The sequence below is a fragment of the Felis catus genome, chromosome B1, assembly GCF_018350175.1.
Source record: "Felis catus isolate Fca126 chromosome B1, F.catus_Fca126_mat1.0, whole genome shotgun sequence".
Lineage (NCBI taxonomy): Eukaryota > Metazoa > Chordata > Mammalia > Carnivora > Felidae > Felis > Felis catus.
This window is the reverse complement of record NC_058371.1, coordinates 58,738,441-59,026,798: the sequence shown is the minus strand read 5'-3', so window position 1 is coordinate 59,026,798 and position 288,358 is coordinate 58,738,441. Positions and strand designations below refer to the sequence as shown.

The window sequence follows — 288,358 nt, the reverse complement described above, 5'->3', positions numbered from 1 at the left end:
CCTTCTTCCCTAGGTCCTTTGGAGGGAGCATGGCCCCATCAACACCTATTTTGGACTTCTAGCCTCCAGAACTGTGAGAGAATAAATTTGTTTTTCTACAGCTCATGATTCTTTGTTATGGCAGGTCTAGGGAACTAATACATTCTCCCAAACCTCCTTCAACCCCATCCGAGGCAACCACTAATCACTTTCTATTTCTATAGATTAATCTACTCTGGACATTTTATATAAATACAATAATACAATATATAATCTTTTGTTGCAGCTGTCTTTCATTGTAATGTGTGTGTGTGTTTTAAGATTTTATTTTATTTTTTAAACATTTATCTATTTTGAGAGAGTGCAAGTAGGAGAAGGACAGAGAGAGAGAGTGAGAGAGAGAATCCCAAACAGGTTCCAAACTCAGCATGGAGTCCGACGTGGGGCTCCATCCCACAACCATGTGATGATGACCTGAGCCGAAATCAAGAGTTGGATGCTTACCTGACTGAGCCACCCAGGCACCCCAAGATTTTTAAGTAATCTCTACACCCAATGTGGGGCTCAAATTCACAACCTCGAGATCAAGAGTCTCATGCTGCACTTTCTGACCAGCCAGGCAGCCCTCATGTTAATGTTTTCAAGGCTTGTCCATATTATACAAAGTATCAGTGCTTCATTTTTATTGGTAAATAATATTCCATTATATGGGTATACCACATGTGGTTTATCCACCCATCAGGTGATGGACATTTGGGTTGTATCCACTTTGGGGTCTTTTGAATAAGGCCACTATGGAGATTCAAGTACAAGCTTTTGTGTGGACATGTTTTAGTTTTTCTTGGGTATAAACCTAGGAGTGGAATTGTTGAATCATATGGTAACTATATGTTTACACTTTTGAGGAAATGCCAAGCTGTTTTCCAAAGTAGCTGTACCATTTTACATTCCCATCAGCCGTGTATGAGCATACCAATTTATCTACATCCCTTCTAACACTTGACATTATCTGTTCTTTTAGTTATAATCATCCTAGTAGATGTGAAGTGGTAACACACCGTGATTATGATTTGCATTTCCCTGATGGCCAGTGAAGTTGAGCATCTTTTCTTTTGCTAATTAGTTGTCTTCTTCTAAGAAATGTCTAATCAGATCTCTTGCTCATTTTTTAATTGGATTGTTTGTCTTTTTGTTGTTGTGTTATAGGTGTTCTTTATATATTCTGGATGATTGGGTTGTCTTTTGATTATTGAGGCTTAAGTGTTATTTTTATATTTTATAGTTTTTAAATATTCCACAGTGCATCTAACAATAGTGAGCATGTGATGGGGATTGTGTTTGTATGCTTGTACATTTCTGGTGTTCGAAAAGGATCTTTTGGTTGAATGGGCTGGAATAACATTTTCCAGAGCTGTCCATTCAAAACCGAGGGTAAGCAAAAGAAACTAATATTTGCTGATGGCACATGATAGGCCAAGCATTGTTACTGGGAGAACCTCACAACAACCTAAGGAAAATCTGTGTTCTTATCCCCTAATAAACTGGCGAGCACAAAGGAATTACTTACCAGACATCTCACAGTTGATAAGCAGTAGAGCTGCTTTTGTCTCTAAAGCCTGTGCTTTTAAACCTCCTGCCCCTCTGTTCCTTCATGATGTGGTAAAACAAAGAGATATCCAAACCAGAGGACTCACTCCTCAGGCCCCTGATGCATGTAAAATGTCACCTTTTGACTTCATGTCTCACCCAAGGAACTATAAACAGTTTATACGGTTTTTCAGCTCATAAATTAATGAAATCCACGCAAATACTTCTCTTGCAGTGAAGTATAGGAATAAAGGAATTGTGCCAATTCTTCTGTTAAAAACTACAGCACAGAAATGAGAATATGCCTAAGTTCACTGAATAGGAAGAAAAAGAACATGTGATTCTAGACTTCAAGCAGAAAGTATGTGAGTCCTACAGAGGTTACCTGTATATGCATGCTTCAACATCCAGCGGCACTTTCCAGGCAGTCCAAAGTGCAAATGGTTTCCACAGCTCATGATTCTGGCTCCAGGCCAGTGACATGCTCACTTGAACTGCAGCCAAACACCCTCGGACTCGCTGCCTGAACATGTGACTGGCCTGCTTACGCTCTACAGACTGTACTCTCCTGGAGACCCGCTGCCATCTAATTCTCTTGGATCCCATTTCAGTTTTTATAGACAAGTGTCTTTACCCTTCAAACCCTAAAAATAGAGGAGAGATGAAGACATAGTTTGGAGGGTCTTAAAAGCTCTAAATAACGTCCCTAAAACATTTAAAATCCTGAGATTCATCTCTGGGAAATAGTGCATCTGATTATCTTAATTTACAGCCTATCCTGGAAATTTCTCTTCTGGGAAAAAAAAAGCCATCTGCAAGCGATTCCTGTTTGTAAATAATTTTTTTTTCATGTCAGAAGAGGACATCAGAAAGTAGAAAAAGAAATTAAAAGTGAAAGAATTTCTTGACATGACCCAAGTAGATCATGGGCAAGGCAACCTATAAGAATACAATTAATATGGCCATATCAATAGTTGAACTTGACTTATTTTCGCAGGGCTGCCCGAGCAGAGATAGAAAAAGGAATTATAGATGTAGTTAAATCACGCCTGGGAAAGAAAATCCAAAGGAACATTTCTGCTTATGCAGGAAAGATCAGGTCTGTGCTGATCGATTCCCTGGGGGTTTCCTTACAGCGCATGTGCCTGTGTGGTTCTGTCCTGTTTATGGACCCGCTTCCTGGTTGAAAGTCCCCACAAGGCAGGCTGCATGAACACCTGCAGGACGCTGTTGCTTGCCAGAATTCTAGGAACAACAGTCAATGGAATTTTGCCTTTCTGGTCTTAGAAAAGGGCAAATCCCCCAAAGGCCAGTAGACTAATATCACATTGTCCCAGAAGTCCAGCCCTGGACCTTCCCCACTGCTACAAGTCAACTGGCACCTCCAGGTCCTTGGTTTCCCTCGGTGACTGACTGGTGCAGGGTGAGGCATCCCTGGGCCTTAGTTCAGCCCAGCCCTGGACAGCTGCTGCTATTGACACTTTCTTACCCAAGGGAGGAAGTAGCTTCAGAAGATTCTGAGACCCAGCTCATAGTCTGGATGTTTGAAAGGGTGAAACTTAATTTTAATAGAAGTTTAAAGAAGGAATTTATATTTATTTATATAACGCATGCTTCTTTTTTATTCTTTATTTCCCGGGCGACAAGTTAATTGAAAGTGTATGTCATCCTAGGTCAGAACGTGATGAAGTTTGATGGATAAATTTTCTTCTGGCTCCTTCCCCCCAGCTTCACTGAGTTTTATCCACCACATTTGAAAACCTAGTATGAACCACAAAATGGGTTGAGAGGATTAATTAGATGAAAGGATGAGGTTTTCCTTTGGATAACAGTCCATGGGTGCCAAAGATCCAGGGGACTTCTTGTGTTGATTGAATAGTTGGCCTTTACTTGGGTTAATCCAGTGAATTTATGAAAGAATTACATAGAATGGGCACAGAAAATTTTACATTATGTGAAAATACGTAAAACACTATTTTAGATATAAATCCATATTCCTCCTTCACCAAAAAGCTGTCAGATTGATGAAAATAATGTATTTGTGCTTATTTTCCAAAACATAAAAAATTGCCAGACTAATTACTATAGTACCTCTGGAATAATGGTACAGATTTATTGAGTGCCTACTATGTGCCAGTCACTTCATGAATATGATTCCCAATCACTACAAGGTGGATATTCTTACTCCCAATTTACAGATGAGTAAACTAAAGTTCAGAGAGAAATCATTTGTTCAAGGACTGAGCCCCATGGGATCAAATCCCAAGTCCACCAGGATTTAGCAGATCCAGTAGGTCTGAAGTTGCTAAAGCGAAGCACAGTAAAAGACATAGTTATTCAAGATAAATGTAAAATGCAGGAGATGCCAGGACAACACGCAAACCAGGACATACGAATACTTAAACTATAAGGCATCATCTTGAAAATACACACACTGCTACCTTACTCTTTGCAAATTCTTAATGTACAAGGAGCTGAGAAAGTGAGTATAGAGTGAATATAGCAGCGAGTTATGGGAGTACTTAACAGAAGAATGAAGCATGAGGAGATAGAAACAGAGGGTTAATTTCAGGAAAGTTGTTCAAGGCTCAACATGCCAGGAAAGGTGTTTGAACCTTACCTGTAGGCAGTGCCACATAACTGTTGACATCTGTATGGTGTCTGACCAGTGCTTTCACACACATTATCACGCTTGACAGGGAAAGCGTGATGGGTGGTATTTCTAGAGACACTGGGTGACTTTCCTGAGACTACTAAGCTGGTAAGCAGCAGAGGTCCATGTTTCTGCAAAGCTTGGCTTTTCCCACTTTTTTCATATTAATTGCCACCTTCCAAACCAGACAGTCCTTCAGAATTGCAAGCTGCCATCAGAAGTCACCAATAAAAAGCAAAATACTTTATATGGGAGAATGGCACATGGCCAATCCATTATTCTGTCAGCATGTATGATAATAGTTTTCCTAGAAGAGAGGTCAGTCCTAAGGATGAGATGTTAGGTATAAGAACATAGTTATTCATAATCTTCTCTTGATTATGAAAGGAATAAATACTTTCTAGACAACTTGGAAGTAAAGAATATAAAGAAGAACACAAAAATTATTCACAAGTTGGGGCACCTGGGTAGCTCACTCGGTTAAGCGTCCGACTCTTGGTTTTACCTCAGGTCATGATCTCATGGTTCATTAGTTTGAACACCACGTCAGGCTCTGTCCTGACAGCACGGAGCCTGCTTGGGATTCTCTCTCTCTCTCTCTCTCTCTCTCTCTCTCTCTCTCCTTCTCTCTCTGCCCACCCCCACCCACTCACTCTCTGTCTCTCCCAAAATAAATAAATAAAAACTTTAAAAAAACTATCCATAAGTTTCCATCCAATAGACCATTTGAATATTTGGGTGCATTTGTTTCCTGTCTTTGGTGCACCCTAGCAAGATACTGGAATGTCATTCCTCCCTCACACATTGCATCCAACCAGTCTCCTAGTCCCACGACCCTGTCTTCTGAATATATCCCAAACCTATTCAGTTCCTGTCAGCCTATATCTTGGCATGGTCTACCATCGTCTCTTGCCTAGATTACTGCAATTTCCTCCAAACCAGTCTCCTTAGCTTCAGTCTGGCACCTCCTCTCCCCGTTCATTTGCCACACTGCAGCCAGAGTTGTTTTTCTAAAATGATAACTGCTTAAAATCTTTGGATGGCATCCACTGCCCTTAGGATAATGCTCATACTACTTACCATGGCTTCCAAGGCACTTCATCTGACTGCCCCCACCTTACCTCTGTCTCCCCACATCCAGCTGTGCAGACCTTCTTTACCACCCTCTGCTAGCTACACCTCTGAACAGCACTCTGTCCGGGATGCTCTTCCCAGGCTCTTTTCCTAAGTACTTTCCAGCTTTCATTTCAATTCCAGCTCATACGTCAGTTCTTTTGGGAGGATTTATTTGACACCCTTCCTCTCTTCACACAGGATTAGAGGCTGTTACAATTCTCCCCCTATCGTAACATTTATTTCATTGTATTATTATCCTTTTTGTTTAACTACCTGTCTCCTTCACTGGTTGTGAGCTGTGAAAGCAGGGTCCCTTACCTCTTTCATTCACCACTCCACATACCACATGTGACACCATTCTGGGCAGGGTGTAGGCATTTGATACCCACTGGACACACATGGGCATACTGATACACGACATAAAACATGTTTAATAAATTTTAATAATGTTTCTATAGATTCTCTTGAATGTTCGATGTAGAAACTAATGTTATCTGTGTATAATGATGGTTTGGCTTCTTCCTCTCTAGGCCTTATCCCTTCTATTGTTTTGCTTGTCTTATTGTGCAGCTAAGATCTCTAACTCGATGCTGAATAGATGTTGATATTTGGCATTTTTGTACCTTGGTTTTCAAAGGAAAGGTTTAGGGGCATGTGGGTGGCTCAGTTGGTTGAGCGTCTGACTCTTGATTTTGGCTCAGGTCATAATCCCAGGGTTGTGGGATCGAGCCCCGTGTCAGACTCCGTGCTGAGCATGGAGCCTGCTTGGGATTCTCTGTCTCTCTCTCTCTCTCTCTCTCTCTCTCTCTCTCTCTCTCTCGATCTGCCCCTCTCCTCCATTGTGCTCGCTCACTGAAATAAAATTTTAAAAAATAATCTTAAGAAGTTAGTGTTTTCTTGTAATTGTCTGAGATCAAAAGAAGCTGCTTTCCAAGGTTGGCTTCCATTTTTTTCTGTCGTAAATCTTCTTTAAAGTATGAATTTGCTTTGCATCTTAAGGGCCATGTTCTTCCTACTTTTTTGTTGGTGCTGTTTCAGTTTGTTCATCCTCAAATAAGGAAATTTGGAAATATCATATATATCTGACTGCTGGAAAATATTGAGATGTCTCTTGGATATCTATTAGCTTGAATAACACTGTTGTGCCTGAAAGGTTATGTATCATTCCAGTATGCATTTTTCACCAAGCCCTTCATGAGAGAGGCTTTTTCCCAATGCTCAGCACTATCTGGTGTAGTCTATATGCAATTTTACTGCTGAAATTTCACATATGGCCAAGACATAGCCAACACAGGGCATCAGTTAATCGGCTCGTGACAGCATAGTACAGGGATAACAAATAGGTCTCATCTCAATTCCAACTCACATACCAACAGTGACTTCCTGGACAACTTTGTTGAAAACTATTGTGAGGTGCTTTCTGGCTCAGCAGGAAAGAGTGCTTTGATTTGTTAGTTATACCTGTTGGAAGTATGGGAGTGGGGAGTGGGGAGTGGCAGAATGAATGCCACTATTTGCTGAGCCATCCTAATGACTGTCCACAGGTGTGGCATAAGATATAGAAAACAATTGTTAGTGAGGCTTAAAGGGACCTGGCCTTCTTTTTTGTTAATTTTTTCAATGTTTATTTATTTTTAAGAGAGAGAGAGAGAGAGAGAGAGAGAGAGAGCGAGCGAGTGAGGGAGGGGCAGAGAGAGAAGGAGACACAGAATCTGAAGCAGGCTCCAGGCTCTGAGCTGTCAGTACAGAGCCCGACGTGGGGCTAGAACCCTTGGACCATGAGATCATGACCTGAGCCATGCTTAACTGATTGAACCACCCAGATGCCCCCGGGACCCTGGCCACCTTGAAGCTGATAAGGAACACAGTTCCGCATGACCTGGCATTATCTGACATTGGGTCTGTCTTCTACAGTGCTTTCCTGAGACACTAGTGATCAGAAAGTGGCCCAAACTTCAGAGATTGGCAGACTAAACCCAGGCCAGCTGAGTGAATGATTAAGGGGTGAACTTCCCAAGCCCTCACATGCCTAGATGTAGAAGCACTTAGCTGCTTCACAGCCATATCAGAACTGTGTCTGCATAATCCTTTAGATTATAGAATCCTTTGGAAGTGGGCATCTATTGTTAGATCCAGCTAAGATCTCCACCCCCACCTTTTCACCTTCCCCCTACCCAAAGGAACCGGCCATCCTGGCCACAGAATTAGGCCTTTCACCCAGTCTCCCCAGTTCAGAACGTGCCCCCAAATGGGTATGTGACCTAAGCTTGAACTGAGAGTCCTTGTCCTGGAGATTATATAGGAGCATTTCAAAGAAACCACTCTTTCCTCCTCTAGAACTGCTGAGCAGGGATGATACTTTCCTTGAAGCAAAAGGCAGAGTGTACCCAACATAGAGGTTTCTTTCTCAACTCAATCCATCAAAGATGTGGTTTCCCAGGTTTGGGCACACAGCTTTCAGTCGACAATGCTGCCCGCCTGGGTCTCCTGGGGCTCTCTGCGAGCAACTGAATTGCAAAGCAAGGAAGGATGAATGGGGTGCTGTTCGTTGGCAATAGGGACAATGTGGAAACTTCTAGACAGGTACGTTTGACGGTGTGTTGGGGACTGGGGGCGGACCAGAGCCTTGGCACGGAGGATGGTGGCCGGAGGCAGCTGGGAGGCAGCCAAAGATCCCAGTGAAGGGTGCTAAACTGAGGAAAGGAGTGGGTGGTAGCAGGGACGAGCTTCAACAGCCTGATGACTTTGCCTCCAGCCTGCCCTGACCAGCTTAGGCTTGTTAACTAAAACATTCTCCCTGTTCCCTTCTCGGCCCATGTTTGAATGATGACAGGATTGTTGATAGGATGCATTTACAACATTTAGCCACAAATGGCACCAATTAGTCATTTCATAAAGTTCAACATGCAGCGATACAGTTGCTTATCTCCGCTCTCTGGGGCTGGGGGGGCGGGGGGGGGGAGCCAGGAGTGGAATACGCTGCCTCTTGCCTGAAGAAAAGTTGTCAACAAATCAGCTCTTCATCTAATTTGAGGTGACAAGGACGGATGATACATTCTAACTAAAGCACTCTTGACTCTGTATGACTTTGTAAAGATAATAAAACTGGCTCCTGTTCATCTGTTCGTCAACATCTCCACTCCTTGACTCAGCAGATTTTTGAAAGCAAAAATTTCCCTCTTCTTCACTCCTCTTTACTAACTGATGAAAATATAAAATGTTATACTAAATCAATCTCTTTAAAGATCATCTGCTTCTTTGACAAATAACATTCACATAGTTTTAGAGAACTGTTGGGGGAGCGGAGAGAATTAAATTAGGCATTTATTGAGGGTGGGGACAGAACTAACGTGGTACTCACAGCCTAGTTACAGAAGATCTAAGAATAATATCTATCAATAACTGTGAAGATGCTGAGAATTAACCTATATCCAAACTAACAAATTAACCTGCCAGTTTCCTGGTTGCTGACAGAACATATGAAATGCCAGGACTGGGGACAGCTGACAATTTATTCCTCACAGTAACAGCAGTAACCAAAGTATCAGCATCTTGCACCAGCCCCCAGACTCCAACTCCCACAGGTGACGTGAAGCAGCCAGGTGACACCTGAACACACAGTGGATTGCATCACGGGGGAGAAAGCCTGAGTTTAGGAACCCACGTTTTTCTATAAGGGCCAAATCACACCTGCCCTGTGCACTGAAGGGAGACACTAACTCTTTCTTCCAAGGCTATTCCTTAAAAAGAGAATCCAGAACAAAGAGCAGTCAGTGCCTTCCTTGCAAGATATACAGAAAAAAGAGATACTTACAGAAAAGTTTCTTCCAACAATATCCAACCCTCATTTCAACACAGCTGTATGAGTTTCCTGAGAGTACCCTAACAAATTGCCACAAAATGGGTGACTTAAAACAACATAAATGTATTCTCGTGCAGAGGCCAAAATCAAGCTGTTCGCACAGCCAGATTTCCTCCAAAGGCTCAAATCCTTCCTAGCCTCTTCCAGCTTCTGGTGGCCCCAGGTATACCTTAGCTGTAGATGTGTCACTCCAACATTGGCTTCCATCTTTATACAGCCTCCTCCTTTTAATGTCCTGTGTCTCTCCTCTGTGTGTCTCTTTTAAGGACACTTGACATTGTATTTCGAGCCTGTCTGGACAATCCAGGATGATTTCATCTCAAGATCCTTAACCTAGTTAATCTGCAAAGACCCTTTTTCTAAAAAAGGTCACATCTACAGGTTCTAGGGGTTAAGACATAAAGATACTTTTTGGGGGGCTACAATTCAACCCAATTATCTGAATTTCTGGTACGTTTTTCCATGAATATGCCACTCCGTCAGCTATACTCATCAATCTGACAGAGAATAAGACCAAATCCATTCAAGTTGGCTCATACAACATTTAGTTAAAGTTACTATTAACAGGACTCCAAGCACCAGGATGAGGCCAATTTAAAGTATCAATCTCAAGCACATTCCCCCCAAATCCCAGGCCCAAGTTGAACAAATCCTATAAACCATCAGGGTCTACCTCGGAAATGCAGGTGGCTTGCTCTTTCTGTTTTCCTTTCCACCTGGCTGAAGGCACTACTCCAAGTACAGCAGTATGTATTACCAATTGCAAAAGAGGAAGTCTTGGACAATTCTGTGATCCATAACAATCGTGGCCAGTGAGTTGACATGAACTAAATATCTTCAGGACTTTAGTTTTCTGTAAACACTTGAAGACCTTTCATGACTACTTCTGATGTGCAAGTCAGTATATTTCCAGGAGGGAGACAAGTTAATGCCTGGGTTCCACATAAGAATTAGTCTTTGGAATTCACATGATGGCCTAGAAAGAATTTATAATTATTGGTGCCACTCAAATGGGATCTACATCAGCTGGGGACCATGGTCGACCATGCCTCAAACACGATCTCCTGGCCGGAGAGGCTTTTCTGGGCAGTAGACTAATTTAATCTAATCCTTTTTTTTTTTTTTTTTTTTTGAGGGACTGCCTTATAGCAGCCAGTTCAACCTGTCCTTTTGTCCACACCACCAGTTGAGTGGCAATGTTTGCTCCATGGAATAATTGAGTAACGCCTATGAGTGTGTGAAGACATCCAGAAGTGTTGACCAGTATGTTGCAAGAACTGGGGCTACCCCCTTACTGTTTCTGTTCAACTTTTTGGTAGGGTTAAAAAGGAGTGAGGTCAAATCCTGGTCTGAGTTGTCTGCAAGGGGATAGCAGACCCAGCAGCCAATTAAAAGAAAGACAGTTAATGTGCTAGGGCACTTTTCTTTTGTGGGGAAGCTTCTGGGTGATTCTGAAAGATAAAGATCGCTAGTGTCCTTCCCTCCTTCATATTTTTACTTTTCAGGGTCTACAGTATTCATTTCCCAGTTTCTACCAACGCAAAATCAGTGTATCCATTCTGGTAGTTATAACTTTTTTCTAATCATCTCCTACATGCACCCAGACTTTTTGCTTAGAAAGGTTGGGTACAAGAGGAACACATGCATTTTTATAAAACTTACAGAGACCCACTATATCCTCCGCTTTGGCCCATGTGAGCTACTGTAGGAAGATTCAATGAGCAGTGTACTTAACTGAGTAGTCATTATCCTGATGGTCTAGGTCATGTCCATCCAACAAGAGAACCCAGGTATCTGAACAAGAATTAAGTTGGAATTCCCAAGGCCTCATTTTGGATAGGCTATCACCCAGAGAATGTACAAATCAGGCCAGCCTAGGGTTTCTGTTAGGGGAGAGAAAGATGTACCATACCCAAGAATTGTCAGAGCAGAATCCTGAATTTCCAAAAAAGATCTCTCCACCATTTTTATCATGAAAGCAGCCAAGAGCAGAGGATCACTTTCTGGAGACAGACAATTCAGTTACCAAACTACTTAGACAAGTGTAGGAACTTGGATGAGTTAAGACAGGTTGAGTCAGAAATCTTTTTGAGTTACGTGTTGAGGAGGCCATTCCAGTGGTCAGTAATATCGATGCCTGTGGGTTGTAGGGAGCATGGAAGGTCCATTTAATATCTTGACTATTATTACTCTACTGAACAGTTTTTGTGATAGAAAGTGCATTATCATCAGACTTTAATCATCCAGAAAGCCAAATGTTGCCACAGATAAATTCCAAGGGCCACAGTGGTGTGGGCAGAATCAGCTGTTCAGACTATAAGAGCAATACTATTACCTAAAAAAGTGTCAGTAATGCTGAGGCATCACCAATAGCCCTTAGAAGGATCAACAGTTCAACTTCTTCTATCTGCCAGGAGTTTACAGAGGTGATGCAGAGTGGCCTTCCTCAACATAAGATATATGGATCAACTTAGGGCAGAAATCCCAGGCCTGGCATGTAATGGTGGCCCCTGCATCAGGCACAGAATCCTCTGCTTTGTACCAAATGGTGGATGGGCTTCCATGTCCAATATGGTGATGGATCCAGCAGCAATGGTGGCAGTCTGAGGAGTGCAGGCTAACTCGGCGGCTTGATTCCAGCTAGTCTCATCAGAGAATGGGCCCCTAGTGTTAGTACCTATGTGACTGACCCACACAGTTTAATCAAGAGCCATAATTTGTTTCCACAGTTCACAGCCACAAAGACAGGTGTCTTTAATCTGACAGGCTGTAGTTTTTAAAGTGGCATCAGCCCAAGAGTCAGTAAAAATATAACTAGTTTCATCAAAATGAGTACTGGCCTAAGTTAGGAAAATGCTCTTGATTTCTGCCCACCTAGTAGAACAACCACATCTGCCTCTGTTTCTGTAAAGCTGATGTGCTAAAATCGAACACACGCAGCAACCCAGTGGACACTATCAGGTATTGGCTTGGCTAAACCCTCAGCGAGCCAGGCCCAGGCACTTAAAGGAAACCCTGTGAGTGAAAGACTCCACTGAGCCAGCAGCTGGCTTCAGGTGGTAGGATGAGGATAAAGTTTCCCCCAAAGAAATAGCTGCCACTCTTTCATGTAAAGCCAACATGTCATGTGAGCTGGGCCAGCTTGCCTTTGTATGTACCACTGCCACTTGACCAGTGAGGCGCATTGGACCCTTCCCACCTTGTTAGACATTGGGTCAAAGTTGATCCAACCCAAAATAGGAATACAGGATGGAGAGTCACAAGGCCTCCATGGGCCAGCCGTTCAGTTTCCAACAAGAACCCAGTAGCAAGCTAAGAGCTATTTTTCAAAATGGGTGTACCTGATCATCACCTCATGCAGATGACAAGTCTAAAACCCTAATGACTGACAGGATAAAGCCTTCTTCCCTTTGCCAGAAGCTGTGATCAGCATAATAACCAGTCACAGGGACTTAGAGCTCAAAGACTTATACCCCAAAGTAGAGAGTGTGTCAGTTTGCTGGGTAGCTTCTAATGCAGTCTGTTCGTTGGGGCCCCCGAAGTATACTGATACAAAGGAACAAGTTGAGGGACACCTGGGTGGCTCAGTTAGTTAAGTGTTGGACTATTGATTGCAGGTCAGGTTACGATCTCACAGGTTGTGGGATTGAGCCCCACATCCCTCGCTGCACTGACAGCATGGGGCCTGCTTGGGAGTCTGTCTCTCCCTCTCTGTCTCTCTTTCTCTGCCCCTCTCCCACTTGCTCTCTCTCTCTCTCAATATAAATAAATAAACATTAAATAAGCAAATAAATGGAACACTTTGAATTCCCAGTGAAGCACATACTTTCTCCAGTACTTACAGAGTCCATGAAGGATCTGGGCATCTTTCGATGGTGGTGGTGGGAGAGCTGAAGACAGCCGTTTTTCCCTAACTGCCAGGGTGGCTGAGCATTGCAAATCTTCCCACATAGTCTTAAGGCACTTGGTGAGCTGGCTCCTGAATTTTGTCAAGGTTTATCAGCTTCACCTGCTGCCAGAGATATACTAATACCACAGGTAAAGCCATTGCGACTGACGCGTCTTACTTGCCAACCGATAGGACATCATCCATGTAATGAAAACTCTGGACACCCTGGTGGAAACAATTGCACTAAACCCTGACACACCCACTAGTGGAAAGTGGCAGGGAAATTTAGGTACTGCTGAAGGAATACTGCAAATGTATACTGGAGGCCCTGCAATGGGAATGGGAACTATTCTTGATTCGGAGGTGCCAGGGGTATGGCAAAGAAGGCACTAGCAACGTCCAAGACTGTGTGCCAAGTGCCACTGGTCTGTGCAATGGATTCAGTTACAGTCACAATGTTTGGAACAGCTGGGGCTATGGGATCAACAACTGAATTCAGTTGGCAGTAATCTATTGTAAGCTCCTGATAGTTTTTCTCAGTGGCAGCACTATTACATTGAGATACTGCATCTTTTATAATCACCGTTGCCTTTAAATTCTTTAATCATGGCTGTTGTCTCCTGGAATTTTACACTCTTTCTGCTGAACCACCCAGGAGGGCCAGGGAGGTGGAGTGAGAAGCAATGTATATGCTCCACTAGTACTTCTGTAAATGTGGCTCTTTTCTATCAGTCGATTCCCCTCTGGACTTGATGAACATGTACAATATGAGTATGTAAAACATCAATAACAGGGATACATCTGGCAGTGGATCCACAGCAGCGCTACGCTGAATTGGCCCCAAGGACCCTAGCACAAGACCACTTTAGCTTCCCTTCCCCACTGCCCAAATTCCATCGGTTGAATTGGAGCCCTCTCCTCGCACAGGACCAGATAGGATATTAACTTGGACACCCATATCCAAGAGCCATAGCAACTTAAGTTCCTCCCTTTCCCCAAATCCCCAAATGGACTGGAGTGCATGGCCTCTTCTTTAATTTTATTAAAATATAGTTGACATACAATATTATATTAGTTTCAGGTGTACAACATAGTGATTCAACAATCTATACATTACTCAGTGCTCATCACGATAAGCTACCATCTGTCACATACAATGTTATTACAATATCATTGACTAAGTTCCCTATGCTGCAGTTATCACCCATGTGACTTCTTTCATAACTAGACGTCTGTACCTCTTTTTTTTTTTAGTTTATTTATTTTGAGAGAGACAGAGAGCGAGTTGGAGGGGGGCAGAGAGAGAATATCAAGCATGTTCTGCACTGCCAGTGCAGAGCCCAATGTGGGCCCGAACCCATGAAGCCGTGAGATCGTGATCTGAGGTGAAATCAAGTCGGACGCCTAAGCAACTGAGCCCCCCAGGCACCCCTAGAAGTTTCTACCTCTTGATCCCCTTCACTTATTTTGCCCATCTTCCCCACTTCCCACTTACAACCACCAGTTCATTCTCTGAATTTATGAGTCTGCTTTTGTATTTTCGTTCATTCGTTTGTTTTGGTTTTTAGATTTCACATAGAAGTGAAATATTTGTCTTTCTCTGTCTGACTTAATTCACTAAGCGTAATACCCTGCAGGCCCGTCCATGTTGTTATGAATGGCAAGATCTCATTCTTTTTTATGGCTGAGTAATATTCCATTATATGTAAATACAAGTGCCACCTCTAGTTGTTTCTCTTCTTAAGGTGATTGAAGTGAAGGTACAGGAGGAGGGAGAAATCAGGGGACATGCAGGTAGAGAGTGGCTATGATAGACTTAATGTTTGTGTCCCACCCACCCTGAAATTCTTAGCCCTAATTTCCAGTGTGAAGATATTTGGAAATAGGGCCTTTGTCAGGTGTTTAGATTTAGATGAAGTCATGAAGGAGGAGCCCCCATGACAGCATTAGTGTCCTGAGAAGAAGAGGAAGAGAAACCAGAGCTCTGTTTCTTTCTCTGCCATGTAAGGACACAGTGAAAAAGCAATCATCTGCAAGTCAAGAGAGCTCTTACCAGGAACCAAATGAGCCTTCACCTTGATCTTGGACTTCCCAGCCTCTGGAATTGTGAGAAATAAAACTTCTGATGTTTAAGCCACCCAGTCTATGGCATTTTGTAATGCCAGCCCGAGCAGACTAATACAGTGGCTCCGTACATTAAACAAGGCTTTTCATTTACTTGTATTTTCAAACAATGTGGCAGTGTCTCATTGCTCAATTCAATGAACCTCATTGCTTTTGGCTTTCACAGTGCTCTATATTAGGTAGTGATACCCTCATGGCTGGTATCATTTATGACAGCCTTGGGAACCCTGGACTCTGTAGCCACAGCCACAACCACATTGCTTTCTGGATCATGGGGTTTGTATCCTCTTATTTTATTTTAATTTTATTTTGAGAAAGAGAGAGAGAGAGAGCAGCTGCTCAAGCTGGGGAGAGGAGCAGAGGGAGAGAGAGAAAATCCCAAGCAGACTCCACACTCAGCACAGAGCCTGAGGTAGGGCTTGATCCCATGACCCTGGGATCATGACCTGAGTTGAAACCAAGAGCTGGAGGCTCAAATAATTGAGCCACCCAGGCACTCCTCGTATCCTCTTTTGACTTGAGCATAGCTCAAGGTCACACAACTGTGACCTTCCTTAAGGAGCTCACCTTAATCTGGGACAACCATTACCCCATTACTAAGACCACATCTCATGTTCTCGTTTTGTACTATGCCTCATTGCCTGATTAGCAAGGGTATCCCCCATCTGGAGGAGACTTAGCAACAAACAGGGCACTATTTGGGCAGCTGTCTTTGAACCTCTTATCTATAAGCCCCTTCCCAATTTTCCCTCATTATCAGGAAATAAAGTGGAAGATCACTCATTATTTTGTTGACCATAAAATTTAATCAGCATGCTTCCTGTCAATTCCTATGGGCTTTCTTCAAATCCCATTAACTAGTTACAAGGCCCTTATCATTCTTATTCCAGAAAGTCACATCTCTCAGTATCCCATCCTCATCACCAAAACTGTCAAGAACTCTTAAGGGTCTGAAATTTTAGCCTATTTGCAATCTAACAAGTTAACCTGGTACAGTTTCGTGGGTGCTGGCAGAAGACATGAAACTCTTGGATCAGAGGCAAAGGACAATGTATTACTTAGAGTAACCAAACATCCTGAGTATTAGCATTTTTGCACTAGTTCCCTGAGCCCCAATTCCTACAGAGTGACACCAAGAGGCCCCCATGATACCCACTTACACAGTGGGCTGTGTACTGAGAGGAACTCTAAGCTTAAGGAACCTACATATTTTTTAAGGGGCAATAAGCATGCTTGTCCTTTGCACTGAAGGGAGACATTCTAACTGCCAAGGGTGTTCACTAAGCAAACTTCCTTGAAGAAATCATCCAGAACAAAAACAATCAGTGCCTCGCTCATAAGGCATGCAGAAACACAAGAGACCCATGGAGAGCTGGCTCTCAATAATACATGTTCTCTTTTGACAGAATATTTTTCCAGTTGTTCACAGTTATTTGAAAATGTATTTCTGTGGCCTAAAGTATGAAAAGACAATGAAACAAAAAATTTTATCATGAAAATCATGAGGAGATAATATTAAATATTCACTTCCAGAATGACTCTGAGAAGGCTAATAATGATGAAGCTCTTTTGCCTTTAATGCATCTAAGATATAGCAGAGTAATACCTTTTAGGGACTTTTTAAAATTAAACTTTTAATTTTGAGATAGTTGTAGACTTACATGCAGCTGTAGCACATAATACAGACAGATCTTACATATCCTTATTCAATTTTCCTAATGATAACATCTTGCAAAACTATTGTTCAATATCACAACCGGGATATTGACATGGATACAGTCAAGACAGAACATTTCCATCATCACAAGATCCCCCATGTTGCTTATTTTATAGCCAGAAGTATCTTTTTACCCTTCTCAGTTTTCTTGAAATATACTTTCTTAGCTAATTAATTCCTTCATTTTATCTGCGAAAAAATAGGATTTTAACTAACCCATCTCCTTGGTTTTAAGGTAAATTAGTGCTTTATCTAATTAGACTGTTTGCCACAGACCAAAGGGAGAAGATGGTTTTCACTTAGCAAGAAAATATATGTTTTTAAAATGTTTTCTAACATTTATTTATTTTTGAGAGACAGAGAGAGACAGAGAATGAGGGGGGAGGGGCAGGGAGAGAGAGAGAGAGGGAGACACAGAATCAGAAGCAGGCTCCAGGTTCCAAGCTGTCAGCACAGAGCCTGACGAGGGGCTTGAACACATGGACCGTGAGATCATGACCTGAGCTGAAGTCAGAAGTGTAACCAACTGAGTCACCCAGCCGCCCCAACAGGAAAATATTTCATAGTTTATTTTTGCAAATATAAATAAAATAGCTTATCATGGAACATTTAGAAAGTGCAGTAACAAAGAAGTGGGAAAAAATCATTTACTGCCCAGAGACAAAAAAGTGCTTACCAACTCACTGTATTTACTTTCAACCTTTTTTTGTTGTTGAGAGAGGGACAGACAGACACACACACAGTTGAGAGAGAGAGAGAAAGAAAGAGAGAGAGAGAGAGAGGACTATTGTTTATCTACATATTCATATATCTATGTATAAATACATTTTGTTATATTTGGAAATGAGTTATATCAGTGAAAGAGACAATTCTTATGCCCTTTTACTCTCACCTTTTCTACAGAAAGACAAGGAAGTGGGGCGGCTCTTATGGGTAGTTTGTCAAATCTCCAAGACTATGACCCACTACAGTTACCCTACACAGCAGGCCCAGGGACTATCAGCCAGGGGCTTCTGAAGGGGCTGAAAGAGGAAGAAGAAGCTTACTAGTTTTTGTGTTTGGCCAGAAATTGGAAGGGGACTGGAAAGCTGAGAAAGTGGTTGCCTGCCCAAAGTGGGCAATAATCATTAGGCTTATTTCAACAATCATTAGGCTTATGATTTTAGAAGATGTGAGGACAAATAGTGTGAAATATGTGACTGTCTCCTCCAAGATCAGGACAAGAGTCACCGTGAATTACACAGTCAAGGGTGGCCCTTTTTTGTGCACTCACTGCCCCCATCAACCAAGGGTATTGTTCCTTTGTACCCCTCCCCACTTCGATGAGGGCCCTGGCCAGGATGGAGTGGTGAAAGGGGAATTCTGCCAACAGGATTCCAAATGCCAATGGGCTGATAGGTCAATGCTGACTCAGACAAGCCTTCCCAGTGAAACTATAATTACCTCCCACTCTCAGAACAGGATTTACAAATGCAGTTATTTATGTATGATATTTTTACCCATGATCTCATGCATTTTACTCATGTAATCCAATATTTCCCATTAGATTTATGTGTCTTATGAGATTTTACTATAAGAAAAATCCTCTATGGATGTCATTACAAATAAATTATTGGCATTTAAAAAAAAAACCTTGTTAGCCACACATCATGAGGGTAAAAGTGTTTATCCCTTCATACAATAGTACATTTCTTTTTTTTAATTTTAAGAACTTTTTTTTTTCCACTTAATTCATGAGTGAGGCTGGGAATCAATTAAGTTTTAAGTACTGAGACAAGGGACATCATTTCTAATAATAAAATAAAGTGAATGTACTTTAGAGGTAATTATAATAGGATTTTATTCAAGAGCTCTCATAGAGCCTAATATAACTCTGTGGGCTTATGAACATCTATTTGAACACCAATTTCATCACCTATAAAATGGGGGTAATTCATGCCCACCTCATAGAGATCTTGATCCAATAATGGAGGCTTGTTGTGTGTGTCCTTCCAGGAGCCCCAAGGGCAAGAGACTTCCCAGTGTCCTGACAGTCTCAAGGAGCACTCCTGGTGAAAATCTCAGGCTCTCTCACTAGCTGTGCTTCTTAGGAACACAGGGCTAAACTGAAGTTGTAAACTAACCATCATAACCAGCTGCTGATGAGCAAGTCTTCAACTCTCCGTGTCTCACTTTATCTACAAAATGAACTCAGAGCTGGGGAGTAGTCAGACTACATCAGAGGTTCTTGGCTCCCCCTGGTATATTAGGATCACCTGGGGATATTTTTCAACTCCTAAAGCCCAGGTCACACCTGGGACCAATCACATCAGAATCTGTGGGGTTGAAGAAGCATCAGAGATTTCTGAAGCTCCTCAGGTGATTCCACTATGTAGCCAAGATTGAGAATCACTAGCTCGTTGTCTAAGTCACCATTCAACTCAAAAGTTCAATAATTCTATTTTTTTAATGGTTATTTATGAGAGAGGGAGGGCATGAGCAGGGGAGGGGCAGAGAGAGAGGGAAAGAGAGAATCCCAAGCAGGTTCTGCGCTCTCAGCACAGAGCCTGATGCAGCGCTTAAACCCATGAACCGGGAGACCATGACCCAAGCTGAAACCAAGAGTCATCAAGAGTTGGACGCTTAACCAACTGAGCCACCCAGGCATCCCAGAAATTTGATGATTCTAAATGAAATATTTGATAATATTCTGAAAAACAAGATACTATCATTGTTATTGTTGTGGGCCCGTAAAATTTTAATCCAAAGACCACAGTATTCTCTAGTGGGTGGGGATGCCAAAAATGGGGGCTAGAGCATCTATGAGAGGAAAAAATTCATTGTAGAGGGATTGTGCCTCACATAGTCCTCAAACCCGCTTCAACCATTATCATCTCTGACAAAGATTTCAACTGGAATCTGTCATAAATTCTGTAAGTAATGATGTCGAAGGTAGAGTGTGACCTTGGGAAATGAATCTTATCTTATTTGCCCTCATTCTCTTCTGTTACAGGAGTGTGTTCAGATTATGTATCGCTGTGGTTTACTCCAGCTTTCACCTTTAAGGATTCCAGGGCACTGTTTATTCACAGTAAGGAACTGAATATCTGTGACCGTAATAGTGCTCTAGAAGAAGACATAAAAATGTGTCTGGCAATTCTGGTGTTTTAAAAGGAAGTCAGCCCTATGCTAGTCAATTCTGGAGAGAATTGTTAAGAAGAAACTTTACTTTGCATACTTAGAAAGGAACGTTGACTATTTTATTCCAAGTAGGCAGACACCCTGGAGATCGATGTCATATATGTGGCTTTTATACTTTAAGCAGTTACTTATGGGATTTAGCCACAGCTTTTATGCTTCATTTTGAACCCCTGTGATGCTGGAAGTCCTGCTTTTTGAAATCTTGTATGCAAAATAAGCAACTATATAATTAAATCATCTACAAGAATAATGAACTCATAAATCCCAGTAAACATAACATTTTAACAACAGCAAACTACAGCTCTGAATTATGTTTCTGTTGGTAAGTTATAACCATATTTGAGTTATTACTCAAATATTAAACAGGAAATGAACAGTTTTGAAGTCTGTTTTTATGTGTGTAAATTTTAACAGAATACAAATATTCTATACTGATTAAAATTTATCCAACTTCCTTGATAGTTTTTCTGTACAAAATGTACAGCAAATAGTACTACCTCTTTTTTTTTTTTTACTAAATAAATATATGTTTATATTTTGTAGTTAAGTGGAAAGTTTCTTTCTCCCTTTTCTACATTGTTTTATATAGTGTGTGCTATTATTAGTGAAACTTAAATAGTTTAGACTATTGGGACAAGGTTGTGCCCAAACTAGAGGAGAATGAAGCTTTTTGTAGTGACTGATAAGGCTTTGGATACATTTTTTTTCTGTGTCTCCTATTCTTTTCCCAGGATTTAAAACAGCATATAAAAAATATGTAATATACCAAGATCACATTAATTAAATGTAAGTAAAAATATGTTTCAAGGGAAAAAATTGATAGAGATATAAAATAGGAATGAAGTTAATGCAAGAATATACCCCATGAATTTCTATATACTTGCTAAATCTAAGCAACAAATTGGATTCTAAGCTTTCTTCTAGCCCACAGAGAGAAATTTGATCAATTGCACAATTCATAGTCAAGAAAAACACAAACTAGTTGCTTGTGAGAAATGTATCTATTTCTAATATTAATACTGAACCAGAAATTTCTCCAAGGGTCTTTAACTAGTAGGGTATATTGTAATGAGCATAAATCTCAACAACAAGTGGCTGTAGGGTATTTTTATTTGATATTTTATTTTTAAGCGTATTTTTAGTACAGTAAGTAGCTATATTTGGAGTGCCTGAGTTAGTGTTCTATTCTGCAACCATGTCACATGCACAATGGGACTATTCAAGACGCAATTTGAAAGGAGAAAAGAGGAAACTTAAATATATTGGGTTCTCACTGTGGGCCAGACACATTTTATAAGTCATTTCTTTTAAACTCAACAAGGTAGAGCACCTGGGTGGCTCAGTTGTTTAAGGGTCTGACTTCAGTTCACATCATGAGCTCGTGGTTCATGGGTTTGAGCCCCGTGTCAGGCTCCGTGCTGACAGCTCAGAGCCTGGAAACTGCTTCAGATTCTGTGTCTCTCTCTTTCTCTCTTCCCCTACCTGCCTCCCTCTCAAAAATAAATAAACATTACCAAAAAATTATAAACTCAACAAGGGATTTTACATGTTATTTCATTTAACCTCAGTAACACTTCAAGGCAGTCCTATTTTACAGATGTGGAAACTGAGAGGTAACTTGAACTGTGTTACCATGCTAGAAATCACTTCTTTTGGGAGCAAATTTCATCAAGTCTGAGTCACTTCCTCAGAGTATATTACTATTTTGTGTAAAAGTCTGTAACCTAAAAAGGCCTTTATTTGTATGAACTGCCTCAAGAATATTGATAAAACTTCAACAAATTTCTGAAGCTTCTTGTTGGACGCTCTTAGGCAAACCAGAGGGAACTTAATATAGTCCCTTTTCCAAATATGGAGCTCAACCTTAGTGAGTTATTCCTTGTGACATTTTGATTAGGTGAGTACATATTTCAAATAAATGTGAGAATTCTGTTACAAAGTTCTGTGCCCATAGTTCAAGGCTTTATTCTGTGTTTTATTCCTCACTTTAAAGACTGTATTGTATTTTGTAATAGCCTTTGGCTAAAATCATGAATTAGTTGACCCTTTTTAAATGTTAAATCTCCAAAATTAGAAGTTCTGCATTGTAAATTCCTTCCCAGAAAAAGGAATGGACAAGGAAATAAGATCTAAAATACTTATGCTGTGGGGCACCTTGGTGACTCAGTCGGTTTGGCATTCGACTCTTAGTTTCAGCTCAGATCATGATCTCACGGTCCATGAGTTCAAGCCCCATGTCTGGCTCAGTGCTGACAGTGTAGGGCCTGCTTGGGATTCTTTCTCACCCTCTCTCTCCGCCCCTCCCTGCTTGCTCTCTCTCTCTCTTTCTCAAAATAAATAAATAAAATAATAAAATAAAATACTTATGCTATAATTCAGGGACCCTTTCTGAACAAATCTCCCCTCTTCTATGATGCTTCCCTTCTAGTCTGCAGTAGGGCATAAAATCCACACAGAATTTCCTCTTTGAACAATTTTATTTTTTTATTTTTATTTTTACTTTTTTCAAGTAGGCTCCACGTCCAATGTGGGGCTTGAATTCAGGACCCTGAGATCAAGAGTCAGGTGATCCACCAACTGAGCCAGCCAGGCGCCCCTTCTTTGAGCAATTTTAATCTGAAAAGATTAAAAGGTTGACCATTCAGAGATGTACATAGATATAAGTGACAGATTACAAGCTGACTAAATATTTCCTTGGGAAACAAAGGCATAGTCTCCAGAAATAGAAAACAGGACATGCAAGACCTGTGGATGGAGGGAGCAAGGGCTTGAGCAGGCAAGCAGCAGGGTGAATGTGCTGTCTATTCAGAGAAAAATGTTGAAGAGATGTGAGTCCAGGAGCCTAGAAGACAGATTCCAAGTCTGTGAAAAGAGGCAGTAAGTGATGTATGGAAGAATAGCAGATGTACGGTTGGCCCTTAAACAACATGGGTTTGAACTGTGCAAGTCCACTTACATGTGGATTTTAAAAAAATTTTTTTCAATGTTTATTTTTTTGAGAGAGAGAGAGAGAGAGAGAGAGAGAGAGAGACAGAGCATGAGCAGGGGAGGGGCACACACACACACACACACACACACACACATAGAATCTGAAGCAGGCTCCAAGCTCTGAGCTGTCAGCACAGGGCCAGACGAGGGGCTCGAACCCATAGACTGTGATATCATGACCCGAGCCTAAGTTGGACACTCAACTGACTGAGCCACCCAGGTGCCCCTTACATGTGGATTGTTAAAAATAAATAGAGGGGTGCCTGGGTGGCTCAGTCGGTTGAGTGGCTGACTTCGGCTCAGGTCATGATCTCGTGGTCCGTGAGTTTGAGCTCCGCGTCGGGCTCTGTGCTGACAGCTCGGAGCCTGGAGCCTGTTTCAGATTCTGTGTCTCCCTCTCTCTGACCCTCCCCTGTTCATGCTCTGTCTCTCCCTGTCTCAAAAATAAATAAAACATTAAAAAAAATTTTTTTTAAATAAAGACAGTAGAATACTGTAAGTATGTTTACTCTTGCTTATGATTTTATTAATAACATTCTCTTTTCTCTAGCTTACTTTATTGTGAGAATACAGTATATAATACATATAACATACAAATTATGTGTTAATCAACTGTTTCTGTTATTGGTAAGCTCCTAGTCAACAGCAGACCAGTAGTAGTTAAGTTTTGGGGTAATCAAAAGTTATACATAGATTTTTTAACTAGAGTTGATGTCCCTAACTCCTACATTGTTCAGGGGTCAACGGTATTGTTGAAGGATGGGAGTTGACGAGGAAGAAGCTAAACTCTGAGAAACAGACATTTTTTTCCAGGTCTGATCTGGAGAAAAATCCAAGAGTATTCATCCTATCCAACCAAATTTTTCTGCTCTCCTGAATATCTATAGGTCACCTTTAATCAGATACATTCCATTATAATTGTCCTAAGTTTCAGTGTTCTAAGAAGCATTTTTATGCTGTCAAGAAAAAAAAAATCAACTCGTTTTTTAAAAATCATTGTGATTCCATCAAACTACACTGCTCCGAGTTTGGAAGCAATAATGGCGTCCAGCTTAGTCAGCTAATTAGCTGATGACCTCTTCCAGAGTGACGTCAAGGAAGGGCATGACCAGCTACAAATACCGCATTTGGCAGTGCAAGGAGCCGTGACTGCCAAAAGGTGCAATTTGTTGAAGCGTGAAACCAAACCAGGGCAAGATAAAAGAAGCTTAGTCCTTATAGAAATAGTATTGTTTTTCGTTAATGAGCTCTTTTTAATCAAGTGCTCTTAATCAAGAATGCTTTTCTCAATTGAAGTTTTAAGTTTCCATTTTCAGGTAAGAACCTTTCTGCACCAAATGTAAAAGTTATCTGATAGGGCTCAATAACTTTTATTGGCATGCTAGTGGTAGTTTATAATTTTAATTGCTTTTATCTAATTAATACAAGATACAAACCTTATACTGAGGATAAAATTTATTTTCTTGAGTTTCCACAGGCTATAAAGGATTTCTTTATTCATCCACTCAGCAAACATTTACTGAATACCTACGGTAAGCCAGGCATGGAGCCAGACATTAGAAATGCAAAGATGAGTAAGACGTAGTCATTGCTCTAAGAACCTCACAAAGTCTTTAGGGAAGGAATATTAAATCAATAGTTTTTGTGCAATATAGGAAGTGCAAAATTTTCTGGTAATCATAGCGTTGAGGCATTGACAGAGGTAAGGAGAATTAGCATTGTCTTAGGAAAGTAAGAGGCATGGAAAAAGTCAGAGAAGACTGAAGTGGCCACCACTGAGTGGAAAGTCAACTCCTGAATGTATCATATAAGTGAAAACAGGCAAGCCAGCCTGTGCAACACTGCAGTCATCTTTATGCCGATCTAACAAATTTTAATTTATGTATCATTTATGCCACTATTTACTTGACATTATTCTTGCAAATGACTCACTTTGAAAAATTAAATTCAGAGGTGCCTCAGTTGGTTAAGCATCCAGCTTGGGCTTACATCATGATCTCGTTATTATTGAGTTCAAGCCCTGCATTGGGCCCAATGCTGCCAGTTCAAAGCCTAGAGCCTGCTTTGGATTCTGTGTCTCCCTCTTTCTCTGCCCTTCCCCTGATTGTGCTCTGTCTCTGTCTCTGTCTCTCTCTCTCAAAAATAAAACAAAACATTTAAAAAAATTAAATTCAGTTTTTGGGGTGCCTGGCTGGCTCAGTCGGTGGAGCATGCAGCTCTTTTTTTTAACAGAATTTTTTTAAAAATATAATTTATTGCCAAGTTAGCTAACATACAGTGTATACAGTATGCTCCTGGCTTCTGGAGCAGATTCCCATGATTCATTGCTTACATACAACACCCAGTGCTCATCCCAACAAGTGCCTTCCTCGATGCCAATCACCCATTTTACGCTCCTCCCCACCCCCCATCAACCCTCAGTTTGTTCTCTGTATTTAAGAGTCTCTTATGGTTTGACTCCCTCTCTGAAACTATTTTTTCCCCTTCCTTCCCCCATGGTCTTCTGTTAAGTTTCTCAAACTACACATATGAGTAAAAGATATGATATCTGTCTTTCTCTGACTAACTTATTTCACTTAGCATAATACCTTCCAGCACTATCAACAATAGCCAAATTATGGAAAGAGCCCAAATGTCCATCAACTGATGAATGGATAAAGATGTGGTTTATACATACAATGGAATACTATTTGGCAATGCGAAAGAATGAAATTTTGCCATTTGCAACAACGGGGATGGAACTGGAGGGTATCACAGAATTTTTAAAAAATTAATTAATTTAATTTTTAAATTAAGTTAAAGCACAGAGCTGGACATGGGGCTCAAATCCATGAACTGTGAGATCCAGATCCACTTTTCCCACACGTGCAGAGCCCCACTACCAGGGAATTGCCATCCCAGGGGTGTCATTTAACCAATGCCTGAGAGGTATGGGAGTATGAATGCTCCGTTTCCTTCCCTTGGATCTCTGTGCAGTTTGTCAGAGTTCCCTGGGAGATCAGGTTGAAGCCACCCTTTGCAAAACTGCCTTAAACTATACCCTTGCCTGTCCTAACCCACCTTCCTTAGTACTAGCCTCCCCTAGGGCCACTTCCTTAATAAATCTGTACACAAATCCTTGTCTCAGGATAATGCTTCTGACAAACTTGATTTAAGACAATATGAACTCCCCTTCCCACAAAAGGAAAAGTGTTCATCCTTGTACGTAGAAAACATCTTGTCTACCTATCTCAGTGACATACACACCTCTTGAAACACAAATCTGACACTGTTAACGTGTTAAATTCAGTTAAACAGAAAACTCATGTAGTTGCATGGCAGCTACTTTATATCCTTCTCCAAGAACAGGCTATTTAATGACCCTGATTCTCTTATTAGAAAAGTCCTGCTTTTTAGCTTTCTAAACTCTATTCATTTGCATATCTTTCAACTACCTGTTTCTGCCTTCTGATAGCCCTCTGTCCAGAGGTCCCGTCTGCTTCAGGCCACATCTTTTTGATTCTCCACACCACACACTGAATCCCATCTGCACATATTGACTGTTCTTTAAATTGGAAAACGAATTCCCTTCTTAAAAATTCCCTTTCTCAAACTTTAATAATTATTATGAATTATAATTTATTCCTTGTCATTTTTAATGATATAGGTATCCCAAATCAGTAAAATACATATTTGTATCTGTTTGCTCATTCTCTGTTGCCCTAAGCTCTAAAGGGTGGACTTTGCTAACCTTAATAGTTCTATGTCCCAATACCTAAAACAGGGCCCAGCACTTTTAAAAAGCATTCAAATATTTGGTGAGTAAATCGTGTTGAATTTTTCAACGACGTAATTCCAAATTAAATTCTCTGTTCTGAGTCCTTCTGTGTTCAGTGAATACACCAATATATGTCTATCATGTTTGTGTAGGCTCCTGTGACTCTTCCTTTAAATAAAAAATGTGAGGAGGTAGACCACTCCTAATCTATCTTGGTCATCTCTGAGGATATAAAATTTTTGGCAAATCAGCATTATACTCAAAATAGTTACTATCAATAATAGATCAGACTGTAGAATCAAACTTGTCTGTACTACTGGCACAGGTGATTTTTCTTTAGTGCATCAATATGAGTAGTCAGAGAAATAGAAAGTGCAGAGGATGACCTTACAAAAAAACTGAGTCTAGCTTTGCCTTGGTCTTGTGCACAGCACAGACGCACCGAGCATCACTTTCCTCTTTTATAAAATGAGGATAGTAATAAACTCCTTCAGTCTCATGGAATTGTTATAAACATTAAACCTGAAAATTTATGTAAAAACCAGTAGTGTAAGTTGTTAGGTACTATGCAATTATAAATAATTATGGTTTTCCCTCCAAAATTTCAAATACAACCTACACACAAACTCTCTACTCATAGTTCATACACATCCTTAAACTTCCAAACGTATTTGAAACTGAAACTAAAATTAAAAACTATTTGCAACAGGGACACCTGGGTGGCTCAGTTGGTTAAGCGTCCAATTCTTCACTTTGGCTCAAGTGATGCTCTCACAGCTTGTGGGTTCGATCCCTGCATCCAGCTCTGTGCTGACAGCCCAGAACCTGGATCCTGCTTTGGATTCTCTGTCTCCCTTTCTCTCTGCCCCTCCTTGCTCACACTCTGTCTCTCTCTGTCCCTCAAAAATAAGAAACGTTAAAAAAATTTTTTTTAAACTATTTGCCACCAAGATTTGGCAGGGATATGGATCAATTGGAATACATACAGTGATCTAGGAAATATGAATTGGTACAACCATTTTGGAAAACTGTTTATGCCTGTCTACTAAAACTGAACATATGCATATCTTATGACTCAAAATTTCCATTCCTAGGTATCTAGTCAACAGAAATTCATATATATTTTACCAAAAGATACGTAGATAGATGGGTACTATAGTTCTATTCTAGTCCATCACTTTAACCACTTGGCCACGACTATTTTATAGTTCTATTCTAAATATCCAAACAGAAGAACAAATACAAAAAAAATGTGGACTATTTTAATAGCAGAATACACCAATGGGAATGAATAAAGTCAACATGTGCAGCAACACGGATGAGTTTTACAAACATAATGTTGGGCAAAGGTAAGGCCCAGAAGAGTAGTATATACTATAAGTCTCCATTTATATACAGTTCAAAAACATATTTGTGATGTTGGAAGAAAAGATAGAGGTTACCTGTGAGGGATAATAATAGAATGGAAATTCTGGGGTACTAGAAATGTTCTTTCTTTATCCACATGCAGGCTACAAGAGTAGATTCTATTTTTGAAACGTGACTGGGAACATTTCTATATGTATGTTTATATTTCAATAACAAGTTTACTTAAAGGAGAACAAATTCCATTTTTTAATGTTTAATTATTTATTTTGAGAGAGATGGAGAGAGAGCACACACACATGTGAGCAGGGGCAGGGCAGAGAGAGAGAGAGAGAGAGAGGGAGAGAGAGAATCCCAAGCAGGCTCTGTGATGTCAGTGCAGAGCCCGACACAGTACTAGAACTCACAAACTGTGAGATCATGACCTGAGCTGAAATCAAGGGTTGGACACTTAACTAACTGAGCCACCCAGGTGCCCCTTAATGGAAGTTTTAAAGAGTAGATTAGACTCAATGGTATACTAAAATACTGGCACATATAGTTTGTCGTATCTGCCTATTTTATGGTGTAAACACTCTTACCATGTTTGATTTCAGATTATCAATGTTTTAACAACCAGCTCATAAAGGTCCTAAGTATTTAACAATCAGATCTCACAAGTTGCAATAAGCCATTCTAACACACCAAGGAGATCACACTGATGAGAGAATTGACTCTAGGAATGCTTTCTACTTTACAGTTAACTAATGTTCTTTAACTCTAAGCATGCTTTTGCCTTTTAAGTCCCCAAAAGAAAATTATTATATTATCATAAAAGATTTGATTTGTAAGAATGATATGTGCTGAGATCAAAATATACAAAGCAAAATTAACAAAACTACAAGAAGAAATGCACAAAACCATCATCATAATAGGATATTTTAACACATCTTTCTCAGTAATTGATAGAAAATCAGTAAAAATCAATAGATAATAACAGATAAGTAAAACTGAATTAACAGTTCACCCACTGGGTATACGGAATGGATCTCACCTCTGCAGAATGCACAATCTTTTAGGCAAAAGTACATCTCAACAAATTTCAACTAATTGGCATCATATAGGAAAAAACTCAGTAAACTATGCTCTGTCAGCCAAATCCAGCCCACCACTTTCTTTTGTAAATAAAGTTTTATTGGAACAAGTCATGCTTATTTGTTTATGTCTGGCTGTTTGTGCACTACAGTGTCAGAGTTGAATTTTGCCAACTCCTGACAGACCACATATTCTCTGACCATAATACAACAAAATAAAATATGCAAAAAAGTTTAGAAATTTAAAAACACAATTCTAAATAACTCATGGGTCAAAAAATAACTCATAAGTGGGGCCCCTAGGTGGCTTAGTCGGTTGGGCGTCCGACTTCAGCTCAGGTCATGATCTCATGGTTTGTGAGTTCGAGCCCCACATCGGGCTCTGTGCTGACAGCTGAGAGCCTGGAGCCTACTTCAGATTCTGTGTCTCCCTTTCTCTGCCCCTCCCATGCTCATGTTCTGTCTCTCTCTGTCTCTTAATAATAAATAAAACGTTAAAAAATTAAAAAAATAAAAAAAAATAACTCATAAGTGAAAATAATAGAAGTTGAACAATAGCAACAATAATATAAAAAGCAACTGAAGAAGTACTTGGAAATAAAAATAAAACAGGTTCATGTTATATTTTGTGAAAAAGGGATCAAGTTATTAAGAGGATATAACGATCTTTAAATGTTTATGTACCTAACAATAGAACTTCAAGATACATGAAATTAAACCTGGTAAAACAACAGGGATAAACAGATGAATAGACAAATACTCAAATATGGTGTACTACCTTTTTATTGCTGCATAGCAAACTACTACAAATTTAGCAACTTGAAACGAAATCCATTTGTTATCTCATAGATCTTCATGTCAGAAGTCTGGCATAGCATGACTGATTTTTCAGGTTAGGGTCTCCCAAGGCTGAAATCAAAGTGTTGGTACAACTGAGCTCCTAGCTGGGGCCTCTGGGAAAGAACCCACTTCCAAGTTCATTCAGGTTGTGGGCATAATTCAATTCTTTGCACTTGAAAGTACTTTGTACTTGTACTTGAGGGAATGAGGTCCCTATTTGCTTGTTGGCTGTCAGTTGGGCACCACTTTCAACTTCTGAAGCCCACCAATATTTCTCTTCACATGGCTCTTTTCATCTTCAAGCACATCAAATCCTTCTCACTTGGGCGCCTCAGTGGTTCACTCCTTTAAGGGTCCAACTTCAGCTCAGGTCATGATCTCACAGTTCATGAGTTTAAGCCCCACATCGGGCTCTGTGCTGTCATCTCAGAGCCTGGAGCCTGCTTCGGATTCTGTGTCTCTCTCTCACCATTCCCTGCTTGTTCTCTGTTTCTCTCTCTCAAAAATAAATAAACATTAAGGGTCCCTGGGTGGCTGAGTTGGTTGGGTGACCAACTTCTGCTCAGGTCATGATCTCACGGTTTGTGGGTTTGGGCCCCACTTCGGGCTCTGTGCTGACAGCTCAGAGCCTGGAGCCTGCTTCTGATTCTGTGTCTCCCTCTCTTTCTGCCCCTCCGCCGCTCATGTTCTGTCTCTCAAAAGTAAATAAGCATAAAAAAAAAAATTAAAATAAATAAACATTTAAAAAATCCTTCTCATGGTTTGAATCTCTGTGACTTCCTTTTCTGTGACCAAAGAAAACTGCTTTTAAAAGGCTCATACGATTAGATTAACCCTGCCTGGATAATCTCTCTTTTGCCATATAAGATAAAATAACCATGAGAGTACTATTTCTTTATAGTCACAAGTTCTACCCTTGCTCAAAGAGGAGGGGATTATATAAGGGTGAGATTTGTTCAGGGTCATTTTTAGAAGTCTGCCTACCATAGTCTGGCTCCCAATAATCCACCTCCATCCCACGTGTAAAATACACTAACTCCTATCACAAGGTCCCCAAAATCCCATCCCATTATAGCAACAGCTCAAAAATCCAGTATCTTATCACCTAAATCATCTAAGTCAGATGTGGACGAAGCTCTGGGTATGTTCTGTTATGTATGACTCTTGGGACATAATTCCTCTCTCTGTGTGTGCACCCATGAAACTGAAGAGACAGGTTATCTGCTCCCAACACTCCCAACATGCAATGGTGTAAAGCACAGGATATAGTTATAGACTTTCCAGTTTGAAAGGGGGAGATTTCAAGGTTAAAAGGAGTTACAGGTCAAATGTAATTTTGAAATTCAGGTGGGTAAATTCCCCCCTGGTATTCCCTGCTTAGGCTACAAAGACTAGGAATAATCTTCCATGTTGCTCAGCCCTGCCATCTGAGCTCTCAGCTCCCACCTCTGCACTCTTGGTCCCACTTTGAGTCTTTTTTTTATTCGCCAGATGAGTAGTTTTACAAGCCTGCTTTCCACCTGTAGAATTTTCAGGATCTACAGCCTTCTTTCATTTTGTACACATCTGCCTTTCAGTACAAGCTGAAAGTGTTTCTGCTGATACAAAATTCTTTTTTTATTATTATTATTTTTTAGTCTTTATTTATTGTTGAGAGATAGAGAGAGAGCAAGCAGAGGAGCAACAGAGAGAGAAGGAAACACAGGATCTGAGGCAGGCTCCAGGCCCTGAGCTGTTAGCACAGAGCCCAATGTAGGGCTCGAACTCACCATCCATGAGTTCATGACCTGAGCCGAAGTCAGATGCTCTACCAAGTGAGCCACCCAGGCGCCCCTGCTGATACAAAATTCTTAAGAACCCTGTGGATCTTGAGTAGATTCACAACACTGACAGAACTACATTCACAGATTTTTTTTGAGATAATGCCTTCTCTGAAATTGGTTTCCATTAAGATGACTGAGAGACAATGCTCTTAAGCTTCCAAGAGGTACTCTGGCTTCACGGAGAAGACCTAGGAAGCACATCCTTAATCTCTTGTGAGTTAGTGCTCTGTACCTTTGATCATAATTTTTGTTGTTGTTGTTGTTGTTGTTATGCCACGCTTTCAGTAGCCATCTCTGAATTTTAGCATCCTTTGCCATCTAGATAGGATGAAAACTTCCTAAGCCAAGTCCTATACCCTTTTTCACTCAATGATTTTTACCTAATTTGGTCTCTTTTTTCTGACATTTTACTACAAGCAGAAAGAAGAAGCCAGGAAACACCTTCAACACTTTGCTTGGAAATCTTCTCAGCTAAATACCCAAGTTCATTTCTCATGAGTTCTGTTTTTCACATCACTGTAAGACACAATTTTGCCAAATTTCGCTACTATGTTACATGGGCCTTTCTTCATCCAATTTCCAATAATATATACCTGGCCTTTTTGTCTGAACTGACACCAGCAACATGCTTAACGTCCATATTTCTATTGTTTGTTCATGGTGATTTAGGCTCTTTCTCTAAAGCAATTTAGGATTTCTCTGTAAAGCTCCTCATCTCCTTCTGAATTCTCAATAGTAGCATCTTTAACATCAACATTTCCATAAACAGTCTTTTCAAAGCATTGTAGCCTTTGCCACCATGCCCCTCAAAATTCTTTCAGCCTCTGTTCACTGCCTGATTTCAAATCACTCCCACATTTTTAGATATTTATCACAGTAGCACCCAACTTCCAGGTACTAAAATCTATACTAGGATTTCGGATTTTTTGTTATTTGTTTGTTTGTTTGTTTGTTTGTTTTACGATGTAAACATTACCACAAAATTAGTGGACCAAAACAACACTCATTTCATATCTCACAGTCATGCAGGTGAGAGATCTGAAATGGACTGGTCAGGGTGGGGGGCACCTAGGTGGCTCAGTAATTTCAGGTCTTGATTTCAGGGTTGTGAGTTCAAGCCCTGCATTAGGTTCCACACTGGACATGAAGCCTACTTAAAAAAAAATGGACTAGTAGGTCTGCATATAGGGGCCCTTTTATTGCCTATTTCAGCTTCTGGAAGTCGCCACATTCCTTAGCTTTTGGCTCTGAATTGAATTAGATAATCATCTGGCAAAAAACACCCTACTATAATAGACTTGCATATAGAAATGCAAATAAATGTATAATATCTACAATAAAATAAAACAAAATCTTTAAAAAGTAAAATTAAGATAATCATCTGGCTTTTCTTTTCTTTATTGCTTTAAATTTTTTTTATGTTTATTTATTTTTGAGAGAGAGAGAGGGAGAGACAGCATGAGCAGGGGAGGGGCAGAGAGAGAGGGAGACACAGAATTAGAAGCAGGCTCCAGGCTCTGAGCTGTCAGCACAGGGCCTGATGGCAGGGCTCAAACTCATGAACTGGGAGATCATAACCTGAGTAGACGTCAGATGCTTAACTGACTGAGCCACCCAGGTGCCCCCCCCCTTTTTTTGATTAAGATGGTTTATCATCATTTTTATATATTGCTGGATTTGATTTACAAAATAATATAAAAATAAAGTTTGTATTTCTATGGTGTCAGTTGTTACTTCTCTTTGATTTCTGATCCTGCTTATTTGAATTCTCTCTTTTTTCTTCATGAGGTCAGCTACATATTTATCAATTTTACCTTTTCAAAGAAATAGCCTTTGGTTTCATTAATCTTTCCTATTGTTTGTCCATCTCTATTTCATTTATTCCCACTCTGATCTTTCTTATTTCCTACTTTCTGCTAACTTTGGGCTGTTTTTCTTTTCTAGTTCCTTTAAGTGTAAGATTAGATTGTTCATTTGAGATTTTTTTTGTTTCTTGACACAGGTCTGTATTGCTATAAACTTCCCTCATAGAACTGCTTTTGCTGCATCTCAAAGATTTTGGAGCATTGTGTTTTCATTTTTATTTGTCTCTGTGTATTTTTTATTTTTCTCTTTGATTTCTTCATTGACCCATTGGTTGTTTCGGAGCATGTGGTTTTTGTGTTTTTTCCAGTTTTCTTCTTGTAGATGGTTTCTAGTTTCATATTGTTGCATTCATAAAAGATGCTTGAGATGATTTCAATCTTTTTAAATTTTCTGAGACTTATTTTGTGGCCTATTGTGATCTGTCCTGGAAAATGTTATATGTGTACTTGAAAATATGTGTATTCTACTGTTTTTGGATGGAATGTCTGAATATATTTAAGTACATCTGGTCTAATGTATTATCCAAAGTCACTGTTTCCTTAGTGATTTTCTGTTGCTGCCCTATCCATTGATATAAGTGAACTGTTAAAATCCTGTACTATCATTCTATTACTGTCAATTTTTCTCTTTATGTCTATTAATATTTATGTATGTAGGTGGCCCTATGTTGGTTGCATAGATATTTACAATTGTTATATTCTCTTGTTGGATTGATCCCTTTATTATTATGTAATACCACTCTTTGTCTCTTGTTACAGTCTTTGTTTTATTCTTTTAAAGTTTTTATTTATTGGGGCGCCTGGGTGGCTCAGTCAGTTAAGCGTCCAACTTCGGTTCAGGTCATGATCTCACAGTTCGTGGGTTCAAGCCCCGCACTGGGCTCTGTGCTGACAGCTCAGAGCCTGGAGCCTGTTTCAGATTCCTGTGTCTCCCTCTCTCTCTGCCCTTCCCCTGCTTATGCTCTGTCTCTGTCTCAAAAATAAATAAACATTAAAAAAATTATTTTTAAGTTTTTATTTATTTATTTTAAGAGACAGAAAGAGAGAGAGAGCAAGCGGGAGAGGGGCAGAGAGAGTGAGAGAGAGAATCCCAAACAGGATCCACAATGTCAGCACAAAGCCCAACATGGGGCTCAATCCCATGAACTATGAGATCATGACCTGAGCCCAAATCAGGAGTTGGACATTTAACTGACTGAGCCACACAGGCTCTCCACAGTCTTTGTTTCAAAGTCTATTTTGCTTGATATAAGTATTGCTACCCTGGATTTTTTTCCACTTCCATTTGCTTGGAATATCTTTTTCCAATCTTTCACTCTCAATTTGTAGTTGTCTTTATAGTCTTTATAGCCTTTTGTAGGCAGCATATGGATGGGGCTTATGTTTCTTGATCCATTCAACCACTTTCTTTTGATTGGGGCATTTAGACCACTTACATTTGGTAATTATTGATAGTTATGTGTTTATTGCCATTTTGTTAATTGTTTTCTGGGGTTTGTTGTTGTTGTGTTTTTGTTTTTGTTTGTTTTTGTAGTTCTCTTCTGTTCCTTTCTTCTTCTCTTGCTCTCTTCCCTTGTGATTGGTGACACTCTTCAGTGCTTGGATTACTTTCTCTTTATTTTTTGTGTATCTATTATAGGTTTTGGGTTTGCATTTGCCATGAGGTTCATATATAAAATCCTAAATACAGTTTATATTAAGTTGATGGTTGCTTAAGTTTGAACACATTATAAAAGCACTACATTTTTACTCCTCCTTCATGTTTCATGTATATGTCATGTTTTACATTTTTTATTTTGTAAGTCCCTTAATTAGTCCCTTAATTTTTTTAGATATAATTGATTATACTACTTCTGTCTTTTAACTTTCATAATAATTTTATATGTTATTGATATACTATCTGTATTATATGTTTGCTTTTACTTGTGAAATTTTTTCCTTTCATATTTTTCTTTCTTGTAATATGACCTTTTCTTCTCTAAGAAGTCTTTTTAATATTTCTTGTTTAGTGGTGATAAACTTTTTAATCTTTTGTCTGGAAAACTCTTTATCTCTCCTTCAATGCTGAAATATATCCTTGCTGGGTAGATATTTTTGATTGTATGGGTTTTTTTCCTTTTTGATACTCTGATTATATCCTGCCACTCTCTTCTGGCCTGCACAGTTGCTGCTGAAAAATTAGCTGACAGCCTTAATAAGCTTCCCTGGCACCTTATTGGTTGCTTTTCTCTTGATGCCTTTAGGATTTTCTCTTTCTCTTAATCTTTGACATTTTAATTGTTATGTCTCTTGGTGTAGACATTCTTTGGATCAACTTGTTTGGAACTATCTGTGCTTCCTGGACCTAGAGGTCTGTTTGCTTCCCCAGGATAGGGAAATTTTCAGGTATTTCTTCAAATAAGTTGTCTGTAACTTTATTTCTCTCTTCTCCTCCTGGGACTCCTATAATACAAATGTTAGTAATCTTGATGTTATCCTAGATCTCTTAACCTATCCTCATATTTTTTTAATTCTTTTTCTTTTTTTATATTCACTTTGAGTGCTTTCTATTACCCTGTCTTCCAGATCATTTTTCTATTCTTCTGCATCCTTTATCCTGCTATTGATTCCCTCTAGTTGTATTTTTCATTTATGTTATTGTGTTCTTCAACTATGATTGGTTCTTTTTAAAATTTTCTCTCTTTCTTAAAGTTCTCACCGAGTTCATCTACTCTTCTTGCGAGTATGGTCAGTATCTTTATGCTTTACTTGAACTCTTTGTTGTATAGATTGCTTGTGTTTCTTTCATTTAGTTCTTTTATTATTCTTTCATTTAGAGACTATTACTCTGTCTCATTTTATTTCATTTTCTGTGTTTGTTTTTTTGAGTTAGATAGAGCTGCTATCTGTCCCAGTCTTGGAGACTAGGAAAGTTCCATGTGTTCCATTGCATGTGCCTAACAGCTTTGGTTGGCTTGCTGGAGCTGTGGCAGGCATGAGAGTCCCAGAAAGACAGGAGATGGCAGGGAAAAAAGTGGTAGAAAAAAGAAACAATGGCCAAAAATTTCAGACTGGGTAGACTGACAATAGTAAGTATTGATCATGTGGTGCAATAGGAAGTCATACCACTGGTAAATGTATGAATTCATATGAACACTTTGGAATGCAATGTAAACATTACCTTGTAAGTGTGAGTCATTCTGGGAACTCAGTAACTCTATTCCTATGGAACAGGAATTCTTGATACATGTATGTATCAGGAGACATGTATAAGAGCACCATTGCTTGTAATAGAAGGAAAAACTGGAAATATTCCAAATATCCATTGATAGAAAACTGAAAAATAAAATTGATATATTACATTTGGATACTTTTTAGCAGGTAAAATGGATCAACTTCAACCACTTTCATCAACATGGATGAATCTCATGAATACAATGTTAAAATTTAAAAGTAAATTATAGGGTAATATTACAATATGACATTATTTATATAACATTCAAAATAAGCAAAATTATACAATATATATTTTAGGTATTAGCATATAAGCAGCAAATCTGAAAGATGATAACACTCAGGAGGATGGTTATCTCTGGAGGAGAGATAGGCAATGTGAGGAGGGAAGGACAAAGTGGGTTTAATTATAATGACATAATTTGTTTCTGAAGCTGAGTATATAGGTGTTTATTTCATCTTTATGCTTTACAAATTATGTAAGCTATATTTAGTCCATATTTTTGAGTTATTTCATAAATTTTTAAAAGTTGAAGAAGGAAGGAAGAAAAAGAAATTGAAGGAGGAAGGAGGAGAAAGAAGGCAATCACAAGAAAAGAGAGAAGAAAATTGGGACCAATCAAAACATGAAATTAGGTCAAGAGTTGATCAGAGGAAATATATGTACCCTAGAAATCCCAGAAAGTGCATATTGGATTTCCCACAGTGCTTGGAATGAGGATTCAACCCATTTTTATTTAAGTATGATAAGACAGGATTTATTGAGTACCTGTATATCTAAGTCCTATGCTCAATGTTAGCCTTTAAAAGAGTTTTTTTTTTAGGGGAGCCTGGGTGGCTCAGTTGGTTAAGCATCCGACTTCAGCTCAGGTCATGATGTCATGGCTTATGAGTTCAAGCCCCGCATCAGGCTCTGTGCTGACAGCTCGGAGCCTGGAGGCTGGAGACTGCTTCTGATTCTGTCTATCTCTCTGCTCCTCCCCTGTTCATGATCTGTCTCTCCCTCTCTCTCAGAAATAAACATTTAAAAAAAATTTTTAATGTTTATTTCTGAGAGAGACAGACAGAGTGTGGGTGGGAAGGGGGACAGAAAGAGAGACCGACAGGGAGACACAGAATCTGAAACAGCCTCCAGGCTCTGAGCTGTCAGCACAGAGCCCGAGGGGTGCTGGAACTCGGGAATGGCAAGATCATGACCTAGGCCAAAGACGGATGCTTAACTGACTGAGGCACCCAGGTGCCCCTGTTTGCCTTTTTAAATATCAGTTCTACTTCAAAAATTATGTTACTGATTCCTATTAACTTATACATCCCTATTAATCTGTTTCTGATTTCACTTTAAAGACATGGTAATGATGAGAAGAGCAGAAACTTATCCTCTTGAAATACTGTGCCAGTGTGCAAATAAATAGATGATGATACCATTCTGTGTAAAACCATTTTCGATAGTACAGATTGGTAAAACACCAAATAGGAGAATTAACACCCATGAGAAGGTCCATATGTAACCTTAGAAGACAGGTTGTCTATCTCAGTTCTCTCCTGCCTGACATAAGTAAGAATGATAGGTAGTTTTATATTTACAGTTCACATCTCTTAAATGTGGAGTTCTACAAGTCTAATTTATTTGATATTGGTGTGGAGCCACAGATACCAGATATGTCCATATTAGCAAGAAAATTCAATTATTTATCTGAAAGTAATATTGGTAATGGTTGTGAAATTTGAATATTTAAAGCCATCTGGAAAATGGAAGATGATCTCCCTTCTAAATGAAATAAACTATTCCATGAGGGTCCTGCATTCCTTTCAAATGAGAAAAAAAAATTCTAGTGCTAATTGTGAGGCTTTGATAAATGAAAGACTGTGTTGCTTGCTCTACCTCTGTACATATTCAAGTTTAGAATTTCTACAAGAAACCAAGTGCAAAAGCAAATTTACCTTGAAAGCTAAGATATTCCATAATCTTGCCTAGAGTCATGATTCAGCACACAAAATCAACATTTTTTTGCTAATTCCCTAAAATGATTTCTTTTGAATAATTTACAAAATTACTATAATTATCAGAAAAAGCAACCCGATTATGCTAGATTTCCTTTCTAATTACTGGGGACCCTGATTTAAGTATAATTAAATAATTATAACTGAGTGTTTTTGACCCATTAAATATACATTTCAAAATCTTGATAGAATATCAGACACAATTTTAAGAAACTGTGTTTTGCACTAAATTTATTTTTACCAGGGAAATATAATCTATAATTTTTTCTTCTGGAGATGGAATCGTACGTTTTTAAAACTCAGCACTTAAAAGGTGCAGTAAATGCTTCAATGTGTATGTCTTAACGTGTAACACTAATTTCTAACAGAATGTTTTTTGAAAGACAGCATTCCTCATCGCTCCTGGCTGACGGTAATGTTTCTCTAACTCCTCAAAATCTTGGTTTTATACTTAGGAAACAGAAGTTCAAATGGGAGCAAAGCAAAGGTCTTTAGTGAATTTAAACAATTTTTTTATTTTTTAATGTTTGAGAGAGAGTGCGTGCGCACGCACACACACACGCGCACACACATGTAAGTGGGGAAGGGGCAGAGAGAGGGAGAGAGAAAATCCCAAGCAGGCTTCACCCTGTCAGCCAGAGTCTGACACAGGGCTGTCTCATGAACTGTGAGATCATGACCCGAGGTGAAATCAAGAGCTGGATGCTTAACTGACTGAGCCACCCAGGCGCCCCTACACAATTTTTTTTTAAGAGAGAGAAATTTGTTTGCTAACATTTTCACTGAGCTATAGCTTATGAAACATTCCACAGTTATTTTCTCTTTTGATAAAATCATCCTGGGACTCATTTGGCAGTTGAGAACTCTGAATCCTAACCACTGGACCACCAGGGAGCATCTCAATTGGCACTTGAATAACAGAGTTAGGTCAACTGAGTTAATCAAGTGGCTGAAACAAGCCTGGGATTCAGGTCTTCTCACTACATGCCCAGCAAGAAAACATAATTAGCATATACAACCATTCATTTTCCATTTTGGTACATTATATTCCCAAGCATAAATATGTATACCCAAATCTGGTAGCCTGAACATGATTAATACTGTTGATTAAAGCAAGTTTTTGGTCCTAATTCTGTAATTTGCTTCTCTAGAGTCAGTTTATGTGATCATACACTTACATGTGACTGTCCCTGTAATCCTTTGAAAAAACCCAAGACCTAGGCTCACATTCAAGGGCATGGTCTAACCACCAATATGACAATTTCACCTGGCTTTTTCAAATTTAATAAGCCAAAAATTGAACTTATGAGCTTGTTTGTTTGGGTTTTTTTTTTTTTGAAAACCTGCTTTTACTAAAAATGTCTTTGTGAATCTGCTTTGTCTCTTCTCTACTCACCCCTCTCCCCCAACCCTGTAATCCAACTGTCCCTGGCCATTGCCTCTGCAGATTATGTATGGCCATGTTGTATTCCATATAATATAGCATTTCCTCATCATAGTTGCTTAGACAGGGATGGATACTATATCTAGGGCCACAGGATAGTATTCAACATCTTATACTTCTAGGCTCAAGGCCAATCTGATTCTTCCTGAGACAGAGTGAGTAGCAGTTGTTTGTGGGAAATAAAACTGAAGATCATGTAAAATTAGTCTAAGACAGCCTTTTTAGGGCCTATGAATTACATTTGATGCCAGGGTCTCAGAAGCACCCAGATCCATCTAGGAAAGTTCTCAATGACATTGGAAGTGAGGTGCTACATATCAGGAGATGCCAAGAGACCACAAGATCACTAGATAAGACTTCTGAGGCCAGATATCTCTGAAATTGGCATGTTTACTTTTCTTGTTTTTCTGACACAAGAATGTGACTTTATTGTTTTTCAAGGGAAATGGGTTGTTACAACAATAGGCCTATGGGCAGAGAGTATGTAACATTTTAATGAAATGGAATTATAAAAATACTGCAAAATGAGGTATTTTTAAACTAGTATAAAATAGGGTCAAAAGTCCTTTTCAGAGTAGAGTTTAGGATATTGCATTGCTTGCAGGAAGTCAATCAAGTTTCCCTACTATTTTGCAAACCAAACTTCTCTACAGGACTCTGGCAGGCCCATGGAAAATATATCTGGCAGGGACTATAGTCCTGGAAATGATAAGAAGTGTATAAAACTGCACTAATGTTGATAGGTACTGGCTTTTGTTAACACTCATGTAAACATCAGAATATTTATTTCAAGTTATCTTAAATTCTTTAGATATCTACTTATGTATACTAATTATCTAGGAGGATCATCTCAACAATCTTTATTGGTTAACAGTTTTTACCTTGTTTGGTTAATGGGATATACTTGGGTCCAAAACATTTTCTAAAGGTCTTATTATGACTCTCCCACTGTGAATGAATAATATTATAATATAAAATTGAGTAGAATTCTCTTTATAAAACGCTTTCTTCCAAAAAGTGCAGAAAACATATCTGTAAAACCGTATCTAATGGTTTTGAAGGAAATATCTGTCATCACCTCCTAGGCCACTTGCTTAGAACAGTTGAGGCAAGCAGGAACTATCACTCCATCACCGGCTCTGTGTCTCCTCATTGCAACACCTCTCCCCTTTTATGATAATTTATTTTCTTATTTTTCTCTATGATTTTACCCTTTATGATTGCATCCTTAAGCTTGTTTAAAACTTTATTTTTTCAAGTTTTATTTATTTATTTTGAAAGAAAAAGAGAGAGAGAGCATGAGCCAAGGAGTGGCAAAGAGAGGGAGAGAGAGAGAAAGAATCCCAAGCAGGCTCTGCACTGTCAGTGCAGAGCCCAATGTGGGGCTCGAACTCATGAACTGTGTGTGAGATCATGACCTGAGCCGAAATCAGTAGTCGGCCAACTGAGCCACCCAGGCACCCCTAAAACTTTAAAGAAATTAAATCCTATTGGGTACATTCTTTGTTACTTTGCTTAATTCACTCACAACTCTTGACATAAGATTCATTCACATTTTTTACTGTTGTGTAATATTGCTTCATATGAACACAGTATAATTGAGCCATCCATTTTAATGTTGATGGATATTTGGGCTGCTTCCAACTTGGGGCTCCTAAGAACAATGATGAAATGAACATCCTTGGGCATGAATCCCAGTAAAAGTGTGCACACATTTCTGTGGTTATATAACCTAGGACTGGAATACTGGTCGTAAGATATGCGTATCTTCAACATTCTTCAAGATAATGTCAAATTGTTTTTCAAAATGATTGTACCAATTTACATTCCTATCACAACATATAAGAATTTATTTTTCCCCCAAAATTGCCAAGAATTGTATTTATCTAATTTTTGCTAATCTTATGGCTGATAGCTTTGCGATGTGGTTAATTTGCATTTCTTTGTTTACCATGAGATTGACCATCTTCATATCTCTATTGGCTATAAAGGAGTTTTTTATGTATTCTAAATACCAGTCAAAAATCATTATGGCTTGTTTTTTCACTTCCATTATGGTATCTTTTGAAAAATGAAAATTCTCAATTTTGATATACTTGAATTTATCAATCTTTTCTTTATGATTAATGGTTTTGGACTTAAGAAATTCTGTACCCTGAGGTCCAGAAGATATTCACTTCTAAAAGCTTTAGTTTTAATCTAAATTAAATTAAGTCTAAATTAAATTAAATCTAAATTAAATTTAAATTCTATACCTAAAACTAAAGAAAAATTGTTTAATTAAAAAAATAAAATCTTTATTTTTATTTGTTACATTAATTTTTACCTGGAATTGATCTTTGCATGGGGTGAGTCTAGTGTTTCCTTCCTTCCTTCCTTCCCTCTCACTTTTCCTCTTCTTTTCTTTCTTTTGTCTTTATAGACACTCCATTGTCCCAGCACCATTTAAGAGACTGTACTTCTCCACAGTCCAGAAGTGCTACTTCTGAGCCATATCAAGTATCTGTATATAGATTGAATCTGTTTCTGGGCTCTCTGCACTGTTCTATTGGTTGACTCATTTTCCTCTGCACTAATATCTCATATCTTTATCACTATAGTTTTATAATAATTCTTAATATCTGATACAGCAAACCCATCTACCCTTTTATTTCCAAAAGTGTCTTTGCTATAATAGAAAAGTGCCTTTTCTATTTTCATATAAATTTAAGAATGAGCTTAAGATTTAGATTGTGATTGCACTGAATCAATGTATCAATTTTGTAGAAACTGACATTTTTATAATGTTGAATCTTCTAATTCATGAATATGGTACTCCATTAACTTATGGTTTCTTTAATGGGTCAATAATATTTTACAATTTTCCTTTGTAGGTTTGAGCATATTTTGTTCCTTGATATTTTTGATGCTATTATAAATGGGACCATTCATTTTCTATGTTCCTTGTTGATATACAAAAATACACTTGTTTATGCACTTGTGATGAGCACCAGGTATTGTATGGAAGTGTTGAATCACTATAAGGTACACCTGAAACTAATATTACACTATATTTTGTTTGTTCGTTTGTTTTTAAGTAAGCTTCACACCCAGCATGAAGCCCAACACAGAGCTTGAACTCAAGACCCTGAGATCAAGATCTGAGCTCAGATCAAGAATCGGATCATCCACCAACTGAGCCACCCAGGTGCTCCTACACTGTATTTTAAATAAGGAATTTGAATAAAAACTTTGTATGTAATTTGTTCTTGTATCCAGGAAACTGACTAAAATAATTTATTTATTCTAAAAATATATTTGAGATGTTCTGGGTTTTCTGTGCATAAGATGATTTTATCTGTGAATAATAATGATTTTATTCCTTTTCAAAACATAATTTTCTTACATTATTTCATCAAGACCTCCAGTACGATGTTGACTAGAAATGAGAATAGTCTTCAGTGACAGTTTATATATTTGTTTAGGTCTTTTGAAATTTCTTTCAGCAACACTTTTTACTTTTCAGTGTATATTGTTGTTTCATATATCTTGTCAGACGTATCCTAAGTACTTCAAATAATTTACGCAATTTAAGTGGAAATTTAAAAAAATTCATTTCTGATTGTTGTTATAATGTAGGAATAGAGCTGATTTTTATATATTACCTTTTATCCTACAACCTTTTTAAATTCATTTATTAATTCTAGGAACTATTCTGTAGATTCTGTCATGTTTTTTACATAGATAATCACGTTATCTTTTTTAAAAATTTTTTAACGTTTATTTATTTTTGAGAGAGAGAGAGAGACAGAGTGCAAGCAGGGGAGGGGCAGAGAGAGAGAGGGAGACAAAGAATCTGAAGCAGGCTCCAGGCTCTGAGCTGTCAGCATGGAGCCTGACATGGGGCTTGAACCCATGAACCACAAGATCATGACCTGAGCTGAAGTCAGACACAACCGGCTGAGCCACCCAGGCACCCTGATAATCATGTTATCTTAAATAAAGACAGACTTAGTTCTTCCTTCCAAACGGGATGAGTTCTATTTTCTTTCCTTTCTTAATTGTACTAAGTAGAACCTCCAGTACAATGTCAAAAGGGAAGAAATATTGAAATTTTCGTCAAATATGGTATTAGCTGTCGGGTTTTTCATAGATGTCTTTTATCAAGTTGAGAAAATTCCCTTGTATTCTTATTTGCTTAGAGTTTTTATTAGGAATTGGTGATGTATTTTCTCAAATGCTTTTTCTGTGATTATTCAATCATTTAATATTTCTTTTTAGATTTTTGCCTTTATATGTGAGGAGCTTTCTTACAGGCAGCATATAGTTGTTATTACTTTTTTATCCAATCTGACAATCTCTGCTTTTAAATGGGTATTTAGCTAATTTACCTTTAATGTTTTTTTAGTTTATTTCTTTATTTTGAGAGACAGAGAGATAGAGAACAAGCAGGGGAGGTGCAGAGAGAGAGAGAGAGAGAAAATCCCAAGCAGGCTCCCTGTGACAGGGCAGAGCCCAATACAGCACTTGAACTCACAAATTGTGCGATCATGACCTGAACTGAAATCAAGAGTGAGATGCTTAACTGACTGAGTCACCCATGTGCCCCTTAGGTAATTTACATTTACTTTATTATTAGTATAGTTAGATTTAATATCATATTGTTATTAATTTCTATGTTTCTTTGTTCTTTGGTCCCTTTATTCCTTTAAAAAATTTTTCTAACTTCTTGTGGATTGAGTGCTTTTATGATTCCATTTACTGGCTGAGCAGCTAGAAATTACTTTTGTTATTTTAGTGGCTTCTCTAGAGTTTATATGTATATATTTAAATGTTTATTTACTTATTTTGAGAGAGAGAAAGAGAAAGAACAGGGGAGGAGCAGAGAGAGGGGGAGAGAATCCCAAGCAGGCTCCATGCTGTCAGCAAAGAGGCAGATGCATGGCTCCACCTCAGTACCCATGAAATCATGGCCTGAGCTGAAATCAAGAATCAGACACTTAACCAACTGAGCCACCCCGGTGTCCCTAGAGTTTATATTACATACCATTAATTTATCATTGTCTACTTCAAGTGATATTCTCCCACTTGACATACAAGATGCTTACAGATCCTTATAATAGTTTACTTCCATTTTTCCTCTTCCAAACCTTTGTGTTATTGTGGGTTTGTTTGTTTTTTTTTTTTTGCAGTTTCAAGTTTTTATTTAAATTTCAGTTAGTTAACATGCAGTGTAATATTAGTTTCAGACTAGACTTGAGTGATTCATCACTTACAAACAGCTAGTGCTCATCATAAGTGTCCTCCCTAATACCCATTACCCATTTAACTCATTCCCTCACCTTCCTCCTTGCCATCAACCCTCAGTTTCTTCTCTATAGTTGAGTGTGTTTCATGGTTTGCCTCTTTCTTTTTTTTCCCTATGTTCATCTGTTAAATTTCTTAAATTACACATATGAGTAAAATCATAAGGTATTTGTCTTTCTCTGACTTATTTCACTTAGCATAATACTCTCTAGCTCCATCCATGTTGTTGCAAATGGCAAGATTTCATTCTTTTTCATCACTAAGCAATATCACATTGTATAAATATACCTTCTCTTTGTTACCCATTCATCAGTTGATGGACATTTGGGCTCTTTCCATAATTTGGCTATTGTTGATAATGCTGCTTTGATAGCATCAGGGTGCATGTATACTTTTGAATCAGTATTTTTGTACCCTTTGGGTAAATACCTAGTAGTACAATTGCTGGATCACGGGGTTGTTTTATTTTTAACTTTCTAGGGAACCTCCATAATGCTTTCCAGAGTGGCTGCACCAATTTGCATTCCCATCACCAGTATACAGTGTTCCCTTTCTCCACATCCTTGTCAACATCCATTGTTTCCTGTACTGTTAATTTTAGCCATTCTGAAAATTGTGAGGTGATATCTCATTATAATTATGATTTGAATTTCCCTGATGATGGGTGATGTTCAGCATCTTTTCATGTGTCAGTTAGCCATCTGAATGTCTTCTTTGGAAAAACATCTATTCATGTCTTCTGCCCATTTCTTAATTGGATTATTTGGTTTTTTTGGTGTTGAGTTGTATAGTCTTTTTTTTTTAATTTTTAAAAAATGTTTATTTATTTTTGAGAGAGAGATAGAGTGAGCAGAGGAGGGGCATAGAGAGAAGGACACACAGAATCTGAAGGAGGCTTTAGGCTCTGAGCTGTCAGCACAGAGCCCTATGTGGGACTCCAACTCACAAATCATGAGATCATGACCTGAGCTGAAGTCATATGCTTAACTGACTGAGCCACCCAGGTGCCCCTTTCTTTTCTTTTTGATAAGTCTGACTAGGAGTTTACCAATTTTATTAATTTTTTCAAAGAAACATCTCCTAGTTTCATTGATCTGTTCTACTGCAAGGTTTTTTTCTATATCATTTATTTCTGCCCTAATTGTTACTATTTCCCTTCTTCTGCTGGCTTTAGCTTCATTGGTTGTTCTTTTTCTAGCTCCTTTAGGTGTAAGGTCAGGTTGTATATTTGAGATTTTTCTTGCTTCTTGAGTAGGCCTGTATTGCTTTATACTTCCTACTTATGATTTCTTTTGCTGCATCCCAAGGGTTTTGGACTGTTGTATTTTCATTTTCATTTGTCTCCATGTATTTTTTATTGCTTCTTTAATTTCTTGGTTGACCCAATCATTCTTTAGAAGGATATTCTTCAACCTCTATGTATTTGTGGTTTTGCCAAATTTTTTCTTGTGGTTGACGTCAAGTTTCATAGTGTTGTGGTCTGAAAATATGCATGGTATGATCTCAATCTTTTTGTACTGGTTGAGGGCTGATTTGTGACCCAGTATGTGATCTATTCTGGAGAATGTCACATGTGCAATTGAGAAGAATGCATATTCTACTGCTTTAGGATGAAACGTTCTGAATGTATCTGTTAAGTCCATCTGGTCCAGTGTGTCATTCAAAGCCATTGTTTCCTTGTTGATTTTCTGCTTAGATGATGTGTCCATTGTTGTAAGTGGGGTGTTAAGTCCTGTACTATTATTGTATTATTATCAATGGGTTCATGTTTGTGATTCATTGTTTTATGTATTTGGATGCTTTCAAGTTGGGGGCATAAATATTTATAATCGTTCGATTTTCTGGTTGGATAAACCCCTTTATTATGATATAGTGTCCTTCTTCATCTTTTGTTACAATCTTTGGTTTTAAATCTAGTTTGTCCTGGGTTCCTGGGTGGTTCAGTCAGTTAAGCATCTGACTCTTGATTTCAGCTGTGATCCCAGGGTTGTGATCCCAGGGTCATGGAATTGAACTCTCTCTCCCCCTGCTCTTCTCTCCCACTGGCACATGCTCTCTTGCTCTCACTCTCTCTCCTCTCTCTAAAAGCAAACAAACAAAAATCAACCAGGCAGATTTTAAAAAATAAAATAAAATCTAGTTTGTCTAAGTATTGCTACTCTGGCTTTCTTTTGATGTCCATTTGCATGAACCCCTCATGTTCAATGCAGGTGTCTTTAGGTCTAAAATGAGTCTCTTGTAGGGAACAAATAGATGGGTCTTGATTTTTTAATCCATTCTGACACCTTATGTGTTTGATTGGAGCATTTAGTCCTTTTACATTCAGAGTACTTATTGATAGATATGAATTTAGTGCTATTTTGTTACTTGTCATTGTTTCTCAAGATTTTCTCCATTCCTTTCTAGTATTTGTTGCTTTTGGTCTTTATCTCCCACTCAAAGAATACCCTTTAATATTTCTTGCAAGGCTGGTTTAGTGGTCACAAAATCCTTTAGTTTTTTTTTTTTTTTCTGGAAAACTCTATGTCTATTCTAAATGATAGCCTTGCTGGATAGAGTATTCTTAGCTGCAGATTTTTGCCATTCAGCAAGTTGAATATATCTGACCCAGCAAATTTCTGTGGAGTGATTTGCTACTAACCTTATTGGTTTTCCCTTCTAAGTTAGGGACTTCTTTTGTCTTGCTTTTTAGGATTTTTTTCTTTATCTCCATATTTTGCAAATTTAACTACAATATGTCTTAGTGTTGGCCTGCTTTGGTTGGTTTTGATGGGAGTTCCCTGTGCTTCCTGGATTTGGATGACTGCTTCCTCCCAAATTAAGGAAGTTTTCAGCTATAATATTCTTGAGTAAATCTTCTGCCCTCTTTGCCCTCTCTTCTTCTTCTGGGACCCCTATGATAGGAATCTCATTATGCCTAATGGAATAACTGAGTTTCCTAAGTCTACTTGCATGATCTAAGATTTTTCTTTCCCTCTTTTGTTCAACTTCATTATTTTCCATAATTTTGTCTTCTGTATCACTTATTCATTCCTCTGCTTGTTCCATCCTTGTGGTCACTACATCCAGTTAGTTTCAAATCTTGATTATTGCATTTTTCATTTCAGCCTGATTTTTAGCTCTTTTATCTCTATGGTAAGGGACTCCCTCATGTCTTCTATGCTTTTCTCAAGCCCAGCTAGTATCCTTATGAGTTTTACTTTAAATTCTGGATCAGGCATATTACTTATATCTGTTTTGATGAGATGCCTGGTTGTGATGTTTTCTTATTCTTTCTTTTGGGATGAATACCTCTGTCGTGGCATTTTGTCTAGGTCTCTGTCTAACTTCTGTGTGTTAGGAAATCCAGTTATGTTTCCTGCTCCTGAGAGTAATAGCTTTATGCAGAAGAGGTCATATACTGTCCAGGGCTTAGTGCTTCAGGAAGTATCTCTGGCATGTGCTGAGTGCACTCTGCTGCTGTGTTATGGCTGCTCTATCCTTCAGATTAGGCCTCTTCAGAGTTTCTCCTTGCCTGTAGTGGAGAGTGTTTGGACTTTGGCCAGAGTGTGGGGAGTTTCAACTAGGTGTGCTCTGGTATGCTTGTTAAGAGACTTGATACTATTTCCACTAGAGCTGAAGTGTTGCAGAATTCTGTGGCCAGGAGTGGCGTGTGCAGGATTTTATGCTGGTCTTCTTGGGGAGGGGCCCACTGCTCTGGTTCTCAGGCCTACTTGCCTGAGAAAAGCAGTACCAGCAAAGCACAGGGTGGTGGGACTTGGTATAAGCAGTTTAGGTAGCCAGTGTTGGCACTGTGCTCTTTGGAGTTAGATTATGCTGAAGGGTAGGGGAGGAAAATGGTACCAGCCAGCTCCTTTGTGCCTAGAGAGGGGAGTTTGTATCAGTGCTGTCAGGGAAGCCCTCCCAGAAGAGCAAATCATTTCCCCTTGTGTCCTAGGTGATTTTCAGATTGCTATTTTCACAGTCTGTGTCTGGGTTGCTTGCTTGGAGCTGTGCAGTGCACGTTAGGTTCTATCCCAGCTAGGTCAGCTGAGTTTTAAAACTCCAAACTTTAGTGACATGGTGTGGCAGGGACCTGCACTGGTCTTCTGGGAAGGGTCTTGCTGCACTGGGATTGAGTCAGGTTTGACCTAGAAAGGCAGTTACACCAGAGTGCAGAAGTATGAGATTTGGGGCAAAGCACACTAAATGGCCAGTGTCTGGGTTAGCCATCCTCAGCAGGTGAGTATGTGCCTATGCTGGAGGGGTAGAGGAGGGAAATTGTGTCTACTGGCTCCTTTGTGCCCAGAGAGACAATGCCACCTTTCTCAGATGTGCTCCAAGAAAAGGGAGCCATCTCTCCCAGTGTTTCCCAGGCGATCCACAGATCGCACTGTCTGCCTCTGGGTTACCTACTTGTCTTCTCTACAGGATCACTGCAGTGCCTTCTGGACTCCACACCTGCCATGCCACAAACCTTTAAAACCCTAGTCTTTGAGCCCCGAGGGTTGCAAAACTAACAAAAATCAGCCCCTCTCATTTTCTCAGTCAGTGGCTTTGGGGGAAGTGTTTTCCTTGTGTGATCCCGTATGCATTCTTCTCTCTCTTGCCTCTCTCTGTGACCAGAGCTCCCTCCCCTCCACAGCACTCATGATCCATTTCTTCCCCAAAATGTCTCTGCACCCCCTACCTTCCATGGTGTGATCTCTTCTCTCCCTCTAGTTGTGCAGTTTGTTCTGTCAGTGTTCACATTTTCTTGGGTATTCAGAATGATTTGATATTTATCTAGCTGTGTTCAAGGGATGAGGCAAAACCTAGGGTCCTCCTACTACACCACATCTTAACTACTCCCTGCTGTGTTATTTTTTTAATGTATTTTCCTTTTACATGTGTTACAAACACAACAGAACATTGCTATTATTTTTGTGTAAATAATGTCTTTTATATGTATGTATGTGTGTGTGTATATATATATGTATATATATATATACATATATATATATATACACATCACTATATATATATGTAGCGATGAATTTACCATATGTGGTGCTTTTTATTAATTTGTGCAGACCAGTATTTCAATTTAGTATCCTTTTCCTTCTTCCTAATGGAACTCCTTTAACGCTTCTTTTAATATGTCTTCTAGTCATGAATTCTTTTAGCTTTTGTGTGTCTTAAATATTTTCATTTCACTTTTGCTTAGAGTATATTTTCATTACATAGAGAATCTTGGTTGATAGTTTTTTCAATACTTCAAAAATGTTGCTTTACTATCTTCTTGCTAATTTATTTCCAATAAGAACTCCCCAGTTACCTTATCTTTGTTCCTTTAGGCTCTTTACAGCTTTTGGCTATTACAAATAAAGCTTCTATCAACATTTCCGTACAGGTTTTTGTAACAATCTAAGTTTTGGGGGCACATGGATGGCTTAGTTGGTGAAGTGGGCCACACTGGGCTCTACCCTGCTGGCATGGACCCTGCTTGGGACTCTCTCTCTCTCCCTCTCTCTCTGCCTTTTCCCCACTCATGTGCCCTATCTTTCTCAAAAAATAAACTTTTGAAAATGTAAGTTTTAACGGCTTTCTTGATAAATACATGAGATATTTGGGTAATATGTTAGGTTTTATAAGAATCTGGCAAACTGTTTTCCAAAGTGTCTAACATTCTACATTCCCATCAACAATGTATGAGCAATCTAGTTTCTCTGAACCCTCATTAGTATTTGGTGTTCTTTTTTTAAATTTTAGCTATTCTGAAAGGTGTGTAGGGATATCTCATTACGGTTTTAATTTGCATTTCCCTGATGGCTAAAGATTTTAAACACATTTTAATGTGCATATTTGCTATCTGTACATTCTCTCTGGTGAAATATCTGTTCAGGTTTTTCACCAATTTCTAATTAGATTGACTTAATTTTTTTTAATGTTTATTTATTTTTGAGAAAGAGAGACACAGCATGAGTGGGGAAGGGGCAGAGAGAGAGGGAGACAGAATTTGAAGCATGCACCAGGCTCTGAGCTGTCAGCACAGAGCCTGATGTAGGTTTTGAACTCATGAACCCTGAGACCATGACCCAAGCCCAAGTCAGCCGCTTAACCGACTGAGCCACCCAGGCGCTTCACATTGACTTTTTTTTAATGTTTGTTTTGAGAGAGAGAGAGAGAGAGAGAGAGAGAGAGAGAGAACACCACACAGGAGTGGAGAAGGGGCAGAGAGGGAGACAGAGGATACAAAGCAGGTTGCATGCTGACGGCAGACAGCCCAATGCAGGGCTCAAACCCATGAGCCATGAGATGATGATCTGAGCTGAAGTTGGATGCTTAACCCACTGAGCTACCCAGGTGTCCCCAGATTGACTTTTATATTGAGTTTGAGAGTTCTTTATATATTATAGGTATTAATCCATTGTTGGATATATGGTTCGTAAATATTTTCCCCAGTCCCTGTCTTTTCATCCACTTCACATGGTATTTACAAAACAAGATCAGTTTCAAGTCATTACATTTTTCTTTTATGGATCATTCTTTTGGAGTCAAGGCTAAGAACTATTTGCTTACACCTAAATTCCAAAGATTTTCTTTTGTTTTGTTCTAAAAGTTCTATAGTTTCGTGTTTTACATTTAAGTCCACAGTCCGTTTGAGTTAATTTTTTTTTATAAGTTGCTAAGTTTAGGTTAAGTTTCATTATTTTCCCCTATAGATTTCCATTTTCTCCAGCATTTGTTGAAAGACTATCCTTCCCCTATTGAATTGCTGTTGCATCTTTGTCAAAAATCAGTTGGACATTTACATGTGGCTCCAATCCTGGCTTCTCTATTCTGTTTCATTGATCTATGTGTCTATCCCTTCATCAATACTACATTGTCTTAATTACTGTAGCTATATAGTAAACCTTCACTTGGGTAGACTTAATCCTCCCACTTTATTCTTGTCAAGATTGTATTAGCTATTCTAGGGCTGTGCTTTTCTATATAAACTTTATAATGAGCTCATCTGTCTCCAAAAATCCTTAGAGAGATTTTGATAAAAATCTTATTAAGCCTATGGATCCACTAAAGGAAAAATGACATAATTACCATTATATCTTTAAATCCACAAGATCAGTATGATTCTCCATCTATCCAAGTTTTCTTTGATTTCTATCATATACATTTTATAATTTTCATTATAGAAATGTCAATCCTGTATGTGATTTGGGAAATATTTAATTCACATTGGAGTGATTATAAATGGAATTGTGCTTCTTCTACCTTTAGTTTCTGCAGGTTCATTGATCTATAGAAATGAGATTAATTTTTGTGTATTGATAGTGTATACTGCTTGTGTGCCAAACTCACTTATTAGTTACGGGAGTTTTGTTTCTGCATTTCTTCCTTTCCAATATACATGCCTTTATTTTTTATTGTCTTATTTTGTGGCTAGAATTTTCAGTTCTATGTTAAATAAGATTACTGAGAGCCTTATTCCAGATCTTAGAAAAAAACCTGTAGTGGCTCACCATTAAGCATGATGTTAGTTGTAGGATTTTTGTAGATGTAGATTTTTGTAGGTGTAGGATATTTTTTAGATTTTATCAAGATGAGGTAGTTCTTTCTAACTTGCTAAGAGGTTTTGTCATGAATGGGTAGTTTTCTTAGCCTGTTGACATTGATTTTTGAATTGTTGAACCAGCTTTGCATACCTGGAATAAATCCCATCTGGTCACGGTGTATAACTTTTTATACAGTGTTGGATTTGATATGCTAAAATCTTGTTAAGGATTTTTGCATCTAAGCTCATGAGACACATTGGTCTGTTGTTTTGTTTTCCTTTCTCCCTCCCTCCCTTCTTTTCAGTCTTTTCCTTTCTTCCTTTCCTCTCCACCTCTTTCCCACCCCACTGTTTGTCCGACTTTGGTGTCAGGGTAATATAGTCATAAAATAAGTTGGAAACCTACATCTGTAAAAATTTCATGCTTTTTCACTAATTCCAATTGAATTTTCCTTCAAACCCTTGAGCATGTGTAATAACTGCTTTAGAGCCCTTGTTTCCCAATTGCATTTATCTAAAAAAATTGTTTACTATGGCCTTTTAAGCATAAGTTGCATTTTTGTGTTTTTTAGGCATGTCAAATATATTTTCAAAAATCAACTTTTTTTTTTATTTTTAAGTAGGCTCCATGCCCAATGCAGAGTCCAATGCAGAGCTTGAACTCATGACCCTGAAACCAAGACCTGAACTGAGATCAAGAGATGGACACTTAACTGACTGAGCCACCCAGGCACCCAACTTGACAGAGGTTTATTTACATATAAGGGAATAAGCCCATATAAGAATATAGTATAATAAATTTTGACAAATGTAAACATTTGTGTAACCAAATTCATAACAAAAACATAGAACACACCCAATACCCCCAAAAAGTTCTTTTTATCTCTTCTCATTTATTCCTTACCCTACTTAGTCCCATGCAACCATCGGTCTGCTTCCTATCACTGAAGATCAGTCTATTCTAATTTCAAATCAATGGAATCATACAGTATGTGCTGTTTTTATTCTCTTACGCAGCCCATTTTTGTGATTCAAATATATTGTATCCATAGCTTATTCACTTTCATTGCCAAGTAGTATTCCATTTTGTAGACATGTCACAGTTTATACATTTATTGACTGTTGATTGGTATCTGGGTTTTTTACAGTTATTATTATGAATAAATTTGGTATGAACATTCACATACTTGGTTTCTCCAAAGTGATTATATTTTATATACCCACAGCAGTGTATGAATTCTGCTGCATGACATTCTCAACAATCTTTAATTTTAATCATTTTAGAGCATAGAGTGTCATCACATTGTGATTTTCATTTGTATTTCCCTAATGAGTAACGGTAACATCTCTTCATGAGCTTGTCATCTATTTGTCTTCTTTGATTGTGTCAAACTGGATTGTCTGTCTTATTGTTGAGTTATATGTGTCCTTTATATATTATAGATAGGATATTTTCAATAGATGTGTTTGGCAAACATCTCTGTGGCTAGCTTTTTCGTTTTAATTTTTTTTTAATTTTTTTTCAACGTTTTTTATTTATTTTTGGGACAGAGAGAGACAGAGCATGAATGGGGGAGGGGCAGAGAGGGAGGGAGACACAGAATCAGAAGCAGGCTCCAGGCTCCGAGCCATCAGCCCAGACCCTGATGCGGGGCTCGAACTCACGGACCGTGAGATCGTGACCTGGCTGAAGTCGGACGCTTAACCGACTGCGCCACCCAGGCGCCCCACGTTTTAATTTTTTTAATATGAAATTTATTGTCAAATTGGTTTCCATACAACACCCAGTGCTCATCCCAACAGATGCCCTGCTCAATACCCATCACCCACCTTCCCCTCCCTCCCACCCCCCATCAACCCTCAGTTTGTTCTCAGATTTTAAGAGTCTCCTATGGTTTGGCTCCCTCCCTCTCTAACCTTTTTTTTTTTTTTCTTCCCCTCCCCCATGGTCTTCTGTTAAGTTTCTCAGGATCCACATAAGAGTGAAAACATACGGTATCTGTCTTCCTCTATAGGACTTATTTCACTTAGCGTAACACTCTCCAGTTCCATCCACGTTGCTACAAAAGGCCATATTTCATTCTTTCTCATTGCCACGTAGTATTCCATTGTGTATATAAACCACAATTTCTGCCTTTTCATTTTCTTAACAATGTCCTTTGAAAAGTAAAAGTTCATAATTTTAATGAAGTCAAATTTATTTTTTATTTTACAGTTAATATTTTAAAAGTCTGTTTAATGAACTTTTGCTAAACCTAAAGTAACTAAGGTTTCTCCTGTTTTCCTCTCCTCAATAATATTGCATTTTTTGATCCATGAACATGTTATATTTACCCACTTAGGTCATCTTTAATTTTTCTCAGCAATGTTTTGTAGTTTCAGTGCACAGATCTTGCACTTTTAGTCCAATTTATCCTAAGTACTTCATAATTTTTAATGCTATTAAAAATGGTATCTTAAAATTTTCTATTTCTGATTGTTCGTTAGTAAAAATAATTGATTTTTAATATTGACCCTTGTAACTTGTAATCTTGCTTAACCTTTTAGTTCCTGTAGCATTTGTGTGGCTTTCTTAGGATTTTACAATCACATCATTTGTGAACAAAGGCAGTTTTTACTTCTTTCTTTTCAATCTGTAGACATGTTTTGACTGCATTACTGCAATGGCTAGAACCTCCAGCACAAAATAGAATAGAAGTGATGACAGCAGAAATACTTGCTCTTTTTCCATTTAGGGAGAAAATTTTGTTTTCACAAGTTTGTTTAAGATAACCTTGATCAGATTGAGGCATTTCCCTTTTATTTCTAGTTTGTTGAGAACTTTTATGACAAATGGATGTTGAATTTTCTCAAATATTTTTTCTGCATCTACTGAGGTGAACATATAATTATTCCTTTTTAGTGTGATAATAAAATGAGTTAACACTGAGTTTTCAATGTTAAACCAGTCTTGCATTTCTGGCATATACTCCTCTGGTTATGATGCATTGTCCTTTTTAGATATTGTTTGGTTTGACTTGATAAAAATTTTAAGAATTTTTTCACCCATGTTCTCGAGGTTTAGGAGTATGTAGTTTTCATGTAATTCCTTTCCTATTTTGTTTTGAGATAAGGTAATGCTGTGCTCTTAGAATAAGTGGGACGTTATTCTACTCTGTTGCTACATTTTGCAACAGCTTGTGTAGAACAAGTACTATTTCTTCCAGAAATGTTAGGTAGAATTCACCAATGAAGCCACCTAGGCCCGAAGTTCTGTTTGTGGGAAAATTTCAAGCTAAAATTAAATTTTATCATTAGATATAGTGCTATTCAGATTTTCATCTCTGCTTTGGCCTCTCTAAATTCTCTCTCCTCAATTTAAGGAGAATACTGGGTTTTGTATGGGTTTCCTGGCTCACATGTTATTTCTATGCAGTAAGTTTGGGCAATCACAGGGCTTACCTCATTGTTTCTCTTCTTTCATGGACCTTTGTTGTCTGTTGCCCGCTCTCTGAAAAGTACTGGTCATTGTGTGTTACCCAGTGTTTGCGTTGTTAAAAGTTGGAAGGCAAATCTCCGCTACTTCTTCATGGCCAGTTGTGGGAGTCAGAATTCATTTTTATTCATTCATGAAACATGTTTTTTGCTACATATATAATTCTGAATGATTATTATTTTCTCTGGCCAATGAAGATACTATCCCACTGTTCCATTACCTCTGTTGAAAAGACACTTGTTAAACTTTAACATTCCTTTGAAAGTAGTATGTTTTTAACTTCCAATTCTTTTAAGATTTTCTTTTTCTTTGATTTCTACAGTTTTACTCTGAAGACACTAAAATAATTTCTTTTACTTTACCTTGCTTGAAATTCACTGGGCTTCTTCAATCTGTGGATTGGTATCTTCCAATAGGTCAGAAAAATTCTCACCCTTTATCTCTCCAATTAACTTTAGCCCATTCTTCCTTTTTCTCTAGGACTCCAATCAAAGATATTTCAGACATTCTCATTGAATCTTACCTTCTTCTGTATTTTCCACAATTTTTTTCTCTGTGCTATATCATGGAAAATTTATTTTTTATATCTTCCAAATTTTTATTTAAATTCTAGTTAGTTAACATATAGTACAATATTGGTTTCAGGAGTTGAATTTAGTGATTCATCACTTACATATAACACTCAGTGCTCATCATGACAAGTGCCCATTTTATCCCCATCAGCCATTCCCCCTCCCCACTACCTCTCCTCCCATAACCCTCAATTTGTTCTCTATAGTTAAGAGTTTCTTATGGTTTGCTTCTCTTTTTCCCCCTTCCCATATGTTCATCTGTTTTCTTTCCTAAATTCCACACAGGAGTGAAATCGCTTATCAAAGATAATTTCTTCCACTTCTTTCTCTTTTCTGCTATGCATAGTTAACTGCCAAACATGTCCACTGAGTTTTAAAACTTTGCTTACTGTATTTTTCATGTAACTCTATTTAGTTCTTCAAATCTGTACCACTTTTTAGTTTTTCTTTCCCTGCAGGTATTTTCAAGTTTGTTGATCATTTTTTAAACCCGATAAGTAAGTAGAGTGGTTTTTTTTGAGTAATCTCTACACTCAATGTGGGACTAGAACTCACAACCTGAGATCAAGAGCCACATGCTCCACCAACTGAGCCAGCCAGGCACCCCCCAAACCCCAGTGTTTTCCTTTTTTTTTAAAACTAGGCTCCACACTCAATGTGGGGCTTGAATGCATGACCCTGAGATAAAAAATCATATGCTCTACTGATTGAGCCAGCAAGGTGAACCTCTTAAACCCAGTAAGTATAAAAACACATCTCTGATAATTTTTTTAAGTTTATATATTTTGAGGGGGCAGAGGGCAGAGCGAGAGGAAGAGAAAGAATCCCAAGCAGGCTCCATGCTGGACACAGGGCCTGATCTCACAACCATGAGATAGGACCTGAGCTAAAATCAAGAGCTGGACACCTGACTGAGCCACACAGACACCCCTGATAAATCCAAATCTAAAGTCTGTGCAAATTTTGTCCCTATCCCCCAACTTGTATTACCTTGTGTACTTTTTATCTTTGACTCTGTGTCCATGATTGCACTTCAAAATTTACTTTTGGTGCTTTTCAAGACCCAAAATAAATGTCTTCCTTCAGAGAAGTATTGGGATGGCTTCTGCATGGTTCATGGGGGGAACTTCCAGTTGGGAACCACCTCAAATTATATTTGAGTGTAAAGTTACCTGGCTCACTCAGATTCTGGTGCTTTAGGGGTACAAAATCAGTTTAAGTCCTGTTTGAGGTCACAACTTCCTAAAAATTTTTTTGTCCTTTTCTTTTTCTATAGTCCCTGAATTTGGGGCTGGGTTTAGTTCTACTTCTCTGTTATTGTGAAGATGTAAACTTTTGGAGTCCACCTTAATGTAGGATTTCCTATAAGATTCTCCAACCTGAATGGGCACTTGTCTTTGCCTTTTACCTCCTTTGCTCCATGAGCCACTGTATCAAAGTGGGAGGTGTCAGACACTTTCAGGTCAAAACTGCCTGTTTCTCTCCATGTTCTCTCAGCTCTGGGTTAAGGTTTTCCACAAAAGTTTGGCCTTGCAATTCATCTTCTGTATTTTCAGATGTATATTAAAGACATGCACATGTAATCTTTCAAGATCCATCGGCAATGCAGTGATAAAAGGTAGAGTATTTTTTAACTTATGAGGAAAAAAACCCCTTTATTTAGCAGTAAAAAATTTTCAGCAGGGAGGTTAATTATAATGGTGTTTGATATTCCTAAGAACAGGAAATCTCTGCCAAATTCTTAATGCATTAATGCTAAATATACTTTTTCTAATTGAATCTGTTCTTTTTCACTCTCTGGAGGAAATAAATTTTTAAAAGCCCAATGTACTGCTAATAGCACAGTTTTAGGCCTGGAACTAATTTGACCCTGGCCTTTTATGCAAGTGACTTCATTCATGTTACAACTCAATGTCTTTGCCTGTTAAATGGAGATAATACTAAATTATCTTCATTGCTCTTTCTAGTTCTAAAATTTTTATGAATCTATAGATGCTTCCACATTTCACCTCAACACCTATAATAGACCTTATGAAACAATAATAGTCCTCTTCCCACTGGCACAATCCTTCCATAATAACAACCCAGAGCCACTTGCTACCAATTGACTGGAGATGGCACAAATCCTATTTGTCATCTCTGTTCTTATCTTCTGAAATATGGTTAGACAACATTTCTACTGTGTTATATCCTTAGTAGCTTTTCTAATAGTTCTAATAGGTGAAGAATTAGAAAACAACTCCCTAAAAGATCATTCTCATTTTTCGGGATTGTAGAAAATTCAAGTGTAGAATTCAAATTCTTCTTTGGAAAAAAAAAAATAATGGAAATCATCAGGTAAACCAACACACAGAAGTATTCTCAGCTCATTATAAAAGCATTCTATTAAGTGCAAATAAGCATAAGACAACTGATAGTGTACTTCAGGTAGAGAATATAAATTTTAATAGTAATATCATAAAATAAACAAACATATAAAAATCAAATATTTAGTTTTGGATGTTAGAAATAATATACATAATAAACTCAGCACAGTCCTGATAGTGCTGCAAGATAAGATTTTACTGTTCAAATTACAGATTATGCCAATCGGGCTGCTCTGTACTCTGGGTTTCAAAAATTATGCTTTTATTACTAAAAGCATCTGGACTTAAGACATCTCTAATGAAACCTGGCATATTGCAGTCGAAACTGTGTGACCATCATTTTAATGACCATAATGGAAATAAAATAGGCAAACATTTCCCCCCTTTGGAATATTAGTTACCCAAACTGTCACAGTGTCAAAATAAAAATGATTCCTTTCTCCTTTTTCTGTACTGCCTTGGAAGCATATACACGAGAGGAAGTTAAAGCAAAAAGGGCAACTTTATGATATATGCTATGTCGCTGTTAAAATTCACAGACTGATTTTTAGATATAATATTCCTGATTCTGGTCCTTAAAAAGAAACAAGTAATTAACCAACTTTTTTCAATATCAGGAAATAAAATTTTGCTATTTTTCCATAATCAAATTTTTCAATGATTTCTAAGACCATTTCTATAGCCTGTTCCACTGAGCTAGTTCAGGAGACACACTGGTTGAAAAAGGACTGAGAATATAAACTTTAAGGCTAAAAATTCCATCTTTAAAATGTAAAAATTTAAATAGAGCCCTTGACAAGGTTATTATAATAACACCAAACTGCTGGCTATGAAAACATGTAGACAGAAAAAAAAGGTCATGCTTAAATATTTAAATGAAAAACCAGAGGCAAGTCTTTCATAACTTAAGTAATTCTTTCAACCTAAACACACTTGCTGAAATTGAAAGTTACCTTACTGCACTGGTAAATCTTTTTCAAAACCATTAAGTCCAGTTCTGGATCAATGTCTCTTATGCTTTGGTTGGATAATTTAATAAATATTCTGTAACAGGTAACTATAGAACTTAATGAACAAAATAAAATAGATAAAATACTAGAATCTTAATTGAAAAATGGCATGTTTCTCCATCTTTTTCATGCAGTCAGCGTGCCCACCTTAAATCTGATATTTGTATAAAACTGCTATATTTCCCACTGCAGCTTGTTTTTCTGATGAGCCAAATGTAAATGCTTTCATACAGTTGAGGATTAAAGAATTTTCCAATAATTATTCATCATTATCTGTAGAAAAGGAAAAAAAAACTAGTTCACTTCATTGCAAATCAAACAGTATAAATCTTCTTAGCAAAAAACTCATTCTTTTTCATGTTAAAAGAGCTTTAATGTTTAAATGTAGCTTTTGTTTAATATCACTTAATATTATTTAATATCACATACTCAGTGTAAAATATGCAAACAATACAATGAAGAATAAAGTGGGAAATAAAAATCAACTATAAGACAGATAACCAATGTTAGTAATTCTATGTAAATCTTGTTATATTTCCTCCTTAAAGCACATAATGGATGGATGAATGGATAAGTGCTAAAGCAAGGTTATAAAATGTTAATGGCAGAATTTAGGTATTAGATATGTGGGTGATAAATGTAAACTTTCAACTTTTATATATGATGAAAATTTAAAATATGTTGAGAAGGAATAAATCATGGATATACTCCATGTCAGTTTCAGTGGGTGCATATTATTTTATTTTATGGATAAGGCATAATTAAATTAGCCATTTCTACTTATAAACACTTTGGTTGCTTCCAATTTTTCTTTATTCTAAAAAAAACACTGTTGAATGAATTAAACAGACTGCTTGGTTTAATCCTACACAATAATCACTATGTTCCACACTCTAGCAAAAGTGATCTTTTGTTAAAATCCAAGCATCAATTCAAATCACTGCACTGCTTAAAGCCCTTCACCAACTCCCCACTACCTCAGCATAGAACCCATGTTCCTTACATGGATTGCAAAACCCTTCATGATATGACCTTTTAAATATTTCTAGCCTTATCTACTTTCATCACCCATCTTCTCCAATTGTCCATAGAATATATACTTTAGTAACACTGACTTGGTAATAGTTCCCCTAATAAATTTTGCGTGGCTCTATGTTTAAGTACACATACTGATTTGGGGGTAAATTCCCATTCATATTTCAAAATCCAAATCTGATGTCCTCTCCTCTAGGAGAACATTTATTCCAATGTTGCTGGATCATTACTTTAGGCAACACATACGTTATTGCTTCCAATGGTATACTTATCACTCTGTACTATAGTTTACTTTTTACCCTTTCAAAAGGTTTCAAGGAACACACATGTACATAATACCTAGAATTAATAAAATTTAATTTGGGGCCATATTGGTTTGGATTATTTATTAAGAAAAACAAATTACAGATAGAGAGTACCCTTTTCCAATCTTCTTGACCTTTCTTCTTGGCCAAGGTCATTATCAGTATCCTCAAAGTGATGTGTATCTTTTCCTCCCATGGTTTTTTACTTTTATTGCATATATGCACAGCTAAATAAAATTGCTTTTAAACATTATATAAATGGTACCCTTTCCTACATATTTCATTCATCACATTTGTGGGGTTTACCCATACTGATAAAAACTTATTTCATTTGTTTTAACTGATATATCAACACAGCACAATATTCTAGTTAAAATGAATGTGGAAGGAAGGTACGTGTTTCCTTTTTAAGAATCTATAAGCTTTGACTGCCAAGATTGATATTCTACATGAGGAGCTGGTGGCCTCTGCCCTTCTATGGCTGGCCAGTTATACTCCCTTCCTTCTTACAGGAATTTTTTAAGAATAATATAAAATAGTTAACACATTTTACTAGTTCTATTTGACTTCTGACTCTGGATAGTACTTAGCTATGGCCTAAACAGCATTGATTTTATCAACAGTGGCAGATGTAGATGTTTACCAAACCTATACTCTAATAGTTTCAGGCAGCTGAAGACAGGCCATCTTTTGAGGACTCAGATCATTTCCAATGAAATAAAACAGAAATGTTTCAGACAATCTTCTTTTTAACTTATTTCTTAATGACACTGATACCACTTTTGGGCGAACTAGATATAATTTGCCTATCCTCTCCCTTCATTAATCTCCCTCTCTCCTAAAACAGAAAATAAAAGTGTGTAAGCACCATTTGCAGATGACACAATTTAATTACTATTTTCAAACTTTTTTTTAATGTTTATTTATTTTTGAGACAGAAAGACAGAGCTTGAGTGGGGGAGGGGCAGAGAGAGAGAGGGAGACACAGAATCTGAAGCAGGCTCCAGGCTCTGAGCTGTCAGCACAGAGCCTGACACGGGGCTCGAACACACGAACTGTGAGATCATGACCGGAGCCAAAGTCGGATGCTTAACCGACTGAGCCACCCAGGCGCCCCTAATTATTGTTTTCTAATGTGGCCTAAAAGAATAACTACATCGAGGGTCTAAGTATTTCCAATAAGAATGACTCTGAAATAGTTATTCTAAATCCATTTATTGTCTTTTAACTATCTAATGATTAACAAAACAAAATAGCAAGTTAATTTATTCATATAGTTCCATATAATTTTATAACCAGCTTAAGGAGTTTATATATTAATAAGTTGTAATGTTTTAGGGGCTTCAGTAAGATATTTTTAGAAAGGTTTCCAGGGTAGGCATCTGACTTTATCTGCTTTACACTTTTTCTAAGCTAAAGGAATTACTGACAGGCTTTATGATACAGAACTTCAGGGTCCTCATTCCCTTTTCAACTGTATAATACAGAAATTCTGAAATTGTTTCTTTTTCTTAGATTGAAGACTAACTGATACACAATACTGTATTAATAGCAAGTGTACGACATACTGATTTGGTATTTATATATGCTGCAAAATGGTCACCACAATAAGTCTAGTTACCATCTGTCACCATATAAAGATATGCTATAGTATTATTAACTATATTCCCTATGCTGTACATTATATCCCTTGTCATCTTTAATAACCGGAAGACTGTCCCTCTTAATCTGTTCACTTATTCCATCCATCCCCGCATCTTCCCACTCCTCCGGCAACCATATGTTTGTTCTCTGTATCTATGAGTCTGTTTTTGCTAGGATTTGTTTCTTTTGTTTCTCAGGTCCACAGGTAAATAAAGTCATATGGTATTTGTCTTTCTCTGATTTATTTCATACAGCACAATATGCACCCATGTTGTTGCAAATGGCAATAATTCACTCTTTCTATGGCTGAGCAGTATTCTACTGTGTACACCTGCCACATCTTCTTTATCCATTTATCTATGGACATTTACATTGCTTCCATATTTGGGCTCCTGTAAATATCACTGCAAAAACATATGAATGCATGTCTTATTAAATTAGCATTTTCCTTTTCTTTGGATAAATACCTGGAAATGGAATTGCTGGATTGTATGGTAGTTCAATTTTTAATATTTTGAGGAATGTCCTGATTTCCATAATGGCTGAACCAATTTATTCACACAACAGTGCATGAAAGTTCCCTTTTCACTACTTCCTTGTAAACACTTGCTATTTCCTATCTTTTTGATAACAGCCATTCTGACAGGCATAAGGTGGTATCTTATTGTGGTTTTGATTTGTATTTCGCTGATGATTAGTGATGTGAAGCATCTTTATGGGTGCCTGTTGGCTATCTTTACGTCTTCTTTGGAAAAGTGGCCAGTTTCTCAGTCTTGTTTTAATCTATTTTTTTCCATACTGATTTTATGAAGAAAATATATAATTAAAAAAATATATAATTCTTTATATGTTTGATATTAATCCCTTATTGCATACATCCTTTGTGACTATCTTCTCCCATTCGGTAAGCTGCCTTTTCATTTTGTTGATTCATTTTGTTTTCTTCACTGTGCAAAAAGCTTTTTAGTTTATGTGAAGCCACTTGTACATTTTTGCTTTTGTTGTCCTTGCCAGAGGAGACAGATCCAAAAACTACCTATGTTTTATTATTGCAGTTTTATGGTTTGAGGTCTTATTTTGTCTTTAATCCATTTCTTAAAATTAAAAAAAAAATTAATGCCCATGTGGGAGGGGCAGAGAGAGAGAGGGACACACAGCATCCGAAGCAGTCTCTGCACTGACAGCAGAGAGCCTGATGTGGGGCTTGAACTCATGAACCGCAAGATCATTAATGACATAGCCAAAGTTGGGGCTTAACCAAATGAGCCACCCAGGTGCCCCAGTCTTTAACCCATTTTAAGTATATTTTTATATATGGTATAAGAAAGTGGTCCATTCTCATTCTTTTACATGTACCTGTCCAGCCTTCCCAATTTCACTTATTTTTAAAAATTTTTTTAAAATGTTTATTTATTTTTGAGAGAGAGAGAGAGAGAGAGAGAGGATACAAGCAGGGGAGGAGCAGAGAAAGAGAGGGAGACACAGAATCCGAAGCAGTCTCCAGGCTCTGAGCTGTAGTACAGAGCCTGTCATGGTGCTTGAAGCAATGAATCGTGAGATCATGACCTGAGCTGAAGTCAGATGCTCAACTGACTGAACCACCCAGGTGCCCTACCCAATTTCACTTACTGAAGAGATGGTCTTTGCCCTGTTAATTTCTTGCTTCTTTTGTTGTATGTTAATTGAAGATACAAGCATATAAGCATGGGTTCATTTCTGGGCTCTCTATTCTGTTCCACTGATATTTGTGTCTGTTTTTGTGCGAGTTTTGGTTACTACTGCTCTGTAGAATAGTTTAACATCAGGCAGTTTGATATTTTCAGGTTTGTTCTTCCCCCCGCCGCCCCATTTGCAAGCAATATCTTTTATATCCCTTAACTTTCAGCCTGTGTGCATTTTAAGATCTGAAGTGAGTTTCTGGACTTTTTCCTCTTTTTATTTTGTTTATTTATTTATTGAGAGAGCATGAACAGAGAAAGGGGAGAGAGAGAAGAATTCCAAGCAGGCTCTGCACTGCCCCAATATGAGGCTCAAACTCATGAACTTGTGAGATCATGACCTCAGCTGAAATCAAGAGCTGGATGCTTAATTGAATGAGCCACCCAGGCATCCCACTTTTTCTTCTTTTTATATACATACCTATATATACATAGCCTATATATACATTATATATACATAGCCTACCTATGTCTTTTGATTGGAGCATTTAGGCTACTTACACTTAAAGCAATTATACGTAAGTATATATTTATTGTCATTCTGTTGTTTTCTGGCTGTTTCTGTAGTTCTTCTCTGTTCCTTTTTCTCTTGCTGTCTTCTTTATGATTTGATAATTTTCTTTAGAGTTAGGTTTGGATGCTTTTCTCTTTATTCTTTTGTGCATGCATCATCGGTTTTTGGTTTGTGGTTACTGTGAGGTTCATATATAACAACTCATTTTTACTTCCCCCACGTCATGTTGAAGTTTTTGATGTCATATTTTATTTTACATCTTTTTCTTTACTATCTCATAAGTAATTATTGTAAATTTAGTTGAGTGTTTTTGTCTTTAACCCTCATATTAGCTTTATAAGTCACTGATTCACTACCTTTTCTATATGTTTGCCTCAACTAGTAAGATTTTTTTCTTTTACATAATTTTTTATTCCTAGTTATGGCCTTTTTTTTCCTGTTTAAATAAAGCCCTTTAATATTTCTCTTTGTAAAGCTGATTTAGTAGTGATGAATCCTTGTAGTTTTTGTCTGGAAAACTGTATCACCCCTTCAATTCTGAATGCTAACCTTGGCAGGGAGGCTATTCCTGTTTGTTTGTTTGTTTGTTTGTTTGTTTGTTTTTTCCAACTCTCTTCTGGCCTTCAGAATTTCTGCTGAAAAATCAGCTGACAGTCTATAAGGGTTCCCTTACATGTAACTTTTTCTCTTGATGCTTTTAAGATTTTATCTTTAATTTTTGACATTTTAATTATTATGTGTCTTGCCCTGGATCTCTCTGGGTTCATCTTGTTTGGGACTCTCTGTGCTTCCTAGATCTGGATGTGTCTCCTTCTCTAGGCTACGGGAAGTTTTAAGCTATTATTTCTTCAAATAAATTTTTGACCCTTTCTCTCTCTCTTCTCCTATTGAGTCACCTATAATGGCCAATGTTAGTACGCTTGATGTTATTGTAGAGGTTCCTTAAAGGATCCTAGTTTTCTTATTTCGTTCTGTTGTTCAGTTTGGGTGATTTCTAATATCTGTTTACAGTTCATTGATCTATTCTTGTGCATCATCTAATCTATTTATTCCCTCTAGTGTGTTTACATTTCTGTTAAAGTATTCTTCCTCTCTGATTGGTATTTTATTTTCTATCTCTGTTGAAATTCTCATTGTGTTCATCCATTCTCCTGAGTTTGGTCAGCATTTTCATGACCATTATGCTGTACTCTTTATCAGGTAGATTGCTTTTCTTCATTTTCTTTAGTTCTTTTTCTAGGGTTTTGCCTTGTTCTTTTGTTGGCACATATCCCTCCAACTTCTCATTTTGCCTAACTCTCTGTATCTGTTTCTATGTATTAGGTGGATCAGATACATCTCTTGGTCTTGAAGTAGGGCCTTATGTAGATGTCCTGTGGGGCCCAGAAGCATGATCTCACCCCCACCCCCGGCCACCAGAGCCAGGTGCTTCAGGGAGCACCTTTGAGGACTGCATATGTCCTCCTGTTGTGGGATCTTCACTGCTGTGGATACACTGGTGGGTGGGGCTTGTCTCTGGTCCAGATGGCAGTGAAGCCCAGCCAAGAAACAGGGTTTTACAGAACTCTGAGTGGTGCATGGCCCCTGGCATTAGCTGTCCACAGGAAGGATTCCATAATGGCTCCTGCCAGTGCTGGCATTAGCATGGCAGAATAAGTTAGTAAAAATGGCTGCTGTGCATGTGTCTGTTCCTGGAGAGAATCCAGCAATTGCTCTGAGATTAGTTAAGTATTCTCCTTCAATTGTGGTCTATGTGCTTTTTTATCTGGTGTTTTGTGTTGGTTTCCAGGTCTAATGAGTCTGCACTCAACACCTGTAAGACTGGGTTTTCTTTTCTGTATAGCTTTACATTGATTTCCAAAGGCAGATGTTTTGGGGGCTTGTCTCTCTTATGCAGAATCTAAGGGCTGAGGTGCCTGATGTTGAGAATCATTCCTCATGAAAAAGTTCTTTACCTGTGAGATCCCTCCTGACCATGGAGTCCTGCAACTAGAGTGTGGGTTTTTTTCTGTAGTGAGACCCTATCTCTCCCTCTTCTATACATCTCAGTGCAGTCCCTTGTTGTGGAGGCTCCATTCTTCCACTTTCTAAGTCCCCTTCATCAGAGGGAATTATTTCAGAGTTGTGGATTTGTTGTGCCTGTGGGAGGAGGTGAGTTCAGGATCCTCATATGCTGCCATGTTGAACTCTCTCCCTGATATCACTTCTTGAAAACAGTATAAGCCTATCCTGATTTCTGGTGTTTTGCAGGAGAGACAGCCTTCTGTGTAGGCATATATCCTTTTGAAGCCACTCAATTATCCAACAACAACAAAAAAAGTGTCAATTTTACCTTGTGGCTTAGTCCACAGTTATAGTTCTCCACTTAAGGAGCAATACAAATAGGGGAGACTGAGTGGCTTAGTCGGTTGGGTTTCCGACACTTAATTTCAGCTCAGGTCATGATCTCATGGGATTGGGATTCTCTTTCTCCCTTTCCCTCTGCCCCTCTTGTGCACACACTGTCTCTCAAGATAAATACTAAAAAAAAAAAAAAAAAAAAAAAAAACCAAAGAAAAGTTTTCCAAATATTTATCAAGCAAAGTTGAACCCCAAGTACTTTGTTGATTACCTAAAAAAAGCAGTACTGAAATAATACCTATGGAGAACTGACCAAAGGATGAACAGTCTGAATATAAGTAGTTTGGTACTATTCACAGATTTGCATAAATGGAGTCATTCTCTGGCTTATACCATGTCCTACTAAGAGAAAGAGGCCCATGAAATCCAAACATTGTAAAAATTACTGAAGATAACTTTTAGTTTATTATAGTACTATTTTATAAAATAGGGTCCAAGATCTCAATAAAATCAGAAATCTTCAAGTTCCAGATGTTTAATTTTTATATGTTAATTTTGATAGCAAAAATATTATTTCAATATTTAGAGGAAAATCATATTTTACAGTAATGACTATCAACTGACACATATTTGAAAGACTAACACTTGAGTTTTTCACTGAGGTCTATGGACTTGGATTCTTGAAGAAATTTTCCCCTTTAAAGGAATTCACAAGTTATTAAACGTTGAGGAACACTATTGTTGTGCCTTTTTTTCAAGAATCATGGGAAAATTGTTACTTCAATACCAAAAATAGCTGTACTCTGAGTGACATGTTTTGTCTCAAGAATACTGTGACTCATGTAATTAACTAGGTTTCCTGCTTTGCTAGAAAGATAAGCACCAAATTTATGACATAGTCTCCACTAAATGTGGAGAACCTCTGAACATTAAGTTTGTACTCTCACCTCATTCTTGGCTTAATATTCATTGCTTATGCTAATTTGCCTGATAGGCTTTCCCAAGCATTTTTTAAAATTAATTTTATCTTGTATATATTTTTAAGTGGAGTGTTAAATTTTTTGAGACAAGATAGAATACAAATAAAACTTAGGAAAATCTATATTGTTAAAAATTAAGCGTGAACATTTTAAACATTCTTTAAATCCTCATATCATTTTAGCATATAAAAATACCTTTAAAATAACAGGATTAACAGTAACAGATATTCTAGAATGGAATTCTTATTCAGAATACTCAGAATCAGTTAACAAATTCACTTAAAATATTAGGCTCGTTACTTCCTGATGAGATACCTAAAAACCAAAGACCACAAATTATTTATCTTGATCACCCACTTCATTCACTAAACTTGGTTTCAGAAACTTTAAACTTTTTACAAAAAACAAAAATGCCCAGAATAAAGATTCATACAAAAAAGTCAAAAGAACCCAGTAGATAAGCTGTCAGTGAAATTCCAGAACTATCAAGATATTTTGTGTCATAGAGTATCTTCATTAGATAAGCCTATACCTCCACCTCTACTTTGACGAAACTATTATTTATTTGGCTATCTAAATTTGGACTCCCCCCCCCCCACACACACACACACACTCAAGGAGGAGAAAAGAATCAACAGTAGATTAGCAGATGCAGAACCCAGTGGCAATCTGGAAGACAGGGTAATGGAAAGCACCCAGGCTAAATAGCAAAAAGAGGACATTTTAAAAATGTCCTCATTTTTAAAAATGAGGACAGGTTAAGGGATCTCTTGGACAACATCAAGTGAATAAACATTCATATTGTAGGAGTCCAAGAAGAAGAAGACAAAGGGGTAGAGAATTTATTTGAGGACGTAACAGCTGAAAAATTCCCTAACCTGGGGAAGGAAGTAGAGATCCAGGTCCAAGAAGCACAGGGAACTCCAAGGAGGCCTACACCAGGACACATAATAATTAAAATGTCAAAGGTTAAGGATGAAGAGAGAATATTAAAGGCAACAAGAGAGAAACAGTAAGTTACCTATATGGGAAAACCAATAAGGCTACTAGCTAATTTATCAGCAGAAAATTTGCAAGCCAGAAGGGAGTAGCATAATATATTCAAAGTGCTGAATGGAAAAAAAACCTATGAAAAAGAATACTCTACTTGGCAATATTATCGTTCATATTTGAAGGAAAGAGTTTCCCAGACAAACAAAAAATAAAGGAATTTATTACTACTAAACCAGCCTTACAAGAAATGTTAAAGGGAATTCATTAAGCTGAAAAGAAATAGCTATAATTAGACATAAGAAAATCATGAGGGAGAAAAAAATAAGTTTTTTAAGAATGTATTTGGGGGCTTTTGGGTTGGTTAAGCATCCAACTCTTGCTTTTGGCTCAGGTCATGACCTCACAGATTATGAGATCAAGCCACATATTGACAGCACAGAGCCTGCTTGGGATTCTCTCTCTCACCTCTCTCTCTTCCTCTACCCTCACATGCACATTCTCTTTAAACAAACAAATAAACAAACAAACAAACATTAAAAAAAAAACTGGCTCTGCTCCAATCACTTTTTAAAAAATAGACTAGTATCTGGATGCTGAGTTTGTCTTGTCCCTGAACCGCAGCTAGATCAGCATCAAACCATTTCAGACACCTAGGAAATTGATCTGAGGACTAACACAACAATCTGCATCATTAGAGCCAGAGAACTTAGCAGGTATGCAGAGAGATGAACTGAGGGAGAGAAAAGCCACAGGGGTAGGGAGCTGTTTTGAGAGAGAGAGGACAGAGAGAGAAAGAGAAAGGGGGAGAGTACAGCACATTGGGATTGTGCAGAAAAGCACTCCCCCAGAAAGTATCTGGAGAGAAAGAGTGAAAACACTTGCAGGGGACTAGACAAGAAATCTGTTTCCCAAAGCCATTGATGGGGAGAAAGGAGAGTTTTCAGTACCACCAGGATTCTATAAACGGTGGAGCAGAGTCTGAAGTTCCGGAGTTCAGTGTCTGGTGGTGTTCCAGTGAAGAAGCAGAGTGAATCCCTAGGAGCAGGCAGCAGGGTCTGACTGAGGAATCCATGTGCCACATGGGGAGAAGCAGTTTCTCTGCTTGGAATGCATTTGGTAGAGGTCATATTGCTTCCTGCAGGCAAAAGTCCTGGCAGAATCCAGAGAGCTGCCATGTTTAGGGATACTGGAACAAAGATGCCAGAATGCAGCAAAATCTGGTACTGGCTATGTGTTGTGATTTACCATAAACTCTGAGCCTCTGCTGCTGCACGATCACATAAATGTTTTCTGGGACAAGCTGGCACCTGGCCATTACTCGGGGTCAGCAAACCCTCCCCCAGAGAAACAGTGTGTCCAAGCCAAGGGGGTCTCTAAAGTGTTGGGTTTTTTTTTTTAAAGCATCCTAATTTTAGCTAATTATTTTTAGGCTGGAGTATCCTAATGTAGTTCTGCTCTCTTATTTATTTATTTAATGTTTATTTATTTTTGAGACAGAGAGACACAGAGCATGAACGGGGGAGGGTCAGAGAGAGGGAGACACAGAATCTGAAACAGGCTCCGGGCTCTGAGCTGTCAGCACAGAGCCCAACGCGGGGCTCGAACTCACGGACCGTGAGATCATGACCTGAGCCGAAGTCGGACGCTTCACCGACTGAGCCACCCAGGTGCCCCTAAAGTGTTGGGTTTTAAAACACAGTCCCTCCTGAGATGAAACTCTGGAGGCACCACCTGGAAGGCAGCTTGGAGACATACAGGGTAAAGGCAAGAAGTAGACAGAAGCCAGAGACAAAGAAGGGGTGCTTGACTGCATGTCTGTGAGAGAATATAATTACTGGGCCAGAAACTAGAGAGCCAGGTGAAGCCATGTTCACCTTCAGAGCAGGCCAACACGGATCAACCCCAGTGAACTAAACAGTGCCACCAAGTAGAGAACAGAGCTGTTACACCAAGCCCCACCCACCTGCACCCCTAGAAGACCAGCACAAATCCCTTCCACCCGCTTAGTCTATTGACTACAGTGTGCTACACAGTTTCAGTTATAGGGGAAACTGAATGTAACTTCATTCAAGTTTCATTCTGTTTGCTGGTTTATTTGTTCATTTTCTTTGCTTCTGCTTTTGTTTGTGTTGTTTTCTTCTTCTCTATGATACAAAAGAACAAATTTTTTTATTCTATTGTATTTTATTCAATTTCATTATTTAAAAAAATTTTTTTTAATTTTAACATTTATTTACTTTTGAGACAGAGAGAGACTGTGAGTGGGGAATCGGAAGAAAGAGAGGGAGGCACAGAATTGGAAGCAGGCTCCAGGCTCTGAGCTGTCAGCACAGAGGCTGACGTGGGGCTCAAACTCACAAACCATGAGATCATGACCTGAGCCGAAGTTGGACGCTTAACCAACTGAGCCACCCAGGTGCCCCTATTTAAACTTTTTTTAACTTTTTTTTCCTTTCTTTTTTTTCTCTTTTATATCAAGCTTCTCCCAACAAGAAGACTGAAAAACACCTAGGATCTAGCTTCCTTTAACTGATATTTTTTTTTGTTTTTATGTTTTATATTTAATTATTTTATTAATTTTTTTTCTTCCCCCAAAATTACAAGATGGAGGAATTCACCCCAAAAGAAAGAATAGGAAGAAATGATGGCCAGGGATTTAATCAACACATTTATAAGCAGGATATCTGAACTAGAATTTAAACCACTATTACTCGGGGCCCCTGGGTGGCTTAGTCACAGTTAAGCATCCAACTCTTGGTTTCAGCTCAGGTCATGATCTCATGGTTCGTGGGTTTGAGCTCCACACCAGGCTCCATGCTGTCAGTTAGGGGCCTGTTTGGGATTTTCTCTCTCTCCTTCTCTCTCAGGTCCTCCCCCCGCTTGTACTCTCTCTCTCAAAATAAGTAAATAAACTTTAAAACCATGATTACTAGAATACTAGCTGGGGTTGAAAAAAGCATAGAAGACACCAGAGAATCCCTTTGTACAGAAATAAAAGAAGTAAAATCAAGTCAGGATGAAATTAAAAATGCTATAACTGAGATGCAATCGCGAATGCATGCCGTGACAGCAAGGACAGATGAAACAGAGCAGTGAATCAGTCAAATAGAAGATAAAATTATGGAAAATAATGTAGCACAAAAAAAGAGGGAAAGAAAGACACAAGAGCACGATACAAGACTTAGAGAACTCAGCGACTTATTAAAGAGGAATAACGTTTATATCATAGGAGTACCAGAAGATAGAGAGAAAAAGGCACAGAAAGTTTATGTGAGCAAATTTTAGCTGAAAACTTGCCTAACCTAAGGAAGGACACAGACATCAAAATCCAAGAAGCACAGAGAACTACCATTAGATTCAACAAAACCAACTATCATCAAGGCATATTATAGTCAAATTCACAAAATACACAGACAAGGAAACAGTTATGAAAGCAGCAAAGGGAAAAAAAAAAAGTCCTTAACCTATAAGGCAAAACAGATCAGGTTTGCAGCAGATCTGTTCACAGAAACTTGGCAGGTCACAAAGAAGTGGCAGGACATATTCAACGTGCTGAATTGGAAAAATATGCAGCCAAGAATGTTTTATCCAGCAAGGCCATCATTCAGAATAAAAAGAGAGATAAAGAGTTTCCCAGACAAACAAAAACTAAGGGAATTCATGACCACTAAACCACCTTGCAAGAAATTTTAAGGGGGACTCTTCAAGTGAAGAAAACAAAACAAAACAAAACAAAACAGAAAAGACCCACAGCAACAAAGACTAGAAAGGACCAGAGAGGGGCGCCTGGGTGGCGCAGTCGGTTAAGCGTCCGACTTCAGCCAGGTCACGATCTCGCGGTCTGTGAGTTCGAGCCCCACGTCAGGCTCTGGGCTGATGGCTCAGAGCCTGGAGCCTGCTTCCGATTCTGTGTCTCCCTCTCTCTCTGCCCCTCCCCTGTTCATGCTCTCTCTCTCTCTCTCTGTCCCAAAAATAAATAAAAAAAGTTGAAAAAAAAAATTAAAAAAAAAAAATTAGAAAGGACCAGAGAACATCACCAGAAACATCAACTCTACAGAAAACACAATGGCACTAAATTCCTATCTTTCAATAATCATTCTAAATGTAAGTGGACTAAATGCTCCAATCAAAAGACATAGGTATGGATTAAAAAACAAGACCCACCTATATGCTGCCTACAAGAGACTCATTAAGACAAAAACACACCTGATGAATGAAAATAAGGGGATGGAGAACCATCGATCATGCTAATGAATGTCAAAAGAAAGCCAGAGGCACCTGGGTGGCTTAGTCTTTGAGCGTCTGTCTTTGGCTCAGTTCATGACCTTGCGGTTCCCGAGTTAGAGCTCCACATCGGGCTTGCTGCTGTGAGCCCATCAGCACAGAACCCACTTTGGATTCTCTCTCTCTCTGCTCCACCCCCACTTGTGCTCTCCTCCCCAAAAAGAGAAAGCCAGAATAGCCATACTTATATCAGACAAATTAGACTTTAAAACAAAGACTGTAACAGGAGATGAAGGGAATTATACCATAATTAAGGGGTCTATCTACCAAGAAGACCTAACAATTATAAATATTTATGCCCCCAACTTGAAAGCACCCAAATATATAAAACAATTAATTACAAACATAAAGAAACTCATTCATAATAATACAATAATAGTAGGGGACTTTAACACCCCACTTACAACAATGGACAGATCTAAGCAGAAAATCAACAAGAAAACAATGGCTTTGAATGACACGCTGGACTGGATGGACTTAACAGATATAATCAGAACATTTCATCCTAAAGCAGGAGAGTACACATCTGTCTTGAGTGCGCATGGGACATTCTCCAGAATAGATCACAGTCTGGGTTACAAATCAGCCCTCAACACGTACAAAAAGATTAAGATCATACCATGCACATTTTCAGACTACAACGCTATGAAACATGAAATCAACCACAAGAAAAAAATTTGGAAAGACCACAAATACTTGGAGATTAAAAAACATCCTACTAAAAGAATGAATGGTGAACCAAGAAATTAAAGAGGAAATTTAAAAGTACATGGAAATGAAAACAAGACAGTCCAAAACCTCTGGGATGCAGCAAAGGTGGTCATAAGAGGGAAGTATATCCAGGCCTTCTTAAAGAAGGAAGAAAGCTCTCAAATATACAACCCAACCTTGCAACTAAAGAAGCTGGGAAAAGAACATCAAATGAAGCCTAAAACCAGCAGAGAAAGGGAAATAATAAAGATTAGAGCAGAAATCGGTAGAAACAGTAGAAACAGATCAATGAGACCAGGAGCTAGTTCTTTGAAAGAATTAAAATGGATAAACGCGTAGCCAACGTTATTTAAAAGGAAAGGACCGAAATACATAAAATCACAAATGAGAAAGGAGAGATGACAACCAACACTGCAGAAACACCAATAATAATAAGAGGATATTATGAGCAATTATATACTAACAAATTGGGCAATCTGGAAGAAATGGGCAAATTCCTAGAAACATATAAACTATCCAAAATGAAACAGGAGGAAATAGAAAATTTGAATAGACCCAAAACCAGTAAAGAAATTGAATCAGTAATAAAAAAAAATCTCCCAACAAGAGTCTAGGATCAGATGGCTTCCCAGGGGAATTCTACCAAACATTTAAAGAAGAGTTAATACCTATTCTTTTGAAGATGTTAATTAAAAAAAACCAAAACCCAAAAAACAAAAAACAGAAATGGAAGGAAAACTTCCAAACTCACTCTGTGAAGCCAGCATTACCTTCATTCCAAAACCAGATAAAGACTTCACTAAAAAGGAGAATTACAGACCAATTTACCTGATGAACATGGATGCAAAAATTCTCAACAAGATACTAGAAAATCGAATCCAACAATACACTAAAAGAATTATTCCCCACGATCAAGTGTGATTTTTTTTCTGGGCTGCAGGAGTGGTTCAATGTCTGCAAATCAATCAACATGATACATCACATTAATAAAAGAAAGGATAAGAACCAAGATCCTCTCAACAAATGCAGAAAAAGCATTTGATGAAATACAGCATTCTTTCTTGACAAAAGCCCTCAAGAAAATAGGGATACAAGGATCACACTTCAAGACAATAAAGGCCATATACAAAAGACCCACAGCTAATATCACCCTGAATGGGGAAAAACTGAGAGCTTTCCCCCTAAGGTCAGGAACACAACAGGGATGTGTACTTTTATTATTGTTGTTCAACACAGTACTGGAAGTCCAAGCCTCAACAATCAAACAACAAAAAGAAATAAAAGGCATCCAAATTGGCAAGGAAAAAGTCAAACTTTCGCTCTTCGCAAATGCCACGATACTATATGTGGAAAACCTGAAAGACTCCACCAAAAACTGCTAGAACTGGTACATGAATTCAGCAAAGTTGCAGGATATACAATCATGTACAGAAATCTGTGTCATTTCTATACACCAATAATGAAGCAGCAGAAAGAGAAATCAATGAAGTGATCCCATTTACAATTGCACCCAAAACCATAAAATACCAAAGAGGCAAAAGATCTGTATGCTGAAAACTATAGAAAGCTTATTGAAGAAGATGCAAGGAAATGGAAAAACACTCCATGCTCATGGACTGAAAGAACAAATCCTGTTAAAATGTCCACAGTACCTTTGGGGCACCTGGGTCGCTCAGTTAAGCATCTGACTTCAGCTCAGGTCATGATCTCACGGTTTGTGAGTTTGAGCCCCGCCTCGGGCTCTGTGCTACAGCTCAGAGACTGGAGCCTGCTTAGGATTCTGTGCTTCCCTTTCTCTCTGCCCCTCCCCCGCTCATGCTCTGTCTCTTTCTCTCTCTCAAAAAAAAAAAAAAAACCTTTAACAAAAGTAAAAATAAATGTCTACACTACCCAAAACAGTCTACAAATTCAATGTAATCCCTATCAAAATAACGCCAGCATTCTTCACAGAGCTAGAACAAACAATTCTAGAATTCGTATGGAACCAGAAAAGACCGAGAATAGCCAAAATAATCTTGAAAAGGCAAAGCAAAGCTGGAGGCATCACGATTCTGGATTTAAGCTGTATCACAAAGCTGTAATCAACAAGACAGCCTGGTACTGACACAAAAATAGACACAGACCAATGGAACAGAATAGAGAGCCCAGAAATAAATCCACAACTAACCTTTGACAAAGCAAGAAAGAACATCCAATAGGATATTCTTCAGCAAGTGGTGTTGGGAAAACTGGACAGCGACATGCACAAGAATGAACCTGGACCACTTTCTTACTCCATACACAAAAATAAATTCAAAAGGGATGAAAGACCTAAATGTAAGACAGGAAACCATCAAAATCCTAGAGGAGAACACAGGCAGCAATCTCTTTGACCTCAGCCACAGCAACTTCTTACTAGATGTGTCTCCTGAGGCAAGGGAAACAAAACAAAAACGAAGCACCAGGATCTCATGAAGACAAGAAGCTTCTGCACAGAGAAGGTAACTGTCAACAAAACTAAAAGGTAACCAATGGAATGGGAGAAGATATTTACAATGACATATCAGACAGAAGGTTAGTATTCAAAATCTATACAAAAACTTATCAAACTGAATACCCAAAAAACAAATAATGCAATGAAAAAATGGGCAGAAGACATGAACAGACACTTTTCCATGCCTAATAGACACATGAAAAGATGCTCAGCATCACTCATTATCAGGGAAATACATATCAAACATAACAGACACCACCTCACAGCTGTTGGAATGGTTAAAATTAACAGCTCAGGAAACAACAAATGTTGGCAAGGATGTAAAGAAAGGGAAACATTTTTGTACTGTTGGTGGGAATGCAAACTGGTGCAGCCACTCTGGAAAACAGTATGGAGTTTCCTCCAAAAGTTAAAATAGAGTTACCCTATGACCCATCAATTACACTACTAAGTATTTACCCAAAGGATACAAAAATACAGATTCAAAGGGGTACATGCACCACAATGTTTATAGTAATATTATTAACACTAGCCAAACTAAGGAAAGAACCCAGATGTCCATCAACTGAAGAATGGACAAAGAAGATGTGGTATACATATACAATGGAATATTACTCAGCAATCCAAAAGAATGAAAAATCTTGCCATTTGCAACAACATGGAAGGAACTAGAATGTATTATGCTAGTGGAGTCAGTCATAGAAAGAGAAATATCATATAATTTCAGTCATATGTGGAATTTAAGAAATACAACAGACGAACATAGGGGAAAAGAAAGAAAAATACGATAAAAACAGAGTGAGGGAAACCAAAATGCACTCTTAAATACAGAGAAGAAACTGATGGTTGCTGGAGGAATGCTGGGTGGGAGGACAGACTAAATGGGTGATGGGCAAATGGAGGGCACTTACTGAGATGAGCACTCAGTGTTACATGTCAGTGATTAATCACCAAATTCTACTCCTAAAACCATTATTACACTATATGTTAACTAACTTGGATTTAAATAAAAATAAAAAATAAAAGATGTAGTACCTTAAAAAAATAAAAATAAAAGAATGTGTTTGAATTTAAATGATCATCAAATTAGTATAGACTGCTATACACTTAGATGTTATATATGATCCTTATATAACTACAAGCCCAAAACCTGTAACAGATTTACAAAAAATAAAGACAAAAAAAAAAAAGCCAAACATAATACTACAGAAACTCATCAATCACAAAGAAAGAGAGCAGGGCACCTGGGTGGTTCAGTCGGTTAAGTGTCCAACTTTGGCTCGGGTCATGATCTCACAGTTGGTGAGTTCCAGCCCCACATGGGGCTTGCTGCTATCAGCACAGAGCCTGCTTCAAATCCTCTGTCCCCCTCTCTCTGCCCCTCTCCTGCTCACATTCTCTCTCAAAAATAAACATTAAAAAAAATAAAAATAAAATAAAAAACAAAGAGAGCAAGAGAAGAAGAAAGCAGCAGAGAACTACAAAAATAACCAAAAAACAACAGAATGGCAATAAGTATGCATCTGTCAATTGATTACTTTAAATGGTCCAATCAAAGACATAAGGTGATGGAATGGATAAAAAACCAATGACCCATCTACATGCTGCTGACAAGAGATTCACTGCAGACCTAAAGACACATATAGACTAAAATTTAAGGGACGGAAAATCACTTACCAAGCAAATGGAAGTGAAAAAAAAAAAAAAAGGCCATGGTAGCAATACTTATATTAGACAAAACACACTTTAAAACAAAGACTGTTAACAAGAAACAAAAAGGGCATTACATAACGATAAAGGGATAAATTCAACAAGAGGGTATAACAATAGTAAACATCCATGCACCAACACTGGAGCACCCTAAATACATAAAGCAAACATTAATGGAGAAATTAATGGTAATATAACAATGGTAAGAGACTTTAACACTCCACTTACATGAATAGCTAGATCACCCAGGCAGGAAACCAAAAGGAAAGAGCATCTTTGAAGGGCATTAAACCAGATGGACATAAAGATATATATAGAACATTTCATCCTAAAACAACAGAATACACATTCTTTTCAAATGCACATGGAACATTCTCCAGAATAGATTACATGTTTGGCCACAAAACAACCCTTAATAAATTTAAGAAAACTGAAATTATACCATGCATTTTTTCTGACAACAGTATGAAACTAGAAATAAATCAAAGATAAAAACTGGAAAAAAACCCAAATATGTGAAGGCTAATCACCACGATAGTAAAGAAACCAATGGGTTAAGGAAACAAAGAAGAAACAAAAAAATACATGGAGACAAATGAAATGAAATGAAAATGAAAACACAATGGCCCAAAATCTCTGGGACACACAACCAAAGCAGTTCAAAGAAGAAAATAAACCAACAGAGGCCTACATCAAGAAATAAGAAAAAGCTTAAATAAACAATGTAACCTTGCCCCTAAAGGAATCAGAAAAAGAACAAATCCCAAGGTGAGCAGACAGAATGCAGATAATAAATTCAGAGCCAAAATAAATGACATGGAGACTAAAAAACAATAGAAAAAAAAAATCAATGAAACCAAGAACTGGTTCTTTGAAAAGATAAAGGAAATTGATCAACCCTTAACAAGACTCCTCAAGAAAAAAAAAAGAGAAAAGACCCAAATTCATAAAATCAGGTATGAGAGAGAAGTAACCCATGACACCATAGAAACACAAAGGATTATAAGAAAGCTACAAAAAATTATATGCCAACAAATTGGACAACTAGAAGAAACGGATACATTCCTAGAAACATACCATCTTCCAAAATTGAATAAGAAATAGAAAATCTGAAGACAGATCACTGTTAATAAACTGAATTGATAATCAAAAAAATAGAAGTCCAGAATTAGATGGATTCACAGGTGAATTCTACCAAACATTTAAAGAAGAATTAATACCTATTCTCCTCAAACTATTCCAAAAATAGAAGGAGGAAAGCTTCCAAGTACATTCTGCAAAGCCAGCATTACTCTGACACCAAAACCAGACAAACACACCACAAAAAGAAAAGTACAGGTCAATATCCCTGATGAACACAGATGCAAAAATCATCAATAAAATATTAACAAACTGCATTCATCAATACATTGAAAGGATCATTTACCACAATCAAGTGGGATTTATCCTGGGGATGTAAGGATGGTTTGATATTCACAAGTCAATCAATGTGATATGCTACATTAACAAAACAAAGGATAAAAATCATATGATCATCAATAGATGGAGAAAATCATTTGATAAAATTCAATACCCATTTAAGATAAAAACTCCTAACAAAGTAGGTTTAGATGGAATATACCTCAACATAATAAAGAACATATATTAAAAACCCATAGCTACTATCATACTCAATGGTGAAAACCTGAGAGCCTTCTGTCTAATATCAGGAACAAGACAAGTTATGTCCATTCTTGCCTCTACTATTCAACATAATATTCAAAGTCCTAGCCACAACAATCAGATGAGAAAAAGAAGTAATAGGCATCCAAACTGGTGAAGAAGTTAGACTGTCACTATTTGCAGATGACATGATAGTATACATGGAAAATACACCAAACAACTACTAGATGAAATAAATAATTCAGTAAAGTTTCAGGATATAAAATTAATACCCAGAAATCAGTAGCATTTCTATACACTAAAAATGAGGTAGTAGAAAGGGAATTTAAGAAAATAACTTTCATTTACAATTGCACCAAAAACAATAAAATATCTAGGAATAAACCAAAGAAGTGAAAGACCTGTACTCTGAAAACTATAAAACACCAATGAAATAAATTGAAGATGACACAAATGGAAAGATATTCCATGCTCATGGATTAGAAGAATTAATAATGCCAAAAGCTCTGTATTACCCAAAGCAATCTACATATTCAATGTAATCAATCCCTATCAAAATACCAACAGCATTTTCCATAAAACTAGAATACTCAAATTTGTATGCAAACACAAAAGACCCCTAATAGCCAAAACAATCTTAAGAAAGAAAAGCAGAGCTGCAGGTATCATAATTCCAGATTTTAAGATATATTATAAAGTTGTAGTAATCAGAACAGTATGGTATTGGCACAAAAATAGACATAAAGATTAATGGAAGAATATAGAAAGTCTACAAATAAACCTATAATTATATGGTCAATTAATCTATGACAAAGGAGGCAATAATATACAGTGGGAAAAAGACAGTTTCTTCAATAAATGGTGGAAAAATTGGAGAGCTACATATATGTAAATGAATGAAACTGGATCCATATTAACATCATACACAAAAATAAATTCAAAATAGATTAAAGCCCTAACATGAGACCAGAAACCATAAAAATCCTTGAAGAGAACATCGAAAGGAATTACCCTGACATCAGCCATAGTAACATTTTTCTAGATGTGTCTCCTCAGGCAAGGGAAACAGAAGCAAAAATAAACTATTAGGACCACATCAAAATAACAAACTTTTGCATAGTAAACAACACAATCAACTAGACAAAAAGGCAACCTAATGAATAGAAGATATTTGCAAATGACATTTCTGTCATATGTTAACAACATATATAACCCCACATGAAAAAATCAAGCAATCCAATTAAAAAATAGGCAAAGGACCTGAATAGACATTTTCTGAGGAAGACATACAGATGGCTGACAGGCACATGAAAAGATGCTCACCATCATTAGTCATCAGAGAAATGCAAATGAGAACCACAATGAGATATTACTTTACATACATCAGAATAGCTAGTATCAAAAAGAGAGGAAATAATAAGTGTTGGTGAGGGTATGGAGCAAAAGGAACCCTCGTACATTGTTGGTGGAAAGTAAACTGGCATAGCTACTGTGGAAAACTATAATGGAGGTTCCTCAAAAACTCACAAATAGAAATACCACACGATCCAATAACTCCACTAATAGGTTTTACCCAAAGAAAAAGAATACACTAATTTGAAAATATATATGCACCCTTATGTTTATTGCAGTATTATTACCAATAGCCAAGATATGGAAGCAACCTGTCTTTTGATATATGAATAGATAAGGAAGATGTGTGTATGCATGAGTGCACACACATACACACACACTGGAATATCACATTGTCATAAAAAAGGATGAGATTGTATCCTCTGTGACAACATAGATGGACCTACAGATATTCTGCTAAGTAAAATAAGTTAGACTGAGAAAAAGGAATACCATATGATTTCACTCATATGTAGAATCTAAAAAAAAATGAATAAACAAAAAGCAGAAGCAGATTTATAAATATAGACAACTGACCATTGCCAGAGAAGGGGGTGGGGTTGGGAGGATAGGCAAAAGGGTTAACGAGGAGTGGGAAATACAGGCTTCCAGTTATTAAATGAATAAATCATAAGAAGAAGGCACAGTATAAGGAATACAATCAGTGATATTGCAGTAGTGTTGCCTGGTGACCAACGGTAGCTATACTTGAGGTAAGCACAGAATAAAGTATAAACTTGTCAAATAGTTATGTTGTACACCTGAAACTAATATGACCATGTGTGTCAACTATACTCAAGTAAAAAAAAAAAAATGAAAAGAAAGGAGCTCCTTTAAGTTTCTATTGATAGGTTTCATTGCACCACCATAAATAGGACACATTGCTTTATTTTTGCCTGTTTGTGATTATTACGGGGGCTAAAGAAAATCATATTGAAGAATATATGCAGCACTACCTACTGGCTTATATTCAATCCATTACTTGTTGCTAATGGCCCTAACATTTTCTTGACAGTTATTATTTTGTTAAGAATACTAATGAAGACACAGTGGTTTCTGAAGCTATATGGTAAGAGTACTCACTGTACCTTAAGATTTTCTAGTTTTGATTTAACGATAACTATTAGAATTTTTTAAAGATTTTTATTTAAAAAAAATTTTTTTAATGTTTATTTTTGAGACAGAGAGAGACAGAGCATGAACGGGGGAGGGTCAGAGAGAGAGGGAGACACAGAATCGGAAGCAGGCTCCAGGCTCTGAGCTGTCAGCACAGAGCCCGATGTGGGGCTCTAACTCACAGACCGTGAGATCATGACCTGAGCTGAAGTCGGACGCTTAACCGACTGAGCCACCCAGGTGCCCCTAAAAGATTTTTATTTTTATTAACAAATTAAAAAAAAACATTTTTTTTTGGCTGAGCTTTTTGGTCAATATAAATAAGTTTATACCTTAAATAAGTGAAGCTGCTCCCAAAATAAAAAAAAAATTCTTGAATTTGATTTTAGGAAACTTGATTAATAAAAATATCAAATATTTTTATTAAAAGCCTGATTCTGAAATATCTGAGCTGAATATTGATGCTCCATTCCTATGAACACTAAATCCAGGTATTCACCCTCCCATGGCCAAACACATCTACAGTTTCAAAAAAGATCTTATTTGCAATCTCAGTACTCTCCAAGATATCCAGAATACTGCTGCTAGATTGAACTTTACAAAACATCTTCACTTAGTCAGTTTACAAATCTTCACTGATTTCTTCTATGTATTTTAAACATTTCATAGTATCTAATCACAAAGACTACTTTGGGTTTTTTTTAGTTTTTATTTAAATTTTAGTTAATATGCCGTGTAATTTTAGTTTCAGATGTATAGTGATTCAACACTTCCCTATAACAAAGACTATTTACAACAAGAAGCTTCTGATAGGGTGATTTTAACTCTAATACACATCAATTAGTTTTCACTCTGTTTTTTGACAAGTATGTCTCTACATTTCTTTCCATTTTTCACAATCCAAGCTTCCCTTCTCTAATTCCTACTGCACTGAAAAGTACTTTAGAATATGCATTTTTTACATATAGTTTTACACTTTCATATACTTAGGTTTCATCTCCCAAGGGAACTGTAAACAACATGTAAATAAAACACTATGTTGTTTAATGTCAATTAGTAATAAAGTGCTAGGTTACAAGAAGCACCCAATAAGTATTTTGAAAACAGTTCACAGTACATTAGAATAGTGATCATCCTTTTATAGCAATGGAAACTGAAATTTCAAATAAATTACTTAATGTCACATTACTAGCTTGTCACAGAGTTAGGACTATACCACTGGTCTTGTTCCATGGTTAAATTGAGTAAATTTAAGGGGCAACACCATTTTTAACTTTAATAATTTTCCATAAAATTCAAATATATTTTGTGTCATTCTGTAAGTAAATATTTTCCAAATAGAAAAATGGTTTACATATAAACCACTTTAAATGAACTCCACTTACTGTGAATGGAAGAGATTACATTTGGTATTAGGAGAAACTGTACATACTGCTGAAGCATGTATGTCTAAAGCTTTACTAAAGCATTCTGATTTCTAGAACTGACCAATAAGGAGTCTTTCTAAAAAATCTCATTCAAATGTTACTTATAAATTAAGTAAAAATATGGACCTAAAGGACTTAAGTCAATGAAAATATGGTAGAATCAGTAACAGTATATGACATGGTTAATTTTATAATTGCTCATAAGCACTGCATATGATTCCAATATAGATTTCACCAAAATGCATGTTATAAAAGCTCAGTAATTTACATCCTGTTTTTTGCACATTTACTTAAAATAGACTGAGGAAATCTTACCTTCTTGATAGGCTCCATCTGCCATGACTAAATGAAGAATCTTGGCATAAAGATGTTCATGTTCATTTCCTAAAATATTCTGAACTATTGTTGAACAAATCTCAATATTTTCATCTTCATCTTCATGAATAGCCTATACCAAATTTCCAAATATAAATTAATGCTTGAATATTAACTTTCTCTAATTGGAAACTTTATTATTTATGATAAATCTATTGACCTATAAATATCACTGACATTTCACTAGTAATCCAAAAAGAGCATATTTCAAAGTTAAATTTTTTCTTAAATAGGCTCCATGCCCAACATGGGGCTTGCACTCATGACCCTGAGGTCAAGAGTCAGATGCTCTATCAACTGAGCCAGCCAGGTGACCCAAAGTTAAATGTTTTAATTGACATTTTACTTACCTTTATCTTCTCATAAACCTCAAAGAATTTTTCAAAGCCTATTTCCTGCTCCAGATGAAGTCTCAGTTCCTCTAAATGATTAAAGACGCTATCATATTCACATTCACTAGTAATCTCACCATCACTGTTATCTAAAATGCAGAAATAAAAAGAAGATGTTTTAAGACTAAAAAGAATGAATAAAATAATTCTTACCCTAACAGACTAAAATTCTTTTTCACAACTGAGTGAGGTCACTGAAACAGATTACTTGTACTTTCACTATAAATATTTTATCATTATAATTATTGCCATTTATATAGGAAATCAGTGTATATGTAAATCTTTTTTTTAATTTTTTTTAACGTTTATTTATTTTTGAGACAGAGAGAGACAGAGCATGAATGGGGGAGGGTCAGAGAGAGAGGGAGACACAGAATGTGAAACAGGCTCCAGGCTCTGAGCAGTCAGCACAGAGCCCGACGCGGGGCTCGAACTCACGGACCGCGAGATTGTGACCTGAGCCGAAGTCGGATGCTCAACCGGCTGAGCCACCCAGGCGCCCCTGTAAATCTGTCTTAACAAGAATGTTACTTTGGGATGGGGCACCTGGGTGGCTCAGTCAGTTAGAGTTCCACTCTTGACCTTGACTCAGGTCATGATCTCACAGTTGGTGCAATTGAGCCCTGCATCGAACGTTGCACTGGGCTCTGTGCTGACAGCGTGGAGACTACTGGAGATTCCTTCTCTCCTTCTCTATCTCCCCCTCCCCTGCTGGTGTGCACACATGGTCTCTCTCTCTCTCTCAAAAACAAATAAAAACAAACTTAAAAAAAAAAAGAGGAATGTTACTTTGGGAATCTTTTATAGACATAAACAGTAAACTAGAATAAAAACATTCTAACTGAGTAAAAAATGAAAAAAGCATACCCATATGTTCTGTACTGAGACAACCAACCCTAACTACTGTTTTTAAAAAGCTGATATTAAACATGGGCCAAAGCATGAAAAAGCACGCAGGAGGCAGATGACTTATGCTACGTATCATAAAACTTTAGTAAAGCACTTAGAAAATACAAATGCTATCTATGTTTTATGTCATGTATATGTCCAAGACACTTGGAAATAGTCTAGTAAAAGACAAAATTACTGAAGAATTGTTCCTTTTCACATTAGCTCTTCTTCCCAAATAAACATAATATAGTTCTTGATTACACAGATTTTCTATGTATCTTGGGGGTAATGCTATCAACAAACAACAATTTTTAAAAAAAGTGTCAACGTTTTAAAAACTGTTTTTAGTATTAACCTTGCTGGTTAACCACTGTATGTGGAAGCTCTTTGTAAAATATAAAGTGCTAGGGAAACTAGGCTATTATCTTTAGTACTAGAAAAATAAGTCAAGGAAGATAAGAAAACAATGAAAATGCTTCAACAGCATTTCTTCTTTTTTAAAATTTATTTATTTTGAGAGAGACAAGAGAGTGCAAGCTGGGAAGAGGCAGAGAGAGGGAGAGACAAAATCCCAAGCAGGCTCTGCACCGTCAGCACAGAGCCCGATGTGGGGCTCGAACTCATGAACCCGTGAGATCATGACCTGAGCCTAGATCAAGAGTCAGACTTAACCAACTGAGCCACCCAGGCACCCTGCTTCAAAAGCATTTCTAAAATTTAACGGGAAAGAAATGGAACAAATGTATATGGACATTTGTGTGAGAAGAAAAGGCATGAATAAAGTCAGAGACACAGAAGCATACTTCAGTTTTATTCAAAGTTGGAAATGGTTCGTATCAGATAACAGAAAAATATATTCTACTTGAAATAATTGTATACACTGAAAAAAGAAAGGTCCATGATCATGACCACGTACCTGAATGCCATTCTTCATTTAGGGCACTTTCACTGCTGGGATTGTCATCCTCATCTGCTACATCTGTCCCATTTGCAGTCTGCTCTATGTCACTGTTTTTTAAGATGGATTCTTCCTCCTCACTGTATTCTTCTCCAGGTTGTTCCCTAAGTAACTGTTCCATAGAGGCCTGAAGCTCTTGTAAATCTGTGTCAGTTTCTTCAAATACACTGAAATTTTGAAAGATTAAAGTAAACGTTACCAAAATGTTACCTTATTTTGAAATTTTACTTCAATATACATGTGCTCCTTTCTACTTAAAAGTACTAATAGTGGATAAAAAGAAATCTGAAAAAACCTACATAGGTAAAAGTAAATGAGGACTGATACAATTATAAAATACAGTACATGGTACATATTCTGGAATACATAAGCCCGAAGATGGCTTGTGTGATCCTGAGTGCCGAAAGAGAATTATAAAACTATCAATGTTATTCACTGCTTAAATTTTGAAAGAATGTTTCAGTGTTTTAAAAGGCCAAAGAGATTTTTCACTTGCTTTCAAAAAAAATACTTAATATTCAAATATTTTTCTTCTATGGTAATTTTGAAAATTCAGCAGAATATTCACGTGGATGTATAATGGTAGTATCCTATATGAAAGGCTTTTCATATAAACATTCATTGGACATTTGAACTTTTAGAAATGAAAATACTTATGGAATTTTACATTCAGGTTCACAGGATGATCTAGTGAATAAAAATAGTCACCAGAAATCTTATCTTTACATGTTTATCCTTGAAAACATTTCTAAAATACATAGCAAGTAAACTTTACCACATAATTAGAATATATTAACCATAATAATCTTTGCTAGATTATCTTATTTCCAAGGCATTGCTCAGGATATTAATTTTATTTTCATGGGATTAAAGATGCTGGAACTAATTAATTTAGGCCAATAATACCTTACTTTTATATAGTACTTTAGTTTATTCTATTTAGTTTATTTAGTCGGTTTTATTCTATTACTAAAATTTTACCTACATATAACTCACTTTAGAGACATGGAAACTGAATCAAAGTGTTTATATGTCTTGCACAAGGCTATACACTCAATTGCAAAGTCAATAAATAGCACAGAAAGGATTGAAATCTCACCACTTCTATAATACCCCCAAAACATACTCACTGACTTTATTTCTCTTATGATTTGCCTCTTAGATATATGAGATCTTCTGAAAGAGGTTATGTACCCACGCTGAGGATTTCATCCACTAGAAAAGCTGATTTAAGTTTAGATTCCAATCAAATAAACAAGTATTTACTGAAGAGCTAAAATATAAATGGTATTATGCAAGATCTTAAATAAATTTTCCATTAATGGAAAAAGAAAATAATCTTTTAATGTAGAAATATCTTTAATTTTTATTTATGTGTACAAACTTCTACACTTTGTAGCAGGTATAGAAAAGCATAGCACCTCATTAGAACGAGAAAGAGAGCATATCTAATCTTTTGGCTCATCCTATTAGCATTTAACTTAGTATTTAATTAAAAGACTAACATAGCATGCACATCCACTATGTACCATTGTAACAATGAGTAAACATTAATCTGTTGATTAAATCTTCTAGTGGCCAGCCTGGAGGAATTAGTACCCTCCACAGATGGTATTAAAAGTCAGTGGGGCTGCTAAGTCTGCCATTATAAGAAAAGTATAAGACTAACATCTTTTTTGGAAGAAGCACTCAAAAATTTGTCTTATATATATTTTTAAATGTGGCCCTGAATTCACTTTTTAGATTTTCTTATTATATGACCTTGAGTGAAGTTTGAATAACAACAAAAAGAAATATTTTTTTCCCAAGGAAAACGTTAAGTGAAATTTCCTGGTATGCACTAACCTACTTTTAAAAATAGCTTAGTTCAGCAGTCTCAACAATCAAATTATGGAAACAGCCTAAATGTCCATCAACTGATGAATGGATAAAGAAATTGTGGTTTATATACACAATGGAGTACTACGTGGCAATGAGAAAGAATGAAATATGGCCCTTTGTAGCAACGTGGATGGAACTGGAGAGTGTTACGCTAAGTGAAATAAGCCATACAGAGAAAGACAGATACCATATGTTTTCACTCTTACGTGGATCCTGAGAAACTTAACAGAAACCCATGGGGGAGGGGAAGGAAAAAAAAAAAAAAGAGGTTAGAGTGGAAGAGAGCCAAAGCATAAGAGACTCTTAAAAACTGAGAACAAACTGAGGGTTCATGGGGGGTGGGAGGGTGGGTGATGGGTATTGAGGAGGGCACCTTTTGGGATGAGCACTGGGTGTTGTACGGAAACCAATTTGACAATAAACTTCATATATTGAAAATAAATAAATAAATAAATAAATAAATAAATAAATAAATAAATAAATAAATATCTTAAAAAAATAAAAAATAAAAATAGCTTAGTTTTCAATTTTTTATTTTATTTTTTTAACTTGGTTTTCAAAATTTTAAATTAATATTAAAAGCTTCTAACTTAAATTTTAAAATTCTGTCATCAACTAGTAGTTAAAAGAACACAAGTCACAAACAAGCTATTGTGGCAGTCAGATTAAAACAATGGTGATTTTAGAGACACCTAGGTGGTTTAGTTGGTTGGGCAACCAACTCTTGGTTTCTGCTCAGGTCATGATATCATTCATGGTTTTTGAGATCAAGTCCTGCATCAAGCTCTGCGCTGACAGTGCAGAGTAACATAGGAGGGCTTACTTGTTGCAAAGAGGGTGGAAAAAGATTACTGTCTAAGGGGCTATCACTTCCCATAGTTCTCAGAAGTGTTGGTTAAATTTCTCTCGGATTCTAGATTCCCTGTGGATCATGAAGAGAGGAATTTTGGGAAAGCAATTAAATGTATGTGCACATACATATGCAAATAAAACAACTAGTCTACCTGCTAACTCTCCACTGCCATAGTTTTGAAATCATACATGGCAGGAGAGAGATATAGAGGCTTTCTGGTCTTTTCCCTGGTGAACTGTAGAATAGTACATATTTCACAATTTCCCACTTCAATCCCTGTGTCATGTGGCATTAAACTGTTAAATAATCATCACCTTAATATTCATTCATTTAAGCAAAATTTATTACACATGTACCCCATGGCCAAGTCAAGGTCCTACATGTTCAGTAGTGAATAAGACAGAGAGCACACATAGAAATCATTTTCTTATATTCTTCAAAGTGAGAGTAAGTCATTATATTACTTAGAGGCAACTATACATGTCAAAACTTGCATGACTGTACTTTTAAAAATGCTGTATAAAGGTAAAGAAGTAGTGAAAAAATCAGTTATAGATCATTTTTTAAAACTGCCTAGGTGAGTCACATCTCTAGAACTCCTATAAACTCAAAAATTCTGTTAGTGCTAGTATTTGTTAATGACATCATGCTCACATGTCTTCAGAATCAGAAGGTCCTTCTTTAATATGCTCATCTTCAATTTCATCTATTTCAAGATTGTCTTGACATACATCTCCTACAGTGGGAACATCCATCAGTGTTCTGAACAATTTTGAGAGATCTGGAAGTGAACATGTCCTCAACATCTAAAAAAGTTAACAGACTTCTTAGTAGGAGTGAGATCATTAGAAAATAAAATCGAGATAAAAAAATTAGAAAGTTAGAGCTAATACTAATTTTTTATTTTTATATCATATATTTAGAGCTAGAAGCTCCAGAGGTGACTTGTCCAAGGTTAGAACCTAATTCTCTTGAATTTCAGCTCTGTATTTTTTCAGTGAGAAAACTAAACTTTCAAGTTATGCCTGGGTTTCAACATACAAGGATTCACTTAAGTCATCGTTCAAAGGCAGGGAGAGGTGCTTACTTGGGATATGCCCAGGGAATGGAATTAGAAATCTGTCAGAAATCAGGCAGTGCCAGAAACTGCTAATTTGCTCCTTCTCATTCAGGACCTATACTGTCACTCTTTTACTGTATCTCTGCTAAGTCTTCCTCTCACACTTTCCTATGGCCAATCCTCCCCATATATCTTTCCCAAATCCTGGACTGAGTTAGTCTGAAGCTTGGCAAAGCACCATCACACATAAATTGGTGGCCCTTTGTATCATTTATCCTAGGAGCTGTTGGCTGGGCCACATTGGTTAAACAAGGAACTTCATATTAGTGCAAAATAAACAAACAAACAAAAAACAAAACAAACAAAAACCTAACATGGCTTCCCTGAACAATGGACTGTAAATAGAGCCTTTCCTACAAGAAGGCAAGGCTAGAAAGACAGGTACTTGATGTTCATACTGAAAATCATGTGAGATCAGGTGAGAAGAAACTGACTTAAGAAAAAATGCACAGTTGAGGTATTTAAAAATTGAACTTGTTTGCATAAGACCAGAAATAATAGAAATAGCCTCTGGCCACTAACCTAACAGCAGTTAGAATATGATGGATAGACAGAGCAATGAAACAAATATCTAAATATATAAGTCTCAGACTTGGGTTAATAAACCTAAAGGAGTCTGTGAGATTTGAAACATAACTCCTAAGGCCCTGGTAAGAATCTACACCAGATTGGAGGCTGTGAAGAAAACACAATGTTTAGCATATTAATGAAAATTTATATTCGTCGCCAATTTTATTGGTACAATCTGTTTTTGAGAATAAAAAAAGGATAGATTTCCATTACTTGAACATAATTTACATATTACAGCACTTGAAAAAAATGGTTATGAACTACAAGATGGTAAGATACGCTGCTTGTCAAAGCACTTAATGATACTGAAAGTATTTCTTTTTCTGAATCTCTCACTGTCAGCAGAATTTATGCTTGACTTGTTTATTATTTTAATGGTTTGAACCCTGTATATTATAAACCAGCGGCATGCAAAATATGCATACAGTAACAGTTTCTCTAGATAGATACAGCATATATGCATTATATACCTAAATTCAAGGGGACTCGACATAAAGATGCGGTATTTTTTAGGCTGAGATAAATTTTAACTCTGGTAAAATAGTCTCAATTCTAGTTTATTCCTTTCACTAGTTAAAATAATTTTCCTAATATGGGAGCCTGGGAGGCTCAATTGTTTAAGCATCTGACTTCAGCTCAGGTCATGATCTCCTGGTTCACAGGTTTGAGCCCCGCATCCAGCATTGTGCTGAAAGTTAAGAGCCCAGGGGCGCCTGGGTGGCTCAGTCGGTTAAGCCTCCGACTTCAGCTCAGGTCACGATCTCACGGTCGGTGAGTTCGAGCCCCGCGTCGGGCTCTGGGCTGATGGCTCAGAGCCTGGAGCCTGCTTCCAATTCTGTGTCTCCCTCTCTCTCTGCCCCTCCCCCATTCATGCTCTGTCTCTCTCTGTCTCAAAACTAAATAAACGTTAAAAAATTAAAAAAAAAAAAAAAGAAAGAAAGTTCAGAGACTGAAGCCTGCTTTGGATTCTGTGTCTCCCTCTCTCTGCCCCTCCCCCGTTCACACTGTCTCTCTCTCTCTCTCTCAAAAATAAACATTAAAAAAATAATTTTCCTAAGTTAATGTAACATAATACAGTTAGAAATTTTAAGAGGTATGTAATTTCACAACTTTCCTCCTGGAATAGATCTATGTACCCTCAATCCAACAGCTTATCTATCCTATATTGAAAACCCTTTAAGTTCACAGTCTTCTTTGACAGATTTTTTTAGATGTTTTTGTTTGTTGGTTAAGTTCTTTTTCTCAAAAATGAAGAGAACCACATAAGATAGTGAATAAATTAAGTAGTAAGTATACTAATAACAGAACTCCACATATAATTCTACTTAAAAGAATTCTGTTAACTCACAGTTTCATCTGTAGTATTTTTCAAATAAAATTATGAATTAGCGATACTCTGGTTATAGTACAGAATGGATTATAATGAACATATTTATTTAACTTCTGCTTACTAAAATTAAACTGTAACACTGTTTCTTAAAAATAGCTTCTACAAATATATCCTCACTTCAACCCATAAACCAGGTGAAAAGTGGATCTAAAACATTAAAAAAATTATGAACATTTAGCAAAGGCAAAAATTATAGACATTATATAATAATTGATATTTTAGCAAATTAAAACAAGACATTTAAGACATATATGCTATTGGTGAATTACACATCAATATCCCCCCCCCACTCTCCATTTGCTATAATGAGTAAAGAAATTCTTAATATTTTTATAGAGATTAGTTTTCCACTCTACTCCACAGATCAGAAAACTATTGGTGGAACACATCTGGTCTCTCTCCACCCTGTATTCGCCATCCTCTAAAATGAGGGAGGTCTAAAGGGAAGGACAAGTAACTATTCTGTTTGGTAACCTAGACTGTGTTCTTATATAAGTGATAGCATGAGAAGATCACATCTTGAGATGATTTCATTTTGAACTATTACAAATTTACCTTACCTTACTTAATAAATCAAGTCACTCTATTACTACTACCTTATGAAAGCTACATAATTTACAGTGTTTGTTGTCAGAAATAATACAACCCAGACGATAATATAATTCTAGACCTACTAGAAATAGCTTTTCAAAATGAAAGTGTAACAAAAAGGTTTTTAAATAAAAGAGGAAAAAAAAGTCATCACCAACAGGGCTGCACAAGAATGTTAAAGGAAGTTCTTAAAAGGTGCAGAAGTGATAGATACCAGATAGAAACCTGAATTCTACACAAAGTAATGAAGAATGTCCGAAATGGTAAATATATAGACTCTCAATTTTTTACTTTCTGTAAAAGATAATGTTTAAAGCAAAAATGATAAAAATTTATTGTGGTGTTTATAACATATGGACATAATATATACGACAACAATGCCAAAAGGACAGACAAGAGAGTGGAAATGGAAGTATATTGTTAAATATGTTAAATAAATACTGTGGTATATTAAATATGTTAAATATGTTAAATAAATATAGTGGTATATTAAAGAAAGATTGTAAAAAGCTAAAACTGTATATTGAAAACTGAGAATTACAACTAAATATTTGAAAAGGTCTATCTTTAAAAGCAAATAGTAGAGATTAAATAAAATGCTAAAAATACTCAATCCAAAAGAAGGGAGAATTAAAGTAAATACAAGAAGAAAAAGTGATGAGACAAATAGAAAACAAATAGCAAAATGGTAGGTTTAAAATTAATCATATCAATAATATATAAAAAATTACATAACAAGTAAATTGTCTAATCACTTTGAATAAAAGAGATTGTCAGGCTGGTTAAAAAGACTTGACTAGATGATAGCTACAAAAAATCCACTTTACATATAAAATCAGTGTGATTAAAAGTAAAGGATGTAAAATATATATACCTCATAGACATTAATCATCAGAAAGCTGGAATGGCTGTATTAAAATTGGACAAAACAGATTTCAGAACAAAGTGATATGACCAAGAATAAAGAGTCATTTCATAATGATTAAAGAGGTCAATTTTTTAAGACTATATAAAGATTATTAACATGCATTAAATTGACTGGAAATTTTAACACTCCTTTCTCAGTAATTGATAAATAAGTAGAAAGACAATTAGTAAGGACACCACTATCAAACAAAAAGGGACACTTCATAACAATAAACCTATCAATTCAATATCCAGAAGACAGCAATACTGAATTTTTATTCACTCAAGGGCAAAGTTTCAAAATACATGGAACAAAAATAGACACAAATGAAAAGACAATTATGCAAATATAGTTTTTTCAATCTTTTCTCATCAAATGATACAACTAGACAAAATAGAAGATAAAGAAGACTTGAACAACACTAGCAACCAATTTGACTTAATTCTTGACATTTACAAAACATTCCACACAATGATAGAATACACATTCTTTTAAGGATATCTGTTAGAGTAGAAGCCACCAGTAAAGGAGACTAAAGGGTGATTCATGAGCGCCGAGGAAAATGTGATATAAAGCAAGCCAAGATATAAAAATGATTTTACAAATAAAGTGTATATCAACTCTGTTGGAAGAAAAAAAACAAGAAAGATGAGAGAAAAAGGTACACGGAATTTGGCAATGTATTAGTAACTAATTTGACAAGAGCAGTTTTAATGGAGGAGTGGGATGAAAGTCATATTGGAATGTATTTGGAAGTGGAGACTGCAAAGATACAACATATTGAAGATGTTTGGTTGTAAAGGGAACAGAGAAAAGGGGTGGTAGCTGGAGAAGGACATGTTGTCAAGAGAAGAGAAGTTTGCTAATTATGATGGGACTTACAAGAACATGTATGTTGAGGAAATGATCTACTATAGAAAAGTTGATACAAGTGTGACCAAAGTAAAGGAGTTAATCCTTGAGGTGAGAGAGGTTAGGATTCAGAGTACAAGGAGAATTTCCTTTAATAGTAATAAAAAAAAACCACAGGGTTGCCTGGGTAGCTCAGTCGGTTAAGCATCCAACTTGATCTTGGTTCAGGTCATAATCTCATGATCATCAGACTGAACCCAGGGTCAGGCTCTTTGCTGAGTGTGGAGCCTGCTTGGGATTCATTCTCTCTCTCTCTCTCTCTCTTCTCTCTCTCTCTCTCTCTCTCTCTCTCTCTCTCTCTCTCTCTCTCTCCTCTCTCTCTCTGTCTCTCCCTGCCTTGTACACACTCGTGCACGCACTCTCTCTCCCTCTCAAAAATAAACATTAAAAAAAAGGTAAGTAGCATAATTAACATTTTTAAAAAAGACTTTTAACAAAAATCCTTGTTAAGAGCTCAAATTATTCCACTTAGTAGACAGATTATCTATACGTTTCAAAATAAATTTTACTTTTTCTCCACATTTCAAGGTGACTATTATGAACACCAAGTATTTACTATTTGGGCCCAGTGATGAACTCTCATGACCTCAAAGATTTAAGAAATAGGGAGGTATGGCCTTCTGTCCTTGCCTTAAATGGCTACAAACTGCTTTGGCTTTCTAGGGTTCTTTCTTGCCCTTCCTCTTACAGTCATTCCCCTACATGAAATCTATTTTGTTGTGCTTACTTCCGAAGCAAGTACTTCTATAGAACAACTAAGGCTGAACTAAGGTCATGAAAGAAAATAAAAAATTAAAATGTATTATGCAAGGAATGTTAACATTTTTTCTTAAGTTTATTTCTTTATTTTGAGAGAGAGGCAGAGCATGCGAGTTGGGGAGAGGCAGAGAGATAAGGAAAGAGAGAGAATCCCAAGCAGGTTCTGCACTGTCAGCATAGAGCCTGACATGGGGCTTGAAACTACGAACCATGAGATCATTACCTGAGCCAAAGTCAAGAGTCAGAGGCTTAACTGACTGAGCACCCAAGCTCTCCAGGAATGTTAACTTTATACACAGAATAAATTATTAAAAATCTCTAGGCTAAAGACAATTAGCTACACACCTTTACCAGAAAGGAACAAGTGTATGAATTACATGATAATCCTTCTCTGTTCCACAAGTAGGCCTTATTCTCTAACTCTGAAGATCATAACGTTTGTTTTCATAGTTTACATCTTTGAAAGTTTGAATGCTATTAGACAAGTAAGAGAATTTAGCACTCTCTACATTTAAAATAAGATTAAGACAACACTCCATAAAGTAAAAACATATCCAACTGGAAAACTAAATTGAAAATCAAAATGACATATTTAAAAAACAGCCAAGGATGAAAGAATTCAGGCAATTCATTCCTATACAGACCTAAACATATAAAAAATGTCCAACATCAGTGGCAAACACAGAAACACAAATTTTAAAAATACCATCACTCATTCATTAAATACACAATTTTTAAGTGAATGATAACAGTCGGTGCTCTTTAGAGTACAGACTCTCATATACTATTGAGGTATTATTAGCTACTTTTTAATGTTTATTTTATTTGTGTGTGTGTGTGTGTGTGTGTGTGTGTGTGTGTGAGAGAGAGAGAGAGAGAGAGAGAGAGAGAGAGAGAGAGAGAGAGAGAAAGTGAGCGAGCACAAGTGGCGGAGGGGTAGAAAGAAGAAGACAGAGGATCCCATGCAGGCTCTGCACTGGCAGCAGAAAGCCCAATGTGGGGCTCAAACTCACGAACTGTGAGATCATGACCTGAGTCAAAGTCAGAGGCTTAACCAACTGAGCCACCCAGGCGACCCCATAATAAGCTATTTCTTAAAGGGAAAATAGGTGGTATACAATATAAACTTTTGAACTCTACTTACAGAAATTTACTTTATGAAAATAACTGTGGCTATTGTCAAAGATACACAGGTAGGTAGTTAAGGCCCAGCAATAAAAATAGATTAGTTTAAAAATTATATATAGCATAGCAGCACAATGGAATTTATGGTCATTATAGATGATATGAGAGATTATTTGACAACATGGCAAAATGTTATTTTTTAAAAATGCTTATTTATTTATTTTGAGAAAGAGAAAAAGCACACATGAGTGGTGAAGGGACAGAGAGACAGAGAGAGGGAGAATCCCAACCAGGCTTTGCGCTGTCAGTAAAGAGCCCAACATGGGGCTCAATCTCATGAACCTTGAGATCATGACCTGAGCCAAAATTAAGGGTTGGTCACTCAACAGACTGAGCAATTCAGGTGCCCATGACAAAATGCAATTTTTATAATAATACAGTTTTCAATAGTAACATTTGTAATAATTTTATAATTATTATTAAACAGAAAAGCAGGTTACAAAAAATATGCCTAATAATCCATTTTGGCAAAAAGTTTTATAAATGTAAAAATTACACATATAAAACATAATATAACAAAATATGTGACTCCTTTATATTTTAAAATATTCTATAGAGATACTATTGTAATTTCAAAATAAGAAAAAGATAGCAAGTGAGAAAAGATAAGAGGTTTGAAAATCTTCCACCAGAAAGTGCATATGAGTATCTTATCTATTAGTCTTTCTACATACAAATTAGGCAAATAGTACTTCTGTCCATTTAAGATATATTGCTTGGGGTGCCTGGATGGCTTGGTCAGTTAAGTACCAACTCTTGATTATGGCTCAGGTCATGATCTCACTATCCAGCCCCACGTTGGGCTCTGGGCTGACAGCATGGAGCCTGCTCAGGATTCTCTCTCTTCCTCTCTCTTCCCCTCCCCCATGTGTACACTTGCTCTCTCTCTCTCTCTCTCAAAATAAATAAACTTAAAAAAAGAAAGGATATATTACTTAAGTTTAGTCTCAGACTAAAAATGGAGGTAGGGTTGAGTAGTGAAGAGAGGAGATAATGTAAGAGGGTGTAAGAGAGATTTTCTGCTTAAATAAAAGTAGACCCTATAAAAAGAATCCTGAACAAGGAACCAAAGAAATAGGTTTTGTCCTAGTTGTACTCTCAATAGCAACTTCTTTTTAGAATCCCAGAAGAGAAGATGGAGGCCTTCTGTTGTGTGTGTGTGTGTGTGTGTGTGTGTGTGTGTGTGTGTAAGAGATTAAAATTCAACATTATGGTTTATCAAAGAAAATAAATAAGAAATGTTATTAAAATAGATATTTTCTATTTGAGGTGCATACTTGCCTTTGGGTTGTTTGCATCAAATAGACCAGTTGAAAGTCCAATCAGCAAGGAATTTTTGTTTTTATTTTTTGGTGGTGAATCAGAGCGAGATCGAAGTGGAAAGGATTCTTCTGGTGAACACAGAATTGATTGAATTTGAGAGACTACGTTCAAGTGTTTTGGAAGAACCACTCTTTGGAAAACTGGTTCTGGTTGCACAGATTTATCTACATCACATTTGGAGTGCTGAGAATCATCTATTTCAGTTCCTGTGGTATAAAGGAAAGATTTTGTGATAAGTCTATATAGTACTTAAATAGTTTTATGTGATATTGAAAAAGGCACAGTATTTAACATGGATTCAAAAACCTCCATGTCTATCAAGAAAACAAAACCAAAGTATTTATGTGATTATATTACCTTATAAATAATCTTTGGATATTAGGTTTTATTTTCAGAAAGCAGATTAATTTGCTATATACTTCCATTAAATGCCAAATATGTAGACACAAATGTAAGGAAATGCGAAAACACACTGTTTAGACACTCATATTTACCTCCAGTTTATCTTTGTTCCTATAGGTTAGATAGGAAAAATTATATTTCTCATATTTTAATTAATACTATTAAAAACAAGACAATTTACTTAATGTTCTTAGTATACTGGCTTAATTTTAGCAAGCAGTTCTTTTTGTTTTGAACATTCAATAAAATAATTGGTCAAAAAGTTATTTATTTATTTATTTATTTATTTATTTATTTATTTATTTATTTATTTATTTTTGAGACAGAGAGAGACAGAGCACGAGCAGTGGCAGGGCAGAGAAAGAGGGAGACACAAAATCCAAAGTAGACTCCAGGTTCTGAGCTGTCATCAGCACAGAGCCTGATGAGGGGCTCGAACTCACGAGTGGTGAGATCATGACCTAAGTTGAAGTTGAATGCTTAACCAACTGAGCCATTCAGATGCCCCTTGGCCAAAAAGTTTTACTGTCCATGTTGCCAAACAATCCAGGTTTATTAATGAGAACCTAATGCTCTATGACTACTACACTTTTTAAATGAATGAGGTAACTGACAAGAAATGCTATTAATATGTTGTCCAAATAAAAGATTCACATTAATAACCTTCCAGAAGGTATTTAGTCTAGCACAACAAGGCTTACTTATATCAACTTCACTAAGGTGGTCCACATTCCTTGGGATTCCATCTTCAGTAACTTCATCTTGCTGAACAATGATCTTATCTTCCAACCTGCCAAGATGGATACATCAGTAAAAATACAATTTACTAGAAATAAAAGCACTCATAAATTAAAAAAGAAAAAAGAGTACAAGTTCACCAGAATTCTATGATCCCTCTTCCATAATATTTTCCTCATATGTGTACAGATATACATATTTTTCTTTCATAAGCACATTGTATTTTTTACCCTATTAAAACCTTCACCAATCAGTCAGTCACAAAAGCCAGCCTCACCACTTCTTGTAACAGTGGTTCCCAAAATGTGGCCTCTAGACATTAGGAACACACAGAAACTTGTTCAAAATACAATTTCTCAGGGCCTAGACTGGACCTATAAATCAAACCTTGGAGATAAGGCCCACCAATTAATTTTAATGAATACCAAAATAATTCTAATACTTGCTAATGTCTGAGAACCACTACTTTAAGCAATCAAAATGCCCCTTAAGAGTGGAGAATATAAAACAATCATGCTATACTAATACTGTAAAATATCACGCAGCTGTTAAAAAAAATGAAACAGAAATCTATGTGAAATGCTATATAGAATGATAGTTAATATATTATTAGCTAAGCAAAGTAATCTGCAGATCAGTTAGTATTAAATGGTGTTAAGTTTCAAAAATGGTGTGTAGCACAGTATAAAAAAAATAGAATGATATGCACAGAAATGTTTTAGTTCTTGAAGACAGTGAATTAATTAAGGGAAAAAAGGTAAAGAAGAACTAACAATTTTTATTTCAATATAGCTGGGAATTAAATTCATGTATTTTTTTAACAAAAATTTAAAGATTGGAATAATACGGTCCAAAGATTTGAAACAAATCCAGAAAAAAAAGCTTGATATCACTAACCATCAGACAATGCAAATCAAAACCAAATAAGATATCATCTCATAACAAAGATAGATATTAGCTGTATCTATTGTGATCCTTTTACAATATATACAAATTAAACCATCATGCTGTATGCATTAAACTTACAGTGATACAAGTCAATTATTTCTCAATAAAAATGGAAAAAAGGAATCATTTCAATAAATATGAACTGGTAACCACCTCCAAAAAGATATCATCTTATATCTGTTACAACGGCTATTATCAAAAAGAACTAAGTGTTGGTAAGGATGTGGAAGAAAAGGAATCCTTGTGCCCTGTTGGTAAGGATGCAAATGGTGCAGCCACTATGAAAAACAGTATGGAGATTTCTCAAAAAATTAAAAACAGAAATATAATACAATCCAGTAATTCCACTACTGAGTATCCAAAGAAAACAAAAACACTAATTCAAAAAGATCTATGCTTCCCTATGTTTCTTGTAGCATTATTAACAGCCAAGATTTGGAAGCAACCTAAGTGTCCTTTGACAGATGAATGTGTACACGCATGCACATACTGGAATATTACTTGGCCATAAAAAGGAGTGAAATCTTGCCACCTGCATAACACAGGTAGACATGGAGGGTATTTATGTTCAGTGAAATAAGTAAGACAGAGAAACACAAGTACCATATGATTTCACTTATATGTGCAATCTAAAAAAAAAAAAAAAAAAGAACACAGAAGGAAACATAAACCAGGAACAGACCTATAAATACAGAGAATAAACTGGTAGTTACCAGAGGGAAGGGAGGTGAGAAGATGGGAAAAAGGGATGAGGGTTAGTGGGAGGTCCAGCACTATTTACAACTGACAAAAGGTAGCAACAATCCTGGAAACGACCCACCATCATCTGCTGAATGCCCACCAATTGCTGAACGGATAAAAATATATGATATATTCCACATAATGGATTTTCAGCCATAAAAAGGAATGAAGAAGTGTATATCCTACAAAATAAACTTTGAAAACATTATGTATGGTTAAGTGAAAGAAGCCAAATACAAAAAGCCACGTACTATATGATTCCATATGAAATATCCAGAATAGGCAAATCCATAGACAGAAAGGAAATTAGCAGTTGACAAAGGCTGGGGGAAGGGAAAAATTGAAAGTGGCTGCTTAATGGGAGCCAGGGTTTCCTTTTGGGGAAATGAAAATGTTCTGGAACCACATAGTGGTAATGGCTACACAACACTGTGAATGTACTAAATACTACTGAATTGTACACATTAAAATGGCTAAAATGGTAATTTTATGTTATATGAATTTCACCTCAACCAAAAAAAAAGTAATATTCCTTTTAGAATTCCCCTAACTGCTCAAATCCTAGTTGACTTTACTGTTATCAGTTTGGTATATATCTTACCACATTTTTCCATTTTAAATTTTAAATTTCCATTTTTCCATTTTAAATTTACATAAAAATAATATAGTGTTAATATACAGAAATGCTTTTTTACCCAATATCATTTTATTTCATTAATTATTTGATATTTGGGGCATATTTACATATTAATACATGAAGTAACATTTTACTATTTAAAGTGCTGTATACAATACATAATGCAGCATACAGAAACTATTTTTGGCGACTTCCTTATTGATTATTTAGACTCTTTCAGATTATTTGTTGACTTTCCTACAATAAACATTCTTGCATATGCCTCTTTGTACCCACGTGTGAGTAATCTTAGAGTAGATACCAAAAAATAAAAGATATATTTTATACAAAATGTACATTTTAAACTAACAAAACTGGGAAATGGATCTCCAAATTGGCTCTCCCAATTAATATTCATATTCATAATGTTTCAAAGCACCTAATTCCCAATCCCTCACCAATATTTGATGCTATTACTTCCCTTCCTCCTGGCTTCATATTATTTTATGAAGAAACTTTCACTGGATACACCTAAACTCTGGTCTGCCTTTTATTTACTTCTCTCCTTTGAGGGAGAACAAGTATCTGACATTCATACATCCATAGTTCTTCACTGAGTAAAGTTAGTCAGAACTTAGGAGTGTGATGTCTTTTTTTCCTCAGTAGTATTGACTCTCTATAATCCATAAAGTACCATACAATTGTATTTACTAACCATATAATATGGTTTTGTCCTTTGATAACAACTATATTCATATTATTTTCCCATTTTTTCTCTTGGACTTTTTTGTCTTTTTTCTTATTAACTTACATGAATTCTTTATGAATTCTGGATATTAATTATTAGGTTGCCTCCCATTTTTTGACACTTAGGTCTTTAATAAATTTGATATTGTTTTGTTGAATGGTGTTAGAAACAAAACTAACATTTTTTTTTCCAAATCGTGTTATTTTAAGTGCTGCATATGCTGTGTAGTATACAGAAACACAGTATTTTTAACAATTTCCTTATAAATGATTATTTAGACTATTTTATATTATTTGCTATGATAAGCATTCTTGCATACATTCCTTTTTGCCCATCTTCAAATCCAGCCCATCTCCTGTTTTTATATATAAAGTTGTCTTGAAACAGCCACACTCATTTGTTTATGTATCATCTATGGCTGCTTTTGCAATACCTAGGCAGAGCTGAATAGCTGCATCACAGACCAAATCGTCTATCTGAGGCTAAAATATTTACTAACTGGTTCTTCTTCTTCTTTTTTTTTTAATTTTTTATTTATTTTTGAGACAGAGAGAGACAGAGCATGAGCAGGGGAGGGGCAGACAGAGAGGGAGACACAGAATCCGAAGCAGGCTGCAGGCTCCAGGCTCTGAGCTGTTAGCACAGAGTCCGACGTGGGGCTCGAACTCACAAACTGAGATCATGACCTGAGTTGAAGTCAGATGCTCAACCGACTGAGCCACCCAGGCGCCCCATAACAGGTTCTTATAGAAAAAGATCAACTGTCCCTGCTATAGATCATGGCAAAGGAAGAAACTTCTAATTACTTTTTATGAAGGAAGCATAATAAGAATAACAAAATCTAACAAAGATTTCTCATAACAAAAGGAACTGCAGATGATTCTTTGCAAATATTAATATAAAAATCATAAAATACATAAGTGCATTAAATAATATGTCATGACCAAGAAGAGTTTACTTAAGGTATCCAGAATAGTTTATATTAATATATTAATATAATTAATTATACAGTTAACCCTTAAACAACATGGGGGATGGGGTACTGATTCCCCCATGCAATCAAAAATGTGCATATAAAATTTGACTCCCCCCCTGGGGAGCCTGGGTGGCTCAGTCGGTTAAGCGTCCGACTTCAGCTCAGGTCATGATCTCACAGCTCTTGAGTTTGAGCCCCGCGTTGGGCTCTGTGCTGACAGCTCAGAGCCTGGAGCCTGCTTCTGATTCTGTGATTCCCTCTCTCTCTCTCTCTCTCTCTCTCTCTCTCTCTCTCTCTCTCCCCCTCCCCTGCTTATGCTCTCTCTCAGTCTCTCAAAAAATAAACGTTAAAAAAATTTTTTTTAAAAATTTGACTTCCCCAAAACTGAATTACTAATAGACTACTGTTGACCAGAGTGTTAATGATAACATAAACAGTTGATAAATACATATTTTACATGTATTATATGTCATATTTTTAAAATAATACCTAACTTTTAATTATTTTTTCAGTATTTCAAGCTACACAGTTCACCTACAACTTCTTTCAAATTAGCATGAGTCTTCAAAAATTTTCCAATATATTTATTGAAAAAAATGTATATGAAGACCATGTATAAAAAGATCAATGCAGTTCAAAACAGTGTTGTTCAAAGGCTAACTGTACTAATAAATAAAGGAAAACATTTATATGAACGGTTCTATAGAAGCTGAAAAGTCATTCAATAAAATTCATTCCTGACGTTTTAAAAAATCAATAAAATAGGGGAGCCTGGGTGGCTCAGTTGGTTGAGCATCCGACTTCAGGTCAGGTCATGATCTCACAGTCCGTGAGTTCGAGCCCCACATCAGGCTCTGTGCTGACAGCTCAGAGCCTGGAGCCTGCTTCTGATTCTGTGTCTCCCTCTCTCTCTGCCCCTCCCCTGCTCATGCTCTGTCTCTCTCTGTCTCAAAAATAAATACGTTAAAAAATTTTTTTTTAAATCAATAAAATATTGATACCTATCTCAGTTAAAAAGTATAGTTATGCCTAATGAGGATTCACAACAGAATCATCTTCACTAAAGTCAAGAAGAACACACAGATACCCCCTATTTCCAATATTTAACATTGTGTAAAAGATACAAAGACAATTACAGAAAAAAAATAGTGTTAAAAAAATTGGAAAGACATAAAATCATCACTTTTTTCATATGATTATATATCTGAGAAAAGCAAAAGATTCAACTGAAAATCTATCATGAACAATAGTGGGGTACAAAATCAATGTAAAGAAATCTACAACTTTCTAGTTACAAGATCTCATAGAAGAATAGGGACCATTTATAACACCAAACAAAAGATAATTTATCTAGTAACAAGCTTACCAATAAAAGCGTAAAACCTAGATGAAGGAAAGTATAAAAATACTCAAAACTTCTATCATGTTCTTCATGGACAGGAAGAAAACAACAGTTGATTTTCCCTACATTAATTTATGAATTTAACACCCCACTAAAATACCAAGTGGTATTTTTTCCTAGGGGAAAGTGGGTGAAATTTAGTAAATTCTAAATTCAAATGAAATATGACACAAGCAAGAATAGCCAGGAAAACCAAAAAAGAAAAACAATGAAAGGGAATTAGCCTTAAATGATCTTAAAATATATTTTACATTTTAACTGAAATAGTGTGTACCAGCACATTGTATAAAGACCAATGGAGAAAAAATAAAGACAGATCAATGGAATAGGGGGAAAAAGGCATAAGAACAGCTCAAATAATTAAGATAGTTTAGTACATATTAAAAGTGGCATTTTTAATCTGTGCAGGAAAGATGGACTTTTTAATAAATGGAATTGGACAACTGGGTAGCCATCTGGAAGAAAAACTAAATCCATACGCCAGGATAAATTCCAAATAGATCAAAGATTTAAATGTAAAAAGTGCCCATGTAAAAGTACTAGAAAAAAAGACTGAAAAATTTCTTGAGAACCTTAGAAAGAACAAAGTATTTCTGAATGATTATTAAAATCCAGGTAAACATGACAACTAAAACAAACAAACAAACAAACAACAAACTTCTGCATGGCAAAAAAATATATATATATATAAATGGTCAACAGGGGGAAAAGTGTTACAACTCACATAATAACCACAGCAAATATTTCTGATATTTAATGAGTTCTTACTAATTTATAAAAGACTAACAACCAAATTTTTAAAATGGGTTAAAGATATATACAGAGAACACACGGAAAAGGAAATACACATGAAATTTAAACATTTGAAAAAATGTGCTCACTTTACCAATAATAAGAGATAAACTAAGATATTATTTCTTAACCTATCAGATTGGCAAAAATAAAAAACTTTGATACTAAGTTTGGCAAGGCTAGGGGAAATGGGAAATGGGAGGTTTCATACATTCTTTCTGAGGATGTAAATTGGTACAAACCCTGGGAAGAACAATAAATGAATTACAAATGCAATTTATAAAAACACAACTGACCCAGCAATTATACTTCTATGTATCTATCCTACATGATATATACACGCAAAATGACCTATGTAAAAGGTTATTCATTGCAACATCATTTGCAAGGTCAATTAGTGTAGAATAACAATTAATGTGGAAAACTTATTGAGTTGTGGTATATCCATACAAGGGAATACCAAGTAGCCATAAAATAAGAAAAAAAGATGAAGTTTTCTACGTATTAATATGAAAAAATTCCCAGGTTACTGACTAAAAGTAAAAAAGGTGCAAGTACTGTATCCATTACACTAGCAACTTTATTTAAAAGGGAGGGAGACTATACACTTTTGCTTTGTATAGATTAAAAATATCTGGAAGGAGGAGACAATGGGAATTTGCTGGATGAGGACAGAGTAGGAAAACAGACTTTTTTCTCTATAACTTTATATACTTGATTTCTGAACCACTTGAGTGTAATACTTTTCCAAAAATTAAATTATTTATAAGGTATTATAATAATAGGATACAAGGCAGTATTAGGTTATTACAGTATTTTAGATAAAGGTATTACAAAAGGGACCCACGTTTTGAAATGTAAGGAAAAAGAGGTAACATACTCAGTTTCCTTTGTATCTTTTATCTCACTAATCCATACATCAATAATCGTGCATGGCAAGCTACCATTTTTGTTTGCTCCATCTGGCTCTTGTAGAACTTCTGTTTCCAAGCCATCAGGTTCTGAAAAGCAAAAACATAACAATAAACATGTCTCAAAGCAAAATCCATATATAGAAATTTGAATAAATTTTCTACAAATGATCACTACCTAATTTTAGGCTAACATACTAATTATAAACAAAAATTAAATATTTTATCTGTAGATCTTTAATCTTGTTAACTCCTGGTTGATATTTTCTTACAGTAAATATTAATGAGAAAAGTTACTGTCTTCATTTGTTGATTTCTCTTTTTCCTCTCCAATTCAGATTCTCAATGCTCTTGTTTAAGCCACCATCACCCTCTCTTTTTTCCTGGAATCCCGGTAATCTTTCATTCTCTATTTTTAAAGTTTCCAAATAGCTTGTCCTAAAAGATAATTGATATTGTGCCAATCCTTAAAGTTTTTATCCTTTATTCAAATGATTTTTTTTTTTTTTTGCTTACTTGTACGAGGTAAGCACTTGGGGGGAAAATCTTTTATTTTTCAGTGAATAATTATTAATTAGTACCTTAAGTCATACCAATATGACTTATTCTACAAACTAGATTTGTGATTGTATTGCCCTCAAAGCCTAAGGCTCTTTGTAGACAATGTTTGCCAACTTGCACTAAGCTGTATAGCCTCTATTATATGCCTAACAGGGTTTTGGTTGTTGTTGTTGTTGTTTTTAATAAAAGGCATAAGGTACCTACTAACTATACTTCTATTAAGTAAAACTATTTAAGTTACTGCGGTGAGTTAAAGATGGTTACACATCTAGCAAGGTCTAACATTCCTCTCATCTAGAAGGGGCCTCTACCTCCCCTCCCCTTGAATTTGGTACGGCACTGTGATTGTCTTAACCAATTGAGTACAGTTGAAATGTTGCTATGCCAGTTTCAGCTCTAGTCTTCAAGAAAACTGGCAGCTTCTGCACTGGACTCTGCAAGCCACCATGAAAGAAGTTTATTCTGGGAAGACCACATGGCAAGTTCCTGAGACTAAAATAAGGAGAGGGAATCACCTAAACAGGCCCAGGTGAGCTCTGCCAAGACACCATGCATGGGAATGACACCATCTTGCCCCTTCCTGCATAAGTCCAGCTGACAGGTGAATAGCATTGAGTGGTAATGATGCCACGTGGGAAAGAACTTTCCCAATTCCTAACCCACTAAAGCATGAGATAAAATTAGTTATTTTAAGCCATTAAGTCTGGGGAATAATTTGTTTTGCAGGAACAGATAACTGAAACAGAATTTCATATCTGACAATAGGGTGCTAACACAACAAAAGCTTAAAACATGTGCACTGGTTTTGGGACTTGGCAGCAGGCAGAAGTTAAAAGTGCTTCAAGAGGAGACTGTTGATGAGAGACCGGACAGTGAAAAAAATTTCTGGATGCTAGAGAAAAGGAGATTCTTGTTATACAGTGGCAGAAAATTTGGTACTTATAATAACAATGATGATAGAAAATATACCAAAGAGATTTAATGATCTAGCTATGGTGCTATCTAAGCAGAATATTAAAAATGTCAACTAGCTTCTTCAGTAGCCTCTGATAAAGCTCAAGAAGACAGAGATTAATTGAAGAAAGAACTATTTAGTTTATGGCAACAATTTAGAAGAGAAAGCCTAAGTTAATTCCTTCCAGGCAACAGGAGCTTACGGGAAAACATGGCCTCAAAACAAATACTGAATTCAGGGCAGTAAAATGTGGTCTCAGGGCAAAGATGAAGTCAAGTGTATAGACGTAAGACCTTCTGTTATGGCACAGAAAGATTTAAAGGCATGCTTCCCAGACTCTTTGTTAGACAAAAGGATTTTTAAGAATCTCAACAGCACTGTCTCACAGCTTCCTATGGGCAACTGAAAGAAGAGAGGAGCCAAAGAAAAAGGAAAGAAGAAAAGAAAGGAAGGAAGAAGAAAATAAGGAAAGAAGGAAGAAAAAAAAAAAAAGAAGAGTGGTCAAATATAGTGAATGTCGATATCATTCATACAAAACCCACAAAATTACTAATTTTCAACTTGCAGAAACACCATCAGCTTGGATTGCAAAGGAAAGAAAGATAGTTTAGAAAAGCCCTTGAGGGCACCAACTTTGGTGCAAAGAAAGCAAGCTAAATTGCTACGCCTGGCTGCCTTTCAGAATTTCTACGGACCAATGATTGATATGTGTCCCCCATTTTCCTCATTTGTGAAAAGTAGTCTCTATTTTTCTTTCAATACTGAATGTTAGATATATAGAAGGCAAGTAACTTCTCTTTTTTGCTTATAGGTCTTCAGATTAAGAGTAACTATACTCAAAGACTTATACCCTATATAGGCCTGACTTGGATAACATCTTTAGGCTTTGAGCTCCCAACCTTTTTGTACAGTTTATTTCTTTGAGGAAAAGTGAGAGAGCAAGGGGTGGGAGGAGAGAGAGAAAGAGAGAGAGAGAGAGAGAGAGAGAGAGAGAGAGAGAGAGAGAGAGAGAGGGAGAATCGCAAATAGGCTCTGCAGCATGGAGAATGACATCAGGCTCGATCTCACAAACTATGAGATCATGACCTGAGCCAAAATCCAGAGTTGGATGCTTAGTTGACTGAGCCACCCAGATGCCCCTTAGGCTTTAAGCCCTTTAAATAATAAGATGAGGCTTTAAGAAGGGGTGAGTGCATTGTGCATGTGAGGGAAAATGTAAACAATTTTTGGCTAGTGGCAGACTATGGGATATTAACAGCTGCAAATTATTTAACACTCTTAATTTGGAGAGTGCTTCATCTCCGTGTGGCTTTAGGCTGGCCTTGTGATTGCTCTGACCAATGAAGTGGCAGAAGTGATACTGTGCCAGTTGAGATTAGCTTTTAAAAGTTAAAATAGCTTTTGCCTAGGATCCGTGAGCCCTGGCCCACCATATAAAAAGTCAGACTACCTTGCTGGAAAGAACATATGGAAAAGGTATGGAGACTACATGAAGAGCGGAGGGGGGGCAGTCTTAACACAGCCTTCCAGCCATATCTGCAAAGACAACAGTGAAGCCATCTTGAACCCATCAGACCATGTTGCTGACTAAATACCACTAAGTGATACCAGAGATAAAAGTACATGAATGACAAAAATTAGGTTAGTCAAGCCTTGACTCAACTCCTGATACACAAAATAATGAGATATAATAAAATCATTGTTGTTTTAACACTAAGTTTTGGGGTGATTTATTATGCAGCATTTAAAAATCCAGACCAGTTATTAAACATAGAAAAACATGAACCTAATTTGGGATGAATCACCCAAACATATACGCATGTTTTGATAATTTGTTTATAAAGACCTGTTTATATAGAAGAAATTAAGGTATTATTAAATTGAATACAGCTCATTTTGACCTATTAAAATACCATCCACATTTCCTTCTGGTTTCAGTGACGTCTGTGGAGATGCCTCATTAAACTCTGGACTGTTTGTTTCATCAGAAGAATCAACAGTAGCTGATGGATTCATTTCAAGTGAAATATATTTTACTTTTTCTTCTCCAGTAATTAAAGGTTTGTACTTCTCCCTTTCAGGAGAAATCTCTGAAACAACAACAACAAAAAAGAAAAATCATGCTACATTCTCAAAATAACTTGAATTTTACCTGTAACAGCATTTACAGCAAAATTCAAAAATCTCACTTACAACAAATAATTACTGAGTAAACGGTTATGTATAAAAATTGATAAATGATTAGGCATGTGATAGCTAAATTTCATTTTAATTATACCTAATGATGTTTAGGGTGAGTAACATATAGTTTACTTTCTTTCTCCTTTTGGTGAAACTAATATTTATGGACCAAAATGTTGTATTTTAAATCATTAACGAATTGCTTTTATTTGTTTCTGGTAATTGCTAACTACTTCCAATTGCTCAGAAATTCCCCATACTTTTTTTTAAAACTTTTTTAAATGTTTTTTATGTATTTTTGAGAAAGAAACAGTGCATAAGAGGGGGAGGAGCAGAGAGAGAGGGAGATACAGAATCTGAAGCAGGCTAAAGACTCTGAGCTGTCAGCACAGAGCCGAATGTGGGGCTCGGACTTGTAAACCGCAAGATCATGACCTGAGCTGAAGTCGAATACTTAACTCACTGAGTCACACAGGCGCCCCCCCCCCATACTTTTAATTGATGCCAGGAGAGAATGGATTTACCTCAGAACAACTTATTGCAATTATCTATAAGACAAACAGGTCACTCTCATTCATTCCTTGAAGACGTTACTTTCTAGCTCATAGTCAGGAGATCTCCCCAACACTAATTCTTTCTTAACTAATTTAGTTGATTGCTGGAGTTCCATCAAGAATCCTTCCAATCTGGGCCTCTCAATTCCTCTCTAATGAGGAATTTTCAGTGTTAAATATTCTACCTTCTAACATCCTATTTTTCCATTTATCTCCTCAAAATTTTCAGTGTTAAATATTCCACCCTCTAACATCCTATTTTTCCATTTATCTCCCTCTACTACCCCAACTTTAAAAATGTTACCCAACCGTACCTACAATGCCCTGATACTATAGAAACATATACAAATGTTTATATATATATATATATATACACACACACATATATATATGTGTGTATATGTATATACACACATATATATATGTGTGTGTGTATATATATATATATAAGCATTTTAAGTTCTTTTCTTTTTTTTTTTAATATGCAATTTATTGTCAAACTGGTTTCCATACAACACCCAGGGCTCATCCCAACAGATGCCCTCCTCAATACCTATCACTCACCCTCCTCTCCCTCCCACCACGCCCCCTCCCCCCATCAACCCTCAGTTTGTTCTCAGGTTTTAAGAGTCTCTTATGGTAAAACCCACTTTCTGACATGTATCTTCAACTCATTTTACCCACATGGAGAAATCCCAACCCCTTATATATTCAATTTTCTGTGTATTATGTTTGCACATACATGGCTGAAATAAGTAGGGGAAAAAAAGAGTCTGGCTTACTGTTCTCAATTTCAAATCATTATCACTAAAGTTAAGTGGACACTTTGTGTTGCTGGTAGTCCTACCATAACACCAGAATACCAGGAACTGTGCCTATTTCGGTTAACTTCCTTAGGAAAATAAGTTGTGTATGAGTGTATTTTAGTTACTTTACCTTGTATTTCTTCCTAGTCAATCAAGAACAAAACTATAGTGTTGCTCATGTTTTGACTATCTTCCCTATACCAATGCCTCATCAACAAATTGTGATAGAGGTCACATCTGTGTTTTTGCTCATTCAGCTACTGTTCTGCTATAAAATCATGTCTATTAAAATCAGGAACAAGGATGCCAGTTAGCACCGTTATTAAAGATTGCTTTAGAATGCCTAATGAATGTAGTAAGAAGGAAAAGAAATAGAATATTGGATAAAAAACACTAGTTCTTATCAATGATGATATTACCCACACATTTGGAAGATCTAAAATGTCAAAGGAAATAACTTAATGTATTTAAAAAAATAATTCAGTGAGGTGTCTGCATATAAAATTTTACATTGATAGACACAGAGAAAGAAAGAATTGCTTTATTTAAAATAGGGGCTCCTGGGTGGCTCAGTTGGTTAAGCATCTGACTTAGGCTCAGGTCATAATCTTATAGTTCATGGGTTTGAGTCCCCCTACCTCGGGCTCTGTGCTGACAGCTCAGAGCCTGGAGTCTGCTTTGGATTCTGTATCTCCCTCACTATTGGCCCCTCCCCAGTTCACACTCTGTCTCTGTCTCTGTCTCTCTCTCAAAAATAAATAAACATTTAAAAATTTTAAAAAGATAAACTAAAAATAAAAACTTAGAAAGGGAAATAGGAAAAATGTCATCCATAATAAAGACAAAAATACACACATTGCACAAGAATCAATTTACTGAAAAAGCTGTAAGAACTTAAATGAAGAAAACAAAATGTTACTGACAAACACAAAACAAGATGGCGCAAAGATTAAGACATACTTAAATTCTTGAATAGCATAAAAATAACATTCCAAAAATCAATATATAGATTTAATATGATTCTTTTTTTTAAATGTTTATTTATTTATTTTGAAAGGGAGCACAAGCAGGGGAGGGGAGGGGAGGGGAGGGGAGAGAGAGAGAGAGAGAGAGAGAGAGAGAGAGAGAGAGAGAATCCTAAGCAGGCTCCGTGCTGTCAGCACAGAGCCTGACATGGTGCTTGAACTCACGAACCATGAAGTCATGACCAGAGCCAAAACCAACAGTGAGAGGCTCAAATGACTGAGCCACCAAGGTGCCCCAAATTTAATTCTAATCAAAATACCCAATAAAATAAAATTCGTTTGAATAGTAACTATCAAAAAAATAATCCAGAAAAATGTTAGATTTCCAATTAGATTAAATGTCATGCATGTGTGTGAGTGCCAATGCATACTCACATGCATGCATTGTCTATCTAAAGGATTTAAAAATTTGGAAACCTTTTGACCCATTAAAGAAAATTCAGATGATATAAAGAAAAAGACATATTTGCATGAAAATTAAAAAAAAATCCTTATGGCCAAAAAAAGCATAAGTTAATTAGCAGCATGTGGGAGAAACCTGTGTTGATATACTAGATATAGATTATCTATCCCAGATAAAAATTCACACACAAAAAAACATGGGCAATGCCATATAAAAAGGGCAAAGAATATAAATACAATTTATAAAGAAGCAAATCAAAATGGCCAGAAGAATATGACAAGGGAATTAACTACAATCAGAAAATTACAATGAAATCCATTTATAAGACTGGTAACAATAAAAAAAGTGATTAATACTGACAAAACCTGTTTAATATTTTACAATCAATCAACGATGTTTTCCAAGTTAATATAATAAAGAAGAAAAATCATACAATCATCTCAATTGATTCAGAAAAACAGTTTAAGTTTAATGCTCTTCATAAAACAAGACTAGAAGAGAATTTCTTAATCTTATAATGGATTTTTTTTAATGTTTATTCATTTTTTGAGAGAGAGACAGAGAATGAGTGGGGGAAGAGCAGAGAGAGAGGGAGACACAGAGTCTGAAGCAGGCTCCGGGCTCTGAGCTGTCAGCACAGAGCCTGACGTGGGGCTCGAACTCACGAACCACAAGATCATGACCTCGCCAAAGTCAGACGCTCAACCAACTGAGCTACCCAGGCACCCCAATACAATGGATATTTAAATAAAAGGCTTGAGCTAATATGATATATTTACCTCCTTGAGTCAAGAACATGGCACTTCTCTATTCAGCATTCTATTGGAAGTCTTAGCGTAAGAAGTATAAGAATTGTAAAATATAAAATAACTGTTTTTTAAAATGTTTATTTACTTTTCAGAGAGAGAGACATGAGCAGGGGAGGGGCAGAGAGAGAGGGAGACACAGAATCTGAAGCAGACTCCCGGCTCCAAGCTGTCAGCACAGAGCCCAATGTGGGGCTCAAACTCAAGAGGTCATACAAGATCATGACCTGAGACCAAGTTGGGACACCTAGGTGCCCCAAATAAAACATAATATTACGGGTTTACAAAAATAACAAGAGAATCTACCAATACATTATTAGAATTAATGAAGGAACTTAGGCAAAGTTGCTGAATATAAAGTCATATACAAAAGTAAATTATATTTCCGCTTTTATACATGAGCCACAGTTATAAAGTAAAATTTCAAAACAGATGAATAAAACAATGGCATCAAAAATTATATAATTTTTGGAATTATCTAACAAGATATATAAAATACCTCTATGGAGAAAACTATAACCTACTGTTGAGAGAAATAAAAGATTTAGATATATAGGAAGATACAAATAGTCATGGACTGGAAAAGTGAATATAGTAAAGATATCAATTTCCTCCAACGTGTATATTCAATATAATCCTAAAGAAACCAACATGATAAGCCTACGCATATGTTCAAGAAAACAGAGGAAGAGATGGGCCAAATGGCTAAATCTATGGGTATTTTCAACAGAGAACTGAAATCTATAAAAGAATATTAAATGGACATTCTAACATTGAAAAATGCAATATATGGGGCACTGGGTGGCTCAGTCGGTTAAATATCTGACTTCAGCTCAGGTCATGCATGATTTTGTGGTTCGTGGCTTCAAGTCCCACACCGGCTCTGTGCTGACAGCTCAGAGCCCGGAGCCTGCTTCTGATTCTGTGTCTCTCTCTCTGTCCCTCCCCTGCTCAGGATTGGTCTCTCTCTCAATCTCTCAAAAATAAATAAACATTAAAAATTTTTAAAAAGAAAGAAAAATGCAATATCTGATATTACAAACTCACTGGATTTACTGAGAAGACAGCAGAAGATTAGAGAACACAGAAGACAGATTTAGTGAAATGACAGATCAGTAGAAATACTGGCATAGCTTGTTTTACTGCACTTTGCAGATAACTGTATTTTCTTATAAACGGAAGGTTTATGGCAACCCTGCATGAGCAAGTCTGTCAGCGCCACTTTTCCAATAGCATGTGCTCACTTTGTGTCTTTGCTGCATTTTGGTAATGGCAATATTTCAAACTTTTTCATTATTATTATATTTGTTACAGTGATCTGTGATCAGTGATACCTCACTGAAAGCTCAGATGATAGCATTTTTTAGCAATAAAACACTATTAAATTAAGGTATGCACATTGCTTTTCTAGAATATGCTATTATGCAGTTAATGGACCATAGTATAGTGTAAACATGACTTCTACAGGCATCAGGAAACCAAAAAACTCATCAGACTCGCTTTATTGTGTTATTTGCTTTTACTGTGGTTGTCTTGAATTGAACCCACAATATCTCAGAGGTATACCTGTATTCATACTAAAGCAAAAAGGAAGAAAATGTGTAAAACCAGAACAGAGCAATAACAAACATGATGAATTAAAAAGGTCTAATATTTGTGTAACTAAAGTCCAAAAAGGAAAAGAAAAAGAATTGGGAAGAAGCAATATAGAAAGATCTAATCATACAGTCTCCCCCAAATTGAAATAACCCAAAGCATGTTAAAAACAAAGGACACTACATCTACACATATCATGGTAAAACTGTTGAAAATCAAAGACATAATATTTAAAAAGCTTGAAGAAAAACATAGGAACAAAATAAGGAACAAAAATAAGACACACAAATGACATATATTTATGGATGCCAAAAGAAAATATACTGACATCTTTAAAATGCAAAGAACAAAATAAATCAAAAGCAATCCCCTTGCCCATCCTCTCCCTCCCCACAAAAAAAAAACAACACCAACCAATGAAACAAAAAAACCTTACCTACTTAGCATTTAGTATACACTGAAAATGATCCTTAAAGATAGAGGTGAAATAAAGATCTTTTCAGATAAACAAAAGCTGAGAGAATTTATACAGGGCATATCTGCACTACAGGAAATACTAAAGGCAGTTCAAAGGAAAAAGATATCAAATGGAAGTGTGTAACTTCAGGAAGGAATAAAGAACCCTGTAAAGAATAAAATATGGGTAAATGTAAATGAATATTGATTTCTTAGCATAATAATATTGCATTATGAGCTATATAAGATTATTTAAGTATATGATGACAATAAGCAAAAGAGTTAGAAGGCATAAATAGAGTAATATTGTTAAAAGACTCATACATGGTTTGAGAAACAATATAAATGCTAAATTAAGGTACATGTGAATTAGCATTACGGTAGAATTAAGGATAGAATTTGTCATCTAGGATCACAACAAAAGAGTAAATGAAAAATATATAATTAAAAACAGAAGAGAAAAACGAAATGCTTGGTTAGTCCAAAAAGGGGAATAAAAAATGAAATACAAGAATAAAGAAACAAAGTACAAATGACACATATAAAAAACATTGTGAGATTGCTACACAGACTAAAAAGCAAACCATATCAGTAATTACATTATGCATGAATAAGTTAAACAATCAAGATTAAAAGACAAAGATGGGTAGCCTGGATTTGAGATACAAGACACAGAAAAACATAAGGAATCAGAGAAATTAGAAGAAGATACAGAAAAAACATAATGAGCAAACATTAACCAAAAAAATGCTGTAGCTATATAATGTAAGGTAGACTTTAAAAGAAGTAATGTTACTAGAGATAAAAAGTCATAATAATAAAAATGGTCAATACAACAGAAGATGTGTAAAAGAGTCAATGCAATCACCTAAACAATATAATGCCACAATCTAAACAATCACTGCAACAATTTAAATTGATATGCACTAAATAACAAGTAGCAAAAATGTATAGAATTAAAAGGAGAAAACACAAATCCACAAATACACTTGGAGATTTTCACATTCTTCTCTAAGTAGCTGATACAACAACCAGATGAAAATAATCAGTAAAAATATAGAAGACTTTCATATAACAAATAAACAACTTGACAAAGAACATACATACATACAACTATACTGAATAACTTTTCAAGTATACATGAAACATCAAAACAGATTGTCATTGGGTGACAAAGCAAGTCTCAAAAATTTCAAGATGAAAATTATGCACAGTATGATGTTCTGTAATCACAATACAATGAAACTAGAAAGCAATAACAAAAAGATAACTAGAAAGACTCCAAAATGTCAGCAAATTAAATGCAAAATATTTGCAAATAATCTAAATATTCAAAAGAAATTACAACATAAATTAAATCCATAATTGAAATCTTTTCACAGAGATAACTCCACAGTCTTATGGCTTCATAGTTGAATTCTTCCAAATACTCAAGGAAAAAGTAATAATTTTTTACAAAGTTTTCCAGAAAACAGGGAAAAAGGGAATATTCCCCAACTTGTTTTGTAAGGTCAGAAAAAACCTTGATACCCAAACACTACAATCACCTTACCAAAAAGGGAAAATCATAAGTGAGAATCTCTTATGAATTATTTTCCCTGGCAGTGGTTGTAGAAGGAACAGTCAAATGGGAGAAAAAGTTTTACAGCAACATCATACATGGATCAAGTATTTAAAGACAAATGCAGAAATCTGGGAAGAGAGCAAAGAATGCTGTTTTGTTTTATTTCCCTGAATTCCTGCACAAAACAGAAAAAATCAGGATAGCAAAACCATATATCCATGAATAACATCTAAACCAAATCTAGGCGACAAGGTATCCTCACAAACCCCCAAGTACATATGAATGGGGACAAATCACTGACAGCCTCCAGACTCAGTAAAAGCATCTGTTCAAAAGAGGAAAACAGTAGGCACTTAACAGGCCCCAAGTCAGAAGAACCCCCAAAAGAGACAGCAGGTATTTACAAGCAAGCATGATGGGTCAATTTAAGAAAAGCAGCTGAAATGGGAATAATTTTTACACATTTTAATTTGCAAGTAAATGGAAACGGTCAACAGGGAGGTCAGAAAGGGTGGGAGAAGTCTGAGTCCTAAGAATTCTGAAAACTAACCAACTAAAGCTCCCTCCTAGAACAAAGCCTCAGACTCTGAAGAAATTGCTGGAAGGAGAATCCAAATTGATCTGTGCAGGTATAAGAGAAACAAAGAAAAGAGAAAAGTGGGGGAAAGGAACAAAGACAGAAGAGCTCAGAAACTACAAGGCAATAATTTTTATTTTAATTTTTTAAATTTATTTATTTATTCTGAGAGAGAGAGAGCATGCAGAAGCGGCAAAGAAAGGGGGGGGGGGAGAGAGAGAGAGAGAGAGAGAGAGAGAGAGAGAGAGAGAGAGAATGAATATCCCAAGCAGGCTCCAAACTGTAAGCACAGAGTCCAATGTGGGGCTCAAACTCATAAAATGTGAGATCATGACTTGAGCTGAAACCAAGAGTCAGAACACTTACCCAACTGAGCCACCCAGGGACCCCTAGGCTTTAATTTTTAAACACTACATGAAAATAACCGAAAAGGAAGCCCTAATAGGCTATGAAGTTAGAAAAGCTATTTTGACTTCATGCGCCTAAAAGTTTAATAAATCTAATTTCACATAAAAATAAGTAACAGAGGATCATTGTTGAATTCTGTACAAGTTATCAGAAAAAAAAAAAGAGTATGAAGTAGAATAATATCCTCAAAGACTGGTGTTTCCCAACTTTGGCATTACTGGATCAGATAATTATTTGTTTTGGAGAGCACCTGTTATAGTATGCACTGTAGAAGATTTACCAGCTTCCTTGGCCTCTACCCACTAGATATATAGTGTGCTTCCCAGTTAACAACCAAAAATGTCTCCCAACAATGCCAAATGTCTTCTGTGTGCAGAATCACCCTCATTTGAGAACCACTGCTATAGAAAATTAAAACCTACCAAAAAACTAAAATTATAACGTACTAAAAAATTTGTTAGTAAAATTAAGAACATCATGGAAGACATTAGAGAATATAAATTATAATGAGAAAGTAATCAGAAAAGAGGCAGTTGATAGAGTTAGAGAAAAACTAGGGGAAAAAAAGAAAAAAATCTTAAAAATAAATATCTTAGAATAAACACAAAATCATATAAACAAAACACATAATGTCGTAAGAGATATAAAAGGAGAACAGGAGAGAAAAATTTCAATTGAAAAAAGTGATACAAAGGATTTAAGAGAAAGTGGCAGATATTAGAGAAAGATTAAAAATATCAAAAATACAAACAGAAGTTCCTGAAATAGACTTAAGGAAGAGAAAACTAGAAAAACTGTAATTCAATAACACTTTCCTAAAATTGGGGTGGGGGAAGGTCTGGAAACCACATATTATAAAGATACACTACAATGAAAAAAATCTATAAAACTCTCATAAAAAAATCAAAGAAAAATTAAGTAAAGGGATATTCCATGATCATGAATAGGAAGACTGAATATGGTCACAACGTCATTCCTTCCCATTTTGATCTATGGATTCAATGCAATCCCAGTCAAAATCCTAGAAAGTTATTTTGTGGATATCAACACTGATATCTAAAAGTTGATTCAACATGATTGTAAAAGTTTATGTAGAGAGGCAAAAGATCCAGAGAAGCCAACATGATATTGAAGGAGAACATAGTTCAAGGAATGATACTACCCAGCTCCAAGACTCAGTATAAAGCTACAGTAATCAAGACAGTATGGTAATAGATAGATAAATGAAATAGAACATAGCTCAGAAAGAGATCCATATAAATACAGTCAACTGATCTTCAATGAAAAAGCAAAGGCAATTCAATGGAGAAGGGATAGACTCTATAATAAATGGCACGGGAACATCTGGAGATCCCATTTCCCCTCTCCCCCAAAAAGTATCTAGATACAGACCTTACAATATTCACAAAAATGAACTCAAAACTGATCACAGTCCTAAATGTAAAATGCAAAATTATAAAACCCTTAGAAGATAACAGAGAAGAAAATCCAGATGACTTCAAGTTTGGCAATGACATTTTAGATACACTACCAAAGGCACGATCCATGAAAAAGAGAATAAGGTGGACTTCACTAAAATTTACTTTTCTTCTAAATGTTTATTTATTTATTTAGAGAGAAAAAGCATGTGCAAGTGTGTCAGGGGGGTGGCAAAGTGGGGGGGGGGGGAAGAATCCCAAGCAGGCTCAGCGCTGTCAGCACAGAGCCCAATGCAAGGCTCAATCCCATGAATGGTAAGATCATTACTTGAGCTGAAATCATGAGTTGGATGTTCAACTGACTGAGCTACTCAGGCGACTCTGGACTTCACTAAAATTTAAAACTTTTGCTCTACAAAAGACACTGTCAAGAAAATGAGAAGACAAGCCACAGAGTGCATGAAAATATTCGCACAAGACATAAAGACTTAAAGCCCTGTTAACCAAAACATACCAGGAATTCTTAAAACTCAACAATTAAAAAAAAACAACACTAAACAGCCCAACTTAAAAATGGACTAAAGATCTGAACAGACACCTCAGCAAAGACATACATGGATGGCAAACAAGCATCTGAAAAAATGCGCCACATCACATGCCATTTGGGAATTGCAAATCAAAACATTGTGATACCACTACACGTCTACTACAATGGCTACAATCCAAATCACCGACCACACTAAATGCTGCTGAGGAGGTGGAGCAATAAGAGCTCTCATTCGTTTCTCATGGGGGTGCAAGATGGTACGGCCACTTTGGAAGACAGCTTGGCAGAGTGTTGTAAAACTAAACAAACTGTTAACACATGAATCAGCATTCACATTGCTTGGTATTTACTCAAGAAGTAAAATCTTTTGTCTTAACAGAAACCTGCACATAGATATTTATAGCAGTTTTATTCATAACTGCCAAAACTTGCAATCAATCAAAATGTCTTTCAATAGGTGAATAACCTACTGAATAACCTATATAAACAAACTGTGGCATATCCCTACAATGCAATATTATTTAGCACTAAAAAGAAATAAGGTATCATACCAGGAAAAAACAGGGAGAAAACTTCAACGCCTATTACTAAAGAAGCCAGTATGAAAAGGCTACATATGGTATGATTCCAGCCATGACATTCTAGAAAAGGCAAAACTAATGAGACACTATAAAGACCAGTGGTTGCTAGGAGTTTGAGAGGAGGGAGGAATAAATAGGTAGAACACAGGGATTTTTTAGAGCAATAAAATATTTTGTATGATATTATGGTGTATGTGTATCACTTTATATTTGTCAAAAATCCATGAATGGTATAAAACCAAGAGTGGACTTTATACTATGGATTTGGGGTGATCATAATGTGTCAATGCTAGTTTGTCAATTTTAACAAATGCACCACTCTGGAGAGAGGATGTTGTTGGTTGGAAAGGCCATGCATAGGTCAAAGAAGGAGATATACTGAAACTGTACTTTCTATTCAATATTGCCATGAACCCCAAATTACTCTAAAACAAAAGTAACTATTAAAAAACACAGAACCTACTGGAAAATAATGATAACACCAAATGTATTTTTTAAAAACTACTGGACTTTAAGGAAAAAGAAAGACATCCTTTGAGTATCCAAGCAAAATGACCAAATCATTTATAAGAGAAAATAAGATTGTCATCAGATTCTTGATAGCTTTGCTTTATGGCAGAAAACAATGGAGTTTCATATAGTAAAGAAATTCAAGGAATGGAAATATAAACCAAAGATTTACATTCAGCCAAACTGACTTTCAAGAATAAAATCTTAAACTGCTATGAACATACAAAATCTCTCATATTGTTCACATGCCTTCTATTACAAAAAGAGCTTAAGACAATCATATTGATGAGACACTTACATAAAGGTTGGGAGCCTAGAGAACACTGCAGGTCCTTTATGTTTGTCATTAAATCCACAAAACAATCCTTAATAACAGTGTTTCCATTCTACACATAGAGAAATTGAATGTCAAAGTCAGAGCAACTTGCCCATGGCTGCGGGGCAAGTGATCGGAACCAGAATTGGAACCAAAGCCCATTATCCTTCCACAGCATGAAGGTGCTCCCACACACATATTAAATAAACTTTTTTTGTCCTTGCATATACTGGGATTGTGTATTGCCTGCAACTTCATTCTTCCCCCCCTTATTTACCCAATGAGCTCTTTTTTATTTTTTGGCCTAGCTCAAGATCACTTCCTCTCTCTGTGGCTTTCTCTAACCCAAAAGGGCCTTACCATACTTAATGAAACTATACGATATTGACAACATAAAGCCTCCTAATCTGTGGCTCCATACCATTACACATACACTTCCAACAAAGATTTTGCCACATGGGATTTCCTAATGGTAAGAAACTGACTTCTTTGTGTTAAAATCCTAGCACAGAGCATCAGGGAAAAATTAAAAAGAGGGCAGAGGACAACTCTGAGAAGTCTTTTTTTTAACTATCCAAGATACAGTTGGTTATTTAAACATGTCTGCACTACCTCTTAACTTTGTGCCTACTTTTATCCTTACCCTTTTCATGCAATATTATCATGTATTTTTTTTTCATTTGTGTCTGCCCTCTGAGAGTAAGGATGATCTTTTTACTCTTTGTAGCTTTCCTGCCTAACACGTAGTAGTAGGAACAGCTAATTAGTGTTCCATAAATAGTTGGTAAATTGAAGTTTAAAAAAAGGAAGACAAATCATAAATGACTTTTCAGTTCCAGTTCTCCAAAGATGGATTATTTGAACATGGAGAAGGCCTGCTTCCACATTACCTAAGTATTATTGTACACCAAATTGCACACATTTAAGCAATAATGATCTTACATAAAAAGAATCTGAATCTGATGTTTTTAAAGTAATGGTTCTAATATAAACACATAAAGGATTTTTAGCTTACAAAATAATATAAAATTTTTATCGTTATTTTTGAAAAGATTTTGGCCTGGAGACTTTTTTTTCCCTTAATAAAGCCTGAGGTATTCTGACAACAGGATCAGACTAAGATGTAAGAATACTAAATTACTAGCATTTTGTTTTTGATTAGTGTCTGGCATACAATTATACAATTTTCAGATACAAGAATGGGAACAAATTAATTACAAATACATGCAGTTTGTATACCCTTTTTTCAAACAAGTAATTGTATATACTTCTCTCTTGAAATTGCTCTTTCTTTTAACATTAAAGAAAATGCTAGAATGATTAATGGCTAGGAGATTCACCCTTAAAAAGAAAATAATCTACTTTTTACACTTTAATAACGTGTATAGGTTCATCTCACTGGCAAAATAGCATCTGGCTAATTTCTTTTTTTTTTTTTTTTTTTTTTTGGTAATGGAAACAATATATTTCTCCACTGACATACAATACTGTGTAATGCACTGAAAATTTCAGGATGGACTTTGGAGTAAGAGCACAATTTGTAACATATCATTTTCAGATCACCTCTTCGTTCCACTCGGATACTCTTCACTAGCCCTGGTATATCCAATATATACTGAGGATGAAACCAGACAAGGAAATGGTGTCACAAGCCACGATGGAGCCTTCTGCATGCAGTTCAGCCCGGCTTTACCCTTGCTTTCTTCCAATACAGACTCCATTACAATTGTGAACCATCTGCAGAGTGCAGACAAACAAAACTACTAAAAAGTATCTCTCTATGATTAGAATATTTTAAGGTCTTCAGAAACTTCGCACATGTACCTTTTATGGAGCTCCCCCACCCACCACTAGAACGCAAACAGGGATATCCTTTGCTCCTGGAAGTCCTGCCAAAACGTGTTTAATGGATGCTCGGTTTTGGTTTTCCTCCTTATTCTTCCTCTTCTTCCTCCTCTTCATCATCATCTTCATCATGGCAGTGTGTAATTTCCTGGGGGGCCAGTGGGAAGAGGTTGGGGGGTTTAACTTCACTAATCGACTGGGTCAACTGGTGCCGCTTGTAATCAGTATCTTTGAAATCAACTGATGTGCGGTTCCGGGTAGCAAGAGGGGACTCCATCTCATTAATATCTACATGTGTATGTTCCACCGTTGATTCATGAGGCATCAAGACGTGGGCAGCTCTGAAGAGGTAGCTGAAGGGGTAATAGAGCAGATTGATGAAGGAGGCTGCATAGAGGTCAGCGTACCGCATCACCTGGCTGGCGAAGAGGGTCTGTCAGGAGCCGCTGCGGAACAGGCTCCCCATCATCCCATAGCACATGTCCATGTCATGTGTTACTTTCTTAATACGTCTCTGGATGGAACTAATGTCAGGGCGCTCATTGCTGCTGCTATCAAGGTGCTTGTAGAGTTCAGCCAAGAAAATATCCAAGCTCTGAAGCTCTTCGAAAAGTGAGCTCTTATCAGTCCAGACGTGCAGCTCCTGTGCAAGTTCAGGAATCACCAAGAAAGTTCGCCACCCTTGTCGTTTCTTTGATTTTAAAATGTCCCCAAAAATGTGATCTCCGATATACAAAATGTCCTTGCCCTTAGCTCCCAAGAGATCACAGACTGTATCAGATGAACCTCCTGAGTAGACGATGTCATGTTGTAAGGGGCCTGTGTAGGTACCAATTTTCAGCTTGCCAGTTTTTGTGTCCACCTGACGCAGTACTGTGCCTTCTCCAAAAAAGAGTGGCTTCCGTGCATCCACCAAGATCAGGTCAAAGTAGGACTGCCATGGTCGATGGGAGCTCCCAGGCTTGGGGCCATGTGGGAAATCGAACAGGTAAGTCATAATTTTATCTGTGTATTTATAGTCACTGTTGGTGGCAAGAAACACTTTCCCTACTTCCTTCATTCGACTCAGAAGCAAAGGCAGTTTTCCATCTTTGACTACATACTTCTCAAGATTTTCAACTGTCTTTTCCTTAAGGGAGCCCTTGTAATGAACCCAGTCAACAGCATCTCTTACATCCTGGAACATACTCCGGTAAGACATGAAGAGGTCCCCATCTTTAAATCCTGTTTCACAGCTGGTATATCTAGGACAATTAGTAAAAAAATCTACTAGGCAAGCCAACAGGTAGGTCTCTGGTAGGTTGAACAGTGTGTTCAGAATGTAAAATCTCTCGGTGTCATCCCGCTGGATAAATTTATTTGGATACTGCTCTCTAGTTTCTGGTCCTCTTATGAAGTTAAATCCATGTGCACAGACCAAGAGGTTTCCATAGGCATCAACTTTCAAAAGATTTCCATATAGTGTATCAAAGACAAGTCCCCTGGTAGGGAATGTAGAATCATAAGCAAAGCTGAGCAGCTCCTGAGGATAGCCAATAGAAACTAATCTCTCCACAGTAAGCTCAAAGCCAAGAGACTCATACTCCGGGGACTTGTACACAGCAAGTGTGTAATCCATATCAAAACCAAAACACTTTATTTTTCCATGGCTAAACTTCGGTTCACAAACACCCGATGATAGGCTTCTCGCCGATACTTTTTCAGGGCATGCTTATCCATGTTAGCAGGCATATCCGCTGCATTCTGTAACCGATCACTCCAGGAGGTTGACATTTTATTTCAATTGTATGCTGAATTCGGCCCCGCCGCACGGCAGCAATCCCAGCGTGCAACTCCTGGCTAATTTCTTTATACACACTTCGAATAACTTTACCACCTATGTTTTTTTTTTTTTGTCAGTTTCAAATATGAGCATCACTCTAATTCAAATAATTCTCTAAATTCAATATTCTCCATACTCAATCCATCTTCAGAGAACTGGAACTGAAAAGTCATTTATGATTTGTCTTACTTTTTTTTTTAACTTCAATTTACCAACTATTTATGGAACACTAATTAGCTGTTCCTACTACTATGTGTTAGGCAGGAAAGCTACAAAGAGTAAAAAGATCATCCTTGCTCCCAGAGGACAGACACAAATGAAAAAAAGTAAATGATGATATTGCATGAAAAAGGCAAGGATAAAAGTATGCACAAAGTTGTCAGAGACAAACTTAAGGAGAGACAGGGAAAAAAGAGATAGATTGAGAGAGAACACAATAGTGACATACATTCATGTCTAGACACAGATTCTGAAAAAAGAAAAACCATATTCAGCCTCTCATTTGAATAAGCTTTTAAATGTGAAAACACCTGTTTTATACATGGACACTCTTCATATGCATAGCTGTAATACCAAGATGCACAATACTCATGGAACATAAGTGTTTTCCTCTTGCCTCACAATTCACCCTCCCCAGTCCTAAAATAATGTTGTCATAACTACTACAGATATCTTTATTCAACCTAATTCCAGAATCCACATGCATTGTTCCTATCTCTCTCTTCATGTAAAACAACATTTTGACTGTTCTACTTTTCTGGCTCCCCCTATGAACATTTCCTTTTCCTTTTCTTTTAAGATCCCATCCAGGTTATGTCAGGTCAAAATTCAAGACTACAATGTTGAGACAACTCTTCAGAAAATACGACTAATGTCCATCTAACTAGAACAAAAAGATAACCTATTATAAACAATTCACTTAAAATAGATATATCTTTAAAAATACAATTTAATTCTTAATAACGTTACTTCTAGTATGGAAAAACAATCTGTTTCTGCTTACCACGTCTAATGGTTGTGTTTTCTAGTAGTCCTGTCTGAAGCTGTAGTTCAGCTTCTCCAAGTATCTTCAGAACTGAATCTGTAGGGCTTCTCCCCCAGACTTTTCTTGGAGACCCACCAGGATCTAATTTGATAACCTCTCCCACTGTATGTTCTATAAGAAAAAGACACAAAAAAACAAATCTCACTGATAGAACATAACACTATTACTGTTTTATAAGGCAGATTTAAGATCTATCCAACTGAACACATCAAAGGGAAAAAAGGTTGTATCACAAGGAACGTAAGCTGATACTTTAAAAGACTTTCAGAGAATGAATGATGAACAGAAAGAATGGATGATGAGTGGTATTACTAACAGTAGTAATAAAACTATAGATCTACTAAAATACTTTTAAAATACTTAAGGGGGGCAGGATCAAGATGGCAGAATGGGAAGATCAAGAACTCATCTCCTCTTAGGGACACACCAAAATCTATAACTACATGTAGAACAACTATCTCTGGGAACGAACTGAAGACTAGCTGAACAGATCACAAAGAACTAGAAATACAAAGAAAAAGACGATTGAGATGGGCAGAGGGGTGGAGATGCAATTTAGTCAGGACTCGCATCCCTGGCATGGTGACCCACAGTGAGTGATACCACAGCTGCAGAGGCCCTCCCTGGGGACTAAGGGGTCTGAGTTCCACATGAGGTTCCAGAGCCCAGGGGATCTGTACCAGAAAGACAAGCACCCATAATGTATGGCTTTGAAAACCAAGGCGGCTTGCTTATGTTTGGGAGAGCTAGAGAGCAGCAGGAAACTGCAACTCCACTCTTAAAGGGAGTATGCACAATGCCACTGACTCTAAGTCCCAGGACAGTGTAGCAGTTTGAAAACTCCCTGAAGGAAATCCACTAACTTCAGATATGTGCCCAAAGGGCAGGGATCTGTTGGAAAGTTTTCCAGGGATGAAAGTGCTGGGGTATAGTTTTTCTTACCCTCTTTCTACCTAGCTGACCCAGCTCCGGTGGGTGCCATTTCTGACACTTTCCACCTACTGTGCTAGCACCACTAGCTCCACCCTGGCATTCCCCTGTGGACTTGCCCTACCCAACATGCCCACCCGGGCCCAGAGTCCCTTCCTTAGTATACCCTGCAAGCAGCGTAGGTTGGTCAGCAGCCCTTTCCAAGCAATTCTCTGTTCCACCACTCCTGGAGGGGACCCTCAGCCAGCACCAGAGCCCTTCCTAAGTTAACCTGGTTGGAGGGGGGGCTAGTCCCAAATACTAAAACACCTACAAAAGTTGCAGCCAGCTATCACAACAAGCCACACTGAGGGCCAGCCTCATTCAACAGTACACCTGTAGTAGTGAAAGTCAGACCTCACAGGCAGCTGTGTACACCAGCAAGTCTGCAAAATGTTGACCCAGCCACAACAGGAGGGTTCAAGCAGCCCACTCATGAGAACCTGGCTTAGGTAACTAGTAGGCCCCTTCGCATAAAGCCACTCCTTCAAGACTTGAAGACATAACTGATCTACCTAATACACAGAAACACGGTGAGGCAAAATGAGAAGACAGAGAAATATATTCCAAGTAAAAGAATAAGACAAAACCTTAGAAAAAGAACTAAACAAAATGGAGAAAAGCAGTCCACCAGATAAAGAGTCCAAAGTAGTAATGGTCATAAAGATGCTTACTAAACTCAGAAGAGAACAGAATGAGAACTTCAACAAAGAGACAGAACATATAAAACAATAACCAATCAGAGCTAAAGAATACAATAACTGATATGAAAAATACACTAGAGGGAATCAACAGCAAATCAGATGATGCAAAAGAAAGAATCAATAATCTGGAAGGCAGGGTAGTGGAAATTACTCACTCAAAACAATAATCAGAAAAAAGAAGTTTTAAAAATGAGAATCGTTTAAGGGACCTTTGGGACAACATTAAGTGTACTAACATTAGCATTATACGGTCCAAGAAGGAAAAGAGAGTAAGGGATAGAAAACTTATTTGAAGAAACAACGGCTGAAAATACCCTAACCTGGCAAAGATAGTATACATCTAAGTCCAGTAAGCACAGAGTCCCAAATAAGATGAACTCAAAGAGACCCACACCAAAACATTACAATCAAAGTATCAGCAGTTAAAGATAGAGAGTCTTGGGGTGCCTGGGTGGCTTAGCCAGTTGAGTGTCTGACTCTTGATTTCGGCTCAGGTCATGACCTCACAGTTCACGGGATTGAGCCCTGCATCAGCCTCTGGGCTGCTTGGGGTTCTCTCTCTGCCCCTCCGCTGCTTGCACTCATTCTGTCTTCAAAATAAATAACTAAAACAAAAGAAAAAGAAAACAGAAAAAGAAAAATAAATAAAACAAAAGAAAAAGAAAAAAGAGTCTTAAAAGCGGCAAGAGAAAAACTAGTTACTTACAAGGAACCCCCAAAACCTATCAGCTAATTTTTCAGCAGAACCTTGACAGGCCAGAAGGGTGTGGCATGATATATTCCAAGTAATGAAAGGAAAAAAAACAACAACTTATAAACAAGAATACTCTATCTGGCAAAGTTATCACTCAGAGTTGTTCCACCACTCCTGGAGGGCACCCTCAGCAAGCACCACAGCCCCTCCTAAGTTAACCGGGACTGGGGTGGGAGGGCTAGTCCCAAACACTAAAACACCTACAACAGTTGCAGCCAGATATCACAACAAGCCACACTGAGGGCCAGGCATAACCAAGTTTCCCAGACAAGCAAAAACTAAAGGAGTTCATCAATACCAAACTGGCCCTCCAAGAAATGTTGAAAGGATTTCATTAAACAAAAAAAGAAAAGATCAAAACCAAAAATGAGAAAATTAAGAATGAAAAAATCTTACTGGTAAAAGTAAGCATAAAACCAAAGCTGTGGATCAACTGCCCTCACATCTAACATGATGGTTAAAAGATAAAAATATTAAAATCATCTAGGCCTACAATAATTAGTCAAGAGATACACAAAATAGTAAGATGTAAAACATGATATCAAAAACATAAAATGTTTGGGGGATGGTAAAAATGTAGTGCTTTTAGAAAGTGCTTGAACTTAGGGGCGCCTGGGTGGCTCAGTCGGTTGGGCACCTGACTTCGGCTCAGGTCATGACCTCACAGCTCATGAGTTCAAGCCTCGCATTGGGCTCTGTGCTGACAGTTCAGAGCTCGGAGCCTGCTTTGGATTCTGTGTCTCCCTCTTTCTCTGCCCCTCCCCCACTCGCATTCTGTCTCAGTCTCTCTCAAAAATAAATAAACATTAAAAAATTTTTTTTAAATAAAAAGAAAGTGCTTGAACTTAAATGGCCTTCAACTTAAAACAGACCACTAGATACATAGGATGTTATATGTGAACCTTATGGTAACCACATACCAAATACCTTTATTTACATGTATAAGTGAAGGTTTATGTAAATAAACTAAATGCTTCAATCAAAAGACATAGGGTCCCTGAATAGATTTTTTTTAAAAAGGCCATATATATGTTGCCTACAAGAGACTCACTTCAGATCTAAAGACACACACAGACTAAAAGTGAAGGGTTAGAATAAGCTATTCTATGGAAATGGAAACATAAAGAAAGTTGAGGTAGCAATACTTATAGCAGGAAAAATATATTTAAGTTTATTTATTTTTGAGACAGAGAGAGAGACAGAGCATGAATGGGGGTGGGACAGAGAGCGAGGGAGACACAGAATCGGAAGCAGGCTCCAGGCTCTGAGCTGTCAGCACAGAGCGCAAGGTGGGGCCCATACTCAAAGACTGCAAGATCATTACCTGAGCCGAAGTCAGACACTCAACCAACTGAGCCACCCAGGTGTCCCAGAAAAAATACATTTTAAAAGAAAGACTGTAACAAGAAACAATGAAGGGCACTACACAATGAATACATACATCAAACAAGAGGACAGAACATCTATAAATATCAATGCATCCAACATAAGGGCACCTAAATACATAAAGAAAATATTAACAAACATAAAGAGAGAAACTGATGGTAATACAATAATAGTAGAGGACTATAATATTTCATTTACATCGATGAATAGATCATGATGGATTTAATAGGTATATACAAAACATTACACCCAAAAATAGCAGAATAGACATTCTTTTCAAGTGTACGTGGGACATTCGGCATGACAGATTACATATTAAGTCACAAAACAAATCTCAATTAATTTAAGAAAACTGAGATATCAAGCATCTTTTACAAATACAACAAAAGAGTATGAAACTAAAACTGAAGAAAACTGTAAAACACAAATATGTGAAGGCTAACAAAACCAATGGGTCAAAGAAGAAATCAAAGAGGAAATCAAAAAATACCTTGAGACAAAAGAAAATAAAAATACAATGCTCCAAAATCTATGGGATACAGCAAAGACAATTCTAAGAAGGAAGTTTATAGTGATGCAAGCCCATCTCAAGAAACAAGGAAAATCTCACATAAACAATCTAATCCTACACCTAAAGGAGCTACTAAGAACAAACAAAGCCCAAAATTAATATTATGCATCCTTATGTTCACTGGAGCATTATTTACAATAGCCAAGATATGGAGGAAACCTAAGTGTCCACCAATAGATGAATGGGTAAAGAGGATGTGGTGTACATTTGACCCTGACACAACACAGGTTTGAACAGCCTTGGGTCCACTTATGTGTTGATTTTTTTTTTCAATAAATGCAGTATAGTACTGTAGGTATGTTTTCCATTCTTTATGATTTTTCAAATAACATTGTCTTTTCTCTAGCTTACTTTACTGTAAGAATTCATTACCTAAAACATATAAACACAAAATATGTGTTAATCAACTACTTATGCTATTGGTAAGGCTTCCAGTCAACAGTAGGCTATTAGCAGTTAAATGTCTGGAAAATCAAAAGTAATATGCAGATTTCAGACCACACAGGGGTGGTCAGGGCCCCTAACACCTGAATTGTTCAGGATCAACTATATATATATATATATATATATATACACACACACACACACACACACACACACACACACACACACACAAAGGAAATTACTCAGCCACAAAAAAAGAATGAAATCTTGCCATTTCCAACAACATGGATGCACACAGAGGGTATTATGCTAAATGAAGTAAGTCAGAGAAAGAAAAACAAATACTGTAAGACTTCATTTATATGTGGAATCCGAAAAACTAAACAAATGAATAAAGCAAAACAGAAACAGGCTCATGGATACAGAGAATAATCTGCTGGTTGCTAGAGTGGAGGGAGTAGGGAAGATAGGGAAAATAGGGGAAGGGGATTGAAAGGTACAAACTTTTGGTTATAAAATAAATAAAACAAGGGGATACAATGTATAGCAAAGAAAATATAGTCAATTACATGTAACAACTTTGTATGGTGACAGATGGTAAGCTAGATAGATCTTGGTGGTTACTTTGTAATTTATATAAATGTTGAATCACCATGCTGCACACCTGAAAGTAATATATTTCATGTCAACTATGTTTCAATAAAAAAAAGTAAATAAAATAGTTACAAATTAAACTCTGTAGTTTGAAGGAAAATAAAAACAGAGGGGCACCTGGGTGGCTCAGTTGGTTAAGCATCCAACTTCAGCTCAGGTCATGATCTGATGGTTCATAGGTTTGAACCCCCCTTCAGGCTCTGTGCTGACAGCTCAGAGCCTAGAGCCTGCTTCAGATTCTGTCTCCCTCTCTCTCTGCTCCTCCCCTGCTTGTACTCTGTCTCTCTCTCTCTCTCAAAAATAAACATTAAAAAATTTTTAAATAAAATTTAGCAGAGCAAAAAAATGGGAAATTAGCTATTGATGTTTGAGTCTTAGAAGCCTTCTGTAAGAATGCTCAAAGCATTAATAGGCAAGATGCAATCTCACATATTACAGTATATATAAGTCATTTAAATTTTAATGGTAACCAAATACAAAATGTTGATACAAATTTGTATGTACTAGTTCCTTGAAAGAATCTACAAATTAGCAGGTAATAATCAGTTTTAGAAAGCAAAAATGATTCCCAGTAGGGAACTAACTTTTAAAAGGATAGTTATGGGCGCCTGGGTGGCGCAGTCGGTTAAGCGTCCGACTTCAGCCAGGTCACGATCTCGCGGTCCGTGAGTTCGAGCCCCGCGTCGGGCTCTGGGCTGATGGCTCGGAGCCTGGAGCCTGTTTCCGATTCTGTGTCTCCCTCTTTCTCTGCCCCTCCCCCGTTCATGCTCTGTCTCTCTCTGTCCCAAAAATAAATAAACGTTGAAAAAAAATTAAAAAAAAAATAAAAGGATAGTTATAAAGTAGAAAACCCATAAATAGGCCCATTGCTTACAGCCATGTGCTATTTGACAGAGGTGCCAAAACAATATGGAGAAAGTAATAAACAAAATTGGACAAACTAAATGTCCATATGAAACAATACGAACTTTGTTCCCTTTGATGCAGGAAGGGAAAACCAGGTGGAGTTGATGGTCTGAGCTGAGGTAACAGAATTGTAAGTCTAGGAGGCAAAAGTGGCTCATGTTGGAAGGATAGAGTACTAAGGATTAGAAAGCTACACAAAGAGAACTCAGAACTATAAAGAACTCCCTGGAATTAGCACACACATGGTAAATTACTGTAATCTAGGGAAAAGATCATCCAAATGGAGTATAGGGAATAATACTTGCAGTTCAAACAGGGTCAAAAATAGTCCCTCTTCCCACCAGTCAGAAAAAAATGTCTTCTTAATTTACAAGTCATCAGGTAGATTATTCAGGAAGGTTTCAGACTCAGTAAAAGGAGATAGATTAGCCATAGATACTGCTCTAGTTCTACCTAATAAAGATTAAAACCACAACCTAAAACGGTCAATCTATTATACATAACTGAACTGTATCCCAGAACAAAAGTCAAGAATATTTATAGGAATATAAAAATATACAGCCACCCATCTAGGTAAAATTCATGCTTTAGCTACCAAACAAAAAATGACCAAGCCATGCACAGAAGCAAAAGAATTCAACCTTTAATAAAGAGGAAAAAATTTCAATCAATTAATATCAACCTAAAAATTATAGATGACCTAATCAGTAGAGAGGATGTTTATAATTTTCATAAATAAATTCTGTATGTTCATTAAGCTACAGAGACAAATGATAAAAACTAGAGAAAAAGAAAACATTAACAAGCTCCATATGAACTTCTAGAAAAGACAAAAAAACGCTAGAAAAAATAATGGCCAAAATTATCCAAATTTGATGAAAACCACTCACAAATCCAAGAAGCTCAACAAAACCCAAGCAAAAGAAACATGAAGAAAATGACATCAAGGCACATAATTATCAAATTTACTAAAACAAAGGCTTAGGGAAAAAAGCTAAAAACATCAAGGAGAAAAAAGACATATTACATACAGAGGAATAACAAGGATGATAGAAGATTCTCATCACAAGAAATGCAAACTGGAAGACATTGGAGCAATATCATGAAGTACTAAAAGAAAAAAATATCAAGGTAGAATTCTACCCCACCAAAAAAATCTTTGCAAAAGAAAGGCAAAATAAACACTTTTACAGACATACAAGAGCTGAAAGAACTCATCATCACCAGCAGGACTACATAACAAGAAAGGTTAAAGTCCTTCAGGCAGAAGAAAAATGGTAACACATGGAAATCTCATTTATACAAATATTATGAAGACTGTTGGAAACAGTAACTACATGGGTAGATACAAAAGACTGTTTCTATTATTATTTAAAATTCCTTCAAGGATAAATGACCATAATGTATTGTGGGGTTTATCACATAAGGTAAACAAACAAAGACACAGCATAAAGACTGGGAGGAAACAAATCTAAGTATACTGTTGGAAGGTTCTTATGCTATATGAGAAATGTAATCAATCTCTGGAAGATAGACTGTAACTTACAGATGTGTGCTATAATGTCTAAAGCAAACACTAAAATAACAGTAAACTGAACAATAACAGAGATAAAATGAAATCATAAAAATACTCAATCCAAAAGAAAAACAAAAGGGCAAAGGAAACAAAGAATGGATAAGACAAACAAACAAATGGCAAAATGTCATTTTTAGATCCAACCATCTTAACATCCACATTGAGTATAAATGGTCTAAACAACCGAGTTAAAGATTTTAAGAATGGATTCAAAAAGCAAACCTAACAACATGCTGGCTGCAAGAAACCTACTTTAGATATATAGACACAAAAAGACTAAAAGGGGAAGGGGGGGACTGGATAAAGATATACCAGCTAATATTGAGTAAATAAAAAGTAAAAGTGACTTTATTAATAACAAAGTAAATTAAAAAAAATAATTTTCTAAAAACTGAACTATTGATAATCACAATGCAGATTAATCTCAAAAGCATTATGCTGAATTTAACAAGCTAAACCCAAAAGAATACAAACCATTACAGTGTTTAAATGAAACTCTAGAATAGAGAAAGTTAGGGGCGCCTGAGTGGCTCAGTTGGTTGAGTGTCTGATTTTGGTTCAGGTCATGAACTCACATTTTATGGGTTCAAGCGCTGCATCAGGCTCTGTGCTGACAGCTCAGAGCCTGGAGCCTGATTCAGATTCTGCATCTCCCTCTGTCTCTGCCCCTCCCCTGCTAACACTCTGTCTCTCTCTTTCTCAAATAAATAAATAAATAAATAAATAAATAAATAAATAAAAATTATATATATATATGTGTGTATATATATATATATACATATATATATATATATATATATATATATATATATTAGAATAAAGAAAATTAATCTAAGAAAAAATTCAGAAAAATTCTCCTCTGGGACTTCTGCTAGAAGCAGAAACTAACCAGGAAGAGGTATGAAACTTTTTGTTTGGGAAGATGGTGATGTTCTAGAGGTTTGGGTTACATAGATATAGGCTTGTGTTAAAACTCAGCAAATGTTCATTTAAAATATTTGCATTTCACTGTATGTAAATTTAACATTAAAAAGAAACAAACTTCTAAAAAAATATTGAACTCTGTTTAATGATATGTATGTTATGAAGTACTTAGGACAAAGTGTACCAATATCTGCAATGAACTTTAAATTGCATCAAAAAATAGGGGTGCCTGGGTGGCTCAGTCAGTTAAGCATCCGATTCCTTCTGGCTCAGGTCATGATCTCATGGTTGTGAGATTGAGCCTTACAGCGGGTTCCACATGGAGCCGGCTTAAGATTCTCTACCACTGCTGATGGCAATGCAAACTGGTATAGTCACTCTGGAAAACAATATGGAATTTCCTCAAAAAATTACAAATAGAACTGCCCTACAACCCAGCAATAGCACTACTACTTTATCCAAAGGATACAAAAATGCTGATTTGAAGGGGCACATGCCCCCCAATGTTTATAGCAGCACTATCAACAAGAACCAAATTATGGAAAGAGCCCAAATGTCCATCGACTGATGAACAGGTAAAGAAGATACAGTATGTATGTATGTATGTATGTATGTATATATGTGTCTACACACACACACACACACACACACACACACACACACAACGGTCACCCACACACATGCACATATGAAGGAGCTCAGAGGGATAAACAATAAACTGTATCTGTGGTTACCTGGTAACAGGGATGGAAATGGAGTATATGTTGAGGTGAAGAATAATTTTATACACTGTTTATACTATGTAAAAACTTACCACATTAAATACTTTGCCTACTCAAGTTAAACATGATTTTTGAACTCATGAGACAAAGTATTATTTATGTTACAGTATTCTCAATCTCATGCTATTTTCCATATAAAAGTGCTTTTAATAAGGTAATAAGGTATCTCATATGTCCTCATATATTTTTCTGAGATAGGGCTATCTGATCATTCAAGATTACTCAATTGTTGTATGGTCTGCATATGACCTTTTTTCCTACTTTTTAAGAAAACATGGCAGAGATTTCTTTTATCTTGTATAAGACTTGCTTGCATTCCTCTACCTTTGCCTCTATCCCATCCTGTCATACTGGTGATAGTTTATTGACTCAGAAGTGCTCTAAATTATTTACAGCCTCATCACCTGAGAGATCTCACAACATCAGTTGTGTTTAACATCATATATATGTAATTAATGACCACTCTTCATTCATAAAGTCTGTGCTACACGATAGGAAACATAAAACATGCAATACAAGTCAGACAAACTTATTTTAAAAGTTTATATTACAGGGGCGCCTGGGTGGTGCAGTCGGTTAAGCGTCCGACTTCAGCCAGGTCACGATCTCGCGGTCCATGAGTTCGAGCCCCGTGTCAGGCTCTGGGCTGATGGCTCAGAGCCTGGAGCCTGTTTCCGATTCTGTGTCTCCCTCTCTCTCTGCCCCTCCCCCGTTCATGCTCTGTCTCTCTCTGTCCCAAAAATAAATAAACGTTGAAAAAAAAAAGTTTATATTACAAAAAGGAACATAGGTAAAATATATTAAACAAATGAAGAAAATAATTACAGCATGTAATTAGTTCCTTATAAATAATAATATTCTATGATTCAGAAAATAATCTTAGAAGAGGTCTACTTTTAATAGAGTGCTGAAAATTGAACAAAGGGTTTCAAGAAAAATGGGATAGAGAGAGTGGACAATAATCCAGTACATCAAATGCTGCAGGTACATAAAATAAGGATAGCTAACTACCAACATGAGCATCTTTGGAAACACTTAAAAGGGTTTTGATGCATGCAGTAGAGAGGGAAAGTTCAGGGAGAATGGAAAAAAAGGAACTGGAGTTGTAAAAAGGTAATGCTTTGAGGAGCTCTGCTATAAAGAGGACTTCAGAAATGGGGTGAAAGTTGAACAACAGGGACAGAAAAAAAAAGAAAAAGAAAAAGAAAGAGGCAGACACGCAAAGAACTTAAAAGACAGACAAGGGGAAGAGGATTGTGAAAAAGAAAGTTTGGCGTGTTTTAAGAAGTGAAAAGTAAGACGTGAGTATAGGTAGAAAAAAATGGACAGAGTGAGGATACAGAGGGAACCACAGGAGAGCCTTGTAAATTATGAAAAGGGCTTCAGATGTTTATTCTAAGTGCAACAAAATCAATTAGATTTAAAAATTTTGCCCTTCTAATTAGCATAATTTTCAGGTCTCTAAGGTTACCGTGATTCTATATCCCAAGTAATAACACTTTACATCTTTCTTCTCCTTTACAGCTCAGCTTCCTTAAAAGGTTGTAAACTCTCCCCCTCCCTCTCTCTCTCTGTTATACTTCCTCACCTTCCACTCATTTCTTAATTCCTGGATTCTATTGCTGTCCCTAACACTCTAATGACACTACTTTTATCAAGATCACAATGCCTCTTTCCAGACAAATCCAGGGTAAATTTTTTAGCCCTAAACTTGTCATTTCTCTTCCTGAAGTACTCTTCTTCCTTTTAAACCCATCAACTTTCCTAACTCTGATTGTTTCTCATCTTCTTTTCAAAGTTCTCCTTTCTCTGACAAACTCTTAGAAGAGTTTCACAGGAAGCCCTTACAAGTCTGTCCCCTAGTATCTCTTAAATATGTCCTCTTCTCTTTATTACCTTTCAGTAACTTAGTTATGTTCATCAATGATTTTTGTCTAGACCTCTAAAAAATGGTCTGAAGGACTTCCACTTCTGAGTGAGATGGACTAAGGTTAACTAGTTATGCTATTGCCTAAATATCCACACCAATTGGACAAAATACACAAACAACAGATTTAAGACACTGGACAAAATCTAATAAAGAACACAGACCACTGAGTAAAAAGAAACAAACAAGATGGTCCCTATGAGTATTCAAGCTTGCTGCCTTCAGAGTTTCCAAACTGCAGGTCAGAAAGCGGAACCCAGACAGAGTCTACCTCAAGTTTGGAAGACAGGAATGAGATTTTTGGGAGACCAAGGAAAGTAGAAAGAGAATTATACAGGTTTATGAGGGTAGCCCTTACGTATCAGCAGAGCTGTGAGACAAGCAAATATGTGAGAAAACCACCCAAGGTAGGAATAGAACCACCCAAAAAGATGATAGAGAAAATAGGACATGAAATATTCCCTGTTTCCAGAAGCCAGATTGGAAAATGTCATAATTCATGGTGCACTGGGTACACAGAAGGGTTTTATCTCTGTAGAGGAAAAGAAATTAGCACTAGACTAAACATGGCTCTGATTTCACCTAGCAAATCTCAAAAACAAGACATGAATGGATAAAACTGAGCCCACCTAACTTAACTACCTTCAGAACAAAGCTCCAGAATAATTATAGAAACACAAAAATATCACTCAACAAGCAATATTCACAATGTCTGGTCTCCAATCAAAAAATGCCTATGATGCAAAGAAGAAGAATATGACCCATAACAAGGGGAAAAATAGATCAGCCAGAACTGAGAGAGATACTAGAATTAGCAGACAAGGACATTAATAAAGTTTTTACAACTGTAATCCATATGGTCAAAAAGATAAGTAGAGATATGGTAGATAAAAAAAACAAAATGTGAACCTCTAGAGATGAAAACTACATTATTTGAGATGAAAAATATATTGGATGGAATTAATAGCTTAGGCAATGCAGAAAAGAAAAATAAGTGAGTTTGAAGATAGAATAATAGAAACTATCTAGAACAAAACACACCGAAAAAAGAATCTAAAAAATGAAAAAGAGCATCACTGAGCTATAATACTGACAGCTTTGAGCTGCTTAATAAACACGAAATTATAGTACCCAAAGGAGGGGAGAGGAGGCCCCAAAAAAACATTTGAAGAAATAATAACAAAGAAACTTCCAATTTGATGAAAACTATATATCAATAGACCAAAGAGCTCAATGAACCCCAGGGAAAAGAACAAGAAGAAAGTACAATAAGGCTCTTCACAATCAAATTGCTCTAAATCAATAATAATGATAAATCTTAAAAGCAGTCAGAGAAAAACGGTGTGCTATGCAGAAGGAACTAAGAATCAGATTTCTTGTCAGAAATAATGCAAGTGAGAAGATAATGGTGCAACATCTTTAAAGCACTGGAAGACAATACTGCCAATCTAGAGCTCTATACTTGGCGAAAATACCTTTTAAAAATTCAGGTGAAATACTTTTCAGTGTACAAAAGTTGAAATAATCTATCACCTGCATCACAAGAAATGTTAAAAGAAATCCTTTCAAACAAAGAAGTTAAGAACATCAGAAATGGTAACTACATAGATAAATACAAAAAGACTTTCTTTCTTTAAAAGGTATTTAAATCTCTTTAAAGGATAATTAAATGAGTTCAGTTCCTGGGAAGATGGAGTAAGCACATATTACCCTGTGTCTCCTACTGAATACAGCTACGAAAACCAGAACAAAATATATGAAGTGGCTATTTGAGAACTCTTAGAAAGAGTAGCAGATGGATTACGGAAGGAGACATTCCCCTGTCAGGATTCAGCATGTCAGATATCCATAAATGGCACCGGGTTTGAGAGAGAGTTCTAGGACAGGCCTTCCACTTCCAGCTCGAGGAATGGGGAAGGGAAATCCTACTACTTGGCGTGAGTAAATCCTTCAGTGCTTTTCTTTCTTTACTTTGTCATCTCCTTTCTCCTCCCCAAAAACCCCATGGTGACAAGAGCAGTAGTTGGTAATCAGAACACACAGAGGATCAAACTGAGGACAAGGAAGCTTCCTTTCTGTTTGGTAGAGATGTGGTACCTAGAAGATGCAGCTAAGTTCCCACTGCTATTTTTCTCTGTCTTCTAGCCACGTGGCTCTGAGTATACAACAGAACAAAGTAAGTAAAGCCTCCGTTTTCTGACCAGATAACCAAAGAGAGAAGCCCTGGGCAACAAGAAAATCCCAGGAAGATAATAAAGACAAAGGAACTCAAGAAAGCAACCCCATAAAGTTGTTTATTATCATCTGGGCTCACCTGCCATATGCACACCCATGGATTTGATCCTATTCAGTATATCCAAAACTTTGAAAATTGAATTAACAAAAAGATAACTGCCAAGGTCCCCAGCCCAGTCACTGGATGATATACATGCTAGTAGACCAAAACAGCATTGGCAGGCTTTGAAAAATGAACTGATATTAGAACCACAGGCCACGGGAGGCAGATAGAAACTTGTGACCTAACTGGGTCAGCTGCCTGCTAAAGCAAAAATATGAACATTCTCCACAGGATTTAAATAAGGCCTAGAGTCTCATAAGGGAATATTCAAAATGTCCAGGACATATTTCAAAGTTACTCACAAAAAGAAGAACCAGGAAAATTTTAACTCTCATGAAAGATGGCTAATGATTAATTATCAGCACAGATATAACACAGATATTGGAATTATCTAACAAAGATTTTAAAAGTTATTATAAAAATGTTCCAGGAAATAATCATGATATGAATGTACTTTATGGCAATGAAAAAATAGCAAGTCTGAGAATAGAAATAGAAGTTTTAAAGAAAATTTTAATCAATTCAAATTCAGTGTGCCTAAACAAAATTTTATTGGAAACAGCCATGCTAATACCTTTGCATATTGTCTCTTGCTGGGTTTACACAACAGTGACAGAATAGAGAGGTTGCAACAGAGCTCCTATGGCCTGCAAAGTCTAAAATATTCACTATCTGGCCATTTACAGAAAACATTTGCTAATCCCTGCTTCAAAAACTGTTCTCTGCATTCAGAATAAGTTCATAATGTTTGAGAGAGCCAATGTACAGTACCCTTCATGATTTGCCCTGCTTACTTCTTCCATGGCTTTTTACTTGCCACTCTTTGTCTTGACTTCTGAAAGTTAGTCATCCATGCTGAACTATATACCAAGTTCCCTGAATTACACACCCTCTCTCACCTGGGTCCTGGCTATTCTATGCCTACAATATTTGGTTCAGCTTTTGGTTTAGCTAACTACTTATCCCTCAGCTCATCCCTTTTTTCAGAAATCATTTCCTTGGCTTCCCCAAGATAGACTTATGTCCTGACACATTCTGACAGTAGCCAGAATTATTTCTAGTATATTCCTTGTGAACTATAATTGCCTCTATATTTGTCTCCCTTTCCACTAGACCCTAAGCTCCTTAAGGAGAGGGACTATGTCTCAACCATTATAGTATCTTCATTGCTGAGGAGTGTGCGGCATTTAATAAAACTCCATGAAGAACTACTGAATAAGTAAACAAAATAAAAGACACCACAGGTTGGATTCTTTGAGCTTTTCTCCAGTGCAAGAAAGAATTCTATGAAAACAGTCCATTAAAAAAATTACTTAAAACTATATTTTGTTGAGAGGCTTAGTCGGTTAAGTGTCTGACTTTGGCTCAGGTCATGATCTTGCAGTTCATGGGTTTGGGCCCCATCAGGCTCTGTGCTGACAGCTAAGAGCCTGGAGCCTGCTTTGGATTCTGTGTCTCCCTTTCTCTCTACCCTTCTCTTTGCTCTCTCTCTCTCTCTTAAAGATAAATAAGCATTAAAATTTTTTTAAAAAAATATTTAGTTGGTTGATAATCAGACTTGCCCTTTTAGTATGTAAGCTCCACAAGGGCACAGGTTTTTATTTATTATTGTATCTCCCTCTAGTGCATAGGACAATGCAAGAAAATGGTAGGTGCTCAATAATTATTGCTGAATAGATGAATCATTAAGTGAGATATTTTCAATACTCCTGGCTAAATACTTAAAGGACCTTTCTGAGATTCTGTCAAAGGCTGCCATTTTGGTTCTCATCAAGAATTATTCCTGGTAAAAGATTGATATAACATAGTAGAAAGAGTTAAAGTAATACAATTTACGTATGTATCATTAGTTCCTTCTCTCATACCACACACTTTTGTAATAAAAATCCTTGCTATTCTTTTTTTTTTTTTAATGTTTATTTATTTTGAAGGTGAGAGAGAGACAGAGCATGAGCAGGGGAGGGGCAGACAGACAGGGAGACAGAGAATCCGAAGTGGGCTCCAGGCTCTGAGCTGTCAGCACAGAGCCCGACGTGGGGCTCAAACCCAGAAGCCATGAGATCATGACCTGAGCTGAAGTGAAATGCTCAACCAACTAAGCCACCCTGGTGCCCCCAAATCCTTGCTATTTGTAAGGCTGAATAGTTTTCTCCATTTTTCACATACAAAGAAATTTTCCAGCCTCTCTCAATCTCTCTAAGTGTTTGTTCTTTCAGAGTATTCAAGTTTACATGTGTGCTAAACCAAAACAGATTATTAAGATTTTATACATACTTTCAGTTGCAGAGAAGGATGTGTCCAATGTTAACTCATCCAGGGGAATCACAAGTTGCCCTCCCGCCTCCCATTTCTTGCGATCAGATGAAACCGATTTTTCCTTTTCGGGCTCTTTGGCATCTTCACTAACGACCACTTCACATGTATCAGAGTGACATTGCTTTCCTTTTTCATCTTCTTGAGCTTTAAGATTTTGATTTAATCTACGGAGTATTTCTCGCTTACTCTGAAACAGTTAAAATGTTATACTTTAATATGTATACAATTAAGTAAAATGACTGAGAAAGTTTGAAAATTGTACCTACTGAAATAGCATTGTTAGTCTTCTGCATGTCTTCTGAGGTTTCCTGGGTATCAGTTAAACTACTGTCCTATAAACACAGACAGTTACAGAGAAAGAAATAATGTTATTTTAAATGCCTACCTTAAAAACTTTCATATTTTTGTTACTTTTTGTTTTTTATTAAATTGTTCCTTGTGAATTTTTTATTCCTGTAAAATGTTAACACAGATTCCTTCATTATACTTAATAGCAGAAGGGCCAATTCTCAATTATTTGTCTTATTTTTAGATTACTGATCACATATTTAACTAAATCCTCTTCCTTTTTGTCATCTGATTTTTGGTAATTTTATGTCAATGGTAGACATAAAAAGAAAATTAACTGATGTACTCTCTTACTTGGAGCTAGGGAGTTTAGTGGATAGAGTAACTCAGGATAGGCTGTATTATTTTGAAATTGTCTTCATGTTTCATGTACATATATTCCTGCTCAGCCATACTACTAAACATAATTGAGAACTGGTTTCTCTCAGTAAACAAAGAGAGTAACAGTAATGAGTTCTGAGTCCTTTATACCAACAATAATATAAATTCTGTCTTTGATTAGTATAATCATAGTGATCTACACCAACTCAAATTTTTAAACACTCGCAAAGACGAAATTAGTAGTTATGAGCAAAAATAATCTGAAAAATGCAGAGTAAGAAACAGCAGTTTTCAAAGTTTTAAGTAGCAATATTTACCAAGACAACACACAAAGAAAAACCATTTCATTACATAGATTACCTCAAATTTTGTAAGATTTGAGGAAAATACAAAAGAGTATAGTGGTCAGTTTTAAAGTAATACATGTAAATGAGACAAAGAGCATTTTACCCCATAAAGTAGTCAGGAATTAGCAGTTGCTATAACCAGAGAGATGAACAGCTACTTGAGATGTGAGACTGGGTACCAGGAAGGAAACCACACAGTGGTATCTAAAGTTGAAGTGAACAACGCAGCACACGCAAAGTCGTTATCAGAAAGAAAAAGAGACTAAACCTACTTAAAGAACAGTAATTTCTTACACAAAGTTCTTGAGAGTTACCGAGAAACTTGTATTTTCCTACTCAGTCTTATTTTCAAGATAAACACAAAGGCTATTTAAAAAAATGGTGTATCAGTAACATTAGTGTTGTCTGCAAAAACTTAATGAAACTCAGCCAGCAATTAAAAGGCAGAGACATTAATTAATGAGATAGGAGAGAATCAGGTTAATGTGTTACATGATTCAGTAGACTTCTCCCTTCTCTGTGTTGAATTCTGGGCTGAAATCCCATACCATGAGCCTATTTCCTTTACTCCAGAACAGAGTTTTCACATTTTAGACGAATACCTGACACATACTTCCAAGTTTAAGCTTTTTATTTGCCCATATTTCTTTGTTTCATTATCCATTTGGCATGACAGATTTATAAGTAGAAGGGAAAAGAAATAATTGATGGAGTAAGTGTAATTATACTGAATCTTCCAACATTTGTTATGCTAAAGATTTTCAAATAAATGTAAACATGCCTTGGATTTTATTCTTAGAGTTAATTTAAGCACCAAAGAGACATTACTTTTTTAAAAAATGAACCTTTCTTTAAAAAAATGAAACTGTTAATTGTGAGAGTGTTTGTTAATGTTTGTTCCATTACAAATGTTTGTTGCACTATTTTCTGTACATTTTTATATATAATTTATTTGTTCAATATTCTTTTAAAGTAAAAATGAGAGACAATCACTTAAATCTATTTTTATGTGTTAAGTGGTCCTAGATATAAACCTATCAGCAATGAGGCTCCAATACTCAGAGTAAACTATACACAAAAATCTTAACAAGTAATTTGTTTTTAGAAAAAATTTAATGAAACACGAGGAATTAATGTAATTTCATTAAATTTAGTCCTTCTAATAACTTTTTGCTTTGAGGAGTTCTAAATTTTAGGGAACTTACCATACCCACTTCTTTCAAAGCTGAAGTCACAGAAATAACAGATTTCATCTGTTGCTTTGATGGAGAGCCACCTGCTTCAGGTTGTCCCAGTGGCGGAGACATATCAGAACTCTTAACTCCTTTAGCCACCAACTATAATAAAAAATGTAAATACATTTGCAAATTTATATTTGTATGAAGAATAAAATGGTATTTATCAAATCACTGTTTATCTACTCTATCCAAAGGTACAGTTTTTTCATTTCTCAATTTTTATTGTGTAAGACAATGTGCTAGGTCTGAGGAAAGATCAGAAAAGACAGAACATCTCTGGCCTGAGATGTAAACATAATCAAGTCTCAGGTAGTACTAAATAACTCCTTTCCATTGCATTAACCATGTTTAATAATTTTTTTTAAAAAAACCTGATTTCTAAAAGATTATGACATCAGTCCCTCCACTTTAATTTTAATTCATTACAACATCTGATGGGAAGAAAAAATATTTTACTTATTAATCTTAAACTTGAAAAAGAAATGCTTGCGTAATCTCTAAAAGTTTGAACATCAATCACCCAACATAAGAGCCCTCATTAAAAAATGTCAACATAATGGAAGAATGAAAGAATGGGAGAATGGAAGAAATGAAGGTACAGGTAATAAGATTTAATGTCATTAAAAATATCACAAGTTATATTCAAACATGTGTCTTTTTTTATCTTGCTGTTTAGACTTTAAACAATATGAAATAAGACATGTTGAACCATTGAACCATTTATCAATATAAGGAAATGGCATTTACAGGTATGCTCATGGTAACATGGCAGCAAGTCTGTTCCCTACAAGTTTGTTCTCCTTCAAACCAGTAAACAAATATTTCTGGTGAGTATACATTTCAAATGCAACACTTACTGAGCACTTGTAAATATAAGGTAGCAATTCAATTATATTATCTAGTCTTCTGAACTCTCATTTAACATAATACCTATGTTATTCAAAAGAAGATGGAAACAGCCATCACAATACTGAAGAACAAAGTTCAAGGAATGATAATACGTAATTTCTTCAAGTCTTACTATAAAACCACAGTAATTAAGACAGTGTAATACTGGTGAAAGAATAGACAAATAAATCAATGGAATAGAACATAACTCAGACCCAAACGAATAGAGTCAAATGAACCTTAACAAAGGAGCAAAGGCAACTCAATGGACAGGAGTTGCCAGGAGAAAGGACAAATGATACTAGAACATCTGGACAACCCAGTTGTTCCCCCCGCCCCCAGAAAAAGGATCTAAACAAACACTGACGATACACCCTTCACAAAAATTCACTCATTACAGACCCAAACATAAAATGCAAAGTTATAAAACTCCTGGAAGGTAACATAGGAGAAAATCCATATGATTTGGGGTTTGACAAGACTTTTTAGATACAACACCAAAGGCAAAGCCGGGAAAGACAGAATTGATAAGCTGGACACTTCACTAAAATTTAAACCTTTTGCTCCATGAAAGACACTGTCAAGAGAATAAGATAAACCACAGACTTAGATAAAGCATGTGCAAAAGACATGAAGACTTAAATCACTGTTAATTAAAATATACAAAGAGCTCTTAAAACTCAACAATAAAAAAAAACCCACCCAATTAAAAAAATGTACTAAAGATCTGAACAGACACCTCACCAAAGAACATATACAGATGGCAAACAGGCAAATGAAAAAAATGCTCCACATCCTAGGTCATTTGGGATTTGCAAATCAAAATTTTTTTAAATCTTTTTTTTTTTTTTTTTGAGAGACAGAGTGTGAGCAGGGGAGGAGCAGAGACAGAGGGAGACACAGAATCGGAAGCAGGCTCCAGGCCCTGAGCTGTCAGCATAGAGCCCAACGTAGGGCCCAAACTCACAAACCATGAGATAATGACCTGAGCCAAAGTCAGATGCTCAACCGACTGAACCACCCAGGCACCCCTGGGAATTGCAAATTAAAACAATAATGTGATACCACTACACATCTACAACATTGGTTAAAATCCAAACCACTGACCACACCAAATGCTGCTGAGGAGGTGGATCAACAGTTCTCATTCATTTCTGATGGGAATTTAAAATGGTACAATGGTTTGGAAAACACTTTGGCAATTTCCAACAAAACTAAACATACTCTTACCATGTGACCCAATAATCACAATCCTTGGTATTTACCTAAAGGGGTTTAAGACAGATGTCCACACAAAAACCTGTATACGGATGTTTACAGCAGTTTTATTCATAATTGCCAAAACTTGGAAGCAACCAAGATGTCCTTTAGTAAGTAAATAGATTTTTTTAAAAAAGCAAAAAACTGGTACATAATGGATTATTATTTAGTGCTAAAAAGATATGAACTATCAAGCCATGCAAAGTCATAGAGGAAACTTAAATGCATATTATTAAATGAAAGAAGTCAATCTGAAAGGCTACATACTGTATGATTCCAACCATATGACATTCTGGAAAAGACAAGACCATGGAGACAATACAAAGATGCATGGTCACCAGAGGTTCGCAGGGGAGTGGTAGGAGGAATGAATAGGCAGAGCACAGAGAACTTTTAGGGCAGTGAAAATACCCTGTATGATACTGTAATGATGGTTATATGTCATTATACATTTGTCCAAACCCACAGAATGTACAGTACCAAGAGGGAACGGTAATATAAACCACAGACCTTGGGTGATGATACATAAATGCAGGTTTATCAATTGTAACAATGTACAACTCTGGAGGAGGATGCTGATTAATGGGAGAGGCTATACCTGTGAGGGGACAGGGGATACACTGGAAATATGTATCTTCCTATCAATTTTCCTGTGAACCTAAAACTACTCTAAAAAAATTAAGTCTTTATTAAAAAAGGGCAGAAACATTGCTCTAATCCATAGTTCAGCACCGTTGAAAAGTATACTGATATTTAAGATGTTATAAATAATTTTAAAAATCTAAAGCTAACACAGCTGGGTATTATCTGGGTGTCATCTTGAAAGATGACATAGAAATATTTTGAAACTTTACCATGGTCTTCCTTCCATATGGTATATTCAAAAAAGGTAACAAATTCTGAGGAAATAGAAACAAGTTCCAATTGGTTCTGAAACACTAGCAGCATTTTTAGAGAAGTATATTATTTCTCTAGATGATTATTTTGAAGGAAACACATTAATCTGGATGTACAAATTCTATCATATTTATTTAAATCAGTAATTACTTCTCTAATCACATATCATATTTATCCACTGTATAATCTTGTGAATGTTTAAAGTCACTTAAAGAAATGATTTCTTGGCACAAAAACAGACACATAGACCAATGGAATAGAATAGAAACCCCAGAACTAGACCCACAAACGTATGGCCAACTCATCTTTGACAAAGCAGGAAAGAACATCCAATGGAAAAAAGACAACCTCTTTAACAAATGGTGCTGGGAGAACTGGACAGCAACATGCAGAAGGTTGAAACTAGACCACTTTCTCACACCATTCACAAAAATAAACTCAAAATGGATAAAGGACCTAAATGTGAGACAGGAAACCATCAAAACCTTAGAGGAGAAAGCAGGAAAAGACCTCTCTGACCTCAGCCGTAGCAATCTCTTACTCGACACATCCCCAAAGGCAAGGGAATTAAAAGCAAAAGTGAATTACTGGGACCTTATGAAGATAAAAAGCTTCTGCACAGCAAAGGAAACAACCAACAAAACTAAAAGGCAACCAACGGAATGGGAAAAGATATTCACAAATGACATATCGGACAAAGGGCTAGTATCCAAAATCTATAAAGAGCTCACCAAACTCCACACCCGAAAAACAAATAACCCAGTGAAGAAATGGGCAGAAAACATGAATAGACACTTCTCTAAAGAAGACATCCGGATGGCCAACAGGCACATGAAAAGATGTTCAGCGTCGCTCCTTATCAGGGAAATACAAATCAAAACCACACTCAGGTATCACCTCACGCCAGTCAGAGTGGCCAAAATGAACAAATCAGGAGACTATAGATGCTGGAGAGGATGTGGAGAAACGGGAACCCTCTTGCACTGTTGGTGGGAATGCAAATTGGTGCAGCCGCTCTGGAAAGCAGTGTGGAGGTGCCTCAGAAAATTAAAAATAGACCTACCCTATGACCCACCAATAGCACTGCTAGGAATTTATCCAAGGGATACAGGAGTACTGATGCATAGGGCCACTTGTACCCCAATGTTCATAGCAGCACTCTCAACAATAGCCAAATTATGGAAAGAGCCGAAATGTCCATCAACTGATGAATGGATAAAGAAATTGTGGTTTATATACACAATGGAGTACTACGTGGCAATGAGAAAAAATGAAATATGGCCTTTTGTAGCAACGTGGATGGAACTGGAGAGTGTGATGCTAAGTGAAATAAGTCATACAGAGAAAGACAGATACCATATGGTTTCACTCTTATGTGGACCCTGAGAAATTAACAGGAACCCATGGGGGAGGGGAAGGGAAAAAAAAAAAAAAAACAGGTTAGAGTGGGAGAGAGCCAAAGCATAAGAGACTGTTAAAAACTGAGAACAAACTGAGGGTTGATGGGGGGTGGGAGGGAGGAGAGGGTGGGTGATGGGTATTGAGGAGGGCACCTTTTGGGATGAGCACTGGGTGTTGTATGGAAACCAATTTGTCAATAAATTTCATAAAAAAAAAAAAAGAAATGATTTCTGCTATTTTAATAAATAAACTTGATGTGATTTTTGTGAGAAAACAAATATATAATATTTTATAAAATTTAATCAACATATTCAAAAATGTATTAAGTGTCAGGGTGCCTTGGTGGCCCAGTCCGTTAAGCATCCGACTCTTGATTTTAGCTCAGGTCATGATCTCACAGTTCAGTGGACTGAGCCCTGCATTGTGGGACTCTGCACTGACAGCATGGAGCCTACTTGGGATTCTCTCCCCCACTCTCTCTCTCTGCCCCTCCCTCACGTGCATGGCATGTGCACACTCTCTCTCTCAAAATAAACAAAACAAAAAAATATTTTAAAAAATATGTATTAAGTGCCAAGCACAGTGCCAGATAACGGATATCCAAACTGAAAGACACATGGTAACTATGTGAAGTGATTTGTTAACTAACCTTATTGTAGTAATCATTTCATAGTATATACCTATGTCAAATCATCACATTGTACATTGCATACTTAACACAATGTCACACAACTATATCTCAGAAAGTTGGGGAAAAAACCCAGTATGTTGTAGACCAGAACTAGCTGCAATAATTTTCAAACAAAAGACAAAAACAAAACAAAATTGATCATTTCTCTCAAAGGATTATAAACTATAAAAGAAAGGGAAACACATAAATCTATCAGTATGTTACAGAGAAATAAAATGAGAGAGATGTGTGCTAAATGGTCTGGGAGAAAAACAAACAAAATAAAACCAGAGAAGGAACTAACTAACTCCTGGGAGGGGAGAAGGTGAGAGTGACCTTCGTAGAGTAGCCAGTTTGAACAGCCATCCATTGTTTAAGAAGGTCATAAAATACAGTTCAAGTAGGACAGTTCTACACTCAAATCCCCAAATCTCACTGACTAGGAACCTGTGATTTTTCATTGTTTCTAATCCTCTCTCAACTTCAAACTTTTTCTCACTAAAATGGGAATGGTGTGTACTTATTGTCTCCTTACTGCAGGGATTAAATGTGATAATTTATGTAAAGTGCACAGTTGTGTGCCTAATAAATGGTAGTAATTATAGTTCAGCAAACATTTATTTAGTTTCTACTAAGTAACGTTATTTGGCTTAAACACTGAAACTATGATTTTAGACCCTAACAAAATGAAGAAACTGGCTTTGCCCAGAGCTAGTTTTTAATCTCCAGAATGCAGAATAAAAACAATAACTGCCAATCTATGCATAATCAGAGTTTAAAATTTTTGCATTGCATAAGGTTTTTTTTTTTTAATTTACTGGTTTTGAGAGAAAGAGCGCACGTGAGAGAGTGTGCATGCACATGTGTGCACAATCAGGGGAAGGACAGAGAGAGAGAGAGAGAGAGAGAGTCATAAGCAGGCTCTGCGCTGAGCACAGAGCCCATCATGGGGTTCTATCTTACAATGGTGAGATCATTACCTGAGTAGAAATCAAGAGTCAGATGCTTAACCAACTGAGCTACCCAAGTGCTCCAACACTGCATAAAGTTTTATGACACAGAAGTTGGTAAGAAGCAAAACCTGAGGGGTGCCTGGGTGGCTCAGTTGGTTAAGCCTCTGTCTCCTGGTTTCAGCTCAGATCATGATCTCATGGTTTGTGAGCTCGAGCCCCACATCAGGCTCTGCACTGATGGTGCAAAGCCTGCTTGGGATTCCTTCTCTCTCTGCCTTGTCCCCACTCATATTCATTCTCTCTCATTCTCTCTCTCTCAAAAATAAGTAAATAAACTTTTAAAAATGTTTTAAAAAAAAGCAGAAATCTGAAAGACAAATAGTTGCCATCATAAATTCAAAAAAGCCTAAGATTTTTAAAGAATGATCGAAAGAGAATTTAATTGTATAAATAAACAGGAGAAATAACATGTATTTAACTAATTTTGCTAAAGAATAAGACCAACTGCCTTTCTCAGCCTATGACATAATTTTCATTTATGCTTTTAAAGATTATTGCAAAGTTATTTCCAAAATTACTATGCAGATGCTTAGACCTTAAGGAAACTCATAATAAAATTAAAAAGTCACCCATAACCTATAGCTCCAACTTACTGTATTTCATTTTTTATATTTTTTTAATGCTTATGCACATACACACATGATTCATATACAATTTAAACAGGGTACTGGCATAACTCTCTAAAACTGTAGACATGTGGCCAAAGAAAAATTTTACAACCTCTAGGGAATACTTAGCAGATTTATCTTTAGTTAAGAATGGCAAAAGCCACATAAGGGAATTGAAACCCCTTTATCTTGACTTTCTATTCTTAAATTGTGAATGTTCTTAAATATATTCTTAAATTTTTTATATGAAATAGAGATATTTCTGTATTAATCTCAACCTTAAGAGAAATCTAAAGTAACAGAGACAAAAGTGTTTACTGATAAAGTGCTATGAGTTAAACTGGTATGAGACCAAAAATAATCAAATTCAGTACAGTAGGGATTATGCTAAAACATGGAAAATCTCTACTAAATTCTCCTCACACTGTTCATTTTTGTACCTACGTAAGCACATCTTTTAATCAAGAGAATATATTTTTAATGAAGAGAATGACACATATTACTATTAAAAATGTGTTTTGTATTATATTAAAATGTGTCTGGCTGCCATATATATGGTTAATGACTGGTATATAGTCTATTACCTAAGATACCTGATTCAATGTGTAAGACAAACTTATTGGCACCTTTATAATAATAATCTTCACCAGCCTTCAGTAAATGGTTATTTTTCATAACCAAATATATACTAACCTCTCCCCTGGGTCAACTAAACTAAACAGATCATAAGAACTTGAAATAAAAAACACACAAAGAAACCCAGACATAATGAAATCTAAACCAAAGAATACAGACAAAACGACTGCCCTACTAACTCATCCAATTACTTAGTAACAAAACTATATCAGTTAACAAAAATGTAAAGGTAATTCTAGTAACTAGTGAGATGTCATTATAAGCCCAGGTAACACACACCACTAACTGATCAGTACAACAGGAGCAGGGCCTTCTATGTAAGTAAACATCATGGATATATTTTTTATAACCTGGATGTTAAGGCTTTCAATGTGAACCAGATCCCGAGATTTTAAAAAAATAACATATTTTAAAATTGTTAAAAGAGAAAACACTAGACTGAGTTAATTCAGAAAGTTGATCCAATATGATAAACAACACTAAAATTAAAAAGAAAACAAAACAAAGTTTTACGTAAGATAAAAAATTAAAACCTAAAAAAAAAATCCAAACAATTTTGTTAAAATTGATCACCCAGTTACATGTAGTATATATATTTCATTCTAAACAGTTTTTCAAAATCCAAACTTAAAAAAATACTGCAACAGAAATAGAACAATGAGCTGAAAGTTTCATTGTGAAGTTAAAAAAATAAACTGCTTCAGGAGCTATTTTTCCTAGCCATTTTCTCACTAAGTTCATAAATTCAAGACTTTTCTACATTGCTTATATCTCCAAAAAAATGTTTTTAACTATCACTGTAAAATTGCTTCTATTATATCTGCTAATTGTATCTGTTTAATTTTGCTAAAAAATTAATCAGCAGTGCCACCAAATGACAAAATGCAAAATTTTACCAAATAGTGAGGCCAGGTTTATAAACACATGAAACTGTTTACCTATTCTTGAAACACATATAAATACAAATACTATTTCATCTCTATACGCTGAATGATTTAAGGATTTAACATATGTTAGGAAAATATTAAAAGGCCTGACTACATACATATTTTGACTATAGAGCAATTTCATACATAATTCTATATAGCTTGAAAATAAATGGTCAAATTTTATCAAATTTACATTTAGGTTCTCAAAATCTTACCTTTGAAGAACTAAAAATATATTTTTATCTGAATAATTTTTCTGAGCTAGTATTGCTATACTCTATTTATAGGAATGTCTAAGAATAAGAACATTCCAATGTGGCCACCAGGAGGAAGTATGTCTCCTCCTATATAGAACTGTATGGCAGGTCCAAAGAAAAGAACAAAGACATAAACAGAAATGAAATACACAAGAGCTAAACACAATGAAAAAGGAATTCCTCACACTCAAAAATAGTCTCTCACCAAGACAGAATTTCCCTAATTCTACTTTTCATTTAATTTTAATTATTAAATGCACTGCTACTCTTAAAAAAACTCAATCTATCTTTTTTATATTTCACTCACAATATAAGTCTATATGGTTGACTGAAAAAGGCAATACTGTATTATTTGGGGGGAAAAAACCCTATTACCACACATGAAAATTATTCTTCATATTAAAGTCCTATGTTTTATTATAATTTTTACAATGAAATGTGTCAAAGACAAAATTTTTAAAAATGGGTCTTACATACCAAAGAATCAGAATAATTAAGGCAGTGATTTTTACCATTTGTTAGATCAAAGATACTTTGATAATCCAATGAAAGACATTTGGTCTTACTTTAGAAAAATGCATCAACATATATGCAATCAAACTAAATTAACATTTCAGGAAGTTAATAGTGCTAATTCTAACTGTGAATAACATGTTAACCACTCCTGAGTTAGAGTAACACTCAATAGGGAGGCCTGGGTGGCTCAGTCAGTTAAGCATTTGACTCTTAATTTTGGCTCAGGTCATGATGTCACGTTTGGTGAGTTCGAGCCCTGAACTGGACTCTATGCTGATCTGTGCGCAGACCACATGGAGCCTGCTTGGGATTCTCTCTCTCTCTCTCTCTCTCTCTCTCTCTCTCCCTCCCTCTCTCTCTCTCTGCCCATCCCTGCTTGCACTCTCTCTCAAAATAAATAAAACAAACATTGAGTAACAGTCAATAAATAAATACAGATATATGAAGTCCCCATACTGCATCTAGATTATGTTAAATTAGAACTTCTTTTAAAATAATTACTGGGTAAAATAACTTTAACTCATTTTCTAGAGATTAAACTGAACTTAAGTACTTATATTATGAAGACTTTTTCTAAGCAATTTAGATAGAACAATATTAGAGATCATGCCTTTCATTTAGGAGATAAGGAAATAAAGGCCCACAAACAGAAGTCAGCTCCCCAAGAAGGCAAATTCATTGGCAGAGTTGAGACTAAAAATTCAAGTATTTGGATTCCCAGACTCATTTTTTTTTCTCACTACACAACGATGCATTCAGTAAACCAATATTTGAACATTCCTCCATACATAATTCTGAAATGTCATGAGCCACAGATTTCCCAATGCATTTATTTGTGTTACTATTCGCCAGATACCATGCTAGCATTTTACAAGGTGAATCACGGTTCTTTGGTTGAAAGCAACAGAAACTAATTCTGGGGGAAAGGAGGAGGTGGGTAGGGGAAAGGAGAAAAGAGAACAGAATGGTAAGTAAGATTATAAAAGCAAAGGGAAGCCCTCTAAAAAGAACAGGAACCAGAGTAGCTGCATGGATCTAGGTAGCAGAAATGAATTCATTGTTTCATCAGGTTCTCTTATTGGATTAAGTAAACTTCAAATCCTGTGATATTCTGCTCAAGCTTCAAGCTCTGGGAGATAATTCAACTGATCTACATTCGATGACCTGCCTATCCTTCAGCTAGAAGAAGCCAGAATACCTTGTTTGACAGTCTTACTGAAACAGCAAACAATAAAATAATTCCCCCAAATGAAAATGGGTTGCTTGCCTATTGGACCTCAAAAGTCAGACTCACTACCACAGTTTAATGCTGCCACCATAAAAATACTTCTGAAAGAACCTGAGGAAATACAAAGTTGTACAATACTAGAAACTAGTATTCTCTATCATTAATAGAATCATAAAAGCTGTCATTTGTGTACACTTTAGAACTAAGATCTACCATTAAAAAACAAAATACAGAGAAAAAACTGGGTATTTGTACTGGTTTACATGCCTTAAAAGAACAAGGACTCTTTGGGTTTTCTGGGACTGTATTTTATTTATATGAATGCTACTGAAAGTGTGTTGGATGGGTTTATGAGGTCTAATCAGCCTTCTGGAAGTAGAGAAACCTGGCTCCAGTTGGTTATCTGTGGAAACAGAACTATGCTATTACACAGCTGCCTAGTAATAAAAGCATTATATGAGAATGTAGAGCTCAAAGCTGAATCACTGTTGGACATAATTTGTAAAATGTACTTGTTAACATATAAAACCTAACATGCTTCCAGAGATGCTCCCTGCTCCCCTCCCTCTGCCTCTTCTACCACCATTACCACTACCACCTGTGAAACTTCTGCTCCTTCTGCTTAGGGAAAGTTAGCTTAATGCTAGGAAGGTCATCAGAGGAGCAGCTTTGAAATAGGGGCTCTCAACCTAAGAGGCATCCTGATTCTCTTTGAATCATATCCTGCAGACCACTCTGAAACACTGTTTCAGTTTCTGGGACACTTCCAACAGGGAGCATGATTCCACATTGATCTCACGATGTGTCTATTTAAATGGATGAGATTGTGTGGCAAGACTAAGAATAACAACATTCTGAGGTAGGCAGAGATGGGAAGTGTGTTCACCAGAAGGCATATAGGTCTATATGGCAGGTCCAAAGAATGAGACAATGAAAGAAATGAAATACACAACAAAGAGTGAAATGCAAAGCAGGAGGAACACATGATATGCAAACTATAGTCTCTTACCTAATCAAAGAACAGACTTCCACAGGTACGATGCCTGAATTGATGCTAAGAAATATGCAGATTGAGGACGCTGCTATGATAATTTAGATAAAAAATAAGGTAAAACAGATCCATTTACAACTGTAGGACTGTAATCCAGAGACGTCAATGAAGTATCAAGCACCAATGAGAATAAGAAGGCAAAGAAATAAATGAAACAGTCAACCCAATAGGTAGATTTTATACACTGATGCTGAGTGATCAAGCAAATATTTATACTGACTCTTGGACAGTGGTTATGACCTTGAGGAATGAGCAGGACATTTAAGAAATAATGCTATAAAGAGAAACTGGGCTTTTGAAAACCATTACACAAGATGTACTTAAGACCACATTAAAATTTTTTCAAATTTACTTGTTTTGAGACAGAGACAGCATGAGTGGCGAAGGGGCAGAGAGGGAGAAGGAAAGAGAGAATCCCAAGCAGGCCCTGTGCTGCCTGTGCAGAGCCCGATGCAGGGCTTCAACTCTCAAAACATGAGATCATGACCTGAGCTGAAATCAACAGACACTTAACTGACTGAGCCACCCAGATGCCCCAAGACCACATTTTAAAGGTGTTTGTGGGCCGTTTTCAGCCCACCAAAAGCAGATTTCAGGAAAGAAATGTAATTACAAAGCTCATGCTGTGTTTTCTCTGATATATACTAACTTGAGCTGTTGGAAGTATAATATTCTGAATCACTAAAATGACAGTCCCTACATGACTGGGAGAAAAAGAAACATTTCCCATTGATAAATGTACTACTTGTATATCCCACATGCCAATCACAACATGAGTTAAGACACAGCCATTCACTTTACCTTGGGGGAAAAACACAAGGTTATACATAGTTGGTACAGTGGCAGGTGGCTATATAAGCCTGCTGCCAAGATAGGCCTATGCATGCATACTGACAGCAGTGGATATGGAGTAGCTGACTCATCTCTAAGACTAAAGGGAAATCACATAATCGAAGCCATGCAGACTGCTATTATAAAATACTCTGATGCCCCCATGTAATTTTGCATAATGGATCACATTTTTAAAATAAGGCTGATTTGCACTAAGCATAAGCTTATCATATTTAATGGATATATTACTATGCCAATCACCTTCGGGTGCTATGTAGACTGCTAGAATAGACTATTAAAGACTAAACTAAAAACTCTTAAGGTCAATTGCAACTGTGGTATCACGGCTGAACACAAGGATGATAGCAGCAGGTGTATCATGAGGAAAGCTGACTGAAAAAAGAACACACAGGGAGTTTCATACCAATTCATCTTGATATAATCTCTGCCCTACTGTGCAAATCAGCACAGGATGAAACGTCCCTGTTCCTTGTGTTGAAGATACAAACCCAAGAGAAGAAAAGCAGATTGTTCCCAATTGCTATATATGTATGTCACCAAAAGTAGGCTCGTACTATTTTCCAGATGAGGGTAAGCTTGAAAGAGATTTGGGTAATAGAAGAAATCATTGGCTCTGACTATGAAGATGAGTTATTTCTACTTCTGACAAATTTGGCTGCCAATAAGTTAGCATGGTAATTATTTCATACTCTTGCCCTATTAATTCTATATCTATAATAAAGGAAAGAAAAGAGGGAATTAAGGAACACCAGACATAAAACATTTAAAAAGCACTGCAATCTAAAGCCAGGTAAATTTTGTCAATGGTCCAGGAGATAATTACTAGATACTCTTGAGGAAGATGGAATACATTACCACAGTTACTGTTTCACACTCAAGCCTTGTCCAGGCTATGTCTATAGTCAGGGAAAAAAAGGGGGAATAAGATAAGATTTCCTGACTGGTGGATTTTTAAAACACATTTCTGATAAAAACTGTACAACCTAGAGATACAATTATATTCCTTATTATTTTTCCACACATAACAGAGAAATGATTAAACTATTTCCATTAAAAACAGGAACAAAATATTATCCACATTGTTATTTAATGTTGTCCTAGAAGATCTGGCCAATTTAATTAAAGTAAATAATAATATAAGGTACAACTTAAAGAAAGCAGGGGAAATTAAGGTGTCGTGCATAAGAATAATGACTTCAACACTGGGTGGACCCAGGTTCAAATCCCTGTTCCATACTTACTGGAATTATGACCTCATCTAATTGTTTTATCCTTTCTACATCTGCTTCAGAAAGTTGTAAAGATTAAGCAAAGCAAAACATGTGCAGTGCTTATAATGTGCATGGCATACAATAAACTGTAAGGGGGCACGTGGATGGCTCAGTCAGTTAAGCATCCAACTTTGGCTCAGGTCATGATCTTGCGGTTCGTGAGTTTGAGACTGGCATTGGGATCTGTACTGACAGCTCAGAGCCTGGAGCCTGCTTTGAATTCTGTGTCTCCCTCTCTCTCTGCCCCTCCCCCAATCATGCACATGTGCGTGCTTTGTCCCTCTCTCTCTCTCTCAAAAACAGACATTAAAAAAATAATAAAATGTAGGAATAATTGTTATGATGTATATATCATGACTACCTGCAAATGACACAGCTGCATACTAAAAACCCAGAAAACTAACTGAGAATTGGTGGAACAGGTAAACTCATTCTATAGCAAAAACCAATGATTTCTCCAAATATCAGCAATATTATTAGAAAAAAAATAAAACCCTGTAAAACAGAAATTTACAATTATGTACTATCAAGAAATCACCTTTACAAGAAATGTAACAAGTTTGAGCTTAAAATGATCAAAATCGTGTAAGAGATATAAAAGAAGAAAATGAATAAATGTAGAAAATGAGTAAATGTAGATGCCCCGGGATAAGTTAATTTGTAGGTTTAAGGTAATATTGATAAATGGGAATGCAAGCTGGTGCAGCCACTCTGGAACACAGTATGGAGGTTCCTCAAAAAAACTAAAAATAGGGGCGCCTGGGTGGCGCAGTCGGTTAAGCGTCCGACTTCAGCCAGGTCACGATCTCGCGGTCCGTGAGTTCGAGCCCCACGTCAGGCTCTGGGCTGATGGCTCGGAGCCTGGAGCCTGTTTCCGATTCTGTGTCTCCCTCTCTCTCTGCCCCTCCCCTGTTCATGCTCTGTCTCTCTCTGTCCCAAAAATAAAAATAAAAACATTGAAAAAAAATTAAAAAAAAAAAAACTAAAAATAGAACTACCTTACGACCCAGCAATTGCACTACTAGGTATTTATCCAAGGGATACAGGTGTGCTGTTTTGAAGGGACACATGAACCCCCATGTGTACAGCAGCACTATCAACAATAGCCAAAGTATGGACAGAGCCCAAATGTCCATCGATGGATGAATGGATAAAGAAGATGTGGTATATATATACAATGGAGTATTACTCGGCAATCAAAAAGAATGAAATCTTGCCATTTGCAACTATGTGGATGGAACTGGAGGGTATTATGCTAAGTGAAATTACTCAGAGAAAGACAAAAATCATATGACTTCACTCAAATGAGGACTTCAAGAGACAAAACAGATGAACATAAGGGAAGGAAAACAAAAATAATATAAAAACAGGGAGGGGGACAAAACAGAAGAGACTCATAAATATGGAGAACAAACTGAGGGTTACTGGAGGGATTGTGGGAGGAGGGATGGGCTAAATGGGCAAGGGGCACTAAGGAATCTACTCCTGGGGCGCCTGGGTGGCGCAGTCGGTTAAGCGTCCGACTTCAGCCAGGTCACGATCTCACGGTCCGTGAGTTCGAGCCCCACGTCAGGCTCTGGGCTGATGGCTCAGAGCCTGGAGCCTGTTTCCGATTCTGTGTCTCCCTCTCTCTCTGCCCCTCCCCCGTTCATGCTCTGTCTCTCTCTGTCCCAAAAATAAATAAACGTTGAAAAAAAAATTAAAAAATAAAATAAAATTAAATTAAAAAAAATAAAGGAATCTACTCCTGAAATCATTGTTGCACTATATGCTAACTTGGATGCAAATTTTAAAAAATGAAAAATAAAATTTAAAAAAATGTAATATTGATAAAAATTCCAATAGAATTTAAAAAGAAAGAAAAAGAACAAAAATTACCCAAAAATGTGTCTGGTAAGGAAAAAGAGAGTACGTAACTAAGGCAAACACTGTAAAAAGAAGAGTAAAAAGGAAATGAGGAAAGAACTCTATCAGAAATTTAAATATATTCTAAATCCATAATTATTAATACAATGAGGTGCTGGCAGACAAAGTAATGGAGCAGAAGAGAGAGCCTGATGCATATATACTATAGATTCATTCTCTAGCATATATAAGAATTTAATATATATAGGTATTTATATTAATATATAAAAGTAGCTTTATAAATCAGTGGCAGAAGGAAAGTGTAGCCATTAAATGATGCTGGGTCTCTGATTAGGTACTTGGCAATAATAAAAACTAAAATGAATAAGTAAATTAGGTTTTCACCACAAATCAAATCCCAAAATAACTTCCATATGATCATCCATAAATATGAGAGAGAGAGCAATAGTGAGGGAAAGTGGGGGAGGAGAGAAGAGAGGGAGAACGAATGAGAAAAAAAAATGGGAAAAAATAGAATTACCAAGTTATAATGGTGATATACTATCCAGTAGGAGATATAAGAACATTAACATGAGTAGGATCAAGAATATGATTTAAATCTTACATGCTCTTCCCATACTTTCTTTTCTCTCTCATATGCTTCCTTTCTCTTTCGTTCTAATTGTTCTTTTAGTACAGCAGCACGTGCACTTGCTTGGGCCTGAAAATAAAACCAATCAACAAAGTTAATTACCAGAAAGAAGGGCATAGGTTTTTGTTTTTGTTTCCCCCCACCAAGTCTATAAAGATACTTATTAGCCAAAAAAGAAAAGTTTGGTGGGAGGGAGAATTTCCAGAGTAAAAATATAAGCTCACTTTATATCCCCAGCACCTAAACCAGGGCTCAACACACATCAGCTCAATGAAAATAAATGCAGGCACATTCTAATGGAAATACAAATGTAAAAGTTTTAAACTACGGTTATTATGTACAGACTTTATTTATCTTCAGAGAAATGGACAATTATATTTTTCATTTTTAAGGTTATCATTTATTCTTTTTAAGGTTACTTGTGTAATAGCTTCATACACTTATGTTATGATTTCATCAAATTGTTCTCCATAAATATAAGATATGAAGAGAAGAAGACACTTATTTTTCAGAAACCAAAGAGTGAGGGATAAATAGGAATGTAAAATTAAGGCAAGAGAATAACTATTCAAGATTTAACACAATTGTCTACCCCAGGTTCCAATTTTCTCAAAGAAAATCTGTTTATTTCTAGTCTATACCTTAAGTGCTTCAACTTTTTTACGCCTCACGTCAGCCTCCTCACTTCCTTCTTGTCCTTCAGAACAATCAGCTTCTTTCTACAAAGCAAGTAGATAAGCAAACCACTTAGGACAGAGCCTCAAATTGAGGGCAGAGCTCAGAAGATAATATGAACAGACTAATACCTAAAAATATAAAATGGTAAATTGTTCAACACTATTAATTTTCTCTCACAGCTGCAAGTGAACTCTCTACAACTATCAACTCTTACCGGACAATGAATGGGGAAAAAAAGACAAAAATAGAATGATATAAAATGTCCATGGGTACTACCTATGTTTTCCTCTCAGAATTCCTCTGGAACAAATGGTCTTATTGATTGTAAATCCAACATATAAAATTTATTTTTTCTCTCTATATAGTTTTCTGATCTTTGACTTTCACTCTCTTCATCAGACTTTGTGTTAGTGTCATAGCATTTTTAATCTTCCTCGATTATAATGTCATTCAATTACTTTTGTTTTTCCATTCAACTACTTTTTAAAAAGTTATTTTTCAACCTGCCTTTTCACCACGAAGTTTGGCTCTAATCTGCTGGCGCTCATTGAAATTCTGCAGTCTTATTTGTCTCAGTCTTGCCAGATAAACCTACAAGGAGAGAAAAAGAACACACAGTATTTTAATTTAAAAAAAAATAAACATTTTTATTGCTAAAAATTTTTTTGTAATTTAAAGAAAAGTGTTAATCTGAATACAAGAAATAAAAGTTTTGAAATCTGGTTAATGGAAATGTAATATTAGCTTTCAAGTGTTTAATTTAGATCAACTTATTTCTGAAAAGAAATACATTATAAATTTTTAATTTTATCAAAAGAAAAGAAATTGAACTCAGAATACTGAATATCAGTTATGGGACAAAATTATGACACAGCAGGTCAGTCAAATTATATTAACAGGTCCCTCTAGACCTACAAAATCCTTAAATAATTGTTAAGAATTTAAACCATGCAAGAAAGGAAGGCAATAAACTCAAAAATGGCTATGTGACGGAGGTAGCGAACATGCGGGAAGCATACCTCTTCCTCTTTGTTTCTTGGCTTCCCTCCTCTTGAAGAGCTGGACCTGCCTCCATACATAGCTGCCAGGTTTTGCAGGATTCCCTGTTCATCATTTAATGTACTAAGTTTAAAGAATGACTAAGGCTACATCAGCATCTTACCTAGGAATATCCAGGTGCCACTTTATTTCTTTTGGCAAATACTGATCATTTCTAGCTGATAAACTTAGATAAACCCTGGCATTTTCCTCTATCGATTTAACCAATACATTCAGTGAGAACATTGAAGGAATCAATTAAACCCCAAACATAATTATTCAAAACAGAGATCAGGTATGTTTTTATTAGCCATTTAAGTGATCAGGTTTTTAAAACTACTTTGGAGGTTAGCTAAACCCCAAATCAAAGTTTTGTTCTGTAAAAGTCCAATCATTTCTACAAATTTGTTTACATACTAAATATATAGTATTTACATACTATTAAATATTTGAACTCAAACTCTATACTCAGGAATGTCCTATTACTATACTGCAAATGATTATACTCAATCACAAACTGACATCATTTTTAAACATAGTTTATCATAAACATGGAATTATGTTCTTATCAGAAATTATTAGTATCCTTTAAAAAAGTATCAGATTGCCAAACTATCCGTGTTCTCTTCCTTCAGCACACAACCACGCTATAAGATTTTTCCTTAAAAAAAAATCCTCAGTGTCTCACTTCCCTATCTAATATCTTTTTATCAGCTTGCTGAAAGCATACTTTCTACATACATGACCATTCATGACTTCTATTTTCCTGCTTCCTACTTACTTTTTTTTTTTCCTATTTACTTTTTAACACACTGCAATCTGGTTTCCAATCCCACCATGACTCTGAAAATTTTCTAGGGTTACCACTGACTTCCTAGTTAACATTTCAAATGGACTCTTTTGAGCAAATTTTGCAATTAACATTTCCACTGGAAATTAGTTTGAATCCACAGAAGTATTTTTTGTCTCATAAAAACATATATGTTCGCTGTAGAAAACTTATAAAATATAAATCACAGTTCTACCATCTGAAACACCTAAAGTCTGTTATTCCCTTCCAAATTTCTGTGCATATGTACAAATACTTAAGCATCTTATCTTTATAACACTTGAATCTTACTATAGTTTTTCTGATTTTACCTTAATATTAATTAGCATATTAATTTTAATATTCTGAGTCTCTCCTCATATTCAATATACTTAAAAACATTATTAACTGACTACGCAATATTCATAATACACCACCAAATACTGTTCTCTAAATCACACATTAAAAAAAAAACCTCTCTTCTCTTTCATATTTATATTAGCACTCTCTCTTGGGTTCTTCTAATCAATCTTCACTATTTTTCACAGGCTCTTCTTTTCCTTGGCTCCTCACTAATGTCAATATTTTGTCAAGACGCATTCTCTGCTCCTTCTTTTCTACTCATTCCCAGGCTGTAACATATGCTGCCAATTCCCAAATCTAAATCAACCTTGCAGCCCTCTTCTCTTGAATGACTTGAACTGACGTCTGGACAACTCCACTCTTTATGTAGCAAAGCTACTTCAAACAATTTACAAACCGGACCTCATCATTCTTTTTACCATATGATCTTATTCCCACTTCAGTTACTGATCACAGTCAACCACCCAAGTCAGTGAGATGGGAGTTATCATTACTTCTTTCTCTTCTCTGCCAAATACAAATGACTGTCAAATTACCAATCTACCTCCTCCTAATTCTCTAATTATTCCCTTAGTTTCTGCCTTAGCTCATGCTCTTTCCTCTTGACTCCTGGATTTCCAAGACCTTTCTAATTTATCAGTATGCCTCTTAGTCTATTCTATACACCAGTCTACTCGCTACACTGCAGAGTAAATTTTTAACAGTCTCTTTCACATCAAAGCCCACCTAAATCTTTCAATGATTCCCATTATCTTCATAATATAATCCACATTCTGTTCTGATGCATAACAGATAAGGCTGTTTGTGACCTAACCATATCTATTCTCATCTCTGCCATGGCCTAATCATAAAGCCTACATTCTAGCCACGACAACTATTTGTGGTTTGCAGACTATGCCTCACTCATCTTCTTAAAATGTCTAACTCTACTCCTCTTCCAAAATGCAAATCAAACATCTCACCCATGGAAAGCCTTGCTCATACCTCTTCCAGTCAATTAAGTGTGACGTGCCATGCCATTTTTATATATACCTTCTGCAGCAATACTCATCAGTGTATTATAATACAATATAATGGAGGACAGGCAGTCTCAATATAATGGTGGACAGGCAGTATACTCTGATGGTTAAGAACATGGACTATGGTAGACTCCAAATTCTGTCAGTTCACACATTTGTGAATGTCACCTACCATTGCTGACCTTCACCAAAATTACTTGCTGTAAGCTCGGACATAATAATACTGCCGACTCTGTGCATGTACTAGAACAAAAAGTATTATTATATGAATGTGCTTTCTCCTCTTCCAGTCTGACAAAAGACTACTGCCCCTCTTCAAAGCAATCTTGGCATTAGCTTATCAGATACTTGAGCTTTTGAGATAGAAGTAAGAGACTAGGAAGGTGAAAGAAAACAAGAAATAGGCAGGGCTGGGCAAATATGTGAAGTGAACTCTGAAAAGATGAATGAAGTATCTACAGAGTTACAGGAGAGTGGGTGGAGAACTGAGTACTGCTATAGACTTTTATCTTCCTTTCATGGTATTTAAGAACTTTAAGTAAAAAAACCTGAGTTACTTTGAAGCAATTTTTTTTAACATTTTACTTTGAAATATTATAGATTCACAGAAAGGTAAAATATACAGGGAGCTTTCATGGACCCTTCATCCAGCCTCTCCCAATTTTATCATCTTGATAAGGACAGTACACTATCAAAGCCAGGAAATTGATTTCAGTAGTTATACATGCATAATTGTGTATCTGTGTCAATGTAATTTTATTATACATATAGATTTATGTAATCATCACCATAATCAAGATACTCAACTGTACCATTACTTTAACACTTCACAGACACATTCACTATTCCCATACCTAACACCCATTAACTAATACAAACAAAATTTACATATTAGAATCATACAGTACATATCTGTTTGAGATTCACTGTTTATAACAGTATTATTTTCTTGCAGTCCATTCAAGGTATTGGATGCATAAATCAATAGTTTGTTACATTTTACTGCTAAGTAGAATTCGACAGTATGAATATATGATAATTTGTTCATTCATTCACCCACTGAAGGACATTTAGGTAGTTTCAAGTTTTGGACTATTAGGAGTTAAAGTTGCTGAGAACATTCATGTACAAGTTTCTGAGTGAAAATATGTTCTTTTATCTGGGACATACATGCAAGAATAGAATTACTTGTTCTTGGTATGGTAAATCCATTTTTAGTTTTAAAGGGCACTACCAAGCTATTTTGCAGAGTGGCTTTAAGTTCTTACTAGGAATGATTGATATAGTTTCTCCACATCATCACCGGCATTTGGTTTTGACCACTTTTTAAAAAAAATATTTATTTATATTTGAGAAAGAAGGGGTGAGAGAGAGATAGTGCAGGAGCAAGGGAAGGGAGAAGGAGAGAGACAGAGACAGAATCTGAAGCAGGCTGAAGCAATCTGAAGTACAGAGCCTGACGTGGGGCTCAAACTTACGAGCCGTGAGATCATGCCCAGAGACAAGTCAGATGCTCAACTGACTGAGCCACCCAGGCGCCCCTGGTTTTTATCACCTTTTAATTTTAGTCATTCTGATAGGTGGGTAGTGATACATTAATGTGGTTTTAATTTGCATTTCTCACATAGCTAATGATGATGAACTGTCTTTCAACAGTTTATATGCTATCTGTATACACTCTTCAATGAAATCTTTGGCTACTCTTTTGCATGTTTTCTAATTGGATACTCTGTGTTTTTAATGTTGAGTTTTGGTGATTCTTCATGTGTTCCAAGTCCTTTGTTGCATATGGGGTTTACACATATTTTCTCCCAATCTGTAATTTGTATTTTCTTCCTCTCAAGAAGGTCTTTTGCAGAACCAAAGTTTTTAATTCTGATGAAGTCCAGTTTATCAAGTTTTCTTTTTATGGACTGTGCTTTTGATGCCAAGTCTAAGAATTCTTTGTCTAGTCTGAGGTCTGAAATTTTCTCCTTCTTCTAAAAGCTTTATAATTGTATGTTTTCCCTTAGAGTGCACGATCTCTTTTAGTAAGAGGTGAGGTTTAGGTCAAGGTTCATTTTTTGCCTATGGGTGGAAGTCCAATTTCTCCAGCACTAATACTAAAAAGGCAAACCCTCCTCCATGAATTGCTTTTGCTTCATTTTCAAGAATCAGTTGGGCATATTTGTATGGGTCTATTAGGGTGTTCTCCATACCATTCCATGAATCTACCTATGTGTCTATCCCTCCACTAGTACTATACTGTTTTGATTCCCATAGCTGTAAGTTAAGCCTTTTTAAAAAAAAAATTTTTTTTAATGTTTGTTTATTTTTGAGAGAGCGAGAGACAGAGAGAGAGAGCAAGCATAAGCATGAGCAGGGGAGGAGTACAGAGAGGGAGACACAGAATCTCAAGCGGGCTCCAGGCTCCAAGCTGTCAGCACAAATCCTGTGCAGGGCTCCAACTCACAAACAGTGAGATCATGACCTAAGCCGAAGCCCAATGCTTAACTGACTGCGCCACCCAGGCGCCCCAGTAAGCCTTTTTTTTAAGGTTGGTTTTTTTTTTTTTTTTTTTTTTTTGAGAGAGAGCACACGTATGAGCAGGGGAGGGGCAGAGAGAGAGAATCCACACCGGTAGTGTGGAGTCCAAAGCGGGGGACTCAAACTCACAAACCTCAGATCATGACATAAGCTGAAATCAAGAGCCGCTGCTCAACCAACTGAGCCAGCCAGGAGCCCCTGTAAGTAAGCCTTAATAAATGGAAGAGTATTTCTTCCCACTTAATTCTTCTCAAAACTGTTTTGGCTATTTTGGGTGCCTGACTGCTTCATTGGGAAGAGCATATGACTCCTGATCTCAGGGTCATAAGTTCAAGCACCATGTTGGGTGTAGAAATCACTTAGATAAAACAAACAAAAAACTATTTTGGCTGTTTTAAGATCCTTTTCTTTCCATATACATTTTATTTTCTAAATTTTTTTATTAAAACAATTTATTTAATGTTTATTTACTTTTGAAGGAGAGAGATGTAGAGTGTGAGTGGGTGAGGGGCAGAAGAGAGGGAGACACAGAATCTGAAGCAGGCTCCAGGTTCTTAGCTGTCAGCACAGAGGCCGAGGCGGGGCTGAACTCACAAGCTGGGAGATCACGCCCTGAGCCAAAATCAGATGCTTAACTGACTGAACCACCCAAATGCCCCTTTCCATACACATTTTAAAACAAGTCTGTCTACATCTATAAAAAAAAAAAATATTCCTGAGATTTTACTAGTAATTGCACTAAACATAGATCGATTTAGAACAACTTGCCATTTTTATTACATTGAGTCTTACGATTCATGAACATGGTATGATTCTCCAAGTATTTAGGTCTTCTTTAATTTCAACAACATTTTGTCATTTTAAACATATAAATTAGCCTGCATATTTTATTAATTTTTTTCATTTTTAAGGAGCAATTGTAAATGGTATTATATTTTTTTGTATTGGTTTCCACTTTTTCACTGTCAATTTATAGAAATTCAGGGGCACCTCAGTGGCTCAGTTGGTTAAGCATCCAATTCTTGATCCAACTCTTGATCTTGGCTCAGGTCATGATCTCTCAGTTCAAGCCCCATGTTCAGCTCTACACTGATGGCACGGAGACTGCTTGGGATTCTCTCTCCCTGTCTCTTCCCCTCCCCTGTTTGTGATCTCTCTCTCTCTCTCTCTCTCTCTCTCTCTCTCTCTCTCTCAAAATAAATAAACTTTAAAAAACTTCAGTTGAGGGGCACCTGGGTGGCTCAGTTTCAGTTTCTGTTTCAGTTTCAGTTCAGGTCATGGTCTCACAGCTTGTGGGATTGAGCCCTGCATTGGGCTCCATGCTGATAGTGCAGAGCTTGTTTAGGATTCTATCTCCCTCTCTCTGCTCCTCCCCTGCTCTCTTTCAATAAATAAACATTGGAAAAAATTCAGTTGATTTTTATGTATTGAATCTTGCATCCTGTTAAGTATAATGAACTCATTTTTTTTAGTTTGAGGAGAGTTTTTGTAGAGTCCTTGGGATTTTCTAAGCAAATTAATCATGTCAACTGGAAATAGCAATCATTTTACTCTTTCCTTCTTTTCAAATCTATATACCTTTTCTTTTTCTTGCCTTACTGCAGTAACTGGAACACCCTCTACTATGTTGATTAGACTGGTGAGAGCAAACATTCTTCCCTTTTTTCCAACTGTAGAGGGAGAGCATTTAGTCTTCTATCCCATATGAAGTTAGATGTAGATTTTTTGAGGCTGAGGATGTTCCCCTCTATTTCTAGTATACTGATATTTCTTATTGTGCATGTTGAACTTAGTCAAAAGACTTTCTGCGTCAATTGATATGATTATATTATTTTTCTTCTTTAACCTATTGATATGGTAGATCACACTCATTTTCTAATACTGAAACAAGACTAAATTCCATTTGGTCATGGTTGGGTGAGATTTCCTAAAGTTTTGTTTTCCATCTAGGTTCATGAGATACATTAGTCTGTACTTTTCTTCTTTTGTGCTTTTCTAGCTTGAGTATCAAGGTAATACAGGCCTCAAAATGAGTTGGGAAATATTCCTTCTGTTACTAATTCCTGCAAGAGATTGTATCATTGTATCAAATTGATGTTAATTCTTTGAATGTTTGGTAAAATTCTCCAGTGAAACAATCCAGGCCTAGAGATTTCTTTTTTTGACAGCTTTTAAATCACAAATTCCATTTTTAAAAGTTGTTGAATTTATGAGTGTTAAGTTGCTTATTATCTTTTTACTCACTATAAGATCTGTAGTGATAGCCCTTGTTTCATTCCTGACACTCGTGATTTGTGTTATTCTTTTTATTCTTGTCAATCTAGAGATTATCAATTTCATTCATTATTTTCTAAGAACCAGCTTTTCACTTCATTAACTTTCTCAATAGTTTTCCCTTTTTCAATTTCACTGATTTCTACTTTAATGATTTCCCTCATTCTGTTTGCTTTGGGTTTATTTTGCTCTTCTTCTTTTTCTTTTTCTTTCTTTTTTTTTTTTTTTTAGGATTGAGATAGGAACTTAGAGTGCTGATTTGAGACCTTTTTCTTTTCCAATTTATAAGTATCTAGTACTATAAATTTCCTTTATAGGAATAAATACAAGTATATGTGCTTTAGTTGCAACTCACAAATGTTAATATGGTGTATGTCTATTTTCATTCAGTTCTATAAATTTTTTTTTAAGTTTATTTATTTTGAGAAACAGAGGGAGAATCTGAGCAAGCATGAGTACAGAAGGGCAGAGAAGAAGGAGAGAGAGGATCCCAAGCCGGCTCAGCAACATGGGGGCTCAAACTCACAAAACCATGAGACTGTGACTTGAGGCAAAATCAAAAGTCAGACACTTAACCAACTAAACCTCTCAGGTGCCCCTGGTTCTATGTATTTTTAAGTTTTCTTTTATATCTCCTATTTAATACCATATTAGTTAGAAGTGTTTTAATTTTCAATTGTAGATTTTCTTGTCATCTTTCTATTATAGATTTCTAGTTTGATTCCATGATGTTCAAAAAATATACTCTGTAATTCTGAGTCTTCTGAATATAAGGTTTGTTTTATGATCTAGCATATAGTCTTTCTTGGTGAATGTATTATTGCATGTTAACTCATTTCCACTTGAAAAAAAAGTGTATTGTGCTACTGTTGGGTAGAATGCTCTGTAAGTGTAAATCAGAACTTGTTAGCTTGTGATGGTGTTTAGCTATTCTGTATCATTGCTAATTTCTGTCTAGCAGTTCTATCAATCACTGAGAATGGAGTGCTAAAGTCCCCAACTATACTTGTGAATTTATCCTTTTAGCTGTTAGTTTCTGCTTTATATATTTTGAAACTCCACTGTTTGTTGTACAGCCATTTACAACTGCAATAGTATTTTTAAAATATATATATTTTTTTAATTTTGAGAGAGAGAGTGCACTCATCTGTATGAGCAAGGTAAGGGCAGAAAGAGAGGGGGAGAGAGAAAATCCCAAGCAGGCTCCATGCTGTCAGTACGGAGCTCAACGAGGAGCTCAAACTCACAACTGTGAGATCATGACCTGAGCCAAAATCAAGAGTTGGCCACTTAACTGACTGAGCCACCCAGGTGTTCCTGAAATGACTTACTGAACCAATCTTATTATATAATGTCTCTCTTTATCTCTCTTTGTCCTAAGCAATCTTATTTGCTCTGTTAACAGATTCTTTTAGCTTACTTTAAGAATATTTTTATTTCCCCTTCATTCCTGAAGGACAGTTTCATCAGATAAAGGATTCCGCATCGAGAGTTCTTTTCCTTTAGCACTTGAAAAATGTTACGTCATTTCCTCCTATACTGCACAGTTTCAGATGAAAGATCTGATGTCATTCAATTTGGTGCTGCTTTATAGGTAATATAATATGTCATCTCTCTGTGTATATTTAAAGATTTGTTTCATCTTTTAATTTCAGAAATTTAATAATACTGCTTGATGAAGATTTCTTTGTTTATCCTAGCTGGGGATTTGCTCAGCTTCTTATATCTGTAGGTTATGTCCTTTGCCAAATGTAGAAAGTTTTCAAATACTTTTTTCAATCTCACACTCTTTCTCTTGTCCTTTCGGCTCCAATGATAAAAATGTTAAATCTTTTCTTATTGTTCCACAGATACTTAAGACTGAAATACTTTTTTCAGTCTTTTCTCTCTCTGTTGTACAAACTGAGTAAATTAAGTTGATCTTCAAGTTTAGTAATTCTATCTTCTGTCATCTCCACACTATCACTGGATCTATCCAGTGAATTTTCAACTTTGGTTATTAAATTTTCCAATTATATAATTTCTATTTGCTTATTTTTTATAACTTCTCTTTCTTCACTGAGATTTTCCTTTTTTTATTCACTCAAGAGAGTTTTATCTCATTGAAGCATTTGTTTGAAGCAGCTTTAAAATCTTTGTCTGAGAATTCCAGTATGTAATTCATCTTGACATGAATGGCAGCTCAGTGGCCTTACTCATTCAGGTTGTGGTTTTCCTGGTTCTTGGTATGACAAGTGACTTTTTATTATGTTCTGAATATTTTAGTTATTATAGTAGAAGACTCTTAATGTCTTCAATTTTAGCAGGCAGTAGGCCCATTTAGGATTAGCATTTCGGTTCTGGCCTACTTTCGTGGGCTTTAGTACTGGTAACAGTTTGCCTCTCTGAATCCTTGTAATATTATTCTAACCAGCTTCATTGTTCTGGTGCTGATGGCTCTCCTGCTCAATCCCTCTGGGTGCTATCTTGTGATGATGAAAGTTGTCTCCCTGATCCATGTGCTGTTACTGGAAGATCTCCTGAGGGTGGGAGGCAGGTGACACTGGGTCTGGGTCTTCTTACATCACTAGACAGAGGGTATGGAGACACAGGTCTTCACAGCTACTACTGCTGTGGTCAGATAAAATCACCTGCTAGTGTCCTAGATGTTGAGTAGAACCGGGAAGGTGCAAGGCTTTGCTCCCAATGTGGGTCAAAATGCTCTCCAAGTTACCTGCCCATGCTCTAGTTGTGGAATGAGGTTGGGGCAGCCTGAAACTTCATTGCTGCCCACAGCTTACAACAGGATCCTGCTGATATTCCTCTTTTCCATTAATTTGGCAAGTGAGATCAGGCTTTTGGTTTTTGTTTTTGCTTTTTTTCATCTACAGTGGATCTGGGATGCAGGCCCAGCCCACAAAAATGGGAAATAAAAAGAAACACCAGGGAGGATTGCCTGGGTGGCTCAGTTGGTTACATGTCCGACTCTTGATTTTGCCTCAAGTCTTGATCTCATGGATCTTAGGATTCTCTCTCTCCCTCTCTGTCCCTTGCCTGCTTGTGTGTGCATGTGTACGCTCTCTGCCTCTCTGTCTCTCAAATAAGCTTAAAAAAAAAAAAAACAAAAAACAAACAGGGAACCACATACCACACTGTTATTCCTAAGTCCTGAAGTCCCTAGTTAGCTCATCTTCTTCCTTCCAGCATATAGAATTCTACCATAATTGTATGTTAACTAGTTTCCAGAGTATTTAACTATATTTAGAGGGGAGGAGCCAGGAAAAGTGGGTTTATGCCATCTTGTTCTGGAACTGTGTATAAGTTACTTTTTAGTATCTAGGGTTTTTATAATGTAATATACTTTGTGATGGGACTACTATCATTAAGGTTCTAAAGAGTTACCTGGGACTGTTGTAAAGTTTAAAAGAGACTGTTATGGGCTGAACTTTGATCTTCCAAAATCCGTATGCTGAAGTACTAATGCCTACTACCCTACTATTTGGAAATAGCATCTTCATCAAGTTAAAATGAGATTGTTAGAGTAGGCCCTAATCCAATATGACTGGTGACCTTATAAAAAGGGAATGTGGAGCAGATGCACATACAGGGAGAAAACTATATGAAGTGAAGGCAGAGATTAGGGTGATGATTCTAATGTCAAGGAAGAATAAAGACTGCCAGCCAACCACCACAAGATAGGGAAGAGGCATGGGTGATTCTTCCTCACAGTCCTCAGAAGGAACCTACCCTGTAGACGTGTGGGTCCTGGACTTTTACCCTCCAGGACTGTGAGATAATAAATTCCTGTTGGTAAGCCACTTATTTTGTGACACTCTGTTACAGCAGCCCTAGTGGCCTAACACAGAGGTGGTGCATATAAAAGATCTAACATAAGGCCTGGCATAGTAAGCTTTCAATAAACACCCACTCTTATTATTAAACTGCTGGTTTAACTATTTATCTACTTTATTGCTTATCTTACATTCTCTTGCTGGCACAAAACCTAACATACTATAGTCAATAAATGTTTGTATAATACTAAATAAGTGAATGAAAGAATAAATGAAATGTTTAACACTTAACTGAACATTTTCAAGGCAGTTTTCCATTAGTATAAATAAATACAGAATTATTTAAGATCAGTTAATAAGAAAGTAACATTTCTCAAGGGAAATAATTCAGAAGTTTTTCTAAGTAATTCAACAGAAGAAAATTGATAACCAAGAAAAATTTTGCACACGTGTACCAGGAAACATGTTCAAGAATGTTCAAAGCAGGAATCAAACCAAACTAAATAAATACTGTCAGGAGAATAATTGTGGCATATACACACTACCATCCAGTTATACTCAACTACTGAATGAATTTTAAAAAATAATGTTGAATGAAAAAAACAAGTCCTAGTCTATATATAGTATAATTTTCATATTGCTCAAAAACAAAAAAGAATAATATATTGTGTAGGTACATATACATAAGTGGAAAAAAATATTTTAAAACAACCACAGTAATGATAAATCCACAATTCAGGATAATGGCAACCTCTAGGAGAAGGCAGAAAAAAAAAGGTTAGGACAGAGGTTGACAAACAACGGCTCACAGGCTAAATCCAACCTACTACCTATTTCTGTATGGTCCATAACCTAAGAATGGTTTTTCATATTATTAAATGGTGGAAAAAAATGAAAAGAAGAATATTTCTTGACCACACATAAATTACAAGAAATTCAAATTTCACTGTTCATAAATAAAGTTTTACTGGAGTTCAGCCACACTCATGCATTTACACAGTGTTGACGGTTACTTTTGTGCTACAATGAAGAGTTTGTAGTTATGACAGAGACCTTATGGCTAATAAAGCCTAAAGTATTTATTATCTGGCCCTTTATAGAAAAACATTTGCCAATACCTAGATTAGAAAGCAGCATACGGACTGAAATTAGTAGTGCTGTACCTCCTAAGCATAGTATTTTGCTTCATAATTTACACATCTTTTCTTTCCTATGTACCAAACATTATATTTTAGAAGGATAAAAAGAGAATAATTTTTAAAGAACTGAAAAAAATATTTTAAAATCAACAACTTAGTACTGAAGAACTAACCTGCTATTAGGATAGTGTTTAACAAGAATCAGCAAACTCTAATACCCAGGTTACATCTAAGTTGCTGCCTGATTTTGTAAATATAGTTTTACTAAAACAGCACCACACTCGTTTGTTTTGTAGGACACCATATGCACTGCAAAGCCCGAAGTATCTACTACCTGCCCTTTTACAGAAAAGGTTTGCCTACCCTTGCTCTACAAAATTACCACGTCTAAAAGTTTACCTAAATTAAAGCAAATATTAATATGAGATTTTAAAAAGGAGCAAAAAGCAGAGTCAAAGAGCTGAAAGCACAATCTCCAAAGTCACAAGCACTGGGCTTGTATCCTGCCTCTGAACATACTACATGATGTTAGGCAGAGTACTAAGGACTGTGAGCTGGTTTCAAAACCTGTAACTTGGTAGTGATAATTCCTACTCCAAAGAATTATTGTCAGAATTAGATTCTCAGTTACTTTACTTTTTATTCATACTGTTTACATACAGGAAAACAAACTATTTGGCTGAAAGTCTTCCTTGTTAGTTTCCCTAACCTTTGAAAATTTCAGTTTTTGAAAATTTCAGTGACCTAAACAGGGAAAACTTTGAATACATACACAAGCATATAAAATTATTTTAAAATCCAGTTTCTTTAAATTTCAATTCAACCTATAAAACTAATTTGTGTTCCAAAGGCTTATTCATAAGTCAGGAGACTTTAATTTCATTTTGCCATAGAAACAATGTTATAATTCATTATGATTTCCCAAAGCACTTAATGAAATATACTCAGCAAATAATTTACAGCTTCCCAATTACAAAAGATTAATTTTTAAGACTCAGAACTTAATCCTGTTTAGATTTGTCTATTTATAATGTGATTTGTAAATGTATTACCTAATACATATCAGGTTTGAGACCTAAATCTGTTACAACCTCTTTAAAATTGCTTCTCTTCATCAGCAAAATGGAGATTTTTATGAGTGATTTTAAGGATAAACCACAATGTAAATGTATATACATTTTCAAACTATACAAATAATGAGTATTAATACTTATTTAATAAATAATACTGCCTTAAATCACTGGTTAATTTTTTTTCCTGGAGAGTCAGTGATTATAAATCATTTTTGTACTATGTTCTAGGTATAGTTATATAAAGATGTCAGCAGTTACAATGTTGAATTGAGAAACAAAATGTTTCACCGTCCCAAAATATGCATTAATGACCACTATAAAGTTAGTCCCCACATATTATTCCATCCTCACCTAACACCAGTTCCTATTCACATTCATCACATTAAGGTCCTTGCTGATCAATCTCTCCCTGACTGTTGGATGGTATATACAAAGTGAATGACAAAGGAAATTGCAAATTTTGCCAAATATAAAGGATTTCATAAAGATGATGATAGTAATATTATAAAATTATTCAAATCAGATGCAAAATCATCCATAAATATGACAGGATTAGATAAGTTAAGTGAATAAAAGAAAATTGCAAAGAATTATAATGTTGATTCCTCAAAATATTTTGGGTATTAAAAAATTAAGAAATCATCTTTGGAAAACTGCCAGTCTCTGCCATTTCTGAAAAAATGGTTCTTTTTTATATTACAGTTATAAAAGTAGAACATGTAAAATTATGAAGTGAAGGTGTACCATCTTTCATCAATTCTAATATGAATATTTTTAACATTCTAACATTTTTTAAATGGGGGTCATCTCACAATCCATGGCATCTTACAATCTGTTATAAACTTATCAACTTTTGGCCAGACATCAGTTGTAACATAAATGTTATATCTGAGTGATGTCTAAATTTGTTAGTTCTTTCTTGGTGTCATAATCAGACAACTATAATTTCTTGAAGTTTAGATATAAAATATCACTTATGAGCTTGCTCAAGAGGAAACATGACCCCCACTAGTTGTTGAAAACCTCTCATTGATTCCTTTCGATAAGAGCAAGAAAATGCTAGCAATAAAACTGGTAGACTGGCGTTGACTTGTTGAGAGAAAATCCAAGAGATAAAACTGAAGTACTCTTTTAAGAAATGCTGAAGTTTCAATGCACTTGGTGTTACAGGGAATAATATTATTTGAGAAAATATGAACATCAATGGCCCTGATTTAAGAAAGTAATGACTGGGAAGGCAAATTATGAATGTGAAGTAGATTTAGGAATGAATGTCTTTATCAATTTATTTCATTCATATTTTCCTTTTTATGGATTCACAAGAATGATATAATCAAAAATGTAAATTCAAAAGTTAATTCAGCAAATATAAAATAAAAAATGAAGTGACAAAAAAGCAATGTATCAGTTAAATTGGCAACAGTTTTTCTCTTTGAGTCAGATGTAAAATAATATGACTTACAGTTGTATCTTGGATTTGATAAAATGCATACTGTATTCATTACACAATTCTGTCAAATATTATAATCCTCCTCAAATTAATTACTTTCAAATTAATACAGACTTGCAAATATAACCAAAATTCTGATAAAAATATAAAACAAAATAATTTTTAAACTGCATTTTTCAAGGTAAAACCCCCATCAAACCTTTTTTTCACTCTTTACTACAAAATGTGGATCTCTATTTTAGTTAGGTCTACTTTAAAGTGATCTTTTTCAATACCAACAATGCTGGGCTAAGGAGAGTCTCCTACAGGAGACAGGGTTGCTCAGAGACAGCACGTAACATTATGAATGAGTGTTCCCAAAGACTCTTGATTGTGTTTTCAGAGTAGACTCTGAACTCCTTGAGTTATCTACTATACTCCTCTCCCACTCTTCTTCTCAATCCTAATTATTAGAGCTGATAAACTCTTCCCTATGGTGACAATACAATGTCTGTACTCTGAAGTTCCTATGAAGATAAACGAAGGTCAAAAAATCAGCAAGTTTTTTGTAAGCTACATAACACACTGTATATAATAATGATTATGTCTATAGTTAATCACCATTCCCCTCACAGTAGGAAACCAATTTACTCTTCCCCACTGAATCTCTCCCTCATCCTCTGCAGTAGTGCCCAAGCAAACAAGGCAAAAAAAAAAAAAAAAAAAAGTACCATGAACTCTCTTGTCAAGAAGATAAGGAAAATGCGATTTCAGGCAAAAACTAGAGACAGCACTTTCTGAGAACTGCAAATAGTGCAGTATTGCTGAAGTTTAAGGGATGAAGAAAGTAAGAGAGAGAGGAAAATCAAGAACAGTAAGAAAGCCTAAGGATGGAAGCTTTCAGCTAAGCTAAAGAGGTTTTAATCTACCCTCCAAGCAATAAAGAACCACTGAGTAACTTCAAGCAAATGAGCAATGCATTCAGTTTTGCTTTAGAAAGATTACTGGCAGTTCAAGTAAAAGTATGCATTAGAAAGATCCAAGTTTAGAAGTAAAGAGATGGAAAGAACAGCAAGTGACAAGAATTTCAACAAGGGCAGAAATAATAAAAATAGAAAAGAAGAGAACACAAGATATTCAGAAGGTAGAAAACATGGGATTTGGTCACTGATTGGATATGAGCTAGATAGGCAGTGACAGACAGAAGATTCTGAAAGAGCAATTGAATTCCCAGCCATTCAAATCAAAACCTCAAAGTCAAACCATCTTTGATGGTGATTCTTTACAGTAAGATGGGTAATACAGAAAGGGAAGTACATGTGAAGATAATTAAACAAGTTTAGTTTTGAAAATGTTAAGAAAGAAGGAATGTTAAGATGTTATAAACACATGCTACCCCTCTTCTCCCACTGAAAAGAACTATAAAATCTGGACACAACATTTGAGGACTCTGAAAAGTAAATAGAAGGAGGTAAATTAGAGAACACCAGAACTCAAAGTACCACCAAGCACATGGTGAGTTATCATTTTTTTAAAACAATCTTTCTTCTGGCTTAAATCTAACTTGGCCAAAAACCTGGAATTAAGCACTCTGGTAATGACAGGTAGAGAAGAAAATTTCTAGGTCTAGCTTACGAACTGCAGAGGCAACTCTTTGGAAAACTTGAGAAGGGAGGAAATCCCCCACTTTTTTTTTCTTTATCTCTCCTTTTTTAAACTTTCTCATGTGCTGTAGCTCTCAGGAAAGCTCACCACTGTGGTGGCAGCTGAGACAGCAAAAGGAGCTTACAAGAAGCAAAACTCTAAGGGAGGGGAACCTTTGTCTCCCAAGACACTGACGTGCCAAAAAGGTAGGGCCTAGATAGGAAGGTTATACCAGGAAGACTGAAAAGTGGAGCCCCAGGGAAAGGAAAACATCAAGTTGATGGCAAACTGGGTGGAACTCAGGAAAATGACCTCATAAGTTGTTTATAAAATCCTGGGCTCACTGGTAACCTGTGTATGTATGGATATAATCCTGTTCTATACACCAAAGACTTTGAAAATAGAGCTAACAGCTAGACCTCTACGCAGATCTCAGACAGACCACACTGGGCCGTATACATGCAGGACACATCTGAAGGGCACTATAAGACATTGAGAAAAAAAAGTCTAACTAGAACTGCAGAAAAGTAGGTACTTGTAGCCTGGGCCTCATAGGTCAACTGTCTGCTAAAACAAAAGCAATCAACAATCTCTGTATGATTTAAACAAAATTCAAAATCTAATACTATGACATCCCAAATGTTCAGATATAGTCCAAAATTAATCAGCACATGAAGAACCACAAAAAAAAATTTCAATTTACTTGGGAATATGCAATTAACATATTATTTAAATGACATTAAACATTAATTATTATTATAATTATATCACTACTATGTTACATAATATAATTATATTATAATATTAATATAATTATCGGACAAAAATTTAAACACACTATTATAAAAGTGCTTGAAAAATAATCATGAACAGTGGTGAAAAAAGATTAAAATAGGAAGTGTTAGCAAAGAATAAAATGATATAAAGAAATAAAGGAAACCAGGGGTGCCTGGGTGGCTCAGTCAGTTGAGCATGTGACTTCGGTTCAGGTCATGATCTTACAGTTCATGGGTTCAAGTCCCACATCAGGCTTGCTGCTGTCACAGAGCCCACTTCGGATCCTTGTCTCCCTCTTTCTCTGCTCCTTCCCCGCTCATTTTCTCTCTCTCTCTCTCTCTCTCTCTCTCAAAAATAAACATTAAAAAAAAGTTACAAAGAAAATCAAATGGAAACACAAGAAATGAAACATACAATCACTAAAATAAAACATTCAGTAGATGGATCAAATAAGCATAATGATGATGAAAGGGGCAAGAGTAAGAAAACCTGAAAAGGGAATAGAAATTATCCAATCTAAATAAAAGAAAAGAAACTGGAGGGGCCCCTGGGTAGCTCAGCTGGTTGAGGGCCCAAGTCTTGATTTCAGCTGAAGTCATGATCTCACAGTCATGATATCAAGCCCCATATAGGGCTCTCTGCTGAGCAAAGAGCCTGCTTGGGATTCGCTCTCTCCTTCTCCCTCTGCTCCCCACTCTCTAAAAAGAAAAAAAAAAAAAAAAAGGAAAGAAACTGGCAAAAATTGAACAGAGCTTCACAAACCCATGGAACTAGAACAAAGATCTAACATTCATGTGATCAGAGAACCAGAGAAGAGAATGATTCAGTACTAAAAAAAATATCTGAAGAAATAATGGCTCCAAAATGGCATAAGGCATGAATCTACAAGTCCAAGAAACCAAGCAAACTAACAACAGAATAAACCTAAAGAAATCCATGCCAGAGACAACTTAACTACACTGCTAAAACTAAAGACAAGCAAAAACAAAACAAAACAAAAACAAAAAAACAAACAAACAAAAAACCACAAAATTTTGAAGCATCCAGAGAAAAATAAGACATTACTTACAGGAGGAAAATAATTTGAGTAGGTGAGGATTTCTCATTAAAAACTATGGAGGACCAAAAGAAGACAGGTGACATTTTTTTAAATGATAAAAAAATGAAATGTCAACCCAAAATACTACATCCAGTGAAAATATTGCTTCCAAATAAAGATGAAATAGAAATGAGGATTTATAGCTAACAGGCCTGATCTAAAAGAACTGCTAAAGGAATTTCTAGAGACAAATGACTTAAGAAAAGCTGGAACATTACAAATGAAGGAACAGCAAAAGAAACAGTAAATATTTGTGTAAATGTAACAAAGTATTCCTGTCTGCTTGAGTTCTGAAACATATTTAAAGTTGCAAGCAAATATTATAACGTTGCTTGGTAGGGATGTAAATGCACCTAAATATAACAGATAAGACAACTATAGCATAAAATGCAAAAGCGTAAAGGGACCTTTATGGTGGAAGGATCTCTACATTCCAAGTAGTAGTAAAATGCTGTTTATTATGAAAAGTAAAGTATGCTTTTAATTCCCTTTAGCAACCACTGAAAGGATAAATGAAAAATACAGCCAAAATCCGAAGAGATTAACTGAAATGAAGTAATAAAAAGTGTTCAAATAACCTAAAGTTGGCAAGAATTTGGAAAGAGAAACAAAAAGAGAGAACAAACAGAAAATTAATAAAGTGTGGGGCACCTGGCTGGCTCAGTCGGATGAATGTCCGACTTTGGCTCAGGTGATGATCTCGCAGTTCATGAATTCAAGTCCCCCACTGGGCTTGCTCTTCTCAGCATATAGCCTACTTTGGATCTTCTGTCCCCCTCCCTCTGTCCCTTCCCCACTTGTGCTCTCTGTCTCAAAAATCAATAAAACATTTTTAAAAATTACAAAAAAAAAGTCATGCATAAATCTAAACATATCAATAATTATATTAAATGCCATTAAACATAATAATATAATTCAATTACATTAAACACACTGATTAAAAATGGGAATTGTTAGAACGGACTTAAAAAAGTTCACAAACCAACTACAGATTCACTACAAAAATCTTACCAAATCAGTCATTACAGGTAGTTTAAAAAGATGAAACTAGATGTACGATGCAAACGCTAATCAAAAGAAACTAGAATGGTTATACTAATATCAAAGAAAGTAAACTTCAGAGCAAAAATAATTAACAAGAATGTGGCACATGGACTCTAAGGTAGCCTCCATAAACCTTGCTTCATGAGGTTGACACCCCTGTGTAATCCCCTCCCTCTGAGCGTGGGGAGAATCTGTGATTTGCTTCCAACCAATAAAATATGACAAAAATATTCATAATTACCAAAAACTAGAAATGACCCAAATGCTCAATGGGTGAATAGACAAACAAACGTAGCACATCCATATGATGGAATATTACTTCCCAACAAAAAAGATAAAGCTAGATATAGGCAAAAACTTGGATGAATATCATTAAAATAAATGAAGCCAACTGCAAAGACTATATGCTGTTATATAAGTGTGTACACATCCATACAAAATAAGATATTCTTAAAAAGACAAAACTATAGTAATGGAGAATAGATCTTGGCTGCCAAGATGGGGGGTGCAGACTATATTAAGAATAACACAAGAGAATTTCTGGGGTGAAAGAGTTGTTCTATGTTCTGATTGTGGTGGTAGTTACATGAATTTATACATGTGTTAAAATTCAAACTAGTGGAAAAGAAAAATAAAGTTAATCTTACTCTAAGATAATTTTTAAAATAAAATAAGTTCTTAAAAACAGGATGCTGATGCAACACCGAGGAAATGATTCCAGAGGCAGCTAGAGAGAAGTTAGGAGAGATGTCTGAATAACTGGTACAGATACTGAAATCATCAGCCCCTGATTATATAATATGTGGGAGCACCCCAGGATATTATTTACAGAAAGAAAATAACCAAGGAGAGAACCCCAGAGAATATCAGCATTTAAAGATTGAGAAGAATCCTATAGAAGATATTTAGAAATAGTAATCAGAGAAGTAACAGATAAATAAAGACAATATGGTATCACAGACGCCAAGAAGCAAATACCGAAGTAGTCATGAGATCAAACATCGCAGAATGGTCAAGTTTCAAGATGATTTTGTCATAATAAGCTGTGGACTTGAATAGAAAATTGAATAGTAGGTAAGCAGTAAGAGACAACAGGTTCTTCATTAATTTGAAGTGCCTGGCTATAAAGAGGAAGAGGAGGACAGGATGATGACTACGTAGAAATGTGAGGAACACAATATATTTGTAGGCTAGGGAGGGTTACCAGTAAAGAAGGAACATTCAGAAAAGAGAGTCTGAAATAACTGGTGGTTAGATAAGGAAGGTCCTTAAGTAAACAGATGAAAGTGTGAGCTCTAAAGTCAGACTACAGAAATTTAAATACTTATTCTATCATTTAGTAGCTATAAAACCTGAGCTAGTTAATTTTTCTTTATGCCTCAATAGGATATAAACTGGCAATGTAACAGGATCTACCCCAGAGCACTGTTGTGAGATTAGAGTTAATATAAGAACATAGAACCACACCTAACATAAAGTACCCAATAAATGAGATATTAATAATTATTAGAATTAAAATTATCAAATAGGATGGAATGGGAAAGATGACTTTTGAACAGAGGAAATTCTATCCTTTCCTGAGACTAGAGAAAACAAAGAAAGATTTGGTACAATTACAAATAAATGTATAAGTTTGGAGGCAGATAATATGAGGAAATGTGGGACTCTTAAGCCTAATTTTCTCTATGAAATAATGATTATCCTCATAGAAAGATAGATAAGGGACAAATATATAGAGGAAAATTTCCACTGTGGACAATGGGAGAGGCTGCTGACCATGAAGATATAAAAGGATTGCTAGCAGGATTCAGCAGCTTGGCTGAAACCAGAGACCAAAAATTGACCTGACATTAATCACTGTAGCTTTAATTTCCTCCAGCAACGTTCAGAAGCTTGAATGTAAAATAGTCACTAGCTAAGTAACACATAATAAGGAGGGATATGTCAACTCAGAAAGGAGGGCTCCCTAAGGACAGGCCAGTCAATTATACAGGTATGCATATGTCTGTGAACTTAATTTTCACATTATTCCAACAAGTTTAAAGGCATCTTTTTTGGAAACTACACAAATGTCCATCAACTGAGGTATAAATAAACAAAGTATGGTACATCCACACAATGGAATATGATTTAACATGGAATAAAAAAAGAACAAACTACTGATACACATCAGCCTCAAAAAAAAAACATATATAACTGATAATTTTGTATACAAGTTTTATTTTTAAAACTTTTTATTTAAGGAATCTCTACACCCAATGTGGAGCTCGAACTCCTGACCCTGAGATTGAGAGTGACATACTCTTGCCACTGAGCTAGCCAAGTGCCCCCTACATAAAATGTTTAAAAAGACAAAAGTATAGTGACAGGAGGTACATCAGTGGTTTCCTATAGCTTCTGGTAGACTGACTGCAAAGGGACACAAAAAAACCCTCTCCCAAGTTTTATTGAGATATAAGTGCCAATTAATATTGTACTAATTTAAGGTGTACAACATAATGACTTGATATATATACATACATACATATGAAAAATAATTTTTTTTTAATTTTTTTTTTCAACGTTTATTTACTTTTGGGACAGAGAGAGACAGAGCATGAATGGGGGAGGGGCAGAGAGAGAGGGAGACACAGAATCGGAAACAGGCTCCAGGCTCTGAGCCATCAGCCCAGAGCCTGACGCGGGGCTCGAACTCACAGACCGTGAGATCGTGACCTGGCTGAAGTCGGACGCTTAACCGACTGCGCCACCCAGGCGCCCCTCATATGAAAAATAATTATTACAGTAAGTTTAGTTAACGTGAATCATCTTACACAGTTACAAATTTTGTTTTTCTTATGGTGAGATGATAAAACTTAAGTGATGCTGGAATAGTGCTATACCATGATTGTGGCAGTAGTAATATGACTATATGCATTTCCCAATACTCACTGTGATATACATTCAACAGTGGTGAATTTGATTGTATTTAAATTATATCTTAATAAAACCTAGTTTTAAAAAGTTCTTTATTTGAAGACCTGAGTATAAAGTTCTATCAAGCATGTTGATAAAGACAGCATTTAAAAGGAGCTTCCTTCACCTAGCCTAGTCTACTGTCCCAAGATGTAATCTCTAAAATAACAGGCAAAGAAGAGTATGGTAGGCAGAATTTTAGAAGCTCTAAAGTTTTTCTTTTTTTTTTTTAATTAAGCTTTTATTATTTTTCAGGAAGGAAGGCAGGGAGGGAGGGAAAGAGAGAGAGAAGCTCCAAGGTTTCTTATTAATTCCTTGCTGCTCCAACAGACTCACAAATGCTACATAATCCCCAGGACTTTATACAGGATGGGTTTTATCTCCATGATTGGGTTATGTTAAATGAGATGACTGACATTAAAATAGAGACATTACGTTAAAAAAAATTTTTTTTTTTTTAAAGTGGGGCGGCTGGGTGGCTCAGTCAGTTAAGCTCAGGTCATGACCTCACAGTCAGTGAGTTCGAGCCCTTCACTAGGCTCTGTACTGACAGCTCAGAGTCAGGAGCCTACTTCAGATTTTGTGTCTCCTCCTCTCTCTGCCTGTCCCTCACTCATGCTTTGTCTCTCAAAAATGAATAAACGTTATAAATAAATGAATAAATAAATAAATAAATGACATTATGCAGTGAGCCTGACCAAATCACATGAGCCATTTATTTATTTATTTATTTGTTTGTTTGTTTGTTTATTTATTTATTTACATATTTATTCACTGACAGGAGATACTCGTGAGCTATTTATTTCTTTAAAATTCAACTATAGTTGACACACAATATTATATTAGTTTCAGGTGTATACAGAGTGATTCAGCATTTATGTACATTACAAAATGATCCCACAATAAGTCTAGTTATCATCTGTCACTATACAACTTATTACAACATAACTGACTATATTCCCTATGCTATACTTTACATCCCCATCACTTCTTATTTTATAACTGGAAGTCTATACCACTTAATCCCCTTCACCTATTTTGCCCATTCTCTCACTCTTTGCCCCTCCAGCAATCACCAATTGAAGTGAAATCATACAGTATATTGTTGTTCTCTGACTTATTTCACTTAGCATAACATCTTCTAGGTTCACCCATGTTGTCCCATATGGGAAGATTCATTCTTTTTCATGGCTAAGTAATATTCTTGTGTGTGTGTGTGTGTGTGTGTGTGTGTGTGTGTGTGTGTACACACTATATCAATGGACACTTAGGTTGCTTCAATATCTTGGGTATTGTAAATAATGCTGCAATGAACATAGGGGCATATATCTTCTTGAATTACTCTTTTTGTTTATTTTGGGTAAATAACTAGAAATGGAATTGCTAAGCCAGCTGGTATTTCTATTTTTAATTTTATGAGGAACTTCCATACTATTTTCCACAGTGGCTGCACCAATTCACATTACAACAGTGCACAAGGGGCCCCTTTCCTGCACATCCTCACCAACACTTGCTATTTCATATCTTTTTGGTACTAGGCATTTTTCTTGAACAGGTGTCAGGTGATATCACATGAGCTCTTTAAAATCAGAATTTTCTCGGGGCACCTGGGTGGCGCAGTCAGTTAAGCGTCCGACTTCAGCCAGGTCACGATCTCGCGGTCTGGGAGTTCGAGCCCCGCGTCAGGCTCTGGGCTGATGGCTCAGAGCCTGGAGCCTGTTTCCGATTCTGTGTCTCCCTCTCTCTCTGCCCCTCCCCCGTTCATGCTCTGTCTCTCTCTGTCCCAAAAAATAAATAAATAAATGAATAAATAAATAAATAAATAAATAAACGTTGAAAAAAAAATAAAATCAGAATTTTCTCAAGCTGGCTGCAGAAGTGGCAGTCAGGAATTTGAAACATGAGAGGGGTTTGATGCACAAGAAGTCATCTGTTGCTGAGATGAAGGGGGCCACATGGCAAAGACCTGACAGTGGTCTCTTAGAATTATTGATCCCTTGTCAAAAGCTAGTCAAACAATGAAGATTTCAGTACTATAGCAGCAAGAAAGTGAATTCTACCAACACTCTAAGCAGTGAAGAAGGTCTTACCCTACTTGAGCCTCAGATGAGGACACAGCTGGCTGACACCATGATTTTAGCTTTACGAGACCATAAGCAGAGGATCCAGTTAAAACATGCCAGATTTTTTACCCACAGAAACTGTAATAAATCTGTGTTGCTTTAAGCCACTAAGTTTATGATAATTTCTTACACAGCAACAGAAAACTAACACAGAGAGACCAATTTTAAATAGTACCTCTATCTCATCATAAAAAAGTTCCAATTTCAAACTTAATATCTATGAAGACTCCCCACAGTTAATTTCAGCTCTCACTTCTACTCACTGCCTCACATTACTAGTGTATGTATTCTTATTCAATATTAAGATTACAAATTACTCTAGAGACAAACTATGTCTGATGAAGCTTTAATTAAGCAACATTTAATTAATTAACCTACTACCTCCAAAGTGTTTAACAAACTGCCTTGTTGTTAAATTAGCAGATAGAAAAAAAACTTAATATATAATGCACACACCCAACTAAAAAAAAAAAACATTTTTTACTCTTATCTGCATCTTTCTAAGGTAAAGTTTTATGTATACATTTAGCCATCAAGGGAATGAAGAAATTCTATATAGAGTAACAAAGTGAATCTTGAAAGATCATATAAAAAATCCCTGTCAAAATGCACTGCTGATCTCTAAGTTTTTTTTAAGTTTTTTAAAAATTAAAACAGGGGCGCCTGGGTGGCGCAGTCGGTTAAGCGTCCGACTTCAGCCAGGTCACGATCTCGCGGTCCGTGAGTTTGAGCCCCGCGTCAGGCTCTGGGCTGATGGCTCAGAGCCTGGAGCCTGTTTCCGATTCTGTGTCTCCCTCTCTCTGCCCCTCCCCCGTTCATGCTCTGTCTCTCTCTGTCCCAAAAATAAATAAACGTTGAAAAAAAAATTAAAACAAAAATACTAAATTCTGATTGCAAGATGGCAAAATGACTCTATAGCTTCCCTTCTTGCAAAATCCTACAATAAAGTTGTTGTTTTAAGTGAATAGACATCAGTGCTCAAAAACCAGCAAAACTCTTAGTAGTCCCAAGAACAGAAGGAATCCAGAGATAAAGAAAAGTCCAGAAAATCAGTTTTAAGTGAGAAACTTCATTAGCAAAAGCATGTCAGAAAGAATACTACCACAGAAGGTGTGAGCAACATGAAGAATGCCCTAAGACTTTCTGGAAGCTAAGAATATGAAAAGGTCTAGGAAAAGACAGTGGTTACAGTAAGAGTATTACTTCCATCGTATTATTCATCTCCAAAAGCCAGAAAGCACAGTTAGTTACCTTCAGATAGGAGTGATCAGAGAGGGCTTAGAGGTAAAGGTCAGGCCAATCCTCTGGGTGGCTGGTTATAACGAAGAAGAATGAGAGTCTCCTAAGCCCAGAAAATAAACTGCCAAGGTATTTGTCTGCAGAATATCAATATGTCCCATCCATTCTCTACTCTCACTGAAAACTGCACAGAAGACAGTAGCACTCTCCCATCTCACCAGGGGGCCACTCAAAGGTAAGGAGCAATAAAAGATACTCCCAAATATGAACACAGTGTCGTGAACACCAAACATCTGATGAATGCTGACACTGTGAAACAGAGAAGTTAAAAACAGAAGAAACCAAGGTAAGAAGGCCAATAGCACACTAAAAAAAAAAAAAAAAAAAAAGACTAATCAATGACTATAGTATTATCAGAAAAATGAGAATATAATTAACGAGATTTAGGGGGAAACAAATTAGAATGCATGGACATGAAAACATAAGTTTCTAAATGAAAAGAAATTCATTAGATGGGCTGAACAGCAGAGTAGACAAAACAAAAGAATATGTTAGTGAGCTGAAATTTAAGCCTAGGAATACTTCTAAAACACAATAATAAGAGAGAAAGGGATAAAAAGGATAAAAAAGAAACACAGAAAAAGGGACCTTTGATGAAAGTTCCAAGCTAACCATCTAATATGAGTTCTCTTAAAGAGAAAAAGGAGAAAAAGCAGTATTTGAAGACATGGGGCCAAATTAGTTCTAGACTTAAGGCTGTTCTGGACCTGCCTAGCAGATTTTAAAAGCAAGCCTTGAAAGACTCAAATCGTTTCTAAGTAGCTTAACTGCATCCTAGAATAAAGCCCCAACATATTTAAATACAAAGAAATCCAAGATAAAATACACAATGCTGGGCATCTAATCACAAATTACCAGGTGTATGAAAAAGCAGGAAAAGAAGATTCCAATGAGGATAAAAATCAATCAAAAATGACAAAAATAACAGAATTATTACAAAAGGTCATTAAAACATCTATTATAACTATGTACAAATTTTTATTTTTAATGTTTATTTTGAGAGAGAGAGCACAAGAGGGGAAGGAACAGAGAGAGAGGGAGATGCAGAATCCAAAGCAGACTCCAGGCTCCAAGCTGTCATGAACTCGTGAACTGTCGTGAACAGGTTCATGAACTCATGAACCTCGAGATCATGACTTGAGCCAAACTCGGATGCTCAACCAACTGAGTCACCCAGGCGCCTCTAACTATGTTCAAATTTAAGAATGTAGAGAAAAGCATAAATACTATAGGGAGAGACGCAGAAAGTATAGAAATGACCCAAATAAACTGTAAATTAAAAAATACAAGATGAAAAAAATTTCTGAGATGAAAAAATACAATGGGATTTTAGATGGGATTAATAGATTAGACAAAGCAGAAGAAAATATTAATGAACCTGAAGGCTGAAGGTACAGAAATAAAAACTATCCAAAATGAAAAGTAGAAAAAAGAGTGAAAAAAAATGAACAGAGGGATGTGGAGAGAACATCACACAGTCTAGTGGATGGGTAATGAGAATCCTGGAATCAAAGAGAGGGAACAGAAAAAAAGTTTTGAATAAATAATACATAAAATTTTTCCAAATTTGATGAAAATTATAAATTCGCAGATCCAAGAAGCTCAAAGAATCCCAACAAAATAAACATGAAGAAAACTACACCAAACTGTATTGTAATCAAAGTGCTTCTAGTGGGGATGCCTGGGTGGCTCAGTCGGTTAAGGGTCCTACTTTAGCTCAGGTCATGATCTTGTAGTTCACTGAGTTCGAGTCCCGCATTGGGCTCTCTGCTCTGAGCACAGAGCCCACTTCACATCCTCTGTCCCTCTCCTTCTGCCCTTTCCCCACTCATGCTGTGTCTCTCAAAAATAAAAAAATAAACATTAAAAAAAATTGCTTCCAGTGATAAAATGTTAAAAGTCAGTGGAGAAAAAAGATACATTACATATACAGGAAAAAGATAAGAATGACAGCAAACTTCTTGTCAAAAACAGGCATGCCAGAAGATAACTGGAGAATCATCTTTAAAGTACTGAAAGAAAAAATTTTCAACCTATATTATACTCACCAAAAATATTTCTCAAAAATGAAGGCAAAATATTTTTTTCAGACATACAAATGGTAATCAAATTCACCAAATAACCACCACTACAAATTATTCAAGCAAAAGGACAAAATAAAGACATTTCCCAACAAATCTTGGGAAGTTTCTGTCCAAGAGAATTGCCAGAGAATATTCTACCATAAACACAAACAAAGTGAGAGCAGAATAGAATATAAGGAACAGTGATGAGGAAAGAAATATATAAATCTTGATAAGTCTAATAATTGTTTTAAAATATTTCAAATTAAAATCTGTAACTAAAATTCCAGATGCTATTAACTTTGGAGATATGGGGTAAGAGAAAACACAGGAGGTTCTCTTCTACTATCTACAGGAGGGATACAAGCACAAATTAATTCCAAAATCAAAAAACAAATGCATGTGTTAAAAATATAAAGGGTAACCATTAAAACATCTAAGTATCTTTCAATGCAAAGAAAAAAACTGCTAAAATTTGGAATAACTACATTAATTAACTCACATCGATACCAGTTAGGATCTACTCTAAGTTATAAATCTAATCAAAATATACTACCATATCACTGACTTATTCCCTAGGTTAGCAGGATGCCTCATGGTGTAGTGAGCTGATAGAAACAATCAGTTATTCTGTGGACAAAAGGTCAAAAGGCATTTGTATACCTCTACAAGTCAAAACTATTAAGTTTTAAGTACTAAAATGATTACCTAAAAACCATTAATATCTTCTTGGATATGTGACTTAATTTAATTAGCTGGAATAATTGGAGGTTTTAATATACTTTTGCTTCTAATGTGCTTTTGAAAAGATATGTAGTTATATTTATCTGAAGGTTTCCCATTTTTCTTCTACAATTCTTTGCTACCTAAAAGTATTTAAAACCAAAAGCATGTATGAAAAAACAAAGGCAGCAATGTAAAAACTCATTTGTTTTAATATAAATATCTGGGTTGCCCTGTCTACTTCTACCCTTTTTAAAGCAAAGATAGAGCTGTAAACTTACTTCTAATTAAGCAAACCATCAACAGAATTTCACCTTGGTATAAAAGATAAGGCAGAAGAGAAGTTAAGATATGTCACAACTTTTTATTCAGCAAATGTTTAAATGTTTGTAAAGAAATATAATTCATTTATACCTACCTTGTTCCAGAACTTCACTCTGAATATTAATATGCTCAAAATCTCAAAAAAAAAGAAAAATCATACCATATGCCCTTCGGCTCGAGCTTTATTTTGCCGTGCTTCCCGTTTTCGCTGTAGGAACTCTTCCACTTGTTTAGCTCTTTCCACAGCTAGTTGCCCTTTTTGCCTAAGTAATTCGGACAAATAGCAAAATCAGAAATTCTGAACATTAAATATTTCAAAAAGTTAAAAATTAGACTTATTCAAAATGTTTTCTTTGTTGCAGAATATGAAGACTGATGTGAAATAAAACCCTCTTAATGAAGAAATAGCTACATATATATTAGTATTCACTACCTAAATCACATTCTTTACTATTCTTTTATTTGTTTTGTTTTTGAGAGAGAGAATACATGCACGTGTGACTGCGAATAAGTAAGGGGCAGAGAGAGAGGCAAAGAGAATCTTAAGTAGACTCCATGCCCACACAGAGCCTGACACGGGGCTCCATCTCACAACTGTAAGATCATGACCTGAGCGGAAATCAAGAGTGGGATACTAAACCAACGGAGCAACCCAGGTGCCCCTTTCTTTACTACTTATTTTAAAATTGTTTTTTAAGATCATTTGAGAGAGAGTGCAAGTTGGGGAGGGGCAGAGAGGCAGGGAAGAGAGAATCCCAAAGAGGCTCCGTGCTGCCAACACAGAGTCCAATGTGGGACTCGAACTCACAAAACTGTGAAATCATGACCTGAGCAGAAACCAGGAGCAGCCAACTGAATAAGCCACCCAGGTGCCCCGTTCTTTACTATTTTAAATAAAAGTAAAATCTATTCTACTACTCCAAATCTTACCAAGGTTTCTCTTATATTTATTTATTCTACATATAAAATTATTTTAGATTATACTTCATTATAGAAGAATCTCAATATTTTCCAGTAGTTAAGCTTTTTTCAGAATTCTGTATCAAATATACCTAAAAACCTTCTTTCAACAATATTGAAGTAAAATTAAAGCAGCATAGCAGCAATTTCAAAAATGAAAGGAATAAAAAGTTTGTGTGAGCTTTCAAAGACAAAAAGCAATGTCTGAATTCCTTGAATATTAAAAAGTAAAATGGATAGGTTATATTACTGTATCTTTCTCTGACAATTATTAAAGAATGTAAACGTGTTAAGCTTAGGCTACAAATAAAAACTACAAGTAACAACCGTTTATTGAACATCTAATATACGTTGTGCCTGTTATTCTGTACCTAATATATACAGTGCCTTTTATATATTATGCCTGTTGTATATTTTGAGAGATAGAAAAATGAATAAAACCCAGTTCCAATAATCAGAGAACTCATAGCATAGTATCAACTGCAGTTAATTTTGGAGGTGAGTCAGAAAGATGAGCAAGTGGACTGGCTGTGCCTCTACTCAAATTTTGGCTACTAAGGCACACAAACTTCCTACAGCCTTTCTTCAAGACCATAACTAAGTTATGCTCTGAAAAATACAGGAAATAATGCACTTTCTGTCTTCCAATAGGTTTAAACACTTTCTGATTCCCATCACTGGAATTTTATAGGATTAGATAATCTCCATAGCTGGTTAAGAGCCTTTTATTATGACTGTCAGGTATGTGTAGGTAGCTAACTCTTAATCTAGTGATGAATCTGAATCATCAAATTCAGAAATGTACTTTACATAACCCCTGGTAGATTGAGTAGATTAAGAATAATGAATGAGAGAAGGGGGCCAAGATGGTGGAACAAAATGGAAGGTTTTTTTGCATCTCTCTTTCCTGAAATGCAGCCAGACCAACACTAAACTATCCTGCACACCTAGAAAACTGATTGAGGATTAACACAACAAGCTGCACAACTTGAACCACAGAACTCAGCAGGTATGCAGCATGGAGAGGTGAACTGGGGGAGAGAGAAGCTGTGGAGGGCAGGGAGCTGTCTTTGCTTGTGGAGAGAGGACAGAGACGGGGGGAAGAGTACGGGAAAAGCATCCCCCCAACAAAAGCAGTTTGAGAGAAAGAGGAAGAGTGGAAACAGCTGCAAGGGACTGAACAAAACAGGGAGAAAGGAGAAAGGAGAGAGGAGAGGGTTTAAATTCCATTAACACTCTCTAAACAGGGGAGCACAGAGTCTAAAACACCATAGCTCAATACCTGGCAGTGCTTTGGTAGGAAGGGTGAATCCCCAGGAGCAAAGAGAGAAGTCCCAGGGGTCCTCAGGTAACACAGGGAGAGGTGGTTCCCCTGATGAAACAACATTTGGTAGAGGCTGTGTGGACATCCGACAGGAAAGAGTCCCAACAGACCCCAGAGATCAGCCACATTCACTGATTTTGGAACAAGGACGTTGGGGGTGAAGCCTGGCACCAGATGTGTGTTGTGATTTGCCATAATCCCTGAAATGCTGCTGCCACATGATCACAGAAACTTTTTCTGGGGCAGGCTAGTGCCCGGCTTCAGTCTCTGAATATTGGCAGTAGCACAGTTGCACAAATGTTCCTTGGTGCAGCTGGCATCCGGCCATTGCTGGGCAAGACCCACCCCCAGAGGGTCTGAGCAGGTCAAGGCCGCAGTCCCTCAGAAGTAAAGTGTTGGTAAACACAGCCCCATCTGAGATAAAACTCAGGAGGGAGGTGCCAACTGGCAGCCTGATGGTTTGGTCACGGACAGTGTAGAAATGGGGAGTGGACAGAAGCCAGAGACAAAGGAGGGGTGCTGGTTGAGGGCAGCACAGACTTGTGAAACTAGAGACTGGGTTCCTGGGTGACACCATTTTCACTCCTCCCACGCATGAACATACACACCTACATGCGCCACAACAATCCACCCCAGTAAGCTAAGCAGTGCCATCTTGTGGAGAATGGAGCCATTAAACTAAGCCTCCCCACACCCCGAACTTGGGCCAACCACAAGTCTTGAAGAACACCATAAGTCTCTCCACCTGCTTGGTTTATGGACTGTAAAGTGCCTCATAGTTTGACTCCTAGGGGAAACTGTATGTAATTTCAATCGTATCTCATTCTGTTCACCGGTCCATCTATTCAATTTTTGTTTCCTTTTTCTTTCTTTATTGTTGAATAAAGACAGAAAAAAAATTAATTCTTTTTTCCATTTTTACATAAAAAGATTGTTCTTTAAATATTTTCTGCTGTATTTTTCACTTTTTTGTAAATTTTTAAAACTATTTTATTGTCATCATCTCCTTTTACTCTATTTTACTGTATTCATTTTCTCAAATTTTCTAATGTTTTCCTTTTTTCTCCTTTTTTTTCTTTTCATTCCCTTTTTTCTCTATTCTATCAAGCTTCTTTCAACAACCAGACCAAAACACACCTAGGATCTGGCATCCTTTATTTGATTTTTTGTGTGTTGTTTTTAATTTTTTAATTTTTATTTTTTTTTACTTTATTAATTCCTTTTCTTCCTTCAAAACGACAAAACAAAGGAATTCACCCCAAAAGAAAGAACAGGAAGAAATAACAGCCAGGTACTTAGTCAACACAGACACAAGCAAGATAGAATTTAGAATTTAGAATCTGAACAAGAATTTAGAATTACAATCGTAAGAATACTAGCTGGGGTTGAAAATAGATTAGAATCCCTTTCTGTGGAGGTAAAAGAAGTAAAAGCTAGTCGGGATGAAAGCAAAAATGCTATAACTGAGCTATTCTCGAATGTATGCAGTGGCGGCAATAACGGATGAAGCAGAGCAGCAAATCAGCAATATAAAGGACAAACTTATGGAGAATAATGAAGCAGAAAAAAAGAGGGAGACTAAGGCAAAAGAGCAGGATATAAGAATTAGATAACTTAGTGACTCACTAAAAAGGAATTAACATCAGAATCATAGGGGTCTCAAACCTTATGTGAACAAATCAGAGCAGAAAATTTTCCTAACCTGGGAAAAGACACAGACATCAAAATCCAAGAAGCACAGAGGATTCCCAATAGATTCAACAAAAACCAACCATCAACAAGGCGTATCATAGTCAAATTCACCAAATACTCAGGCAAGGAAAGATTCATGAAAGCAGCAAGGGAAAAAAAAAGTCCTTAACCTACAAGGGAAGACAGATCAGGTTTGCAGCAGACCTATCCATAGAAACTTGGCAGCCCAGAAAGGAGTGGCAGGATATATTCAGTGTGCTGAATTGGAAAAATAAGCAGCCAAGAATTCTTTATCCAGCAAGACTGTCATTAAAAATAGGAGAGATAAAAAGTTTCCCAGACAAACAAAAACTAAAGGAGTTCATGACCACTAAACCAGCCCTGCAAGAAATTTTAAGGGGGACTCTCTGAGGGAAGAAAAGATTAAAAAACAAAAAAAATAGACCAAAAGCGACAAAGACGAGAAAGGACCAGAGAACAACAACAGAAACTCCAACTCTACAGGCAATATAATGGCAATAAATTTATATTTTTCAATACTCACTCAAAACATCAATGGACTAACCACTCCAATCAAAAGACACAGAGTAATAGAAATGGATAAGAAAACAAGATCAATCTAAATGCTGTTTACAAGAGACCCATTTTAAACTTAAAGACACCTTCAGATTAAAAGGAAGGGGATGGAGAACCATCCATCATGTTAATGGACGTCAACAGAAAGCCGGAGTAGCCATACTTATATCAGACAATATAGATTTTAAAATAAACACTATAACAAGAGATGAAGAAGGGCCATATATCATAATTAAGGGGTCTATTCACCAAGAAGATCTAATAATTATAAACAATTATGCTCCAAACATGAGAGCACCCAAATATATAAATCATTTAATCACAAACATAAAGAAACTCATTGATAACACCATAATAGTAGGGGACTTCAACACCCCACTTACAACAATGGACAGATCATCTAAACAGAAAATCAACAAGGAAAGAATAGCTTTGAATGACACACTGGACCAGATGGACTTAACAGATATATTCAGAACATTTCATCCTAAAGCAGCAGAATACACATTCCTCTCGAGTGCACATGGAACATTCTCCAGAATAGATCATATACTGGGACAAAAATCAGCCCTTAACAAGTAAAAACAGATCAAGATCATACCGTGCATATTTTCAGACCACAACACCATGAAACTCAAAATCAACCATAAAAAATTTTTGGAAAAATAACAAATACTTGGAGACTAAAGAACATCCTATTCAAGAATGAATGGGCTAACCAAGAAGTTAAAAAGGAAATTAAAAAGTACAAGGAAGCCAATGAAAATGATAAAACCGCAGCCCCAAACCTCTGGGATGCAGCAAAGGAGTCATAAGAGGGAAGAATATAGCAATCCAGGCCTTACTAAAGAAGGAAGAAAGGTCTCAGATACACAACCCAACCTTCCACCTTACAGAGATGGAAAAAAGAAAAAATAAATTACAAAACCAGCAGAAGACAGGAAATAATAAATATTAGAGAAGAAATCAATGCTACTGAACCCCCCCCCCCCAAAAAAAAACCCAGTAAAACAGATCAATGAAACCAGGAGCTGTTTCTTTGAAAGAATTAACAAAATTGATAAACCCCTCACCAGTTTTATCAAAAAGAAAAAGGAAAGGACCCAAATACGTAAAATCAAGAATGAAACAGGAGAGATCACAACCAACACAGCAGAAATACAAATATAAGAGAATATTATAAGCAATTATATGCCAATAAAATAGGCAATCTGGAAGAAATGGACAAATTCCTAGAAACATATACACTAGTGAAACAGAACATCTGAACAGACCCATAACCAGTAAAGAAACAGAATTAGTAATCAAAAATCTCCCAAAAAACAAGAGTCCAAGGTCAGATGGCTTTCCAGGGGAATTCTACCAAACATTTAAGGAAGAGTTAACACCTATTCTCTTGAAGCTGTTCCAAAAAATAGAAATGGAAGGAAAACTTCCAAACTCTTTCCATGAAGCCAGCATTACCTTTATTCCAAAACCAGACGAAGACCCCACCCCACTAAAAAGGAGAACTACGGACAAATTTCCCTGATGAACACGGATGCAAAAAATCCTCAACAAGATACTAGTCAACCGATCCAACAATACATTAAAAAAATTATTTACCATGACCAAGTGGGATTTATACCTGGGATGCAGGACTGGCTCAATATCTGCAAAACAATCAATGTGACACATCATATCAATAAAAGAAACGACAAGAACCACATGATCCTCTCAACAGATGCAGAGACAGCATTTGACAAAATACAGCATCCTTTCTTGATAAAAACCCTCAAGAAAATAAGGATACAAGGATCATACCTTAAGATCATAAAAGCCATATATGAAAGACCCAACACTAATATCATCCTCAATGGAGAAAAACTAAGAGCTTACCCCCTACAGTCAGGAACACAACAGGGATGTCCACTCTCACCACTGTTATTCAACATAGTATTGGAAGTCTTAGCCTCAGCAGTCAGACAACACAAAGGAATTAAAGGCACCCAGATCGGCCAGGAAGAAGTCAAACTTTCACACTTTGCAGAGGACATGATAGTCTATATGGAAAACCCAAAAGATTCTACCAAAAAACTGCTAGAACTGATCCATGAATTCAGCAAAGTCGCAGGATATAAAATCAATTCACAGAAATCAGTTGCATTCCTATATACCAATAATGAAGCAACAGAAAGAGAAATCAAGGAATCAATCCCATTTACAATTGCACCAAAACCCATAAAATACCTAGGAATAAACATAACCAAAGAGGTGAAAAATCTATCAAAAACTTATGAAAGAATTTAAAGAACACAGAAAAAAATGGAAAAATATTCCATGCTCCTGGATTGGAAGAACAAACATTGTTAAAATGCCAATACTACCCAAAGGAATCTATTAATTCAATGCAATCCCTATCAAAATAACACTAGCATTCTTCACAGAGCAGAACAAACAACGCTAAAATTTGTATGGACCCAGAAAAGACCCCGAATAGCCAAAGCAATACTGAAAAAGAAAACCAAAGCTGGAGACATCATAGACTCGAACTTCAAGATGTATTACTAAGGTTTAATCATCAAGACAGTATGGTGCTGGCAAAAAACAAACACTCGGATCAGTGGAACAGAATAGAGAACCCAGAAACAGACCCACAAACTTATGGCCAACTAATCTTTGACAAAGCAGGAAAGAGTACCCAATGGAATAAAGACAGTCTCTTCAGCAAATGGTGCTGGGAAAACTAGACAGCAACATGCAGAAGAATGAACTTGGACCACTTTCTTACACCATACACAAAAATAAACTCAAAATGGATGAAAGACCTAAATGTAAGACAGAAAGCCACCAATATCCTAGAAAAGAAAGCAGGCAAAAACGTCTCTGACCTCAGCCACAGTAACACTTGACATGTCTGTAGAGGCAAGGGAAACAAAAGCAAAAATGAACTATCGGGACCTCATCAAAATAAAAACCTTCTGCACAGTGAAGGAAACAATCAGCAAAACTAAAAGGCAACCAACGGAATGGGAGAAGATATTTGCAAATGACATATCAGATAAAAGGTTGGTATCCAAAATCTATAAGGAACTTATCAAACTCAACATCCAAAAAACAAATGATCCAGTGAAGAAATGGGCAATAGACATGAATAGACACTTCTCCAAAGAAGACATCCAGGTGGCTAATAGACAAATGAAAAAATGCTCAACGTCACTCATCATCAAGGAAGTATAAATCAAAACCACCATGAAATACCACCTCACACCTGTCAGTTTGGCCAACATTAACAACTCAGGCAATGACAGATGTTGGCAAGGATGCGAAGAAAGAGGATCTCTTTTGCACTGCCGATGGGAATGCAAACAGGTGCAGCCACTCTGGAAAACAGTATGGAGGTTCCTCAAAAAATTAAAAATAGAACTATCCTATGACCCAGCAACTGCACTACGAGGTATTTATCCAAGGGATACAGGTATGCTGTTTCGATGGGACACATGCACCCCAATATTTATAGTAGTGCTATCAACAATAGCCAAAGTATGGAAAGAGTCCAAATGTCCATTGACGGATGAATGGATAAAAAGAAGATGTGGTGTATATATACAATGGAGTATTACTCGGCAATCAAAAACATGAAATCTTGCCATTTGCAACTATGTGGATAGAACTGGAGGGTATTATGCTAAGCAAAATTTATCAGAGAAACACAAATATCATATGACTTCACTCATATAAGGAACTTAAGATACAAAACAGATGAACATAAGGGAAGGGAAGCAAAAAATAATATAAAAACAGGGAGGGGACAAAACATAAAAGACTCTTAAATATAGAGAACAAACAGAGGGTTCCTGGAGGGGTTTTGGGAGGGGGAATGAGCTAAATGGATAAGGGGCATTAAGAAAGACACTTGCTGGAATGAGCACTGATCCCCTATACATAGGGGATCAATCACTGGAATCTACTCCTGAAATCATTATTGCAGTGTATGCTAATTTGGATGTAAATTAAAAAAAAAAAATAAAAAATACTAAAAAAAAAGAATAATGAATGAGAAATTTGTATATGCCTCTGTAGTACACATGTGCTATACTCTAGCCGTCATATTATACACTGTATAATTATAAGGTTATCTAGTCTGGATGCAACATATCTCCTACATATGTCCAGGCAAGGCTTGATTCTAGTCGGCTATAGGCCCATTATACAAGGCTGGGTCCAACAAGGGAGGATAAACTTTAAGAGAATATGATACTCGGATGTGTGATATGAAACTGTATGTCTTCCAGGCTCTTTTGGGGAGTCCTGGACGCTTACACAACCACTTGCAATTAAGTAAAATTGCTGATCTCACTGCTATGTATCCTGACCACATCTCAAACCTTTGTAGAAGTAAAACATGTTTGATTTCCCATCCTAAGATACCATGTTCAGTATGTGTCAGTCTAAACCTGCAAATGACATATAATAATACTTAGAATTATTTTACTAAAACCTGATCGTATGTATAACAGTTTTGATTTACAGATTTTCATAGTACATATATAAAGTACTATCTGTTGTATTTATTTATATCACTTATAGGTTTTGCTTCTCAAATAATCTTTTCCTGAGCTGGTTTAAATAAGCAGGTTTACGTTACTCATTGCTTCCATCACAAACTTACAACGTGCAGTAATTTTTGTTTAACATTATTTCTTTTTCCCTCTCATTTATTAAACAAATACTTATTGTCAACTATTTGCCAATATTATGTCGATCTTTGAAGATGTAAAGCTGTATAAAACAGAATTCCAGAAATGCGAGGTTGATTCGATATATACAAATCAGAGCAATAAACCTTATTAAAAGAATAACAAAAGACAAAAATTAGTTTAATTGATTCTATAGCCCCTCATAATGCTTAAAAACCTACAAACTGTCTTAATTTTTCACATGCATTTCTGTTAACTACTTCATATACACCAAAAGAAAAATCCATACTCATATTCATATTCCTCTCTAAAATAATAAAACTATACTAAACTATGGACACAAACTATTTGTGCTAGACTCATGGAGATAAGTCAGAAATAGTCAATTTATTTAATAGTGATTTTCTTCATTAAACATTATTAAGAATTCAGAGACACTTACTGTTCTAGACAAATTAAACACTCTATCTTTTGAGTTCCAAAATTATACCGCCTAAAATAAGTAAAACAGTATTCTAGATTCATAGTATAGCAATGATAATATAAATACTGTATAAACCACAATTATATAGTAATAAACTAGGAATTTGGGAAAATGCAGAGACATTAAAATGGGTTAAAAGGAAGTAATTATTCTAAGACAAACTCATTTTTTCCATCTTGAAAAAAGGGGAGGGAAAAAAGGAGTAAGTTTTTTCGTTTCCTTTTCTTATACATTTTTACATCCTTTTCTTATCCATACAAAGGCATGAATAAGTGCCAAGGTTACTTCACATCCACAGCTCAAATCTTTTACAGTAAGAGGTATTTAAAATTTTTGAAGGATGATTATGAGTGATTATTTTAAGAGGCAATAATAACACAAAAACATGTAACAATCTAGGTAGAAGAAATAATCAGAGAAATAAAAAATGAGTCAGTGTGGTTTAAGGTAGAAGAGCTAGGATGGCACAGAGTTAATGAGATAGGAAAAGGATATATGGGGTTTATTCATTAAGTTTCCTCCTCTGTTCCGTGGCATAACGTCTATCTGATGGAATGGAATCGGTGTGAGCTTTACTCAAATTAAATGATACAATACAGAGAAAAAGACTTGGAAAAGTAAAAGCATCTATAAAACACAAATGTTAAGAGGCGCTCAATAGTTTTATAAAATGGTCTTACATGGCTGAAGCTCTAATATTAAAAAGTTAATTGAATGGAAGTTCATCCTTTGCAACAAATGTACCACTCTGGTGGGGGATGGTGATAAGGGGGAAGGCTATGCATATGGGGGGACAGGGATAATATATAGGAAATCTCTGTACCTTCTCCCTCAGTTTTGCTGTGAACCTAAAATTGCTCTAAAATAAGGAAGTCTTTTTTAAAAAATCTAATTGAAGAGGTATGTTAAGACATAAGACACAGATATAAGCAAAGTCAGACTGGCCAGAGTTGCTGATGATAAGGGAAGAGGAAAGATAAGTGAAGTCATAAAGGAGCAGGCAAATGTGGGCATTGCAAAATATAAGAAAAAGAGAATGTGAAAGAGTTGTGTATAAATTTCAGTTTGCTGATTCAGTTTGAATTAGGGAAAAGAACTGACCAGGAACAACAATGACATACAAATTTTAATAAAACCAGATGCTTTGACAATGTTCTTTAATGCCAATGACCACTAAAAAGTACAAGGCAAAAGAATCATAATATTTAAATTGGAGGAGACCTTAAGTATTAACTAGTCTAACTTCTTTTTTTTTTTAATTTTTTTTTAACGTTTATTTATTTTTGAGACAGAGAGAGACAGAGCATGAACGGGGGAGGGGCAGAGAGAGAGGGAGACACAGAATCGGAAGCAGGCTCCAGGCTCCGAGCCATCAGCCCAGAGCCCATGCGGGGCTCGAACTCACGGACCGTGAGATCGTGACCTGAGCTGAAGTCGGACGCTTAACCGACTGAGCCACCCAGGCGCCCCTAACTAGTCTAACTTCTTGCTGAATAAACCATTCCTCTAGTCCCACCTGGATATACCTGGCACATGGCCATTCAAAGCTCTAGTTTAATAGTTTCAGCTTGAGGACATTCACTAAATTGCATGATGGTCCACCCATTGAACAGCCCTCATAATTAGCTAAAATCTGTTTGTCTACTTCTCCTAGTCATAGTAATTCTACACTGTGGAAATATATAAATAAGTCTGATTCTTCTTCTACGTGAAAAGCCATCCAATTCTTCCAAGCTTCCTCCTTTAAGTATATTTTCTTAAATGGTGGATGGATTCTCCCAGCTCCTTTAATTTTCCTAATAAATAATCCGCACTAAAGTCAACATGGCACAACAGTTAAATGAGTGAACTCTGGAAACAAACTGTCCACTTTCAAATGCTAGTTTTACTAATAAACAGTTATGTGGCCTCCAACATATTATTTGTTTATGCAGTGCCTCAATTTCTCCATCTGTAAAATAGGGAGAATAATAATACCTGCTCCACAGCATTGGTGATAAATAAATAAGTAAATACCATAGGCACTTGCCATTATTCATAGTAGTTATGTTCTAAAAAGTCACCATGAGTACTGAATTAGAGAATACTGAATCATTATCCCCTAGGAGAAATACAGGGTTATGTTCCTGCTAGCCTCTTATTACAACATCTTTGACAATGGATTGATATATAACATTGTTTTATGTGTGTTTCTATTTAAAGATACTTTATTCAATGTATACAGCCTGAATTCTCAGCCAATAACACCATAACTCACATTGGAGCAAAGCTCATTTGACACAAATAATTCCTCCACAAGGCACATCATAACCTTTCTGCACGTAGGAACACCAGACAACACTTCAACACTGTGTTTGAGGGCCATTTTAAACAGTGAAATCACCAAGAATATGCACACAAGTGTAAAAAAAAAAATGTGAATACAACACAAAAAACACATTTGTGTATGAGTGCTGAAACAAGAAAGCAGAACATTGTCTTTTCAACCTCAGCTTGGAATATGTGCATTGGGTGCCTCAAATTTTTTGCTGCTCTGTGCGTGTCCATGAATGACCATGAAAGCACTGGGAGTATTGATTGTGGGGTTATGCATAAATTTTAGCAAGTAGTCAAATTCACAAACACACAATCCATAAGTAATAAGAATTCACTATATATGTAAATTACTTGAAAGTGGTCCTGGAAGGAAGTGTCCAATTAAATATTAGCTCCTATTTTTATTATCGTTATCCTTACAAATCACTATTTTTATAGGTATCTAGTGTGTCAATACCCTTTTGTGTAACCAGTATAGAATACAGTGAAAACTTCAACTCCTCTACTACTTTAATTTTATATATTTTAAAAACTTCTTGGCGTGCCTGGGTGGCTCAGTCAGTTGAGCGTCTGACTTTGTCTCAGGTCATGATCTCACAATTTGTGAGTTTGAGCCCAGCGTCGGGCTCTCTGCTGTCAGCACAGAGCGTGCTTCTGATCTTCTGTCCCTCTATCTCTCTGTCCCTCCTCTCTTTGTGCTCTCTCTCTCTCTCTCTCAAAAGTAAACATTTATTTTTTTTTAATTTTTTTTTTAACATTTATTTATTTTTGAGACAGAGAGAGCATGAACAGGGGAGGGTCAGAGAAAGAGGGAGACACAGAATCCGAAACAGGCTTCAGGCTCCGAGCTGTCAGCACAGAGCCCGATGCGGGTCTCGAACCCACTGACCGCGAGATCATGACCAGAGCCGACATCGGACGCCCAACCGACTGAGCCACCCAGGCGCCCCAAAAGTAAACATTTAAAAAAGAAAACTTCTTGGGGCACCTGGGTGGCTCAGTTGGTTAAGCATCCGACTCTTGGTTTCAGCTCAGGTCATAATCTCACAGTTCTTGAGTTCGAGCCCTGTGTCGGGCTCTGTGCTGCCAGCACAGAACCTGCTTGGGATTCTCTCTCTCCCTCTCGCTCTCTGCCCCTCCCCCACTGGCTCACTGGTGCTCCTCTTTCTTTCTTCCTCTCTCTAAAATAAATAAATAAACATTAAAAAACAAAACAAAAAAAACACTTCAGCTCTTAAAAAGCTACTGGTACTGGAAGGGGCACTATCATATACTGTTAGAATGAACATAAATTGGTAGTTTTTCCAGCCAGAAATTTAATAATATTTAGTTAATAAATGCATTTAGTTAAATAAATTTGATAAACATATTAATGTTTATTTCTAGGATCTTTACCAAGAACATAACTGACCAACTCCTTTAACCCACTAACTGCCCTTCTAAGATTCTATTACACAGAAATGAGAAACATAAAGTTTGGCAAAAAATATTCCAAAAAAGTGAAAAATTACAAATGATGGATAAATTATGGTAATTCAGGCACTGGAATCTTACAGACATCAAAATTCCCTTGCAAATGATTTCAGCATGGGAAAATGCTATAGTAAAAAATGTTAGATTAAAAAAAAACCCCACCAGATACAAATTTGTATACATGACTTGATCTCCAGTGACTAAGGAAAAATATATGACGAAAAAGTGCAAGAAAAAAAGATCAAAGTCTTCACAGTAACTGCCTCTGTAGACAGCAGTAGTGATTTCCATTCCTGCTTCCTAAAACCCTCCTATACTTCACAGTTTTTCCAAAACACCTGTATCACTTCGGCAAGCAGAAAGGCTAGACAAAAAAGCCACTTGTGACTTTCCTTTTCCCATGAGCAAACAGGGGAGAAAAGAGGGATGAATGTTTGGTTAAGAATCCTATAAAAGGGATGTGACAAGATAGTTAGCTTCTAGTATTTTTAAAACAGGAAATATGTGAGCAGCTCTGAACTAAGCAAAGGAAGCAGTATTAAAGGGGGACTTGAGGATAACAAGGAAAAAAAGGAGTAAATGCCTTTGAGTAAAGCAAAACATTGAGGGGCAAAGACAACAGCTTAAGTATGAGGGAGGAGTAAAAGTTGTTGATCCATTTAATAGGATATATATGTAAATATGAGACACTGGGTATTAGTAAGCATAGAATTAGGAGAATATCACACACACAGTAGTTAAATCTTCTCCTTACCAATGATGACTAGGTATAAAAGATAAGGGCAAAGACAAGAAAAGAAAAGAAGAAAGAAAGAAAAAGAAAAAGAAGAAAGATAAGAGCCTTTGTTTTTTTAAGTTTATTTGTTTTGAAAGAGAGAGCACATGAGCAGGGGAGGGGAGAAAGAAAGGGAGAATCCCTAGTTCGATGCAAGCCTTGATCACACAAACTGCAAGATCATGACCTGAGCTGAAATCAAGAGCCAGCCACTCAACCAACTGAGCCACCCAGGTGTCCCCAAAAATAAGGGCATTTAAATTCTTATAGCACAATTATACCAGCTTGAAGGCTTTTCTATTATTTTTCTTTTTCATTTACAAGGAGTTTGCAAGAGAGAAGCAAACCTTTGAAACATGTTTAAACTTGCTTCTTTTCCCCTAATTTAACCTATGTGAATATATCCTCTACGGGATCTGAAATTAAAAGAAATAAATTGGACAACTCAGTATTAAACTGTAAAATCAACACACTAAAAAAAGGGGGGGGGAGCTGTAAAGCTACCCTATTGGGAGACAAAGGCAAGGTTTTGTTGAGACCCGATTGCATTAATATGTACAAAAAAAAAAAAAAAAAAAAAAAAACTTGAGATGATAGTATTAGATGCAAAAGTAATGGTGAGAGAGATGAAGGATACCCAAAAAGCTCCCCCTGCAACCATCCAAGCAATGACCAAGGGAGGAGATGCTCAACTCAGCCTCGAGACCTCTTCATACAGGCCTATTTCTACTATACAGACTCATATGTCAAGATGTGAGAGCACCCCAAAGGACCAACTAATTCAGGCTCAGAACAGCAGTTGTGACTAGCGAGTGTTCATTCTCTGAGCAGTGGTATTCTATCACTAATTTTTAATAGTTGTCAACAATATAAAGAAATGACTACATATTTTCTACAAATCCAAATTTATTTAATCCAAAAGGATAATCTATATTCTAAGATGGCATCAATCTACATTTTTCACATCAAAATGTCCATTCTTTTATCAAAGGATGGAATTAGGGCTGATAAATTTTTTAAAATGAACTTGGCAAAATTAAAAGGTAGTAGAATTCCTCAAGCAGGTCCTTTATTTTATTTTATTTTATTGTATTGTATTGTATTGTATTTTATTTAGCTAGTAAATAAATCCAATCTAAACGAAAGCCAGAATAATGAATAGTTATTAGCCAGGCAAAATGGGCACAGGCAAAGTCATGCTAGGCAGAGGGAGCAGGAGATGCAAAGGAACAAGGATGAGAAAACACATGTCTTTTACTTCTCCACTCCCAGAAGTACAGAAAGAGGGAGCACAAAAATAAGGAGTATACAGGCCTCTATGAGACCTTGTAGGCCATTTAAAGGCTATTATTTGATCCAGGGGCCAAGGAAGGGTCATTAGCTCAATTTCTCTCAATGTGTGCTATTTATAAACCTTTTCTAGGTATAAATTTTTTGGTCAGATAATTTTTCAGACTCAAAAGTTCATCAAATTTATTCCTGTTAAATTATATCTAATTCAGGTTCATAGTAGCTCTGGTCTACTGAGATTATTTTGTTTCCTGATCAATCATACCACACATTTACTATTTCTTTCCACTTTACATCTTCTGGAAATGTGATGACTGTATCCTTTAAATGTTTTTTAATGCACCCCTTAAAAATGAAGATTAGTTTGAGGAGGACAAGCCTCTACATATTTTTATTTGGATGACATGAAAATACCGACCAGCAGCCTCTGCATGTAATTCTTTAACCAGTTACTAATCCACCTAACAATCTTTATTTATATTTCTTCACCTTATCTACATTGAGACACCCTGGCAACAATAAATTGCTTTGGTTCACCTACTCTACGAGGTATCTAATTTTTTCACAATGCTTCTAGACCAACAGAAATACCTAGTAGTTCCATTTACTAATTAATTACTACCAAACTGTTTTGAGTAGTGGTCTGTGCTTTGTCCAACAGATGTAGTTGTGTTTCCCTTCAAAATTATAAAATATCCATGGCACTATGATGCTCCAGTTTGCCTCACCACACAGTTTGAGAACTAAAGTTCTAGCCTATAATCCTAAAAAACAAAACAAAACAAAACAAAACAAAACAACTTGACATAATATATTCTGTGTGGATTTATACTTTGTCCAAGTGATTGCTACTTCCTCCTAAGATGTTTGCAGGCATCACTTTTAACCTTGCCAGGGATCAATATGAAGAAAACTGGTCTAGTTTATAGACTATGTTTTTTGAAAATTATATGACACTTGATGATCTTTGGTTGTCGGCCAATTCTTCTGTTTTCCATATCCTCAAACAAAACCAAAATAAATTCACTGAGTATATATGAAACTTAATGCAATCCTTGGCATCATCTTTAATGTTAACCCAATATTTTAAAATTTTATAACCAACCAAAGCAATAACTTTTTACCTTATTCACTAGTAGTATCTTGAGTAGTATCTTCATAAGAGTGTTTAAGAAGAATTCTACCGTCAGATAGATTTAGTTTAAATCCGAACTCTTGATTTCTTACTAGCTGCCTGACTATGCATAAGTTTTAAATCTCTATAAATTCTAATTTCTTCATTTTTACTAAAAGAATAATAACTAATTCATAGGGTTGCTGTAATGAATAAATATAACTTGATGTACAATAAGAGTTCAATAATACCTACCATCAATAATAACAATAAATTCATGCAACATAAGAAAATGCATACTATATATCTGAATACCACTAAGCCAACAGAGTTGACACAAATGAAATAAAAATGATCTTATAACCACAAATGATTTAAAAACTGAAAATTAAAATAGTGAAAATATATCTAATGCAAAACAAAGATTGAATGGAAGATGTGGTATATTGGAAGAAGCAACTGAGAAACAGAGCCATTTAAGACAATTTGAAACTCAAATATATGCAAACATTTCAAGGTTATAATAGGAATTGGATGCAAATGGCCCAACCTAGTGCAGTTTGTCATTCCAAGTGTGCAGAATCAAGAAACATTGTGGAAGATGAACAGTGTGAAGAAACATAACATGGTTTTCTCTATTTTCTTTATACTATCATGTGGGAAACAAAGGCAAATGAAAAATTAAATTTCCTTACAGCTTATAGCCCATTGACAAGTCCTTCAAACAGGCAGAGTAACATTCCTCTAGGAACTCAGCTGCCTTGATGATGACACTTTGCTAAGGGTGAAAGGCAATCTTAGCTTAACATTATCCTGACCTCCAGGATCCTGTAAGTCTACTTTAACGTATAAAAATTCCCTTGGAAACTTTTTATCTCAACCACCCTCCCAACATATATGTTGGCAATCATACTCTAAGCTTATGGCCCCCTGATATAAATCTGAAAGGTCTCATGACTGAGTTTTTACTAAACAGTAATAAATGACCTTTTCCTAACATCAGCTATCCCCCTCAAGGTCCTAGAAACCTTGTTTCCAAAATACCTTAGATTTACACTATTCCTAAGCCCACTTGTCACAACCCCAGTGCAGATCTTTCTGCTCACAGGTCTTATTTCCGTATTTTAATAAAACCACCTTTTTACACTGAAGATGTCTCAAGAATTCTTTCTTAGCCATCAGCTCAGAACCCCAACATTTTCTACATCATACTATACATATTTATTTTAGATTTGATTAATATAAAACTAAATAAAGCCAAATTTTATACTATAAAGATAAATAACACCACAGGATAAAAGCCATGAACAAAATTTGCTTTCTCATTTCATAAAAAAAAAAAAAATGCTTATTTGTGAGTAAGTAGCCTTCCTCTCTCAAAAACAGAATCTACAATTAGCTTAATACTTCAGGCTAGTGTATATAATTCATAAAATTAATTTATGTTCACCTCAATTATTTACCTCTGCTCACCTACATTTAAATCATCTTCTATAACTGGGGGGGATCATAAAGATTTTTATTACATTCGAAAGGATTCTCCTTAAAATGACAAGAAGAAGGCAATATAACTAAATTTTCACAAAATGGTATCTGCTCTTTTTTATATACATGTTCTATTTTTTTTTTTACATTTTTTAAGTTTATTTATTTATTTTGAGAGACAGAGCGAGCACAAGCTGGGGAGGGGCAGAGAGAGGGAGAGACAAAATCACAAGCAGGCTCCACAGCATTAGCACAAAGCCTGATGCAGCGCTCGAGCTCACAAACCGTGAGATCATGACCTGAGTCGAGCCGAAGAGCAGATGCTTAACTGACTATGCCACCCAAGTGCCCCAGTATCTGCTCCTTTTTAACCATTTTATAGAAGAAATGGGAATATCTAAGGAAACACATATGCATCTTTTTAAGTTTATTTATTTATTTTGGGAGAGAGAGTGAGAGAGAGAGAGAGAGAGATCCTTTGTGTATAAGCATGTGTAGGGGAAAAGCAGAGAGAGAGGGAGAGAGAGAGAATCCAAAATAGGCTCCATGCTGTCAGCACAGAGCCCAATATGGGGCTTGAACTCACAAACTGCGAGATCATGACCTGACCCGAAACCAAGGGCCAGATGCTTAACTGAGTGAACCACCAAGATGCCCCATAAACATGTGTGCATTCTTTTCTTTTTTCTTAAATTTTTTTTTCAACGTTTATTTATTTTTGGGACAGAGAGAGACAGAGCATGAACGGGGGAGGGGCAGAGAGAGAGGGAGACGCAGAATCGGAAACAGGCTCCAGGCTCTGAGCCATCAGCCCAGAGCCCGACGCAGGGCTCGAACTCCCGGACCGCGAGATCGTGACCTGGCTGAAGTCGGACGCTTAACCGACTGCGCTACCCAGGCGCCCCATCATGTGTGCATTCTTAAGACAAAAGGAACCATGCAAATTAAAATTACTGACTGCTATCACATTAAGTTAATTCAATGGATGAAAAAGAAAAATCTGATGAACAGGATCACACAGAGCCATAAATCAGAGATGAATATAAAGAGAAAACAAGCACAAACAACAAAGAGAAAAAAGTGGGATTCTAAGTGATATGGGAAAAAAAAAACAAAAAAAGCATACTTTGAAATTTTGCATAAAGTGTGATTCCATTTAAATATATTCAGATTTATTTAAAGCAAGTGGGTGAAATTATTATAACCATATGTTGGCTCAAAGTTATCACATGTTCTTTTACATATGCTCAGACTATAACATATAAATAAGCTACAAAAATTAGGCTGAAATGAAAAAGCTGCATGTTTGCCACATGCAGTCAAAGGCCAAATTTGTACCTAAGAAAATTACTGCATCTAAAAGGCAAAGACATATTCTGTGTAATCAATACAGAAAACATCTGAAAAGTATAAGTACTAAGCTATACATGACATAAAACAAAATTACACGTGAGGATGAATTTATGGATCATCATAGTTCAGCCTGTTTGTATTGGCTTGTTTAGATACAATCTTCAATCTTTTCAAAGATTTTCTAATAGCATCAGGATTTGGGAAATGGTGATGACCTATAGCCCCATTAGGAAATCCTAGATGTAGTCCAGGTGAAATTCCTCTGTAGATAAACATGCACAGTTGGTGTGGGAAACATAGGCAGAAGGAAATGATAGATAAAATTAAATTTCCTTATAACCTGCAGCCCACTGACAAATACTTGAGACAGGCAGAGTAGGACATTCCTCCATGAACTCCCAACTGACTTTTTTTTTTATATGAAATTTATTGTCAAATTGGTTTCCATACAACACCCAGTGCTCATCCCAACAAGTGCCCTCCTCAATGCCCATCACCCACTTTCCCCTCTCTTCCACCCCCCATTATTTAATGCTTTGCTAGAGGGGAAAACAACTTTAGCTTCACAATAGCTAGGCCACCAGTATTCTATAAGTCTTCCTTTTGGAAACCTCCCCTTGCCTTTACCTCCTCCAACTTCCAGGTATGTAATCAATCTCTCCTCACAATCCCAAGGGAGCTTTTTCTGCCCAGGGGTCCTATTCGCGTGCTTTAATAAAACCAACTCTTTTCACCGAAGACTTCTCAAGAATTCTTTCTTGGCCTTTGTCTCCAAACCCCAACAATTTTCCACATCACAATGACTTTTATTATTTTCTCTGAAGCAAAGCATAAGCAACTTCTGCAGAACATAGCCATACCTTTCTGGATGTCTTCGGCCATATATTTCTCCTTTCCATTTAGTTTGATTATCTTCTGCTCTTTGCTGTTGCATTTGATCAAAAATAGCATGATAATGTTCATACTGTCCTCTAGAAGAAAAAGGTGACGGAGCCACAGCCCCTCCACTGCCAAAAAAGGGAGCCTAGGAATTAAACAAACAGCTCTCACATGTTTATCTCATAAGACCCAAAAGATCTATACTACCTTCAAAAGAAAAAAATTATTTCAACACTTGACTTTTAAAAAGCAATGACCTAATTTGAACATATTAATAAACATACAGCTTAAAGCAAAATGTTTTCCTACTGTGTTATAACCATTAACAATCAAAAAGTAGCCTACCTTGTTACTAAGAATAAAGTATAATTTAACAAACAAAAGTATAAAAAGCCACTAAAGTTACATAAATATTGAAAAGTCTGGTCTTAATAAGTTTTGAAACAAGTTTCTAGTACACATTTTATGGTACCATTCTATTAAGTTTAAAATATGTATAGCTCATATGTAAGGTAGAGCCTACCTTTATAACACTCAAAAGTATACTTAACAAAAACATTTACATATGGCATTTAATAGATCTCAAATCCCTCAACAAACAGTAAAGACACAAACACCACTGAAACATAGTCTAGATGTAAAATACAGCAAAACATTTTATCTATCCTTAATTAGTTTATAAACACGTTGGGAAACAAAGCACAAAACTAGAAAACGATTTCCTGCCTGTGGTAAATGAATGGTAGCAGGCACACTTTAAAGTAGTTAAGTACTGAAGCTGACTTTCACAAAACAGAAAAAGCTTATCAGAAGTAAAAATTCCTCAAAAAAAAAAAAAAAAATGGCACTGGAGAAAGATACTGTTCAATCCAGCCTTGAAAGCAATACAACAGAGAGATTAAATGATTCAATATGAGCCAGGGTACTAAAGTAAAAATGAGCTATGTATGTATAATATTTGAGTGTTGACAGCAGGAGGAGGAAGAAAGTATGCAAACAAATAGGATTAGAAGGCAGGCATCAGTCACAAGAGGCTGGTATCTCTAACTGCTATCAAGCCTGGGTGTTTGAGTTCATATAATAAACAACAACAGAAAGCATTTATAAATTTTCTGACAGGTGTAGAATACGAAAACTGTTTTTAAGAAGGTGAGTCATATTATGCATGATAAAGAGGAATGGGAGAGAGAAGAAGGTAGAGGAACTAATCAGAAGGCTTACTACACTGACACCAAGCCACAAACCTAGGAGCAAAGAAAGGCAATTAGTGAAAAAGGGGAGGGACTTGTGGATTCTCTACAGGAATAACACAGGGTAAGGGCAGATTTATAAGGCCACAACCACTGAGACATAAGAACTTAAGCATGTGGAAAACTCAGAAAACAGATGTCAGACAAGGATAAGAGTTAAAAGTAAATGTGTAATGCTGCATAAGTCATGGTGAAAAAATTTCACTACCAAGAGGAAATGCAGAGGTCAACAATACTGAAAATAAAACTCAAAGGACTAAAGTTGAGTGGTAGCATTTAAAAATCCATTTTGGGGGTGCCTGGGTGGCTCAGTCAGTTGAGCGTCCGACTTCAGCTCAGGTCATGATCTGATGGCTCGTGAGTTCAAGCCCCACATTGGGCTCTGTGCTGACAGCTCAGAGCCTGGAGCCTGCTTCAGATTCTGTGTCTCCCTCTCTCTCTGCCCCTGACCCACTCGCATTCTGTCTCTCTCAAAAATAAATAAACATTAAAAAAATATTTTTTTAAATAAATAAAAACCTGTTTTGGGGGCGCCTGGATGGCTCGCTCAGTCGGTTGAGTGACCGACTCTTGATTTCAGCTCAGGTCATGATCCCAGGGTCATGGGATGGAGCCCCACACTGGTTAAGATTAAGATTCTCTCAGGGGCGCCTGGGTGGCGCAGTCGGTTAAGCGTCCGACTTCAGCCAGGTCACGATCTCGCGGTCCGTGAGTTCGAGCCCCGCGTCAGGCTCTGGGCTGATGGCTCGGAGCCTGGAGCCTGTTTCCGATTCTGTGTCTCCCTCTCTCTCTGCCCCTCCCCCGTTCATGCTCTGTCTCTCTCTGTCCCAAAAATAAAATAAAAATCCTTGAAAAAAAAGGAAAAAAAAAATTAAAAAAAAAAAAAAAAAGATTCTCTCTCCCTCTCACCCTTCCCCACTCAGGCATGAGTGTGAGTGTACACATTCTCTCGCATTGAAAAAAAAAAAAAAAACAGTTAAAAAAATAAAAAAACCTTTCTTGTGTTTTCTTGTGTGAAATGATGAGAATAGAAGTCAGAACACTGACAAGTAAAGTAAAAGAAGAACTTCTAAGCAATAATTTCTGAAGGAAGAAATCTGGCAAAGAAATGATGCAAAGAAAACTACTGGAATCAAATAACAAAAAATTTCAGTGTACCCACTGAGATAAAATTTGTGTCAACATTTTGACACGGTAAGTTGCATACATTATAAGAAAGCATGAGTTTTTTAAAAACCAGCCTAAGATGACTACAGATAAGATGTTTGAGTAGCAAGAGATGAAAGTTGTCAGAAATAGGAAGATAACTAATTAGGCAGGAAACTCCATTAAAGCAGTCCTTACACATATCTTCAAAAGTGCATCCCAAGGCAAGAATCAGAATCAGAATTCTGATAAAAGGCAGTTGTATCTCCTATGAGATTGGCTACTCTCTGAGTTTAGTCTAGTGCTAATATCACCTTGACCTGAATTTGAGTCTTCTAATGTTTCTCTTTAGCAAAAATGAAAAGTATGCTAACATCTCTGAAGATGTTTATATTGAAAACAATGCTGAAAATACTGTACTAGAATACTGATACAATATTGTCTTTCAAAAATCACCTTCTTCCCTAATTATAAGCATATGTTAATGAGTTTTGACAAATATATACACCTGTATAACCACTACCACAATCAAAAGCATATCTGTCACCCTAAATGATCTTTGTTCCTTTGCAGTCAATGTCCCCTCATTCCAACAACCACTGATCTGCTCTCTGTTATAGACTAGACTGCCTTTTGTATAATTTCATATAAATGAAATCCTACAATATGTACTCTTCTGTCTGGCTTCTTTAACTCAGTATAATGTTTTTGATTGATCCATGTTGTTGCGTGTATTAACAGGCTATTCATTTTTATTGCTGAGTAGTATTCCAATGTGTTTTTCCTGCAATATAGTTTCAAACCACTGATATGCCTCTTACACATTATGATTACCATATGATGTAATTATGTATGTGGAACATTTCCTAATTAAAAAAAAAAACCACATTCATAAGAAATAAATCAGATATGGATGATATCCATATCATCCATTACTGGAAGCAGTAAGTCCCAGATTTTACAGATAGTAAATAATCAAAGACAACTGATTATACTGTGAATAATGCCTTATTATTTAGCAGTTTATAATAATAGTATTAATTTTTAAATATACCCTTTAGTTTCTGTTTTATCTTTATTTAAGGGATCTCTTTAAGTTGACTGACATTATACTGAGCCTCCAGGTCCTTATCACCTGCGCAGAAATCAAACAGCCTAAGAAGTTAAATATTTCAAACCCCATGGGAATAAGTACAGAAACTAACAGAATTTGCTTTATGTCATGGGAAATAATTTTATTAATCCTTAACGAAAGCATCACAGAAATTTATAAAGTAAAGCAGAAACCTATTAAATACATACTATCTAATACTGTTGAAAAACTGTCTCAATCAGTTATCAAACAACATTGATAGGACTTTAGGATTAAATATTAAACATCACAGGAAAAAAGATATTTTATTGCATATCAGCAGATATATTCAAAAGGAAAAGAAAAAATAATCAAATTCTCAACACTAGTCATGGACTTGATATAAAATGCTTGACAAAATGTGAGGGCCCACACTTCAACTGTTAAGTTTTGCTTTCCAACTGCGTAAGATACAGAGTTAGTCATTTTAGAATAGGCTGAATTCGGAGTCATTCCTTATCATTCAGAAGTTCTACTTCAGAGTAGAGTAGATAGTGAAGTACAAAAATGGTAAAGTATAATTTTAAAGATAAAATTATATTACTACAACCTGTAATATATTAATACAGAATTAGAAAAACTTATTGAATTATTAATACGTAATATGAAAAATCAAGAAAACCAGGACAGAACACACATATCTACATAAAACTTTTATTCAAATCATAACTTTTGGAGAAAAGAAGTAAAAATGGTAATCAAGTCAATTTGATAACTCTATTGGGCACCTAAATAACATCGTTAACTAAAAGTTGACTGGGTAACATATGTTAAAATTATAATACTGAGGAAAAACAGTTTATTCCTTTTTCATTGCTGTGTAACAAATCACTACAAACTTAGTAGTTTCAAACAATACCCATTTATTATCTCACTGTTTCCCTGGCTCACGAGTCTGGACTTAGTTAGCTGGGTCCCCTGCTCAGGATCTCACAAGGAAGCAATCAAGGTGTCAGCCAGGACAATTCTCATCTGAAGCTCAGGATCCTCTTCCAAGTTCACTAGTTCCTGGCAGAATTCGCTTCCTTGTGGCTGTAATAGCTAAGGTCACCACTTTCTTGCTAGCTGTTAGCCAGAGGCCACTATCAACTCCTAAAGGCCACCTATACTTCCCTGCCATGTGAATGCTTTTTTTTCCAGGCCAGCAGAAGCATGTCTCTCAGACTTTCTTCTCCTCTCTAGTCTTCTATGAAGGAATCTCATCAAATGTCAATGGTAATCACAGGAGTGACTATCCTATTACCATTTACCATGTAACATAACCTAATCAATGGAGCTATAACACCACAATATTCACAGGTTCCACCCACACGTAAGGGGAGGGAATACAAGGTATCTACACTAGGAATCAGAAATTTGGAGGGCCATCTTAGAATTTGGCCTATCATAGATATGTAAAGAATGCTACAAGAGCAAAAGAGGAAATATAGGATTCAGATAAGCACAACAAAGAAAGAAACAAGAAGTTAACCTATGAATCCTTGCTAATCACACTCCAGGCATTATTCTTGAATTTTTTATTTTTAAATGAAGAAGTCTCAGAAAAGTAACTTGCCATTTGTTATATAGTATGGATCTACCCAAAAGAAATGTTTGAATTAACATAACTAGGTAACTGGCTAGCTAGGTAATTTGTTACCTAGGTAAATGGGTTGGATGTTGGAGTGAGAGTGAGGAGGCAGGGAGGCATGCTATCAAGTAAAAAGAAACACAGTACAAAGACAGAAATCAGGCAGACTACACAGAATAAGGAAACTACAAAATATGGTCTTTAGTTCAGCCTCACTTGAGCACACAGTGTGTGGTAGGGAAGGGATGGAGATGAGCTTGGAAAGACTGGCAGGGGCCAGAGTAACAAGGACCTTATGAAAACTTAATCCTTAAGGCTAGATGAAGCAACAGAAGGATTTAAGGCAGAGGTGTGACAAACTTTATTTGATTTAAAAAAGATTCTTCTGGAAAAAAAGGTATATCATAGCCTCCACACCAAACTTTTTAAGCAATTTTAACTGTGCCAGATATTAGTTATCAATACAAGTTATATATGAAGTACATGCAGGAAAACTAAGAATTCATAATAGAAGAAGAATTTTAGGTATGAAGTTAATCCTTTCCCCACCAAAAAAGCCAATTATATACATTTCAAAGAGCATGGTGAAACTGGAGAAAACACTGCAATAGTGTAACCATACTGATATCAAATGCCTACCTTTACTTCACCACTTCCACCAGCACTTAGCACGTTTCTCCATCCTTGCTCCCTGGCCCTATTTATTCTCTCCAACTTTCGGGGAAAAGAAACAAACAAAACACAATTTCAAGTATTTAATATAAAGTACATGAAATACATTTACTAATACAATGGAAATCAGTGTATTCCTTTGGAAAAAAAAGTAAGTGTGTGAGGAGGAGGTGGAACGTACCAAGAAAAATGGATTATTCTTACCCTTTCCTTTTCCTGTCTTTTCATCTGTTCAGCCTTCATTAAACTAATCTGTAACAATTTTAAAGACAAACTTCTTAGAGCTCTTAAAACTATTATCATCTACAACTTGGCAAGGGAAGAAAAATAAAAGCAAAAAAACTACCTGATCCTTTTGTTTCTTTTCTTTTTCAATAAATTCCAACCTTCTCTTTCTTGCTGCTTCCTTAAATAAAAAAAGAACAGTTTCATCAAAAATAATTGCTACTTTTTTCTGGTTTCATAAGGAAAGTTAGTGCACCAATAGTAGAGGTATGCCCAGAGAGATTAGGGAAAAAAAAAAAAAAAGAATTTAAGTTAAAGGTTTCTGTTTGAAAGAAATAAGGAGGAAAGGTTTGGAGGTTTTATAAGATTTTGTTTCTTTTCTTGTAATTGTTTTTGCAAAGCTTTAAAATAAGCAGACAGATGTCTTTATACCTCAAACATTTTCCTCCTTTCTTCTCCAGGATTCACTTTCTTCACTGGAATTTGATGGGCCTGGACAAAAAGTAAAACTACAAATTAGATAAGGATTTTAAGGTACTCATTTGAAAAAAAATTCAAATTTAAGGAAATTCAAAATAAGAAAAAGGTAGTCAATACTGCCATGACTCTGTTTCAAAATATATTATCCCTATAGTAATACAACAGTAGGGAACTTCAACACTCATTTACATCAATGGATAGATAGATCATCCAGACAGAAAACCAACAAGGAAACAGTAGCTTTGAAAATCACATTAGACCAGATGGACCTCACAGATACACATAAAACATTCCAACCAAAAACTTCAGAATACACACCCATTTCAAGTGCACATGGAACATTCTCCAGAATGTTAGGCAACAAAACAAGTTTCAATAAATTCAAAAAGATTAAAACCATGTCATGCATCCTTTCCAACCATAATGATATGAAATTAGAAATCAATCACAAGAAAAAATCTGGAAAGAACACAAACACAAGGAGGCTAAATAATAAGCTACTAAATAATGAAGGATCAACCAAGAATTCAGAGAAATTTAAAAATACATGGAAACAAATGAAAATGAAAACACAACAATCCAAAATCTTTGGGATAAAGCAAAAACTGTTCTAAAAGGGAAGTTTGCAGCAATACAGGCCTACCTCAAGAAACAAGAAAAATCTCAAATAAACAACCTAACTTTATATATAAAGATGCTCTGTTGATTTTATTTTTATTTATTTATTTATTTATTTATTTATTTATTTATTTATTTATTTAAATGTTTATTTATTTTTGAGAGAGAAGGCTAGCAAGCAGGGGAGGGGCAGAGAGAGAGGGAGATTCTCTCAAGCAGGCTCCACATTGTCAGCACGGAGCCCGATGTGGGGATCAATCTCACAAACTGCGACATCATGACCTGAGCTGAAAGCAAGAGCCAGACACTCAACTGACTGCGCCACCCAAGGCACCCCCACTAAAGATGCCCTGTTGATTTTAATTATAAAGGAAAGAAAATGTTATTTTAAAAAAATTTTTTCAACGTTTATTTATTTTTTGGGGGACAGAGAGAGACAGAGCATGAATGGGGGAGGGGCAGAGAGAGAGGGAGACACAGAATCGGAAACGGGCTCCAGGCTCTGAGCCATCAGCCCAGAGCCTGACGCGGGGCTCGAACTCCTGGACCGCGAGAGCGTGACCTGGCTGAAGTCGGACGCTTAACCGACTGCGCCACCCAGGTGCCCCGAAAATGTTATTTTAAAAAAGTACTTCAAAAAAAATTACTTCAATGATCATTTACATTATCAAAATAATATTAAATTTTATTAATTTAACTTATTAAATCATGAAAAGTGTCTTTGGGTGGGGGCGACTGGGTGATTCAGTCATTTAAGTATCCAACTCTTGATTTTGTCTCAGGTCATGATCTCAGTTTGTGGGATCAAGCCTTATGTCAGGCTCTGTGCTGATATCAAGGAGCCTGCTTGAGATTCTCTCTCTCTCTCCTTCTCTCTCTCTCTCTCTCTCTTTCCCTGCTCCTCCTCCCTCCCCTGCTCACACATGTGCTCTCACTCTCAAAAATAAATAAACTTTTTTTTAAAATGTGCTTTTGGTAACAATTCCACATCAATAGCAGCTGTCTTTTAGCAAAAGCCAATGTTATGAAATTACTTTTATATACCAATCATTATTTCAGTTTTCTAAATTTTATAAAATTATCCGGAGATAAGCACTAAAATTCTAAAAGGCAACTCAGAATAAAATAAATGATTGTGAATTAATATGAAGTTAATAAAATTAATAAAAAAGAACCAGGAAGACACAAACTTTATTTATAGTAAGATTTCAGAAGATATTTGATTTCTTCTTCAGAAAGCAACATGATATAGAATTTCTCCTTATGAAATGCAACTAATTTATTTTAATGGATACATTATTTAATATGAGCACAATAAAATAATGCTATTTAGTATATTACACTACCCAGCATATTGATAACCTGATAAAATATGAATGATTCTTTTTATAATGTGCTTTGCCAGTTTAATTCATGACCATCATAAACCAAATCCATTTTAATTTCTTCTTTTAAGTAAGCTCTATGCCCAATGTGGGGCATGAACTCACAACCCTGAGATCAAGAGTCACATGCTTACATACCATTGAGTCAGCTAGGTGCCCCTAAACCAAATCCATTTTACTGATACAGTCTAAGTTAGCTTAAAGCTGCAAAACAGTGCAGTAAGTGGTACTAAATCTCACACCATAAGTAACCAAACAGTGAGTTTACTACATGAGAAGACCCAAGTGGTAGATTCCCAGAATCATCCCACCCCCTCACCATATTATTAGGTCCTAACTCCTAACTGCCAATTTTGGCTAGTTACTTCAAGTTTCACTTAAGTTAACCATGTATCTCAGCACTTACCTCCAGAAATGGCACTAGGGTCAATGAAATGACAATAATAGTGAAATATTTAAAGAAAAGTAACTTTTGAATTTTTTCTGAAAGTAACCAAGAGTAAGAAATACAGTTCACATCCAGACCCTGTAAAGATACACAGTATGTATAGTTGGTTTTATTTCCATCTATTACTAAAAAAAGGACCCATTTTTTACCTCCAAAACAGACTTTTCCATCACTAAAAGCAACCCAAAATTTTAAAATAGTCGAGGGAGGCCACTGGGGCCACTGCTATTGACGTGTAAGAAAAAAATACAATTGGAGATAATGCTCTTCATAGTATTATAAACACGCAGTTAATATTTCAAAGCATGCTATGTATATAAAATTTAAACTAGTGGGGAATGTTACACAGAATTTTTGTAAAAATACATACTCCTTCCATTCCTTCCATAAGAAGGAATATTATTGGGCAATAAAGAGGAATGCAGTACTGATACATGCTACAACATGGATACATGCTACAACCTTGAAAACATTACGCTAAGTTAAAGAAGCCAGTAACAAAAGACCATGTGTTATATGATTTCATTTACATGAAATTTCCAGAATAAGAAAATCTACAGAGACAGAAGTAGATTAGTGGTTGCCTAGGGCAATGGGGTTAAGGGGAAGAATGGGCAGCGAAAGCTAATGGGAAAAGAATTTTTTTGATGATGAAACTGTTCTAAAACTGATTGTGGTGATAGCTGCACAACTCTGATCTCACTAAAACTATTTAATTCTAAACTTTAAATAAATGTGTGGATTGTACAGTATGTGAAATAAATCTCAGTAAAGCTATTTTAAAAATATACATAACCCTAAGAGTTGCAGAATCATAATTTCTGGACATAGAGCTCTGCATTATATATTTTGAAAGGTTACACAGGTTAACTCAATCTATCAGGTCTAGCACTGGTTTCAACATCTGTGAACCACAACACCAAACAATTTAAAAATATTAACAAAGGGGATGGGGCGCCTGGGTGGCGCAGTCGGTGAAGCGTCCGACTTCAGCCAGGTCACGATCTCGCAGTCTGGGAGTTCGAGCCCCGCGTCAGGCTCTGGGCTGATGGCTCAGAGCCTGGAGCCTGTTTCCGATTCTGTGTCTCCCTCTCTCTCTGCCCCTCCCCCGTTCATGCTCTGTCTCTCTCTGTCCCAAAAATAAATAAACGCTGAAAAAAAAATTTTTTTTTAAATAAAAATATTAACAAAGGGGACACCTGGGTGGATTAGCCAGGTAAGCATCTGACTCTTGATTTCAGTTCAGGTCATGATCTTATGGTGGTGAGATAGAGCCCTGCGTCAGGCTCTCTGCTGAGAGTGAAATCCGCTTGGGATTCACTCTCTCCCTCTCTCTCTGCCCCTCCCCCGCTCATGGTCTCCTCTCTCTCTCTCTCTCTCTCTCTCTCTCTCTCTCTCTCTCTCTCTCTTTTTCTCTCAAAATTAAAAAAGAAAACAACAACAACAAAACATTAAATGTATTAACACAAGTAACACAGATCTCACTATAAACAAACAGCTTTTAAACAGATTACCCAATAGTGAGCAGTAAGAAGAGAATGTTTAATTAACACACCTACATACTCTTAGGTAAGTTAAATGAAGACACCGATTATATTCATCTTTTAATGCTCCATTACCACATATACAAGATACTCAAATATTTGTGAAATAAAAATATCAAGCTGGGGTCCCTAAGTGGCTCAGTCGGTTAAGTTTCTGACTCTGGGTTTCAGCTCAGGTCATGATCTCACAGTTTGTGAATTTGAACCCCGATTCAGGTTCTGTGCTAGCAGAGCCTGCTTGGGATTCTCTCTCTCCCTCTCTCTCTGCCCCTCCCCTGCTCTCATTCAAAATAAATAAGTAAACTTAAAAATATATATATCAAGCTGTTTCTTTGTCACACAGGTATTTTCAACTGTATCTATAGAGAAGAGAAAAATATGGTAACATAAAACATCCATATTAAGACAAATGTTTTGTTCTGTGTTTCTTTTTAAAAATATGAACGAGGGGCGCCTGGGTGGCTCAGTCGGTTAAGCGTCCGACTTCGGCTCAGGTCATGATCTTGTGGTCCGTGAGTTCGAGCCCCACATCGGGCTCTGGGCTGACAGCTCAGAGCCTGGAGCCTGTTTCAGATTCTGTGTCTCCCTCTCTCTCTGACCCTCCCCCATTCATGCTCTGTCTCAAAAATAAACGTTAAAAAAAAAAAAATTAAAAAAAAAAAATCTGAACCAAAACACTAAAACATATTCATAGAGCTCCCTCTGGTGGCACAATAACAGAATCTTAAAAAAATATATAACATTATTACAGGAACTGGAGCAAAGAAAGTTTCTATGAAAATATTCCCAAAATTTGTTGGGTAGTAATAACTTAATACATTATTAGTTTAAATTTTTACAACTGCAAATGATAGACAATATCATTAAGTGTTTATGGTTTTTCTTATAAACTTCTCATTATAAAGCTTTCACCTCCTCCATGAACACACCAAATGTATACCTATTATGGAGCAATTCCTCCTGAAGAACTGAGGGCTGACTGAACAGCTTCTGCACAGCAAAAGACAGAACAGCAAAAGAGACAAAGACATGGTAAAAAACAAAAACAAAAACAGGGAATCCCCACCCCAATGCTGAGAACTACAGTGGGGACAGATAGTACTGAGGAGCTAGGAGCAAATCGGTCTGCCCTGGAGTACAGACAGAAAGCCACACTTGCCTACTTGCCTCAGCATGCCCTGGGTCCCTACTCCACACCATCCCCCAGAGGCTTGGGGCTTCAGAAGAGCAACTAGCACATAAAAGAGCCAGCCCTAAAACTCTACCAAGGGCAGGAGAGCTGCTCATATCCTTTCTGGGCCAAGACAGAGGGGCTAGTGAGCAACACAGTTTACACTCCCCCTCCACTTTAGTAAGCTGGCCTGCCTCCTGAGTGGACCCTGGACCTCTAACCCACATCAACGCAGCCACCAGGCCGTGAACACGACACCCTTGGTCAGCACTTACTATAGCTCCAGCTTTTGTGTCAAGGTGACATAGGTGTGCAAAGCACCCTGACACTCCAGGCCCAGAACACTCTGGCTTCAGACAGCTTACTAGGGCACCCCTGGTGCACGGTATTATGGGACCTCCCAGCTGACGCCTATTTCAACTCCAGCTGCCCCAAAACACCCCCAAGTGTACTGGTGCTGATGTGGCAAAATGGAAAAGAAAATGTAGATAAAATTAAATTTACTGCCCAATGGCAAAAACTTGAGGCAGGGAGAGTAAAACATTCCTCTAGGAACTCTCTACAGTCTTAATGTTAACGTTTTGCTAGAGGGAAAAACAACCTTAGCTTGACAATAGGTAGGCCTCCAATATCTTAAGAGTCTTCTTTAGCATATGAAATTCGTTTTGGAAACCTCCCTTTTGGCTCTTTCTCCCCAACTCCACAGTATATAACCAGTCACTCCTTATAACCCCAGAGCAGTTCTTTCTGGCCATGGGTCCTGTCCCCGTGTTTTAATAAATGGATTTCTTTCAACTGAAATGGCAATAATTAATAACATGAAGACATCAAAAGTAAAAATCTCACTAGAAATGGCAAAGATAGGATTAATCACTTACAAAGATACTAAAAAGCTTGAAAGAAAAAAGTAAAATTAACTATAATAATTAGTTAAGGGATACATAAAATAAGAAAAACATAAGAGTGACTTAAAAATATAACATGTGGAGGGGAAAGAAAAATGTAGAGTTTTGGAAGGTGTTCAAATTTAAGTTGCTATCAACCTAAGCTCTCATACATGTCAAGATGATATAATGTGAATCTCACAATACCACAATGCAAGAGCTTATAGTAAATGCACAAAAGAAAATGAGAAAAAAAACTACACATGACATTAAAGAAACTCATCAAATAGGCACATGAAAAGATGCTTAACATCACTATCATCAGGGAAATACAAATCAAAACCACAATGAGCTATCACTTCACACTAGTCAGAAAGGACAGTATCGAAAAGACAAGAAATAAGTGTTGACAAGGATGTGGAAAAAAGGGAACCAACTCTCAGAGCACTACTGGTGGAAATGTAAATTTGTGCAGTCACTACAGAAAACAGAATGGAGGTTCCTCAAAAAAACAGAACTAGAGCTACCATATGATCCCAGTAATTCTACTAGTAGGTATCTATCCAAAAGAAATGAAAACATTAATTGGAAACAATATATGTACTTCTATGTTCACTGCAGCATTATTTACAATGGTGAAGATATGGAAATGACCCAAGTGTCCAAGAGTAAATGAATGGATAAAGAAGAGGTGGTGTATATATACAATGGCATACTACTCAGCCATAAAAAAGGAATAAAATCTTACCATATATGACAACACAGATGGACCTAGAGGGTATGATGCTAAGTTAAAAAGTCAGAGAAAGACAAATACTGCATGGTTTTACTTATATGTGGAATCTAAAAAACAAAAAACAAAACTCAGATTCATAGCTAGAGAGAACAAGCTGATGGTTACCAGAAGGGAAGGTCGGGGGGGGGGGGGGGGGAGGGAGGGTGGTAGGGGACAAACTAGGCGAAGAGAATTAAGAAGTACAAACTTCCAGTTATAAAATAATTAAATCATGGGTTGGTAATGTGAACAGGGGAATAGAGTCAATAAACACTGCATGAACTTAGTAAGGTGACAGACTGACTTATTATGGTAACCATTTCACAATGTACACAAATGACAAATCAGTCTATGGTATACCTGACACCAATATAGTATTATATGTCAATTATATCTCATTAAATCAAAACAAAGGAGACGTTTATAAGAATGTAATCAATCTGACTTCATATCAGTGAATTATAATACAACCACTGATGGTAATAATAAACATTTACATTAAGTATATATAATATTAAATTAAAACATAACAAGTTATCTATAAACTATCAGATACACATGAAAAATACAGGCAACGTATATTTGAATACAAATGTGGAGGGGCCAACCACAAAATTAATTTAAATTAAATGCAGTGTTTGGATAATGGGAATGTTACTTTCCTTAACTCTCAAAACTATTCTAAAAGACTACAGCACATTTATTAGAATACATACTTTGTAGGAAAAAAAAACCTGCAAATCAAAGTTATACTACTTAAATTACTTTGAAGAACCAAAAACTGTAACACAAATGAAGTTTCCATCTCAAGAATTACACATGTATATAAAAAAATTGATTTCAAGGAACCTGGGTGGCTCAGTCAGTTAAGCGTCCGACTTCGGCTCAGGTCATGATCTCGTGGTCCATGAGTTCAAGCCCCGCATTGGGCTCTGTGCTGACAGCTCAGAGCCTGGAGCCTGTTTCAGATTCTGTGTCCCCCTCTCTCTGACCCTCCCCCCGTTCATGCTCTGTCTCTCTCGGTCTCAAAAATAAATAAACGTTAAAAAATAAATAAATAAATAAATAAATTGATTTCAATGCTCTAAAGCTTTCTCTTCATGACCTCACACTGAAGTAGTCACCTTTAAGCACTGAGAATAAAAACTCAACAACACTGGCCTTATTTGTACCTAAAAGCAGACTTGTTATCTGGCCTTTAACCCTATTAAGTACTGTTAAAATATTAAAGAATATTACTTTCCTGATTTTTTTTTCCTTTTCAGTACAAACTCATTTCCCTTTTATTAAAGTTCTAGTTACCATGACATCGTTTGGTACTCAATAGAGGAAAACTTGTTCAAATAAAGTAATATGTTATTATCAGTATTTTCTATAATCAGGCAGCATTATGAATAAATCCTTGAGAAGCCATCCATGAGGTTTACACTTTGTCAAGGCCCAGCTCCTCTGGAATGCAGATTTCCAGTTCATTTAAAGCTGGTCTAAGTTCCTGGATGACACAGAAGTAGATTTCCTTATGAGGTTCTGCTTTGTCCTAACCTCTAGGATGTGATATGCACTAGCAAAATCCTTTAGCTGTCTGAATGCCTGCAAAGCGGCATCAATGATTTGGGGTTCTGGAACCAGGTCACAGCCCACAAGCATGTTCATCCCTTTACTCAATTCGCAAGCATCAGTATCTGGCTTGTTGAAGTATGTTATCCAGTGGGCATCAAACTCCTCATTTGTCTCATGTGACTCAGGGGAGTAGCAGTGAACTGACTGGACAGTGGCCCATGACAGTGCAGCTGGGAACCAGGGCCCAGATCCAGGTACAGGAGGCCTCAAGGGCTGGCATAGGAGACTGTGGCTGTTGCAACAGAGTGGCCCTCAGCAAGATGGCAATGGTGGCACACAGCCTAAGCTGGAATTCATTTCATTTACTCATTTATTCACTGATTTTTTTTTAAATTTTTTTTCAACGTTTATTTATTTTTGGGACGGAGAGAGACAGAGCATGAACAGGGGAGGGGCAGAGAGAGAGGGAGACACAGAATCAGAAACAGGCTCCAGGCTCTGAGCCATCAGCCCAGAGCCTGACGCGGGGCTCGAACTCACGGACCGCGAGATCGTGACCTGGCTGAAGTCGGACGCTTAACCGACTGCGCCACCCAGGCGCCCCTATTCACTGATTTTTTTAAAAAGTCTTATTAAACACTCACTTTGTGCAAAATGTAAAACACAGCCCCTAACTTCAGAGAGATGACAGTCTAATAAAACAGCATTAAGAAGATACATATGAGGTACTAAAGGAGTTACTGTCCTGTTTCCTGTTTTTTAGAGGGTAAAAGGGACAACTGGGGGAGAAACAAGAAAAGCCTCTGGAAAAAAATTTATCCTAGTGTTCCCTAAGTCCCTTAGAACAATCCAGAACTATAAACATCAATTCACACTGCCAGCATAGTAGTGTTCCAGGAAATAATGCCAATATTACATTCTTTAACCTACAAGCTAACAATGTGAACAGTTACCATACAAATTGCTCCCTTTGCCTTTTCTCAGGCCTACGACTCTAGTTAAACTGTAACATGTGAGGGCAAAAGAAATATAGTCTTTACTTTGTATTCTCCAAGTGCTCACATAATAATACAGTATCGATATCACATGTACCTACACAGGAAAGAGAGTCAAAGAAAAAAAGAACATTTAAAAAGGAAGAAGGGATATGTAATGAATAACGAAAAGAAAGAAAAAAGTACATACTAGTCATTAACTAATGCCAAGTCCAATTTAGATCAGACTTGCAATTTTGGAGCATTATTGACATTGGTGGATTGAATGCAGGCTCTGGAAAGTGTTCAATACACAAACGTGAATATAACATTTATTTGGTAGGGCAGTACTTTGCCACTGAATGTTTGCTACATGAATATATTTTGTTTTTTTTATGTCAATAAGCCTGGGTCTAATGATGCTTAGATTTGAATTCTTGGGTAGGACAGGTAAAGGAATTATCTTAATTGTTAGTATCCTTAGTGCTATTATTGATAATAATCTTAGCAGACTATTTATATAACTAAAGAAAACAGTTATTAAAACTTTTTTTTTCCAGTCTTCACCTCATAGAATAAAGACACACTCCAGTGTTCTCAAGAAAGTTGACCATTGTTTTCGTCTCTAGGTTTTATTTTTTTATTATTTATCAATTTGCTAAAAAACAGTAACAAAAAGGCTTTTGTAAATAGTTTTACTACAATTTTTTGTTGTTATTCATTCTTTTAAAGAATTAACATTTGACTGACTTGACAAAATCTAAGTTCCTATTCATTAATCTATTCACTTATGCAGTAAGTATTTATTGAGTGCCTACTCCTTGCCAAGAATCATTTGCCAGGAACCAGTGAACATAACAACAAGCAAGAAATTCCTGCTTTCACGGAGCTTACACTGAAATAAAAAAGACTAGCGATAAACAAGAAATACACAGTGCATTAGATAGTTATAATGTGAAGAAAAATAAAGCACAATGAAGATAAAACTGTGGGGGTAGGGTTGAGGGACAGTTAAATGACACAGAGTGATCAAGGATGAAAGCTCTATTCATAAATTGAGTTCTGAATACAAATCTGAAGGAAGTTAAGGAGAAAACTGCTCAGTCTTCTTAAGGGACAGTCCTTTAGGAAAGGAGAATAGGAAGTAAAAACACATTTTCAGATAAGTACTTGAAATGTTTGAAGGCAACAAAGTTAATTAGAATGCAGGCTGGGGTTGGAGGTAGGTAGGTAGCAAATGGGGGAGTAGAAAACAAGGCTTGGAGAGGTAATAAGGGCATCAGAGGGCTCTGCAGACCACTATAAGGACTCTGGCTTTTATTGAGTAAAATGAAAAGCCAATGCAAAGTTTCAAGCAGTAAAGTGCAATGATCTGACCTTCATGGTAAAAGAAGTATTAGGCTGCTCAAGTGAGAACAGACTGAAGTTAATTTTAGAAGGTGTGAGATCAGCCAAAACATTATAACCAAGGTGAAAGGTGAGGGTGGCTAGGACTAATTTGGTGACAGAAATAATGAGGAATAATCAAGACCACTGCATATATTTTGAAGGCAGAGTCAACAGAACGTGATGTTGGAAGGGTAGTCAACGATAACTCCAGAAGTCTTTGATGAGAACAAATGGAAGAATGAAGTTAGCATTTGCTAAATTCAGAAGGGATGTGTGGAGGATGTGCAATCAGCAGTTCAGTTTTACACATGTGAATTTTGAGATGCCTATTAGAAATTCAATTAAAGATGATAAGACAGATGTAAGTCTCAAGTTCAGGAAAGAAGTATTGGCTGCAGATAAAAATCTGGGTGTCAGTTTTCAGATGCTGTTAATTAGAAAGTGAGCATGGCACAAGAGGAAAGATACCCAAGGACTGAGTATTTAAGCATTTCAGCATGTAGAGAGGTCAGAAACAGGAGGAGGAACTTACCAAGGAGGCTGAGAAAAGCAATCAATCAGGTAGGAGGGGAATCAGAAAAGTGCAGTACTTTGAACTCAAGTGAAGAAATATTTAAAGAAGGAGGGGGTAATCAAGTGAGTCAAAAACTGAGGCCGAGGAAGAAGAGAACTGACCCCTAGACTTAATAATACAAAGCTCACCGATGTCCTTGGCAAGAGCGGTTTTATAACGGCATGACAAAGCCCTGAGTGGATGGGTTCAAGACAAAATGAGAAGAGAAGAAGTGGAGACAGCATAAACAATGTTCTGGAAAAGTTATGCTGTTAAAGGAAGCAGAGATATAGGGAAGTAGCTGGAAAGAGATATGAGAGATAAGGAAAGGGTCTGGGTTTTGTTGTTGTTGTTGTTGCTGCTTTAAAGAAGGAAGACACAACATATTTGATTGCTAACAGACATGATTCAGTAATAGGAAAAATATGCAGAAAAGAGTATGAGTTCTTTAGTAGGCAAAGAAATAATAAAAAATAATATACAAATGGCAGGGATGAATTTAAGAAACAAAACAAATGAGCAAAGGGAAAGAGAAACAAACAGATTCTCTCTTTTATTTTAGAAACAGACTCTTCACTTACAGAGAACTGATGGTTACTAGAGAGGAGGTTGGTGGAGGCATGAGTTAAATAGGTAATGGGGATTAAGGAGTATACTTGTTGTGATGAACACTGGGTGTTGTATGGAAGTGTTGAATCACTATATTGTACACCTGAAACTAATATGCATGTTAACTAACTGGAATTTAAATAAAAACCTTAAAAAAATGGAAGGTTTTGATGGGGGGTGGGAGGGAGGGGAGGGTGGGTGATGGGTATTGAGGCAGGCACCTTTTGGGAGGAGCACTGGGTGTTGTATGGAAACCAATTTGACAATAAATTTCATATATTAAAAAAAAAAAAAGGAAGGTTTGACTCAGATCATACCAGAGACAGATCACTTAAAGTAACAGGATGAAAAGCAGATATTTATAAACAAATATGACTGACTGCAAGTAGTGGTAGTGAGAGCATGGGAAAATTTTCTTCCAATTGCTTCTATTTTCTCAGTAAAAGAGGAAGCAAGGTCATTTGCTTGAAGTGGAAAACAAGAAGGTATGAAATAACCATCTAGAAAGTGGGAGAGTAATTAGACTGAGGAAATAGAATAGGATGGCCAGAAGGTGCTCACTTGACATTATTAGTTATAAGTCTAAAGTGAGACCAGTCAGAATAGTTGTATGCTTTCTCCAACCACATTCCACTGCCCGAGTTCAGGCACAAAAGAGATAGAGAGTTGGATTTCACAAAGTTAGTTTTTGCTAGGTAATTTGTGATAGTGAAAGACAAGGGCAAGAGAGGTGAGGCTTTGTAAATTATAATGAAAGAATATGGATTTTAAGCCAAAACAGGAAAATAAAAATGAAGAGAGGGACACTGAAAAAAAAAAACAACTAGTAAAACCCATATATCCAAATAGGACAAAGAAGTTGTGGAGGTAGAGTCCTTGAGGAGTAAGCTGGAAAGACAGGAAGTAATGGTAAGTCATGGGATGCTTATAATTGAGACTATGGAAGAGTTGCTATTATCAACAATGATAAACGTGATGGTATGACTACAGGTGAGAGTTCTAAGGGTGGTGGACAAAATCACTGAAAGAGAACAAATAAAAGACTGTGTACTATTGGAAGGATCATTGTTTTGGATACTGAAACCACCAAGAATTAAGACAGTGTTGGGAAGAGTGACAGGGAGTCAAGTGTTAAACTTTTCAAAAAATGAGGGTCTACAGATGAACCTAACATAGAGGGTTAACAGGTGTATAGTCTGGCAGGAAAAGCCTCAGAAACCTTTGGGGGGTAGTTAGGGAGCAGGGGAGACTCTTGCAGTGAGAAGCAAGGAAAACACCTCCCTCATCCTAGTTCTAGACCCAGCGGTATTAAGGGATTAGAGAGAAAATAGTCACTATGTAAGAAAGTTGCACAATAGTGTGTGCAGGGACAAGCCAGGTTTTAGAGCAAAAAAGGTGAAGAAGTGTAGAACACAGGGATTTTGCTGATAATGTGCAACAAGAGGGCTTTCTGGAAGAGTTTAGGGAGGTATGCAGAGGGTGGGGGTCAGATTAGGTTATGACCAGAGGGAGAAGTCTGGAGTCCAGGGCTTCTGGTGATTATAGAAGAGGAATAAAAGATATGATGGAAATGGTCCATTAGGCCTAGATAAATGTTATACTGAAGGGCAGAAGGGAGGGAGGAAGGGAAGGAAGAGGGAAGGAAGAAGAAAAAACTGGTATGCCACTTATATTGCCCCCCAGCCACAAATTCGCCCTCCATTGTCCTCCTTGTGAGAAGAAAGTGGACAATATAAACACGTCTTCTCTGCTTGCTATCATGATGTTAAGCTTTGTCAGCAGACAATGTTGGAAGGACAATGCAGAAGAAAACAACCTCTATTCCTGATTAGCATGCTTCCTTTCTTCTTGTTCCTGCTGCATGTAGGACACACAGTGACATTTACCCTGTGGGCAGCTGCCAGGATTGTTTTGCTGGTGCCAGCTTCCCTGTGAACTTTAGCAGCAACCCCAAGGCCAGCTTCCCACCAAATTCTGCTGGTGACCCAACTGGCACCCCAGCCTACTACCCAAAGAGTTCAGCGACCTCTAGCAACTCCCACCCGCACTCCAAAAGGCTTCCCAGAAGATTCAACGATCCTTCAAGCAGCTCCCCAGTACGTTTCACTGGCACTCTAGGCAGGTTCCCAGGAGCTTCATCAGCTCTACAGTGGACAGTTTCATGTTTGCCAGCCTCGGCCTATGGCACATCAGTGAACTCCACCATCCAGTGGTTTACAGCCATACCACAACCAATAAAATTTGAATCTCAGCCTTAAGGATGGGACTGGGGAGATCTTCCAAAGTCTATTCCTTCTTTGGGTACTCTGTCTCAGCCCTAGGAAGAGTGGCTGCTTCCTACGATCTGCTATTCCTATATTCTTTAGAGTTCTTTATCCCTTAAAGTTCATTCCCTAAAAATAGTTACTGATTATTTATATTAAACTTCCCTTGATAAAATTATTACGTGTTTTTTCTCTTGACTGGATGCTGACTTACACAAGTTATTTGAAGACTAACTTACAATAATCATTTGAACTACCTTATGACAGATTTTAACCAAAGTGACTGATGATTCCTACCATGAAGTTTATCTTACAGCAATGTGTTCACATGTGCCTAAACACATATATATGTATGTATGCATACAGGTGCATATGTAGTCCAAAACAAAACAGGTTTCATATGCCAAAGCATGCAGCTATTGACATGAAGAAAAATGACAAATTCTTGCAACTAACACTGTGTTCTTAGGCATGTCACCTAAATGCTATAGGCCTTAATTTTTTAAGATGAAATATTACCAAGTAGGGGTGCCTGGTGGTTCAGTTGGTTAAGTGCCAACTCTTGATTTTGGTTCAGGTCATGATCTTACAGTCATGAGATCGAGCCTGCTTAAGATTCTCTTTCCCTTTCCCTCTGCCTCTCTCCCATGCACGTGGCGGGGGGAGGGAGGGGGCAGCACGTGCGTGGGAGGACACACATGTGCTCTCTCTTGCTCTCTCCCCCAGAAAAAAAATATATATATATAATTAAATACTACAAAGCAGACTATACAGTAACATTCCTTCCAGCTCTATGATTTTGATTTATTTATCTGATTGTGAATTCTCAAATACAAATTTTTCCCACATTTTCAACAAGTGTATTACATTTACTTGTTTTAGGCACAAAAACAAACGCTCTGCTCAGGTTGTTCAAAAGTGATTTCACAGATAACATCACTTTCTCTTTATTGCACCAACTACTTAATATCTACTTTATGTTTCCTTGTGATTTTGGTAAGTCTTCCCAGTTTTAGAAGACTGATGAAGCAGGGAATAATAGCAATGTTCTTTAGTAACTTAATGAAAACAATCCTATAAGTATCAAGATAACTGAATTGAGCTGCAATAAAAAAAAAAAAGATCAAATTTAATTTGTTACTAACACAGTTTGTAATATGATCATACCTGTTTATGTTTTTGAAGTGGTTTCTTTTCATGTAATTTTTTATCTCCAAATTTCTTATATGTTAAAGGTACTCCGTATTTAGCGGCAGGCTTTGTAATTTTCTGAGCAGACACAACAGAAGCCAAGCTTTGTCCTGAAGCTGGTCTTTTAGCTACATGGAAAGATACAAAGAGTTTTTTCTAGAGTTCTTTATATCAAATCTTTACTTTCAAAATTCTTCAAGATAGCACTTTTTCATTTTTACCATCATTGACAACATTTGAGACTTTTCGTTAAACATCTTATTCACGCCTTAGCACATGTCAATGCCTTCATTATAAACTATTTGATTCTAAAGCCACTTTTTGGAAAAAAAAAATCAAAAGGCCACACATCTCTAAGATATTGAAAATTTCATATTAAAAAAAAGCATATCCCTAAAATTGACTGTGAGTGATGACTGTATAAATCTGTGAATATACTGAAAAACACCGAATTATATACTGTAAATAGGTAATTGAAAGGTATAGAATAATTAACAAAGCTGTTAAAAATGTTTGTAAAAGAACACTTACTGTTTTAGAAATTACTTTCAAAATTGGCACATAAACTTTAAGAGTAACTATTAAACACTAACACCATCATTTTGAGCAACATTAACACTTTCTTCATCTATATAATCTGAATGATACAGACCTACAGAATAACAAAGACTTTAAAACAATTATTATAGCTCAGGGTCTAATGGAATGGGTACCTTTATACACTAATGTAAGAATATAAAATGGTCAAACTTTCTGGAGGGGACTCTGTATCAAGAATAAGGTTTATGGACTGCTTTTAAAGAAATAATCAGAAGAGATATATAAAAAGGGTAGGTACTACAGCAATAATGAATTCAATTACTACTGAAACCTAGACAAGGTGAAGTCAATCTTAGAACAATAATAAATCCAAGAAAAACGTTTAAATTGAAGAAATTTAGAGGAAAGTCTATTTATGTCTCTCAGAGACATTAACTAGGAACTAAGAAAAGTGAAAGAAACAATTTCCCTCTGAGAGTTCAACTGTAAGATCAAATCAGAACACATATACACAACATCACAATGCTATAACTTGGCTAAATGTATTAACATAACCAAAGAAATACTATGTATACCAGTACACATACTGGCATACATACTGGAAAAGGAGATAAAGTCACAAAAGTGTAAAAATGAAGATTCCCAAGAGAAAAATATTGAATAGTTCCCATTCACACCCAGAAAAGAGGGAGAATTACGTCACTGATTTGGTGGTACTTTTCAGGCTCAGTGGCAAGGCTACCAGCAGGATAAAGCTTAATATGGGGAGTTGGAGCCCACAAAGTATCTACAGGCCCATCAGCAATACAACTCCTATTTGAGCCTCATGATATTAAACATTTCATTCATCCAACTGCTCTTACAACAAATTAACTTTCTAATTCCTATGTAGGCTTATCTACATGGAAAGAATGTGCTGACATGGAATATTTTGGTCTTTGTGACAATGAGGCTTTTTGATCAAGATGTGACTTCTCATGAGGCGTGACCTCCAGGAGAGACATGCTGATTCTGCTGTTTGTCTCTTGTGAATTTCGTTTAGAGTGAATTGATTTCCCAGGGACTGACAGTCTCTGCACCCTGAGAAGATGAGTCTAAGTGTCTTTAGGAAGAGGTAAATATTGCTGGCCTTCCTAAGAACACACTGCCATCCCACTTCCAGCTTACATGGACTCAGTTTTATAATACGGTATTTTTTTTTAGTAACTGACTCAAACTCAAAATGGAGACACACAAAGCATTATGTTTGAAAAACAATATACTCTTCAAATCTTACATAACTTCCACTGACTTTAGAAATCCATTCTGGTATCATTCTATGAAGAAGAAATACAGTGTCCTTTGCATACAAATATACATACACATAGTACATAACCATACCCACAATCTTATAAATATTCTGCTGCTGTTGGCCACATTTAAAAGAAAATTATCCTTGGTAAGGTACCCAACTTCATATTAACTTACTTTTTAAAAATTTTAGAATATGAAGTAATTCTCAAAGAAAAATATATTACATAAAGATGTACACCTAAGACATTTTACAACATTCTACAACAATCTTAGAACAGCAGCTAAGAAGGACAATTTCAAGACAGATGTCATTAAATAAGGCAGACAAGAAATGGAAATTTTGTTATTAATTCATCAGAAAGTGTTATAAATTGTCATCTCTCAAAAATAATTTAAAGATGCATTTCCCCTGAATTTATCTACAATTATCCCAACTTACTATACTTACGTATATCTCTAATACAATTAGAGAGAATTACTAATTAGCATTAGTGTATTAATTACTGCAAACATACCTGTTTGGACTCACATTAATTTCACTTACCTGGTATAGGCTGCACTCCAAACTTGGAAAATGTTTTTAGACAAAATTCTTCTGCTATAAGCTTAGATTGAAAGAGGACAAAGAAAAAGTCAGAAAAGATGTTAAGCTGCCAAAACAAGAAACCTATCCATTAATCAGATTACATTTTCTCCCTTTTTCAGTCACAAATATGCTATCAGATAAACTATACTTACTAAACCTAAGTAACCCATTCACCAAATTCATCTCATGCTAATTCCCTTCCACTCTTACAAAATTCTTACATAATTCAACATACATCTCTTTTTACTATTACTAAAATACTCTAATACTTATTCCCTAGCATTCATGAGCCTATTTTGAGAACCAAAAATCACATTTCCTGAAGTCATTTTCTCTCACTAAATTTTTTTCCCTCTTTAAGTGCAAAACGATGATGTCAACAAAGATTTAACTCAATTTTCAGTCTGTTTTGTTTCTTACTGGGTGGGGTAGGGGAGAGCAAGTGAATTTTCTCTTTAAGAGAAATGAGGCCTCCTGGAGAAAACAGTTCCACAGTAGCAGTGGAACAGAAGCTCCAACAGGCAAAAAAAAACCATGACTGAGATGGTCATCTGTCCCATTAAGGATTCCCATATAGCAGTTTTCAATCTCATACTGGCAGCAATGGCACCACTGGGGACGTATTCAATAGTGGAAATCCTCAGGCTCTCCCACCTCAGAATCACTAAGATAGAAATTGTAGCAATGGGACCTACCAATGTCTTCCAAATGATTTTTTATGTATGCTGAAACTTGAGAACCACTTCACCAAAAGATAAATTAAATTAAGTGAAGGTCTGGTTCATAGGCAATTCAGAACAACTGTGTAAATATATATTCTCTTCTGAACATTTGCATTTTGTCCCTTCCTTTTTCATAGAAAAAAAATGGGTGACTTACAAACTCCAACTTGCCCCAAACTGGGCAAGTTTCTTTCACTGCTTTAATGTGAGTTTTACTTTTTTGTGTGAATGCAATATGAACTAAGAGATGTGGCATATATAACCCGAGAAGATTCTGAAATCTCTATGCTGTGCTATCCAACATAGTTGCCACCCATATGTAGTTATTTAGATTAACAATTTAAATAAATACAACTTAAAATTCAACCCATTGGTCACACTAGGCACATCTTAACTGTTCAATAACCACATATGGCTGGTGGCTACAATAATGGACAATGCATATATAAAATACTCCATCACAGAAAGCACTATTGGACAGCACCCATACTCCTAATGAAGTAGAGTTTAACCATGATTTGTCAAGCTTCTTCCAGGGTGTGCAAGATTGAGAATTAAGTCCTATTAAACCTTGGCTGATGGTAGATAAAGAAGAGATTAAAAAAAAAAAACCCTACAGAATATTATTGTAGTTCATATAAAAAAGCTCATAAATTGTTTCAAAGTTTAAGCCATAAAACATGTATTATAAACTTTCTCACTAGAATACTGAACTAGTGATATATAGCAGAAAAGAGACCTTAGGAATCAAAGAGCTTTCATGAAAAATGAAATCTAAGTGATATCTAAATAGCAACAAGAAGCTATACATATACTAAACACATACTATCCAATATTCTACTTGTTAATAATCATAATCTGCTTTTTTTTTCTTTCCATATTATAAATCTTGACATACTAGGCTTGAATATTTTCTTTCATTGCTGGCTAGTTGAATTCTAGTGCTTGACACTGCATGTCCTAACCACTGGTTTTGGGATGGGGTGGGGTGGGGGTGGGGGGAAACTGCAGCAAGATTCAATGAAGTAGTTGCAAAAAGCAATAGTATATTGCATCATAAATCATCCTTGAAAATGTTATTTATAACAAAGTAGTATTATAAGACACCTACATTTCAGAGATTCTTGCTATATCCTATATAAGTAACCTTCAATCTACACATTTTAACTGGCTTTCTTGATTACTAATGTATTCTCCTTGTAGGAATAGTTAAATCCACACCTGTTTTCTGAAAATTATTTGTTCACACAGATGTTCTATTAAGCCAGAGAATATGGATAGTTATCTCATGAGTACATAAAAGTAATAAAACTAGGGGTGCCTGGGTGGCTCAGTCGGTTAAGCATCTGACTCTTGGTTTTGGCTGGGGTCATAATCTCATGGTTTGTGAGTTTGAGCCCCACCATCAGCCTCGTGTTCACAGTGTGGAGGCTGCTTGGGATTCTCTCTCTCCCTCTTTCTCTGCCCCTCTCTCGCTCTGTCTCAAAATAAATAAATAAACTTATTTAAAAAAAAAAGGCAATAAGGGGTGCCTGGGTGGTTCAGTTGGTTGAGCATCTGACTTCTGCTCAGGTCATGATCTCACAGCTTATGGGTTCAAGCCCCACATCAGGCCTTGCGCTAACAATGCAGGGCCTGCTTCAGATTCTCTGTCTCCCTCTCTCTCTTCTCCTCCCTTTCTCAGGCACACACACACTCTCTCTCTCTCTAAAATAAACACTTAAAAAATTTTTTAATTAAAAAAATGTAATACAACTATGACTTTGCTAGGTATGTGATTTACAGAAGATTTTAACAGGCACCTGGGTGGCTCAGTCAGTTAAGCATCTCACTCAATTCAGCTCAGGTCATCTCACAGTTCATGACATCAAGCCCCACCATCTGGTCCTGCCCTGAAAGTGTGGAGCCTGCTTGGGATACTCTCTGCCACTCCCCCAGTTATGCCCTCCCCCAAACAAATAAGCATTAAAAAAAAAAAAAAAGAGTTTAACAGTGGTCATTTAAATTAACATAGGCCATACGAATACTTAATATAAAATAATTGCAGTTTCAGGAAATTATATCAATAACCTGTGCTAATTGATTTGATATAAATATTTAACAAATCCCATCAAATTAAAATTTTAGTTCAACTCAATAAGTATTTATTACGCATCTATATGTGAGTAATAGAGAAAAAAATCATGAGTCCACAATCTATTATACATACAAATGCCCACAGAACGGTTTCCAAGAATTATTAAATAGAATATAATCATATAACTTGATACTAATATATTTATATTAGTATAATAAAACAATATATTGATATTTTATATTGAATATATTGAGCACTTACTACATGCTAGACAGTAAGCAGTTTACATACATTATCATTTTTTTAATTCTTTAAAAAAATTAAAATTTTTTAAAACAACCACCTCATGATGCAGATATGTTTATAATCCCATTGTTTACAGGTCAGTAAAGTAAGGCACAGAAAGGTTTAATAATTTTACAGTTAGAGACGGTTACCAGAAGAGAGGTAGGTGGGGGTGGGTGAAATAGGTGAAATGATTAAAAGTACACCCATCTTGATGAGCACTATTGTACAGAATCATTGAATTGCTATATCATACACATAAAATTAATAACAACACTGTGTGTGTTAACTATACTGGATTTAAATTTTTTTTTAATAGTAAGTTTACAGCTAGAAACGCAAGAAGACAGAGAGTAGACAGGCAGGTGCCAGGAGTTGTGGAAGAGGGGAACAGGAGTTATTGGGCAATGAGTTTGTTCTACAAGGTGAAGAGCTGTGAAGATGAATGGTGGCACTAAATGAAAGTGAAAGTCTATTTAATACCACTAAACAGGGCACTCAATGATGCATTTTATGTTATGCACATTGTACCATGATAAAATAATTGGAAAATACAATAACAGAAACCTGAGACAGAGTGATAATTTTGTGATATGGTGATTTATATTAAGAAATAAATATTCGGTGTCCAGTTCCTGGCACACAGCTCCTAAAACTCTTAAAGTACCTAAGTGGTTAAGAATAAAGGTATCAAAATCCAAAAAGGATAAAGATGTCTTTTGTTATGCCTAACAAGCCCCTTTCTTTTATTTTTAATATTGTACTGCATTTTTTTTTAATTTTTTTAAATTTACTAAATCCAAATTAGTTAGCATATAATGCAACAATCATGTCAGGAGTAGATTCCTTAGTGCCCCTTACCCATTTAGCCCATCCCCCCTCCCACAACCTCTCCAGTAGCCCTCAGTTTGGTCTCCATATTTATGAGTCTCTTCTGTTTTGTCCCCCTCCCTGTTTTTATATTATTTTTGTTTCCCTTCCCTTATGTTCATCTGTTTTGTTTCTTAAAGTCCTCATATGAGTGAGGTCATATGATTTTTGTCTTTCTCTGACTAATTTCACTTAGCATAATACCCCCCAGTTCCATCCACGTAGTTGCAAATGGCAAGATTTCATTCTTTTTGATTGCCGAGTAATACTCCATTGTATATATATACCACATCTTCTTTATCCATTCATCCATCAATGGACATTTGGGCTCTTTCCATACTTTGCGTATTGTTGATAGTGCTGCTATAAACATGGGGAGTGCATGTGTCCCTTCGAAACGGCACACCTTGGATAAATGCCTAGTAGTGCAATTGCTAGGTCATAGGGTAGTTCTTTTTTTTTTTTTTCCTCATCACACTGTGCCACAAACACAAGAGACATTTATTTTATGCCACACTGGGGATTTTATGTTAACAAGGCATGTAGGATCCTACAGGGCAAACAGCATGGTAGAACATCATGAATGTGAAAGTACATGGAATGTTCACAGAACTTAAACATTGAATGGCTCATGAGTTTAATATAATACAGTTTCCTTTTTTTTTTTTTTTTTTTTTTTTTTTTTTTGCTGAAGCATAGGCTTCTGGTTTACAAATATAAATGTCACTGATCATATTACTTCAAGAAAATATCCTAAGTTTTCAATGAGGAGAAAGGGTAGTTCTATTTTTAGTCTATTTTTTGAGGAACCTCCATACTGTTTTCCAGAGTGGCTGCACCAGCTTGCATTCCCACTAACAAGCCCCTTTCTTTCTTTTTTTTTTTTAAATGTATGAAATTTATTGTCAAATTGGTTTCCATACAACACCCAGTGCTCATCCCAAAAGATGCCCTCCTCAATACCCATCACCACCCTTCCCTCCCTCCCACCCCCCATCAACCCTCAGTTTGTTCTCAGTTTTTAAGAATCTCTTATGCTTTGGCTTTCTCCCACTCTAACCTCTCTTTTTTCTTTCTTTTTCCTTCCCCTCCCCCATGGGTTCCTGTTAAGTTTCTCAGGATCCACATAAGAGTGAAACCATATGGTATCTGTCTTTCTCTGTATGGCTTATTTCACTTAGCATAACACTCCCAGTTCCGTCCACGTTGCTACAAAGGGCCATATTTCATTCTTTCTCATTGCCACATAGTACTCCATTGTGTATATAAACCACAATTTCTTTATCCATTCATCAGTTGATGGACATTTAGGCTCTTTCCGTGATTTGGCTATTGTTGAGAGTGCTACTATAAACATTGGGGTACAAGTGCCCCTATGCATCAGTACTCCTATATCCCTTAACAAGCCCCTTTCAAGTACACTTCAGAATTTATGTTAATGAGGTGACATCTAGAAAGCCCCTAAGAATGGAAGCTGTTTGCCAGGGAAATCTGCCTCGTGATTAGAGTGTTGGAACTCTCATTCCTACTCCTCTCCGGGGGAGGAAAGGGACTAGAGGTTGAATCAAACACTAAGGGGCAATGATTTAATCAATCATGTCTACATAATAAAGCCTCCATAAAAAATCTGAACGACAGGATTCAGATAGCTTCTGTGTTGGTGACCATGCCAGCAGGGTGACACATCTGTTTCACTGAACAGAAGCTCCTGCACTCAGGACACTTTCAGACATTTCCCTATGTATCCCTTCACCTGGCTGTTCATCTGTATCCTTTATAGTTAGTATTCCTTTACAATAAACTGGTAAACTTAAGTAAATATTTCTCTGAATTCTGTGAACCACTCTAGTAACCAAACCAGAGGACGGGGTTGTGGGAACCTCTGATTTATAGCTGGTCAGTCAAAAGCACAGGTGACAACGTGAACTTGCCATTGGCTTCAGAAGTGGGGCAGTCTTGGGGAACTGAGCCCTTAATCTGTGGGATATGATGATACACATCTCCAGGTAGACAGTACCAGACTGAACTAAATTTCAGGACACCCAGCTATGTTGCAGAATTGCTTGGTGTGGGAGAAACAACCACACATTTGGTGACTGGAAGTGTAAAAATTAACTGGTAAGAGGAACACAGGAGGAATGTTTTCTCTACTACAGATTCACAACTAGAAAACAAATACAAAGGGGAAGAACTGTATGAAAATGGAAAGAAAGGTGACTCCAGTATAATTTGAAAAAGCTACTTCGATCTTCCAGAATTATGCTGTGCTCTCCACAAAACATAGGTCATGTCCTAATTAAGCACCATAATCTTACTATTTTAAAGTAAAAACAAAAACAAAAAACACATACCTGAGGTGAGAGAAACTTTTCAATGCGTTTGGCTATAAAACCTTTCTCCAATATGGAGTTGACTGATGGTCTATCCCTAGGATTTCTTTTAAATAACTGAGAGAGTAAATTGCGGAGATCATAAGAATAATGTAAAGACACAGGTGGAAAAGATCCAGATATTATCTTCAGTACCAGGTTTTTCATACTGCCAGCTTCAAACTAAAATCCAGAAAATAAATAAACATGTATGAAACATACATAAATTGAAAATAGGAATAAACAATGAGAAATAGTTCTTTTCCTAAAGAACAGAACTATATTACAAATATTTTAATCAGAATATATATATGTACATATATATATTAGCATATGTTATTCAGAACAAAGTTCACTTGGTTATTTATAAACATACTTAAAAGAGACTAATAGTCCTCATAAAACATCATAACTTGTTAAAAGATTAATTTTTACTTATTCAACACACTGAAAGATGGAATAAAGATATTAAAGATTTTATAAAAACATAAGAATAATAATAAAGACAAAAACAAACAAACCTTGTAGTCTTCATTTAAGACCTGCCTATCTGTGCCTTGTTGCAGTAAGTGGGAAAGGAAATTAACTACAAAATGGCAAGTATCTGAGAAAAATATAATAAATAAAAATACTAATTACTTTCCTTTTAAACACTGCTCATTATTATGAACTGTGTGATACTTCCAAAAGCCATGTAAGGAGCAATGTGGCAAATATTCCAAAGAGGAATATAAGCCATATCAATGGGAATAGTATATATCTTAAGAGTAAACACAATAGGGGCCCCTGGGTGGGTCAGTCAGTTAAGCATCTGACTCTTGGTTTTGGCTCAGGTCATGATCTGGTAGTTTCGTGGGTTCAGGCCCCACATCAGGTTCTGCACTGGCAGCATGCTTGGGACTGTCTCTCTCCATCTCTCTGCCCTTCCCCATCTGCACTGTCTCTGTCTCTCTCTAAATAAATAACTAAACTAAAAAAAAAGAGTAAACAGGGTTGCCTGGGTGGCTCAGTCAGTTAAGCATCTGACTTCAGCTCAGGTCATGATCTCACAGTTTGTGAGTTCGAGCCCCACGTCAGGCTCTTGTGCTCACAGCTCAGAGCCTGAAACTTGCTTCGGATTCTGTGTCTTCTCCTGTCTCTGCCCCTCCCGTGCTCTATCTCTCAATAATAAACATTAAAAACAAAAAATTTTAAAAAAAGAGTAAACACACTATAAACTCTAACTGAAATTAAAAAAAAAAAAGAGGGCAGTTTAAAATCTAAAGGTTTAATTTTCATTTTCAAAGTAAAATTAAGATTTTGATATCTCTGCTAAAATAGTATAGAATAGTTACACACTGTAACATGTTCTTAACGTACACATTAACAAAACAAAACTTGCTATAAATTAGGTATTGATAATTATACCAAGTATAAAAACGTTCTGTTAAATGTTGAATTCTCCTAGACAATTACAATATGATATTCAGGTTATTAAAATTTGAGTACAATTCAAATAGAAATTTAGAAATATCTAGAAATATCTATGTACCTAAGAAGGAATTCTAAATGCAGAATGATAAATTATTCCTTCCCTACAATCAATTTTCATTTATCTCTTAACTGACAAGCTTTTTTCATAAAGGTGAGTGAATTACTTAACTTCATGTGTCTACTTAAGTGTAAATAGCTCCAAAATACAGAAGCAACGGTGACAGAACAATGTAGATGAAAAATGAAAGAAAATGCACTGAGTTAGACCTAAAATGACTGGTATGTCAGAAAAACTGACCAATTCTTTCAAATACAGATCTGATAACCACCATTCCACATCACTTTGGCAGCCTATGCTTTTTTACCTTGAGAAAGAAAAATAACAGCTAAGACAATACAGTAGAAGAGTGTGCAATCATTAAAAAACACAACAACAACAAAAAATCCCCCAAATAATATCAGGAAATACAAACAAGGCTATAAAACTGCTTATACAATATAATCACACTTTAGACAGAGAGAAAAAAATCCTTTTAAAAATTAATGTAGAAGAAAGCCTGGAAGGAAACAACAAAATATTACAAGTACTTATTACCAATTAGAGGAACTGCTTTTGATATTCATTCACTTCTTTCTATTTTTATCTATTTTCTTTTCTGTAATGAAAATACATTACTGTTTAATGGGGGGAGCATTTTTAAAGAGCAAAATTTTGAAATGGAAAGTGTCTAAAATTCAACTTATTTAAGACAAAAACTCCCCCTTTTGGGAGTATTATGTGCCATCTCAACAAAGTCTAAAAAATAAAAATTTTAATTAAAGAGCATTTGAATTGATAAAATCCCTCAATGAAAATGGTAAAAAATTGTTCTTCAATTTCAATTCCAAACTCAAATAATTTGGGTGTTTTGAGAGAAATCACCAAGATGAAATAAATAAGCTAAAATACCAAATTCATATATGAATGTAACATTAAAAAGACAGCAAATTTGTTTTTCTCATTAGGAATAATTTCCTGTAAAAAAGTATGATATACCTATTATAATAATAAATATATAACATGCATATGTAATATATGTATATATTAAAGGAAAATCTATTTAAATTTACACTTGAAAGATGAGAAATTTAAAAACTGACAGAGAAGAATTTCCAGTACAAGTGGGCCCCCTGAAAGATGGCATATGATTTTTAAAATATAGAAATATTATAGGTACTTCAGGACATAATTTTTAAAATATTTCAGAAACTTCTACTTACTGCATGTTTAAGTGTGCACATTTCGTACAGGACACACCCCAGAGCCCAAATGTCACTAGAAAAGGGAAAAATGAGAAATTTTCTCTAAGTATCGGAGTTTACTTAAATTTTTTTTTTATTTAAAGGAAACAAAAGCTGAATGAAAATGCTTTCCAAAAATATATGTTCCATAAAATACATCCTTTAAAACTCAAAATTTCAACCATATCCAAATGATAAAAGTAGCTATCCCAGATTAGAAGAAGCAGTTGCCCAAGCAATTATTTTAAAGTTTTATTAAAGAAATGTAATATTTAAAAGAAAAAAGTCAGTAAATTTCATGAATATTCTAGTTATTTTATTCAATTATTTATGAAATACCATGATTTAAAAAAATATAAGGGGCACCTGGGAGGCTCAGTGGGGCATTCGACTCTTGATTTCATCCCAAGTCATGATTTCGAGGTTCATGGGATCGGGCCCCACCCCACATCAGGATAACACTGACAATACAGGACCTACTCGGGATTCTCTTTCTCCCTCTCTCCTGCCCTACCTCCAGGTGCACGTGTGTGCTCTTTCTCAAAATAAACATCTTTTAAAAATAATAAAATTAAAAATCTATATATTATAAAAGCAAAATACTGTTTTCATGATAAACAAGAAAATATTAACTTACTCAAATTTATCTGAAACATAGGACAGCCAACTGAAATATTATATAAGGTAAATATATTTAATCTTAAGGACTTAGTTATAATGTCTCCTTTATAGTTTCTTCCTCTCTTTTATACATATTTTTATAATTAAATAAATGCTACCTTCCATTTTTAAAAAGAAAAAATAAAAATCTCATAGTTCAGAGCAACAGTTGCCCTTAGTAGTCAATAAAAACAAAAACCACTACTCCTGAAAGCTGAACTTGTTGGAAAAAAAGAAAATCCAATACTGAAATCCTGAAGTTACCTTTAACTAAACTCACAAAAAGCTACAAATATAAATCTGTAACCCCCAAAAATTTATTTAGTTTCCAGATCAACTAGCAAAAAAAATGTGAATAGTAATTAAGCCATTTAGTAACTTGTACATGTTAGTACATGTAACATGTATAATCAAAACCATTACACAAATGATCCTATTTTTAAAATACTTTAAAACATATTTAGAAAAATGTGAATTTTAAAGTATACTGACAACGCTCATCCGTGACATTTTTAAACTATTTTCCCCACAAAATTAGTTTTATAGAAAATACTCAGGGGTGCCTGGGTGGCTTAGTCGGTTAAGTGTCCAACTTTGGCTCAAGTCATGATCTTACGGTTCCCTGAGTTGGAGCCTGCATCGGGCTCTGTGCTGCAGCTGGGAGTCTGAAGCCTGCTTCAGATTCTCCCTCTTGCCCCTCCCCTGCTCACACTCTGTCACTCTCTCTCTCTCAAAAATAAAAATAAACATTAAAATAAAAAATTCTCAGGCGCCTGGGTGGCTCAGTCGGTTAAGCATCCGACTTCAGCTCAGGTCATGATCTCACACTCCGTGAGTTCAAGCCCCCGCGGCACGCTCTGTGCTAACAGCTCAGAACCTGGAGCCTGCTTCAGATTCTGTGTCTCCCTCTCTCTCTGCCCCTCCCCTGCTCATGCTCTGCCTCTCTCTGTCTCAAAAATAAATAAAATAAAAAATTCTCAGGGCGCCCGGGTGGCTCAGTCGGTTAAGCCTCTGACTTCAGCTCGAGTCATGATCTCATGGTTGGTGGGTTCAAGCCCAGTGTCGGGCTCTGTGCTGACAGTGCTCTGTGCTCAGAGCCTGGAGCCTGCTTCAGATTCTGTGTCTCTGTCTCTCTCTCTCCCATTCCCATGCTCACACTCTGTCTCTCAAAAATAAAGTGTTTAAAAAACAATTTTTTTTTAATTCACCAAAGGATTAAATACATTCCTAATTTAAAGATAAAGACTGATATTTTTCACAGTTGACTTATTCACAAGATACAGAAATAGCATTAAAGTCTAAAATCACTTCAGTTCAGGGCACATGCGTGGGTCAGCTGGTTAAGTATCCAGCTTCTGATTTTGGCTCAGGTCATGATGTCACAGTTCATGAGTTCAAGCCCTGCTTTGGGCTCCATGCTGAGAGCAGAGGAGCCTGCTTGGGATTCTCTCTCTCCCCTACTCTCTGCCCCTCCCTCACTCTCTCTCTCTCTCAAAATAAATACATAAACTTAAAAAAATTACTTTAGCTCAAAGAAAATGCTAGTATCATTAAGAATATACACTAAATAATACTTTCCATGAACTAGACTGATTATTGTAATTTAAATTCATTTAAAAAATACATTAATGTTCTCAGTCTCAAGCGCTCAGGTTTCAAACATAGCTTCCTTCCCACTCAAAAAAAGGAGCTATCGCTTTCTTCCTTTTAACTTCTGTGAGTGCTTTCAAAGTTTTTTTTAGTTTATTTACTTATTATTTTGAGAGAGAAAGAGCACGCATGCACACAAACAAGCATGGAGCTCAAAGCAGGACATGAACTCACGAACTGTGACATCATGACCTGAGCCAAAATCAGAAGTTGGATGCTTAACCAACTGAGCCGTGCCCTGAGCTTAAGTAATTTTAGATTTTAATGCTATTTCTGTCAGTGCAGAGCCCGAAGCCAGGCTCAAACTCATGAACCACGAAATCATGTCCTGAGCCAAAGTCAGTCACTTAAGTGACTGAGCCACCGAAGTACCCCTGCTTTCAAATTTAAGACCAATATTTCTTGGCTAGTATATTTCAGTTAGAAAGAAAATAAATGGTAAATAGAATTCAGCAGCAGAATTCTTCATCCTAGTCACATGTTCTACAATCTGTTAGCCACAGTACAACTCAATGATTAGGGATTTGGGCTTGGGAGCCAGATGCCTGGGACTTGCAAGTTGCTTTCCCTCTCTCTCCGCATTTGGCTTCCTTACAAGGAAAAGGAGGAATAATTAATGCTTACAACTCACTAGATTATTGTGAAGAGTAAAGGAGTCAATACATAGAAAGCATTCAAACCAGTGCCGGGCATATAATTTGTTCAATAAATATTAACTATTAGATATTTCAATAGGAAGTGCTATGACAAAGACCAAAGTAAATACTCTATTTCCAATTATAACTTAAACAATAAGGTGATACTTTCTATAGTTCCTTTAGAAAGACAGTGAAATAACTTATTTGCAATCCCCCCTCATTGTATAGTAAAAAAATGGGTGTACGCGTATGTGTGTATATATATATATATGTACATATATATATATATATATATATATACACACATATATATTTTTATGAGCATTAATGATTTTGCAATAATATCCTGAGGTCAGTAAATACAGCACAAGAGAAAGATTTAAAGGGAATATATCTTGTAATGAATATCATTTTAAATACCTTTTATTATTGTAAGGTTTGTTTTCACAGATTTCAGGTGACAAGTAGTATGGGGTCCCTATGCAAGTTCGAGCCAGTTCCACAGTACTAGGATAAAAAAAGAATTATTGGAGAAGCTTAAGATACTAAAATATATTATAAATTAAAACATATACACCACCATGGACATTTTATCAAAACAAAGTTTAAAATTAGTATGTTACCTATTAAGTACTCTAGCGATTCCAAAATCTCCAAGTTGTATTGTCCCATCTTTGGTTAAAAATATGTTCTGTTTAAGAGATATAAAAAGCCAGAAATATTGTTACAGTCCAGTCCTGACAACTCTTTTCACAAAAACAAATCTAGTTTAAAAAAAGCTGGGAGGTGCCTGGGTGGCTCAGTCGGTTAAGCATCTGAATTCAGCTCACGTCATGATCTCATGGTTTGTGAGTTTGAGCCCCACAATGGGCTCTCTGCTGTCAGCATGGAAGCCCACTCAGATCCTCTATCTCCCTCTCTCTGCCCCTCCCCTGCGTGCACATGCTTGCTCTCTCTCTCTCTCTCAAAAATAAACTTCTTAAATTTTTTTAGTGTTTATTTTTGAAGGAGAGAGAGACAGAGTGTGAGGTGGGGGGGGTGGGGGGGCGGGCAGAGAGAGAGACACACAGAATCCGAAACAGGCTCCAGGCTCTGAGCTGTCAGCACAAAGCCCAACGCAGGGCTTGAACTCATGAACCGTGAGATCATGATCTGAGCTGAAGTCGGACACAACCAACTGAGCCACCAACCAGGCGCCCCATAAACAAACGTTTTTTAAAAAGCTGGAATAACTGGATATCCACATACAAAAGAATGAATGTAGGTCCTTATACCATACACAAAAATTAACTCAAAATGGATTCCTAAATATAAAAACTGAAACTATATGACTGCTAGAGGAATATATGGGAGTATATCTTTGTGTTATTGGGTTGGGCAATGGTTTCTTAAATATAACACCAAAAGCACAAGCAAAGAAGAGAATATAAAGTGGACTTCACCAAAATTAAAAACTTTTGTTCAAAGAACACTATATCAAAAGTGAACAGACAACCCACAGAACTGGAGAAAATATTTGCAAATCATGTATCCAGAATAAAGAACTCTTACAATTCATTAGCAACAAAAGACAACCCACTTAAAATACACAAAGTCACATATTATGATTCCATTTATATAAAATGTCCAGAAACAGGCAAATCCATTGAGAAAGAAAGTAAATTAGTGGTTTCCAGAGTCTAAGTAGAGAGGGAATGGAAAGTGATTGCTAATGGTACAGGGTTTCTTTTCGGAGTTATAAAAAAATGTTCTAGAATTAGAGAATGGTAATGGTTTCAAAACTCTGTGAATATACTAAAAATCACTGAACAATACATTTCCAGTGGGTGAATATTAAGGTATTTGAAATATATCTCAATATAACTTCAAATAAATGAACCCAGACTCCCCATTAAAAAAAAATGCCTAAAAATTCCAATTAGCCTAAATATAACAAAAGAATCTTAAAATTTTCCAATAATTTACCCAATTAATTTGCATTCATAAATATATAACCCCAATGCTCTATCAAACAGTAAAGGCAGGAGTTTGTGGCACATAAATTAAACTCCACATCATTTAGGAGACTTGACTCAGACACATGTTCACAGGCAAAGATGACACAAAGCAGGGATGAGGGGGATGGAGTAAAATGGGGTGAAATTGGGATTAGGTGGCAGAGAGTTGGGGGACAGGAAGGATGAGGTATGAAGCTCCCATCACAGATCCTTCTCTTCCTACTACACGTCCGGAGGCATTCAGGCTATACGAGAGGCTACAGGTGTAAGAAGGTAAGACAAACACATGGCCTTGACACCAGGAGACAAATACCCTCTGATCTACCTAGTCTGAGGACTGAGAAAGCCCAGTGGGGCATCCATGAAAGAAACTCTACACACAGATGAGTGAGCTATGGGGACAAAACATCTCCCACAAAGAGTTTCCAAAAAAAAAAAGTCAATAAAATAATCAGAACAAGAATTCACTCCAGACAGAATTAATTCTATAAAACAGTGACAAAAACTTTAAAATAAGTATGTTTAGCTAAGGGAGGGGTACCTGGATGGCTCAGTCATTAGGGCATGTGACTCTTGATCTCAGGGTTGTAAGTTTGAGCCCCATGTTGGGTGTAGAGATTACTTAAAAATAAAATCTTTAAAAAACAAAAAGAAAGGAAATTGCAAAGAGATAAATGAAAGAAATCCGTTTAAAAAGAACAAGACATCATGAAATAAAAACCAATCAGATTAAGAACAGAGGTATATGAAAAACCATTTAGAAATTTTGGAGAAAAAAAATAGTCATTATAAAAAACAAGTAAATTGATATGTATCAGTTTAGACAAAATTAAAAAAGGATTTGGGTAACTTGAAAGTAGGCTGAGAACTTCACATAGAAGGCAACTTAGAGACAAAGAAATAAAATGTGAAAGAACAAATAAGGTACTTGGAAGGGCTAGATTAAGAAGCTACAACACAGGTCTAGAAACATAATTCAGAAGACCATGAAGGTAATGATAGAGAAATAATATGTGAAAAAATTCTGCTAAACATTTTCCAGAACATTTCTAGGTGAATATACATTCTCAGATCAAAAGTACACAACATAATAAAAACTGAACTTCACCAATGCACAACCCTATGAAATTTCAGAACAATGGAGACATACCGAATATCATAGTCATCCAAAGAGAAAAAACAGGGTAAGAAACCAGACTAAATTCCTAAATAGCAACACTAGAGGCCAAGAGACAAATGAGTAATATCTTCAAAATATTCTTCAAAATATTCTTCATCTTCAAAATTCTTTAGGAAAACAAATTTCTAGCCTAGAAGTTTATATCCAAATTATCATTAAAGTAAGAGAATGGAAAAAAGTCATCTTCAGACATAAAATATCCCCCAAAATATACCTTCCACATATTTATTTTTTGGGTTTTTTCCCATCATTATGAGAGTAAACCCAGAAGGAGGATATAGGAAAGAGGCAGGAGCTATAACATACAAGGCATATAAGGAGGATATCTAGTATTATGGTGAAGGGAGAACAGTGAAGAGAGAACCGATAATCCAATGCAGACTGGATCAGGTTCAAAAATTTTAGCCTAAGACAACACTGGCTCCAAGTCCATATCCATTTAGAAGTTATTAGTGACAAAATAATCATACCTGTGACTTTATGTCTCGATGAAGAATTTTTCGATCATGTACATGTTTCAAGGCCAAACATATCTGCACAAACCAATCCAAAATCTAAGAGGGAAAATCAGATTTGTCATTTCTTTTATTAAAATTTACATCTCACAGTATTCTTTTCTTAACCAAAAAAAAGCATTCAGGAGTATCTGGGGTTGAAGGGAACTAAGTCCTTAAAAAAAGAAATTTAGTCTACAATTTTTAACTTTACTGTAATTAATGTCACTAACATTAAGTAGATATTCAAGCTGATATATTATGTGCAAGAGTCTACACTGACTTTAAAATGTAAGAGACTGCTACTGAAGCATCTCTTATAAATCAGAATATAGAAAGAAACTTCCAGAAAAGAGTGAAAAATGAATATACTAGGAGGGTAAGTGACTTTATATTTAAATACATCTTTTTTCTCCATAAATAAAAATCACGAGGGGAAAAATATCAGGCTAGAAATTTGGAAAACATAGCTGAGTTTTATCTCTTTCCACATTCACCATATATAAACATACTCTCTGAAGTTGGCTACTTAAAAGTACAAGGGCTTAATTTCTACCTCGTTCCTAACACCAAAAGAATTCCAAGTAGATGGCTTTTTTAAACAGGCAAAAATTAAACTATACAATGGTAAAAGAAAATAGAGGTTGATTTTCTATAATCTTTGATTGAAGGACTTTCAAAACTGACTTAAAACCCATAAGTTACAAAAATAAAGACTGACCATGTTCACTATATAAAATTTAAAACATCTGCAGGGCAAAATATATAATCGAGTATAATAATTATTTAAGAAAATACTTGCAACATAATTGATAGATTGCTAATTCTGTAATATGCAAAAGTTCATCCAAATCACTAAGAAAAATACTGGCAGTCAAAATAAGAAGTGGAGAAAAGACTAGAAAAGCAAATGATGGAGAAAAATAAGCCAATAAATGTACACACAAAACACTAATAAAAAAATTTTTCAATAATAACACTAAATAAAACAAGACACTTTTGTAACTTGAGAAAAATAAAATAACACACAAGGTTGGCCAGAATGTGAGGAAATAAGTCTTTGCATACCTTGTTTGTGAGAAAGTTAATTATAGTCATTTGGAAAAGTATGCAAAAATTTTAAATTCACATACCATTTGAAAGAGCAATTGGAATTTCAAATTTGTCCTACAGATACAGTATCACAAATACAAAAGGATGTATCCAGCAATGTTCATCAAAGCAAAAAAATATAAACACCTAAATACACATTTAAATATATTGTGATATCACTGTACTAGATACACAGCCATTGAAAAGAATTAAGTACTTCCATGTTTCCTTAAAGGGGAAAAAAGAGAAATGAAGATGGGAAAAAGGGGGTGGGGACACTGGCCCTTTAAATACTATGGAAGTCACCTCAGCATGAAAGAGTGGGGCTTTCAATCAGGGGGGAGGTACAACAATGGCTGTCCACCTCCTTGTCTGCACCTCCAAGATCAGAAATTGCAATTAACAATCAGAGAACAGGGGTCCCTGGGTAGCTCAATCAGCTGAGTGTCCAACTTTTGATTTAGGCTCTGGTCATGATCCAGGGTCATGGGACTGAACTCCATGTCAGGCTATGCACTGAGTATGGAACCTGCTTAAGATTCATTCCTCTCTCTCCCTCCGCCTCTTTCCCCGCTTGTGCACTCTCTCTCTCATTAAAATAATAATGATAATAATAATAAATAATCAGAGCACAGATCCCTGACATTTGGAGGACATGGACCTTTTTGCTCACCCTGGTTCCCACAAGTGCATTCAAACTGCTTCTGGAAAGTATGCAGGGCTGAATGCCTGAGTGCTGGGAGGTGCGAAATGGGTGGCAGCCACTGTTACCTAGCTAAGACCTAAAATTGATTGAAAATAAACAAAATTTATTATTTAAGCTTTCACCTACAAGTTGCATGCCTACAACAGACTCCAGAGATCCAAAATAGTTTCACAGGATAGATTCTGCCACTGTAATTGTTGTGTAGGTGGGGAGAGAGATTCCTCCTGCTTCCTACTCCACCATCTTCCCAGAATCCTCCTCATCTATATTTACTTTAAAATATTTTGTCCTTTGATTAAATAGGTAACCATATATTATTTTTCAGGTGCATACACTACTATTAGTAAATACACTATCAATATATTAATTAGCTCAACATTGTTGTAAGAGCAGCATGGTAAGATTTGCCAAATCAAAAAGAAGCTCAGCCTTTCCTGGGTTAAATTTGTGTAGGAAATTATTATTAAACAAATATTTCAGAAAATGGGAAAGTTCTAGACATTTGCCAATGACTTTGCTATCCAGATTTACACTTAAGGAAAATATTCATCAAGCCCTTATTAAATATCCCTATAGAAAATTTTTTTCTAGTATTGGTTACTATAATTTATTAACCAGACTTCCAGTCTAAATCATTTTGTTACACAGGCCTTTCTCTTCCTACTTCCAATCTAGAAATGAACAAAACCATCTCAGACTCAAGCCACCCTGCAGTCTAAAACAAAACATGGACTCTGGCCCCCATGTTTTTATGCTTCAAGGCCCAGAGCATGGCAGGATGTAGTAGGAGTAAGATGTTTCTGTTTAACTAATTCCCATTTCAAACAGGCTAAAATATATAATGTTCTTATTTGTGCTAACAAAACATCATTCTGAAGGGTAGAAAAATGTTATTAATTAAAAAAAAAAAGACTTGCAAAATTCTTATTGTTTATTATGGAATAATTTCAGAGATGGACAAAAATACATAGAGTAGACCTCCATAATAATTTCTAGGATGACAAGATGCATAACATATAGTACACACACATACATCATTATGTACTAAGAACATTTATCCAAGTGCAGAACCAAATCCACAGACTATCAATGTATTTTACAGAATGTTACAAAATTTAATAGCAAGCATTTTAAAGTTCAATAAAGACAAATGAATAAAAATGAGCACAAGCAATGGAATGTATTAGGTACAATTCTAATAAAAAAATAGCACTCTATACATTAACATACATTACTATTTGACTTCACCACAACAGTGAAGTTGGCTATGTGGAATGAACATCCCTATTAATGAATGAGGAAATAATCTCAAAATAGTTAAGTCATTTGTTAACATAACAATTACCAAGCTGATAAGTAGAACAATGACTGAAACCCAAGTTTTCTTACTCCACGTTCTGTGCCCTATTTAGTACACTTAACTGTGGAAACAGGAGATAAGTAAAGTAAGAAACAGGACATTACCTTATTTAATAGTACTTAACTAAAATATAACCCAAGATCTCACCTGATCATATTTTCAAGTTACTGCCAACAAACCATAAGTCCCCATCTACATGGTATTATCAAATGATTAGTTGTGCCAATTTATAGACACAGCTTTCCTAAGTACCATGAGAGGACATTAGTGAAAACTGTGATCTCTGTTTTACAGTAAATTACAACCTTGTTGAAGAAATAATTATAATGTGAAATTATTCCGACTACATTAATTAAGGGTGCATGATGCAGTAAAAATAAGTGAAGAGTTGAGCGAATACCATGGAGCATTACATAGCAGGTAGAAGCAACAAATGCACAGATAGCAAAACAAATGGATCAGAAACAGTACTAGGGGAAAAACAGAACTAAATGAGGTATCACACAACAGGTATGCATGTAAAAATACAAGACAACGTGCAGAGAAAGCATTTGACAAAATACAGCATCCTTTCTTGATAAAAACCCTCAAGAAAGTAGGGGTAGAAGGATCATACCTCAAGATCATAAAAGCCATATATGAAAGACCCACTGCTAATATCATCCTCAGTGGGGAAAAACTGAGAGCTTACCCCCCAAGGTCAGGAACATGACAGGGATGTCCACTCTCACCACTGTTATTCAACATGGTATTGGAAGCCTTAGCCTCAGGAATCAGACAACACAAAGGAATAAAAGGCATCCAAATCGGCCAGGAGGAAGTCAAACTTTCACTCTTTGCAGATGAAATGATACTCTATATGGAAAACCCCAAATATTCCACCAAAAATCTGTTAGAACTGATCCATGAATTCAGCAAAGTCGCAGGATATAAAATCAATTCAAAGAAATTAGTTGCATTCTTATACACCAATAATGAAGCAACAGAAAGAGAAATCAAGAAATCAATCCCATTTACAATTGCACCAAAAACCATAAAGTACCTAGGAATAAACATAACCAAAGAGGTGAAAAATCTATACACTGAAAACTACAGAAAACTAATGAAAGAAACTGAAAAAGACACACACACAAAAAAATGGAAAAACATTCCATGCTCCTAGATTGGAAGAACAAATATTGTTAAAATGTCGACACTAACCAAAGCAATCTGTTAATTCAATGCAATCCCTATCAAAATAACACTAGCATTTTTCACAGAACTAGAACAAACAATCCTAAATTTGTATGGAACCAGAAAAGACCCTGAATAGCCAAAGCAATCTTGAAAAAGAAAACCAAAGCTGGAGGCATCACAATCCCAGACTTCAAGACATATTACAAAACTGTAGTCATCAAGACAGTATGGTACTGGCACAAGAACAGACACTCGGATCAATGGAACAGAATATAGAACCCAGAAATGGACCCACAAACATATGCCCAACTAATCTTTGACAAAGCAGGAAAGAATATCCAATGGAATAAGGACAGTCTCTTCAGCAAACGGTGCTGGGAAAACTGGACAGCAACATGCAGAAGAATGAACCTGGACCACTTCCTCACACCATACAGAAAAAGACACTCAAAATGGATGAAAGACCTAAATGTAAGATAGGAAGCCATCAAAATTCTCGAGCAGAAAGCAGGCAAAATCTTCTTTGATCTTGGCCACAGCAACATCTTACTCAACACATATCCGGAGGCAAGGGAAACAGAAGCAAAAATGAACCATTGGGACATCATCAAGATAAAAAGCTTCTGCATAGTGAAGGAAACAGTCAGCAAAACTAAAAGGCAACCAACAGAATGGGAGAAGATATCTGCAAATGGCATATGAGATAATGGGTTAGTACCCAAAATGTAAAAGAACTTATCAAACTCAACACCCAAAAAAATAATTCAGTGTAATATGGGCAAAGGATATGAATAGACATATCTCTAAAGAAGACATCTAGATGGTCAACAGACGCATGAAAAAATGCTCCACATCACTCATCATCAGGGAAATACTAATCAAAACCACAATGAGATCCCACCTTACACCTGTCAGAATGACTAACATTAACAACTCAGGCAACAACAGATGTCGGTGAGGATGTGGAGAAAGAGGATCTCTTTTGCAATGCTGGTGAGAATGCAAACTGGTGCAGTCACTCTGGAAAACAGTATGGAGGACTTTCTGCTCAATATCCATATTCTTGTCACATACCTTATGACATTTCTAAAATAAAATTGTATAGTAAGGCTTGCAAAAAAAAAAAAAAGAAAACAGTATGGAGGCTCCTCAAAAAACTAAAAATAGAACCACCCTACGACCCAGAAACTGTACTACTAGGTATTAACCCAAGGGATACAGGTGTGCTGTTTCAAAGGGACACATGCACCCCCATGTTTATAGCAGTGCTATCAACAATAGCCAAAGTATGGAAAGAGCCCAAATGTCCATCGGCAGATGAATGGATAAAGATTATGTGGTGTGTACACACACACACACACACACACACACACACACACACACACAATGGAGTATTACACAGCAATCAAAAAGAATGAAATCTTGCCACTTGCAACTACGTGGATGGAACTAGAGGGTACTAGGATGGAACTAGGGGCTAAGCGAAGGCAAAGAAAGACAAATAAATGACTTCAGTCATATGAGGAATTTAAGATACTAAACAGATAAACATAAGGGAAGGGAAGTAAAAATAATACAGAAACATGGAGGGGGACAAAACATAAGAGACTCTTAAATATACAGAACAGAGGGTTGCTGAAGGGCTTGTGGGAGGGAGAGATGGGCTAAATGGATAAGGGGCTTAAGGAATCTACTCCTGAAATCATTGTTGCACTATATGCTAACTAATGTGGACGTAAATTAAACAATAAATAAATTTTAAAAAATTAAAATTAAAAAATTAAAAATATAAGACCATGATATCCACTTTGAAAAAATACAGAGAGACATTCATTACAGATACTGAAATAGCTGCCTAAAGAAACAAAAAAGCATAGGCTTTGCTGGAATGAGATATAATGTAGCTATTAAAACAAATATAATTGATCAACATGGACAAACATGTGGCAATAATCAAGATAATTTTTTAACACAGCCTGTATTTTTTCCCTTGTATTATAAGTAACATTTCCCTTGCTTTCTAAATATTTTTTTAATTTGAGTATAGTTGATAAACACTGTTGCATTAGCTTCAGGTGTACAACGTAGTGATTTGATAAGTTTGTATGTTTACAAACGTAGCTATCATCTATCTCCATACATTGCTATTACAATATTACTGACTCTACTCCTCATGCTGTGCCTTTTATTGCAGTAACTTATTCATTCTACAACTGGAAGCCCCTATCACCCACTGCTCTTTACCCATCTTGCCAAACATCCCTCCCCTTGCCACTGCTGCCACTGCTGGCAACCAGCAGTTTGTTCTATTTATAAGTTTGGGTACTCAAGGTAATTGTTAAGTGGCAAAAGCAAGATAGAGTATGCAATGTATAATATTCCATGTCTGAATATCTGTATCTTGATGTATATATGTACATGTGCAAGTATGAAAAAGAAAATTTGGAAAAAGACACCTAAAAACGGAGTAATCTTCAGGGATGGAACAGTGGGCAAAGAATTATTTCCATTTCTGAACCTTTTAATAATTTTACAATTTAAGCCTGTAAACAAATATTTAATAAACTCTGGAGTTAGATACTAGTAAGTTCAAACACTATACAATTTGGGACAAGCTACTTAACGTGTTAGATTTCTTATCTATTAAATAAACTACCCTAATTCATGGGGGATTATAAAGTTTAAAAGAGACAGAAAAATACAACATTCCTAGCACATGGCTCTCCCCATTCCCTTTTGTAAAAGCACATAATAAAAATTAAGAATGGGTGATAATGAGAACTGCAATAGAAATTTAGAGAAGGAAAAGATCACAGATTAGAGTGCTTGTGGAAAGGCTGGGACTTAAGCTGAACTGTAATTAAAAAAAAGGTAGAGAAAGACAGATACCATATGGTTTCACTCTTATGTGGATCCTGAGAAACTTAACAGAAACCCATGGGGGAGGGGAAGGAAAAAAAAAAAAGAGGTTAGAGTGGGAGAGAGCCAAAGCATAAGAGACTGTTAAAAACTGAGAACAAACTGAGGGTTGATGGGGGGTGGGAGGGAGGGGAGGGTGGGGGATGGGTATTGAGGAGGGCACCTTTTGGGATGAGCATTGGGTGTTGTATGGAAACCAATTTGACAATAAATTTCATTTATTAAAAAAAAAAAAGGTAGAATATTAATAATAGAGAGTTGGCAAGAAAGTATTACCAAAATAAAAGAAATAATAAATACACAGGAAAAATGAGATGTATAAACATGTGTCCTTAACACAAATAGTGCCAAACAGGGAATAAATGATCAATAAATATTTGTTAAATGAGAAGGGGTGCATATTAGAGAATACTAAAAAAAAAAATTAGATGGGGTGCCTGGATGGCTCAGTCAGTTAAGCGTCTGATTTCCCCTCAGGTCATGATCTCACAGTTTGTGAATTTGAGCCCCACGTCGGGCTCTGTGCTGACAGCTCAGAACCTGGAGCCTGCTTCCGATTCTGTGTCTCCCTCTCTCTCTGCTCCTTACCCACTTACGCTTTGTCTCTCAAAAATGAATAAACATTAGGGAAAAAAAAAAAAAAGACTGCTCAGGTAGGATAGGGTCATATTTTAGAGATCTCTAAGGTCAAAACAGATATTAGATTTAATGTAGTTGCCAATGCAAGGCCTCCAGAGCTAGAATTACCTAGGAAAGCCACATTGTAGGAAAATATGGTCTGGCAGCAGTAAGGCAAATTGACAGAATATAAAATAATTAGTCATAATGAATAATTAAGTTATATACATAAATATATGCATTTATACACACACACGCAAAGGATATAAATATATTACAAATATAATAATAATATTATAGACAAGAAATGAAATGGGGAACTAATAGAAACTAATTAGAACAGATAGGGAACTAATAGAAACTAGAACAGAAATGTGACTGAGATATTAGAATTTCGATACAAAACTGTCCTAATAATTACAATTAAGCATTTGTACTTACAAATAAATACACATATAAATAAACTTCGAATTGCTTCTCAATAATCAGGAGTAAGAGTCAATCTCCTACATGCTAACTCACCTGATCCTCTTGAAACAAAATGCCTTTCTGAGCATTAATTCGTTTAAACAGATCGCCTCCTTCACAGTAATCCATCACTATGTAGAGAGAACCATTTTCTACAAAATATAAACATTACATTTCATTTTTTAAAATGTATGTCAAAAGTATAGCTAAAGGTACTCAAGGGTTTACTAAAATGCAGCAATTAATTATGTTCTACTGAAAACCAGAACCATCTTCAAAAGAACTGGAGTGCAAAATCCGGTTATACAGATTGTATAATAACCTCGGTTAACAGGCAGCTCCATCATTAAAGATTTTCTACTAAGAATACAGCATCTTACTGAACAGCAGTATCCACATTGGTCTAAACATCTCTGGAACACAGACAAAATGCAGGCAAACATACTTGCTTTCATTTAATAGATATATTTTCTTAAACATCTATAAAAACATGTTTTTCTACCAATTTGTCAAAGATGGATTATAACTTAGTTTCTAATTGACCATTACTTTTCAGCTTTGTTTCATCCACTTAATCTATTACTTACTAAATATCAGATGTTGCAATGAATTCTGAGGACTCAACAGTGAGTAAGATTGTACACTCTTGGAGCTTTCTTTGATTTTATTGCTCTTTTTTAAAATTGTATATAATGTGTGAACATGAAAATAGGGCATTATCTTATTCCCCTTTATGACTCAGTCCACAGGAAAAGACATTTCTGTGACTCTACCTACGTCTAGTCTAGACAGGACTAGAAGAACACTTCTCATCCTTCCCTCCATCTTTAGTCTTATGTAAGAGTATCACTATGCTTATTCTGCCCAAATTAGAGAGTAGCTGATATCACTTGTAACATTTACTAAGCTACTACTTACTAGTGAGACTACTGCAACTCAAAGAACAGTTTTCATTTCTTTTACTCTTCTGTGCTTATAGCCTTATTTCCATCAGTACTTGCATCTCACACCTTGTGGTAGTGTTCTTGTTACCATACCTCCTTTTGATAAACTGTTTTTAACATGCCATGGATTGGGAACCTATATGACTGAGCTAATTAAGAATCTGTAGGGGCGCCTGGGTGGCTCAGTCGGTTAAGCGTCCGACTTCAGCTCAGGTCACGATCTCACGGTCTGTGAGTTCGAGCCCCGCGCCGGGCTCTGTGCTGACTGCTCAGAGCCTGGAGCCTGTTTCAGATTCTGTGTTTCCCTCTCTCTCTGACCCTCCCCCGTTCATGCTCTGTCTCTCTCTGTCTCAAAAATAAACATTAAAAAAAAAAAATTAAAAAAAAAAGAATCTGTATAATATCTGTATAATTCATTGGGACTTCTAAGAAGTCCTGGTCTCACCTCTTCCCATGGATAGAAGTAGGTAACAGCCACATCAATGTAAATAATACAGAAAATGCCTGGAAGACTGGCAGGACAGACTCTCCACAGCTAAATGTAGGGAAGAGGCCACATAGGAAGGTGAAGACATGGTCAGGAGCTAAAAGTACCTGTGGGACTGACTAATGTGGGGAGTGGTGGGGGGGGACACCCATGGTTTGGAGAGGGGGAAGAAACAGACCCTTACACCAGGCACAGGGAACCCTCACGGGGAAGATGAATCCCCATAACATTTGGCATTGAAAACAATAGGGGCATAATTTCACACAATCTTACAATCAGTGGGGCTTAACACCGGAACGTTAAAAATCAGCATGCTGGGCTCTGGGAAAGCAAGACAGCAATAGGATACTGTCACCACCCTTTAACAGAGACCACAACAAATAGCCCAGCAGAGATGCAAAACAGATGCAGCACTTTGAAAAATGTCTGGGGCATAAAGGAGAGTGGTTTATTAATCTCAGAGTTGTGCAGGCACGGCAAGGATGTTGGGAGACTTCTCCAGGAGCAGATGAATTGGCAGGCACCACAATACTGCCCTGTCCAGCAGTGTAGGTACATGGATACTTATAAGAAACCAGTATAGTGCCAAGACTCTCCACCTAGCCTGCTAATGGTGCAACCTGCCCCACATTCCACAGGCATATCCTCTCCAGCCAGGCATTATTCCAGTTATCCTCCAACAGCAGACCCATGCACACCTTGCTAACACCCTACACCCTGTACCCACATTCTCCTGTGGACCTCTACCTTTCAATATGCCTCTGGGAGAGCCCATCCAAAGAGATGCCATAAGACTGGCAGGCTGAAAGGAGCCCCAAAAGGGGCTAGCACCCCTCCAAAGTGACTCATGCCTGAGGGGCAGACAGACAGTCTAACTGCACCCCAGCAGTGGGCTGGGAGCAGACACTGGTCTGACTGTAGGCCCTGCCCACCAATGAAAGTTTCTCAGGAGAAAACAAAGGGACAGCACCTTGCATTTTGGTGTTACTGCATTGCTAGTAACTGCCTGGTCTGACTCAACCCAAGCCCAAGACAGCCCCAGACCAGCCCACCAACAACACAGAATCCAAACCCTGCCTACGAGAGGCAAAGAGAGCCACTGCAGACAACTGAATTAAAGGTAAATGCCACTCAGCCACAATAGCAGAGCATATATATCACACATAGGAGACACCCCTGAAGTGCCATGTTCTGGAGAACAGGGGACATTGAATTACAGGGCACTATAAGACCTCTTTTTCATAAAGCCACTACTTTCAAAAGCCAAAAATGCAGCTGACTTTCCTAAAAAAGAAATAGACACAGAATTAGAACATATAAGGAGACAGAGGAATATGTCTCAAATGAAAGAACAGGATGAAAATCATACAAAAGATCTAAGAGGCATGGAAATAAGTAATATACCTAACAGAGAATTTAAAGTAATGATCATAAGGATGGGGGCGCCTGGGTGGCTCAACTGGTTGAGCATCTGACTCTTGATTTCAGATCAGGTCATGAACCCAGGGTTGTGGGATCGAGCCCTACACTGGGCTCCACACAGAGCATACAGCTTGCTTAAGATTCTCTCTCTCAATGCCCCTCTCCCCAACTTGCACGTGCATGCTCTCTAAAATATAAGTTAACAAGTAAATAATGACCATAAGGATATTATTCACTGGACTTGAGAAAACAGTGGACCTCAGTGAGACTCCTAACATCGAGATAAAAAAAGAATGAATCAGAGATTAAGGACTCTATAACTGAAATAAAAAATGTACTCGATATAATAAATAGTAGACTAAAGGAAGCAGAGGAATGGATCAGCAACCAGGAGGACGGAGGAATGGGAAGCAATCAAGCTGAAGGGGAGAGAGGAAAAATAATAAAAAATTGACTTCAGGGCACCTAGGTGGCTCAGCTGGTTAAGCATCCAACTTCAGCTCAGGTAATGATCTCATGGCTTGTGGGTTCAACCCCAGGGTCAGGATCTGTGCCAACAGCTCAGAGCCTGAAGCCCAGTTCAGATTCTTAACTCTGTCTCTCTCTGCCCCTCCCCCTGCTCACACTCTCTCTCAAAAATAAATAAACAAAAAAAAAAATTTTTTTAAATAGACTTGGGAACTCAGTGACACCATCAAGGATAATTAATAATTCACATCATAGCGATCCCAGAAGACAGAGAAAAGGAGTCAGAAAATGTATTTGAAGATAAAATAGCTGCAAACTTCCCTAATCTGGGAAAGGAAACAGAAATCCACATCCAAGAGACACAGCCCCCAACAAAATCAATGTAAGAAGGTCCACACCAAGGGGTGCCTGGGTGGCTCAGTCAGTTAAGCATCTGACTTCAGCTCAGGTCATGATCTCGCAGTTAGTGAGTTCGAGCTCCACATCAGGCTCTGTGCTGACAGCTCAGAGCCTGGAGCCTGCTTCGGATTCTGTTTCCCTCTCTCTCTGCCCTTCTCTTGCTGATGCTTGCGCTCTCGCCCTCTCTCTCAAAAATAAATAAACATTAAAAAAAAAAGGTCCACACCAAGACAGATAGTAATTAAAATGGCAAAAAGTAGTGATAAAAAGAGGATTTTAAAAACAGCAAGAGAAGATACTTAAGTACATAAGAAACCTCATAAGGCTATCAGTGCATTGTTTCAACAGAAACTTTACAGGCCAAAGGAAGTGGAATAATATATTCAAAGTGCTGAAAGAAAAATACCCGCAGCCAAGAATACTCCATGCAGTAAGGCTATCATCAGAACAGAAGGACAGGTGAAGAGTTTCTGAGACAAACAAAAATTAAAGAAAGTCTTAACCACTAAACCGGCTCTACAAAAAATGTTAGAGGGGACTCTTTGAGTAGAAAGAAAAGACCTTAACTATGAGTAAGAAAAATGGACACAAAAAAGCAGCAAAATAAGTATATGTGTAAAAATCAGTGAAAGGTTCCACAAAATAAAAGGATGTAAAATATGACACCATATACCTAAAACGTGGGGGAGAGGGAGAGTAAAGAGTGTGTTCAAACTGAAGCAACCATCAAGTTAATATAGACTGCTATATGAACAGGATTTTATATACAAACATAATAGTAACCACAAATCAAAAACCAGTAGCAGATAAGCAAAATATAAAGAGAAAGGAATCCAAGTATATTACTAAGAAAGCCAAGAAACCATGAGAGAAGAGAGCAAAAGAAGCAAGAAACACAGAAGAACTACAAAAAATATCATAAGACAAGTAACAAGATGGCAATAATTATATACCTATCAATAATTATTCTGAATGTAAATGGGCTAAACACTCCAATCAAAAGACACAGAGTCATGGAATGGATAAAAAAGTAAGAACCATCTATATGGTGCCTACCAGAGTCTCATTTAAGACCTAAATGCACAAGCAGATTGAAAGTGAAAGGATGGAAAGCATTTATCATGCAAATGGAACCGAACAGAAAGCTGGGGTAGCAATACTTCTAATCAGACAAACTAGATTTTTAAAACAAAGAGTATAACAAGAGACAAAGAAGGACACTACATAATCATAAAGGAAATAATCCAACAAGAAAATATAACAAATGTAAATATTTATGCACTCAACATGAAAGCAACCAAATACAGAAAGCAGCTATAAAATATAAAACATAAAGGAAGTAATCAATAGTAATATAAGAATAGTAGGGGACTTTAACACTGCACTTAAATCAATGGACAGATCATCCAAAGAGAAAATAAAAATGGAAACAGTGGCTTTGAATGACACACTGGACCAGATGGATCTAATAGATATATTTAAAATATCCCACCCAAACTGCAGAATACATGTTCAAGTGCACATAGAACACACTCCAGAAAAGATCACATATTAGGCCACAAAACATGTCTCAACAAATTCAGAAAAATCAAAATCATACGATTCATATATTCTGACTACAAACCTAAGAAACGAGAAATCAACCACAAAGAAAATATCTGGCAAGAACACAACTACATGGAGATTAAATAACAAGCTACTAAACAACGAATGGGTTAACCAAGAAATCAAAGAGGAAATCAAAAAATACATAAAGACAAATGAAATTTAGTACACAATGGTCCAATATCTTTGGGATGCAGCAAAAAACTGCTCTAAGAGGGAAGTTCAAAACAATACAGACCTACATCAAAAAGCAAAAATAATCTCAATTAAGGAACCTCACCCTACACCCAAAGGAGCTAGAAAAAAAAGGAACAAAACCTAAATACAGTAGAATGAAAGAAATAATAAAGATTAGAACAGAAATAAATGAAATAGAAACTAAAAAAAACAAAACAGACTAGTGAAACCAGATGTTGGTATTTTGAAAGTACCAACAAAATTGATAAACCTTTAGCCAGACTCATCGAAAAAAGAGAGGGCTCAAGTAGGCAAAATCAGAAATGAAAGAAGAGAAATTAACAACCAACACCACAGAAATACAAAGGATTGTAAAAGAATATTATGAAAAATTACATGCCAACATATGGACAATCCAGAAGAAACAGAAAAATTCCTAAAACCATATAACCTCCCAAAACTGAATCAGGAAGAAACAAAGTTTGAACAGACCAATTACCAGTAATGAAATTGAATCAGCAATTAAAAAAAAAAACAAAAAACAAAACTCCCAGCAAACAAAAGTCCAGGACCAGACAGCTTCACAGGTGAATTCTACCAAACATTTAAGGAAGAGGGAATACCTATACTTCCAAACTATTCCAAAAATAGAAGAGGAAGGAAAACCCAGATTCATTCTATGAGGCCAGCATTACCCTGACACCAAAACCAGATAAAGACACTACAGAGGCACCTGCATGGCTCAACTGGTTGAGCTTAGGCCATGACCTCATGCTTTGGGGGTTCGAGCCCTGCATTGGGCTTTCTGACATCAGGGTGAAGCCTGCTTCAGATCCTCTGGCTCCCCCTCTCTCCGCACCTCCCCTGCTCACTCTCTCAAAAATAAACCTCTTTAAAAAAAAAAGACACTACAAAAAGAGAAAACTAGAGGCCACTATCTCTGATGAACAAAGATACAAAAGTCCTCAACAAATATTAGCAAACTGAATCTAACAATACACTGAAAAATTATTCAACATGATCAAGTGGAATTTATCCCTAGGATGCAAGAGTGGTTCGACATTTGCAAATCAAGTAATGTGATATATCAACAAAGGAAAGTATAAAAACCATACGATTATTTCAATAGGTGCAGAAAAAGCATTTCACAAAGTACATCATCAATTTATGATAAAAACCCTCAACAAAGCAGGTCTAGAGGGAATATACTGCAACATAATAAAGGCCATATATGAGAGACCCACAGCTAATATAATACTCAGTGGTGAAAAATAGAGCTTTTCCCCCAAGGTCAAGAAGAAGACAAGGATGTCTACTCTCACCACTTTTATTCAACATAGTACTGGAAGTCCTAGCCACAGCAATCACACAAGATAAAGGAATAAAAGGCATCCAAATTGGTAAGGAAAAAGTAAAACTCACTATTTGTAGATAGCAGGATCCTATACATAGAAAACCTAAAAGACCACCAAAACACTACTAGAACTAATAAATGAATTCAAGAAGGTCATGGGATACAAAATCAATGTAGAGAAATCCATTGCATTTCTATACACTGATAATGAAATAGCAGAAAGAGAACTTAAGAAAACCATTCCATTTACAAATGTACCCAAAACAATAAAGTACCTAGGAATAAACTTAACCAAGAGGGTGAAAGACCTATACTCTAATAATTATAAAGCATTGATGAAAAAAACTTGAAGACACAAAAAATTGGAAAGATATTCCATGTTCGCAGACTGGAAGAACAAAAATTGTTAAAATGTACATACTACCCAAAACAATCTACAGAATTAATGCAATCCCTATCAAAATACCAACAGCATTTTTCACAGAATTAGAACAATCCTAAAATTTTGTATGAAACCTCAAAACATGCCAAAGGGCAAAAGCAATCTTGAAAAAGAACAAAACTGGAAGTATCATAATCTCAGATTTCAAGATATACTACAAAGATGTAGCAATCAAAACAGTATGGTACTGGCACAAAAATAGACACATACATTAGTAGAAAAGAAGAGAGGGGCGCCTGGGTGGCTCAGTCGGTTAAGCGTCCGACTTCAGCCAGGTCACAATCTCACAATCCGTGAGTTCGAGCCCCGCATCGGGCTCTGGGCTGATGGCTCAGAGCCTGGAGCCTACCTCCGGTTCTGTGTCTCCCTCTCTGTCTGCCCCTCCCCCATTCATGCTCTGTCTCTCTCTGTCTCAAAAATAAATAAAAGTCAAAAAAAAAAATTAAAAAAAAAAAAAAAGAAGAAAAGAAGAGAGAGCCCAGAAATAAATCCATCATTATATGGTCAATTTATCTTTGACAAAAGAGGCAAGAATATGCAATTGGCAAAAGTCTCTTCAACAAAAGATGATGGGAAAACTGGACAGCTACATAAAAATGAATAAAACTGAACCACTTTCTTACATCATACACAAAAATACACTCAAAATGGCTTAAGGAACTAAATGTGAGACCTGAAACCATAAAACCTTAGAAGAGAGCACAGACAGTAATTTCTCTGATACCAGCTGTAGCAACGTATTTCCAGATCTGTGTCCTGATCCAAGGGAAACAAAAGCAAAAATCAATGACTGGGACTACATCAAAATTGTATTTAATGCTGCAATAAACATAGGGGTGCACAGCAAAGGAAACAATCAACAAAGCTAAAAGGCAACCTTCAGAATGGGAGAGGATATTTGCAAATGACATATCTGATAAACATTATCCAAAATATATAAAGAACTTACATAACTCACCACCAAAAAAAACAAATAATCCAATTCAGAATGGCAGAAGACATGAACAGGCCTTTCTTCAAAGAAGACATACAGATTGCCAACAGACACATGAAAAGATGCTCAACATCACTCATCATCAGAGAAATGAAAATCAAAACCACAATGAGATACCGCCTCACACCTGTCAGAATGGCTAGAATCAAAAACACAGGAACATCTGGGTGTCTCAGTCGGTTGAGCATCCGACTTCGGCTCAGGTCACAATCTCATGGCTCATGAGTTTGAGCCCCACATTGGGCTCTGTGCTGACTGCTCAGAGCCAGGAGCCTGCTTCAGATTCAGTGTCTCCTTCTCTCTCTGCCCCTCCTCTGCTCACGCTCTCTCTCTCCTTGAAAAATATAAAAAAAAATTTTTTTTTAAACACAATAAACAAGTGTTGGTGAGGATATAGAGAAAAGGGAACCCTCATGCACTGTTGGTGGGAATGAAAACTGGTACAGCCACTCTGGAAAACAGTATAGAAGTGCCTCAAAAAATTAAAATAGAACTACCATATGATTCAGCAAGTCCCCTACTGAGTATTTACCCAAAAAATACAAAAACACTAATTTAAAAAGATGCATACACCCCTATGTTTATTGCAGCATTAAGTACAATAGGCCAAATTATGGAAGCAGTCCAAGTGTCCATCAATAGATGAATGGATAAAAAAGATGTGTGTATAAATATATATATATATATATACACACACACACACATATATACACACATATACACATATACATACATCTATACACACATGTATGTATATCTGTATACATACATATACACACATACATATACATATATAAACATATATATATACATACACAAACATATAAACCTCTATATACATACACAAATGTGTGTATATATATATATATATATCTATATATAGATAGATAGATAGATACACACAACACACATTCCATGTGATGGAATATTACTTAGGCATAAAAAAGAGTAAGATTTTTGGGATGCCTGGGTGGTTCAGTCCGTTAAGCATCCAACTCTTGATTTCAGCTCAGGTGTGATCTCAGGGTTCATGAGATCGAGCCCTGCATTGGGCTCTGCACTGGCAGCATGGAATCTGTTTGGGATTCTCTCTCTCCTTCTCTCTCTGCCCCTTCCCCACTTGCACAAGTGAACTCTTTCTCTCAAAATAAATAAACTTAAAAAAAAAAAAAAGAATAAGACCTTGCAATTCGCAACAATGTGGATGGATCTAGAGAGTATAATGCTAGTGAAATAAGTCACAGAGAAACAAATACCATATTTTCACTCATATGTGAAATTTAAGAAACAAAACAAAGAAAAGAAGGAGACAAACCAAAATACAGACTCTTAACTAGAGAACAAATTGATGGTTACCAGAAGGGAGGTAGGTGGGGTGATGGGTAAAACAGGTGAAGGGGAGCAAGAGTACATTTATCTTGATGAGCACTGAGTAATGTAGAGAATTGCTGAATCACTATACTGCACTCCTGAAACTAATACAACACTATATTAAACACTATATATACAGCAATTAAAATTAAAACTAAATAAAAGAATCTGTATAACTCTTTATGAATGATATCAAATAAACATATAAGATACCACAATGTGAATAAAAAAACAAAAGCCCCAAAAAATGTGCAATCCATTATTTGGAAAGAGGTATGTATAGGATGTTAACATTTATATAGCATAAAAAAAGCAAAAAATCATGTACAGTATGCTATCACTTGTATATGCTTTATATTAATATTTCAAATATTTCTGAAATACAAGATAGTGGTAACAATGGTTAAACCCAAAGAAGTAAAACAGGTGGCTCAAAGATAGGAATAAAGGGCAAACTTTTTATTGTTACAGAACATGGGAATTTTGTGCCAGATGCATGTATCAAAAACCAAACTATCAAAAGAAAAAAAAAAAGGTGAAAATGTGTATATATGTGTGTGAGAGACAGAGAAGGTTAAACAGGCCCTGAGAAAGGGATGGAGGAGAAGCAATTCTAAAATAAAATGTTTAGGGTGACCTGTGTGGCTCAGTCAGTTAAGCTTCTGACTTCGGCTCAGGTGGTGATCTCAGTTTGTGAGCTTGAGCCCTGCATCGGGCTCTGCACCGTCCAGAACCTGCCTAGGATTCTCTCTCGCCCCTTCTCTGCCCCTCCTCCACTTTCCTTCTCTGTCTCTCTCTCTCTCTCTCTGCCCCCACCTTCAAATAAATAAATAAATAAACTTAAAAGATACTTGTGAAGTAAAATGTTTAAGCTCTAGGACATAAACTGTAATATTTTCTGCTGCTTATAATACATCTATTATTAATTTTGGGATAAATACTACTTAAAATGTAAGGTCAACAGAAAAGCCTTTTTTCCACAAGGGATGTACTGATCTGTTTTGTACTTCTTCAAACATTCAAACATCCAAGTGTCCACTATGTGCCAGGCACTTCGCACAAGATGCTAGGGATACAGAAATATAATTCCCACCATTATCACCAATGGGCTCACACAATAATGGAGAAACACACTCTGAAACTCATAAAAACCACCAACACATAAAATGCTTGAAGTTGGGGCAAAAAGACTATAAGACAAGTGACTAAGCCTCAATGCATGTTAGAAAATGACTGAGTTTAACAAAAACATAGTAATGAGGATACGAACCACAACCAACGAGCAAAGCATGCATTTAGCTGACTAACTCAATAGCTAATTATAACCCTCTTCTCCTTCATTACTCAACTGAGAAGCTGAAAAAAATCCCAGATTTTCTCATTTCGAGTATCCCCTACAGCTAGAGTGGTCACTGACCCAGTTTGGGCCAATAAGACGTAAGAGAAAATCTGAACAATAGCTTCTAAAAAAGCATTTGTTTACCTTATTAAATGAACAGATTTAAGAAGACCTGCTGGTACTGCCTCCCTCTTTCAGCCTTAGATGAAAACATCTGCCTAAATTCCAAGAGCCATCTTGGGACAAGGTGAAAAGCATTAGGCTGAAAAACTGAGACTAAGAATGCAGAAGAGAAGAGCCTGAATCTTGGTAACACTCCTAAGCTACCAGACATGCCCTGTTATAGGACTGCTTATGTTTGAGACTTCGTGTTAGGTGAGTTAATTAAATATCTTTTCCACTTAAACCAATACTGGTTAGATTCTCTATTACCTGCAGCAAAAAGTAATCCAAATTTAGCCTCAAAGAAAAGCTTTTTTCAAGTAGACACAGAAGTTAGATTTTGGCAGCACCAATGAGGAACAAACTGAATGCTAACACCTATAACCAAGTATGATATTGAAAAGCTGCCATTAAAGATATAAAAATTACTTCAGAAACAGTAAGACATAAAACTTGAGGATAAAAATCACAGAATGTAGGAAAATAAAAATAACAAAATTAAAAGGTGATAGCTACAGACAAGCAAAAACACAGAGCAGTACATAAATACCTGAGTAAAATGTATAATCCAGATACCCAAATATACAGTAATACAAAATAATCCCTCACTTTCTCAATGATTAAAATTTTACTTTATAAATTTAGGGATGTAAAGTGTATACTTATGATATGTAGTATTATAATCCAGTTATATATTTACATGCCTGGAAATACTATTTTCTCCCCACTCACATGTCTTACAGAATAATTTTATCCAAACATTTCACATCTGTCTTCAATATAGGCGTCTTTTATTGATTCTTCTATAAGTTTTTCAATACACATGGCCTTCATTTTTCCTTTTAAGTTAAATTGAAGACAGCACTTTTTTTTTTAAGTTTATTTATTTTGAGAGAAAGAGAGAGCAGGGGAGGGGTAGAGAGGGAGGGAGAGAGAGAATCTCAAGCAGGCTCCACATTCTCAGCACAGAGTCTGACTCTGGGCTAGATCTCAAGAACCATGAGATCATAACCTGAGCCAAAATGAAAGGTCAGACGCTTAACTGGCTGAGCCACGCAGGCACCCCAAAGACAGCAATTTTTAAAATCTGTTTATGGGGGCGCCTGGGTGGCACAGTCGGTTAAGCGTCCGACTTCAGCCAGGTCACGATCTCGCGGTCCGGGAGTTCGAGCCCCACGTCGGGCTCTGGGCTGATGGCTCAGAGCCTGGAGCCTGTTTCCGATTCTGTGTCTCCCTCTCTCTCTGCCCCTCCCCCGTTCATGCTCTGTCTCTCTCTGTCCCAAAAATAAATAAACGTTTAAAAAAATAATAATAAAAATAAATAAATAAATAAAATCTGTTTATGTTGTCAATGCAATTTTTTCTATGCCCTAAATTCCCATATGCATAATGTTGAGACTTAAAAAAAAAAAATCACACTGATGGTCTTATTTGTATGATTGTCACAACAGAACCATACTGCCTTTTAAGTGACTTTATAAGATTTACTTACAATGGTATCTAACAATGACATCAATATTTCATTTCTTTGATGCCTCTTTTGTTTTTAACATTTTTTATTTATTTTTGAGACAGAGAGAGAGAGAGAGAGAGAGAGAGCAAGTGAGGGAGGGGCAGAGAGAGAGGGAGACCCAGAATCCAAAGCAGACTCCAGGCTCTGAGCTTGTCAGCACAGAGCCCGATGCAGGGCCCAAACCTACCAACTGTGAGATAACCTGAGCCAAAGTCGGACGCTTAACTGACTGAGCCACCCAGGCGCCCCTAAAATTGACGGATTTTAAATGTTTGCATATATAAGTTATTTTTAATCATTTTAGAGAACAACATTTGTATTTTAGAGCTTCTAAAAGCTCTTACTGAAACTACAGAGGTTCAAAGAACTACATGGATTACAATGAGATCATTCAGGTAAGGTAGAAATATATATGAATCACCAGATAAAACTGTATCATATAAATTATAGAATGAATTATAAGCCAAGGTTGGAAAGTGAGAGACACACAGGAACTCTTACTTCCTTTAGTCTAACAATTCCACTCCTACAGAAATACTATGATAGTACACAGACACCTGTACAAGGATATTCAGTGCAACATTATCTGCAATAGTGAAAAACTAAAAAACAACCTAAGTGTCCCTAACAGAAAACTGGCTAAATAAACTGTGATAGAACCATACAATGCACACAATGGGATATGCTGCCGTTGTTATAAGAAAGTTATAAAGAATGTGGTGCATCAATACATAATGACATGGAAAGAAATCCATGAGATATAAAGTGAAAAGAGCAAGATGCAGAAATAGATAATATCATCCCACTTGTTTCTAAATGTTAAAAACTGTATGTATATGTTTGTTCCAGAAACTACAATAAACACTGAATTCATAACACTGACTATTTACCCCTAGGGGAATGGGAAAGAAGACGGAGTGAGAGGAACAGAGAATTTAGGCTCGTGCCAGCTGTACTTTTTGAATGTTTACCATGAGCATGTATTCCTTTAAAATTAAATAGCAGTATTAGGGATGTGTGGATGGCTCAGTCAGTAGAGCATCTGACTTCGGCTCAGGTCATGAATTCGCAGATGGTGAGTTCGAGCCCCACATCAGGCTCTGTGCTAACAGCTCAGAGCCTGGAGCCTGCCTCGGATCCTGTGTTTCCTTCTCTCTCTGTTGCTCCTCTGCTTGCTCTCTCTCAAAAATAAATAAAGATTAGCAAATAATAATAAATAAAATTAAATAGTATTAGAAGAAAACAACCTTATTTAAAGAATGTGCTACCTCTTGACTCATTTAGACGTTTCTAGGTGAAGCATTCTATATAACTACAAAACACCTGCTAGAATATTTGTTGACATATATTCAAACCTTTTATTTGAAATATTAAAATTCTGGTAATGAAAGAGAAATTAAACTAAAGGAGAAGCAAGGATAAAGATAAAGGAAATTCAGGTTCATGGGAAGGAGAAGATGGTTAACACTGTACCCTTTCACTTGTATAAATCCTCACTTCACTGCCATCATAAATAAATGAACTGAGTACCTTATGATATGTGTTAATTGATCCCTATCTTTTTAAGTATGTTCTCCTTTAGTATATACCATGTTAATTTGGGAACAAGGATACTTTTGCTCTAATTCAGACTCTGAAACTGGTATGCGATTTGACCCTGAAACAAACATTTAAACTACCTACTACTTTCGATCTAAATTATCTTTCTGTTAAGAATCACTGTGCTGGCTGAAGTGCTGAATTGTGATTAGGGGAAACTGTGTTTCTGAAACACAATAAAGGCAAGGAAGGCTATTACTGGAACCCAATGGATTTGTTAAGGTTCCTCTTTTCCTCTCTTGCCAAATAGCCATATTTAATGAAAAACTGCAAAAAATATAGGACTTTCAAACACTTAGATCCTGCAGTGATCATGGTTTGAGTTATTCCACTTGGCAAAACAGACCACACCCAGCCAAGATGCTGCAGAGGGCAAAGGAGGACAAGGAATTGGTTGAGGAAGGAGAAAAAAACTATGATTATAAATTTAGGACTCAAGCAACAGAAAATCAGGAGCTGAAATAGCTTTTTTTGGGTTTTTTTTTTTTCATCTTTTCAACCCATTTCCTTAAATAAACAGTAGTGTTGTTAACTAAAAAATAAATACATACATATATACACAAATAATCTTTGTTTTATAATTTATAGGGATTTATGATAACAATGGGAAAGACTTCCAAAGGACTTCAACAAACCATCTTCACCTGCCTTTAGAGAAGCTTTGCTTTATCTTAGCTCCTGCACTACCAAATATATATTTCCAAAAATAGCATTATAGCTATGACATTTCAAGAACCTGAGAACACGGTCAACATACCTCAGTATCACAATAATGAGGTATACTAGAACACAAGTGATTAGGATACTTTCTAAAGACCACAACATTTTCTTAGTGGCAGTAGTGGTAGTAGTTAAAGGAAGCTTTGTTTAAAATGACATGTTACTGGGTCGCCTGGGTGGCTCAGTCGGTTAAGCGGCCAACTTCGGCTCAGGTCATGATTTCGCAGCCCGTGAGTTCAAGCCCCGTGTCGGGCTCTGTGCTGACAGTTCAGAGCCTGGAGCCTGTTTCAGATTCTGTGTCTCCCTCTCTCTGACCCTCCCCCATTCATGCTCTGTCTCTCTCTGTCTCAAAAATAAATAAACATTAAAAAAAATTTTTTTAATAAAAAATAAAATGACATGTTACTGTTTTTGCTTTGTCCAAATTCTTAAATTTAACCACATTGCTTGTTTTCAAGCAATCACAGTACCAGTGAGGCAATATAAAATTACACACAGACAATGTGGTGTTAGTGTTAGGTAGAAGAGACAGGAGCAGTGGAAGTAATGCCCTGAGACAGAGTCCCAAGTCCTTAAAGGAGAAAGACAAGGACAAGAGCTAGAGGCAAGGACAATGACAGATAAGCCACACATTAAAAGCCATGGGGCACAACAACCTCACCTTCAGGCTTCCAAGACCTTGGGGTGTTCTCCTCCTTTCCTCTACCACCTCTGCCCAGGGTAACCCCTAGAGTTATTACAATGCATTTGCATTGATGTACTGCCCTGCGCTGGAGAAGGGCTGCCTTGAGTTTCAGGTACAAATCCCAGTAGGCTCAAAAACTACCCCTCTCAATCCGTGGGAGGAGTTTCCTATTAGAGACCACCCCACTGTAAGTCACTGCGCCTCCCAAACCAGAGAGACCCAATAACATCCAATCCCAAAACAACCTATGGTAGATTCTACCAGCTCTCCCACCTGGTAGAGTGTACTTTTGCTTTAATAAACTGCTTTGTGCTTGTTACTTCCCTCCTGGCTGTCTTTATTCTAGCGAGTATCACACATAAATCTCCTTGTGGGGAATCCAAGGACCAAGACCTCCATTCACACAATGCAGACTCTCCCACTGGTAACATTAGTATTATCCTACAATCAAGCTGATACTCATATACATATGTATGGAAGCAAAAATTATATGCTTTTCTTCCTGAAAATACGTTAGAAGGAAAATATCCAAAAGTTGTCACGTGGCTTAGTTCTTTTGAACTCTTGCAAAATTTATCTGACCTTCAAATGATTCTCTATACTGGACAATATTTGGATGCTTCATGTTTGCCAACACTGCAACTTCTCTCCTTGACTCTTCCCTTTCTTTATTGGACATCTTAAATGGGAGAGAAAAAGAAAACATTAAATTAAACCATCAATAAACAATCTAAAAGTCCATCAGTAAGAGAGTGGTTAAAATATAACAGTACCAATAAAGCACAGTCCAAATAACAAAATAAAGACAGAAGTTAAAGAGAATGAGTTGAATCCACAAGTAAAAACATTTTAAGATGTTCAAACTAGGTTAAGTTACACAACAGCAGGTGTTGTATTTTTTTAAACACTTACACACATAAACACAAGCACACATCACAGAAAAAAATATGAAAGGATATACAGACTATTCTGAAATTAGTGGTTCTCTTTGGGATTATGGCAGCCTTTCACTTTGGGTTATGCACTGCCATGTTTGTTTTTGTTCTCTAATGGTGAGCCCTACTGAAACCAGACTATTAGTTGAATAACCAAAGAAAAAAAATACTTACTCTTGAGATGTTAATTTCCTTGATAACATATTGTCTGTCATCTTCTGTAGATTTAACAAGAATAGCTTTTCCAAATGAACCTTCTCCAATCTTCTGTAGTCTAATATACTTCTCCATGGTTCTTTTTCTAAGGCATCTTAACAGATATACTAGACATTAAAGAAAAGTAACAGTTAACAGAGATAAAGAATGTCTTCCATAACAATTATGTCAAATTCAATTCTAATTCCTTAGTGACTTGCTTACTTTAAAAAAAGATACTTAAAATCTTAAAATTAAATTAACTTTATCTCAATTTTACTCATACAACCTAGTTATAGTTCAAAAGAGAAAAACAGTGACATTTCAATGTTATAAGAATGCTTTGCAAAGTCAAATACTGTATATACTTAACGTACAGAGACAAAATTTTTCCTATGTGAGTTAATTAGCAGCATTATTTTATTATCTCCAATAAGAATGCATTTCCCAAAATTATTTCATTCTCTCTTATTAGACGTTAAATTATTTACATTGTTTGTTATTATAGAAAAACTTTAAAATTTCTGTACATACATTTTTATGTACTTATTATAAGGATTTCCTTGGGAGAAATTATTAGTTCAAAGAATATGCACATGTTAAAATTTTGAAACATAGAGCTTAAATGCTTTACAGAAATGTTATTTTTTTTTTCCTAAGAAATAGAGAGCACACAAGTGCAGGAGATGGGTGGAAAGGAAGAGAGAATCTCAAGCAAGCTCCATGCCCAGCACAGAGTATGACAGGGGACTTGATACCACAATCCTGAAGGCATGACTGGAGCCAAAACCAACAGCCGGATGTTCAAGACTGAGCCACTCAGGCACCCCTACTAATATTTTAACCAGCAGTGTACAAAAGTACCTCTTCCTAGATACCCTTTTAACACCGGTTATTATTTATTAAAATCTCTGAGAAGCCATAAAGGATAGTAGTTAATGAGCACTAAAACTTTAAGTTGGGGAGCCTGACTTTACATCCTGACTTTATCACTTTTTTAGTATGTGACATTGGACAAGTTACTCAGCTTTATGTGTCTCAGTTTGCTCATCTGTGAAATGTGGATAACAATTGTACATACTTACAGAACTACTGGGAGGATTAATTTCAGTATTCTATTGTAGAATAATGCCTGACACATAGTGAGCACTGTCACTGTTGTTACTGTTACTCATTACATTCAACAGGGAAATGGTGTCTCATTTTTATTTGAATTTCTGCTGCTTATCAGTTAATTTGAAAAATTCTTCCACATTTATTGAACATTTGTATTTCTTCTTTTTTGAACTACTCATTCATGTTTTTTGTTCGTTTTCTACTGGAATAGTCTTTTTATTAATTTGTAAAAGTCCCTTTTTAATGAAGATGTTAGCCCTCTCTATCATAAATATTTTTTCCTTATATGCTATCTGCCTTTCTATTTTATTTACATATAAAAATTTATTTTCATATTATTTTGATATTAATTAAACATGTTATTAATCTTCGTATTTCTGCCTTTGGTATCATAATTAGACCCTTACCATACCAAGGTACCTGACTAGGGTCATTAGTAACTTTAGTAATAGTAATTTCAGGAAAGTGATGGGTGGGACGGAAGCCAGAGTCCAATCCTAGTTGGCGAAAGCTTAAAAAAAGTCAAAGGGAAGGAGGAGGGAAAGAGAGTGAAATGGTCACAATCATTAGCACAGTCTATTGGCAAGATTACCCCAAATTATAGTAAATTAATTCACTGTATTAATTTAAAACTAATAAATACTTAATTTATCTAACTTGTTCTTTTCTATGTCTATTCACATCAAGCAGGCCTTCAGTGTAGGATTCCCTTCTAGGAGAAAATGGCCTTGTCATGAAGACCACATAAATATTTCTGTGACAGTTTACCATATTTCTCATGATAAATTAACAAATCCATGTTCTCATTTCATCCATCAATATTAAATTTGTTTAATTTTACTTTGGCTCTAAAATATGATCCAATCTCCTTAAATGACAAAATTTATATTCAGGACCTGTAAGACTAAAGTCCAGACCCAGCCTCTGGTAAAATCAATGGGATAATTATGCCTGAGGAACTTCTGTGGGAAAGAGCCTTCTTTTATCGTAGAAAACACTACAACCACATTACATTTCAAAATTTCTGTAAGATATGTCAAGACTTTTAGCAACTTTAAGAAAAATAGGAAATTAACTATTACAATAACTATATAGTATCATCAGTGAGTTAAAGAAGTCACTCCAAACATACTCTCAAGTCCAAGATAGTCAACTGGCATAATATAATGGCTATCTGGGCACCAGCCAGAATTTAATGATTTCTCCCAGACATGAATATATTATATTACCATGCTATTTAGGAAAAAATAGCAAGATAAACTCATCTTAGAAAACTAAATTTCACAAATCAAATTACATTAAATAATAACCATATAATGAGATTATTTCACAACCATCATTATTCTGTGACTGCTGCCAAGAAAGAAACAAAATTAGTCAATTTGGCTCTGCCTCAAAATTCAGTTGCCAATTCCTTTCCAGGGACCACACTGATGAGACAGAAGTTCCAAGAGTCCCTAGTACCACACCCTACTGCCTACCACATTCCTGAGCACTGTGGTTCTGACAACTCAGTGTAGGAGAATCTGCTGCTCCTGCTAGTGAAGAATGGTGATTCTAATTGCCAGCAAATACTGTCAAGTGCAGAAAGCTTTCTGAACAATAAAAGGCTTGTGGTCAATGGATTTCAGAGCAACTCACAACTCCTTCTTTTCTGCAGAGTCTACACTAAACTACTGTTGTACACTGGAGGAAGGGGAAAACATGAAAAGATAGAGTACATTCGGTGCCTTACAACATATTTAACCAAGCTACTTATTTCCTAGTCATGAGACTTCTCGGCTGCATTAAAATCCTAAAAGATTTTTCAAACTAAACGAAAAAGAATTAAAAAATGTACAATAGGCTTACACATCCAAAATCATCATAATGTATAACTGAAGGACCATCATAATCGTGTTCTAATTTCATATTTGTAATACACCGAAATTACAAATGTTTGTCCTTTCTGTGCTTCAGCTTCCAACATCAAATGAAAATCACAAGACCAACTTGACACTATTCTTAAAGTCTCTAACAATTATATCAATGTAATCTCTATAATATATACCTGATATTAAAGATATTCAAAGCATAAAATCAAAGATGTTTTTGATATTTGAGCTTTCCAAAGAGTTATGTGATATAACAAATAAAATGATGGATCTGGAAAAACTATGTGACCAAAAGCAAACCACCTGATTTCTCTGCAACTTGTTTCCTTCATCTAAAAACACTAACAATTTAGGGCACCTGGTGTGGCTCAGTCAGTTGTATGTCCAACTTTGGTTCAGGTCATGATCTCACGGCTCATGAGTTCAAGCCCTGCGTCAGGCTCTGTGCTGACACCTCAGAGCCTGGAGCCTGTTTCAGATTCTGTGCCTCCCTCTCTCTCTGCTCCTCCCCATCTCTGTCTCTCTCTCTCTCTCAAAAATAAATAAACATTTTTAAAAACTAAAAAAAGATAAAGAAAAACACTAACAATTTAAAGATAATACTACCTTAAGGGCCCTACCAACTTTACTAGTCTATAATTCAAAGAAAATTAAAAAGTAGGTCACAAAATAGTACACTTCAACATTGTTTAGAATTGTACCATTAGCCACAAACAGTAGGAATGACAGAGAAATGCAGCCAAAGTCTTCCCTTCAGAGAAATCAAAAAACACAAGAGTAATTTCTTCAGCCTGTATCTTTAAAAAGTCAAAAAATAAATTACAATTTGGAGTTAAACATATCAAACTGAACATACATATTTACCTCTACTTCTTTCCCAGACCTAACACAACTTTAAATGGATCAAAATGGCAGAACAGGAGAGAAAATAACAGCAATAAATTTCTGGCAGCTGACAAACACATGAACAAGCAGCAACCAACTTAGGAAACTAGAGAAAGTTGTACTGTAACCCAGCAGGGGGAAAGAAGTCAATTTCCACTACAAATTAGCTCAATAACAGGAAGAAAAAGGTGCCTCTGTGAGAGAGGATAATACCAGAACTAAAACAGGATTGGTTGAAAGGCTGTGTAATAGCATGAGACACACAGTTTGCCTCCTCCACCTCACCTAATCAGGTGACCACCCCTCTCTCATGCCGGCAAAAGACCAAAGATGTCTCTAGATTAGGGATACCAACACAGCTGAGAATGGTACCATCCATGATGTGGGAGATTAAGTGAAGGTCTACATAATAAATGGTACCAGCCATGATTCTGTAGCTTGTATCAGACCATCCTACCTCCAAAAACAACCAAAATACTGAGTAAAATATATAAAACAACAGACAGGAATTGAGGGGCTATAATCATTGAGAGGTGGGAAAATGCTAATAAGTTCCACATTCACCCCAGCCTTCTCCCTAGAGACATTTTCCAAACTGTGACGTAGCACCATGGAGCTTAAGTAGAAAGCACCAATCCTATTGAGCTAAGGAGAAGAGAGGTCAGAGTTTAAGGCTGCCAAAATCCTGGAGAGAAGGAAAAAGAATAGAAAAAGCCCCAAATTCTGCACATAAATTCCTCTCCTGTCAGTTAGCCCATTCCCAAGTTGTGCATACTCAGAGCAAGATTAAAACAGACTAGTCCTAACAAAGCCTAACACCAATTTTGATAGGATAAAAGACAGTAATCTGCTAATACTCCCATCAGCCTGTCAGAAAACATAACAAATTTTTTGGAAGATACATGTTCCAGAGTTTCTATGACTTTTCATTCACAACATCCAGTACCCAGTCAAAAATTATGAGGCGTGGGGCACCTATGTGGCTTAGTGGGTTGAACAGCTGACTCTTGATTTCAGTTCAGCTCATGATCCCAGGGTTGTGGGATGGAGCTCCGCATTAGGCTCCATGCTTATGCAGAGCATGGAGCCTGCTTACGACTCTCTCTCTCTCTCTCTCTCTCTCTCTCTCTCTCTCTCTCTCTCTCTCCCCTTCCCTCTCCTCCACTTGTGTTCTAGAAAGAAAGAAAGAAAGAAAGAAAGAAAGAAAGAAAGAAAGAAAGAAAGAAAGAAAGAAAGAGAAAGAAAGAGAAAGAAAGAACGAACGAGCGAGCGAGCCTGGGGAGCCTGGGTGGCTCAGTGGGGTTAAGTATCCAACTCTTGATTTCAGCTCAGGCCATGATTTCACACTCTTGGTATACAGTCCTGAGTTGGGCTCTGCACTGACAGTGTGGAGCCTGCTTGGGATTCTCTCTCTCCCTCTCTCTCTCCGTATCCCCTCCCCACTCTCACTCCTGTTCTCTCCCTCTCAAACAAATATTTTTAAAAACTTATGAGGCCTACATAAAAAAAAAAAAGAACCAAATAACCAAAACCAAAAGAAATAAACAATAGAAATAGAATTACAAATGACTCAAATATGGACATATCATAGAGGATTTTAAATAACCATGAATAGTATGTTCAAGAAAATAAGAGGAAAAGATGAACAAAAGTGATTTTTTTTAAAGATGGAGAATTTCAACAAAAAACTAAAATTTATTTTTTAAAAGTAAATGAACATTCCAAAACCAAAATAGAAGATATCTGAAATTAAGAAGGCATCACATGGCTTTTACACAGGATAGGATATAGTAGAAGACAGGTTTTTAACCTGGAAAATGAATCAACAGAAAATATTCAAGGGGCACCTGGGTAACTCAGTTGATTAAGTGTCTGACTCTTTATTTCGGCTCAGGTCATGAACTCACAGTTTGTGATTTCTGAGCCCCACGTCAGGCTCCGTGCTAACTGCAAGGAGCATGCTTGGAATCCTCTCTCTCCCTTTTTCTCCCTCTCTCTCAGCGCTGCACCCCCCTCCCCACTTACTGGATCTCTCTCCCTCAAAATAAATGAATAAAACTAAAAAAAAAAAAAAGGAAAATAGAAAGAAAACACAAGCACACAAAAGAAAAATAGGGGGGAAGACAATATTAAAAGATTTGTTTTTTAATTTTTAAAGTTTGAGAGTGAGAGAGAGAGAGAGAGAGAGAGAGAGAGAGGGAGAGAATATGAATGGGGGAGGGGCAGAGAGAGAGGGGTTACAGAGGATCCAAAGCAAGCTCTGCATTAATAGCAGAGAGCCTCATGCAGGGCTTGAACTCATGAAATGTGAGATCATGACCTGAGCTGAAGTTGGATGTTTAACCAACTGAGCTACTCAGGCACCCCAAATCAGAAAACTTTTAATTCTTAGTCCCTATATTTAATTCTGCCCTAATAAAAACACAAGCTTTATGGGTCACAGTGATTAGACAAGCTGATTTGAAGTCAATATGAGAAAAAAGCAAGAATAGCCAGAGAAATACTGAAAACAAAACAAAACAAAAAACACCAATGAAGGAAGACTTTTCTACTTGATATCAAGACACATTTTTAGGGGCATCTGAGTCGCTCAGTAGGTTAAGCATCCAGCTCTTGATTTTGGCTCAGGTCATGATCTCACAGTTAATGAGATCAAGCCCTGGATGAGGTTATGCACTGACAGTGCATATCCTGCTTGGGATTCTCTCTCCCCCACCTCTCTCTCTGCTCTTTACCCCACTCTCTCTCTCTCTCTCAAAAAAACTTTTTTTAAAAAAAGGACACATTATATTACAATAACACACACATATATTACAGTAACTATGAAATTGACAGGCAAATCATAGAAAGTCCAGAAACCTATCAAAAACATTTTTTTTTTAACTTGATGGATGAGCATGGTGACATTTCAACTCGGTGGTGAAAAATTAAATTTTGAAATAAATAATATTTAGACAATTAGGTAGTAATGTGTGGAAAACACAAAGCTTACATTCATTTTCTTCACTTTACATCAATGCAAATTCCAGATGATAAACTACTTAAATGTTAAAAAAAAAAATAGGATGACTTTTGATTGTTTTTTTAATTTTTTTTAATCTTTATTTATTTTTGAGAGAGAGAGACAGAGCATGAGTAGGGGAGGAACAGAGAGAGAAGGAGACACAGAATCTGAAGCACGCTCCAGGCTCTGAGCTGTCAGCAGAGAGCCTGATGCGGGGCTCGAACTCACGAACTGCAAGATCGTGACCTGAGCCAAAGTCAGACGCTTAACCGACTGAGTCACCCAGGCACCCCTTTGTCTGTTTTTAAAGAGAGAACATGCAAGTACACACGGTGAGGAGCAGAGGAAGAAGGAGAAAGAGAATCTTAAGCAGCTCCAAACCCAGCATGGGAGCCTGAGGGGAGGCTCTATCCCAGGTAGGGTGAGATCATGACCTGGGCTGACTGAGCCACCCAGGTTCCCCATGTATCTGACTCTTGATCTCAGCTTAGGTCTAGATCTCAGGGTCATGAGTACAAGCCCCACCCTGGGCTCCATGCCCAGTGTGGAGCCTACCTAAAATAATAATAATAATAATAATAATAATAATAATAATAATACAAGAGATAAATTTTGTTATGTATATTTTAATTTAAAAAAGTTTAAGACTTAGCATTTTTCACCCATCAGAATGGCAAAATTCAGGAAGTTTATTACCGTACTATGTTGGAGGGGAATATAAAAAAACAGAATATGGTGTGAATACAAATCGATACAAATACTAAGGAGTATAAAATTCCACAATATCGCAGTGCCTGGGTGGCTCAGTCAGTTAAGTGTCCAACTTTGGCTCAGGTCACGATCTCACGGTTTGTGAGTTTGAGCCCGGCATCGGGCTCTGGGCTGACAGCTCACAGCCTGGAACCTGCTTGGGATGTCTCCCTCTCTCTCTGCCTCTCCCCTGCTCATGCTCTCTCTCTCTCAAAAATAAATAAAACATTAAAAAAATTAATAAAGAAAAATAAAATCCCACAATATCTACCACTTTGATCAGAAATTCCATTTTTAGGAATATACCCTACAAGTATTTCCAAATGTATGAAAATGACACATACACAAACTTACCCTCTGCAACACTGTTTGAAATGATAAAATGTAAATATCCACAAGCAAATCAAAAAGAAGCAAGGGGGCTCAATCTCAGGACCATGAGATCATGACCTGAGCCGAAATCAAGAGTCATACATTTAACTGACTGAGCCACCCACATGCCCGGATAAGAATTTCTAGGTACCAGAATTATAAGTTATAAATATGACATACTACCATTTGTGTATTAAAAGGAAATATATGTATGTTTATACTTACTTACTTATATATGTGAGTATACATATATATATAAAATCCTTACATGTATACACACACATAATTCCTTGCATGTGTAATACCTCCGAAGGGATACACAATGAACTGGTATACTGTTGGCTGCCTTTAGGGACAGGAACTGAGTAATTAAGAGGAAGATTTTTTTCAGTCTTTTGTACCTTCTAAATTTTAACCATATGAATATATTATTTATTCAAAACAATGAATAAAATTTAAAAACAATAATAAATGCCGACAGAAAGAAGAATGCTAGCTAAATCAATTTCTCCAGTTAAAATCCTTAGACAGTACCCATTTCCAAACATTTAACGTTGACATTCAAAGTTCTCCTACATGGCATACTTTTCAAGTATGTCAACTATGTTCCAAAAAAACATCTTAGCCTCTAGTCAAATTAGACACCTTTTCTCACATTTAACTAAGACTTTTTTAAGCCACAATAGGGAGTGTTTAACAAAATAAAATTTGTGCACCAAATATGAAAAATGCCAGAGTACATGGACGAAAACCAGATCTTCACCAATCTGGAACTTTTAAATCTCTTCAGCTCTTTTTTAGCTATCTGATGGACAAATTTTCACTAAGAGAAACACTGGTAGAGGAATGTCAACAGAGTTCACGAAGTCCTTATGGTTCTGTCTGCAGCTACAATCCATACATATGGTTTTTCAAATATTAAATAACATTTTGAACGGTGGGAGAAGGACAATTTACCTTCTCAGTGAGTCAAGTCCCTGATCTATTTCCTATTAGTCAAAAAAGCAAACAGCAAAAATGGGATTCCATTAGACTTCTTTCAAAACATTTTTCTTCTCTGTAAGTCTATACAGACAACAATTACTGGCTTCCCTAATGGAAACCACCAACACGTAAGTAAAGAATTTATATTCATGAAATGGTGTCATGTCCACAACTTAGAGGGTAGAGATTGGAGTAAAATGTACTAGGAATACAATGTCACCGTGTTAAAATTACCTCAACAGAATTTCTGTGGCCAAGTTCCTTAACCCTTACTAAACTCCTAATGCTGACTCTTATTGTGCAAAAACCTGTTTTCCCACAAAAGATGCTTCTTACCTTTCACCTAGAACAAAGAGCAATTTGAAATGAAATAGATCTGTGGACTCTCTAATACCAAACAAATCTAAACTAGAAACAAAACACTACTTCTCTCCATATTTGGCTCCCCTCCATCATCTCTACAATACTGCTGCATCACATGAAAAGACTATTATTGTATTGGATATTACTTTTAATCCTTCATAAATATTTCTATTACTCACCATGGCAAAAAAAAATTTCTGCTTCTTGTGGGTGGAGCTTAGAGAATAAAAATTAGGCCTGTATAAAAAAAGTTATGATGAACTCCGAAAGTAGTATAACTTTTAATGCCTTACATAGGAGATTGTTTCAAATTACATAAAATGAAATAGAAAACTATAAGCTACCAGTTAATTCTCACTCATTTTTTATTAAAATATATAGGTGCTTTAAAATCGGAGGCAACATATACGCAATGTAAATGACTGTTTATCCATACCAAGATTTCTACTATTATTTTAACTCCGTTATCACTGTAACTGTTTAATGTCTGAGGACTGCTTTGTATTACATACTGTTCTTGAGAGAATTAAAATTTTAATGAAATGAAGGTATTATTTTCCATGTACTTAAAGTTAGTATCCCTGCAAGCTCTACATAAGCAAGTCGAAGCAAGATCTCCTCATTCCCAATACGATTTTACTATTTTGCATATCATTGCTTCCCCCAAGTGCAACTCACCTCAATGACACAGGGCGTTAGCCGAAATAACGGTGATGATCGACAAGCATCGGTCTAGGTGTAGCAACCTTCCTTTGGCAATTAATGAGGCAGAGGCATCATCTCGCATTTTGAAAATGACATCCTGAAAGAGAAACCAAGTCTGTCTAACCTGCAGCAGCTCACAGACCACTTGAAAGGGGTGCACTGAGACTCCTACACCCGACACCAGACTTTGGCTGACCCCTCAGGCTTCCTCCTGGCCGCCTCCGGCAACGCCCCATGAGACAGGTCCAACACTACTCAGAGCAAACGGATTGGTTTCTGAGCCCCCTTGGAAACGGCGGGCGGCGGCAGGGGGAGTGCCCGGGTTACCGCCCCTGCAACTTCACAGAGGTGGTTGCTAGTGGCCTCGGCGGGATGGGGGTGGGGGGATGGCATCTGGGACAGGGAGGCTACCTGCCTGCCACGTCCTTCTGTTTCGCGACGCTTGTTCTGGACTCGGGGATACGCGGACAACTGCTTAGGACTCCGAGCGGACCACTATGCACCCTAGCGCCCCCAACCCCTAGCGCGAATGCAGAGGAAGGGGGAGCGGCCAGCGCGTCACTGGCGCTGGCGTGTGACGTCAGCACGCGGAAGCTGGCGCGCATTGGGGGTGGGGGGGAAGGCGTGGCGCGGCGTGGCGGGGCGGGGCAAAGGCACAGCAGGTGAGAGAGGATGAGAAAAGGAGGCAAAGGAGATGAAAGGGAAAGAAAAGAGTGAGCCAGAGATGAGGGCTAGAACTCACAAATAGAAGCTGATTTTGATTAAAGCACATTATAAATTTTTCCCACATATACTACACAGAGAATGGCACTTTTTTTTGCTGTTAACGTGAAGGTTGTTCCTTAGGGATACCG

At 36.5% G+C, this 288,358-nt stretch overlaps 2 protein-coding genes across 12 annotated transcripts; both read right to left on the bottom strand.

The window, feature by feature from the left end:
- Positions 1-59,739: 59,739 nt before the first annotated feature.
- NEK1 (NIMA related kinase 1) lies at positions 59,740-288,077 on the bottom strand. 11 transcript variants are annotated; one of them, XM_045055687.1, is made up of 37 exons: positions 287,916-288,077; positions 287,478-287,601; positions 277,431-277,579; positions 276,904-277,000; positions 260,695-260,792; positions 252,278-252,361; positions 249,254-249,321; positions 249,051-249,137; positions 245,662-245,716; positions 242,911-243,111; positions 236,564-236,624; positions 234,163-234,314; positions 218,774-218,833; positions 218,463-218,522; positions 218,321-218,368; positions 218,084-218,158; positions 212,328-212,491; positions 211,598-211,729; positions 192,107-192,209; positions 163,476-163,559; positions 162,964-163,047; positions 162,420-162,497; positions 161,752-161,847; positions 145,772-145,903; positions 143,817-143,882; positions 143,509-143,737; positions 127,318-127,470; positions 110,813-110,989; positions 107,353-107,473; positions 100,213-100,301; positions 99,068-99,315; positions 91,007-91,158; positions 87,577-87,785; positions 85,728-85,858; positions 85,318-85,450; positions 70,113-70,167; positions 59,740-60,971 (listed from the first exon to the last, which is right to left on the bottom strand). In XM_045055687.1, the coding sequence occupies exons 3-37, from the start codon at positions 277,545-277,547 to the stop codon at positions 60,968-60,970; spliced, it is 3,903 nt and encodes a 1,300-aa protein (XP_044911622.1). In that variant the 5' UTR covers positions 277,548-277,579; positions 287,478-287,601; positions 287,916-288,077; the 3' UTR covers positions 59,740-60,967. The 11 variants fall into 11 exon arrangements, 10 of the variants coding, with proteins under 10 accessions (XP_044911622.1, XP_023108446.1, XP_023108447.1 ...); XM_023252678.2 differs by lacking the exon at positions 211,598-211,729 and having other exon boundaries at positions 110,801-110,989; XM_023252679.2 differs by lacking the exon at positions 211,598-211,729.
- Positions 124,069-126,338, bottom strand: LOC101093014 (cytosolic purine 5'-nucleotidase-like). The gene is given in 2 exon segments (XM_045055688.1): positions 124,069-126,130; positions 126,133-126,338. Coding segments are annotated over 2 exon segments (1,683 nt in total). The 5' UTR covers positions 126,266-126,338; the 3' UTR covers positions 124,069-124,580.
- Positions 288,078-288,358: the final 281 nt, after the last annotated feature.

Excerpts from the sequence above, each read along its gene's own strand:
- NEK1 (XM_045055687.1), bottom strand. The coding sequence starts at position 277,547 with ATGGAGAAGTATATTAGACTACAGAAGATTGGAGAAGGTTCATTTGGA. Across the intron at positions 260,793-276,903 it reads GTATAGAGAATCATTTGAAG|AAAATGGTTCTCTCTACATA; the intron begins GTCAGATAAATT and ends TATATTTTGTAG. Across the intron at positions 161,848-162,419 it reads AAAAAGTTGAAGCACTTAAG|GCCCAAGCAAGTGCACGTGC; the intron begins GTATAGACTAGA and ends TTTTATTTTCAG.